This window comes from Coregonus lavaretus (assembly GCF_964263955.1).
Source record: "Coregonus lavaretus genome assembly, chromosome: 13".
In the NCBI taxonomy this organism is placed as follows: domain Eukaryota; kingdom Metazoa; phylum Chordata; class Actinopteri; order Salmoniformes; family Salmonidae; genus Coregonus; species Coregonus lavaretus.
Window position 1 is genome coordinate 43667495 of NC_140000.1, and position 223959 is coordinate 43891453.

Here is a 223959-nt window from a genome sequence, read left to right on the forward strand (position 1 = left end):
GCTGTTATGGGTGGGAGGGGATGTGGTGGTTGACACAACCCTGTCATGTAAATGTACAAGTCTGTTCTCTAAATGTAGTCATGAGGTGCCTCAAGGTTTAGAGTGCATCTTTGAACCAGTTTGGGATACTTTATTTTTAATGCTATTCAGACCAGATAGTTTGTTTTTGTACATTAATTGTTTTATGCAGGTTTGGGAGGGGAATTGTTTTTTTTTGCTCACTCTTTTTTTTTTTTTACCTTGAGTAGAGGTGCCCTTAATGTCAGCTCTTTTCTAATTGGACAAACTAGTACCATGTGCTTTAATGTGACGTAAATCCTTTGAATAAAAATCCAAGTGACCCAATACCTTCTGGTTGTCGTCGACATCTTTACACACATCTGAATAATTACACCAATTTTTTCATAGCTACTGTAATAACCAGTGGTGAAAGTAGATTTAATTTCTTCCTGGTATGGACTCAATGAATACTGTTTTAATCAATGACAATAAAACATAAGTTCCAAATTTCAGCCATGTAAAGGGTTAACTGTTCCAGGAAGAGAACCACACAGCAGTATCGGGTGGGGAGGAGCATTATTAACGTCACTTTGCTGAACTGAAACTAAAGTAGAGAGACGTACAGTATATTGTGTACAGGACCAAACTCTCCAGCACTTCAAAAATCCCTTAAACAGCTACACGTTCAGACTATATGCAGAGTCTCCAACCCTTTGACACCAAGGACAGTGTTATCCACGAACATACTGTACAGGTGAGTAGAGATTAAGAAATATTAAATTGAAGATAAGCTTTACATTATTTACCGTTCACATTCCTTTTATTTACACTGAACAAAAATATAAATGCAACATGTAAAGTGTTAGTCCCATGTTTCATGTGCTGAAATAAAAGATACCAGACATTTTCCATACGCACAAAAAGCTTATTTCTCTCAAATTCGGTGCACAAATTTGTTAACATCCATGATTGTGAGCATTTCTCCTTTGCCAAGATAATCCATCCACATGACAGGTGTAGCATATCAAGAAGCTGATTAAACAGCATGATCATTACACAGGTGCACCTTGTGCTGGGGACAATAAAAAGCCACTCTAAAATGTGCAGTTTTGTCACAACACAATGCCACAGATGTCTCAAGTTTTGAGGGAGCATGCAATTGGCATGCTGACTGCAGGAATGTCCACCAGAGCTGTTGCCAGATAATTTAACGTTCATTTCTCTACCATAAGCCACCTCCGTCATTTTAAAGAATTTGGCAGTATGTCCAACCAGCCTCACAATCGCAGACCACGTGTATGGCGTCGTGTAGGCGAGTGGTTTGCTGATGTCAACATTGTGAACAGAATGCCCTATGGTGGAGGTGGGGTTATGGTATGGGCAGGCATAAGCTACGGACAACTAACACAATGGCATTTTATCGATGGCAATTTGAATGCACAGAGATACCTTGACGAGATTCTGAGGCCCATTGTTGTGCCATTCATCCGCCGCCTTCACCTCATGTTTCAGCATGATAATACACGGCCCCATGTCATAAGGATCTGTACACAATTCCTGGAAGCTGAAAATGTCCCAGTTCTTCCATGGCCTGCATACTCAACAGACATCCATTGAGCATGTTTGGGATGCTCTGGATCAACGTATACGACAGCGTGTTCCAGTTCCTGCCAATATCCAGCAACTTCGCACTGCCATTGAAGAGTGGCACAACATTCCACAGACCACAATCAACAGCCTGATTAACTATATGCGAAGGAGATGTGTTGCGCTGCATGAGGCAAATGGTGGTCACACCAGATACTGACTGGTTTTCTGATCCTCACCCCTACCTTCATTTAAGGTATCTGTGACCAACAGATGCAGATCTGTATTCCCAGTCATGTGAAATCCATAGATTAGGGCCTAATGAATTTATTTCAATTGACTGGTTTCCTTATATGAACTAACTGAAAATGTTGCATGTTGCATTTATATTTTTGTTCAATGTATATGTTAAACATTTTATACTTTGGTTATAGGACTTTTATATATGTTTTAACATCATGTATCAATATCAGTTACTATGATCCCATAAGGCAATGTTGACAACTCTAAAGCTGACTGATTCCAATAAATTGTTTATGGTTTCACCTTTGGTCTCTGTCTAGATATGGCCACCTCCAGCAGTCTCCTGTCTAAAGAGCAGTTCCTGTGCTCCATCTGTCTGGATGTGTTCACTGAGCCGGTCACCATTCCATGTGGACACAACTTCTGCAAGGCCTGTATCACAAAGTACTGGGATAGCATCGACCTGTTCCAGTGTCCAATGTGTAAAAAAACATTTGATAAGAGACCAGATCTGTTTGTCAATACTTTCATTTCTGAGATAGCTGCTCAGTTCAGGAAGTCTTTTCAGGAGAAAGCTACCAGCAGCCCAGAACAATGTCCTGCTCAACCCCTAGATATTCCCTGTGACTTCTGCACTGGGACGAAGCTCAAGGCCCTGAAGTCCTGTCTGGTGTGTCAGACCTCTTACTGTGAGACTCACCTGGAGCCTCATCAGAGAGTCGCAGCCTTAAAGAGACACAAGCTGATCAATCCTGTGGAGAACCTGGAAGACAGGATGTGTAAGAAGCACGACAGACCTCTAGAGCTGTTCTGTAGGAGGGACCAGACATGTCTTTGTGTCTTGTGCTTGAAAACAGACCACATGACTCATGACACTGTCCCTCTAGAGGAAGAGTATGGAGAGAAGATGGCTAAACTGGGGAAGACTGAGGCAGAAGTTCAGCAGATGATCCAGGAGAGACTGCAGAAGGTGAAGGAGATCAACGACTCAGTAGATCTCAGCAAGAGAGCGGCAGAGAAAGAGATATCAGACAGTATACAGGTCTTCACTGATCTGGTGCGCTCCATTGAGAGAAGCCAGGCTGAGCTCATTGAGGTGATTGAGGAGAAGCAGAAAGCAGCAGAGAGGGAGGCTGAAGGGCTCATTAAAGAGCTGGAGCAGGAAATCACTGAGCTAAAAAGGAGAAGCACTGAGCTGGAGCAGCTCTCACACACTGAGGACCACCTCCACCTCCTCCAGAGCATTCCATCCCTCTGCACCCCTCCACCCACCAAGGACTGGTCTAGGATCAGTGTTCACAGTGATCTGTGTATGGGGACTGTGAGGAGAGCTGTGTCTCAGCTGGAGAATACACTGAATAAAGAGATGGAGAAGCTGCCTGAAGTCAAACTGAAGAGGATTCAGCAGTATGCAGTGGATGTGACTCTGGACCCTGATACAGCACATCACAATCTCATCCTTTCTGAAGATGGGAAACAAGTGAGACACGGAGGCACACAGCGTAATCTTCCATATAATCCAAAAAGGTTTGATAGAGCTTTAAATGTCCTAGGAAATGAGGGCTTCTCCTCAGGGAGATTTTACTATGAGGTGAATGTTCAGGTGAAAACTATGTGGACTTTAGGAGTGGCCAGAGAGTCCATCAACAGGAAGGGGAACATCACAAAGACCCCATTAAATGGATGCTGGGCTGTGGTCCTGAGGGATGGGAGTAAGTACTCAGCCTGTACCTACTCCCGTGTCTGCTTATACCTCAGAGAGAAGCCCCAGAAGGTGGGGGTGTTTGTGGATTATGAGGAGGGTCAGGTCTCCTTTTATGATGTGGAGGCCAGGTCTCATATCTACTCTTTCACTGGTTGCACCTTCACAGAGAAACTATATCCATTCCTTGGCCCTGGCAATGATAAAGGTGAAAACTCTGCCCCTCTGATAATCTCTCCTTTCAATCACACAGACTGAGTTCTAAACTGAACTAAATGACCAGTACATTTAGTAAATGTAGAATAATCATAATCTGTTGTCATACACCAGGGAGAATATTTAACTGTAATGTTATTACTGGTGGTGGTTGTTTGTGTCCACCAGCATTGTAAGATATAAGAACATCTCTCCAGGCTCATAATAAGGTAGGATTCATATCTGGGAGTTACATTTCGTAGGAATTTTTGATCATGAAATAATATAAGCAATATTTTTGTTTTTTAAGCTCATTTATTGTTTGCACTGTATATCTCTAATAACTTTTAATAAACTTGAATCCTGCATTTGGAATCATACAGTAGAAGCAAGAAATACTTGAGTCATTTTGATACAAATATCCTAGTCATCCAGTGGGAGTGGTTTCAGTCCGAGCCTGTCTCGGTATTGGTCCATGTATGGTCGAGCCGCCTCCCACACCTAGAGAAAGCCACGGGTGAGAAACATAAACAGAGAAGTTAATTTTTATCTGCTTCGTTATCAATTAGCTGGAACAATAAATATAATACTGAGATGGAGTAAGTATCTTGCCTTTTCCGCCCTGAGGAGTGTGTGAACAGCCTCAATGTCAGGACTCATTTGACGGTCACGATCCCAAGGTCTGATGGGAAATAAGAATAAACTGATGTGCTGTAGAACCCTCCACACACCTTTTCAGAACAACAACATTGGGCAGTACTCGAATCAGAGCTCCACATTCTCATGGTTCTTACCTGACAACAGAACGCACTAGCTCATGGACCTTCTCCAGAGGGGTAGTAGACTTGAGGGGGCGGAGAAACTCCAGGGCTTGACAGGCAGCGAGCAGCTCTATGGCCAGAACTGAAAAGCAGAGGCAGCGATGCCTTTTTATTCTCAGGGTTAACTCTGTAGGCATGCTGTTTGATGGGATGAGCATTTCACACATTAGTGCCATGTGACTGTATGGTAGGAGTTACCTTGCTCTACGTGTTCCACCACCCTCAGGGCCTTCCTAGCGGCCCAGCCCCCCATGGAGACGTGGTCCTCAGTGGCTGCGCTGGTGGACAGGGAGTCCACGGAGGATGGGTGGCACAACACCTTATTCTCAGATACTGTACGGGAGCAGACACAGACACACGCTAACGTTTTCGATATGCACAAACACACACTAAAACACGCACACAAAAGCACAGAGACCTACCAAGGGCGGCAGCAGTGCAGTGTGCAATCATGAAGCCAGAGTTGAGGCCTCCGTCTTGGACCAGGAAGGCAGGCAGCTCACTGAGGGAGGGGTTGACCAGCCTCTCTGTCCTCCTCTCGCTCATACTGGCCAGCTCATGGACCCCGATGGCCAGGTAGTCTAGAGCCTGGGGGAAAGAGAGGGTTAGCCTGGTCCCAGATCAGTTTGTATTGCCTTTCCAACTCCTATGATCATTGGTAAGGCAGTACGAACATATCTAGGACCAGGCTAGGAAAGAGGGGGAACAGAGTTGTTTATTGAATGGAGTGAATCTGTTTGTCTGTGACTCTACCTTGGCTGGGTATTCTCCATGGAAATTACCCCCAGAGATGGTCTCACCTCGCTCTGCAAAAACCAGCTGGAGGAGAGTTAAGGTTTTATATCTGGGACAACATTATGAGTCTCTAATAAAAGCTGTAGACGGGAAACCAAAACCCATGTGGGCTAGTCCAAGGGCTCCTCCTTGTGGTGAACTTATATAATCACTGGGGGACTAAAAGGAGATCAAAGAAAGAGATGATGTCTTCAAGTAAATATAACAATGTAACTCAGTGGGAGGATACAGGGTTGTCAGTGGCACTGTTGAGCTCAGTGGAGAGGATGTTCTTCACGAAGGCTATGGTGTCGTTAGCCACCCCATGAACCTAAAAGAGAGGAGAGAGAGTCAAAAATAAACACCGGTCCTAGGGTTAGTTCACTCCAGCCCCTCACTGCAGGGGTACAAAGATTTGCAACACACCCACACACACTCTACCTGTGGGATACAGCGGAGGGTGTATGCATCCTGGACACGGTCACATGTCCTATGACTCTCTACAGGAAAACACAACAAAGGAAGTCAGAGACAGGAAATGACCAAACAGCACTGTTAAGGTTTCCACCAAATGACTAAACGTCTTTATTTGGACACAAAATGATAACAAGGACAATAATTGAGTGTGTGTTTCTGTGTGTGTGTGTTTCGCCAGCCTGACTTTACCAGAGATCTGGGAGGGGAAGACTTCAGAGTGGAGTAGAGAGCGGAGTCTCAGAGCCACCTCTATCTGACCAGGGTGTGGCCTCACTGCATGGATGTCTGGAAGGGCAGAACAGACCAGTACACAATGGAATGGAACGGTTCACTTCTTATTGCATCAAAGCTCCAACAGCGAATTCACTATATGTGTGTGTGTGTGTGTCTGACCGCTGTGGAAGGCCTTGGTGGTGCCCCTCAGGGCCTCCAGGCTGAGGGCAGCGATGATGTCAGCCTGCCTGGCCACGCCCACAGCTCTCTCCACTGCCTCCGCCGCCAGAGATGACATCATCTGAGTCCCGTTGATCAGACCGATGCCCTGCACGATAAAACACTTATCATCACTTGATCTTCAATGACACCACTATCTACTGCTATTATATCCCAGATATGATATCGTCTAACCCCAGTTATCAATAATCAGTATACAAGACTACTTAATCAATGCCTGATAGAAAAACCAACAAATAGTCAAACCAAGAGAGTTCCTATTACCACAGCTCTAGAACTGTACCTCTTTAGGCTTCAGTACCAAAGGTGTGAGTCCATGACACTCCAGTACCTGGAAAAGGAGGAAAGAAAGAATAAAGGAGAGGTGAAAGAAAGAAAGACAGACAGACAGGAAACGAGTTAGGGGCCGTCATTTATACATTTTATCTAACAAAAACACCTTGGTTCTCTGAGGTGTGTCTTTGGGTTGAGAGAGAGAGGCATTGTGGGTAGCCCAACTGTTTTGGCGTGGTCCCAGCCGCATTGAGGCGACCACATCCTGCCCTCTCCCATAAGACCCAGGGTGAGGTGGGCCAGGAGGGCCAGGTCTCCACTAGCCCCCACCGTCCCCTTCTCTGGCACCAACGACAGGCAGGAGGCTGGGAGAGTAGAGCGAGATATCCGTCACACGCACACACAAACAAATGCATGCATGAACGAACTAATTAATAGATTAATTAATGACATTTTATTTTCGTGTTAAATCACCAGTTAGGGATGAATTGACACAAACAAACAATGCATGATACAACATTACAATGATTCACAGTGATAATTATTCCGATGTTCTGCGCAGTGTGCACCACATGTGTACTCACTCGCACACACACACGCATGTGCACAGATACACTCACACACACACAGTCACACAGATACACAGATACACACAAGCACAATGTACCTGGACAGGACATGCATACACACACTCACACACGTGCACATGCACAAACACACCCACAGACACAGAGTTCACGCTTAGCTTTAGTAAGTCAAAATGTTGAATCAGAATTTCAATTCATGTTGTTATTGTAGACTGGGTTTACCATTGAAGGCTTTGACCATAGCCTGGACCGTTTCCATGGAGACGCCACTGTACCCTTTGGCCAGAACGTTGATCCTCAGAGCCAGTAGCATACGGGTCCTCTCTATACTCAATGGGGTGCCCACTCCTACACACACACACACACACACACACACACACACACACACACACACACATCGAAAAGTATTTCAATATGAGCACCAGGGGTGCAATTTAGTCAAGGATAGGCCTGATCTGTCCCTTGGAAATAAAGGTATTATAATGACATATAGTCGGTTTCTATAAGCATGGTAACCCACCAGCACTATGAGATCGAATCAGATTCGCCTGTAGTTCCCTAAAGACAAAGAAAACACACACAGTCAATAAATGATTCTGACAGTTAGTGATTGACAAACAGATCTAGCGCACAATGTTTATTCAGATGGGAAAATACTTGTTCTTCCCAGCTAGTTAATAAACAACTTACATGAGTTTATCCTTCGGAATGAGTGTATGGGCAAATTTCCCAAACCCTGTGTTGACGCCATAGACAACTACAGGGGAAAAAACACACATTGATATACATTGACATATAAACACATGTAGAATCACACATTATATTAATCTATAGCTATATATTATATTAATCTATACATGTCTATGATCTCCCATACCTCGGTTTTCTTTTATGATGGTTTCTATCACTTCTCTGGCTTCATTGACTTTCCCTTCAGCCTCGCAGGTCAGCTGGGTGACAAAACAGAGGAGTTCAAATGTTAACCGACAGCAGTCCGCCAGCACAGCTGATAACGTTCTGATTGGACTATGCTGGAGCATGGTCTTCTTTAAATCATACCTTGATGTTGAACAGGCCTTTCCCCAAACGGACCAGATCAGCTGTGGTCAGACTGTTACCATCCAGAGAGAGGTACTGGAACGCAACAAGACACACAGACAGACAACGTCAATGACAGACAGACAGACAGACAGACAGACAGACAGACACACAGCAATGTAGTCAGCAGTTACACAGGGTTACGTTGTGGGAAATGTGTCAAATATGATTTGCTTTTCCATGACCATTGAATTATGTCCCTCCAAGTCTCCCATCCTTTTCTCTCCACCCCTCCATTGTTCAAGCAGAGGATAATAACAAAATGCAGATAGTCACCTTTTTGGGATCTTGACACTGGTGTTTCCCAATGGCAGTTTCTTCCTTACTGACGTTGATAAAGTTGTTGTGCTTCAGAATATTCATTATGAGAGAGAGAACAACAATCAGAGAGAGAGAGAGAGAGAGAGAGAGGGACACAATCAGAGAGCGGTAAAGACAGGTAGCTACTGTGTGACAATGACAGAGACAATTCTTTATAAAGCCAGGGGAAAGGATCAATTTCATTCATTAACTGGTCTACCCACCACAGAGCTGGTTGCAACAGGTGGGCTTGTGCCTGGTCGTTACTCTACGTCTGATTAAAAATGTAAGACCAACTTTTGTTTAACGTGTAACTGGTGCAACCAGCCCCTGTACATTAACAGTTCTGTCTCACATTAACACCTGTCTTGGTCCCCAGTCAGTGTACACCAATGTTTACTGGAGAAGTGTAACAGTTGTGTGGGATATTCTTGTACATAAGTGTCTACACCTATATATATTTAATTTTAAAAAACCTGCACCCAATATTCAATAAAATTACAATAAAACACAATATCAAATTAAAGTGTCAAGACTTACTCAACTTTTTTTTAACAAGAGTCCTTCACCACTCTGCCTCCTCATTTGATGCTGCAGACGAATCAGCTCCCTCTTTATACTGCATCTTATTGATGAAATGGAATTAATGGAAAAAGGTCAGCTTCACAGTCAAGTTCCATGCAAAGCCTACCCAACCCTCATTCTAGGACTGTGCAATTGTACGTATACTATTCCCAGGCACCAAACAGATTGTGTCCAGTAAAGGGAGGCAATTGTCATTTGGAATGTGTGACCCACCAAGTTAGTCATAACAGTCATGATCCATAACAGTCTGATATGATAAAGATGGAATGGATCCATAATAAATTGGATTATTTCATGCATTGGATAATCATTCATGCAAATACTCTGAATGTAGACCATTCAAAAGTATGCAAAAACACGTAGATCTGTCTGTAAAGATAGACAGGTAGACTTCAGTGTACTTGTTTGTACTGAAACTACAAATGTAGTGGAGTAAGCAGCTGATTTGTCATGTGTGTCCATAGAAATAGGGTGGAGCTGTGTTGAATAATGATAAGCTGTCAGTTAGTGGGGGTCTGACTCTTTCTGTTAAAATCACTTTCTGAGAAAGCAACGAAGGAGAGCAACTTTCGAATAGATTAGAAAAGAAGCGAAAAGCTTCCATTCCAAGATAACTTCTGAGCTGTATTGCATAGCACAGCTTTCATTCAAGATGTTCAAAATGTCAGTGTGTTTAAGGCACTTGAACACTTGCAGCCCACACTTGAGTCAAAGCCCAATTAAAGGAGATGTATGAGAGAAATCTCTCATCTTGGGGTTGACCATAACAGCCATTGATCAGGGTTAGAAGAAAAAGCAGATACGGCTAGCCTGCAGTGTGGGGTAACCGTGACTGCAGACATATCTATGGGATGGTATCTATGGGATGGTATCTATGGGATGGTATCCATGGGATGGTATCTATGGGATGGTATATATGGGATAGTATCTATGGGATAGTATCTATGGCATGGTATCTATGGGATGGTATCTATGGGATGGTATCTATGGGATGGTATCTATGGGATGGTATCTATGGCATGGTATCTATGGGATGGTATCCAGGCAGAGTGGTAGTAGGGTGAAGTGTAGTGGCACTCTGGCCAGATAATAGACTACTGCAGAATTCCAGAGACAACATTCCAGCAGCAGAGAACGGTCAATTAGAGTGAGAACGGGAGCCGGAGCAAGGCACGGAGATACCAGGGACAGGCAGGCAGCGTGCACCTTACGTGATACACACACAAAGAGAAAACCTTCAGGTCATAGGAACATCTTGGGTGGGAGGTCAAAGACTAAGCCTATTATCCCTCTAAGGGTTCGGACACACCAATAGCATTTGCTGGCCCAGAGTACTTAGCACTTCTGAACCTAATTTGAGAACAGAGTGCGCACCAATTTTACATATAGAATCACGTGAAAAATGAGGGTGGTCCCTAAAACACAGCGCGCTGAACGATCGGCAGACGAACGCTAGATCCACGTGTGCGAGCCTTAACATACAATTAAGAGTACATAAACAATCTCCAATCCCACACAGGACAGTTTGTTCACTATCAGCTCAGGGCCATTGCTCTGGGTGTTACTAAACACTGGGACCACCACAGCTCCATCCATAGCAGACCACCCTATCTGAGGTGCTGCCCTACACTAAACATACCTCTGACCTCCCATCCCCCACGGACTCCACTGTCTCTGTCTGAGCTCATACATCATCATGATTTGCAGGCTGATGGGTTAAAACCACAAACAACCGTACAGCCGTCTCTGATAAGGTATGAGGGAGGTGATGGGTGAGGAATGCATGTGGTAGGGCAAGGGGCAGGGGGAGATGGGAGGTTAGGTTAAACCGGAGAAGATCAATGCCAGGGCCAGGGTTATCCTCCATGAGGAATGTCAGGAACAACAGGAGGACGGGGGAACGAGACCGGGAAGGAGAGAGAGGAGAGGGGGAGGAAAAGAGGGAGAGCATGTAAGAGAGAGAGACGGGGGGGGGGAGCGGAGTGAGCAATGGTTGGTGTGTACGCATGAGAGGAAGAGAGTGAAAGAAAGAGAGAAAGTGTGTGAGAAAGTTAAAGGGATTTGAGCTGGTCTGTCCTCATGTTTGGTTGAGTAGTGTACACAGGGCTGAGGGGACAGAGCTGTGCACCTGTCAGCTGGAGAGGAGAGGAGAGGAGAGGAGAGGAGAGGAGAGGAGAGGAGAGGAGAGGAGAGGAGAGGAGAGGAGAGGAGAGGAGAGGAGAGGAGAGGAGAGGAGAGGAGAGGAGATGACAGACATTCCTTCACCACCGCTGCCATTCCTTAGCCATGTACCCAGCCCTGAGGCACTAACACACAGATAGCCAACCTTAGCAAGCGCCATAGCTACTAGAGATGGCTATAGCTGAAACAGTCTGGTGATATGACATCATGACTATAAGTATGACTATAGTCTTCTATAGTGACCATGACTTCCTATGAATGACGCTAACATGACAGTGTTCCAAATCTTTCTGCGGTCATCTCCCCCCAGGGCTGCAGTGGCTCAGCCAGTCTTACCTTGGGTCCCAGATTGGAAGTGGTCTCTGTCAAGCACACTCCCCATTTCCTTCTATAGAAACGTGGGATCGCCCCTCGCTTTTCCTCGGGAAGCTCCCGTTGGCCACTTCCTGTGCCGCTCCCAGTCTGTGAATAAACAGAACATTTCTGTGTCTGCGTGTCTCACAACACTGCTTATACACACACACACACATACACACCCTGACCCCTTTGCCATGTCTCCTCTCTGTGTCTGAGGAATTCTATTCTGCATATCCACCTTTCAAACACACACATGCACCAACCTCCACCCTTTCCCTTTCCCCCTTTTCTCCAGCTTCTCCCCTCTTTACAAAACTACATCCATCCCATCCATCACACAGCAGGAAGACTAGTCCAGGCCTCTCCCCAAGACACATCCAGAGACTGCTCCCGAGTAGCCTCTCCTCCACAATCTCAACCCAGAAAGGGAGCTTCATTGACAGGTTGAGTCAAATGGAGGCCTGGTGTAAATCTGGCTGTCCTGTTCACTATCTGTAGTGTCAGTGGTGATGTTCGCATACAGTAGCACCTCCAGATAAGCCCTGGGGCTGTAGGGGTCATCTATCAGTTTGACCCCTGGTGTCACTGATACTTCCTCAGCTTTGATACAGTGCCTTGCAAAAGTATTCATCCCCCTTGGCGTTTTTCCTATGTTGTTGCATTACAACCTGTAATTTAAATTGATTTTTATTTGGATTTCTTGTAATGGACATACACAAAATGAAAAAAATTATTTGTTTCAAAGAATTCTAAAGAATAAATAACGGAAAAGTGGTGCGTGCATATCTATTCACCCCCTTTGCTATGAAGCCCCTAAATAAGATCTGGTGCAACCAATTACCTTCAGAAGTCACATAATTCATTAAATAAAGTCCACCTGTGTGCAATCTAAGTGTCACATGATCTGTCACATGATCTCAGTATATATACACCTGTTCTGAAAGGCCCCAGAGTCTGCAACACCACTAAGCAAGGAGCGCCACCAAGCAAGTGGCACCATTAATACCAAGGAGCTCTCCAAACAGGTCAGGGACAAAGTTGTGGAGAAGTACAGATGAAGTACAGGTTTGAGAAGTACAGGTTTGGGTTATAAACTTTGAACATCCCACGGAGCACCATTAAATCCATTATTAAAAAATTGAAAGAATATGGCACCACAACAAACCTGCCAAGAGAGGGCTGCCCACCAAAACTCACGGACCAGGCAAGGAGGGCATTAATCAGAGAGGCAACAAAGAGACCAAAGATAACCCTGAAGGAGCTGAAAAGCTCCACAGTGGAGATTAGAGTATCTGTCCATAGGCCCACTTTAAGCCGTACACTCCACAGAGCTGGGCTTTATGGAAGAGTGGCCATAAAAAAGCCATTGCTTAAAGGAAAAATTTGCAAACACGTTTGGTGTTTGCCAAAAGGCATGTGGGAGACTCCCCAAACATATGGAAGAAGGTACTCTGGTCAGATGAGACTAAAATTGAACTTTTTGGCCATCAAGGAAAGCGCTATGTCTGGCGCAAACCCAACACCTCTCATCACCCCGAGAACACCATCCCCACAGTGAAGCATGGTAGTGGCAGCATCATGCTGTGGGGATGTATTTCATCGGCAGGGACTGGGAAACTGGTCAGAATTGAAGGAATGATGGATGGCGCTAAATATAGGGAAATTGTTGAGGGAAACCTGTTTCAGTCTTCCAGAGATTTGAGACTGGGACGGAGGTTCACCTTCTAGCCGGACAATGACCCTAAGCATTCTGCTAAAACAACACGAGTGGTTTAAGGGGAAACATTTAAATGTCTTGGAATGGCCTAGTCAAAGGCCAGATCTCAATCCAATTGAGAATCTGTAGAATGACTTAAAGATTGCTGTACACCAGCGGAACCCATCCAACTTGAAGGAGCTGGAACAGTTTTGCCTTGAAGAATGGGCAAAAATCCCAGTGGCTAGATGTGCCAAGCTTATAGAGACATACCCCAAGAGACTTGCAGCTGTAATTGCTGCAAAAGGTGGTTCTACAAAGTATTGACTTTGGGGGGGGGTGAATAGTTATGCACGCTCAAGTTCTGTTTCTTTGTCTTATTTCTTGTTTGTTTCACAATAAAAAATATTTTGCATCTTCAAAGTGGTAGGCATGTTGTGTAAATCAAATGATACAAACCCCCCCAAAATCAATTTAATTCCAGGTTGTAAGGCAACAAAATAGGAAAAATGCGAAGGGGGGTGAATAGTTTCGCAAGCCACTGTAGCTTCCTCTCAGACCCCAGGTCTGGGGACTGTTCCATGGGGCCCACAAAGACATCAACCACCACCAAACATCTAACCCACCTCCTCATCCCCAGATACCAACCCTTCACCCCTCCTCTCGTCACCTGGGTCATATCCTTCCCTCCATCCCCCCGCCTGATAGAGGTGAGGAGAAGGAGAGGAGGGTGAGCTACATAACGTTCAATAGTTAGAAATCAGCTAAAAGTATTTGCTGAAAAAACTCTCTCTCTCTCTCTCTCACACACACACGTACGGTACATGAGCATGTACACACACACACACAGAGAGAGAGAGATCAGGAGCGGCTCCGGTTGGTACCAGGCTTCTGATAAGGAGGTGTGGAGTGTTCTGTGTCCTGTCACTGAGCCTACAGTGTACATCCTCCACACAACTACACTACGAGCTCAAACACACACACATACACTTTAACTGAAACTATCGCCGACAGACACGGCTGCCCTGTTTCTATTTCATGATTTGAAATTGATTGGAGAATACAGTGTGTAAGTAAAGAAGGTGACTCCTTTAGTAAAGAAAGTTGGAAACTTCTCTTTTTTCATTTACATACTTTATATTGCTTGCAATCCTTCAGCTATATGTAAACTAAATATGTAACCTCCTGGATGAAGCACCAGCAGCTTTTTGTACTTAGAAAGGCAGATACACACAGAAGAGTTACACAATGGAGCACAAATGCCAAGCCAAAAAGGACATGTTTTGTGGTTCAAAGAGAAGGGTGTGTGTTGCATAAAAGGTTGTGTTTGATGTGTTGCGGATATTTTCACAAATCGTTACATTCGTGTGTCAGGGTATCTCCCCCTCCATACCAGCCCAGCTCTCCCCCTGACCTGCTCAGGGTGCAGTGGAGGTGGAATACTTTTCGGAGTACGTAGGCCTCAGATGTTGTCTCCCCACAGGGCTCTGGCATTCATCTACCCATGGAAGGGGGGGGGGGAAACCCTATTTACCCCTGGAGAGAAAAATGAAAAACCAACAGTGAATGATGTACTAAAGCTAAACTTCTTCCTACACATACCTCAATCTCCCTGATGTTACCGCAGCAGAGGACACAGTGCCCAATTACAGACTGAAATTCCTGTACTTGAAGCCTTCATCAAGTCTGATTGTTTGAGCACCTTCTTTGTTTTCTTAAAGTAAATTAGGGGGGAGTTCCATCACTTTAGGATTGGAGACATCCTAATGGAAATTGAATAGTGAAACATGTTGATGGAGAAGCAACCAAATGAACCCATTGTTGTTATGCACCTAATCTCTGTCAGTGTTTTAAAATGATCTCAGTGTATGGGCTGATTTATTTCATTTCTATCACCAGTGGATACGCTGTGGTAGTCAGTAACTGAATCAATGTTTTGTTTACTTAGTAAACCTGGGCAACAGTGACCACCACAACAGCCCATATTCACATGGTTCTACCAGGATCATTGACCTTCAATAAACTCAGATGTAACTAATACCTGCCATAAATGTCCTGATAAACGACTCTGTGGTTCCATACATGGAATTCATCATATAAAGGAGGACATGTCCTTCAACTTTCTGTGTTTAGCACCATGTGAGTCCAATGAGGGGACTCACATGGTAGGGGTGTATGAGGGGAGCACTGTGGTTAAGTGGGGGGGTTGTGACGTGGGAGATATTAATGTAGGTGAGGTAAGTGAGAGAGAGACCTAGAGGCACCTCCCACGGTGTCTCCTTGAAGAGACCGAGGTCTAGGAAGATGAAGGGATGTGTAGGGGATGAGGAGGAACGTATGGGGGATGTAGGTGTAGGGGGATGTAGGTGTAAGTCAGACTTAGGGAGTTGTTGGGGCGTGGGCAATGGGGTGTGAGGAGAGAACGCGTGCACACATTCCAGGCATGCCCGCTCCATTGTAGGAGGCTAATGAGGCGGGTGAGCGAGCGAGCACTGCTCCGGGGCGAGAGAGACAAAACCCTCGGAACGCCGCCCTGCACGGAGTCACTGAGCTAACAGGAGAGGAATTCCAAACGCTGGACATGAGAAAGCATGGCACAGAGCCAGCAGATCGCTCTCTCTCACACACACACTCATACAACTCATTGTGGTTAAGTAATCATGTCTTTAGAACGTGTATGAGTTCACAGCAACTGGGTGGACACTATCCCAGGGTCGACCTCCCCTTTGTGACATAGAGATAGATGGTGGTAAACAACAATCACACACATCACCTGGGACAGACACACAGTCACATGGCTAATCTGCCAAACTGACACTGATCTCTGAGAAGTTTTACAGCACAGATTTTTTTTCACTTTATTCTAGTTTTAGAATAAGTTATACATTTTAGTAGGTTTTGTATGACATCTGAAATACTATTTCTATAATGCACCATCAATAGGAGTGGCCAAATAAAACATAAATAGATCATGACAGCTTTAATAAACAAAGCCGAAATCAATGTATAAAACTGTCCATCGGTGCTCACAGTCCTGGGCAACTTGGCACTGAAGGGAGCTGAGATACAAAAATGACAGTTCATGGTTACATGACAGCTCAGTCAGCAGCCCCACCCTGATACCCCTCCCAGCCCTGTGTCTGGCCAGCCTGGTGAGGTGAGGTGCAGCATCAGCCCTCAGTCAGATGAGGGTAATGGAGGGTGTAATGTTTGAGGAGTGTAGAGAATCCCTAACACCAACACAGCATTCCTCTGACCAGATGCTGGTATTAAGGAAGATTGGTGGCCGTCACACACCACCTCGCTGGCTCCCTCACACATACACAAGCGCTCATAGATTCGTACACATGTAAAAACACTTGTCGACTCTCTCTGCCACACGCACACACAGTCAATCACAAACGAACAAGGGCACACACAGCGTGCATGTACACCACTCCACACTCATAAACTACACTAAACTCTTAACTGTTCTTTCAATCAAATAAGTTGTATATTGAAGGTAAATTAATAACCCACGCTGACATGAACCATGGGAGGGTGTACCATTAACATAGCTTTGAAAGCTCCACATCTAAACAGCTTTATTAATGAACGCCCAGGAAATCCTCCACACCCCTGATCTTATCTCCACTATTTTCCCCCTAATTTCCTATCACCAGACCAGCCACTGGATCTTACATCTTTCAAAGATACATGCATTACAAATAGGGATTGATGTAGAAGTTATTCAAGATATTCATTCAATATTGTCTAACACAAGAAGCTGCCAGTTGAGGCAAATCAAGTGTTTTTGCAACAAACAAAAAACATTCACTTTTGGATCCAAATGTCTTTGACTGACTGATCTTTGAAGAGGGCGTAACAAAAGTGCTTTCAAAGCTATTCCAGGAAAGCCTGTGAATTCCCGTTGCCATGGCTCTGAGTGGAATTAACTCAGCTCTCTCCTTAGCGTCAAACAGCCTGGCTTGGACCCCCAAATCCAAACATCACACCTGCTGGTTATATGCCACTTTCCCAAGCAAATTAATCTATTATTGTTGGCTAATATGGTGAATGAATGGAGGTCTATAGATCTGAATGATTTAGGAAACATGTATTACCATGTGGTGTGTCTGAATGAAGCAGCATGCTAAGAGTCGCTCATGGTATTTTAATGAACTGAATTGGATGACTTAATGCAAAAAACTCAAGCAAGTGTCCTTGTAATTTCCCCTCAAACCGACGTCAGTTATTTATTTTATCATTGACCATTTTTGGAATAAGGCAAACTGAAGGAACATAGTCTTCGGGAGTCGTTTCCCTTGTTATTCAAAGTGTTGGTCAGTTTGAGAGTCCACCCAAAAACGCATTCTATTGGATCTTCCCTGGCCTCGCATGACAAGCTGGAATGGGCAGTGCCATGGGCCTGTGAGTAACAGCTGAACACTTGTAAAGAAGACTGGGATCTGGACTGGCCACGGGGCTTGCGCTTTGAGAGCACAATACGTCTTCAAGCCACTCCGGGAGAGGGAGCCTGCAACAACGCTACACAATCAGCGCAGCCAAGGAGACTGGAGAAAAACTTTCCCCCAAATTCCCGACTCAGAGAGGGGAAGAAGCGCCAAACAAAAGCATTCTTAGCTTTCAGCAAAACAATAACTTTGGGAAAATCATTTACTTCAAATACAAATTCAAGGAGATAGGCGTAACGGAACGGCGTCTCCAGCAAGAATCCGCTACTTTTATTCAACATTCTGATTCTGAATACCTAAAACCACGGATTGAGTGCTGCAGCAACACTGAATGAAACAAAGCTGCTTCAAAAACAGAATGGAAACGAAAATGCGAATCACGTGGGCACTTCTTCCACTTGGTAAGTGTCCATTCTTTGTATTTTATTTATTTTATTTCACTTGATCAAAGTTGGTTTTATTTTTGGGGACCCACAAGACCCCATCACCATCTTTCCTTTATTTGAGCAATTTTTTTGAGGATATTCGATGAGAGAATTTATAGGAGTATATCACATTTGGTATCATAATTTCTCAATTCATAATAAAAGACAAATAACTAAATAAAACAATGATTATGAGAGGTGTCTGTATTTCTCCTCAGCAGCAGGTGCGCACATCAATAGCCTACAGTTGATGGTGCACTGAAGTTTGTAGCCTAATCTGTAAATCTGTAAAACAAAATGGAATGGAATTCTCATGTAAAATTAAATAGTTTTCGTTACATTCCGTCTAGCTGATTGACATATTGTCATTTTTTTCAGTCATCAGTGCTAAAAGAACATGTTGCTGGACAGTAATCCAAAGATACAAAAATATAATTCCTATTAAACCGTTATCTTATTAGCCTTCTATCCCACTAATAACAGTGAGAATCTATACCAGCTGCGCTTTCACAACATGCTGCTCTAATTTCGGTATCGAGGAGGGAGTGAGTGAGTGGGAGTTGCACTGTAAGTGCGAGGCAGAGACTGGCACCTGAGGGAGTGGCACCGGGGAGTCAGGGTCAGGGCTGGGGAGCTGAAACATCTGCCCCCTCTTCAAGCCCGGCGCGACCGGGTCCTCAGCCACCCCCTTTCCTCTCACACTGTGCTCAAGAGCCGGGAGGGAGACAACGTGAACTCATAATTAAGTGCCCCCGTGACCCGCTCGAGACGACCCTCATGCCTAATGGGGAGGCGGAGTGTTATTCTTTAATTACGCGCAGGTCGCACGTCTTGCCACTGTAAATTCATGAAAAGTAGAGGAGGCTTTTGTTTTTTTTGTCGCCGAGCAAAAACAGACTGGATGTTCACGGTCAGCCCTTTTTCCAAAACGTTATTAGACCACATAATGATTTAGGCCTAAAACTAATTTGACAAGCATTATTGCCAAGCATTTAGCCACTCATAAAAAGAATGTCCTCCTTGGATACAAATCAACCTCCATTACCATTTGATAGAACACAAACCATTAATTTATTATGTATAATAAAACATTTTCAATCTGCAAAATACCCATAATGCTATTAAACGAGAAGGTCAAATATCCCCGACCATATCCTTCCAGAGCCTACCCCACACACACCACTTCCCTTTCATCTTCTATTTGGCATCATGGAGGTCATGTCATGTGTTTTCCTAACAGGTAAACCCAGCCAGGATCTCTGTTATGGTCGGGATGCGGCTTGGCACCCACGGTTTTCCTATGGGAGAGCGCTAGCGGAGAACAATAGATTGGAAAACCCTTTAACAACATCCCTGTTCCCAAGGAAGGTGTGGCCCCAGATTTCCTGAGAGGAGACGGCCATGAGCTCCCTCCTTCTCCCCACGCACCACACACACACAACCGGGTTCACTCAAATGCAAGGACAGTGAGATGGAGTCCTCACTCCTTCACTCCCCTGGAAATGTAGCTAATAAAACAGTGGGGAAACAGGACATTAAACAGGGCTGTGTGTATGAAATGACACCCTATTACCTCTACAGGGCACTACCTTTTGACCAGAGCCCTATGGGCCTACAAAAGTAGTGCATTGTAATGTGGCCGTGGCCCATTACAGCGCTGGTCAAAAGTAGTGCACTATAAAGGGAATAGGGTGCCATTTCAGAGGCAGCCAGGGGATTTACATCCACTACCGACATTCAGGGGATTGGAGTTTTAACAGCAGTGTTGGGGAACAGTACAGGAGAGGGAGGCTTCCAGTTCCTCTAGGGAGTGAGTGCAGTAAAGCCTTGTGTTTCATCACTATCTGATAAAGCACCACCATACCCTCCACCTCTATAGCCTATACTCCTACATGTCCAGGCCAGGTGGACATTAAACAGGCCAGTGGCTGGCACCATCACAGACCTTCACTCAGCTCCCCTCTACCGCCTCTCTCTATCTATACAGTGAGGGTAAAAAGTATTTGATCCCCTGCTGATTTTGTACGTTTGCCCACTGACAAAGAAATGATCAGTCTATATTTTTAATGGTAGGTTTATTTGAACAGTGAGAGACAGAATAACAACAGAAAAATCCAGAAAAACGCATGTCAAAAATGTTATAAATTGATTTGCATTTTAATGAGGGAAATAAGTATTTGACCCCCTCTCAAACAGAAAGATTTCTGGCTCCCAGGTGTCTTTTATACAGGTAACGAGCTGAGATTAGGAGCACGCTCTTAAAGGGAGTGCTCCTAATCTCAGCTTGTTACCTGTATAAAAGACATCTGTCCACAGAAGCAATCAATCAATCAGATTCCAAACTCTCCACCATGGCCAAGACCAAAGAGCTCTCCAAGGATGTCAGGGACAAGATTGTAGACCTACACAAGGCTGGAATGGGCTACAAGACCATCGCCAAGCAGTTTGGTGAGAAGGTGACAACAGTTGGTACGATTATTCGCAAATGGAAGAAACACAAAATAACTGTCAAATCTCCCTCGGCCTGGGGCTCCATGCAAGATCTCACCTCGTGGAGTTGCAATGATCATGTGAACGGTGAGGAATCAGCCCAGAACTACACGGGAGGATCTTGTCAATGATCTCAAGGCAGCTGGGACCATAGTCACCAAGAAAACAATTGGTAACACACTACGCCGTGAAGGACTGAAATCCTGCAGCGCCCGCAAGGTCCCCCTGCTCAAGAAAGCACATATACAGGCCCGTCTGAAGTTTGCCAATGAACATCTGAATGATTCAGAGGAGAACTGGGTGAAAGTGTTGTGGTCAGATGAGACCAAAATCGAGCTTTTTGGCATCAACTCAACTCGCCGTGTTTGGAGGAGGAGGAATGCTGCTTATGACCCCAAGAACACCATCCCCACCGTCAAACATGGAGGTGGAAACATTATGCTTTGGGGGTGTTTTTCTGCTAAGGGGACAGGACAACTTCACCGCATCAAAGGGACGATGGACGGGGCCATGTACCGTCAAATCTTGGGTGAGAACCTCCTTCCCTCAGCCAGGGCATTGAAAATGGGTCGTGGATGGTTATTCCAGCTTGACAATGACCCAAAACACACGGCCAAGGCAACAAAGGAGTGCCTCAAGAAGAAGCACATTAAGATCCTGGAGTGGCCTAGCCAGTCTCCAGACCTTAATCCCATAGAAAATCTGTGGAGGGAGCTGAAGGTTCGAGTTACCAAACGTCAGGCTCGAAACCTTAATGACTTGGAGAAGATCTGCAAAGAGGAGTGGGACAAAATCCCTCCTGAGATGTGTGCAAACCTGGTGGCCAACTACAAGAAACGTCTGACCTCTGTGATTGCCAACAAGGGTTTTGCCACCAAGTACTAAGTCATGTTTTGCAGAGGGGTCAAATACTTATTTCCCTCATTAAAATGCAAATCAATTTATAACATTTTTGACATGCGTTTTTCTGGATTTTTTTGTTGTTATTCTGTCTCTCACTGTTCAAATAAACCTACCATTACAATTATACACTGATCATGTCTTTGTCAGTGGGCAAACGTACAAAATCAGCAGGGGATCAAATACTTTTTTCCCTCGCTGTATATATATACAGGAACTCTCCTCACACTCCTTTCTCTCTGCCATGGCTGGGAACTCCCTTCTATTTCACCTCTAAGAAAACAGAGCACAAATGTTTCTTAATAAGAGTCAGTCAAACAAAAACGTGTGTGTGTGTGCGTGTGTGTGTGTGTGTGTGTGTCAAAGAAGTGGTCTTAAGTGAAGTGCTGGAGACGACTATATCACTCCAAACTCCTCCATGATGTCAACTGCTCCACACTGTTGTCTACCAACATTCCTTGCCTAATGTATTCACTGGCAATAGATTAATAGCATACTGCATTACTTACTGCACTGCTTAGGTTAGCTTAAAGCCAGCCAACACACAGGACTAAAGACAATAGACGGGTTGTTCCACGAAATGAGTTCCTTTGATATTTTAATTAGAAATGTGTTATATTAAAAAGAGAACTTCCGGAAGATTTGCATACTTTTTACCCAGTAGTTCTGAAAGTAGCGCTCAAGAGCCAAAACGGGTCCCTGAAAATTGAGTACTACATCACATATGTGCAGTACGTCAACCCTGTTACTTTATTAGGCACTTAGTAGGCACTTCCTATAGATTATTTTTTATTTAACCTGTTGAGATGGGAAAACATGTTTTTTAATTAAGTTACTGTTCATGACAGAATGTTAGATTAGGTGAAATGAAACTTTTTTTCATTCACCAAGTTACACTACCCAAAAGGGACTAATTTCGTGGAACGACCCAGACCTCTATACACTAAAGTGCTGTAGAAGTGCTGGACTCTACCATAAGTGTAAGCCACAGCTCAACATAGACATAAACACACCAATCACCCTGGCATCACAGCAATAGGAATGTGGTTGTGTTGGTGTGTGGACCTGCTCCGTGTGGCAGTTAGATATACACCATCAGACAGAGACCAACGCCCTTTTTCCACCCTCACTCTGCTCTACCCAACTCCCCCATTCCCACTTTCTCCCATCCCTTTCTCTGCTCTCCCTTTTATTCATACAGTGTTTTTACATTCACAGCCCCTCTCCTCAATGGAGGAGCCTATTGGATAAGTACTGTGTAAAGACGGCCTCCCTCCTCCTCCTCCTCTCTTCCCCTCTTCCCTCCCCTTGTTCCAATTCTGAATTACCCCTCTCAATGGGACAACACCCCGGGAAGGCGGGGGACTACTGGGCTCCTAAAAAGCCTGGGCCGCAGCAGGGGGCCGGGGGTGAGGGAGTAACCCCCTCCTGGCAGAGCCACACGCGGTGCAAGCCGGGCTTTTGTGTGGGCCGTCACCCACCTAACAGGGTGGCTTTGTGTGTCCGGAGCTGGGGATGGATAGCTACATTTATTTATTTACTCTCCTCCCTCTGGCAGCGCATGGTGGATGTTCACGCTCAGACGCACATCAATCTGGCCTTATTATGGGATGGCCTGGCTGGCACACACACACAGGGACAGAGATGAACACACACAGCTAGACAGGATCACATACCAATGCCAGTACACATGTGGACCGGCAGACACACACCCTTAGGACTCAGCATAAAGAAAGGCTATTTTTCTTTTTAAGATGTCCACTGCTGGTGCCCAGCCTGGTCGCCATAAGCCTGGTCTCCCCTCCCTCTTTCAGTAGTCTGTGTGGGGCCTAGGGCCCGGAGGTTATTTTTACAATATGGCTGGCAGGAAGGCAGGACAATTCAACAAGTCTCCACCCTCCAGGCCGATTGTCATTCTGCTTTAACTGTGTACGGATGGAGGCTCTCACGTTAAACAGGGTTTGACGCCCGCCGGGACCCAACAACAGGACCCCCTGTGGGGAGGGCAGGGGCGAGGGAGACACCCCTCTGACCCCATTACTGACTCGTTAGTCACAGTGGGACAGGCCAAGCCGTAACACTGTCACAGGCATGAGTTAGGAACACAAACACTGGTGAAGTTGGAGAACTCAGCCCTATGGTAAATGGCACTTATCATGATCTTGTTGCATCTTCAATATCGAAGTAATTGACCGTATTTTACTGGGTTTCTCTCTGTGTCTCAGTCAGTTAGTCTTGAGTCAGAGCAGGGTGTGTGTTTTATGCTTTCTGTGTTTAAGTCACGCACGCACATGTAAAGGACGTCACGCTGCTTGCTTAGTGAGTACCACTTCTTCCTGATTCAGCTCACACTTTGGCTCGAACCCACGACCTCTGCCTTGCTAGCACACGTGACCACCCTCCTGAAGCGTCTTACCAGTCGGCGCCATGCGAACATTTAGCTATTCAGTGGCGCAAGTGGGGAAACTTCAGACTGAGGAGGGAGTTTCACACATTTACATTTTTGTCATTTAGCAGATGCTCTTAACCAGAGCGAGTGCATAAATGTTTTCGTACTGGTACCCCGTGGGAATCGAACCCACAACCCTGGCGTTGCAAGCGCCATGCTCTACCAACAGAGCCACACGGGACACATCCCCATGTGCTACACACACACAGCGAGAGAGCAAAGAAGCCCGTATCTTATTGCATAACAGAGTCAACAGGAAGGACCCTGGGGTCAGTTCTCACACCCTCTGACTACCGTCTGGTCCTGAGAGGATCCGGGGCAATGGGTCGCACCCCGTGGGAGAGAGACAGGCCACTGTAGGAGCATACCCAACCGGACATAACCAGACCCAATGACCTAGCGATCCATCTTAATAATATACTGGTGGAGGAAGAGGCTAATAAGACCTTGCTGCAGGTCTCTCTGTGTTGGCTCAGTTATGCTGTGTAGTCACAGACAGACATCCAGTACTCATGGGGATAGTCATGTAATCCTATTGTGGTATACAGGAACCTGCTCTGGTGTGCTCTATGAATTCCCTATTCACTACAAAGCATCATGGCTACTAACTAGGGAGCCTATTGCAGAGGAAAGAGAAGCTATGGAGATGGAACCCTCTGTCCCAATCTCTATATCTCCTGTCTCCCCCCCCCCCTCCTTTCTCTGGGAGGGGGATGGGGAGCATCTTCAGGAATGAGTGTTTTTGAGAGACTACAGGTGCCATCCTGGTGTGTGTCTGTCTGTGTCTGTGTCTGTGTCTGTGTGTGTGTGTGTGTGTGTGTGTGTGTGGGTGGGTGGGGGTGGGGGTGGGGGGGGGGGGGTTGGAGGGGGGTAGGAATGTCTCTGAGATAAAAACAGACCCAGCTAATAGTGGCAGGATCAGGGTGTGCTGCTGTCACCCGTTAAGAAACAGACACCCGGGTGACAGGCGGGGTCAAAGAGGGTCACCCCAAAATATGACACCGCACCTAGAGGAAGTAGAGGAGGGGAGATAGTGGAGCAGACAGATAGAGACACGTCTCACAACAACACGGATTCTCAGACGCAGAACACGCGTGCCAAAACTGTGTGGAAATCACAGGAGCAGTTCACCAGTCCCAGGTCAAATACATACTGTACACCAAATATCTGCATCAGATACAGATGCTTAGGACAGTCCACTCCCAATACATTGCATAGTGTATGTCAGAAATGAACTGTATCACTCCTGACTTACACATTTTCAAAAGCTGTCTAAAAATGTACAGTGAGGGAAAAAAGTATTTGATCCCCTGCTGATTTTGTAGGTTTGTCCACTGACAAAGACATGATCAGTCTATAATTTTAATGGTAGGTTTATTTGAACAGTAAGAGACAGAATAACAACAACAAAATCCAGAAAAACACATGTCAAAAATGTTATTAATTGATTTACATTTTAATGAGGGAAATAAGTATTTGACCCCTCTGCAAAACATGACTTAGTGCTTGGTGGCAAAACCCTTGTTGGCAATCAGAGGTCAGACGTTTCTTGTAGTTGGCCACCAGGTTTGCACACATCTCAGGAGGGATTTTGTCCCACTCCTCTTTGCAGATCTTCTCCAAGTCATTAAGGTTTCGAGCCTGATGTTTGGCAACTCAAACCTTCAGCTCCCTCCACAGATTTTCTATGGGAATAAGGTCTGGAGACTGGCTAGGCCATTCCAGGACCTTAATGTGCTTCTTCTTGAGCCACTCCTTTGTTGCCTTGGCCGTGTGTTTTGGGTCATTGTCATGCTGGAATACCCATCCATGACCCATTTTCAATGCCCTGGCTGAGGGAAGGAGGTTATCATCCAAGATTTGATGGTACATGGCCCTGTCCATCGTCCCTTTGATGCGGTGAAGTTGTCCTGTCCCCTTAGCAGAAAAACACCCCCAAAGCATAATGTTTCCACCTCCATGTTCGACGGTGGGGATGGTGTTCTTGGGGTCATAGGCAGCATTCCTCCTCCTCCAAACACGGCAAGTTGAGTTGATGCCAACGAGCTACATTTTGGTCTCATCTGACCACAACACTTTCACCCAGTTCTCCTCTGAATCATTCAGATGTTCATTGGCAAACTTCAGACGGGCCTGTGTATGTGCTTTCTTGAGCAGGGGGACCTTGCGGGCGCTGCAGGATTTCAGTCCTTCACGGCGTAGTGTGCTACCAATTGTTTTCTTGGTGACTATGGTCCCAGCTGCCTTGAGATCATTGACAAGATCCTCCCGTGTAGTTCTGGGCTGATTCCTCACCGTTCTCATGATCATTGCAACTCCACGAGGTGAGATCTTGCATGGAGCCCCAGGCCGAGGGAGATTGACAGTTCTTTTGTGTTTCTTCCATTTGCGAATAATCACACCAACTGTTGTCACCTTCTCACCAAGTTGCTTGGCGATGGTCTTGTAGCCCATTCCAGCCTTGTAGGTCTACAATCTTGTCCCTGATATCCTTGGAGTGCTCTTTGGTCTTGGTCATGGTGGAGAGTTTGGAATCGGATTGATTGATTGCTTCTGTGGACAGGTGTCTTTTATACAGGTAACAAGCTGAGATTAGGAGCACTCCCTTTAAGAGTGTGCTCCTAATCTCAGCTCGTTACCTGTATAAAAGACACCTGGGAGCCAGAAATCTTTCTGATTGAAAGGGGGTCAAATACTTATTTCCCTCATTAAAATGCTAATCAATTTATAACATTTTTGACATGCGTTTTTCTGGATTTTATTGCTGTTATTCTGTCTCTCACTGTTCAAATAAACCTACCATTAAAATTATAGACTGATTATTTCTTTGTCAGTGGGCAAACGTACAAAATAAGCAGGGGATCAAATACTTTTTTCCCTCACTGTAGCAGAGAAATACTGTCTGTAAAACAAATGTTTTCATTGTCATTCAGTCCTGCTGGGATACTTCCACCTGTTAGACTACAATGCTGAAGCAGGCTCCTTTCTCGAGCTACCCAGCCTAGACGTAACATAGTAAATATAAATCCGGGACACTGAAATTAGTCTGATATGTTACGTTTGGTATGGTTACATAAGAGAGAAGGTTACTTAAGGCAAAAACGAGCGGAGGGTGGTTGTTCATTTTAGCATTTTAGCTAATTAGCAAATGTTCAACTACTTACTACTTTTTAGCTACTTTGCAACTAATTTACTTAGCATGTTAGATAACCCTGCCCCTAACCCTTTTAGCTAACTTTTCCCCTAACCCTAACCTTAACCCTTAGCCTAGCTAACATTAGCCATCTAGGTAACATTAGTGTTAGCCACTTAGTCACCTAGCTAACATTGCCACAACAAATTAGAATTCATAGCATCTGATACATTTTTATAAATTCGTAACATATTGTACATTTAGCCAATTTGTACATATTGTACATTTTGCAAATTCGTAACATATACGAATCGTAATTCGTAACATATCATAATAAATGGATGTCTTGGATTTACGTAAAGAATAATATGAAATGCTCTGAGACCAGGTTGAGCCACCAGGGGCAATACCAATGCAGAAGCAGCCCCCTTTCACTAGCTACTAGGGGACATGACCAATGCTGAAGCAGCCCCCTTTCACTAGCTACTAGGGGGCATTACCAATGCTGAAGCAGCCCCCTTTCACTAGCTACTAGGGGACATTACCAATGCTGAAGCAGCCCCGTTTCACTAGCTACCAGGGGACATTACCAATGCTGAAGCAGCCCCCTTTCACTAGCTACTAGGGGACATTACCATTGCTGAAGCAACCTCCTTTCACTAGCTACCAGGGGACATTACCAATGCTGAAACAGCATCCTTTCACTAGCTACTAGGGGACATTACCATTGCTGAAGCAACCTCCTTTCACTAGCTGCCAGGGGACATTAACAGGAGTGTAAAAAAACAGGCTGGGCCCCGGGGGGAGGGTTCAGGGTTTCGCCCTCCTATAGAGCTGTCTGTGTCTCTGGGTTCCCTCCTCATAGTGACTACTAAGCTGCTTAATGGGGCCTGATATAAAGTGGTGTGTCTGCAGTTTGGGATGACAGCCACAGTTTAGGCTGCCTGTCAAAGAGAAGAGATGGAGACAACAAGGTTTTACCTCTCCCCATCCTCCACAACCTCTCTAAAACAACCTCTTATCAGACACTCCTGACATGGTCTGACAATGTCCTCGTTGCCCCCGACAACCCCTATTAATCACATGACAACCCACATGTCTGGAGATACATCTTTACATCCTGGGTGAGCATCTTTTTAACAGGCTGGCCAATCAGAAGGGGGCTCTACTCAATAACACACATATAATACAATGATTATTAGTGTGAAAAGATGTATTGATATGGAGATTGACAATCCAGTTGGAATGTTGTAAGGGTGATTCAAGCAGTATAGAAACCTTGTTATGAGGTTTGATTGAATAGATTTGAATAGAGCCCCCACATCTCATTCTACAGTGCACATGTGGAGTGGGAGGTGAGAGTTTGTGTATGGTCTATGTGTGGGTGTGCACGTATAGTATGTCCACTACATGTACTGTAGGCTTGTGTTTGTGCATGTAACTTTGGGAGGAGTATCCTATTATTGAGCACTGTTTAAAAAACAATGTCTTCCTGTGTATATGAATTTAGAGCTGCACGATATCGGCCCAAAAATCGAATAGTCATTTTATAAAACCAAATATTGCGGTTTGACTTGCAATATACAGGTAACTGCCAAAATAAAGGAAACACAAAAATAAAGTGTCTTAATAAGGTGTTGGGCCACCACGAGTCAGAACAGCTTCAATGCGCCTTGGTATATATTCTACAAGTGTCTGGAACTCTATTGGAGGGATGCAACACCATTCTTCCACAAGAAATGTCATAATTTGGTGTTTTGTTGATGGTGGTGGAACACACTCTCAGGCGCCGCTCCAGAATCTCCCATAAGTGTTTAATTGGGTTGAGATCTGGTGATTGAGAGACACACACATCCTTTAAACCCCCTATGCTCCTTTGAGACCCCTCTTTCAAAGTCACAGATCTCTTCTTCTAACCATGGTAGCCAAAATAATGGGCAACTGGGCATTTTTATACATTCCCCCAAAAACTGTATTATATTGACAAGATATTCGAGTGACCGCTCTAACAATGGAAATACATGTTCCCAAAGATAAAAGGCAGGCAGGAGGAGGTGAGATCAGGTGGGACCATTCTAGCCAATGAGAGGGCAGATACGCATGTGAAAAACAGGCCATAGAGATAGATAGAGGACTAATCTTTGTATCTGTGACAGCATGGGCAGCGCCATTGAGGCTATCTCCATTTTAAAGTAGTCAACTCCTTCATTGGCTGATTGCTCCCAACTCATAGGAATCCCCATCCAGTTGACTACTTTAAAATGGTGGAAGCCCTCAATGGCAATGTCCATGCTAATACAGGTTATATCCATGAGGAGTCCTCCATCTACAGAGCATTTGGAAAGTGTTCAGACCCCTTTCCACATTTTGTTACATTACAGCCTTAATCTAAAATGGATTACATTGTTTTGTTCCCCCATCAATCTACACACAATACCCCATAATGACAAAGCAAAGACAGGTTTTTAGAAATTTTTAGAAATGTATATTTAAAAAAAACCCTGGATATATCACATTTACATAAGTATTCAGACCCTTTACTCAGTACTTTGTTGAAGCACCTTTGGCAGCAATTACAGCCTTGAGTCTTCTTGGGTATGACGCTACAAGCTTGGCACACCTGTATTTGGGGAGTTTCTCCCATTCTTCTCTGCAGATCCTCTCAAGCTCTGTCAGGTTGGATGGGGAGCGTCGCTGCACAGCTATTTTCAGGTCTCTCCAGAGATGTTCGATCGGGTTCAAGTCCAGGCTTTGGCTGGACCACTCAAGGACATTTAGAGACTTGTCCCGAAGCCAATCCTGCGTTGTCTTGGCTATGTGCTTAGGGTCGTTGTCCTGTTGGAAGGTGAACCATCGCCCCAGTCTGAGGTCCTGAGGGCTCTGGAGCAGATTTTCATCAAAGATCTCTCTGTACTTTGGTCCGTTCATCTTTCCCTCAACCCTGACTAGTCTCCAAGTCCCTGCCGCTGAAAAACATCCCCACAGCATGCAGCTGCCACCACGCTTCACTGTAGGGATGGTGCCAGGTTTCCTCCAGAAGTGACACTTGGCATTCAGGCCAAAGAGTTCAATCATGGTTTCATCAGACCAGCAAATTGTGTTTCTCATGGTCTGAGAGTCCTTTAGGGGGCTGCCATGTGCCATTTAATGAGGAGTGGCTTCCGTCTGGCCTGATTGGTGGAGTGCTGCAGAGATGGTTGTCCTTCTGGAAGGTTCTCCCATCTCCACAGAGGAACTCTGGAGCTCTTTCAGTGAACATCAGGTGCTTGGTCACCTCCCTTACCAAGGCCCTTCTCCCCCGATTGCTCAGTTTGGCCGGGCGTCCAGCTCTAGGAAGAGTCTTGATGGTTCCAAACTTCTTCCATTTAAGAATGATGGAGGCCACTGTGTGCTTGGGGACCTTCAATGCTGCAGACATTTTTTGGTACCCTTCCCCAGATCTGTGCCTCGACACAATCCTGTCTCGGAGCTCTACGGACAATTCCTTCGACCTCATGGCTTGGTTTTTGTTCTGACATGCACTGTCAACTGTGGGACCTTATATAGACAGGTGTGTGCCTTTCCAAATCATGTTCAATCAATTGAATTTACCACAGGTGGACTCTAATCAAGTTGTAGAAACATCTCAAGGATGATCAATGGAAACAGGACGCACCTGAGCTCAATTTAGATTCTTATAGCAAAGGGTCTGAATTCTTATGTAAATGTTTTTTATTTGTAATACATTTGCAAAAATGTCTAAAAACCTGTTTTCGGTTTGTCATTATGGGGTATTGTGTGTAGATTGATGAGGGGAAAAAAAGAATTTAATCAATTTTAGAATAATGCTGTAACGTAACAAAATGTGGAAAAGGGGAAGGGTCTGAATACTTTCCAAATGCACTTTCTCTATGACAACAGGCACAACTCCGATATAGCCGTTTTTGGGTCAGTTGCCGAAATGCCACGTGTCCACTTATATCAGTGCATTCATAACAACCTAACCATTACAAAACTTCTCTTCGATCAAATAAGCCTCAGGTAGCACATTAGCAATTCCATTTCTTGTTGACCAAATTCGACACGCTCTCATTGACCTCCATACAAAAATTACTCACTTCGTGGGCTTATTTTCATGGACAGATTTTGGGTGTAGTAAAACCTCTCACTTCATCTCTTATGATGGGATGTTAATTGCTTAATTAACTCAGGAACCACACCTGTGTAGAAGCACCTGCTTTAAATATACTTTGTATCTGTCATTTACTCAAGTGTTTACTTTATTTAGTCAGTTACCTGTAGATCAAAACGCTTGGGTGAACTGTTGGAATCCTAGAAATATAATGATTTATATTAAAAAGCAAAGTGGCATCGTTCTTGTTTGGAACAATCTGTTGACTGCATTTGGCCTAACAGAACAGCATGCAAACTTATAGTGAATCTAAAGAGGAGGAGGAACTGCGATGCTTGATTGGGCGGGGCTTGTCTGTGTGGGAAGCAGCCACAAATAAACTATAAAAACGGATGTTATACACGGCTGAACGGTGTTTCAAAATATTGCAAGTGATATGAATCTCAGCAACATGGATATTGCACGACAATATTGGGATTTCGATGTGAATTCGATTAATTATGCAGCCCTATATGAATTGACAGCATATGTAGCCTTTGAAATGTATGCTATTTACAGTACAGTGTGTTGGTAATGTAGGTACACATCCTTATATATGAACATGTGAGATAAGAGAGGTATGAGTGTGTTTACTGTGTGACTGTGCACCCACGTATGTGCGTGACTGAGCATGAGTAAGCAAGTAGTAGTCCTAATGCTATGGCGGTACGTGTGTGTGGTTCGAGGGAGGGGGATCCTATAGAAGCCATTGTTCTAAATCCCTAGGGTCCCAGCCTTAGAACGTGGTCCAGGATTGTTCATGGTGCGCTGGGGCAAGCCCATAGGTTGGGTGTGGTACTTCCTAGGTTATTGTGTGGAGCATCCTGTCCTGTTCACTATAAATAGAGAAACATAGCGAGATCAAACCACTACTACTCTAAAGCTGTCTGGAGAGAAGGAAATAAAACACAGCAGGTTTACACAGAGTTCACCACAGAGGCTCCTCAATATCTCATCGCTGATATTCTCTTGGAAATACAAGCTATTTATAAAACTGAGTGCAACCCACAGGGATGATGGACCAAGTTCTAGAGACTGCATTATTTCCATTTAAGTTGAGCCAAGTAGATTTTATTTAGTTAGGCCTATGTAATATTTGTTTTAGATTAAACAGTTAATGCTGTTTTGTGTTTGTTCACTCCAGGTCTTCTACTTCACTGTACTCATGCTGATCCAGCCTCTTCATTAACTGTGACGAACACCTCCCCAAACACCCCTGTAGCCTCTAACACCACCACAATCATGACAGCCGGCGCCCCAGCCACCATCCCACCAGCCCTAAATGTCCCCATAACAGACCCTAATGACCCCACAGCCATGAAAGCCGGCACCACAGCCACCACCCCACAAACCCCCATTGTCCCCATAACAGACCCTAATGACCCCACAATCACGATAGCCAGCGCCCCAGCCTCCACCCCCAATGTCCCCATAACAGACCCTAATAACCCCACAACCGCGATAGCCAGCGCCCCAGCCACCACCCCACCAGCCCCCATAACAGACCCTAAAGACCCCACAACCGCGATAGCCGGCGCCACAGCCACCACCCCACCAGCCCCCATAACAGACCCTAAAGACCCCACAACCGCGATAGCCGGCGCCACAGCCACCACCCCACCTATTGACCCCACAATCACGATAGCCAGCGCCCCAGCCTCCACCCCCAATGTCCCCATAACAGACCCTAATAACCCCACAACCACGACTGCCAGGGGGAGCACCCCTATGGCTGCTGCTGGAACGGGGGCCTCCGGCTCCTCAGGAACCCCCACTCAGACCCCCCCGGACTCCACTGCAGGTGAGTGTCTCTACCTCCACCACCATTTCACCTCAAAACACATATCACTCACCCAGCATAGAGTTTGGCTGTAGTCTCAAAGAAATTAGACTCAAAACCCTAAAAGCTGGACAGTTATTATCACATGCAACTCATACATGTTCATATGTGGTCATGTGTGATTACATGATGAAATTGAGAGAAAATTCAACTGACAAAATTTCTCTCATTTATGCTTCTTGAACCCCATGGTCAGGGTCCTCTCCCTCCCATCCCCCCAACATGTCCAGCCCTGAGGGTTCAGGAAGCAGTTTTGCTACCGCCACGACCAGCACACAGGGAGGGATGGTGTCTACAACCACGGCTGAGACTACAACAACAACAACAACGACGACCACAACTCCTCCCGGGAGCTTTACTGTATGACAGAAAGAGTATTCCTTAAAAAGACTTGTCAGCCTGATTCAAAACAATCTTCTGAATCATAACGCACACAAATATGACCTTAACTTTGTGTTTGTTTCTGCTTTTTACAGTTTAGCATGTCCAAAAGAAATGTAGAGGTAAGGGTTTCTACTTTCTACTGTCCTCCTAGATTTGATTACAAGTTTAGGTCTGCTTTTACATTCGGTGTCAAATGACAAATGTAATGACAAATCCTCAGCTGCAGTTAGATCCATCTTACAGAGCGGGTCACAAAGACCAGGACGGTGAAAGACTGCTCAGACCTCTACCCTTCCCCTGGTCCTATAGACGGGTTAGCTGACAACGTCGCGAAAACAATGTGCACGCTTCAATGGGGCAGAAATCTGTGTGTTGTTGTGATTCTGGATGGCCAGATGACTAGTAACAATGACAAGAAGCTGCCATGTGGGGAATCGTAGGTGGCTCATTTGAGCTCGTATCTTGTTATTGATACCATGTCTCTGTCTTTGTCTCTGTTTTGAGGTGTTTTGACTGATATAATTTCTACACTAATATGGCAAAAATTCACTAGCTAGCTAACCAACAACATATTTGAGAGACAACAAGTGCTCATTGGGCAAATATATTTATGTTTTCAATAAACATTGGAGACGAAATATAGTTGACACGTTGTCAACAATCTAAGATAACCCCGTCTGTTTTGCCACATAGTTGCGAACGCGTCGGTTTTGTTGCTAAACAACCAACCGGTCTATTCTCAACACAGAGCGACACTCTTCTCTGTTTCCAAAGCCAGGACAGGAAGTAGTGGAAGTAGTGCATCATGGTATAAAAAAGGATTCTGCAAGCATTGGGTAGAAAAAGTGTCTTAGTGGGAAACCTGCTTTCCCACACCTCTCTCGCGTTCTCCCTCACTCTCATTCTCCCTCGCTTTGTGACTATGAACAGCTGCTCTGCTTCAGAAAGGCCAAGAATAACTGACACCTCACTGCACCGGAAACGCTGACGTCCCTCCTTTGACCTTTCCCTCAACTCACCACAACCAGCATTGTAGTGATTGCTGTAATGATGTCATGGCGAAATGACATCAGTTCAGCAATTGCCACTCTCGTTAGATAGAGATTCACTAAACAAGGCATGTTGATTGTTTTTTGTCCTGTTCATAAACTATGGAAACATTTGTTGCAACCGACTAGAAAAAGTTGAAAACTAATGAAAGGCTTGATGGAGTCTTAAAAACGTGTTTGTTTTCTCTGATCAGAATCATGAGAGGAAGGACCTGGAGGCGCTATGTCGACAGCTGATGTCTCAGATGCACGATGCTAACTGTACTCTGAATGTGAGGGTGAACAACGGACACACTACCGTTGACAGCGTAGTAATGACCGGCAAAGGTATGTACACTACCCAGTACCCACCATTCAGACGCTTCCAAGGTAATTCAATCGATCACACCTAACGCACCCAATTTCCTAATGCTAGTCTTGGATGTAAGAGTTGTGTTTTTAAAGACAGACTATTTGAGAGGGTTTGAGCCAATTGCTGTCAAGGTCAAGTACCAGAAGTGAACTGTTGTAAATGAAAGTTTACTTACATTTTTTTCAGTGGACAACTCTGTCGTCCAGCAATACTACGAGGAAATCACCAGGGTAAGTCTAATTAACATTGTGAACTACATATCTCCCTGAATGTCACCCTAAGCTGGTTAATGGAGAAAATGTAAAAGGTTGTATTTGGAGGGAGGCGTGTCAACAGAGTGGATCTTTATTTACCTCTTCCTCTGTTCTGTCAGAAACCAAGTGACAACATGACCCTGATTGCCATCTTGGCGTCCTGCGGAGCTCTGCTGGCCATGATTGTAGGCTTCGCCATCTACGCCTCATACCACCGCAAGTCCTATCGGAAGAACCACCAAGTAAACAGTTAGAAAATCAAACCCGAAAATCAAACTACTCTACAATCAATAATGTCTGTCTGTGCCATGTCCACATTCTTCCTAATGTACTTACTAAACATAGTTGAACTATTCTTTCGGAGGGTCCTCAACGAAATCTCCCCTTACAGTGCATTCGGAAAGTATTCAGACCCCTCGACTTTTCCTACATTTTGTTACATTACATCCTTATTCTAAAATGGATTAAATTGTTTTTTTTACAAACATTTTTTTTTTTAAATATCACATTTACATAAGTATTCAGACCCTTTACTCAGTACTTTGTTGGAGCACCTTTGGCAGCGATTACAGCCTTGAGTCTTCTTAGGTATGACGCTACAAGCTTGGCACACCTGTATTTGGGGAGTGTCTCCCATTCTTCTCTGCATATCCTCTCAAGCTCTGTCAGGTTGGATGGGGAGTGTTGCTGCACAGCTATTTTCAGGTCTCTCCAGAGATGTTTGATTGGGTTCAAGTCCGGGCTCTGGCTGGGCCACTCAAGGACATTCAGAGACTTGTCCCGAAGCCACTCCTGGCTGTTTGCTTAGGGTCGTTGTCCTGTTGGAAGGTGAACCTTCGCCCCAGTCTGAGATCCTGAGCGCTCTGGAGCAGGTTTTCATCAAGGACCTCTCTGTACTTTGCTCCGTTCAGCTTTCCCTCGATCCTGACTAGTCTCCCTGCCGGTGAAAAACATACCCACAGCATGATGCTGTCTCCACCATGCTTCACCGTAGGGATAGTGCCAGGTTTCCTCCAGACATGACGCTTGGCATTGACGCTTGGTTTCATCAGACCAGAGAATATTGTTTTTCATGGTCTGAGTCCTTTATGTGCCCTTTGGCAAATCCAAGCGGGCTGTCATGAGCCTTTTTCTGAGGAGTGGCTTCCGTCTGGCCACTCTACCATAAAGGCCTGATTGGTGGAGTGCTGCAGAGATGGTTGTCCTTCTGGAAGGTTCTCCCATCTCCACAGAGGAACTCTGTAGCTCTAAGTGTGACCATCGGGTTCTTGGTCACCTCCCTGACCAAGGCCCTTCTCCCCCGATTACTCAGTTTGGCCGGGCAGCCAGCTCTAGGTAGACTCTTGGTGGTTCCAAACTTCTTCCATTTAAGAATGATGGGGGTCACTGTGTTCTTGGGGACCTTCAATGTTGCAGACATTTTTTGGTACCCTTCCCCAGATCTGTGCCTCAACACAATCCTGTCTCGGAGCTCTACGGACAATTCCTTCGACCTCATGGCTTGGTTTTTGCTCTGACATGCACTGTCAACTGTGGGACCTTATATAGACAGGTGTGTGCCTTTCATGTCCAATGAATTGAATTTACCCCAGGTGGACTCCAATCAAGTTGTAGAAATATCTCAAGGATGATCAATGGAAACAGGATGCACCGGAGCTCAATTTCGAGTCTCATTTCAAAGGGTCTGAATACTTATGTAAATAAGGTATCTTTTTTATTTTTAATACATTTGCAAAAATTTCTAAAATCCTGTTTTCGCTTTGTCATTATGGGGTTTAAAAAATATATATTTTAGAATAAGTCTAACGTCACAAAATGTGGAAAAGGTCAAGGGGTCTGAATACTTTCCGAATGCACTGTATCTTCTCTCAACAGCAACACCTGACAGAGGAGCTGCAGACAGTGGAGACCGGTTACCATGACAACCCCACGTTGGAGGTGATGGAGGTGCCACCGGAGATGCAGGAGAAGAAGGTGGCCCTGAATGGAGAGTTCAACGACAGCTGGATTGTCCCCATCGACAACCTGCTCAAAATGGACATGCCAGACGAGGAGGACACTCACCTGTAGATGGGGCTGGAACAGACAGGGGTGCTACTATATTCCCTCGACCAACTGACTCTCCCTTCCCTGCACCGTTACAAGGGCCCTGTTTAGTAGATAGTTCTAGCTCCAAACTTTGCAGGTAGACATTTATTGTATATAGAATGTATACAACTTTAAATAATGGGATTTGAGAATTGCAGAATTGTGACAGTTCTATGCAATGCATTTCTGCAACACTTTGAATGTTCCCCATTGAACCAGCCCCAAGGCAATGACACACAGACGGCACCTGATAAATCTGGGGAAAAAAACACCCAGAGGATGACAAAACAGGTTATGGAAACCCACCCGGTCTAAACGGGTGTCAGAGTCCCATCGCTGTGGCCATGGAAAAGAAACAGGCCATTTTGTGGATACTGCACCAATCACCATTGTGCCTAGTTTTAGGACATATGAAATATTTCGGAATTGTAACTAACATACACAATCCAATTTTAAGAGCCATTTTTGAGTGTTTTTTTTGTTTGAGATACTTTATGTACTGCTACATAGTTATTGATTTAATTGGGAAAAACAAACACTCAAACCACCAATATTTTAGGGTGGAGTTCATGAAGTGATCTAACTAAAATCTGCATGTTCTTTATGCTGTAATCAATGTAATCATCCAAAAGTGCATTGAATTGTACACTTGAGCACCTGTACATAGTATTTTCTTATATTTTCAGAGAAAATGGAGGAAGCTGAAACTTTATAAACTAACACTACATGCCTTTATGGTTAAATCTCAATAGTATAGATTTAGAGAAAATTACCTCAGGATTAAGTGTAATAATCATCCTGGTGAATGAATTCAACTACTAGTGAATCTCAGCTCTGACGACTGGTTTAACTGAGCAACGTGAACCACACTAATGAAACAATGGTGTCCATGGAGACACTGCTGAGACGAGAGCTTCTACAGATATGAAGGGAAAATCAACACTGTGTAAATAGTCGATTGAAAGTTCTAAAGATTTTCTGGACATACAGTGCATTCGGAAAGTATTCAGACCCCTTGACTTTTTCCACATTTTGTTACATTAAAGCCTTATTCAAAACATTTAAATAAATAATTACATTTACATAAGTATTCAGACCCTTCACTCAGTACTTTGTTGGAGTACCTTTTGCAGCAATTACAGCCTTGAGTCTTCTTGGGTATGACGCTACAAGCTTGGCACACCTGTATTTGGGGAGTTTCCCCATTCTTCTCTGCAGATCCTCTCAAGCTCTGTCAGGTTGAATGGGGAAAGTCACTGCTCAGCTATTTTCAGGTCTCTCCAGAGATCAAATCATGTCTAATCAATTGAATTTACCACAAGTGGACTCCAGTCAAGTTGTAGAAACATCTCAAGGATGATCAATGGAAACAGGATGCACCTGAGCTCAATTTTGAGTCTCATAGCAAAGGGTCTGAATACTTATGTAAATAAGGTATGTTTTTTTATTTTTAATAAATTAGCAAAAATGTCTAAAAACCTGTTTTCGCTTTGTCATTATGGGGAATTGTGTGTAGATTGATGAGGAATTGTTTTTATTTAATCAATTTTAGAATAAGGCTGTAACATAACAAAATGTGGAAAAAGTCAAAGGGTCTGAATACTTTCCGAATGTACTGTAGATTAAGCCTAGCCTTGGACATAAGAACCCTTTCAATTATGCTTTTTAGTCTTGGACTGGGCTTACTCTGTATCAGGGAAGCTGGCCTCTAAAGATAATTATTTTATTGTCTGCTGACGAAGGTTCTGCGGTTATTTTGTAACTAAACACAAGGGATGACTTGTTACATGCCTGCACAGCATAGGCCTCAGCCCATTTTTGTTTTTGTTTGTTACTTTGTTTTGTCAAATCAACTGAATAGAAATGTATTTAAATATCCATGTGATTATCTAGCAAAACGTATTCAAATTCATGGGTAATTCACATGGACACAATAATTCCCAATTATATTTAAGCTGTAAAATCAATCAACACCAAACAATCCACCACTTATTCAACACATTCCTATGTATTGTTTGTCATTAGTTATTGTGTATAGTCGCTCACTCGTATTAGATTTCTTTAACTTTTACACCAAAGTATTTAGCAGTTATTGTATTTATGGTTTGTTTGCTGATGAAGCCAAACAACAGGGGGTCTGACACACTGGAAGCGGCACCTCGTCTATCATGACCAGTGCAGCCATGTTTTCTTATACCAATAAAGATTTGCCAATAAAACACACTTATTTCAAACAGGTGTTGTATTTTTTGTAACTTTGCATCCCAACTGTCAAAACGACCTGTCATGTGTTCTCGGTCGCAAACAAATCAAAGAACAGTCATTTATTTATGAAAACCTGAACAAAATACAATCTTTATTCGTTATGTACATTACATACAACGCAATTCTACAATAGGCTCTCTACACATTCACGTTATCCACAGAGTAGTGCTCATTCACGCACTCAAGAGTACCCCACATACTCCTGAGTTCCAGTTGTGGAGAAGAGGGGCAGAATGGAAAGAGGCAGCAGATGAAGAAAATGACATTCCATTTATCTGAAAATTATGTCAAGATTTCCTTCCCCTCTCAAAAATAAGCAAAAGAAAAAGTATTTGGCATTGTTTTATATATATATATATATATATATATATATATATATATATATATATATATATATATATATATATATATATATATATATATATATTTTTTTTTTTCTTTTGCAAAGGTGCTTTCATTCTTCTTTATTTCATGTTTTCTTAAGCTTATTTTTTGGGGTTGACACAAAATAGAAACTAATGTAATCATTGCAAAAGCCTTCTATTCTGTGATAATGACCATAAATAATGGATTCCATCCTAAATAACAGGTTTTATTGCAAAGCTATGATGGTAAGTATGACAGTCCTCTCTCGCTCTAGATCTCAGTTCATCAGAGAGCTAATATTTACTAAGCTTAATATGATGGCAGAAGAAATACATTAGCAAACAGAAAAACAAGCACACACACACACGTTTCAAGCTCACATACTGTAAGCATACAGGTGTGTGTAGCGTGCACACACTGATTGTGATTCAAATTAAGCTAATACTGATTACTGAGGGCATGAGTGCAAACGAACAGAGAAATCATTGAGTACTTCAAAATAGGATCTAACAAGGCAAAGTATCTCTAAAGTTTGGCTCTACCACCCTTGACAGGATTTAAGCACTAAGTGTTTGCCGCCTTGAATATGAATAGTCCTACCCTCCATCTCTGGTTATCTGATAGTGGAGTTGATTGATCTCAAATCAAAGGGGATGGATATTTCACGGACTCCATAGGCCTTTGCCTAGAGTGTACTCTGCATACTGTACAGCTGTCTCAGAAAAATGTTAAATATATAGACAATACATACAATGCAATGGAAGGCTGCTTCTGTTCTTGAGGAGGGGAAGGAGGATCACTTCAATCATCTCTCCTACTGAGATTAATGGAAGACCACTATGAGGCATATGTTTGTATTATGTTACACAGGTGGACTAGACAAAATACCCTGGCGATCCGAGACAAACACACATATTGACGGACACACACACAAATGTCAGCTATATCGAAGGGCATCCTCAGTTCCAGCATAATGATTATGAAACAATCAAAAACATTTCCTGTACATCAAAACTTTGGCTGGAGCCACAAGACAGATACCATTTGATAACTTGGTGTTAGAGATCACTTGTGAATTCTCCTACTGCCTTATTCTGAGTAAGAATGAAATGTAGTGTTCTGTATTTCTTTAGGTCGGAAATGAAGAATGGCTAGTCATCACTGTTTGCATAAGAAACAGAGAGAACCCAGTAATCAGGTCATAGCTGAATGGGGAGACTGGGCTCTCCCTCAATGAAAGCCATCATTCATTCTTCCTTTACCCATAAAATAACTCCTCACATCGTCAAAGGAAGATACATCCCAGCCAATGAGATCATGTGCGTATAGATGTGTGTTTGTACATAAAAATTAAAAAAACATCCCTGTGATACAGCAGGACCATCATTTTGCAGTTATCTTACAAGACGGGGAGTTTAAGTTTAAAAAAGAACATTCATACTTGGACTACATTTCCCACCATGCCTCAGTCACAGATCCATGGTTACATCATCACACTAAAGCTACAGTAGCCATTACCAGAATCACAGGCTTTTGACAACATGACAATGTTTTCCCTCAACCCATAAAGATTGATTTTTACATTGATAGAGAATTTAATTGATTTAAGTTCATTTGACATACATATATACATATATATATATACATACATATATATACACATACATATATATACACACATATATATATATATATATATATATATATATATATATATATATATATATATATATATATATATATATATATATATATATATATATATATATATACATATATATATACATATATATACATACATACATATATATATACATACATACATACACATACATATATATATATATATATACACATACATATATACATATATATTTTGTCTCTTAGGATCATTATTCTATTGTTTCTATATAACACAATTAACATTTTGACACGTAGTGTGAAACAGCATGGCCGTCATTATTATAAATATGGGGTATTTAATATGGCTGCCAATAGTACGGGCAGAGCAAGCAAACAAAAGCATGAACTTGGTTGAAGGTATATTCAGCGTACATAGCGCTGACAGGGTGTCATTAAGTAACACAACTACATTTTGCAAGCAGGTTTGTGTGTGTTTGCATGTGTGTGACAGAGAGAGAGAGAGAAATGCAAGACAGAGTGGGAAAAAAGAGCAATATAGACTCCTCTTTGATCTAACAGGCTACTAATGCCAAGCAAACTCAAACGCAGCATGTAAAAGTCTCATGTAAACCTCACAAATCAAATGAATTAACACAGAATATATGTTTGGCAGTTCTGAGTTATTTTTGTCCTGTTAAATCAGTTTATTCAACAAAGACTATCAGGCTTAGGAAACACTTGGGGGGGGGTGAGGGGATTTGTATTTTTTTTTTAAAAAAATTTGACACAGTGATATTTAGTATCAACCCCTTTAATCGCAAGTGGTCTGACCCTCATTTGCCCTTTTAGTTCAGTTCAGTACCACTGTTGAAGAACCAACGTCCTAAAGAGGGGGTCAACAAGTGCAGTCCGCGAGCAGAGCACCCCTGAACTTGGAAGGGTCAAGTGTAGAAAAATATTACGTTTGGCTTTGGGCCAGCCAATCAGTGAGTCTTATTGGCGTATGGTGGTGGTGGTTGTGGGGCGGGGCTAGAGTGTGATGAGGTCAACGAGGTTACCCTTGGGCGGGGTCATGCTGTCCGGGAAGAAGTTGACGAGCGTGTCGAAGAGCTGCGTGCGCTGGGCATACGTCTGGTCCACGTCCGAGAAACCTGAGAGAAGGAGGGAGAGGGGGAGAGATGAGCGAGGGAGGAAGAGAGTGAAAGCCAGGTAAGGGAAGAAAGAAGAGGAACAGGGGAAGAGAGATGGAAAGGGGGAGAGAGGAAAGCAATAAAGAGAGAGGGAAAGAGGAGGGACAAGAGAGAGAACGTGAAGGGAGAAAATACTTCAATTGCTCAATCTCCACAGGAAGTCATATGAGCTCATAAAGGTCACATCCGTGCTCAAAAGGCCATGTGGGAGGATCACAATTTAAGTACGTCAGAAAGAATGGCTGGAGGGCGAAAAAGCGGGCAAGAATAAATCATTCCGACTGCGTGTCCAGTGAAGTATGGGGACAACGCAGCAGGCTCTTACCCAGAGGGATGAAGTCAGAGCTGGACTTGAAGAGAGCCGAGGGCAGGAGCTGGAACTGAACAGTCACATCGCAACATCTGTCACTGAACACTAACGCAACACTGCCAACAAATACACTGCCATTTCACCCCTGAGTTACTATGGTAATAATATCAAAACATGAACATCAAAACACAGGCTTTGACTGTTACATTACCAAACCATTTCATACGTTTATTTGATCTAAAAGCACAGTTTAATAAATAACACTGCACAATGTGCAAGTACCCCTCTCCCTCGTCTCTCCCTCCCACCCCTCACCTCTTTGGTCTCGTCAGGGTTGGTGTGGTCCACGGTCAGAGAGAGGTCGTTCTGCAAGTACTTCAGAGCATTCAGAGGCTCTGACTGGGCCTTCTCCTCAAACCTAAACACACACACCATCAGAAACACAACACACGAAGCTACACGCCAGATCTTCAGGAATACCTATAGAGAGCTTGAGGAAATCGTTTAGTCTAACCTACAGAAACTCTGTCCCACACAAGGTGAAAAGATCCCTGCAAAGACTGCAAAATGAACAAGGACAAAACCCTTCCCGACAATGGCAAGACATGGCCACTAGGTGGCATCAGTGTCAAAGCAGAACCCGAAACTCGAATTGTGAAGTCATATCTCCTATACATTTGCTATGTATGGTACAGAGAGGTTACGGTTAATTTACAGGTGTATAGTCCATTCTCTGGTTGTGTACCTGTACTTCCTGATTAGGTATCTGCAGTGTCGGAGCAGGTACTCCTTAGAGGGGCGACACAGCTTGAGGGACCAGAAGTCATCCAGACGCATCTTAGGAGAGCACGACTTCCCTGGGTTACCTCCAAACAGGTAGTGCACCTGCACACCGAGGGGCAAAATGACAATGGATATATTAGCACATCCATCCATACCCTCAAAACTGTAACTGGTGCCTATGAAGATCTCAGATCATAATGATATCCTGAAACAGTATTTAATAGACCTTTGTGCCCTTATGCTTATAGCCTTTTGTAGAAGTGTGTGTGTGTGTATCCATGTTCTTCACTGTCATGCTGCTTGTTATATTGATGTATCTTAGTCTGGTTGATGTCATGTGTCTGTCTGAAACTGATGTGTTGATGCTGCGGTCTTGGTTCAGGTCTCTCTTGAAAAATAGATGTTATTAAAAAAATTAAAGTGTGTCTCTGTGACCTTGTGCATTTCGTCATAGACCAGCTGGTGGGCGAAGCGTGGACAGGGCTCCTCCTCCTGCAGAGCCTTACTGGGGTTCTCCTTCACCGCCTGGTCATTCTTATATACACACGACCTGCAGCGCGCACACACACACACACACAGTACAACAGTTAGTACGCACATAGCCTTAACCCTGAAGAGGAACAACACCCGTTGTGTTTCTATACCTTAAAAGGGAAACATGCCCACACACCCTGAAGCAAATATTGGAACACACTTGTTGACAGCCTCCTACGCACGAACACACACACATTGACTTAATTTACTGGACACTCAGTCAAAAGAACAGCTAGAGAAAGCAGTGTACCGGAACCAGCGGCAGGCAGCACTGACAGCTTGTTCTCTCACAAGCACTGTTTCAACTGACCAAATGAGCTAGTCCAGAACAAAGACTTTCTCTATGAAGATGCAGAGGTACAACACACACACGGACAGACACACACACGCTCTGAAAGAACATTTAGTTCTCTTTTGAAGGGCAGAGATTATGAAACTCACTTTCAGGAGGTCAGGAAAGACTTTGAAATATGATGCTACTGGTTGATGATTGTATCAGTGTCTTACGGTGTGTGGGTGTGTTCAACTATATTTGTGGGGACCAGAAGTCTCCACAAGAATAGTAAACCATTATTTATTTTACCAACTGGGGACATTTTGTCCCCACAAGGTCAAATGCTATTTCTAGGGGGTTTAGGGTTAAGGTTAGAATTAGGGTTAGGAGCTAGGGTTAGTTTTAGGGCTAGGGAAAATATTTTGAATGGGACTGAATTGTGTGTCCCCACAAGGTTAGTTATACAAGACGTGTGTGTTTCGTACCAGTTGTTGCGTGCGATATCGTAGATCCAAAAGGAGTTACGGACGTTCTCCTCTCGTTTGTCCTTGTCCTTGCTGAGGCCAGACAGGACGTGGATCTCATTCAGCTCTGGGTCTATGGTGGCCCTCTGGGTGAAGCCCGTCATCGGCACTGAGGGACAAACACACATCAGAGAGAGGTTTAAAACAGAGACGGGTGCTACTGAGAGAACTGAGAGAGAATAGCATGCTACATTGAGATAACAGAGAGAATAGCAGGCTACATTGAGATAACAGAGAGAATAGCAGGCTACATTGAGATAACAGAGAGAATAGCAGGCTACATTGAGATAACAGAGAGAATAGCAGGCTATATTGAAATAACAGAGAGAATAGCAGGCTACATTGAGATAACGGGGAGAATAGCAGGGATTCAGCATTTCTCCTGATCACAGAATTCTGGCCTCTAGGGTTATTTAACGCTACCGTAATTTTTTTCCATCAGAGGCAAAGATTAAAAGACTTGAGAGAAATGGGATAGACTACGAATGCAAAAGGCTGCTCACATAGCAACGTACATAGCAACGAGACTCGCTGGAGACAAACAGAACAATGCAAATGTATGGTTGTTTTTCTACGGATTTGCATTTGTGATATCAAAAGCTGACAGAACAGGATGTGTTTGCAGTCACAGTGTAAACAGTCTGCAACTATCCATATGCATGTTGTTTTACCCGGATTTGCGTACATTGCTTGTCTAAAGTAATCCCCTGATTGCACATGACATGTTTGTGGTCATGACACGTCACAGTGTATAGAGTATGCTACTATTCATACGCATAGAGGAATATGGAACACATATAGGCCAAGTAGTTCCGCTTTGTGGTCATCGGCTGCTTATTAGTCACAACATGTGCTTCAGTAGTTGCATGTAAGAAGCAAGTATAAGCCCTCGCAATGACTTCATAGTGTATCAAATCTATGTGGGTTGTTACCATGGCTATGATGGTAAGTTGAGGAACAGCGACAAAACAAAGATGCTGTGTTGTGCTTAATCACTTAGTACTACCAACTTGAACTAATACATTTGTATGGAACCCACCATATGCTTTCAAGGAAAATTAGGGCCATTTCTCAAACAAGCTCCATAGACAGTTTGCCAAACAATACACAACATGAATTATGCGTCGGTGTCCTGTTCCAAGACATGAACTTCTGGATAAACAAAACAATAACGATAGGCCCCTAGGTCAACCAGCCTGTGTAACTTGAGTAGAGAGTACAGATTGTTTTAGAGAATTAACAAAACAAAGACGTTTATTTGAAGAACAAGAAAACGGCAGGACAGAGCCACTAGAGACTGTGCTCTGCCCTTCAGACATAGCCTACGTCCCAAATGGCAACCTATTCCCTATATAGTGCACTATATTTGACCACGGCCCATATATGTGCATCCCAAATGGCACACTATTACATTCCTAGTGCACTACTTTTGACCAGACCCTATGGGCCCAGGTCAAAAGTAGTACACAATATAGGGAATAGGGTGTCATTAGGGACATAGATATAGAGCAGCGTTATGAAATGGAAATGAACAGGGAGATGTTTCTGTGGTACCGGAGCAGAGCACAGAGCTGCTGTGTCGGCGATAAACAGAGAATGATTACAATGTTTGGGCTTGCTGCTTCCTTCCTGCCAAAATACATTCTGTTCTTTCTCTCTCGTTCTTTCGCTCTCCACCTCTCTGTTCTTTCTCTCTTAATCGCTCTTGTTCTTTCGCTCTCGCTTGCTCATTCTGCATCTTTCGGTTTCCCCCTCGTCTCGGCCTTACTCGCTCTCCCTTTCGGCTTCTTCACTCCCTCGCTCTCTCTCCATCTCCCTACTTCTGCCTCCCTTCCATTCCCATCTCTCGTTCTTTCAGGATTACACAGATGCGAGAGGCACACAGACAGAGGTCTATTAATACTCTGCCATCATCACGCCAGTCCAGCTCTGCTCTGTCCATCCAGCGATCTCAGTCAGACAATCTGTTTATCAGGACAAGAAGCATCTCTTTCTCTCTCTCTGCTGCCCTGTGCCTTTTAATGATCTGCACTGAAAAGTCTGTCACATGTCACTTTAATAGAGGAGACATGAGAAGGTATCTCCTCCTACAGCTATCTATGGCATCTGAAAGCACAGATTCTATTAGAGTCTTTAGTGCAAGGGTAGATTAAGATATATGTGATGATGGGGAGAGTTCTGTAAATGTAGTATCACTGAGCCACAAGCTTGATGGGAGAAGGCACAGATTAGGCTACACACACACACACGCACACACACTGCTGCTGACCAAAAGCATCAGCTGATCGTGACTATTATATATATATATATATATATATATATATATATATATATATATATATATATATATATATATATATATATATATATATATATATATATAGGCACATTTCATGGTGTAACCCTCAAAATAAACACCAATGGTATTCACTAAGTTGATGGTTTATATTTAGGATAATGTTTTACAGCTTTGTCATTCAATTGTTTTTGTTTAAATAATCGTATTCAGTTATTTCATATATTTTACGTATATATATATATATATATATATATATATATATATATATATATATATATATATAAACTCAGCAAAAAAAGAAACGTCCCTTTTTCAGGACCCTGTCTTTCAAAGATAATTAGTAAAAATCCAAATAACTTCACAGATCTTCATTGTAAAGGGTTTAAACACTGTTTCCCATGCTTGTTCAATGAACCATAAACAATTAATGAACATGCACCTGTGGAACGGTCATTAAGACACTAACAGCTTACAGACGGTAGGCAATTAAGGTCACAGTTCTGAAAACTTAGGACACTAAAGAGGCCTTTCTACTGACTCTGAAAAACACCAAAAGAAAGATGCCCAGGGTCACTGCTCATCTGCGTGAACGTGCCTTAGGCATGCTGCAAGGAGGCATGAGGACTGCAGATGTGGCCAGGGCAATAAATTGCAATGTCCGTACTGTGAGACGCCTAAGACAGCGCTACAGGGAGACAGGACGGACAGCTGATCGTCCTCGCAGTGGCAGACCATGTGTAACAACACCTGCACAGAATCGGTACATCCGAACATCACACCTGCGGGACAGGTACAGGATGGCAACAACAACTGCCCGAGTTACACCAGGAACGCACAATCCCTCCATCAGTGCTCAGACTGTCCACAATAGGCTGAGAGAGGCTGGACTGAGGGCTTGTAGGCCTGTTGTAAGGCAGGTCCTCACCATACATCACCGGCAACAACGTCGCCTATGGGCACAAACCCACCGTTGCTGGACCAGACAGGACTGGCAAAAAGTGCTCTTCTCTGACGAGTCGCAGCTTCGTCTCACCAGGGGTGATGGTTGGATTCGCGTTTATCGTCGAAGGAATGAGTGTTATACTGAGGCCTGTACTCTGGAGCGGGATCGATTTGGAGGTGGAGGGTCCGTCATGGTCTGGGGCGGTGTGTCACAGCATCATCGGACTGAGCTTGTTGTCATTGCAGGCAATCTCAACACTGTGCGTTACAGGGAAGACTTCCTCCTCCCTCATGTGATAACCTTCCTGCAGGCTCATCCTGATATGACCCTCCAGCATGACAATGCCACCAGCCATACTGCTCGTTCTGTGTGTGATTTCCTGCAAGACAGGAATGTTAGTGTTCTGCCATGACCAGCGAAGAGCCCGGATCTCAATCCCACTGAGCACGTCTGGGACCTGTTGGATCGGAGGGTGAGGGCTAGGGCCATTCCTCCCCATGAAATGTCCGGGAACTTGCAGGTGCCTTGGTGGAAGAGTGGGGTAACATCTCACAGCAAGAACTGGCAAATCTGGTGCAGTCCATGAGGAGGAGATGCACTGCAGTACTTAATGCAGCTGGTGGCCACACCAGATACTGACTGTTACTTTTGATTTTGACCCCCCCTTTGTTCAGGGACACATTATTCAATTTCTGTTAGTCACATGTCTGTGGAACTTGTTCAGTTTATGTCTCAGTTGTTGAATCTTGTTATGTTCATACAAATATTTACACATGTTAAGTTTGCTGAAAATAAACGTAGTTCACAGTGAGAGGACGTTACTTTTTTTGCTGAGTTATATATAACATTTTGTTTATAGCTGCTTTATTTTACTATTTCAACATGTGTTTGTTGTCAATGTTTAGGTGTCAAAGTGGTGGCAGTTGTGAATAAAGCCAACAGTTGGAAGAGTTGCAGAGTTAATTGAAAATAATGCCATTGTTAATTAGATGCTTTTTTCATTAATTAGGCTATTTTCTCTTGAACCATATGGTCTATCCACTAGAAAGTCATGAACAATATGGACACATACACTGCTCAAAAAAATTAAGGGAACACTTAAACAACACATCCTAGATCTGAATGAATGAAATAATCTTATTAAATACTTTTTTCTTTACATAGTTGAATGTGCTGACAAGAAAATCACACAAAAATTATCAATGGAAATCAAATTTATCAACCTATGGATGTCTGGATTTGGAGTCACCCTCAAAATTAAAGTGGAAAACCACACTACAGGCTGATCCAACTTTGATGTAATGTCCTTAAAAAACAAGTCAAAATGAGGCTCAGTAGTGTGTGTGGCCTCCACGTGCCTGTATGACCTCCCTACAACGCCTGGGCATGCTCCTGATGCGCCAACTACTGGACAGTCTGTGGTGCAACGTGGCGTTGGTGGATGGAGCGAGACATGATGTCCCAGATGTGCTCAATTGGATTCAGGTCTGGGGAACGGGCGGGCCAGTCCATAGCATCAATGCCTTCCTCTTGCAGGAACTGCTGACACACTCCAGCCACATGAGGTCTAGCATTGTCTTGCATTAGGAGGAACCCAGGGCCAACCGCACCAGCATATGGTCTCACAAGGGGTCTGAGGATCTCATCTCGGTACCTAATGGCAGTCAGGCTACCTCTGGCGAGCACATGGAGGGCTGTGCGGCCCCCCAAAGAAATGCCACCCCACACCATGACTGACCCACCGCCAAACCGGTCATGCTGGAGGATGTTGCAGGCAGCAGAACGTTCTCCACGGCGTCTCCAGACTCTGTCACGTCTGTTACATGTGCTCAGTGTGAACCTGCTTTCATCTGTGAAGAGCACAGGGCGCCAGTGGCGAATTTGCCAATCTTGGTGTTCTCTGGCAAATGCCAAACGTCCTGCACGGTGTTGGGCTGTAAGCACAACCCCCACCTGTGGACGTCGGGCCCTCATACCACCCTCATGGAGTCTGTTTCTGACCGTTTGAGCAGACACATGCACATTTGTGGCCTGCTGGAGGTCATTTTGCAGGGCTCTGGCAGTGCTCCTCCTTGCACAAAGGCGGAGGTAGCGGTCCTGCTGCTGGGTTGTTGCCCTCCTACGGCCTCCTCCACGTCTCCTGATGTACTGGCCTGTCTCCTGGTAGCGCCTCCATGCTCTGGACACTACGCTGACAGACACAGCAAACCTTCTTGCCACAGCTCGCATTGATGTGCCATCCTGGATGAGCTGCACTACCTGAGCCACTTGTGTGGGTTGTAGACTCCGTCTCATGCTACCACTAGAGTGAAAGCACCGCCAGCATTCAAAAGTGACCAAAACATCAGCCAGGAAGCATAGGAACTGAGAAGTGGTCTGTGGTCACCACCTGCAGAACCACTTCTTTATTGGGGGTGTCTTGCTAATTGCCTATAATTTCCACCTGTTGTCTATTCCATTTGCACAACAGCATGTGAAATGTATTGTCAATCAGTGTTGCTTCCTAAGTGGACAGTTTGATTTCACAGAAGTGTGATTGACTTGGAGTTACATTGTGTTGTTTAAGTGTTCCCTTTATTTTTTTGAGCAGCGTATAATACGGTAATTGAATAGTTACCATATATGTTTTCTGTTAATTACCAAAATGACTGAAGATTACAGTAACTTTGGTAAATTACCAGTAGCTTTGCAACCCTGTGTGCGTGTGTGTGTTAGAAAAAGTAGAGGATGAAAGAGTGTGGTTCTGTGAGAGATTGAGAACAAAAAGTAAAGAGAAAGTGTATTGTGAGAGATTGAGACAGTGTGTGTGTGTGTGGTGAGAGAGCAATCTAATTAACGTTCCTGTGATGTTTTACTAAATACCACAATAATACGGGGGTGGGATTTTCTAAGAATTCAATTTGCACATGACAAAAATGCTATTCTCAGAAGCTGATGAAATCAACTGCTCACTTTCTAACTACAGCAAGCAATTATGAATTCCAATTTTGTAAAGAAACGCACTGCGGCCACGATTCTCTGTTGCCCTGCAGAATGGGTGGAACCCAGGGTGCAACATGCTGAAGGCGGTGAGGGGACTTTGACATGAAAACCTAGATGAGTTTAGCCTTGTAATACCCTTGGCATAAGACCTGCCAATATGAGACCTGAGCAGATCCGTTTGGAACAAAATGTTGGCACTAAACAATGAAGGTGTGTCGGCTGTACTATCCTCCACCCTTGGCATTACCAGTTACTGTCCCTGGTGGCTTAAGTGACTAAGTAGACATTCTTACCCATGCCGGAGTCCTTCTTGGTTCCGTCTGAGATGATCTCCACATGGTCCCCGTCCACGTCGTAGCTGAAGAAGTCATTCAGGTACGTCTTTGACCTCTGACCTCCAAACACATACAGACAACGATTCCTCTAGAGAAAGGGTGGGGTGGGGTGTGAGAGAGAGAGAGAGAGAGAGAGAGAGAGAGAGAGAGAGAGAGAGAGAGAGAGAGAGAGAGAGAGAGAGAGAGAGAGAGAGAGAGAGAGAGAGAGAGAGAGAGAGAGAGAGAGAGAGAGAGAGAGAGAGAGAGAGAGAGAGAGAGAGAGAGAGAGAGAGAGAGAGAGAGAGAGAGAGAGAGAGAGAGAGAGAGAGAGAGAGAGAGAGAGAGCAAAATCTAATTCATGCCAACGCTCTGAATGGTTTACATTCTTCTGTGAAACAAGATAGTCAGAACTATCAGTTCAATTATCCTTGGCTTCTTAAAAGTCCTGAGAGTAAAATCGGTGCATATTTGTTCTGTTATGTCATTGGCTTTCTCTAAAAACACAAAGCAGAAAGCCATTTTGGCTCTTCTGAATGCTTCAGTCATGATTGTGTGGGTATTGATTTGTTTCTGTAAATAACTCATTCTGGTGTTTGTGCTGAATTCTATAAAGAATGTCACCGCAAAGTTGCCACATTGTGTGTTGATATGTGTGAGTATCCATGTATGAGCACAGTTCAGTATCATCCACGCAACATTACCCTACCATCAACACCAGTCATGGTACTACTCCCATAACTCACAGTGTGGAAGAGCATGCAGTGTCCGATGCGTGACTGGACGTCCTCAGGCCCAGCGTTGCAGGAGTCTTCTCTGAGCAGGCTCCAGGTTCCGGCCTGGCAGTGGAAGGCATACAGCCCACTGAACTGGGGCTCGGACGTCCTGCTGTCCTCCACACTGCCGTTACACATCAGGATCCGACCGCCAAACGTATAGATCATGTGCTTCTCCGAGTCCATACACATCTATAGGGAGAGGGAGGAAAGAGGGCGTAAGGATGAGAGAAAGGGAGAGAGGAGGAGAGAAAGGTTGGGTAGGAAGAGAGAGTCATGAGATTCAACATTTGGATTTCAGTGTTGGGCTTAGAGCAGTGGAAAAATGATGCAGAAATCCTTGGCATTTACAGATCCATTTTTAGCTTAAAAAGTGGGACACGAGGAAAATATGTCAAGACTGTAGCTGGCTAAGCCTTCATCATCAGTGCTCTGGTCTCACCTCCAGATGGCTGAGTGCACCAATTATTTAATCCACAGAAACTCTGTAACCTATTTGGAATTAGGCCCAAAGTGTTTCAATTCACTCCTAGCCAGTTTGGTCCAGTTTGGACGTGTGTGATACAGCTGTGTGAAGGGCGTGATAATGGGGTTACCTGGTGGTCAAAGACGAGCTTGGGCCCGCCGTCGGCTGACGTGTCCTCGCTGAGCAGTGTCCAGGTGTTGGCGTCGACGTCGTAACGGTAGAAGTCACTCTTCAGAGACTTGCTGTTCCTGACGCTGGAGTCTAGGTAGCGGCCGAGCGTGTAGATCTGCCGCCGCTGGCTGTCGATGCACATCTTGTGACAGGACCGCGCACTGGGACCACTCTGGGAGAGGACAGGGGGGACATAGTAAGCCATCGCACAACCTATCAAGAAATTGTAAAACGAGACAACTCGGCCCCCTGCAGTCTATGTGCGTTTCTGCCATTTACTGAACTTTGTTGATATCCAGTACCTGCTCAAAAACATTGTGCCTTTGTAATATTTTCCTATAGTGAAGCAATAAACTATTATCTTCATTATTATCATCCGTTAGATCAGGGGTGTCAAACGTCCGGCCCGCGGGCCGGATCAGGCCTGCAAACGGGTTTAATCCGGCCCGCGAGATGATTAAATTTTTTTTTTTTTATAATAATAATAATAATTTAATAATTTGGTAAAGTATAAAAATGCGCTGCAATTTTTCAATAAAATAAACTGCTGTTCCAATTGCGTCCACTGGATGGCGCAATAGCAATTGTGTTAAGCAAGCAAACTGTTTATACCGGGGCAGAGCAAGTAGGTCAAGCACGTGCAGCCAATGAGCTACTTTGTTTTTGCCCGCGATATTTATTACGGCTTCTACTTTTAACATTATGTGCTTTGGCACCCTCATTGCCCCAATATGTCTCTGTCAAAAAAGAGAAAAGTGGACGCAGAGTGCAGAGTGTTCCAAGAAAAATGGTCATCCTATTTATTCACGGAATTGAATGGGAAAGCTGTATGTTTGGTGTGTTCAGAGCATGTTGCAGTGCTGAAAGAATATAACCTTCATCGCCACTATGTGAGTCTTCATGCCGACAAATATGACAACTTTCAAGGACAGCGGAGATGAGAGAAGGTGAATGAACTGTTGGCGGGTCTGAAGAAACAGCAGTCTGTGTTTACTCACAGCCGAGACATCAGTGACGCTGCAGTGAAAGCTAGCTACCTCATTGCTAATGAAATCGCAGTGGCTTCAAAACCATTTAGTGAGGGTGAATTTGTAAAAACATGCATGATGAAGGCAGCGGAGATTGTGTTCCCTGAAAAGCGGCAGGCTTTTGCAAATATCAGCCTGACAAGAAACACAGTTGCAGACAGGATTTCCGATCTTTCAGTGGATTTGGACAGCCAGTTGAAGCAAAAAGTAAAGTCATTTATTGCGTTTTTGGTTGCAATTGATGAAAGCACGGACATTACAGATGTTGCACAACTGGCCATTTTCATCCGCGGAGTTGATGACACATTGACCGTCACCGAGGAGTTCGTGGAGTTCGTGCCGATGACATACAACGACAGCAGCTGATATTTTTACCGCACTCGTCGGCGCGCTGGACAGGGTCGGAGTGGACTGGTCCCGCGCTGTCAGCCTGGCTACAGATGGTGCGCCCTCAATGATCGGGAAAAAAGCAGGCGTTGTGACAATGTTCAGAGAGAAAGTGCAATCTGCAAATGGAGGACGTGATTTTTTGACTTTTCACTGTATTTTGCACCAGGAGGCTTTGTGTTGCAAGTCATTAAAGATGGATAACGTCATGAAGGTGGTCATCCAAACTGTTAATTTCATCCGACCCAGAAGCCTGAATCACCGTCAGTTTGACAGCCTTCTCAGAGAGAAAGACCACATCTATGGCCTGCCATACCACACTGAGGTAAGATGGTTAAGCCGAGGTGCTGTGCTGAGGCGTTTCTTTGATTTACGAGAAGAAATTGAACAGTTCATGGAAGAAAAGGGCAAACCAGTGTTAGAATTTCATTCCGCAGAATGGATGCAGGACCTTGCATTTATTGTGGATGTTACAGAGCACCTGAATAACTTGAACAAACAGCTGCAAGGGCGCAACAAAGTTGTCACGCAGTATTATGACAGCATACGTTCTTTCAAGTTGAAGCTGTCATTGTGGGAGACGCAACTTGCCGGTGGTGATGCAGCTCACTTCCCCTGTCTGAAAAATGTGTGCGCGACCCAACATGTGGCAGACATGAAGCGGTTCAAAGATAAAATAACGGGACTGTTACGGGAGTTTGAGCAACGCTTTCAGATTTATGTTTATATGTTTTTATGTTGATGTGCTATTGTTTTTAATTGATTTTATTTTATTTGTATATTTAACCTATTCTTGACTCTGTGGATCTTGCACTTGTTTGGGGAACAGGATTTCATTATTTTTTATCTACATTTCTGCCTGAGAAATGACACCCTTATATAGTTCTGTGATCTGTGATATACTTCTGTGAATCACTGCGGCATTGTGTGTTTGTGTGTTCTTTGTCCTCAGAACTTTCAAATAACTTGAGGTGTTTTATGATTAATAGTGATGTTGTGCTTTTGGACACTGTCCTCAGGCTCCAGCTTTATGTTTATATGTTTTTATGTTGATGTGCTATTGTTTTTAATTGTTTTTATTTTATTTGTATATTTAACCTATTCTTGACTCTGTGGTTCTTGCACTTGTTTGGGGAACAGGATTTCATTATTTTTATCTACATTTCTGCCTGAGAAATGACACCCTGATATAGTTATGTGATCTGTGAAACAGTTCTGTTAATCACTGAGGCATTGTGTGTTTGTGTGTTCTTTTTCTTTAGAATTTTCAAATAAACTTGACGTGTTTTATGATTAATAGTGATGTTGTGCTTGTACTATTTTGGACACACTGTCCTCAGGCTCCAGCTTTATGTTGTATGTTGATCGTATTAAAACAAAGAAAACAATCGGAAGTTGTTGTTTTTAAGTTATATATACCATGATTTTTCCGGTCCGGCCCACTTGGGAATAGATTTTCCTCCATGTGGCCCCTGAGCTAAAATGAGTTTGACACCCCTGCGTTAGATAGACATTACCTTCACCTTGACCAAAGAAAACTGCCGTCATTATCATGATCATCATTTATATCATTTATACAGTTTAAACACTTGGTCGATGTAAATATCATAGAAGAGTGTAATTGTCTTTAGGACAGCTGTTTTTTTAGTTATGACATTTGTGTTTCTTTACGTAATATGTAATTGTTGTACTGCATGCGTGTCTATAGTTTTGTTCAATGTTGTGTTAGTGTATGTAAGTGGTTTTGTCTGAAACTTTGTTCCCCCTGCTGCTGTTGGACCAGGTCTCTCTTGAAAAATAGATTTTATCTCAATGAGAAAAACCTGTATGAATAAAGGTTAAATAAAATAAAAAGTAAATACATAAATAATCTAGTGTTCTGCTCATTAAGCAGCTGTAACAATCAGTATGGACCATTTAACAGTTGATGTCTTGTTCTAATAATAATAATAATAATAATAATAATAATAATAATAATAATAATAATAATAATAATAAGCCATTTAGTAGACGCTTTTATCCAAAGCGACTTACAGTCATGTGTGCATACATTTTTACGTTCCGTGTCACAATAACTCCTCTTTTCCACTTTCCCTCCATCCTTCTCTCTTTCATACATCTTGCGCCCTCACCTCCTTCTCTGTGTCTCTGGAGATGCAGACCCACTGGTTCTCCTGAACACTGTAGGCCCAGAAGTCAGCCAGGTCCTGTGTGCCGTCCCAGCCCCCAAAAAGATACACCGTCTCTGTAGGAAACAAGAAGCCAATGCTGGTCAACACCTGGGATGCATTCAACATCACTGAACTACTCCGGTGCCTATACTGAAACACCAACAAGTCTAAAGTCAAGAAAAATGGTCCTTAAACTATCGCTTTACACACAACTTGTATACTGGTTGAAAATGGCAGATTTGGTCACTGATAAGCGCCATTGGAATGCAGTGGCTATACAGTTACATGCTATACAAGACGTCAGAACTCAGGGTGTCCACTTTACAGTGCTGTATGGGATTCAACTGACAGGCGTTCTAAACAGCAGCACTAAGCACAACAAGAAGATATAATAATAATAATAATAATATATAATATGCCATTTAGCAGACGCTTTTATCCAAAGTGACTTACAGTCATGCGGGCATACATTTTTTTTTGTGTGTGTATGGGTGGTCCCGGGGATCGAACCCACTACCTTGGCGTTACAAGCGCCGTGCTCTACCAGCTGAGCTACAGAGGACCACAAAGATGCCCCCATCCCTCCCGCTAATTGGGCTACTTTTGTACGTTTTGTCGTCTGAGAGAGAGGAATACTGGATCAAGAGGACTCGATTTGTTTTGAAAGATGAGACGTTGATTATAATAAATACTGCTTTGATGTCATACAAGCAAACCACACACCCACAAGTCCAAATGTGTGCTTCGCTTTTCCATATGATGAAATTCATGTCCTTTACAGTATCAACGTTTATGATCCCTATATTTGATGTACAGTGACAAGGATGACATGGCGTCATACCCTGTTGTTTTTTTTAACAGAAGGAACCTGTTTGTCGCATTGTGAAGAAAATTTGCAGCAGAACACGCACCTGAATGCACTCATTAATCCATTCTATGCACACCAAAATGACTATCAGTTTGAGCCTTCTGAAAGCCTAACACTAAGATGGTATTTTATAACTTAGCTAGTCATGTTGGCAATAGAATAAGCTTTCGAATTATGCCCACCTGACCCAGAATGCAATTTATAATGGACCAATTTTGGATTGCGTAAACAATAATTGTGTGATGGTGGGGATGCAGACCTGCGTTCCAAATAAAAGTGTGCTTGCTTCAATTCTTCAACGGTACAGCTAGGTGAGCTAAAAAAGCACCTAATAGTTGAAGGCTCTTTCCTTGACTCATAAAAGTGAATTGAAATGATTTAGTAACTGTGCACACTTTGGAGAGGTGTGTGACCACTTTGAGACACCAGTTAGACCTCTTCATCTAACACTTGACTGTTGTGTCCTCACCTTTGGTCCGATTTTTCCCCATAATGTCAAAAGTGTTCCCTTTCAATGGCTACCATGGTTATGCATTTGTTTCTCATATTTCTTCTGTTAGAAACATTTCAATGCAGCCCTATCCATAGAGGCCAACTCCCACGAGTGTAAAGGGTGAAGGGGTAGAAAAAGGCTATTCAAGATAAACACTTAGGCTACATGTTGCCATCCTGAGTGCAATCATGAGAATTTTGGGGGAAATCATGACTTCTAGAGTCCTGAAGAACCCCTGAACTGAGTAGCATGAGTGCATAATTAACACAGCGGTGCACAGGTTCAATGGGCCGTAACCATGGCAAATCAGCAGAGCGGCACACAGGGGTAATGTCTGCATGACGTGCAGACCGTGTGGAGGTTTTTAGAGGTTGTGGGGTTACTCTAGGTCATCTGGATTGACCGAAAACAGAGTACTCAGTGTCTGGGGGCCTGAGAGACAGACCAGCGAGATGCGAGGCTTCTCACAGCCTGTATACACACGCACACAATACAAGCCTTTGTCTTTACAAACGCCTGCAGGCGAGTAAGCCACCAAAACATTACCGAGCACTGAAATAACAACACTGTCTTCTGCAAAACAGCTTTAAAAGGCTATAACATATGTCTTAAACGCCCACAGAAGTAGAAATCCACTTTTGAGTTGAAAGACGATGGCCAGAGCTTACCCACGATGTTGCACAACGATTTAAGTCAATAAGTAATTGTTTTAGTCAAAGTAGGATATATTTTGGCTTGAAGTGACAACCCTGAACTGCCCACTTCGTGTCAATGCCGTGTCTTTTCCTATGAAACGACATGCTAATAATTTTTAGCCTACGTTTCGTTTCAGGGCTGAGCTTTACTTGAAATGGTACCACCCACCCGCATGGCATTGTTTACTAATAAGAAACACCTGCAAAGTTTGAGAATCGTGACTAAGCTGAGCAATTTACTAGAGAATATTTGGATACAGCAAAGATGGTGGATAAATACAGCGAGTGAGGTGTCTCTCTTCCTCTTCTGTCTCTGGCTAAATTGTTCCGCCACAGCCTACACTTGGCTGCCTGAGCCATGGCGCAAATTAAAATAGGGGGTGCAAATTTATGTTACTGCACCTCCACTTTTTCACCAGCAAATTATCATAATCCATTGGATAATTTGTCAAGTTGCACTTATTTGTTTATGTATTTATTTATAGGGGCTGTTGACTAGGTGTGGTGTTAGCCAGCATGCCTCACCTGTCTGAACGTCGATGACCATCTGATGACCTCCCCTCATCCCTGGTCTGTTGTCATCCTCATTACCTGGAGAGAGAGATGGAGCAGGAGAGCGAGAGAAAGGGGTTGAGGGAGAAAAAAATGTAGGAGAGGGTTGGAATGTTGAGGGGAAGTGGAGAAGGAGCAGAAGAGAAAGGGGGACGGGGGAAAACGAGAATGAATCGCTATAGAGCGGTAGTGTACAGCGTACCATAGCCTTTTGTTAATGAGAAAACATTTCCTACTTGAGTAGTTTGTCTCACTGTTCATGTCGTCTGGGCTTGGCTCTTGGGCGGTTGTACCTTTGTTACTCTTGGGGATGATCTGACTCCATCTTGGCTTGTACTCTTGCTGGCTGATGTACTGGTTAAATAAACCGTCTACAGAGGAGATGGTCAAACACAGGAAGATTGTCCAGATTATTTTAGCCAGGAGCTAGAAGTGAATAATTTTGTTACCTTTTCAATCTCAAAAGAAAGCGTGCTGTCAGGATGACATTGCCACGCCCTGAGGTTTCAAATCAATCTGATCAAATGAAAAGGTAATGTACAGATAGATGGGTCTATAGTGTAAATAATTAATCATGTCTATGGTATCCACTAAATCTATGAGCTAAATATAAGCTGAGCTAAGTCCTCAGTGATGGGACGGTAGACATCTGTAGTTAGTATGATGATTGAGGTCATGTAGTTGTATTGCAGTTGATGTGTACAGGGCAGTAGGTCCAGCCCCCATCGGTCTGTGTCTGAGGAGGTGTGGGTGTCACGACCTTTGACGGCTTTGTCGATGAGCTCCTCACAGGCGTCAAAGTCTCCCCGGAGCACCAGGCGGTCGTGAAGGTGTGTCAGCATTTGGTGTTCCAACGCGATGCGCGTCTTCTTCTGCAGCGACTCAAAGGCCTCTGTGTAGTTATGCTGCCGAAAGTGCTTCAGGCACAGGCGGATCGCTTCCTGTTCCCGGTACTAGAGGAGCACAGGGGGAGGGGCAAGAGGATGGGAGGGGACACGCTCACTGTAATATCGCCTCCATCTTTGTTCAATGTTTTTCATCACAAATGTTATACTTCATATTATAAACTGGGTGGTTCGAGCCCTGCATGCTGATTGGCTGACAGCCGTGGTATATCAGACCGTATACCATAGGTATGACAAAATATTATTGTTACTGCTCTAATTACATTGGTAACCAGTTTATAATATCAATAAGGCACCTCTGGAGTTTGCAGTTTATGGCCAATATACCATGGCTAAGGGCTGTATCCAGGCACTCCGCAAATACCACACCCTTGCGGGCCTTATTGCTTAAGTAACCCACTCAGACTGATTCTCTCCCTTAACCCCAACTGTGTATGTGAGTGTGTGCGAGTGTGTCTCAGAGGCAGGCTCACCTTGCTGTACCAGTTAAGACAGGGCTGCACTACATCAGGTTCCTCAATGCCATGCAGCTCAATGTACCAGATACTGAAGTTAAAACTGGGCCCCCAAGACATCAGAGGCACTGAGAGAGAGACAGAGAGAATGGTCTATAAATTTAAGTCATCAACTATTTTGCCATTTTGACTTATTTCCATCTCTAGCCCTGTAGCATCCCCTCACTCCAATCATTTTCAAGCTGGACAGAGTCTGTACAACACGTAGGCCCAAGCCATTTCCAAACTCACCTATTTTAACAAATCTGCAGGGAAACATCTGTTCGTCAATCTTGTGCTTCAAGGTGAAGGTCTCCTTGTTGTAGTCATTCTTCAGGCCACTGCAGAGGAATAGAAGAGAAAAATAAAAGAAATAAGGTACAGATAGAGTAAGGTAGGTTATTTCTACAGTAAATGATTATACTTCACTGTCCCTCTGCCCATCACCTGGACAGGAGTTCTGTCATGTTCTCTTCACTCATCCCACCAAACACTTTGAACTTCTTCAGGTTGCACACGTGAGTCTTCTCATACTTCCCAAAGGTGATGCTCTGAACGATCGCAGGCCTTTCCATTTTCAACAATAAGTACTGGAGGGAAAACAGAGTGCAAAATAGAGGGGAGAATTTGATCAGCAGTCTCTCACAATAATTAATAATGCAGTACCCGATCTATATAAGCAACACATGACACAGCAGTTTTCATTCTACTGCTCTTCTAACATGTTACACAACACTGCAGATGGCACAGACAGCAGAGGAGAAATACTGTGTATAGAAGCTGCAGCACCATCAAACTATGGGACATGTTCACAGGTCACTGGAGTGGTAACTAGCCTGGGCATATATGCTGCCGACAGGACAGGGCACTGGGATAAGCCCTCTGGGAGAGACTGAGGGGATAGAGCAGCACAGATGGAACATCGATTAAATCTGCTTTCCGGAAACCAGGCAACGCACAATCCCTGGGAGACCCATGTTTCTACATGTCCTGTAGGTTTAAATGGTTGTGTAGGTGAACAATAGACATCCACTACCAGAGTGCATCTGCTAGGCTTACTAATGGGTCCCCTGATACAGTTTCATCTTCAACAGTTTTCATCAATAATATGGCAGACATTTTGCGTCTCATTAGGTTTTAGCTAGGGTAGATTTAACACAGAGGGATTATTCCTAGGCTTGGGTATATCGATCTTGCTTTTTCAAAACAGTCCTGACTCCTGTCCTGTCACCTAAAAACATGGCACACTTGATAATGAACGACCCGTATTGCAATGCTTTGTTGATTCTCGTTGCCACGGAAACCGTTATAAAACATTTATATGTGGGCGGCAGGTAGCTTAGTGGGTAAGAGCGTTGTGCCAGTAACCGAAAGGTCGCTGGTTCTAATCCCCGAGCCGACTAGGTGAAAAATCTGTCGATGTGCCCTTAAGCAAGGCACTTAACCCTAATTGCTCCTGTAAGTCGCTCTGGATAAGAGCGTCTGCTAAATGATTAAAATGTAAATGTATATGAAAAGGGCTGTCTTCATGTATTGAATAAAGAAAAGAAGCTTTGCGATGGAGTGATTTATGGGATAAGGCTGTATTATTTATTCAGTATAATTATTTTCAAAGTTACACCTTTCCACAACCTCACTCTCTTTGAAAAGATAAAAGGGGTTGATGAGAGTTCAACATTTTTATAGAGTGAAAAGTATTTGACGTAAACAGATGCTGTGTAGTTTTGCCTCTGCCACACTTAAATGTCTAGCTTGGGTGGTTAAGACTGACATGCTTAGTTTCCTCTTCCTGCAAAAACAAACTTTCAATTTCCTCTGGCTGTAACCACAAGACAGTCAAACACGCTGCGCTGGGCCACTTTCTATTCATAAAAGTGCAAATACAAGTCATTGGGTCTAGACGTGCATACTGTAGATGGGTTAGCTGACAATGCAAGCTTCAATGGTGCAGAGGTCAGTGAGTTATGATTCTGGATGGCCAGATAGCTACCAACAATGACAAGAAACTGCCATGTGGGGAATCGTAAGTGACTTGTTTCAGCTAGTTTCATCTTGTTCTTGGTACCATGTCTTGTTTTGAGGTGTTTTGACTGATTTCATGTCAATGCTAAAATGGATCAAATTCGCTAGCTAGCTAACCAACAACTGTAACTATGTACTTGAGAGACAACAAGTGCTCATTGTGCAAATGTATTTATGTTTTCAATAAACATGGAGACTAAATATAGTTTACATGTTGTCAACAATCTAAGCCAACTCAGTCTGTTTTGCCCCATAGTTGAACACACGTCAGTTTTGTTGCTAAAGAACCAGGTAGGCGCTACTATTTTGCAGCCACCAGTGAATTGAGAACACGGATGTTGTATGCAACTGGGCACAGACCCTCTACTGAAGAGCCCCATCCCAAGACAGGTAAGGCGCAAGGCATGGAAGGTGTGTGAGTGACAGGTAGGCCTAAGTATGAGACAGGTATCTATGTGGGCGGGACACAGCAGACGTTACCTGTGGAGGGTAATTGCTCTCAGACGACCACCTGGAGGACTGGTCATTGGGTTTGTCCACCAAGATGTTTCTACACACAGAAAGGGAAAGATGGGAGAAAGGACATTTTTCAGCCAACATCCAACCATCATTTGTTGTGAGCAAAGGGATAGGGTAATTTCCATGTAAAAGGACCCATGAGCACCACATGTGAAGGAAATTCATAGCAGCATATCAAATTGGGTGTCAAATAAGATATATTTTGGGGAAATGAAGGCATAGATACATTTTTCAACCATTTCCCATCTTAAAAATTAGCATAAATACTGGCTTTGATTTCTTGTCAAACAGAAGGAAAAGGGGTCTTAGAAAACATCTACCAGAAAAAGTCTTAAAGGGATTCTCCGGTACTTTTGTATACTTTTTAGCCAGTAGCTCTGAAAATAGCACTCAAGAGCCAAAAGTGGTCCCCGGAAATCACATACTACGTCACATATGTGATGATACGGTACATGCAACACGTCACTGCGCTCTCTCGCTCTGCTGTGGGTGCATCATGTGTATCTTGCTAGCTGTCACTCACATGGCGAGGGGCTGAAGCTCATTTGTTGAACTCGAATTGCTAGGGGGCTGGCCCACTTGGAGGAAAATTTAGGAAAAATAGCGCAGCACAGCTTCCAGAAAAACAGTTGCTTTCGAACTAGGGATTTCGTGGCTAATTGAAGTAAGAGAGTAATTCTGCTCATAGATTATGCATGTATGAACTACACATTGACACATCCAGCCCCAAGCAGGAGGTTTAAGTAGTTGCCAAAGTACCGGAGCATGTCTTTAAAAGGTATTAGAAATACAGTTGAAGTCGGAAGTTTACATACACTTAGGTTGGAGTCATTAAAACTTGTTTTTCAACCACTCCACAAATGTATTGTTAACAAGCTATAGTTTTGGCAAGTCGGTTAGGACATCTACTTTGTGCATGACAAGTCATTTTTCCAACAATTGTTTACAGACAGATTATTTCACTTATAATTCAATGTATCACAATTCCAGTGGGTCAGAAGTTTACATAAACTAAGTTGACTGTGCCTTTAAACAGCTTGGAAAATTCCAGAAAATTATGTAATGGCTTTAGAAGCTTCTGATAGGCTAAATGACATCATTTGAGTCAATTGGAGGTGTACCTGTGGATGTATTTCAAGGCCTACCTTCAAACTCAGTGCCTCTTTGCTTGATATCATGGGAAAATAAAAAGAAATCAGCCAAGACCTCAGAAAATAAATTGTGAAGATGCTGGAGGAAACAGGTACAAAAGTATCTATATCCACAGTAAAAACAAGTCCTATATCGACATAACCTGAAAGGCCGCTCAGCAAGGAAGAAGCCACTGCTCCAAAACCGCCATAAAAATGCCAGACTATGGTTTGCAACTGCACATGGGGACAAAGATAGTACTTTTTGGAGAAATGTTCTCTGGTCTGATGAAACAAAAATATAACTGTTTGGCCGTAATGTCCATCGTTACATTTGAAGGAAAAAGGGGGTAGCTTGCAAGCCGAAGAACACCATCCCAACCGTGAAGCACGGGGGTGGCATCATCATGCTGTGGGGGTGATTTGCTGCAGGAGGGACTTGTGCACTTCACAAAATAGATGGCATCATGAGGAAGGAAAATTATGTGAATATATTGAAGCAACATCTCAAGACATCAGTCAGGAAGTTAAAGCTTGGTCGCAAATTGGTCTTCCAAATGGACAATGACCCCAAGCATACTTCCAAAGTTGTGGCAAAATGGCTTAAGGACAACAAAGTCAAGGTATTGAAGTGGCCATCACAAAGCCCTGACCTCAATCCTATAGAACATTTGTGGGCAGAACTGAAAAGGCATGTGCGAGCAAGGAGGCCTACAAACCTGACTCAGTTACACCAGCTCTGTCAGGAGGAATGGGCCAAAATTCAACCAACTTATTGTAGGAAAATTGTGGAAGGCTACCCAAAACGTTTGACCCAAGTTAAACAATTTAAAGGCAATGCTACCAAATTCTAATTGAGTGTATGTAAACTTCTGACCCACTGGGAATGTGATGAAAGAAATAAAAGCTGAAATAAATCACTCTCTACTATTATTCTGACATTTCACATTCTTAAAATAAAAGTGGTGATCCTAGCTGACCTAAGACAGGGAATTTTTACTAGGATTAAATGTCAGGAGTTGTGAAAAACTGAGTTTAAATGTATTTGGCTAAGGTTTATGTAAACTTCAACTGTACATCAAAACACAATGTTGAAGTTAAGACCCCTGTCAACTTATATCAACACATATTTCGTTTTGGAGAAGTTTAAGAAACATTGCCTTGTGCCTTGTAATTACATTACCAAAAACCCACATATCTTTAAGATTTTTTATAATTTCTCTCCTGGGCTTGAAATTAACATTTTTAGACAGATTTTTTTGACTTGTCCGAAAGCTTAAGTCACTTGTCCCCCCGCCCAGAAAATTGTTGTATGATGGAAGGAAACACTTCGCAAAATAACATTCATTATTATCACTGGTATTGACAATGGAAGGCTGCTGGTCTCTGATACCTTGTATTATACAATATCTCCTGCCGTTGTGGCCTTAAGCAAGGCACTTGATCTGGCCTTAATGGCCATGTACTCTTATAATCTCCACCCGGCACAGCCAGAAGAGAACTGGCCACCCCTCAGAGCCTGGTTCCTCTCTAGGTTTCTTACTAGGCTCCTGCCTTTCTAGGGAGTTTTTCATTTTACATTTACATTTTAGTCATTTAGCAGACACTCTTATCCAGAGCAACTTACAGATAATGAATATATCTTTTTTTATACTGGCCCCCCGTGGGAATCGAACCCACAACCCTGGCGTTTTCCTAGCCACTGTGCTTCTACATCTGCATTGCCTATGTTTGGGGTTTTAGGCTGGGTTTCTGTATAAGCACTTTGTGACATCTGCTGATGTAAAATTAGCTTTAAATACATTTGATTGACTTAAACCCCCCCCCCCAACGTAAAATACTGCACTGATAGGCTACTGTATAAAACACGTGGTCCTTCAACCCTCCATCTGGAGAGCTACTGGGTGTGCAGGCTTTTGATCCAACCCTGCTCAAACACACCAGAGTCAGCATATCAAGGTCCTGTTGAGCAGCTGATATTTTACAATGTGGTGTGTTCGAGCAGGGCTGGAGCAAAAGCCTGCAAACCCAGTGGCTCTCCTGGACTCCAGGAGGAGTGTTGGCCACCCTGCAACATTACAATTACAACCAAATACTTGTGTTTTTATAAAATAATTCCCACATTCAACGAACCAGGGATTAAATGGCTAAGGCAGGCAAGGTAGGGAACTAATATGTTTTTCTATTTGTAAGGTTAAAATATTCAGTGTTCAGGGGAGATCTTGACAGCATAGGAGTTACTTGTCAATTAGGATATTCTTAGAATATATATTTTAAACTTTGTCAGAATTACATGGCCAGTATTGAATACAGGAGAATCCTAACCAATTTTGAGCGCTTGAGAGAAATACGGTTTTACAACCGGAGTATGCAGTATTGGTTTCATCAACTGTGCACCTGTATCAACTGCGTGACGGCCATTTGCGGTTATACACGAGTGCCGGTGGAAAGTTATTTTAGGACATCGGACAAGACAATGACATTAATACATGCTAATAGCTAAATCGTGTATATATATATATATATATATATATATATATATATATATATATATATATACACACACACACACACACACACACACACACACACACAGTGGGGAGAACAAGTATTTGATACACTACCGATTTTGCAGGTTTTCCTACTTACAAAGCATGTAGAGGTCTGTAATTTTTTATCATAGGGACACTTCAACTGTGAGAGATGGAATCTAAAACAAAAATCCAGAAAATCACATTGTATGATTTTTAAGTAATTAATTTGCATTTTATTGCATGACATAAGTATTTGATACATCAGAAAAGCAGAACTTAATATTTGGTACAGAAACCATTGTTTGCAATTACAGAGATCATACGTTTCCTGTAAGTCTTGACCAGGTTTGCACACACTGCTGCAGGGATTTTGGCCCACTCCTCCATACAGACCTTCTCCAGATCCTTCAGGTTTCGGGGCTGTCGCTGGGCAATACGGACTTTCAGCTCCCTCCAAAGATTTTCTATTGGGTTCAGGTCTGGAGACTGGCTAGGCCACCCAGGACCTTGAGATGCTTCTTATGGAGCCACTCCTTAGTTGCCCTGGCTGTGTGTTTCGTGTCATTGTCATGCTGGAAGACCCAACCATGACCCATCTTCAATGCTCTTACTGAGGGAAGGAGGTTGTTGGCCAAGATCTCGCGATACATGGCCCCATCCATCCTCCCCTCAATACGGTGCAGTCGTCCTGTCCCCTTTGCAGAAAAGCATCCCCAAAGAATGATGTTTCCACCTCCATGCTTCACAGTTGGGATGGTGTTCTTGGGGTTGTACTCATCCTTCTTCTTCCTCCAAACACGGCGAGTGGAGTTTAGACCAAAAAGCTCTATTTTTGTCTCATCAGACCACATGACCTTCTCCCATTCCTCCTCTGGATCATCCAGATGGTCATTGGCAAACTTCAGACGGGCCTGGACATGCGCTGGCTTGAGCAGGGGGACCTTTCGTGCGCTGCAGGATTTTAATCCATGACGGCGTAGTGTGTTACTAATGGTTTTCTTTGAGACTGTGGTCCCAGCTCTCTTCAGGTCATTTACCAGGTCCTGCCGTGTAGTTCTGGGCTGATCCCTCACCTTCCTCATGATCATTGATGCCCCACGAGGTGAGATCTTGCATGGAGCCCCAGACCGAGGGTGATTGACCGTCATCTTGAACTTCTTCCATTTTCTAATAATTGCGCCAACAGTTGTTGCCTTCTCACCAAGCTGCTTGCCTATTGTCCTGTAGCCCATCCCAGCCTTGTGCAGGTCTACAATTTTATCCCTGATGTCCTTACACAGCTCTCTGGTCTTGGCCATTGTGGAGAGGTTAGAGTCTGTTTGATTGAGTGTGTGGACAGGTGTCTTTTATACAGGTAACGAGTTCAAACAGGTGCAGTTAATACAGGTAATGAGTGGAGAACAGGAGGGCTTCTTAAAGAAAAACTAACAGGTCTGTGAGAGCCGGAATTCTTACTGGTTGGTAGGTGATCAAATACTTATGTCATGCAATAAAATGCAAATTAATTACTTAAAAATCATACAATGTGATTTTCTGGATTTTTGTTTTAGATTCCATCTCTCACAGTTGAAGTGTACCTATGATAAAAATTACAGACCTCTACATGCTTTGTAAGTAGGAAAACCTGCAAAGTCGGCAGTGTATCAAATACTTGTTCTCCCCACTGTATATATATATATATATATATATATATATATTTGTTTTTTCCCCCCCTTTTTCTACCCAATTTCGTTAACTAGTGAGATAACCAGCCAAACTACACAATATGTTTTGAATTGGCCATCTTTATTTTACCTGCTGCGCAAATATATCACTCTCCCTCCGCTGGCAACGGCCCACTGGCACAGGCAGGTGATGCACACATCATGACTTTTCCAGGATTTTCATTGCTGACCAAAAATGAGCTATAACTGGGCAAATGACTCACTAACTAGCACTGAATATCAACAAATGTGCACATGTGGCTAGGGTCGCTTTGATCTCAAAAACGCATCTTGTGACTAGGGCTGTGGTGGTCACGAAATTTCATCAGCCGGTGATTGTCAAGCAAATAACTGTCGATCTCATGGTAATTGACGTTAATTAACATAAAGACATTTAGCATCCACACATAGCCTACAAGCCATTTTAAAAAGTCTAATAAATCCCATTTTAAAAAGTCTAATAAATCCATGTAATATAGCCTACACCTTCACAATAAATCCATTATTTATTTTAGACCGGTCTAAAGAAGCATGATATTAGTATATTTCAGAATAAAATAATAGCATACTCTGAGCTGTCCTTATGTTAGGTCCTGATGTGGCTATGCCAAATGGCTGTGGGCTATACTAGTTCATTTAGCAGACAAGATTTGCTTATAATTCCTTGGCATTATTTTATAGTATGAAGAATACAATTGAACAAAGCTGAATAAAATACACATATTTTCTCCAAATGATTTGAGGGAGTGCGTGGCTATTCTGTGTTGAGTGGTTAACAAAGAAATAGGTACTCCTATATGCTTAATTTAGAGTTATTAATGTAACTTTAGTTGTTCTACAAACGTTGGGCTATATGTTTAGATTTGTTATAGATTGTAAGGCTGCATGCTGAGATTCTAATGATGATTTGAAAAAAGTCGCTTGAAAAGGCATGAGCTCGGCTTTGTTTTTTGCGCAGGCTGTACACACTCCAATAGTCTCTCATTCACAATTTGACAAGCACTTGATAATGCCTCGAATTTCGCAGCGGCATCCCCTTTGTGGCCGTAATGCACCCTAAAGAAAATCAATGCCTTTTGCGGCCGGGAGTGCTGCGTTGTTCCCTTCTCTCTGAGCGTGCTGCGCAATTGGAAGCCGTCTCACTCTCATGGCTCTCCGTCACGTGATCGGGTCGTTCTAAGACACATCAGAGACGCAACTGCGCGCGTCCTTATCCAATTCCGAGATGCATATTGAAGATATTGGAAGAACTTGTCCACATTTTCTTTTCGTCAGCCAACAAGATGAGTAGGCCTAACGAACAGCAAAAGAACTAGCCTATGTCAATCTACTATCCCCCATAGTACAAAAGTCAACCTATTCTATTCTGTGCGAGAAATAAATATTCCAAACATAGTCTGGGACAGTTGTGGGATGCAATAGATCCCAAATTAATACAACCGCTAGCATCAAAAAAACGTATTTATGCAATGTGGCTGACGCAACAGATCAGAACGTTTAGCTTAAAATGTTGATAAACTATTAGGCTATTTCTTCAAATTATACGCGCAGCAATGCGCACATTGTATTAGGCTATAAACGCGAATGTTCCATTCGCGGAAAACATCATTATCAAAAGTGACCGCAAATGTAATTATGCATGTATGCTTTTATTATAAAAGGTCACTTTTTATGGTGAAAATTATCTTCCCCAAACTTGAAACTCACGCGCTGCTTATTTATGCCAGTTAGGCTCTGCACCCCTTGTAAAGCCGATTAATGTTCTTAATTTTAAGAAGTTATTTGGCCACTTTAGTTGTGATACAAACCTTATTAAAACATATAGGCCTATGTGCTAGGCTACATGAGGTATGCGACTGTGATTCGAAAAAGTCGCAAAAAAAAGGCATTGTTTCTTATGCTGGGCATCATTCACAAATGATAATATATATTTCACAAGTGATAGGCTAATATTGTCACCCATCAGACTTTTCTTGATTTAATGGTGTCTTTACATATACTAAATATATGTGTGACATTTGTTTTGATTTAGAATGGACCATTATCATGCACCTGTATCGAAACACGGGCAGCGGGAAAAAATACATGTCATCTATGCACTTAAATAGCGAATGGAGGACGCTTTCCCCCGTGGTTTATTTTCATGCCAGCCAGCTAGGCTATACTCCTGTTGTAAATATAAGCAATGTGCTTAATATTAGGAAAGTTGAGAAATAAATATAGTAGGCCTCTCCTATAGAAAGCTGATGGGATCCTCCTCTTTTTATTAGCGGCCATCACTCTGTTTTGTCCGGCAATTGCATAGCCTATAGAAATGTTGCGCAACATGAGCTCATGGGCTCTCATGAAGTTTGATTAGATTTTCGAAAACATTTGCATTGATGTCAGAGTGATTAGAGGGACAATAGAGTGCTGAGTACCAGGCAGTTAGCAATTTTTGTAGGCTACTAATGACCATCAGCAGCATCAGAGCTTGGAGAAGCCTAATTACTGTGACTAAACGGTCATGTGGAATTTGACTGCCTTCATGACTCGTAACCGCCCGTGTGGCAGTAATATGGTCACCTCAACAGCCCTACTTGTGACTGCATGATTGAAAGACCGCTTGTGCCTGTCAATGCAGGCCTACTATAATTATACTCCGATGCGTTCTGCAGAGATTTGGAGGACAGTGTGCAACACATTGCATCCGGAGGACACTGATCCAATTCTGATCGGAGTAGCCTAATTGTTTGATATTGTGATTTTGGCAAGATTTTTTAAACCTTTCCATTCGGGCAACTTAAATCTATATTCTTCTTGTCCGATTATTTTTTTTACTTGCCCAGGGCAAGTGGACAAGAGTTAATGTCGAGCCTTGCCCTCCCTCATGAGGGAGGATAATGAAAGTTCACAGAAGTAACAAGTAAAGGTAGACCTACCAATTAGGCTAGTTGGTGTTTTTACTGATATAAATGTCTGTTTATTAATTATTAAGTGATTAAAGCTCGTAATACTGTTACTAAATCATAGTAGTCACAAACCACAGTTGGGTCACCTACTGTCCTCCCTTATGTTCAGCTCATTTCGGTTTTATTTTTCTGTCATCTGGTTGTCAAAGCAAGAGCGTGAAAACAGTCTGGACAACAAAAAGTTGAGTATAGTTCAGTAGAGTTCAGTATAGTAGAGCACACTAGAGTAGAGTACAGTATAATGTACTGTACTATATGACACTACTGTACTGTTTTGAACTCTACTGTACTCTACTGTGCTGTAGTGTGATGTCTAAACTTGTGAAACATAGAAGTCTATGATTGGATCAGATTTGGTCCAGTCCTGACAAACCAAATTTGGTCTTGTTTGGGAGTGGAGCTCTTTTGAATAATAGCCAGTGTAAAGGATATATATATGTAAAGGATGATCCTGCATATTTCTACCTTTGTGTAGAATTATATAATATAATAATATAATATGCCATTTAGCAGACGCTTTTATCCAAAGCAACTTACAGTCATGCGTGCATACATTTTTGTGTGGTCCCGGGGATCGAACCCACTACCTTGGCGTTACAAGCGCCGTGCTCTACCAGCTGAGCTACAGAGGACCACAATTATGCATTTCTGTGTAGTACAGATCAGAGACCAATGATTAGGGATGGGCGGTATCCAGAGTTCCATACCGTGCCTGTGCCATCCTGGGATATACAGTATTACTGGTAGTGCACACAAGGGATGCAATTATTTTAAAAAAAATGTAAAATATAAACGCAACATGTAAAGAGTTGGTCCCATGTGCCATGAGCAGAAATAAAAGATCCCAGAATTTTGACATACGCACAAAAAGCGTATTTCTCTCAAAATGTGTGCATAAATTTGTTTACATCCCTGTTAGTGAACATTTCTCATTTACCAAGATAATCAATCCGCCTGACAGGTGTGGCATATGAAGAAGCTGATTAAACAGCATGAGCAATACACAGGTGCACCTTGTGTCAGGGACAAAAGGTCACTCTAAAATGTGCACAATGCCACAGATGTCTCAAGTTTTGAGTGGCCGTGCAATTGGCATGCTGACTGCAGGAATGTCCACCAGAGCTGTTGCCAGAGAATTTAATGTTCATTTCTATACCATAAGCTGCCTCCAACGTCATTTCAGAGAATTTGGCCGTACGTCCAACCGGCCTCACAACCGCAGACTACGTTTAACCATGCCAGCCCAGGACCTCCACATCCGGCTTCTTCACCTGTGGGATCGTCTGAGACCAGCCACCCGGACAGCTGATGAAACTGAGGACTATTTGTGTCTGTAATAAAGCCCTTTTGTGGGGAAAAACAAATTCAGATTGGCTGAGACTGGCTCCCCAGTGGGTGCCCAGTCATGTGAAATCCATAGATTAGGGCCTAATGATTTCATTTCAATTGACTGATTTCCTTATATTAACTATAACTCAGTAAAATCGTTGAAATTGTTGCGTTCATATTTTTGTTCAGTATAGTATTAGTTCTCTGTGTCTGATTAACATGTTTCATTGGTAGCACTGGTGCGCCCAACTTAAAAAAGTTAGTAGCACCACATAAAATATAGGAGCACCAGAAAATACGATTATTTAAATTGAGAAACAGACCTATATTGGGCCTATATGAATTATATTTACTTTTGAAGCACATGTTGTGCCCTAGGAACACTGTAAAGACATTAGTTTATTATAAAAGCTAAAATGTTGATACAAATACCTGTCATTGAAATTAAAGACATTTGTGGAATATTAGGTTTCTACATTGTGCAAAAGCAAAATGGTTCTATCGAGATGCATTACATTGAACATTTTACACTGTCTTTAAAAAGGTCAGGTTTGTGATGACGACATGCAAGAGATCAGTCATTCATTCATTGCTATGATCATTGATCTCCTGGAGAAGCTTCCCTTTTCCTTTCTTTCTTTCTGTGCTACCAAATGTTTGGATATATTGGTAAAGTGCGCTAGCTAGTCAACGAGGACACATGACTGAACAAAGTGTAAACAAACGGTTATAGCCGCACTAGTAGTTTTAGAACGGCCCATGGTTTTTGAATGTAAAATGCGGTCCCGGCAATCTACAATAGGAAGATAAAACTGTTGCGCCAGTAACATTGGTCATATCTTTTGACCTGGTTGTGCTAGAAGCAAGCCGTATTCGCTGGAGTATTGGTACAACCATCGAATCTGCACTCACTTTTTTCCCCTAGGGCACTCGGAAACAACGGTACAGCGAAGCCTTATCGTTACAACAATTATTATCTGGGAGACTTTGTTTGTAAAATAAAACTCCTGGTCCCACAGCAAAATATTTTGTAGCATATGCAACCAAATTGGTCGCACTTTAGAGCCCTGGTGTCTGACAAGTAATATGGAGCTGCAGCTCTGAGTATTGTTTCTTCATCCTATGTAATGTATTCCCAGCCAATTTGGTGATGCAACCATCCCAGAGGCAGGGGAGAAAGGATGGTGGTCTTGCTGCTGCTGCTGCCAGCCAGCCACAGCCCAAGCAGTTGCACCCGAATCAGGTATTGGTATTTAACTAGCACCAATGCAACCAGCCTGAAAACAATGACCAGAAACTGCAGTCATTCTCAATCATATGAAAGGCTGGTCATGGCTCACATCAACACCATCATCAGCTGTAAGGCACCCGACCGCAAGGCGCTACAGAGGGTGGTGAGTATGGCCCAATACATCACTGGAGCCGAGCTCCCTGCCATTCAGGAGGAAGGCCCAAAAAAGTATCAAAATACTCCAGCCACCAAGACAGATTGTTCTCTCTGCTACCGCACAGCAAGCGGTGCCAGTGCACAAAGTCTGAAACCAACAGGACCCTGAACAGAGTCTACCCCCAAGCCATAAGACTGCTAAACAAGACTGCTAAATAGCTCATCACATGGCTCCCTGCTGCTGCTCTATTATCTATCCTGTTACCTTGTCACTTTAACCCTACCTATATGTACATAGCTACCTCAATTACCTCGTACCCCTGTACATCAACTCGGTACTGGTACTTCCTGTATACAGCCATGTTATTTTTGCTCGTTATTGCTAATCGTTATTCACTGTGTGTTTATTCCTTGTGTCACATTACATTTTTATCCAACTCTGCATTGTTGAAAAAGGACCCGTAAGTAAGCATTTCTCTGTTAATCTACACGTTGTTTACGACGCATGTGACAAATAACATTTTATTTGATATTATTAGCAATGATTTAGGAATCCATGTGACTATTAAGCAGCCACTTGTTCTCCTATTGAAATTGAACTTCAGTTCATGAAAATAACTAGCTAGCTATACATTTGGGGTATTCAGATGATGACACCTACAGTGGCAAGAAAAAGTATGTGAACCCTTTGGATTTACCTGGTTTTCTGCATAAATTGGTCATAAAATTGGATCTGATCTCCATCTAAGTCACAACAATAGACAAACACAGTGTGCTTATGTTGAATACATCATTTAAACATTCACAGTGTAGGTTGGAAAAGGTATGTGAACCCCTAGGCTAATGACTTCTCCAAAAGCTAATTGGAGTCGGGAGTCAGCTAACCTGGAGTCCAATCAATGAGACGAGATTGGAGATGTTGGTTAGAGCTGCCCTGCCCCATAAAAAACACTCACAAAATTTTAGTTTGCTATTCACAAGAAGCATTGCCTGATGTGGACCATGCCTCGAACAAAAGAGATCTCAGAAGACCTAAGATTAAGAATTGTTGACTTGCATAAATCTGGAAAGGGTTACAAAAGTATCTCTAAAAGCCTTGATGTCCATCAGTCCACAATAAGACAAATTGTCTATAAATGGAGAAAGTTCAGCACTGTTGCTACTCTCCCTAGGAGTGGCCATCCTGCAAAGATGACTGCAAGAGCACAGCTCAGAATGCTCAATGAGGTTAAGAAGTGTCAGCTAAATACTTACAGAAATCTCTTGTACATGCTAACATCTCTGTTGACGAGTCTACGATACATAAAAAAACTAAACAAGAATGGTGTTCATGGGAGGACACCACGGAAGAAGCCACTGCTGTCCAAAAAAACCATTGCTGCACGTCTGAAGTTCGCAAAAGAGCACCTGGATGTTCCACAGTGCTACTGGCAAAATATTTTGTGGACAGATGAAACTAAAGTTGAGTTGTTTGGAAGGAACACACAACACTGTGTGGAGAAAAAAAGGCACAGCACACCAACATCAAAACCTCATCCCAACTGTGAAGTATGGTGGAGGGAGAATCATGGTTTGGGGCTGCTCTGCTGCCTCAGGGCCTGGACAGCTTGCTATCAGACAGAAAAATGAATTCCCAAGTTTATCAAGACATTTTGCAGGAGAATGTAAGGCCATCTGTCCGCCAATTGAAGCTCAACAGAAGTTGGGCGATGCAACAAGACAACGACCCAAAACACAGAAGTAAATCAACAACAGAATGGCTTCAACAGAAGAAAATACGCCTTCTGGAGTGGCCCAGTCAGAGTCCTGACCTCAACCCGATTGAGATGCTGTGGCATGACCTCAAGAGAGCGGTTCACACCAGACATCCTAAGAATATTGCTGAACTGAAACAGTTTTGTAAAGAGGAATGGTCCAAAATTCCTCCTGACCATTGTGCAGGTCTGATCCGCAACTACAGAAAACACTTGGTTGAGGTTATTGCTGCCAAAGCAGGGTCAACCAGTTAGTAAATCCAAGGGTTCACATACTTTTCCCACCCTGCACTGTGAATGTTTACGCGGTGTGTTCAATAAAGACATGAAAACATATAATTGTTTGTGTTATTAGTTTAAGCAGACTGTGTTTGTCTATTGTTGTGACTTAGATGGAGATCAGATCAAATTATATGACCAATTTATGCAGAAATCCAGGTAATTCCAAATGGTTCACATACTTTTTCTTGCCACTGTATACAGTTAACTAGCTAGAAAGCCACTGAAACAGATTGTCGTTTTGCTATGTTTTTGGGGGAGGACATTGTTTGCATTCATCAGCTAGCTAGCTTGTTTGTTTTCTGACCAGCGGTCCCAGAGCTTGGGGAAGTGTGTGTCTGCCTCGTGTTGCAGTGGCTGGTGCGCGAGACAATAATTTAACAGCATCATAGCATACGTACCAGTGAATCACTGTGACATATGAAATACGAGTGATAGTGTAATCACTACGTATAAAATGTACATGTTAAATTAATAAGTGACGTGAATGGTCTGGCTTTGACCAGAGCAAATTAGGGCTACTGATGATGACATATATGATGACTGATCTCATCATCATTCATGGGATGGTATTGTGACAGAGGCAGTGATACTACTGTCTTCAAGGCTGCAATTACAAAGGCAGACCAATTCTGATCTTTTTTTCACTAACTGCTCTTTTGACCAATCAGATCAGCTCTGAAGAAGATCTGATGTGTAAGAACAAAAGACCCATTAGTGGAAAAAAAGATCAGAATTGGGATGCCTGTGTAAACGCAGCACAATAAAAATATTTTCAGCCAGTACCAAGCTAATTAGTGTTGAAAATAGCAATTCCACCCGTTTTTAAAAGCGCGGGATAATAGGCTCCATAAATAGCTAGCTGACTTTACAGGCATTTCCTATGGTGTCAAGTTACCCAAGCAATGCCATAGAGACATACTAGCTAGCTAGCTAACATTAGTTAGTTATCCTTTTGGCTTTGCACGAACGGGAACGGAACAGTCAGACTAAACATGCCTACAAAAAGTGTAGGAGAAAAAACTAGCTATCTAGTATGATTAGTTAACTAGCTAATATAAAAAGTAATGACTGGTTTTGGCTACCAACCAGTGGTGGTGGTGACATGCTCGTCTAGTTTGCGAGCTCGCTAACTGTTAACTAACTAGCTTTTTTTTAGCCAACTCGTTAGTACAGCTGTTAGATAGTTACCAGTATCGCATTTACAGTGCATGGCAAGGCAGTACAAAAAAGTAATCAATTTAGCTAGCTAGCTATGCGTGCATTTTGTTTACACGAGTAAATCTAACTAGCTAACGTTACCCCCGTTGCCTAACGTTAACGTTAGGTGTAGTTAGCTCGCTGTCAAGCTAGGCCGTGGAGAGACGATTTCGATGCACTGTGGCAGTTAATGACACCTGCAGCCAAGAAAACAAATACATAAATGTGGTCAACGTATGTGTGCATTACTCACTCTGGTAAATATGTGGAGGAATAAGAGCTCCATTTAAAAACACTGAAGGAGAGGACTCTGTTCTCTGGAACGACCGCCATCTTGTTGCAGAAAATGACTCGAGTGACAGCTCTTAAAGAGACAGTACACTTTAATTCCATTAATGCGTTGGGTTACATCGGTCAAGTTCAATAATAGAGAAAACCGTGGAGAAGATGGACACTGTTCCAAATATTTATGAGGACATGATATTGATGAGTGACCCTGAAAATGTGTATGGAACACTTGCCCCAAGTTATTTCAACCAGACTGCTGCCATTAGTTATGCATTTGGCTTAGTGTGAGTGTGTGTGCGTATGTTGGTGCGTGCGTGTGTTATCATCGCAATAGGTTTCTCCTGACACCTATTTTACCTGCAGAAATAATATTGTTTATAAACTTTTAGAAGCTATTCAGTATTGGCTTGAATATAGGCTTGTCTCATATTTGTTGCACATTGAGACACTGAACAGCATCACTAAGCTAAGGACCCTGGGACTAAACACCTCCCTCTGCAACTGGATCCTGGACTTCCTGACGGGCCGCTCCCAGGTGGTAAGGGTAGGTAACAACACATCCGCCATGCTGATCCTCAACACGGGGGCCCCTCAGGGGTGTGTGCTCAGTCCCCTCCTGTACTCCATGTTCACTCATGACTGCATGGCCAGGTACGACTGCAACACCATCATTAAGTTTGCCGATGGTAGGCCTGATGGTAGGCTTGATCACCGACAATGATGAGACAGCCTATAGGGAGGAGGTCAGAGACCTGGCCGTGTGGTGCCAGGACATCAACCTCTCCCTCAACGTGATCAAGACAAAGGAGATGATTGTGGGCTATGGGAAAAAGAAGAGGACCGAGCACACCCCCATTCTGTAGTGGAGCAGGTTGAGAGCTTCAAGTTCCTTGGTGTCCACATCATCAACAAACTAACATGGTCCAAGCACACCAAGACAGTCGTGAAGAGGGCACAACAAAACCTATTCCCCCTAAGGAGACTGAAAAGATTTGGCATGGGTCCTCGGATCCTCAAAAGGTTCTACAGCTGCACCATCGAGGGCATCCTGACTGGTTGCATCACTGCCTGGTATGGCAACTGCTCTGCCTCCGACGCAAGGCACTACAGAGGGTAGTGCGTATGGCCCAGTACAACTGGGGCCAAGCTTCCTGCCATCCAGGACCTCTATACCAGGCGGTGTCAGAGGAAGGCCCTAAAAATTGTCAAAGACTCCAGCCACCCTAGTCATAGACTGTTCTCTCTGCTACCGCACGGCAAGCGGTACCGGAGCGCCAAGTCTAGGTCCAAGAGGCTTCTAAACAGCTTCTACCCCCAAGCCATAAGACTCCTGAAGATCTAATCAAATGGTTACCCAGACTTGCATTGCCCCCCCCCCCCCCCCTTTACGCTGCTGCTACTCTCTGTTTATTATCTATGCATAGTCACTTTAATAACTCTACCTACATGTACATATTACCTCATTTACCTCAACTAACCGGTGCCCCTGCACATTGACTCAGTACCGGTACCCCCTGTATATAGGCTCTCTATTGTTATTTTTACTGCTGTTCTTTAATTATTTGTTACTTTTATTTCGTAATATTTTATATTGTATTTTTTTGTGTGATATTTTTGTGGTATTCTTTCTTAAAACGGCATTGTTGGTTAAGGGCTTGTAAGTAAGCATTTCACTGTAAGGTCTACACCTGTTGTATTCGGCGCATGTGACAAATACAATTTGATTTGATTTAATGTAGAATATGTTTGAATATATACTGAGATATACTGTATCTCTCAAAGATATGCAACCGGTATTACCTCACACAAGCAGGACTGATGTTTCATCCTGTGTTTGGTTTTCCATATTCATTTTTAACATAGGCCCATATCTTTTAGCTCCCAATGTGTTTCCTACCAAACTCCCGATGATGAGGATATCACAGGATAACAGAGTCACTGCTTCATTCTTAGGTCATCTTCCCTGATGATCTCAGTCCCCAGCCTGTATGTCACAGGGCGCATGAATCCTCATCACTCTTTCCAGTCAATATGAGACAATAACTGTGCCCCCCCCCCCCCCCCCCCTCTCTCTCTCTCTCGCTCTCTTTCTCTCTCTCTCTCAATTCAATTCAATGTTCAATTTAAGGGCTTTATTAGCATGGGAAACATATGTTAACATTGCCAAAGCAAGTGAAATAGATAGTAAACAAAAGTGAAATAAACAATACAAATTAACAGTAAACATTACACTCAGAAGTTCCAAAAGAATAAAGACATTTCAAATGTCTCTCTCTCTCTCTCGCTCTCTCTCTCTCTCTCTGTGACTGTCCAACCTATGGGGCAATGACTGTACTGATTCGATCTTGGTTTCTTGTTTCTAGTTTTTGATTATTAGTGTAGTTGTTTGGCATTTTGCTGCACCTGCTATAACATCTGCATAACTGTGCATGCGACCAATAAACGTTTATTTGATTTTTATTTGGTTTACTATTAGGCTATTATATTATTGCAATAACAATAATCTTATTATAAATAAAGCCTGATATAATTGTATATAAAATAATTATAACAATAATAGCCCAGACTTTCTGAGCGTCAACCAGGCTTTGATCATCCCATTTTTCGAAAGGACCATCTCCGTGTCAAATGCAATTTGCCACCGGTGAATCATCTCCAAGTGGACTGCCAGGAAGCTTCTTGATGTAAGAAATGCACAACAATTGTCATTTCTTATAAGTGCATGAGCAGCACTTGGCACAGGAACCTCTTAATTTAGCATAATGGAGTGGAGAGGCACTTTTTATTGGTGACTTTTTTGTCCAAAGCACAGCGGACAAGGGATTATTGAGGGACGTTGAGAAGTAGGCTATATGAAATGATGACTCCTTTTGTAAACTATTGTATTTCATTTTTCACTTACTCAGTTAAGTATTCGAATTTTGGTAAAATTATAGTCTACATTTACCCTAGGCTTCATGTTTATCATGATAAAACATAAATTAACCTATAGGCCTATGGACCACGAGGTCACTAGACACTGAACGGGTCCTATAATGGCAATAAATGCACCTGCTCTTCTCATTCCTGAGTCATGGTAATGTTGATATTAAAGCCTACACATGAGCTCATATATGCGGGAAATAACTCACTATGTGTATCTTTTGGAGACTTATAAAATGATGTAGGCTAGTTGATATTATATGGGCCAGAACTTGGACGCTGTAGTCTTTATTATTTGATTGCTGTTTACGGAGCACAGTGGACTTCCCCTGCCCACGGTGACTGCGCATGGACTGGATCACGTGGGAGGTCCCTTTAAGTTTCCAATGAAAGGCTTGGCCATGTCACATGATGGACATGATATAATGAAATAGCAGGAAAACAGAGACGGAGTGTACCCTGAGCTGATAAAAAAAAAAAAGAATCTACGCACTCATCAGTAAACACCCTACCCGCGCAATAGCCTCGGAGCAACTGGGGACCAAGTCCGGGACGGCCCAGAAAACGTCCCCATCGGTCGTTTCGCGATTGCACATGCAGCTATTAAGCACTTTTTGAAGGGGAAGATCCCTTGAAAGTGCGTGTTTATTCCATCCATCTACCTGGGAGTGGAATCGGTGCGCATCTCACGTGAGTGAACTTATTTATATAACGTCCCAAAATGTTGATACGCAACTGGGAAGAGGCATTGTTTCTCTATGCTCTGCTCAGCTGTCATTTCTGCTTGTTTCCGCAGGTGCTTTCCGCGCTTTATTTAGGCTTTCTTGTGTTGATACAGCGGAGGAATCGCATTGTGTTCTGTGTTTTCTGTAAGTGCGTGATAAGAAAATTCGCCCCTGTGGCTGAGCAGATTTTTAATTTTCTGCCAGATGGCTTTTGCTCTCTATAGCTTTGCCAATGTCCGCATTCCAGTTTGTGTTGCGCAGATTGAAGTTGAAGTAAGCTCAACAACTGGGTCTTTGCTTTCCACACATATTTGATAGCCTATTGAATGTATGTGGTTTTAAAATAATGCGTATAGTCGCCCACCTCACCCATATCTTGAAGGATGGCACCGCAACACACATACTGCTGTCTGATCCAAGGCTAGAAAATAAGAGCAAGAAAAGGTTTTGTTTAAACTAAAATTGAAGTTGCCACTATAGTCTGATATTGCGTTGTTGAGACAGGTTATTTGGAGCTTGCACTAAGACTCGAGAGGACAGCATTTTTATGAGGACGCACTTTCATAACATGCGATGTTCAGATCTCTCCAATCGTCATCATTACGCAACATAAACAGAACATAAGTACTTTCTATCCTCATCTTTATAGATTATAGCCTATTGTGATGTAAAATATTGGGTAGCAAAATCATTCATAACCTGGTAAAAGTTTATTTCTTTAAAATAATTGTAAAGCTATAGAATTAACCAAATACAAGGCTATAGCATTGTGCTTGGTTGTAGCCTTTATATGTCCGATGCATGGAGAACTTTCTACTGTCAAATCGGAAACTGCGTAGCTGTAGGACAAGCCTTTAAGACCGCCGCCTTTGATACATCCTATACCCCCTGTAGGACTACAGGTGGGGCCAAATCCTGTATCAACATCTTCTACATTCCCTCTGTCGGACGGGGACGGGATGTTAGGGAAATGTGGGAATAACATGCGACGTCACTGCCATGTACAGTATGTCGGAGTAGTGTCAGGGACAAATGCGCGTTCAAAACAGGTGGGAACTCGGAATTCTCTGACTTCAGTGCGTTCATGATAACTGGGAACTCGAAAAAAAACGCGCTCTGACCGTGAAAAATCGTTTTGAACATTCATCCAACTCGGAATTCCAAGTCGGAAACTCTTGCATCTTTCTAGACCTCCGACTTTCAGACCGGAATATCACTGATGCCATGATTTGACATTGTTGTTTTCCGAGTTCCCCGCTCTCTTGAATGCACAAAAAAAAACACTTGCAACTGACTGCCTTTGGAACGAGCACAGCGCGCAGGAACGCGCATCTTCATCCACTTTGCACATATGGGACAATACCTAGACAGACCGACTGCCAATTGATAGATTGTAACATTGCCTAAGCCTACTACATCTTAATTAGTGTTTTTGAGTGTGTATAAGAAAAGAGCACATCAGTCCAGTCAAACTCTATCCATCTCATCCCTTTAAATCTGACAAGGTAACCAACAACCAGGTGTTTATCTCTGCATTGCATTCCATTTATGCACAAAAACTAGCCTAAGAGCCAAAACACAGGTGGCATGAACTCTCCTCCTGTCACAGCAGAGCAGGCTGATATCCCTCTGTACAGTATAAGCAAATATGCCTTCTAGAGAAGGGCCCCTCCAACCCAGCACTCTCAGTAAACACAGCCATAGCCGCAGGAAGTAGGGGTGCTGAGGGTGCTGCAGCACCCCCCTGAAAAATCGGAATTTAAAAAAACTAGCACAGCACCCCCAACCTCAAACTACTTCCCACGGCTATGAACACAGCTATAAAAATGCTCTCATGTCCTGTCCTGTCAGCAAAACTAGTAAGATAGTAATGTACACATAGCTACACTATAGGTTACCTTTTTTTGCTCACAACTCTATGCAGGCTTAAGGCTGTACCTACTGCGGTCCATTGTCCATTTATGACTTTATTTGTTGATTGAGTCACTGCCAGCCTGAAGCACTTTACATAAAAAGAAGAAGCAATGAAGGACGTGGTAAATTTCACAGGAATCGAGTCCTGTTGCATGTAAAACCTTGGTGTGTGTGTGTCCCTGTGTGCCTGTGTGCGTGTGTGTCTCTTTGTGTGTGTGTGTGTGTGTTGGTGTAAGTTTCCATTTCTGTGGTCTTACAGGTTTGTGTTCCTAGAGAAATGTCAAGTATTTCCCATTTTAATATGATTCCTTTAATCTTGTGTTGGCCCTGCATTTAATTAATTCTGAAGGATTTTGTTTTTGTTCTTCATATCCTTGTCAACAAAGTGCTAAATAGTCCTAAATTCTAGACCTCAGCTCAATCTGATAATGAATAATGTAGCTATTGAGCAAGTAGAAGAGACTAAATTAGTTGGTGTCACCTTGGATTGTAAACTGTCATGGTCAAAACATTTTGATTCAATAGTTGTGAAGATGGGGAGAGGTCTGTAATTGATAAAGAGATGCTCTGCTTTTTTGACACCACACTCCACAAAGCAAGGCCTGCAGGCTCTAGTTTGATCTTATCTTGATTATTGTACAGTCATATGGTCAGGTGCAGCAAAGAAGATATTTTATGTGTCTGTACTGTACTGTACTGTACCTTTCCAGCCATTATTATGAGCCGTCCTCCCCTCAGCAGCCTCCACTGATGTACTGATATGTAGGCTATGTGTGATGTTTAAATGTATGTAGTTCTGTCCTTGAGCTGTTGTTGTCTATTAATGTTCTGCATTATGTCAGGTTTCATAAGACCCCAGGAAGAGTATTTGCTGCTATCGCAACAGCCAATGGGGATCCTAATAAAATACCCCAAATAAACAGTGGTCAACAACAAGCAGAAGAAATGTGAATGAAGCATGTTTGAGTTTGAGTAGGATTGACATTCCAAAGCGTTGAGTGAGATTGAGAGTGTGTCAACATAACTCAAGTTACTATAGTTCTTATTAGTGGGGATATTCTAACACCCTTTTCAAAGGAGAGGTTCAGGGATATAAGCAGTTGTTTCCTCTGGAGGGTGCATGACTTAGCAAAGCTATGCGCTGCACATCACTACAGAGGAAACAACGAGATTAGTGACATGTTTAAAATGGCTAGAGTGTCACTCAAGTACTGGGTGTGTGTTTGTGTGTGAGTGTGTGTTTTGGGGTGTTCGTGTGTGTGTGAGTGTGTGTGTGTGTGTCTGGTGTACGTCCATGCTGAAACAGACATCACAGTCTACATCACAGGCCATGTATGAAGTCCAGTGTTGACGGTCTCCCTGTTACAGACCAAATGGGTATGTTCTTGTCTATTACAACAAACAGACCATTTAATCTAATTATATGTTGTGTTTTTCTTTCAAAACCACCGCTGTATATAAAGTTGAAGCATGCAGACAGCTACTGTGTCTGTGTAATTTGCAGCAGACTGGAATTGTATTCCTGTCCTCTTTACCCTCCCTCCCTTTCTCCATCCCTCTCTTCCTCCCGCTCTCCATAAGCCATCACTACTGGTGAGTCAACAGTAGCTCAGAAAATGTAAATGTTACTTGCAAAACAATTGGATTGCAGACTGATTTGAGTACAGAGATCACTGAGGTTGGTGGTTTCACTGTGTGTGGGATGTGTTGAATTATTACATTTCCTCAAGCAGGTGTGTTGTACTCGGAGTGTTGGTGTGTGTTTCTAGTTATACATTTGTCTCTGTATGTGTCTGTGTGCCTGTGAGTGGGAGACAGCTGGTTTTTAACCCAGCTGTTCAAGTTTTATTTCCGCTTGATGCTTGTGGTTGTGATTAACAACTCCCTTGTGATGTATGTGTCGACTATGTGTATGTGTGTGTGTGCTCATGCAAACGAGCATGGGTGCACTTGTGCTTACATCTCATAGTGGACTAGGAGGGGAAGTGACGCAGGAAGCAGCAGAAGAACAAGAGTTGCAGACATTAGGCTACACTGCTGCAGAGAAACGGAGGGAGACAGATGGAGAGAGAGAGGAGAAAGAAACTGGCTGTACGCGCAGCGGTCCTGAAATGCTCCATCATTTGCCTCTGCTCACAAGAAACAGACGTAGACAAGTTTAGTGTGTGTCTGTTTGAGTGTGTGTCTGTGCAAGTGTGTGTCTGTTTGAGTGTGTGTCTGTGCAAGTGTGTATGCGTTTGATAACAAGATGTTAACCCTAACGTGGCATGGCATTTGTTTATCCAGAGCCCTCCCTGTTCCTGCTCTCAGCAAATATCTACTGTTGCCAGAGCTACAACAGCTCAAACACAGTTCTAAGTCAGCCGCTCTAGAACACTTCTAATCTAGACTGTTCTAGAATGGAAGGGTTTTAGCCCAGAGGTGATCTGCTGGCTCTAGTCTAGAGCAGGTTGATTCCAGAACAGAGGAGTCTGGTGGATGGGTATGCCGTGTCAGTGTGTCTGGGCTGGCGGAGTTGGCACAGGGCTGGCCTGGGGAGGGTGTGAAATGAAGCCTCAGTAGGGTACTGGCAAACGAGGAGAACTCCTGCCCACACCTTTATTTAATGAAAAATAAGATGTCTACAAATTGCCTGTATAGATCTCCCTTACGTAACAAAGGTTTTCAACCTTTTTTAATTTCCATATCAGTTATTTATCATTCTGACAATAACTGCGGTTGAATTAGGGTCTTTGTCAGCGGGTAAATGTTATGTGAAAATTATAAAACAACTCTGGCAAGGCTGTCTAAATGTGTGGGCCTACCAATTGAGCATACTGGAATCTGGATGAGAGACTGAGGGGAGAGAGAGAATGTGAGAGAGGGAGAAAGAGACCGAGAGATAGAGACTGAGAGATGAATAAAGAGAGGCGAAAGAAAGAGCGAGCGAATGAGTGAGAGGGTTGGTTGTCAAGCTGACCGGCAGAGGGGTGGGTTGGGTGGGGAGCGGGATGCATTTTCACACAGCAGTTATATGAGCTGTACTTGGCAGCTGCCATTTGCTTTGATTCCGTCCAGCCAGGGAGAACAAGACATTCTCATTCCGGAACCTATCCCGGACCCTGGCCAGCCATGAGGAAGTGGGCAAGCCGTCAAAAGAGAGAGCGAGAAAGCATGGAGCCTCAGCCAACCCAGAGTGAGAGTTAGAGGGGAAGTGCAGAATGCTACGGCTAGCTAAGTAGGCCACAGGCACAGCGACTGTCACATGAACGATGCTGCAGCGTTAGCCATTCTCTAGTGTATGTGTTACCACAGAGTGGAAGAGAGAGTTCATCACTTACTGTACATTAGAGCTAATGGGGTTGGCTATCTATGGAGAAGCAGTGCAGTGACTAGCTACGTCAGAGCTTCCTATATCCTGTGAAAGACAAATATCGACAGTCAAACTTTGTTTACTTTTTTTGTAATGGAAATTCAGATGTCTTCTTGATGACCCCCCCATGATCACATGACCCTTGGATCTCAAGAACCACTACACAGAAGTGGAAGTAATATTAAAGATGGAATCCGCAGTAGGGGAAACGGTGCCACTGTCCGCCCCGCGACCGTTGTTATTGTTTTTGTTTTGTTAACAAAGCAGAGCTGTGAAGCGTTGTGCATCATGGTAAAAAAAAAGTTGCATTACAAATGCTGCTGTTCTATCACGCGTGCAATGATGTCAGAGGGAAAAAACAGTGTTTGCAGTAACTTCTTTGTTGTAATATCGCAAATGGACGTGGCAGTTTCACATGAAGGATTCCAGCTTTAAACACAAGTTGATGATCTCTCTAACTCACCTAGTTAAAATACAGAAAAAACCCTGAGAAGAAATCAAATGTTAAGGGATTGTGTCCAGTCAGAGAGGAAGAGGCGAAGCGAGAGGCTCCATTCCCATCAAAATCTGTCTACGCGAGAATACAGCGATAAGCAGACCACGTGGGGATTTGTTGTATGGAGGTCTATGAGAGGGTATTGGATTTGGTCAATAAAATGTTGTTGTATGGAGGTCTATGAGAGAATGTTGGACTTGGTCAATAAAATGTTGTTGTATGGAGGTCTATGAGAGAGTGTTGGACTTGGTCAATAAAATGTTGTTGTATGGAGGTCTATGAGAGAGTGTTGGATTTGGTCAATAAAATGTTGTTGTATGGAGGTCTATGAGAGAGTGTTAGATTTGGTCGATAAAATGTTGTATTGCTAATTTGCTAAGTGAGGCTTATTTAATCGAATAGAAATGTTGTAATGTTAAGGTTATTCCAAATGTATTGATATACACTGAGTGTACAAAACACTAATATTGAATTGCACCCCCTTCTAGTGCTAGAATGTTCCCATCTGATCTCGCCTCCTCCCACCTGCCTTTCTGCCTTTACGACAACGACTACCATTGTTAAGGCAGAAACAAGACCATTTCATTATTATATACATTATCTCTGGTCCAGTTCTTTTCTGAAGTCACAGGAAATGGGTCATCCCTTCACACTTACAGTAGTGGTGTGACTTGGAGAGTGTCAGGGTGGTGAAACAGCGTCTGCTGCTCCCTGAGTCCCTGCTCTAATTCTCAGCTATCTCTCACCACCCTGACACTCTCTCACCCATCACCAAGTCACACCACTACTGTAAGGAAGATAGCACTATCCCTCTCTTGTGTGAGGATCTAACATCCAGAGAGAGAGAGAGAGAGAGAGAGAGAGAGAGAGAGAGAGAGAGAGAGAGAGAGAGAGAGAGAGAGAGAGAGAGAGAGAGAGAGAGAGAGAGAGAGAGAGAGAGAGAGAGAGAGAGAGAGAGAGAGAGAGAGAGAGAGAGAGAGAGAGAGAGAGAGAGAGAGAGAGAGAGAGAGAGAGAGAGAGAGAGAGAGAGAGAGAGAGAGCCCACACACATGCACAGAGTGAGAGAAAGGTAACAGGAAAGAGACAGAGCGCAAACAAATAAAGCAACAGATCGATGGAAGCCCATTTTGGGGCCCTAGCTGTCAACAGACAGGGCTTGTATTTGCATTTGGATTTATTCGCTGTTCTGTCTCTGTGAACACCCGTCGCTGAGTGCCACTGCTGCTGCTGCTGGGAGATTTACCCCTAGCCTGTCATCTGTCTTTGTCCGACTGGAAGAGGCCTCTCTCTCTATCTCTCTCTCTCTGTGTCTTTCTCTCTGCTTCTCTCTCTCTTGCATGCTCTCACTCTCACTCTCTCTGTTTCTCTCTCCACGAAGCTGTGTCGTCTCCCAGTGACTACATGAAATGTGATGACTGGGGAGGACTTTGGTTCCCAGAACGAGATGGAAACAGGGTTATATGGGAATAGAAATTTGTACACTGAGGATTAGGATTCCCAGGAAGATGTTAAACTCTTGTTCTGTGCTAAATGATGGTGACAGTGGGTCTCACACACAAGCACACACACACACACACAGGTCCTCAGATCCAGGATCATTACGTTTGTCCCACCCATTTCCAGGCCGACGAGCATTACTTGAGCTCCTCTCTTCCACACTTCCCCTGCGTCGGAGTGACTGGCCTAGATTGATGAAAATGAACCTGGAACACTTGCCGTTTTAAGACTTTCCTCTGCTTCTACCCAAGCAAAAGTCCCTCTGAGTCTGACCCTTTTGTAGTGCATCGAGTCTATGAAATAGTATTTGGCTTAGCTTTACAAAGTTGTTTGATGTTTTATGCCAAATATATAATGTGGGATAAAGAATAACTTTTGTGTATATACATTTTCTATAGGTTTTATGTGGAATGAAGAGCTGATTATATTCTATAGGTTGTATCTCTATGGCGCTGACTGTGCTGTTTCCAGACCTTTCTTTAGCTCAAGGCACAGAAGCCTTTGCTTTCATGCCACGGCAACCAGCGCCAGACACGTAGGCAGCTGGCTGGAACACACACAGAGTCAGAGCAGCTCAATGTCAAACACACCCACACACACGTACATACACAAGTGTATATGCAACAAACATTATATTACCAATGTATAACAGTATGTGTGGACAAAAACATGTCACATGTCATGTCACGCGCAATGTCATGTCACACGCTATGTTTACACTGTCTGTATCTGTGTGGGTGGAGGAGGAAGTTATTTGTGACTTTGTTCCAGGTGTTGTCATGCCCCACTGGCCTCCACAAAGCTGGAGCAGGATAGAGCTGGGGGCAGGGAGGGACTCTGTGTTCCAGACTTATCAGTCTCATCACTTAACAATGTCATCCATCTACCCACGTGTGTGTGTGTGTGTGTGTGTGTGTGTGTGTGTGTGTGTGTGTGTGTGTGTGTGTGTGTGTGTGTGTGTGTGTGTGTGTGTGTGTGTGTGTGTGTGTGTGTGTGTGTGTGTGTGTGTGTGTGTGTGTGTGTGTGTGTGTGTGTGTGTGTGTGTGTGTGTGTGTGTGTGTGCGCGCGCGCATGCCATCCAATAGATGTGAGTATTACACATGCATAAACACAAACTGACACACTCTGTCCCTCTCTATCTCTCTCACTCTCACACTTTCCCCTCTTCTCTTTCCCACTTTCCCAAAGGGATGTCTGGTTGTTGAATGTATACAGTTATGTAATAAAAATGCATCACGCTTGACACTGGCAGTAATAGTGGTGTCATGGTTACCATTGAGCGGAAGAATAAAACACGACACACATTGTTGCACTGATCACACTTAAGAGCCACGGCTATTATTCACCAGTAATGTGGACTCGTTTTTCCTCAAGTGTGTATGTGTTACTGCATCATGCATGGTGTTTACTAAATGTGTTCATGCGTACTGTAAAATGAATCAGTCCATTTGGCAGCTGCACACTTTATCTCCACTAGATGTCCTTACCACCTCAGCACTGATGCACTTTCTGTTCATCTAGTTTGCTCCGAAATACCGGCTCTGTTGTTCATAAGAAAACATGGTTTTAAATAGTGAGTTAAAGAGGTCAGTGCTACTGATGCAATATCACACTGTCTCACTTTCTTCAGGTTTCCTACTGCCCTGTGTGCATTCAAAGGATCACTACACAGACACTCAGCATAGAGCCCCACAGTGGAGGTGTCATAATACCGAAAAGACCTAGTGGTCAAACAGGGTCACCTTGTCCTAGGGAGATTTACATGGTTATCAAAACGTCAAAACAGAGTAAGCCTACACGAAACAGCGTTTCTAAGTGTTTCTAAAATTACCTATGGGAAAAATGAATGGTGGAAAAACTATTGGAACCATTTCCCTGTTATACCGCTAGGTTTTATGGGTATTATGACTCATACTGTGGTACTCTATACACATTCAGAGTTACCTGGAACTCTACTGTTTTGTGTTGTGTGTGTGTGTGTGTGTGTGTGTGTGTGCGCGTGTGTCCCCACTGTCTTGCTGTGATGATAAATGGGGATGAGTGTTTTTCCTTGCCCCCCGTGTGGGGTCCTGTATTGAAATCAGTGCAAAGTGCGTCCGTGGGAGTCATACATTGCATCCTCTCTCTTACACACACACACACACACACACACACAAAACACACACACACACACACACATGTTTGTTTTACTATCCTTGTGGGGACCAAACAGTTGATTCCCATTCAAAATCATATTTTCCTTAACTCCTACACCTAACCTTAACCCCTAATCCTAACCCTAACTCCTATGCCTAACCCGAATTGTAACCCTAACCCTAAACCTAAAATTTCCTTTTTCCTTGTGGGGACTGGCGAAATGTCCTCACTTGTCTGAATTGTCCTTGTTTTACTATCCTGGTGAGGACTTCTGGTCCCCACAATGATAGTAAAACTAAAAACACACACACGTGGAGAGTGCTGTCCTCAGATCCCCTCTAATGGCATTAGTCAGGCCTCACCAAAGGGGCACGGCTGCTGTTCATTTAAATGAATGTCAAGACCAAGTCCCACACAGCGCTGGAGTGAGCTCTGCCTAATTGAGCTAATTTCTTATTTATGAGAGAGAAATGCAAGTAATGCATAAACACTCTGCGCTCTCTCTCTCTCTCTCTCTGGATATTAGATCCTCACACGAGAGGGATAGTGCTATCTTCCTTACAGTAGTGGTGTGACTTGGTGATGGGTGAGAGAGTGTCAGGATGGTGAGAGATAGCTGAGAATTAGAGCAGGGACTCTTCACCACCAGACTAGTGTGAAGTGATGACCTCATTTCCTGTGACTTCAGAAAAGAACTGGACCAGAGATAATCAATATAATAATGAAATGGTCTTGTTTCTGCCTTAACAATGGGAGTCGTTGTCGTAAAGGCGGAAAGGCAGGTGGGAGGAGGCGAGATCAGATGGGAACATTCTAGCACTAGACTAGCACATTGTTAGGGCAGATAGGCATGTGAACAACAGACACAAATCCGATTTAAAATATTTTTTCTCAAAGTTGCTAAAATGCAACATGCGTCAATTTACATGTGTACAAAACATCAGGAACACCTGCTCTTTCCATGACATGACATCCTTTACTGATGTCACTTGTTAAATACACTTCAAATCAGTGTAGATAAAGGGGAGGAGACAGGTTAAAGAAGAATTTTTAAGCCTTGAGACAATTGAGACATGGATTGTGAATGTGTGCCATTCAGAGGGTGAATGGGCAAGACAAAAGATTGAAGTGCCTTTGAACGGGGTATGGTAGTAGGTGCCAGGTGCACCGGTTTGAGTGTGTCAAGAACTGCAACGCTGCTGGGTTGTTCATGCTCAACAGTTTCCCGTGTGTATCAAGAATGGTCCACCACCCAAAGGACATCCAGCCAACTTGACACAACTGTGGGAAGCATTAGAGTCAACATGGGCCAGAATCCCTGTAGAATGCTTTCGACACCTTGTAGAGTCCATGCCCCGACGAATTGAGACTGTTCTGATGGCAAAAAGGGGTGCAACTCAATATTAGGAAGGTGTTCCTAATGTTTTGTACACTCAGTGTATATCAATACATTCAGAACAACCTTAACATTACGAAACTTCTATTCGATTAAATAAGCCTCACTTAGCAAATTAGCAATACAACATTTTATTGACCAAATCCAATACTCTCTCATAGACCTCCATACAAGAAATCCCCACTTGGTCTGCTTATCATTGTATTCTCGCTTAGACATATTGATGGGAATGGAGCCTCTCGCTTCGCCTCTTCCTCTCTGACTGGACACAATCCCGTAACATTTGAGTTGGAGAGCTCATCAAAATAGTGTTTAAAGCTGGAATCCTTAATGGTGAAACTGCCATGTCCATTTGCAATATTACAACAACAAAGAAATGACTGCAAACATTCAACCCTGTTTGTTTCCCTCTGACATCATTGCACACGCGATAGAACAGCAGCATATGTAATGCAACAATGAGAAAATGTACTGTAATAAAGCTTCTAGCGCTCTTATCTTTACGACCGGTGCTGTGCTGTGCTCTGCTGCTGCTCCCACTGTGACTAGGCCTGTTGCTATAGTACACCACCAACCCCTGCTCTATAAATACAGTACACCACCAACCCCTGCTCTATAAATACAGTACACCACCAACCCCTGCTATATAAATACAGCCCAGACCCAACACTGGGGAGGCATTGCGGTGGATAATATGTAAATATGGAGTTGCTTTTTCCCTACCCACTCTGTTACCTGGTGTTGGGTTTCATAACTGATCCAGGGACAGTGTTGTTGTTTTCTGCTCATAGTGCTGTATATTAGGATGGGGATGGAGTTGAGGGAAAGTTGCCATATTTTTAACCTTCCTGGTGTGACACAGTTACAGTAGGTTCAAAATGCAATCACTTCCTCATACAATCAGAGTAGAGGAGTAACTTATTAGCTGACGAGCCACGCTGTCAGGAGGTATAAACCTTAGTCATTATGACACTGCATCTGTGTGTGGGTGCTTATATTTGTCCTAATACACAAGTGTGTATTAATACACAAGTGTGTATTAATGTAGTGTGTGTGGAGGGGGGTTACAGACTCCCGCAGACTCCCGTTTCTGTGGAACATTATAGATTTGAAAGCCATGTATTTTCCTGTCATACTTGATACGTGTATGATTTACTGAGGAACACATATTTGTGTTGGGTATCACGTGCGTCATTGGCTGATTGCTTCAGGTCTCACTCTCTGATTGGTTCTAAGACTCTGTCTTCAGCTGCATCAACGCCGATGCTCTTCTGATGGATGCCTGTGATTGGCTGAGAGCCACAGGTCAACCATTCTAACAGGGAGGGACTGAACGTTGCACAATGTGTTTCCATAGCAACCACATGGAGGTCAGTTGCTGGTAAAACATGCATGACTCCTCTTGTAACAAACTCTCTTTATTTCGTTTTTTTCTATCTCTCTTCTCACTCACTATTTCTTTCCCTCTCCCTCTCGGTCCTCAGAGCAACGGCAAACATGCCTAAACTAATACAGTCAAACAAGAGGAAGAGGAAGAAAGAGAAAGACTGAGGGAGATTCTCATTTGGGCAAAAGACCGTCCTCTCCTTGACTCCTCCGTCCTCTCACCTCTGTGACCCGGAAACTGATAAGTGGTTGAGTGGTCGAGGAGAGTGTCAATTCATTAGTAGGCGAACAAAGGAGGCTGCTTCCCTCCCTGATTACCTACTTCGACAGAGGATGCACAAGATTATCCTCGTGGCAGGTAGTGTGGGAGTGTTTTATAATTCGTCACACCCCCTTTGAATCAGCTGTTGTTTTCTAGAAGGAGAAAAGCATGCACACATTTAACAACGATATGCTACTTATCCTTTTATCTATTAAATGTCTTGCACAACTAGCAAACATTTTGTTTTATCACTTTACACATTTATTTTGGAATTCCACCCCTGTAAATGTAATTTGCCTGATGACGCGCGAGTGGAGGAGTGTCTCATTTCATGCAAGCACATTTGTTTCCACATTTCCTCTCCTCCCCTCCCATCTTCTCCTCGATTACCTTTGAACTTTTTCAAAAAGAGGCGAGGAGAGAACGGAGGACGGGGGAGTTAACTAAACCAGTTGAGAATCTCCCTGAGAGGGAGACTGAGAGAGTGACTGAGTGAAAAGGAGAGTGGGAGAACTGAAAAGAGGGCGGGAAAGAGAGATGCACAGAAAAAGAGAGAAAAAGAGCAAGGAGCCAGGGTTGGCAAACAGAGTGAAGAGGAGAGGCTTTAAAAGAGGGATTCCAAAATGATGGCCTTCTCCATTTTACTAGCTTGATCCCTGCTTTGTGTACCTTGACCTGGTCTTTATGGCCTATTATTGTGTCCTTGACCCATTGTACAGTGGGAATATTTAAGCACTGGAAGTGAAACCAGGTCACAAAATAGTAGCAGTGCAGTGGGCTGACACTTTGGACTGCACTGTGACCTCTTTCTAAGCCAGAAGAACCATTCATACCTGTTTGTTATTGTAGACCATTTTCTGGAACTTACTATGGCAAAACAAAGCATTTGTTTCCACTGTGTTCACAATGTGTTCACAGTTTAGTCCCTGGCTATGATAAAGTAATGGAACGTTTTCAAACAGGGAAACTCTGGAGAGAGAGATAGGGAGATAAGGAGAGAGGGAATGGAAAAAGTGGTAGGTTGGTATTTCCATCTATTTGCGCCTTGTGTTAATTTTAAACCTTTAAATGATTAATTGTCGTCGGTGTTTGATGTGGTCGCTTGAAATAAACACTCAAATGGGTGGGGATGATACTGCATCTCAGGGGAGTAAGCAGTAGAGCAGACGTAGTCTCCTGAGTGGCGCAGTGGTCTAAGGCACTGCATCGCAGTGCTAACTGTGCCACTAGAGATCCTGGTTCGAATCCAGGCTCTGTCGCAGCCGGCCGCGACCGGGAGACTCATGGGCGGCGCACAATTGGCCCAGCGTCGTCCAGGGTAGGGGAGGGAATGGCCGGCAGGGATGTAGCTCAGTTGATAGAGCATGGCGTTTGCAACGCCAGGGTTGTGGGTTCGATTCCCACGGGGGCCAGTATAAAAATATATATATATGTATTCACTAACTGTAAGTTGCTCTGGATAAGAGCGTCTGCTAAATGACTAAAATGTAAATGTCCTAACAAAGGCTCCCGAGTGGCGCAGTGGTCTAAGGCACTGCATCGCAGTGTTAACTGTGCCACCAGAGATCCTGGTTCGAATCCAGGCTCTGTCGCAGCCGGCCGCGACCGGGAGACCCATGGGGCGGCGCACAATTGGCCCAGCGTCGTCCAGGGTAGGGGAGGGAATGGCCGGCAGGGATGTAGCTCAGTTGATAGAGCATGGCGTTTGCAACGCCAGGGTTGTGGGTTTGATTCTCACGGGGGGCCAGTATAAAAAAAAAAGGATCTATTCACTAACTGTAAGTCGCTCTGGATAAGAGCGTCTGCTAAATGACTAAAATGTAAATGTAAATGTAAAGGTGATTACTGAAAGGAGATGTGTGCCGCCTGCCTGAGGAAGACCTGCGTGGGTCGGAACACACCGCGCTACTCTATGCGGTTGTGGCGGGTGATTTGGACGTAGTCAGGCGCAGGAGGGTAAATCACAGAATAAATGGTTTATTTGGTAAGACAGCGGTACGCAGCAATGCGTAAAACACTCCAGTGTGGTATTACGGCGCACAGGAGACAACAAGGCACACGGGTGAATATCCTGGCGATACACAATACAGTATAGCTCCACCGACCTATAGTAACCTCCACAAGAAACAATCACACACAAAGACATGAGGGGCAGAGGGAATACTTATACAGGTACTGATGAGGGGATATGAGCCAGGTGTGTGTAATAAGACAAATAGAATGATGAGATGAGGAGCGGCAGTGGCTAGTAAGCCGGTGACGATGAACGCCGAAGCCTGCCGGAACAAGGAGGAGAGGCAGCTTCGGAGGAAGTCGTGACAGCTGTGTTCGATGTAACCATTAGTGATCGTTCTTCCTAAACACTATGCTTTTACATAGTCTTACACCACAACCGATTTCTTCTACTTTTCAAAGACCAGGTGGGGATGTTTTCAATGACTACATGCAAGTTATGTCTAGAAAAGAACCAGTGTGACAGACACACAGATGCTGACATGTTGACTATTTCGATAGCCGTGTTTCCTGTCTAGTGTTCGGTGGGTAGTGTGTAGAAGGTCTTTAGACGTGTTCTGTTATTGTCAAAGGGAGCAAATGTAACCTCATCTTATTCACCAATATACCCCCCCTGCCTCCTCCGCCCCCACTCACCACTATGCGAGATCATTGCTCAAGCTTGTTATTGTACTGCTTGTGTCATCAATAGACCTTTATTTTGCTCTATCCCTCCTCTCTCTCCCCCCTTTCACTCTGCCTCTTAAAGAGACGTTCCTCCTCTCTCTGCCTATCTCCTTTCTCTGCCTCTCTCTCTCTTTCTCTCGCTCTCTGTGGTCAGTTTCTTGTTTGTCTGTTTGTCAGTTAGTCTCTGTTTCAGAATGACCAATTGCGCTGAGAGCCAGTCGTCCATTCTATTTCCTGGAAGAGAGGCTTATGTCTCATAGGAAAGGGGGGATTTTCTCCACACAACAAGCCGCCGTCGCATAATCCAATTCTAATTATTAATAGAGACACTGTGACATAGTGAATCATAACTGGAGTACTGTAATGACTGGTATGAATGGACAGAGGTGACTGTTCACTATGGTAATACAAGTCCTTTTGGATGATTGTGTGCACGTGCGGTGCTCCTCTTTACCATGTGTTGGTTTGTGCCATAAACCATATATACACTATATATACAAAAGTACACTACCAGTCAAAAGTTTGGACACACCTACTCATTCAAGGGTTTTTATTTATTTTTACTATTTTTACATTGTAGAATAATAGTGACGACATCAAAACTATGAAATAGCACATATGGAATCATGTAGTAACCAAAAAGGTGTTAAACAAATCAAAATATATTTTATATTTGAGATTCTTCAAATAGCCACCCTTTGCTGTTCTGCCCTTGAGCAAGGCAGTTAACCCCCAACAACAACTGCTCTCCGGGTGCCGTGGACGTCGATTAAGGCAGCGCCCCGCACCTCTCTGATTCAGAGGGGTTGGGTTAAATGCGGAAGAGACATTTCGGTTGAATGCATTCAGTTGTGCAACTGACTAGGTATCCTCCTCTGTCCCTCCTCCTCAAATCCTGATCAGATAAAAAACTAATTAGGCTACTTTAGAGGCAAGGGCCCTGTATTACCAGAATCGCCAGAAGTCAGGTCATTTATAATGCACACACACACACACACACAGTTACGCACATTTTGCAGTTAATCACAAGATATCGGATCACTAAGCCTTCTCAGGCTGTTTGTGGCCTAGTCTCAGTGTGTCTCTTATGGGGCCACTCAATCTGAAACCAAACATTTCTCATACGATACACTCATCTCACAGTTGGTAATTAACCATCAAACCACACCAGCACAGTTAATGACAGTTTATTCATTCAATAGGAAAAGTACCTGCTGTCTTTGACAGGGCGAAATTAGTGTGCCAACCAAAAGCACTCAATGGAATGGAACTGAGACAGCCTTATTTGGCTGTTCTTTCAGATCAAATCACGTCATCAACTGTTGAGATTTGAATCATAGATCAGCACCATTCGTTTCAAACAAACCTCCCTCATTGGTCATTGGTGATGTCTTAGTATGTTGTGTTATAAAACATTTCTGCCATTTTATACATCATTTCTGTTTGTTATTAGATGAAGGCATTTCTCAGGAAATACTTGGAATACAAACCATTTATTATCAGTATGATCTCCTGATGATGTCATACTGTTTCCTGTTGCCTCCCCTTTAAGTGAACGTTTCATTTCCTCCGAAATGAAACTCACCAAACCCTCTGACGGTTGTGCGACCCCACCCTGGCAGGGTCAGTTCAACAATGAGGTTTTGCACTTTGAGGAGGTCATAAGTGTGGGTCAGTGCTGGTGTTGAATCTTAGGCTTACTGTATGGTTACCGTCTGCAATATAGCAACTATTACCATTTCACATACTAATAAGGCTATAGGATAGACTACTACTGTACACTGTAGTATAGAAAGCCCTTCATTAAGGTCTTGCTATAGCATGAAGCATGTCTGTAGGGATGATAAAGTGCTTTATGTTGTATCTTCATACTTTGTATGTATGGCGTGCTGTAGGGGTCGGTAGCATAGCATGGTCTGCATGTTGTGCCTGTGGAGAGCTAGATGTGGATCAATTCATCATGGCAGAGCACAGATGGAGAGATCAAGAAAGGGAAGGAGAAATTAGTAAGGAAAGGAGAAGGAGGAGAGGAGAGAAAAGGAGACGAGACGATGCCAGCAGGGCAGATTAAGTACAGTATGTGTTGAAAAAACGATGATTAATGTACAGCCGTGATGACTCTGCAGTTGTGATGTGTGTGTGTGTGTGTGGGGGGCAGGGGGAATGGGTGGTTGTTAACCCTCAGCATTGAGAGGTTTATTGCATGGCAGGCACACTCAGCCACGCACATACACTACCAGTCAAAAGTTTGGACACATCTACTCATTCAAGGGTTTTTCTTTATTTTGACTATTTTCTACTATGAAATAACACACATGGAATCATGAAGTAACCAAAAGTGTTAAACAAATCAAAATATATTTTATATTTGAGATTCTTCAAATAGCCACCCTTTGCCTTGATGACAGCTTTGCACACTCTTGGCATTCTCTCAACCAGCTTCATGAGGTAGTCACCTGGAATGCATTTCAATTAACAGGTGTGCCTTCTTAAAAGTTAATTTGTGGAATTTATTTCCGTCTTAATGCGTTTGAACCAATCAGTTGTGTTGTGACAAGGAAGGCGTGGTATACAGAAGATGGCCCTATTTGGTAAAAGAACAAGTCCATATTATGGCAAGAACAGCTCAAATAAGCAAAGAGAAACGACAGTCCATCATTACTTTAAGACATGAAGGTCAGTCAATCCGGAAAATGTCAAGAACTTTTAAAGTTTCTTCAAGTGCAGTCGCAAAAACCATTGAGCGCTATGATGAAACTGACTCTCATGAGGACCACCACAGGAATGGAAGACCCAGAGTTACCTCTGCTGCAGAGGATAAGTTCATTAGAGTTACCATCCTCAGAAAATGCTGCCCAAATAAATGCTTCACAGAGTTAAAGTAACAGACACATCTCAACATCAACTGTTCAGAATAGACTGTGTGAATCAGGCCTTCATGGTCAAATTGCTGCAAAGAAACCACTACTAAAGGACACCAATAAGAAGAAGAGACCTGCCTGCACCAAGAAACACAAGCAATGGACATTAGACCGGTGGAAATTTGTCCTATGGTCTGGAGTCCAAATTGGAGATTTTTGGTTCAAACCGCTGTGTCTTTGTGAGACGCAGTGTGGGTGAACGGATGATCTCCGCATGTGTATTTCCCACCGTAACGCATGGAGGAGGTGTTATGGTGTGGGGGTGCTTTGCTGGTGACACTGTCAGGGATTTATTTAGAATTCAAGGCACACTTAACCAGCATGGCTACCACAGCATTCTGCAGCGATACGCCATCCCATCTGGTTTGGGCTTAGTGGGACTATCATTTGTTTTTCAACAGGACAATTACCCAACACACCTCCAGGCTGTGTAAGGGCTATTTTACCAAGAAGGAGAGTGATGGAGTGCTGCATCAGTTGACCTGGCCTCCACAATCCCCCGACCTCAACCCAATTGAGATGGTTTGGGATGAGTTGGACGGCAGAGTGCAGGAAAAGCAGCCAACAAGTGCTCAGCATATGTGGGAACTCCTTCAAGACTGTTGGAAAAGCATTCCAGGTGAAGCTGGTTGAGAGAATGCCAAGAGTGTGCAAAGCTGTCATCAAGGCAAAGGGTGTCTATTTGAAGAATCTCAAATATAAAATATAATTTGATTTGTTTAACACTTTTTTGGTTACTACATGATTCCATATGTGTTATTTCATAGTTTTTATGTCTTCACTATTATTCTACAATGTAGAAAATAGTCAAAATAAAGAAAAATCCTTGAATGAGTAGGTGTGTCCAAACTTTTGACTGGTACTGTACATACTGTCACACTATTACACTTACAGGGGACTGCACTGTTTCCCAACCCGTGCTCCAGCCCCCAACCCATGTTCTTATCAAATGAATTTGATTCGGCCATGTATCCCCATGAGCTTCAGGTCTGTCTCACACTCCCCTTAGAGAATGAACATAGGACTGGTCAGTGATCCGATGGTGTGAAGGAGACCGAGGAGTTCTAGAAGGTTCTAAAATTAGTTTCTGATTTCACACACTCATGGCTTGACCTCTATCACTCACTCGTTTCCCTGCTTTGTTGTTGTTGTTGTTGTTCGGCTATGATGTTAGATTGCATCATCCTCGATCCCTCTACGAAGCACAACATGTTGGGTAACATGATTGACAGGTCACAGAGACACTGCCCTGTGTCCCCATTGGTTGTGTAGTTGTTGTTAGTCATCAAACATGAGCACATTTAAGATTACTAACATGACTTGCAATTTAGTTTATATTCATAGGAATCTTACTGCTTATGAGTCTGTTGACATAGATGGTTTCTTACTCTCTGGATGGACTTAGATATCAAGACAGAATGAACAGGTAATTGAGACATTGCATTATTCGTATCTCTCTCTTCCTCCTTCCTCCCCTTTGTCTGTGTGGGAGTGAGCAGAGGAGTGTCTTTGTCCTGCTGTCCGTGTGTGTGTGTGTGTGCGCACATGCAGGTGCGTGTGCCTGCCCTGAGCCGTGAACGCTGCCTTGGGTGTGTTGTGTTAGATGAGTCATGCATTCACTAGGTCATAAAATGCTGCAGTTCAAAGGACCATTACAGAGACACTACAGATATACTCACCACACTGTTTGCCTGCTTGCATTGAGAGAGAGAGAGAGAGAAGAGAGGAGAGAGAGAGAGAGAGAAGAGAGAGAGAGAGAGAGAGAGAGAGAGAGAGAGAGAGAGAGAGAGAGAGAGAGAGAGAGAGAGAGAGAGAGGAGAGAGAGAGAGAGAGAGAGAGAGAGAGAGAGAGAGAGAGAGAGAGAGAGAGAGAGAGAGAGAGAGAGAGAGAGAGAGAGAGAGAGAGAGAGAGAGAGAGAGAGAGAGAGAGAGAGAGAGAGAGAGAGAGAGATCCTTTCTCTCTCCTCTATCAGTCTCTACAGCATGCTCAAGAGACATACAGAGGGGTGAGTACACACTGAGCTTGTGAATGCTATTATCTTATGTTTTCAGACTGTTTCAGTTGTTTTGACAGGCTTTTCAGAGGATTATTCAGGCTGTTCTTTCAGGCTGTTTTTCATTCCATGATCCTTGCCTGAGCTTACAACACTTTCATGGTTGAACTGATTTCAGTCACCTCAAGGTATTATGATGGGATGGACTATAGTGGAATGGAAGTGTGGATACAGACGTATTTTTTACACTGTGTTATGGTTATTTGTCAACATAAGGAGTTGTCAAACTGTCAGAATGACCACTTCACGATCAGGGTTATTGTAACTCAAGGTACATCCATGCTTCAGTACAGGACAGCCATGCTGTGTACTGAGATCTAGCAGCCAGATTCACTTCGAAATTGGACATCCATCCATGTCCCGAGGATGTCGGGAGATGCCTTCAAAACCCTGCTAGGGCATTGTGGATGGAGATGTTGGATGGGTATAAGCCACAAGCCCCGGCCTCTGCTCGTGTGTTGAATTCCAGTGCTAGACAGTCGTTTTACATTTATTTGTTTTAACCCTATCCCAAACCTTAACCCTTAACTTAACCAATCGGAATGAATGCCTAAATTTAAAGCTGCAATATGTCACTTTTTGGGTGACTCAACCAAATTCACATAAAAATGTTAATTCTAGATCTGTCATTCTCATTGAAAGCAAGTCAAAGAAGTAGTAGATCTGTTCTATGTGCACTATTTCTATGCTTCCCCTTCTTAAGTTTCGTTTTTGTTTCTTTTACTTTTGGTTTTGTACACCAACTTCAACAGATGAAAATACAATATTTTTGGTTATTGAAATGATATTTCACAGCGGTTTAGATGGTACAATGATTCTCTACAGTATACGGTGAAAGGTGCAATATGTAGAAATCGCGCCACCATTTCCTGGTTGCTAATTTCAGTTTATGCTAAATTGCTTGTTTTGTCACATAAACTGAAATTAGGCGATCTATTAGAATTTGAACCTTTAACCGTTGTTTTAACCCTATCCCAACCATTAACTCTTAATTTAATCATTCAGAATGAGAGACGGCAGCGGTGCAACCCGAGATGCAGCTGCAGCAGGAGGAGCAACCCAGGGTGTCCAAAACGTAGACATTTTATGTTTGGAGAAACATGGCAAAACGTCCGAACCTGAAGTCAAATTAGTCAAACCGTGAGATCTTGTTGGATCTTTCATCAAGGTGTGTAGTTTCTCTATATTATAGACCTCACAGTCACTACGGGACAGCAAGGTACGCTAATCTGTGGTGAAGAAGGAACTACCCAGATTACTCTACTACGATAGGGCAGTTGTGAAATGACTCAGTCGCGAATGGCTGGTTTCTGAAATGACTTGCCACCGATTAGTTGGATGATGTCCCGTGTAGCTCAGTTGGTAGAGCATGGCGCTTGCAACGCCAGGATTGTGGGTTCGATTCCCACGGGGGGCCAGTATGAAAATGTATGCACTCACTAACTGTAAATCGCTCTGGATAAGAGCGTCTGCTAAATAACTAAAATGTAAAAAAAAATGATGTGTCAGTCAGAGAAAGGGGTAGGGCTGCCTGGCTTTATTCCAACCAGTGATTCAAACCACCTGTGGGGACTTCACCTGAAAGTAGCGATGTGCTTTTTTAAGGCTATAGGCCAGTGCTCTTTTCTCAAGCACACACACACACATACATATGCAGACACACACACACACCAAAGAGCTATGGAGTCTGTTTGAATAATATGTGTGTTCTCTCACTCTCTCTCTTTGTGAGAATCACACTGACATTGTCACTGTAACCGGGCCTTTCAGAGCTGTGGGCAGGAATGACTGTAACATCTCATTTTCACAGAGCAAAAAGTGACATGGTTGTCAAACAGACATTTTCACCATTTACACTTCACTCACTTGAAAAACCCTCTTTAAAACCCTGTAAGGACTATATTTCCCCCCAGGAGAGGACAATGACATTTAACTTGAGTATGAGTAGGAATATAAAAGATAATTAAGTGGGAAATGAAATACGCTGTGGGACATGATTAGAATTCTATATGTATGCAGGTTGGGAGTACTTCAGTCTTCGATTGAGATGCTTTCACCCTCTCAAGGAAGGTCAGAGAAAATAAAAATCTAATTTGTGAAATGCTTACTTACGGGTCCTTTTCCAACAGTGCAGAGTTAAAGATACAGATCAAATAAAAATAGAAATAGTGACACGAGGAATAAATATACATTGAATAACGAATAACAATAACATGCCTATATACAGGAAGTACCAGTAGCTATGTACATATAGGTAGGGGTAAAGTGACTAGGGGGTCTGTGCATTTTTATTTATTTAACTAGGCAAGTCAGTTAAGAACAAATTCTTATTTACAATGACGGCCTACACTGGCGAAACCGGGACGACGCTGGGCCAATTGTGCGCCGCCCTATGGGACTCCCAATCACGGCCGGTTGTGATACAGCCTGGAATCGAACCAGGGGGTCTGTAGTGACGCCTCAAGCACTGAGATGCAGTGCCTTAGACCACTGCGCCACTCGGGAGCTGGTATATGTGTGTTGGGGTGTCAGTGTAAGTATATATGAGTGAATGGGTAGAGACCAGTGTGTGTGCATAGAGTCAGTGCAAGAGAGTTTGTTTGAAAATGTGTCAATGCAGGTAGTCCAGGTTGCCATTTGATTAGCTATTTAACGGCCTTGTTTAGCAATCTTATGGCTTGGGGGATAGAAGCTGTTCAGGGTCCTGTTGGTACCAGAGTTGGTGCACTGGTACTGCTTGCCGTACGGTAGCAGAGAGAACAGTCTATGGCTTGGGTGGCTGGAGTCTTTGACAGTTATTTAGGCCTTCCTCTGACACCGCCTGGTATAGAGGTCCTGGATGGCAGGGAGCTCGGCCTCACTGATGTACTGGGCCGTACTCACCATCTGTAGCACCTTGCGGTTGCTGTACCAAGTGGTGATGCAGCCAGTCAAGATGCGCAGTGGTGCAGCTGTATAACATTTTGAGGATCTGAGGGCCCATGCCAAATCTTTTCAGCCTCCTGAGGGGGAAGAGGCGCTGTCGTGCCCTCTTCACAACTGTGTGGGTGTGTGTGGACCTTAATTGCTTAGTGATGTGGATACCTAGGAACTTGAAGCTCTCGACCCGCTCCACTACAGCCCCATCGTTGTGGATGGGGGCGTGCTCGTCCTCCCCGTTTCCTGTTGTCCACGATCAGCTCTTTTGTCTTGCTGGCATTGAGGGAGAGGTTGTTGTCCTGGCACCACACAGCCAGGTCTCTGACCTCCACCCTATAAGCTGTCTCATCGTCGTCGGTGATCAATCCTACCTCCGTCGTGTCGTTAGCTTGATGATGGTGTTGTGCGCAGCCACGCAGTCGTGGGTGAACAGGGAGTACAGGAGGGGACTAAGCACACAATCCTGAGGGGTCCCTGTGTTGATGGTCAGCGTGGCAGATGTGTTGTTGCCTACCCTCACCGCCTGGGGGGCGGCCCGTTAGGAATTCCAGGATACAGTTGCAGAGGGAGGTGTTCAGTCCTATGGTCCTGAGCTTGGAGGGAACTATGGTGTTAAATGCTGGGCTGTAGTCAATGAACAGCATTCTTACATAGGTATTCCTGTGTCCAGGTGGGTGAGGGCAGTATGTAGTGCAATAGAGATTGCATCATCTGTGAACCTGTTGGGGCGTTATGCGAATTGGAGTGGGTCCAGGGTGTCTAGGATGATGGTGTTGATGTGAGCCATGACCAGCCTTTCAAAACATTTCATGGCTATAGATGTGTGCGTTCTTGAAAACGGGGACTATGGTGGGCTGCTTGAAACAATTTGGTATTACAGAGGTGGAAAATGTCAGTGAAGACACTTGCCAACTGGTCAGCGCATGCTCTGAGTACCCATCCTGGTATTCCATCTGGCCCCGCAGCCTTGTGATGTTAACCTGTTTAAAGGTCTTACTCACATCGGCTACGGAGAGTGAGATCCCACAGTCGTCCGGAACAGCTGTTGCTCTCATGCATGGTTGCCTTGCAGTGTTGCTTGCCTTGAAGCAGGCATAGAAGGCATTTAGCTTGTCTGGTAGGCTTGCGTCGCTGGGTAGCTTGTGGCTGGGTTTCCCTTTGTAATCCGGGATAGTTTGCAAGCCCTGCCACATCCATCGATTATCAGAGCCGGCATAGTAGGATTTAATTTTAGTCCTGTATTGACGCTTTGCCTGTTTGATGACTCGGTGGAGGTCGTAGCGGGATTTCTTATAAGCGTCCGGATTAGTGTCCCGCTCCTTGAAAGTGACAGCTCTAGCCTTCAACGAGTCGGCAGCTCTGGACGTTCTGTTTACTCCAACATGCCTGTAATCCATGGCTTCTGGTTGGGGTATGTACGGTCACTGTGGGGACGTTGTCGTCGATGCACTTATTAATGAAGCCGGTGGCTGATGTGGTAAACTCCTTAATGTTATTGGATAAATCGCGGAACATATTCCAATCTGCGGTAGCGAAAAAGTCCTGTAGTTTAGCATCCGCTTCATTGGACCACTTACGTATTTAGCGCGTCACTGGTACTTCCTGTTTGAGTTTTGCTTGTAAGCAGGAAGCAGGTGGATATAGTAATGGTCTGATTTGCCAAAGGGAGGGTGAGGGAGGGCCTTGTATGCGTTTCTGTGTGTAGAATAAAGGTGAATTAGAGTTATGTCACCTCTAGTTGCACAGGTGACATGCTGGTGAAAATGTGGCAAAAAAGATTTCAGTTTAAAATCGCCTCTGAATGTGCATTTTCTTGTTTGCTTATGGCCCTATACAGCTCGTTGAGTGTGGTCTTAGTGCCAGCATCGGTTTGTGGTGGTAAATAGACAGCTATGAAAAATATAGATTAAAACTCTCTTGGTAAATAGTATGGTCTGCAGCTTATAATTAGGTATTCTAAAAACTTGAGACTTCCTTAACATTAGAGATTACGCACCAGCTGTTGTTAACAAAGAGACACACGCCTCCTCCCTTTGTCTTAACCGAGTCTGCCGTCCGGTCTAGACGATGCATAGAAAAACCTGCGAGATGGATATCCATGTCCTCGTTCAGCCACGACTCTGAGAAACATAGGATATTACAGTTTTCAGGTCCCGTTGATAAGATAGTTCTCGAATGGACCTCATCCAGTTTGTTCTCCAGTGATTGCACGTTCGCCAATAGAACAGAGGGCAATGGGGTCTGTTTGCTCGCCGACATAATCTTGTCAGGGTAACGGCTCGCTTGCCTCTTCTTCGCTGCCGCTTCCTCTTTCTAGTCCCGGGGATTAGGACCTGGTCCGGAGTAAACAGAACGTCCAGAGCTGCCGACTCGTTGAAGTAGACATTTTTGTCCGAATCGAGGTTAGTGTTCGCTGTTCTGATGTCCAGAAATTGTTTTCAGTCGTAGGAGAATTGGTCAGGAGCCCGTAAGACGGCTGCTATCCACTGCAGAGCCATCCCCCATGAAGGAAAGAGTGCCTGAGAGGGGGGCAGAGAGACCCTGAAGAATAGGGAAGAAGGGGGAGAAGGGGAGGGAGAGGAAGAGGGAGGGAGAGAGAGAGGGAGGGAAAGGTGGATGGAGAGAGGGAGGGAAAGGGGGATGGAGAGAGGGAGAGGGAGAGAGATGGGGAGAGGAAGAGAGGTGGAGGGACCTGGATCTGTGTATAGGGCCGGCAGTGTCTCCGGCTGGTGCCAAAAATCACATTCTTTGGCAGGGCGCAGGGCTGCTGTAAAGCACTACTCAGGAACACAATGTTCGGGACGCAGCAAAGAGGCAACCTTAGTTTTAACAAGACCAATGCGATAACTTCTGAGCTCTAATGGAAAACAACACAGTCTAAGCATTACTACAACACTGATGAAACATTACCGTAACATTACAGGAACAGTCACTTGCTGATGCTCGACTTGTTGTCCTCTTTTTTTGGTTCACTTTGCAGAGTGATTGATTGACACTTCCTCCAGCCAATAGGCCGCTCAATCTCCTGGCTGTGGTCCTGGCCCAATTGAGGGGAGATAAGAGTTATTCTGCCTGCAATGCCAAGGGCAACGAGAACAATGCCACCACTGTATCTGGCTTCCAGGGTCTGTGCCAGTCTAGGGGCCTCTCTCGCCATCCATGGCAGAGCTCCCCTCACCCTCAGTCAGCCACAGATGGGTGATGTGCCCTCTGGGTGTGGTAGTGGAGAACCAAGAGGCTGAGATATCCAGCCAGCTCCTCTGATGTGCTGTGCTGTCAGATAATTATGTAAAATGGCCATCATTATAGCATCTGAGCATCCATATGTCTTATTAAATGGACATTTGACAGACTTCCAATAGCCTTCCATTAGTTTATTCAGATGTCTTGTGAAGAGGCAGGTAGAACTGTATTTGCCTGCAGGTGTATTGTTTGTCCACTCGAGAGCAGTGTGTGCTGGACTGTATTGTATTTTTTGCCAGCTCAGACTTTATTTGTTTACTTCCTGTAAGTTTGTTATGACTGGTGGATCATCAGGGGAATGTGGCAGGCATTGACTGGTGACACTGTCTATCGCTCATACTAATATAACACTCCCTTTCTTTCTTTCTGTCCGTCTCACGTACACGCACACACAGCAACAGCATTAAATCCATGGCGCCGACAGAGAGGGAGAGGGCTGCCTCGCTTCTAGTCCTTAGGAAACCTATTTGGTTTTTTATGTATTATTTCTTACATTGTTAGCTCAGAAAATCTTGAAAAAAGTGTTACACAAGCATTTCGCTACACTCGCAATAACATCTGCTAACCATGTGTATGTGACCAATACATTTGATTTGAACATTGTCATTAAGTGGAGTATAATGACCATTAATAAGAGTTTTAATGAGTCCATCAGTACATCAGGCTAGATGATTATTGCACAGCAGTTATATTCTTCCCAGGGAGGAGGTGATGGTGATGGTGACTGCCAGGATGGAACGGCACTGCTGTTACAGTGTCTTCATGTAGGGAAGGGATGTTTTGGTCTGGGCATTAGGCATTTGCTTGGAGATGGTAGTATGACTGTGTGTGGTAGGGCTGGGTTAGAAGATAGAGATGGTAGTATAGCTGTGTGTGGTAGTGGTGGGTTAGAGGGTGGAGATGGTAGTATGGCTGTGTGTGGTAGGGGTGGGTTAGAGGGTGGAGATGGTAGTATGGCTGTGTGTGGTAGGGGTGGGTTAGAGGGTGGAGATGGTAGTATGGCTGTGTGTGGTAGGGCTGGGTTAGAGGGTGGAGATGGTAGTATGGCTGTGTGTGGTAGGGGTGGGTTAGAGGATAGAGATGGTAGTATAGCTGTGTGTGGTAGGGCTGGGTTAGAGGGTGGAGATGGTAGTATGGCTGTGTGTGGTAGGGGTGGGTTAGAGGATGGTTGTATATAAGGTTGGGTCAACATATAGACATACTGTATACTTAACGTTGTCATGTTACTGTATATCTCTAAGAGCCCATCTATATTGTCTCCCGAGTGGCGCAGTGGTCTAAGGCACTGCATCGCAGTGCTAGCTGTGCCACTAGAGATCCTGGTTCGAATCCAGGCTCTGTCGTAGCCGGCCGCGACCGGGAGACCCATGGGGTGGCGCGCACAATTGGCCCAGCGTCGTCCAGGGTAGGGGAGGGATTTGGCCGGCAGGGGATGTAGCTCAGTTGGTAGAGCAGGGTTGTGGGTTCGATAAAATAATGTATGCACTAACTGTAAGTCACTCTGGATAAGAGCGTCTGCTAAATGACTAAAATGTATGTAAATGTATACTCTGGGAAGTTACAGTAATTGAGCCATCTGTTTCCAGTAATTGACCCCCCCCCCCCCCCCCCCCAATTTATACAAGATCAATTCCTGTCCTCTGCTTGGTTATTGATCCAGGATCTCCTGGTAGTGATATACCCCGGGATGCGGCTCTGTGTGTGTATTTCTGTGGTACTTCCACATGAGTGTGGAAGCTATCCATAGGGGGTCATTTCCGCCACATGAGAGGGGGAAGTGGAGGGAAGTGGCGGGACTGGGCATTGAAAGGTACTCATTGGACTGTTGGACCCAGCAGCTATAACAAGGCTGTATGTGACTCATCAGTATGTGTGTGCTGCTAACAATGTGTGAGACGTGCTCTGGCTGGCATTACGAAACCAAGAGTGTTTAGCCCCTCTCACCCAGTCCAGACTCCGAGAGAGAGAGGGAAAGAGTGTGTGTGTGTGGTGTGTGTCGGTCTGTCATTGTGTGTGTTCACTGTGATGTTTATGTAAGATCTCTCCCCGGCTCTTCACTGGGAGTGAGAGGCTTGATGACGATTTATCACCAAGGACATGCAGGCAATAAAGAGACGATGTCCTTATAACAGGGACCTTATATAAGGAGCTCTCTTTCTATCTGTCTTTCTCTCTCGGTTTGTCTCTACCTATCTCTCCCTCTCCCTCTATGGCCTTCAGTAGAATATATAGACAGAGATCAGATAACGTCCATGCAGTCAAAGGTTATATTGGAGATGTACTGTATATCATATATATATTGGAGGTGTACTGTATATCATATATATTGGAGATGTACTGTATATCATATATATTGGAGATGTACTGTATATCATATATATTGGAGGTGTACTGTATATCATATATATTGGAGATGTACTGTATATCATATATATTGGAGATGTACTGTATATCATATATATTGGAGATGTACTGTATATCATAAAGGCAGTAGTTTTCCTCTTGATCCTGTCTACAGTGTTGTATGGTGATACATGTTGAAAAGATCAAAGTTGAAGGTTTTATGTTTGTGGGGTGGGTGTTGACGGAGGGTACTTTTGGTCACTGGTGATGTGGCGTGTGTGTATACTGTGTGTATTTGTGTGTGTGTGTGTGCAATAAGATCTCATGGTTTTACCGATTGGACTTCAGATTCTGAGGTTTATATACATTTCTCCATACGTCAAATTTCGAAGTTGCTCCAAATGTCAAATTTCAAAGCGTTTTTGACACCCTGGGTTCCTCCCTCTGCTCAGTATCGTTCCGTTTCTCCAAATGTCACATTTCTAAGTTGCTTCAAACCTCACATTTTAAAGTTAAGGGTTAAGGTTTGGAATAGGGTCGGATCTGGAGTCATGGAATTACGCCCATTCACCACCCCCGTCCGCAACTCCCTAGCAAAACCCAAGCCTACTCAGTGGCATGTATGGGTGTCAAGGGAAGCCAGGCTTCCCCAAAAAATGTACAACAAATCTTTTTTGAAAATAAAATATTTAGTCTCTCTGTGTTTCATCATTTTCCTTCAATTCGGAGGAAGCTGAATGTATCTCACCGGTGAAAGCATCTGAGGGAAACAGCGCCCCTCTGCCTCTGTATGTGTAGCCCATCTATCTGAAGCTGTCTGGTCAAAAAGAGTATGACATTGTTGCCGCCCGTAGCATTGAATGCAAAGGAAGCCAGCGAGCATTTGGCCTCCCTGAATAAAAAAAAAAAGTATTCAATGATAGCCAATCAGCATTGAGCTAAACTGAGCGAGCTCAACTGTGAATGGTCCTGGCGCACCAAAAGAAAGTGTAAAGGGAAGCCAGTTTGGATTTGGCATCACATCACATCAAAAGCCAAACGTCATTGACAGAAAAACCTTGAATTGTTGCATCTCGTTGTGTTGTTGTCTTCTGGTGGCTAAAATTGGCCCTTTCCTAAATTATCCATGGATGGAGATAGGGATTTGGAATTCATTCTCCGTACTGGCCAATGATTATAACAGCGATTCTAATCCAACCATAAATTCATACATTGTGCCCCTTGCCTGAGAGGATGGAAGTTCAATATGTAGTTAGATATAGTAGGCTAATGTTACCTAGCTAACGTTGCCCATGAAAGGAAGTTAGGTTAGCGAGCAAGCATTTTAGGTAGCTTAGGACAACAAAAACTAAAAGTGTGGATTGTCTGACAGAGTCATAGACTGTTTTGGCAACGTGAAAGAGAGGAGGATGGTGTTGGCGTTTCTCTACAAGTAGGGTGAGTCAAAAAAAAATCTACTTTTAAACACACACACAAATCAGTACCATGGACAGCCACATCATATTTAGCTTATGTTGATTGGATTGAATTGTTTTTGATATCTTTTAGTTGTCACTGTATTAGACTAAGCATAGGTGATTTGATGGTGTTGAAATGTTAAAGTTTAAATGGTGCTGGAATAGTGGAGGCAGTTCCTGTTTCCTTTGCGACTTGCAGTAACTCTTTGTGGTTCTAAATCAATAGTTATTTAGTAGTCCAAAAATGTCCGAAACATTAACTTGCTTGACCATGCTGTAGGTCATGTAGCTGTTTGCTACATGCAATATGCTTTGAAGACTTCACCGGACAGATGTTGCTCTCCAGTTTTGTGAGGAAACAAAGGTGTGGTTGAATTTATTCTGCCACTGTGTCTTCTTACTGTCTCAGCCTTAGGCCTATATATCGCGGTGTCAAGGCATATGAACTAACAGGTTATAGAGCAAACAACAAAATTATCACAACACGGGTTGTAATATGGCTTTTTTTTTGTTGCTTGGCTTCCCCAGTGATTTTACCCACTCACCGCTACTGAGCCTAATTGACCCCGATTTCCAGAGTCATGGGATTACACTCATTCACCACCGCCATCCGCAACGCCCTAGCAAAACCCAAGCCTACTTGATGTTAATAGCACTCACTGTTTCCCCTAGCGGCTGGTTTTGAAGGCATTTCCCAACGTTGTCAGGAGATGGACAGACGTCCACTTTCTAAGTCAATCTTGGGCGATCTGGCTTGTGTGTGTGTGTGTGTGTGTGTGTGTGTGTGTGTGTGTGTGTGTGTGTGTGTGTGCTTGCGTGCATGTGTAAACTGTGTGTTTGTGTTTGCGTGTGTGTGAGCACATTCTAACCCCTCCCTTTTTTACATAATTGTTTACCTGGCAAGGGAACATGTGTGGGCAACTTGCATGGTCATGTTGTGTGTGTGTGTTTTGGACTGGCCATCTACACCACACCACTTCTTTCACTATGAACTCTGCCTCCCATACCAAACTATTAGTTCTAGGATGTACTGTATGATGATAGGATAGATTGAAGACAGGTGGAGGAAGGAGGTGGTATGAGGCAGATAGCTGCTGGGGGTTGTGGGTAGTGAGAGGGACAGGGTCAGAGTATCGGGTGACTTGTGATGGGATGCAGAACTAGGTGAAGGGTTGTGGTCTGGAAGATGGGGGGCTGTAACGGGCTGTGGTGGCACACACACTGAAACACACACACACACAATGAAACACACACACAGACACTGAAACACACACACACACACACTGAAACACACACACAATGAAACACACACACAGACACTGAAACACAAACACTGAAACACACACACACACACACACACACACACTGAAACACACACACACACACACACACACACACACACTGAAACACACACACTGAAACACACACACAGACAGTGCTGGCTACTGGCGCCTGAGGATAGACATCAAGGGTGAAAACCTCAGTGACTCAAAGTCCAGTCATAGAACCATAAATGCAGAGCACCGTATATGTTAGTGTGTGTGTGTGTGTGTGTGTGTGTGTGTGTGTGTGTTGAGGGGTACCTCTCTGTTTCCCGCCAAAATAAATTAACCCCCACTGGTGGATTCCTAATTTCTGACTCACTTCCCACTATGCAGGAACACCTGTCTCTCTCTCACACACACACACACACACACACCAACACACACACACACACACAGACAAACACACACTCACAACACACACACCCACACACCGCAGGCCACACACCACACATACTCAGAGAAAGGACCACAGGCAACTTCCTAGCATTCTCCACGTCATTCCACTGGTATGGATGTGTGTGTGTATATGTGTGTGTATGCGTGTTTGTGTATATATTTGCATGTAGAGGTAGTGCCTCCATGTGTTCCATTCCAGTGAAATGGTGGTGTTTATCTAACATCTAGTTTGGGCAGATGTCTCTCTCTCGCTATCGCCCTCTCTCACCATGATTACAATCTTTGAGGGCCTACAAAAAACATCTGTTTCATATTTTCAACAAGTTTTTTTGATTGTAGTCTGAGGATTCCATTGCCCCCTTCTAACGTCACAGCTTTCCAAGACAATGGCAGCCCATCATAACCACAAGCACAATAACACAATCCCAACACAACAATCACACTAACCATTACAAATGTGAATCATGGCAGTCAGAGGATGTTTTCACTCGGAAACAGTACCGACTGCTGTGCGTTAGAAGAACTGCAACTGAGGAAGACAACCAATCTATATACAGAGAGGAGTTGAGGGGGAATCTTAGAAAGTGTTTTGGAGAGTGGTAGAGAAAGACGGAAAGGGAGAAGAAATAGGATAAGTGGAAGAGGGGGAGAGGAAGAGAGAGAAAGAGAGGCTCACTGCCTGTTTACTCACTGAGCAGGAATGACTTGACTGGTCGTGCTCTGTATGACTGAGCAGCGCGCACGCTTTCTCTTTCACATACGCTCTCTCTCTCTCTCTCTCTCTCTCTCTCTCTCTCTCTCTCTCTCTCTCTCTCTCTCCTCTCTCTCTCTCTCTCTCTCTCTCTCTCACCACAGACACACTCACCCGCTGAGTGGAGAGCTCCAGGACAGGCTGCTCTCGCAGCACAGCCTCAGGGACTTAGAGGCACTCTACCGGTGAAGAGAGACAGGCAGAGACCCCCCCTCTGGAGCTCACTGGAACTTAATCTGTTTTTCTCTCCCTCTCTCTCCCTCTCTTTTTGTCGGTTCCCTCTCACTCAGTCTCTATCTACCATTTATCTCCCATTATCTCTCTATTTCTACTCTCTCCTTCTGTCTCTTTCCCTCTCTTTCCCTCTCTTTCCCTCTCTTTCCCTCTCCTTCTCTCTCTCTCTCTCTCTCCCTCTTTCTCAGGATGGACACAGGATGTGAAGAGATCAGGTGGCTGACAGAGTCTCACAGCAACAGTAGGTTACTTTTTCTATTTTCATTTTTCTGTGTTTATAGTATATATCAGGGAGTTTGTTAGTGTGTTTTTGTTTCAAGGACATGGAGTCATATTGGAACGGATTACTGCAAGTCAGGACAGATTCAGAGGAGATTAAATGATCTTAATATGTTGATTGTGTGATTATTCAATTGTGTGATTATTCAATTGCTGCCACTTATTCTCAGAACTCATTGTTCATATACTGCCAGAGCTTGGCTTTAGGCTACCCTTTGGCTACGTTAGTGATGATATGGTACAGCTCTGTGCTTAGTCCTTAGTAGGGAACTATGATGTAGTCTGTATATTCACTGATAATGACTGAGGTATTATATCTCCATTATATCTCTTCCAACTCTGATTGTGCTGGTTGATTGCTGTGAAATAGGAGAGAGGCTAGAGAGGGAGTTAGCCTACCTACTGTATGGTTGTGAATGGGTCAACTCAAATAGGAGCCAATATCAATTAGAAATGGACTCCAAGGGACATTGGAATGGACCAGACATTCTAGGGCGTGTTTGAATCAGATTTATTGTGCAACATTCCGGTTTCTGAGACCAATCTCACAGAGACACACACACACACACCTACACCTGAGGTAACTATAGCTGTTGACTCAGCGTGTTTTTGTGAGGCTCCTCCCCACGCCTCCATATGTTCTTGGAATCAGCGTGTGAATGGCTGGGAGGGGTGGGTGTGGCACGCACCACTGTACCTTGACCTAAAACCCATAACGCCCACACACTCGTAAACCTTTATCTACACAAGCACACTCTTAAATACAAGGTAAGGGCATGGTAAAGTTTGTGATTTATATTGGACTAATTCAGGTAGGGGTTACTTCCTTCTCCCTATCCTTTGGATGATAGAGGAACACACCTGGATTGTTCTACTGTGTGTGTGTCTGCTGTAATACAGAGGCCTCATTCTGTCAGTATGGCTGATTCACTGTAGGGGCCGGGGGAGCTTAAAGCCTTCTCATCTCTCAGGTGACACACACACACACACTTATCTCTGCTGGTCAGACTTAGCATTGTGTTTGTGGGGCATAATCATGGCCATAGATCATGTCTCTCTAATTGAAAATGCAGCTCCTGTTCTCATGGCTCTGGCTCTGGATGTATGGGGGCTGAGGGGGCTGGGGTTGTCTTTGTGCCCCACTAGAGTGGCCCAGATTCAGTCAGGTCAGCTTGGGTCTCCACTTCAGGGTTGGTAGACAGGTCAGGGTCAATGGCATGGTTGTTTACGTATGTGTAATGTGTTAATATAAGAAATCTTTGTGAGTGTGAAATGTGTGAGAGAGTGTGTGTGTGTTTTGTGTTTGCATTGGTGTTTGTGTGTGATGAGTGTGTGTATGAGAGAGAGAAAGAAAGAGAGAGAAAGTGGAGTACCACAGAGAACTGGGTCTGGTTTCCCACAATGCCAAGTGTGTACAGAGATATGAGACGTGGTCTCTCAGGTGGAACCCTCCTCTGTTCCTACATCACCACGGAAACAGGGCTCTCATTTTGTTATCATAGACAGACTCAATTGGGGCTACATTGGAATTGCCTCACTTGACCAACAATTTCCCACCCTACTATGAGGGATTATGTTCTTTAAGGAAAAGCTAACACTTGGGAACTGAAAGGTGGGATTGAGAATAATCTGTGGATAATATGTGGATGTTTAAACTTCCTCTCACTGTTTGGTTGGTGTCTCTATTGTTTGCTTGTCAACAGCCCTGAGGCGTGCCCAAGCCTGTGGCTATTCCCATTTCTCCTGGTATTCCCAGTCCTCCTCCTGGCTTGGCTGGGCTCCTCTCCAGCTTCCTGTAGTGGAGTGGTTGGCATCATGCCGTGCCCAGGAACACACACTGCAGCCATGCCTGTGGGCATGGAGTATGCGTGTGGGAGAGAGAGAGGGAGAGGGAGGGAGTGCCAGAGGGGTGGGGTAAAGGTACTGTCTCTCTCTCTCACACACACACACACACACACACACACACACACACACACACACACACACACACACACTACTTAGCAGTGCCATACTAGGTGTGGGCTTCCTTTTCTCTACTAGTTTTTGTTGGCCACTGAGAAAGACACACCCTCTGTGTTTGGTAGAGCAGAATTCAGAGGAGCGAGAAGAGAGGACAGGGGAGGGGCCAGACTCACCCACGTGGACACAGGTAGGAGTGGACGGAGGGGGACACCCATGGAGGAAGGTCACTCTGATATTCCCCACTACTGACCCCCTTGTCTTGCATTCGCAAAAATCGAAGCTACTGACACTTTGATGACTTGGCTGGTATCCTTGTGCTTTCCTGGGAAATGGGAGGCTGTGGTTGGATGTCACGAGGAGGATATGACAAACAGCTCTCATTCAGTCAGCAGACTGGACAGCTCTAGAGTACGCCACAGGGGACAGTGAGTAAACCTATTTATTTACTAAGGACAAGCCGTGAGCTGTTTGTCATGGTCCTGTAAATGACTGATTAGTGGGTGTGTGTATTTCCATTCTGAATGTTATTTTTTTTGTGTGTGTCTGTCAGTGCCTGCGTTTCTTCATTGTATGTTAGTATTGTTTAGAATATGTATGTTTGCGTTTTTGTGGGTGTGTGTATTTCTTTACATCTTTGTGTGTTCCTGTGTAAATGTGCGTCAGTGGATGGTAACCGAATCTGGCCTGCTCTGACCCATCCCTCTGGTGATGCACACACACACTCTGCCACGTCTCACAGCTTTGTTGTAGTGGAATGAATACCTGTTACATCTCGGAGGGAGGGAGGGAGGGAGGGAGGGAGAATGAAAGAAAAAGAGAATGAATGAGATGGAGAGCAGTGGGAGTGGGTGTTAAAGAGAATGAGGGGTGATTGTTTAGTTGTGCTGGATGGATGTGGGTCTAGCACTGTGGTTAGGGTAAAGGGTAGGTAAATAGAATAGTAAATATGAGTTATGTGTCCCTCCCCTCATCTCCTATACTGGTGTCTGGAACTCTGTATAACACAGGGAATTCCCGTTTCTGCTACCTGTTAATCCCCTCTGACAAATACACCTCCTGGGGAGGATTTCTGAAAACTTGTTTTTTGTGGGCCTTACACAGAGACACAGAGCATCAATGGGCGTCAATTGAGTGTTCTCAGACTAGCACAGGAAGTGACTTGATTTGACTATGACATCACTTCTGTGTTGGGTTGTCCAGAATAGTTTGTTTCACAGTTGGAACAAAAGTTTTGCCGATGTCATCGGGTGTGTTTCTGTGTGGTAGTCCATGTTTACGTGTCAAATTCACCTGTGACGACTTTCTCAGTTCTGAATCGTTGAAGCTCGCGCCAACACATGCTGGAGCACAGTCACTGTTTGGCTGGCCCCAAGGGGGTCTAATAATAATAATAATAATAAATAATATGCCATTTAGCAGACGCTTTTATCCAAAGAGACTTACAGTCATGCGTGCATACATTTATTTATTTTTTTGTGTATGGGTGGTCGCGGGGATCGAACCCACTACCTTGGCGTTACAAGCACCGTGCTCTACCAGCTGAGCTACAGAGGAGCTGGTCTACACACCAGGGCCTGAGTGATGCGAGAAACCAGGCCACCCGACCCACATGCACGCACGCATAAACAAACACACGCTCACACATACGCTCACACACACACACACACACACACACACACACACACACACACACACACACCCCTCCGTAGCTATCACTCTGTCAGAGCTCCCATTACCATCATTGTTCCCTTGGCGACAACGGGGTCAGGGGTCACTTAGCAACGGCAGAATGTTGAGGACAATTCCTGTGAGGGAGACTGGAGCTCAGTGCTTCTGGCCTTTTGTTCCAGAACATAGCCTCAAGTCTAGAAATAGATATGGGCTTTTATATTTCCACACTGTTTTCCTCCTCAAAGTGATAACACATCCTTCTATGGTAGTCGGATGACGTCATCACAGCTGATGACATACGTTAATGTATACTTAGAGAATCTACAGTATGTCCTTCTATGATATGAGGAAGCAGATGTGATGTTCTACATGACACTGAGCATGATGGAGTGTCTCAGTCTCCCATCCTGCTGACTCGCTGCCAAGAAGGGGTTTACATGTTTTACAGTAGGCTTCCTCTTTCCTTAATCCCTCTCTGATCAGACAGCACACTGTAAACACGAGGTGGTGATCGATACAAGCAGTGTGATTAGTTATTCACAGTAACAAATGTTTTTGACAAGGTAAATAGCAGTGATCGTAAATAAGAATTTGTTCTTAACTGACTTGCCTAGTTAAATAGAGGTTAAATAAATACAATTAAATAAATTACTATAGTATTTTAAAAGTATGAGTGTACATTTATGACACCACCAGGTTGTGCTGCCGTGTACTTGTGCTTCATGTACTACCTCCGTCACACTACCTGTGTACTCAAACGACCGGTAGAGGTGTGGCCCTAGATAGATAATCAGATAAAGATTATATTATGATAAAGCTTATCATATACTGGGAACCACATACATATATATACATACATACATACATACATACATACGCTGGGAAAACAACATTATGTGGATATGCTTGCGCCTATGGCTAGTACTCTCTCTCTCTTTCTCTCTCTGGAGTGGCACTGCGACACAGAGTGATTGAAACTTGAGATATTGAGGCAGGCGGAGATCAAAAACTATTGATTTGTAGGGAAGGAGAGTTGCATGAGGAATGATTTGTAGGGAAGGAGAGGTGCCTGAGGAATGATTTGTAGGGAATGAGAGGTGCCTTAGGAATGATTTGTAGGGATGAGAGATGCCTGAGGAATGATTTGTAGGGAAGGAGAGGTGCCTGAGGAATGATTTGTAGGGAAGGAGAGATGCCTGAAAATGATTTGTAGGGAAGGAGAGGTGCCTGAGGATTTGATTTGTAAGGAAGGAGCGATGCCTGAGGAATGATTTGTAGGGAAGGAGAGGTGCCTTAGGAAGGATTTGTATGGAAGGAGAGGTGCCTGAGGAATGATTTGTATGGAAGGAGAGGTGCCTGAGGAATGATTTGTATGGAAGGAGAGGTGCCTGAGGAATGATTTGTATGGAAGGAGAGGTGCCTGAGAAATGATTTGTATGGAAGGAGAGGTGCCTTAGGAATGATTTGTATGATAGGAGAGGTGCCTGAGGAATGATTTGTATGGAAGGAGAGGTGCCTGAGGAATGCTCTACAGATGTACAGTCGTTGATTCTAGAGGTGGAAGAGAGAAGTGCTCAGACTGCGAGGGCTTTGGACTGGCCGTGAGCCAACAAGCAAACACTGGGTGCCTTTGAGGAGAACTGCTATGGTGCTGGCATTCACCTGAGAGAGAGGAGGTGGGGGTGAGAAAGAGGTCAGAAATAGTTGGCTCAGTTTTCCATCTGCATATCCAACGATAGAGAAATTATATATTATTCTCTGGAGACATGACATGAAGTTGTAGCCGAATCATTATTTTAGAAAATTCCCCACTCACTCAAACATACGCCTACACAGTACTATCAAATGTCTGAACTTGAAGGTTTCTCTCTTGATAAACAATGCTGTACAGTCATAGCTTGGCTGCTGTTGAAGCCGGCTGTGGTTTCCTGGAAAATGAGTTTACGGTAAAAAAGAGCTCTCTTTTTGGGAAGTTGCCTTGACGAAGGGCCAACAGGGAGTCCGCCTGCGGTCATTTTTTTTGGCTGTGTGTGTCTGAGTGTGTGTGTGTGTGTGTGTGTGTGTGTGTGTGTGTGTGTGTGTGTGTGTGTGTGTGTGTGTGTGTGTGTGTGTGTGTGTGTGTGTGTGTGTGTGTGTGTGTGTGTGTGTGGTGTGTGTGTGGTGTGTGTGTGTGTGTGTGTGTGTGTGTGTGTGTGTGTGTGTGTGTGTGTTTGTGGAATTGTAATTATTTTAAATAAAATAAAATGTTATTGGTCACATACATTGACATCGACTAAAATACAGTAGAATAGAATACAGTATATACATATGAGATGAGTAAAGCAGTATGTAAACATTATTAAAGTGACTAGTGTTCCATTATTAAAGTGACCAGTGATTCCATGTCTATGTATATAGGGCAGCAGCCTCTAAGGTGCAGGGTTGATTAACCGGGTGGTAGCCGGCTAGTGATGGCTATTTAACAGTCTGATGGCCTTGAGATAGACGCTGTTTTTCAGTCTCTCGGTCCCAGCTTTGATGCACCTTTACTGACCTCGCCTTCTGGATGATAGCGGGGTGAACAGGCCGTGGCTCGGGTGGTTGATGTATTTGCCACCATGTTGACAGACATTCTGCTTCCTAACATGTGAGTGTTGTTGTGACTCAGTGTTTGTGGGCTGCAGAGAAATGTGTCAAAATTAAAAGCAAATGTGTCCCATCTCAAATGGGTTTTAGGCCTTTAGTATGAAACAGTCCTCAGTTTGCTGCGGTAGATGTTTGTCAGACTAAGAATGTACTGTACAGATACTATCTTCATTTGACCAGTTTCGCACAGCAGGAAAATAATCCTGCAGCAACAGGACATGTGAACTATTATGTGGATTGTAATTAATGGACATTTTTGTAGGGGTTGATTCATTTAAAAAAAATAAAGTCTGACATTTTAAAGTAGAAATTACAAACTTAAGAAGCCTTTTTAAACCTTGAATACACTACAATTTGCATTTCCTGTTGCACAGCAAAATTCTCTGGGACAACACAGTGATCAAATTAAGATAGCACATCGGTATATAATTGGTTTACTGTAAATGATGAACCACTTTGTCAAGATGTGTGAGTTTTGTCTCAGCTTAATTCCAAGGAGGGGGATGGCTCCCCCTTTTCCTCTCTTGCAATACACACACACACACACACACACACACACACACACACACACACACACACACACACACACACACACACACACACACACACACACACACACACACACACACACACACATTCTGTCAGTTGGGAGGTGTGGAGATAGGAGGCTGATCACAGCAGTGACTAACCCTGCCGTCATCCAGCCCTTCCGGGGGTCACACACGTCACCCAGAGCCCCACAACACACCCCCTCTGCCTGGCTTCCTGGCAGCCTACTCCTGAGCCGGAGGTGAATTGAGTCCAGAGCCTTTCAGTCTCATACACAGCAAAACAAGGGCTATTTTTGAACGCTCCTCCAATTAGGCTGTTAAGATTGTTTATCTGTTTTCGCGAAATACGTGTCCTCCCGGCTTGCAGTGGCACAGAAAGTGGACCAAAGTTCGTCCCGTTCCCGGAACTGGATCCAAACAAAGCCAGATGTTTAACATTCTCTAGAAAGCGAGGAGAGGTACTTGTTATTGTCCTCTTTTTCTCTGACAGTGGAAAAATACTTTGGAGGGTTATGGAGAAACGTCAGCCTACCTTGTGTGTGTTCTGAAAAGCCAGGAACTCTTAAATCTTATCTTATGACGTCGGCTTATTTTCCTGTGTGTGTGTGTGTGTGTGTGTGTGTGTGTGTGTGTGTGTGTGTGTGTGTGTGTGTGTGTGTGTGTGTGTGTGTGTGTGTGTGTGCACGCGCGCGCGCGTGCGCGCGTGCGTGCGCGTGTGGATGTGTTTATCTATACTTGTGGGGACCAGAAGTCCCCACAAGAATAGTAAACAAACAAACATTTGACCAACTGGGGACATTTTGTTGGTCCCCACAAGATCAAATGCTATTTCAAGGGGGTTTAGGGTTAAGGTTAGAATTAATGTTAGGGTTAGAATTAGGTTTAGGGTTAGGGTTTGGAGCTAGGGTTAGTTTTAGCGTTAGGGTTAGGAGCTAGGGTTAGGTTTAAGGTTAAAAAAGGTTAGGTTTTTGGGTTACAGTTAGGGTTAGGGTACGGGTTAGGGTTAGGGGTTAAGGAAAATAGGATTTTGAATGGGACTGAATTGTATGTCCCCACAAGGTTAGCTGCGCAAGACTGTGTGTGTGTGTGTGTGTGTGTGTGTGTGTGTGTGTGTGTGTGTGTGTGTGTGTGTCTGTGTGTGGCATTCAAGTGCTGTGGCACTGTACTGTATTCCTAGCTTACTGCACAGATGCTTGTTAGATAGTATTTGATTAAAAGCCCCCACTTACTCCACAACCATGATGGATGTTCTGTTCTCCCTCCATCAGACTGATCCACCATTAGCATAGCTCCACACACAGGGGGCTAATACCTGCCATCAGTACAGCCTATTACTCTGCATGGCCCATGCATGAACCCATAGCGCAGCTAGCGCTCGTGCGCTAATGCACATTAACACACACATGAACCCAGCGATACACGCTAGGCTTAACCGCATTATATGAACAGAGACACTTATCCAGTAATGGAGTGTCTTTATTGGTTAACTCCTGGAATGGCCCTCCGAGAATGGCCCCATCATCCAGTTTAATGCCTTATCGCCACATAGGAGCTGGTTCTTCTGTACTGAACATGTGGAGTCATCTGTCACGGTTCACATACTGTACAGCACAGGGGCTTTGATGGGCCGGCAGTCTCCTTCATTATCATTACTCAGTTGGCACTCTTGCTTTGTAACATCCTACACACATTAACACGTACACACACACACACACGCATACACACAAACACGCACACACACACACACACACAATACATTCACATCATGGACCTCTGTGCATGTTGGCTGTGAACCCTATCATGAAAGATCTGCTTTAATGTGCAACCTCCTCCAAAAGCTTCTTCCATTGACTTTCCATTGACTTGCCATTTACTTTCTTGATCAGGAATCCAATAAAGGGACTTAAGCCAGAGTTTCCAGGGGGTCTGAAAAGACTAGGAGGGAAGGTATTAATCAGCAGTATGTCAACACTGATGAAATGCTAGTCACTCCTTTGAGCCTCTTCAGCACTGCATTCCGCTACACAGTTCCTGGAACAGTTATGATGGCAATATAATGGCTCAGATGCAATCTTTACGGGAATGAAGGATACGCTCAGGTCAGTGATGATGTAGTCCCAGGGGGATAGAGAGGTTTGATGTGCTGCCTGTTGAAGACAGCCCAATAGGGAGAGCTTAGAGGAGTCATCAGGACTCATAAAGCTCTGGATGATTCACTGTTTTAACACCTCAGCAGTGTGTCCTCTCTATTCCGCTATAGTGAGTCCCATCAGAACAGTATTTCTCACATTATCAAATTACTGATTTGTATTATATTAGATGTGTTATCATGAAGGTGGGAAAGATGCTCTGACTGACGACTCATAATCCCTTTACCCTCCCACACGTATCCACACACACACACACTCTCGCACACTCATACACACACACTCTCCCACTCACACACACACACAAACCGTAGGTAAGTAATGCAATATCCAGCAGGAGGGGTAACCTTGTCGTCTGATTATCATACTGGCAGTGAGTAATTCTTCCTGCGTAATGATGAGAACATCCTGTCCATCAGAGTCGACCCTCTCATCCCCCATCCATCATCCCCCATCTCCTTTCATAATTCACCCTCCTCTTATGTGACCACAATCTACCCTCTCTTAGTCACCCCACATCCACAGAGCTCCTCTGTCTATCTCCTCCTCTTGTGTGAGGCCTTTATGTGTGTTTGAAACTCAGAGTGGACGACATGCAGCACACACCGTTTCCACTCTTTCCTGAAACTAACAAATGAATAACCTTCTGTCACTTTTTTGGATGGGTATAAGATTAAGTCTAATCTCCCTAAATAGGTGCGCCGCAAGGCAGATGTGCCCATACAAGTTTGGACTAAAGAAAGATGCTACTCTACCCAGCATAGGAGTAGGCCGGCCTCTCCCTGAAGAAAGGAATCTCATCGAATTTTCAGGAAATCCAAGCATGAGAGGAAGTGTTAAAAGAGCTCAGCTGGCACTGTGGATTTCATCTCACTATGACTCTGCACTATGACCCCCCCCCCACCACCATCCAGGCTCTTATATAAACACACCACCGTCACTCTCTCTCTTTCTTGCGCTCTCTCTTGATCTTTTTGAAACGCCGGGAGAAGGAATGGAGGAGCAGCAGCAGGAAGGGTGACATCACCGTCACCCGCGGCAGCTAGGGCCTGCCGGGCCGGTGTGTGGGAGTCTCTGTCTCTGCATGTCACTTCCTGGGAAAGAATAGAACAGAAAGCGTAACGGCCAACACTGTTGCACCTTCACAAGTCTCCTCTCACATGGGGGAGGGGGAGGAGAGAGAGAAAGAGAGCGGTAGAGATGAAATGTGTCTCTTACTTATTCATTCGTCCCACAGAGTGTTGTTGTGGTTAGGTTTGAGGTTGGCTTCTCTCTTTCCTCTCCCCTACCATGCCACGGGCTGGTGCTGGTGGGTGACTACTTGTGGTGTGATTTTTGAGATGTTATGCTGCCCCCTGGTGTCCAAAGGCAGGATTGTAGAAAAGTGTCACGTGATGATACTGTTCCATCCAACTGCGTCTCCGCTCTTTACACAATGTACTGACATACACTATGCTATATGGCCATTATAGGTCATCCAACACCCAGCCTTCAGACACCTGTGATTGACTGTGAGAACCTCTGGGACCAACTGCTATTAAGCTGTGTTGTCATGGCGACACCATGGTTACGTAAGTGTTTTTTGGCCCGGTTCTCATAATCACGCAGCACAGAGCTCTATGTGTCCCGGTCGTTTTTTCCAACACTGGACACCCCAGCTGCGATCTGTTCATCACTGTACATTCCTCCACCTGAATGTGATATGATGAAGATCAGGTGGGATACACAGGTGTGTGTGCTGCCTGCCACGCCCTAAGTGAAACACGTGTGTGTGTGTGTGGTGGGTGGTCATGATGTCATCGTCAACACTAGCCCCATTGTAAATAGAAGTAGGGTTTGGGGAGGTGCAGCATGTGCCCTACCATGTCCATAGATACCTGCAGGACAGTACAGTGAGCAGGACACAATAAGGAAGCTATTGTAAGGCTATGAGTCAACCACTGTAAAACAGGTAAGATAACATGTCTATTGTTTAGTGGCTCTGAGCGTAGTTGTTTTCGTCACTCATGGATGTGGAGTGTTTGCCCACACACACACTTACACACACACTTACACACACACACTCTGTGGTCATGTGGTGTTTCTATGTGGTTTTCCCAGGACCTTTGGCAGGCAGAGAGATTGCTGAGCTCTGAGAACAACAGTTAGGTGGGTGGGTGAGTAACATTGTGTTCGTGTTTGTTGGATGAGTGCTCGAATAGAAGACTAGTAGACTGGTTAGATGATGTCACAACCAAATAGTTGTTATGTATTTCTTACAGCAATTTATTGTTGATAGATAATGATTGCTGTAATGAATTGTGCATACAACATTTTAATATTGTCCTATACTGTCTAATATTGTAATGTGTTATGTTTTCTTTATGTTGACGTGAAGAGATGAGTATCTAAAGATATTATTTGTATAACGTTACTGTAGTTATTCTTCACAGCTCTACTGTTAAGAGTGGTAGTGTCTGAAGTGTGGAGGATGATGTCACACATCAGCTGTCCTCATAGCTGGGCTACCATGGCAATGACATTCATCAGAATGACTTCCTCCAAAAGCAAAGCACTGTCACGATCACTTTCTGTACTGACAGATGACTTTATACTGATACTTACTGTGTTTGTGTGTTGGTAAGGTTAATCATAGAAATGCTAAGCCAAATGAGTGCACTGTCTTTGTAAATCTACTTGTCATCCACGTCACAACTGCTGCACAGAGTTTCTACTTGACATTACTGCCAGAGAGAAATAAGGAAAGTATACTCCAAAATCTTTGCTACTGCTGCTCATCCACTGCATTGTCCGGCAGGGAAAGTCTTCCCCCAGAGGCTGGTTTCACATGGTGGTTTAGATGAATGTTCCCAGTGTCTAGCACCATTTGAAATCAGTGTTCTTGGGGACAGGAGAACAGCTCTAGGCCTCTGGGAGTGTCAGTGAGTCTATTGGAACCATCCTCTCTCTCTCTCTCCCCTTTAAAGGATGACTGATTTCCTCTGGTGTTTAGAGCCCCTTACAGCCTTCTAGCACCATTTGAAATCGGTTATAATGACTGGGGATCAATGCCTCAATGTCTTCACGATGTCTACATGTCAATTCTACAGTCAAGCAGAGAGGAAATGAATGGGATGAATGTTCATATTGAACGTGTCACAGGGTCTGCTCTACAGATCCTGGAATCGAAATGAGTTGGACGGGAGCTAATTTCCAGTGGGACAGTTTTTAAAGTTTCTTATTGAATAAATGTTCAATAAAACTGAATTGATATTGCATACTTATCTTACTTTTTCCTGTGTGTACGTTATTATATTTGTGTCCGTGGTTATAAACATGTGTGTGAACTATAAAACCCTGCTCTGCTATGCATAAAACTCACTCAATTCAAGTAACTTATCAGAGCTCAAGAGATCATAACACATTACCCTCACTGTTATATCTAGAAGCACTCAACACAATCCAACACTTACTTTATAACCTGATAATAGAAACAGGAAAGGCCTTTTATTGCAGGACTTGTACCAGACACTGCACAGAACCACAGAAGATAGCATCTAGTATGTACAGAATTCAGGAAAGTTCCTGTTCTATAATGTGGATGAATGAGTTCCAAGGAAGCCTGATGTTCTCAATAAGATTTTAAAGTTGTGGCAGTTTATCTTATCTCTGCTCAGTGTCCCTGTCGCCTGTGTTACCATGTCACTCTCCGGGTCTGACAAAACATGCAGTGCACAACTGGTATCTATTCATATAGTGTGTTAGGTGTATATAAATGTGTTGTGGATAGGGGGTTGTGTTGATGGGGGTTAGCATGGTAGTATGAACATGATCATGGAGTTGAACTTGGAGACCATCCCAAAGAATGAAGTTGAACTGGGAGAGGAAGAGGAGGAGGCGGAGGAAGAAAAATAAGTGCCTCTCCACATTCAAGCGCTACAGAGGTACAACTTTGACCAGAGGTCATTCTGTGTACATGATTATTAGCTGAGATACTAGGTAATTTAGATCCTTCAACTCATATCATTATTTTAGAACCTGCCATTATTCCACTTTAGCGTAATGAGCTATTTCCCTCAAATCAATGGGGTTTTAATGGAGCCTAGTTGTCCTAGCATCTCTCCCATTGCCCTAGGCCTAGGGCACTGTAGTAGTTATATTTTCCTTTCACCTTGATGGCCTTGTATGACTCAAATGTAAACAGACATCAATGCTCTCAGTGTGTTACCTATCTCCTGACTGTATGGGTGTTTCAACCCCCATATGTGAGCTTTTCACAGGTGGCTGGTGGTACAGGGAGGACAGGCTCATTGTAATTGCTGGAATGTAAGAATGGTATGAAACACATCAAACGTGGTATTATGAGCCGTCCTCCCCTCACCAGCCTCCTGTGGAGCCTGTATTGGCTAGGTTGAAGACAAAAGAGGTAAGGACAAGTTGTATTCATGTGCGCAAGCTTTCGAAATTAAACAGATTCATGTTTATTCTAGTTGATAACTAACATCGCTGGTCTGTTTGTTTAGAATTATTCTGCATTTATGCAAAGAGTTATGGGATATTAGAAATCCTCCTATCCTGGGTATCTTCTACCTAGCATGTTATTGGTTCGATGTCACAACATACAACTTTGGGGGTGTTTCAGCAACAGTGCAAAGTTCTACATTGCAGTCTACAGTACACTATGACATCACCCAAAGAACTGTAGAATGCACTGTTGCACTCTAAATATGATGGAACTGTGCCTTCACTTTAGCCTCTGAATCACAATGTCAGTATTCTCATTGTAGCAACTTGTTTTTGAAGCCTCCATGCAGGCTAAAAAGTATGGTTTGATTTGATAAATTATTAGATGTTGTTATTATAATGCTTATTGACTGCAATATAAATTGGCTGTAGTGAGATTATCCATGCATTGACTTACAGGGCTTTAGGGAATAAAGCTTTCCTCCAGCCAGTGAGCAAGGATGAGATTATTGCTCCAAAGGCCCGTGAGATCTATCAGAAAGCAAAAGGTGAGAGAGTCATTTTGATAATGCAAATATATGACCGGGTTCATGCACTGAAACACAATACAAACAACACTTTTTTTAAAATGTGTATCTGGGTTTGGCTACATTGCTGCTATCCTCAAAAAGTGTGCTTGATACAGTAGGCAGACTACAGTACTAATTAGCAGTATTGTGTTTTGAAGTGGATGACATTTGACATATTTTCAATATGTCTGTAACAGTCCTGGATTCCAAAGAGATCTGGAACATTCTTAGGGAGGAGTCTGAGTCCAAACTGGCTCAGATGGAGACGGCCATTGACGGGCCCTCAGTGATCAAGGTTTCCCTGATACTACACAGAGAACACATCCTGTCACAATGTCACACACCGTTACCAACCATGACCTGTGTCATCTTTATAAGACATTCAACCAATGCAAACTCTGTTGTCTAGAAAAACCAACAAGTAGATTTCTAGATACTTGCTTAGATTCGATTTGCACTCTCTTTCTTTCTCTCTCTCTCTCTCTCCCTTTCTCCCCCTCTCAGGCGTTTGATTACAGGATGGAGTGTCAGAAGCTGCTGGAGGTTCAGGGGCAAGGGAAGTCTAGCCGCCATAAGAATCGAGTGGCGCTCATGTTCAAGGCCTCGGAGGCCAACCTGGACAGGAGAACCCTGCTCATAGCCAACAACCCCCTGCCCGACCTCCATAACCTGAAGGAGGGTGACAGCCCCACCAAATACCTGGCAGGCAACCCCCTCGCACCCGCCCCCGCCCTCACCAAGGTAAGAGGTCTTTTCAAAAATCATGTGATGTTGAGAAAAATCCCAAAGCCTAACTGCGCAAAAAGCAAGAGTCATGTGGATAGCTTGAATATTGAATGCTCTTAAATTGGTAAATTCGCTGTTCCCTCAGAGGCTTGAAGCCATTCGGGGTCGTCAGAGTGGTTTGCTTCCTCTGAAACATCCTCTTAAATTGCCATCTGGGACGAGAAGAGAGGGCAGCAAGCGGAGTAGCGGTGGGTGTGCTGGGAAAGAGTTGAGTGGTTGAGTGGTCTTGAGTTGTCACAAATAATTTGAAACATCATATTTCTCTCCATTACCATGTACAGTTAGGGATATTAATGAATGGCAATACTTTGTGGTCCCACAGAGCTCAATCATGGGTGCGAACACGTCTCTGTGTGCAGTTCTCTGAGGATAGGTCAACGGATTCAGACAGGGACAACGGACAAGAAGGTATTTCATCACACGCGACGGAACATTATTTTTGGTGATGCTGATGATTACGATGATATTAATATTTGTGTGTGTGTGTGTGTGTCTGTATCTAGGTGTTGCCCTAGATCTGACCCAGAGCACTGAGGTCAAAGATCAGTGCACTGAACTGTGTGAGCCCCTCACTCTCTCGGCCCTGCTGGAGACTGCAGTCACAGTAACAGCACCAGGACAGGGGGCGTTCCGCTATGGACAGATCACCTACTGGAACGGGACCAGCAGCTGTGAACTGCCGCCATGACTTCTGAAGCCTGGACCTTTCAATGCATGCATGCAATAGCTGTTTGACCTCTATATTTGGAGCTGTTTGCCAACTATGTGTTGAAATGTACCAATAAATCCTTTATGGTTGAAATTATTTTTGGGATGTGTATTCTTACATATTAAGCCACTGTGTGTGTGTGTGTGTGTGTGTGTGATTCTATCCAGAATAGTTAATCTTACACCAGATGGTCCCAACTGCCTTTTGCAGTTGCATAACAATAATGTAATATTTTAAATCCTTGTAGAACACAACTGTTTGTTTTACTGAAATATCAAAGAGGGGAGAAATGTACAACATTTGTCTATTGCAATACAAAAACCCTGTAGAGTGCATTGACATTTAATTGTGTTAAAGGGATATTATTTTGTGCAGACAACAGAAGCAAGTTCATTGTACTACAGCATTACCAATTGTTATTAGAGGTGCTGGCCCCGCCCAGAGTCGTCTGCTTATGGTATGACCCCGCCTATTTAACCATATATACTAGCATCTAGAACCTCAGGTCTTTCCTTATTGGTCATTGTTCGGATTTCCGCCATATTCAAAGAATTTCAAACATCCGTCTACTGTTATCATTTTCCAGAAATAGTTAGCTATTGTTTTCACCTTTAACATTGATTTTTGGTTCTCCATTTCAAATGGAGGAAACCGGTGAAGCACAGGTCCAAAGTTCGATACCAGAGACGCAGAATGACAGACCGAAGAGAAAGGCAAACAAGAAGAGGAAGTTCAACATCGATGATGAGACGTCCCCCGAGAGCAATAACAATACCAACTCAAGGTGAGACAAACGCTGCCTGAACTATTGAGTGTACGCGATTAAACGAAAATAAATTTGTGAACTATTTATATGGTGCTAACATTATTTAGCTAGCTAATGTTACATTCTGTAACGTCAGTTGAATGTTTGTTTTGATGGCTAGCTACCTAGCATGTGGCTGGCTGACGTTACAGTTCGAGCACGTTGTCATTGTTACACATCCTCCCAGCTAACAAATCTAGGGAGAGGGGACGTTATGTTACCTGTAATGTTCCCCTGATGTTTAAGTGTTTAGTTTCCGTTAGTTACAGGAACATTCTACGTATGTTTGCAAAAACCTCCTTAGAACCTATTTAGCATGTTTTGGTGTTCGAGTTAGTAGAACATTCCCATATTGAAACGTGTCTAGAACATTAATATATTATATTCTGAGAACATGGCAACCATGTTCTGTGTATGTTTGGTGTGACGATGGAATAATCAGCTAACACTTAGAACACTAGACACATGAATGTTCTTGCAACGTCCAATGAAACGTATCTACAACAAAAAAACGACTGGCTGGCTCTATGGCTGGTTCTGTTGGATTTGTCACAAGTATTAATTAATGGAAAACTTCGCCACAGATGGAAACCACTGGCCTATCTTTGACTTTGCCATCTAGTGTTAACTCCAATATTTTGTCATCTTTCATAAATTGTGGCCGTGAATCCGCCATAGAAATTGTTCGAAAGAATAAGATGAAGCTCCGGTAATATGGATAACTATTGAAAGATAGCTAATATACACTAGTCATTAGTCTATTCTTCTTCTTTTTTTTTTTTAGCAGTCAAAGGTTTGGACACACCTACTCATTCAAGGGTTTTTCTTTATTTTTACATTGTAGAATAATAGTGAAGACATCAAAACTATAAAATAACACATATGGAATCATGTAGTAACCAAAAAAGTGTTAAACAAATATATTTTATATTTGAGATTCTTCAAATAGCCACCCTTTGCCTTGATGACCGCTTTGCACACACTTGGCATTCTCTCAACCAGCTTCACCTGGAATGCTTTTCCAACAGTCTTGAAGGAGTTCCCGCATATGCTGAGCGCTTGTAGGCTGCTTTTCCTTCACTCTGCCATCCGACTCATCCCAAACTCATCTCAATTGGGTTGGGGGATTGTGGAGGCCAGGTCATCTGATGCAGTACTCCATCACTCTCCTTCTTGGTAAAATAGCCCTTACACAGCCTGGAGGTGTTGGGTCATTGTCCTGTTGAAAAACAACAAGTCCCACTAAGCCCAAACCAGATGGGATGGCGTATTGCTGCAGAATGCTGTGGTAGCCATGCTGGTTAAGTGTGCCTTGAATTCTAGATAACAGTGTCACCAGCAAAGCACCCCCACAACCATAACACCTCCTCCTCCATGCTTTATGGTGGGAACCACAAATGCGGAGATCATCCGTTCACCCACACCGCATCTCACAAAGACAGGGTGGTTGGAACCAAAAATCTCAAATTTGGACTCCAGACCAAAATTCCACCGGTCTAATGTCCATTGCTTGTGTTTCTTAGCCCAAGCAGGTCTCTTCTTCTTATTGGAGTTCTTTAGTAATGATTGCTTTGCAGCAATTTGACCATGAAGGCCTGATTCACAGACTCTGAACAGTTGTTGTTGAGATGTGTCTGTGACTTGAACTCTGTGAATCATTTATTTGTGCTGCAATTTCTGAGGCTGGTATTTCTAATGAACTTATCCTCTGCAGCAGAGGTAACTCTGGGTCTTCCATTCCTGTGGCGGTCCTCATGACAGCCAGTTTCATCATAGCGCTTGATGGTTTTTGCGACTGCACTTGAAGAAACGTTCAAAGTTCTTGACATTTTCCGTATTGACTAACTTTCATGTCTTAAAGTAATGATGGTGTTACGAACCCCGTGGCTTTAAAAGTCTAGAGTGGATGGAACAGAGACCCGTAACATAATTCATGAAAATTAGAATCATGACATGGAAAGAGTGAGAACAAAAAATACACCGACAACCATAAACTACCGTCAAACACAATATGTTTATTTTGAACACACGGAAAAGGTTTGGGGAAAAGGGCTGAGCAGGACCCAAGAAATGAAACAATAATGTAAAAAAAAACTAAACTGATCTTGCCATACAAAAATTAGTGGGTGGTCCGCTCAGGTCTAACTAGTGTTTTTAGACAATTTTCTTCCTACGGGTAATGTATGCCCAAGGGCAACTTGCTTAAATCCCCCTTTTCACAGAAACACATAAAGTTACCAAACAGAGTAACCAGCAAATGAGTGAGTACACAAAACAAAGGACACCACAGTATCCATACTCACATACGAAAATACTCTCCCAACAACCACAACTGACTGGCTTTTAAAACAATGGGAGGTGTAAGTGAAAAACCAGAAACAGGTGGTGCAATACAGAGGAACTGATTGGTCCACCTCAGCAATCAGCAGCCAAACGGATGTCGGACAGGTGGGACACCCCAACGACCACCAATCAGGAACATAAAGGACACCTGTGATTAGGGCAGAAGGAGAGGAAAAACACAAAAACACACACAGGATACCTGTATCCGTAACACTCCCACCCTTAAAAGAGCAAACCACAAGGGTTTGCGACACACGTACCATCACAACACACAAAATTCAAAGATCAACCGCATCCTGACGGGATAACAAAAAAAACTAGTTCTTTAAACACGAGACAAAGCATCTGCCAACACATTATCCGACCCCTTTTTGTGGCGGATCTCCAAATTATAATTTTGCACTACAAGTGCCCAACGCATAAGGCGTTGGTTCTGGTTGTACATCCGGTGGAGAAAAACTAAGGGGTTATGGTCAGTATACACTATCACTGGTAATGCACTGGAACCAACATATACTTCAAAGTACTGCAGAGCTAACAACAAAGCTAGAGCTTCTTGTTCAATGGTGGAATAGTTTGTCTGACATTTTGTTACATTTCCGCGAAAAATAACAGACAGGATGGTCCACTCCACTCTGGTCCGGCTGCAGTAGAACAGCACCTCTGGCACTTGCATCTACCTCCAGTTTAAACGGTCGTTCAAAATCTGGCGCAGCAAGAACAGGAGTACTACATAAGAGTGCTTTAGCAGTGTTGAAAGTAGTACGACAATCTTCAGACCATACATATTTTCTCGCCGGACTGAGCAAATCCATTAATGGAGCAACTACTGCAGATACATTTTTACAGAAACTACGGTAGTAGCCAACCATCCCTAAAAAGCGGCGTAGCTCTCTTCTGGGGGTAGGTGCGGGAAATGAATTTATAGCTGAGACCTTGGCATCTACAGGGCGCACCTGACCATGGCCGACCTGTTTAACGAGATAAGTAACAGTGGCCTTCCCAAACTCGCACTTTGCTTAGTTCAAGGTTAGAGAAGCGGCTGCTAGACGTTCACACACTACCCTTAGTGTTAACATGATCAGACCACTCAGTTGAATAAATTACCAGATCATCAAGGTTAGCTCTACAATTAGGATCTCCAGCCAATACTGTGTTAACCAGGCGTTGGAAAGTGGCTGGTGCGTTCCGCATCCCAAATGCCATGACAGCATATTGTAGGAAGTGGTCTGGGGTCACAAAGGCAGAGATGTCGGAGGCACGTGAGGTTAACGGCACCTGCCAGTAACCTTTTAGAAGATCTAGTTTGGTTACATAAGTAGCAGCACCAACAGTGTCAATACAGTCATCCAGTATGGGTAACGGGAACGAGTCGGGCACTGTGACAGCATTGACCTTCCGATAGTCCGTACATAACCTGGATGTCCCATCAGGTTTAGGAACCAGAATGCACGGAGAACTCCAAGGACTTGAACTTGGCATAGCCAGGTTATTCTCCAGCAAATAACCAACCTCATCCCTCATTATCTTTCTTTTAGAGACGTTGACACGATAAGCATGTTGCTTGATAGGTGCAGCGTTTCCAACATTAATGTCATGTTCTAACACATTTGTGCATGTAGGAACATCATTAAAAGGACATGGAAAGCTGTGTAATAGCCTCACAATATCATCTGACTCCGTTCGTTAAATTAATCAGGCTTGACGGGAGAGACAGCAGCATCTCTGAATTGGGCAATCTAGCACACTGCTGCTGAGTATTGCGCAATTCCAAACCATCTCCGTCCACATCATTAACATGACCTCCCACTACAGCCGTAGCAGCAATAGAGACAGCCGACTCGGCCAGTTTCTCTGGACTGTTTATCTGAGTGACGGGTCTGGTGTGGTATGTCTTCAACATGTTAACGTGGCACACACGAGATTGGCGTTTTCTATCAGGAGTCTATCACGTAGTCAGTTTCACTTAGTTTCTTTTCAATTACATAAGGACCAGAGAAACGTGCTGACAATGACGCTCCTGGCACAGGCAACAATACAAGAACTTGGTCACCTGGCTGTAGTGAACGAGAAACAGCCTGGTTGTCATAGTGCCGTTTCATCCGTCTCTGTGAGGAAGACAGCGCTTCCTTTGCTAGAGCACATGCACCATGTTGGCGCTCACGAAAGCGACTAACGTAGTCCAACACATTTTCTTTCACACACAACTCTTGTGTTAAAAACTGATCCTTAAGGACTTTCATAGGTCCTCTCATGGTGTGTCCAAACACCAGTTCAGCTGGGCTAAACCCTAGGGATTCCTGTACTGTCTCACGGACAGCAAACAAAACTAGAGGAACTCCCTTTGGCGCTCACGAAAGCGACTAACGTAGTCCAACACATTTTCTTTCACACACAACTCTTGTGTTAAAAACTGATCCTTAAGGACTTTCATAGGTCCTCTCATGGTGTGTCCAAACACCAGTTCAGCTGGGCTAAACCCTAGGGATTCCTGTACTGTCTCACGGACAGCAAACAAAACTAGAGGAACTCCCTCATCCCAATCCTTCTCAGATTCCAAGCAATATTTACGGAGCATAGACTTCAGTGTCTGATGCCAACGTTCAAGAGCACCCTGAGACTCTGGGTGATATGCGCTTGACACACGGTGTGTAACTGACAAGGATTTTAACACTTGTTGAAAAGCTTAGAAAGGAAATTCGTACCCTGATCAGTTTGTACCACCTTAGGTAACCCAAAAGTTGAGAAGAATTTGATCAACGCTTTACTCACCACCGGAGCAGTAATCCTTCGCAGAGGAATGGCCTCTGGTGGCCACACACATAATCGTCAACAGAAACTGGTTACCAGATTTTGTCTTTGGTAATGGTCCAACTCAATCAACCATCACATGTTCGAATGGTTCACCTATGGCCGGTATGGGACAAAGAGGCGCAGGGGAATAACCTGGTTCGGTTTCCCAGTTACTTGACAGGTGTGGCAAGTCCGACAGATCTGAGCCACATCTTGTTTTAAACCAGGCCAAAAGAAATGTCGCAAAACCCAATCATAGGTCTTGGTGACTCCCAGATGTCCGGACCACTGGTGATCATGAGCGAGGGATAAAACATTTTGTCGAAAGGCTGTAGGAATCACTATCTGGTAAACACCATTCCAATCTCCGCCAGCGTCAACATGGGATGTCCATTTACGCATGAGGAGATTACCATCAATTAAGTATGCCATGTTTTACTTCTTTAGCTCCTCCTCTGAGACAACACTAGAAAAACATTTAGCCAGGCTAATGTCAACCTTATGGTTAGCGATCAGCTGCTCACGAGTGACTGGTAACTGTATTGCCTCAGCAACAAGTTCCACATACTTCTTCCTTTCCCTGGGCTGTTGGTCAGACTGCACCAGCTTACCAGAGGTAGCACCCGAGCTATCCTCTGGGTCACACTCTCCGAATAGAATCGTGTTCGACAAATCTATCACGTCACCCACTTGTCGTGCTTGAGCACGTGTGACAGCACAAGCGGGGAACACATCTGGATAACCCTGTGCCAGCTCCTCGGAGAGAGACTGGTCACTTTTATCCATTACCTCCAATACGGGTATCACCTTTCCTCCAGCAATACCGGCAACATAGGACGTACTCCAACTCTGAACAATCCACTGACTAACTCAGAGTGTACGTTCACAAAGTGCAATGGCACTGGGACGAATCCCATTTCAATTCCTTGTACTAACATACTGGAACCACAAAATGTATTATTGAACAAGGGCAACACATCAGATAGTATGAACGACTGCGCCGCACCAGTATCTCTAAGGATTCTAACCGGACGCTGAGACGCTTCGTCATCTGATATGGAAACAAACCCCTCAAAAATGAACGGTTCATAACTGTGATCTGGGACTTTCAAACCACATTCACTATGAGGCATCTGTTTTGATTCCGGCCTTACAACCGTACGAATCAGCCCAACACCCGTTGGCGGCCTGACGTGCTGAGGCATCCCCTGTTTGCGTTTTAGCAGAAAGCAATCATTAACCATATGTCCCACCTTATGACAATAGAAACAGTGACTCACATCTTTTGGGCGTGCTGGATATACTGCTGGTCGACTAGGACTAAAAGTTAGCAACTCTGCGGCCCTGCTCTCCGTACGAGCTGAAAACACGCTCTTATGCGTCAACACAAACTCGTCTGCCAATACAGACGCTTCCGACAGTGAGGATACTTTCTGTTCGTTCAGATAAACTACAATGCGTTCGGGTAAGCAATTTTTTAACTCTTCTAACAAGATTAACTCCCGTAGAGAGTTAAAATCAGTTACCTTACTAGCAGTGTGCCATTTGTCAAACAGATTTCCTTTGTCTCTAGCAAACTCCACATAAGTCTGAGTAGAATACTTTTTATGAGACTTAAATCTCTGTCGATATGCCTCAGGAACCAGCTCATAGGCACGAAGAACAGTAGCTTTGACCACGTCATAATTCAAACTGTCTTCAAGAGGTAGCGCTGACAGAACCTCTTGGGCTTTACCTGTTAATTTACACTGAAGTAATAGGCACCATACCTCTTCGGGCCATTTCAATGCTACCGCTATACGCTCAAAAACACTGAAATAGGAATCAACCTCTGACTCCCTAAACACAGGTACCAAGGTGATCTGTCTACTAATATCAAAAGTAGCAGATGACACAGCTGGTGAGGACGGCTCACTAGCAGGCATAGTATGAGCAGAGACTAACCTCGCTGTTTCTCCCTCCAGTTCCATTTTACGCATCTCCAGTTCCATCTTACGCGTCTCCAGTTCCTGATCAACTCTACGTGTCTCCTGTTCTGCCTCTAGCTTACGCGTCTCCTGTTCTGCCTCTAGCTTACGCGTCTCCTGTTCTGCCTCTAGCTTACGCATCTCCTGTTCTGCCTCTAGCTTACGCGTCTCCTGTTCTGCCTCTAGCTTACGCGTCTCCTGTTCTGCCTCTAGCTTACGCGTCTCCTGTTCTGCCTCTAGCTTACGCGTCTCCTGTTCTGCCTCTAGCTTACGCGTCTCCTGTTCTGCCTCTAGCTTACGAGTCTCCTGTTCTGCCTCTAGCTTACGCGTCTCCTGTTCTGCCTCTAGCTTACGCGTCTCCTGTTCTGCCTCTAGCTTACGCGTCTCCTGTTCTGCCTCTAGCTTACGCGTCTCCTGTTCTGCCTCTAGCTTACGCGTCTCCTGTTCTGCCTCTAGCTTACGCGTCTCCTGTTCTGCCTCTAGCTTACGTGTTTCCAGCTTGTCTTGCCTGATTTGTGCCCGCTCTTCCGCCTCCATTTGGAGCCGTGTCGAGCGGACATCCATCCTGGCATCACAGTCGGACTGTGGGGAGAGTGGGTCAAAACGGAGCAATGTGGCTGGAGCCTTAGCCTCGTCCTCAGACACCGACGGGCTTACAGGAGCAGCAGCCACATCCCCTACAGGAGCAGCAGGCTCAGGCGGCGGTAACTCAAGCACTCGCTCGATAATCTCTAACACTGCTTTCCTAACTTCTGCTTTCACTAAAACCCTTTATGGGTACAGAAAAGTGGTCAGCCAAAGCCTGTAGATCCACTCTACGGCAATTCTCAAAAACCTCCCACGTAGGGTTTTCCAAAAAGGCACCCAACTCAAAAGTAGCCATCTTAAACTAGCAACACGAGCCGACGAATACTGAACACAAAACCAGTTAGTTACAGCTGCCAAGCTCAACACTGAACCAGACACTAAACTAATTTGCATGGGTATCAATGAGAATGATCCCGGACAAACCCCCATGTTATGTTACGAACCCCGTGGCTTTAAAAGTCTAGGGTGGATGGAACAGAGACCCGTAACATAATTCATGCAAATTAGAATCATGACATGGAACAGTGAGAACAAAAAATACACGACAAACAAAGGTTTGGGAAAAAGGGCTGAGAAGGACCCAAGAAATGAAACAATAATGTAAAAAAAAAACTAAACTGATCTTGCCTGCCTCAAGAACCGTTAAGCTACTGCTAATCATACAAAAATTACAGTGGGTGGTCCGCTCAGGTCTAACTAGTGTTTTTAGACAATTTTCTTCCTACGGGTAATGTATGCCCAAGGGCAACTTGCTTAAATCCCCCTTTTCACAGAAACACATAACAAAGTTACCAAACAGAGTAACCAGCAAATGAGTGAGTACACAAAACACAGGACACCACAGTATCGATACTCACATACGAAAATACTCTCCCAACAACCACAACTGACTGGCTTTTAAACAATGGGATGTGTAAGTGAAAAACCAGAAACAGGTGGTGCAATACAGAGGAATGTCCACTGATTGGTCCACCTCAGCAATCAGCAGCCAAACGGATGTCGGACAGGTGGGACACCCCAACGACCACCAATCAGGAACATAAAGGACACCTGTGATTAGGGCAGAAGGAGAGGAAAAACACAAAAACACACACAGGATACCTGTATCCGTAACAGATGGACTGTCGTTTCTCTTTGCATATTTGAGCTGTTCTTGCCATCATATGGACTTGGTCTTTCACCAAATAGGGTTATATTCTGTATACCACACCTACCTTAACACAACTGATTGGCTCAAACTCATTAAGAAGGAAATAAATTCCACAAATTAACTTTTAAGAAGGCACACCTGTTAATTGAAATGCATTCCAAGTGACTACCTGGTGAAGCTGGTTGAGAGAATGCCAAGAATGTGCAAAGCTGTCATCAAGGCAAAGGGTGGCCACTTTGAAGAATCTCAAATATAAAATATATTTTGATTTGTTTAACACTTTTTTGGTGATTACATGATTCCATATGTTTTATTTCATAGTTTTGATGTCTTCACTATTATTCTGCAATGTAAAAAATAAAGAAAAACCCTTGAATGAGTAGGTGTGTCCAAACTTTTGACTGGTAGTGGTAGTGACGGGTCGCCACAGGTGGTAACATTCATATAAAACCCAGCCCTGAAACGAAAGTAGGCTGAAAATAATTTGTATGTTGTATCATAGGAAAAGACGACTCATTCACATGGATTTGCACGAAGTGTGCAGTTTGGATTTCAAGCACAAATGTATCAAACCATGACTCACTGACTTAAAGCTGCAATATGTAACTTTTATTGGGGACCCGACCAAATTCACATAGAAATGTGAGTTATAGATCTGTCATTCTCATTTGAAAGCAAGTTTTAAAAGCTGTAGATATGTTTTATGTGTTATTTCTATGCTTCCTGTTCTTAAGTTTCAATTTTGCATCTTTTACTTTCGGTTTTGTACACCAGCTTCAAACAGCTGAAAATACAATATTTTTGGTTATTGAAAATATACTGTATTTCAGGATATATTGCTTGTTTTGTCACACAAACTGAAATTAGGCAAACTGTTAGAATTTTAGCAACCACGAAATGGCGGAGCGGTTTCTGCATATTGCACCTTCTTAAATCGTTGTGCATCAACATCTGTAAGCTCTAGCCAGTCTTTCAGCTCGAAAAAGCACATTTCTACTGGGGTGGGCGTTTTATCTTATATTTATCTTATATTCTGGCAACCATTTTCTTTGTATGTTTGGTTGATGTAATATTCTCCTAACCCTCAGAAAACTGGACACTGGAATATTTTTGCAATGTTCCAATGAAACGTGTCAAGAAAATCAATATTGAACATTCTGAGAACATGGTAACCACGTTCTGGGTAAGTTCTGTTTGACATTAAGGGAATAGTCTCTTGGAAACAGTCCTTGCACATCACGACTTAATGAGACACTTAAGTGAAAGTTCTCAAACGTTTGTTGTTAGCTGGGTAGCTATGTCATAGTTAGCTAGATAATTTCTAAGAATATATTATTAGGTAAATGGCTACCTTGCTAGTTATTTTGGCTATACTTATTATAGCCTGTTAAACAAGCAACAAAACATATATTGCAACTAGAATGGAGTGCTGGTTGCATATTCCAAGTCCTTGGAAAACTGTTTTAGCTGGTTACCTTTGCATGTTCACGTCAGGACCTAATGATCATTTTGTGTCAGCACATGCCATGATTGTAAACTTTTACACCGACACAGTCGGCTACAGATAGCTAGTACTGTACTGCAAATCATTGTGTACTACTGGACAGTTTGCTGTAATACTGTAATACACACTAGTTGACCACAAGGTGGCAGTAAATACCAACATACGAATCATGAACCATGAATAACAGTTGGTGTGGGTGTTTGATGGATGATAGGTAGATGCAGTGCTATGAAAAAGTTTTTGCCCCCTTTCAAATTTTCTCTACTTTTGCATATTTGTGATTCTGAATGTTATCAGATCTTCAACCAAAACCTAATATTAGATAAAGGGAACATAAGTGAACAAATAACACAACAATTACATATTTATTTCATTTATTTCATAAACAAAGTTATGCAACACCCAATTCCCCTGTGTGAAAAAGTAATTGCCCCCTTACACTCAATAGCTGGTTGTGCCAGCTTTAGCTGCAATGACTCCAACTAAATGCTTCCTGTAGTTGTTGATCAGTCTCATGTCGCTGTGGAGGAATTTTGGCCCACTCTTCCATGCAGAACTGCTTTCAAGTCCTGCCACAACATCTCAATTGGGATTAGGTCTGGACTTTGACTAGGCCATTCCAAAACTTCCAATTTGTTGCTTTTTAGCAATTTTCATGTAGACTTGATTGTGTGTTTTGGATAATTGTCTTGCTGCTTTACATTTTAGTCATTTAGCAGACGCTCTTATCCAGAGCAATTTACAGGAGCTATTATGGTTAAGTGCCTTGCTTAAGGGCACATCGACAGATTTTTCATCTAGGCGGCTCGGGGATTAGAACCAGCGACCTTTCGGTTACTGGCACAACGCTCTTACCCACTACGCTACCTGTCGCCTTGCATGACCCAGCTGCGCTTCAGCTTCAGCTCACAGACGGATGGTCTGACATTCTCCTGTAGAATTCTCTGATACAAAGCAGAATTCATGGTTCCTTCTATTAAGGCAAGTCGTCCAGGTCCTGAGGCAGCAAAGCATCCCCAAACCATCACACCACCACCACCATGCTTGACCTTTGGTATGATGTTCTTACTGTGGAATGCAGCAAGACAATGATCCAAAACACACAATCAAGTCTACATGAAAATTGCTAAAAAGCAACAAATTGGAAGTTTTGGAATGGCCTAGTCAAAGTCCAGACCTATGTAATTGTTGTGTTATTTGTTCACTTATGTTCCCTTTATCTAATATTAGGTTTTGGTTGAAGATCTGATAACATTCAGTATCACAAATATGCAAAAGTAGAGAGAATTACAAAGGGGGCAAAAACGTTTTCATAGCACTGTAAATTGATTTTATTAGTCACATGTACAGGGATGCAGATGTAATTGCAGGGTACAGTGAAAATCATATGCGCCGTGCTTCAACAGTGCAGGTCAAATGAAAAATAAATCAAAAGAAGTGAGTGAGACAAACGTAAGATGTTGATGATAATACATACCCTGCCCCCGCAGTTGTAAATGTGTAATAAATAAATAAAATAATACTATATACTGTACATATTTACACAGTAACAATGCTAAATGTCCATTGGTGGTGGGGGAGGTTAAATGTTTGTGGGGGGGGTAGAATATCCATAAGGGGGAAGGAAGTCCGGGGGACAGGAGGGGGACAGGGGTAGCAGGTAGCTGCCTAGTGGCTGTTCAGCAGCCTGATGGTCTGGGGGTACAAGCTATTGACCAGTCTGACAGTTTTTGTCAGAGTTGGGACGTCCCAAGGAACTGTTTTAGACCTTCCCTATCTCAATTCAAAGGGCTTTATTGGCAAGGGAAACATATGTTTACATTGCCAAAGCAAGTGAAATAGATAATAAACAAAAGTGAAATAAACAAAAATATTAACCGTAAACATTACACTCACAAAAGTTCCAAAGGAATAGAGACATTTCAGATGCCATATTATGGCTATATACAGTGTTGTAATGATGTGCAAATAGTTAAAGTACAAAAGGGAAAATAAATATGGGTTGTATTTACAATGTGGTTTGTTCTACACTGGTTGCCGTTTTCTTGTGGCAACAGGTCACAAATATTGCTGCTGTGATGGCACACTGTGGTATTTAACCCAGTAGATAAGGGAGTTTATCAAAATTGGATTTGTTTCCATATTTTCTGTGGGTCTGTGTAATCTGAAGGAAATATGTCTCTAAAATGGTCATATATTTGGCAGGAGGTTAGGAAGTGCAGCTCAGTTTCCACCTAATTTTGTGGGCAGTGTTCACATAGTCTTCTCTTGAGAGCCAGGTCTGCCTACGGCGGCCTTTCTCAATAGCAAGGCTATGCTCACTGAGTCTGTTCATAGTCAAAGCTTTCCTTCATTTTGGGTCAGTCACAGTGGTCAGGTATTCTGCCACTGTGTACTCTCTGTTTAGGGCCAAATAGCATCAAGTTTGCTCTGTTAATTTGTTAGTGCTTTCCAATGTGTCAAGTAGGCTAATTATCGTTTTGTGTTCTCGTGATTTGGTTGGGTCTAATTGTGTTGCTCCGTGGGCTCTGTTTGTGCTTGTGAACAGAGCCCCAGGACCAGCTTGCTTAGGGGACTCTTCTCCGGGTTCAGTTCTCTGTAGGTGATGGCTTTGTTATGGAAGGTTTGGGAATTGATTTCCATTTAGGTGGTTGTCGAATTTAACGGCTCTTTTCTGGATTTTGATAATTAACGTGTATCTGCCTAATTCTGCTCTGCATGCATTAATATTGTGTTTTACGTTGTACACAGAGGATATTTTTGCAGAATTCTGCATATCTCTACAGAACAGCATGTGATGTCTCCTGAAGGGACTTTGCACTTCTTCTTCAAAGTCTCAAAGACTCATAAATACTTTTTAAAATACTTTTTTAACCTTTCCTGTTTGAGTATACACTTTATGACACAAATAGTCTATGAATTTCCCGAGGCTTTTAATCAAACATTTATAATTTCAGTTTTAGTCAGACAGCTGGCTGATAGAGCCAAAAGTCAATTCTTATTTTGGGGTAATCAGTACTGAGAAAGTTTCTGTTGGCACGTAGCACACTGGTAGGCTTTCCATGCTTTGTGCCAAAAGGCCCCTGCCCACTGTTGGGGAAAACATGGAAAACTGTGACCATAAATATGATCCTAATAGCCAACCCCGCAGGAAAACAAGGAGAGTGTTGCTCAGTGGACTTTGGACTACTAGGTGATCGGTGTGTGATTGAATGTTCCCTTTGTAGATTGGGATTATTGAGCTGCATCTCTATCGTTATTCACTGTCTTTCAGCCTCAATTATGTCAACATTTTCTGACTGTTACTTGCGCTTGCTTCCAGCCTATTCAGGTGTTATTCACCCACAGAAGTGTGTAACATACAGTGGGGGAAAAAAGTATTTAGTCAGCCACCAATTGTGCAAGTTCTCCCACTTAAAAAGATGAGAGAGGCCTGTAATTTTCATCATAGGTACACGTCAACTATGACAGACAAATTGAGAAAAAAAATCACATTTGTAGGATTTTTAATGAATTTATTTGCAAATTATTGTGGAAAATAAGTATTTGGTCACCTACAAACAAGCAAGATTTATGGCTCTCAGACCTGTAACTTCTTCTTTAAGAGGCTCCTCTGTCCTCCACTCGTTACCTGTATTAATGGCACCTGTTTGAACTTGTTATCAGTATAAAATACACCTGTCCACAACCTCAAACAGTCACACTCCAAACTCCACTATGGCCAAGACCAAAGAGCTGTCAAAGGACACCAGTTTTTTTTCTCATTTTGTCTGTCATAGTTGACGTGTACATATGATGAAAATTACAGGCCTCTCTCATCTTTTTAAGTGGAAGAACTTGCACAATTGGTGGCTGACTAAAGACTTTTTTTCCCCCACTGTATAGGCCTACCTCTGAGTAAGAGCCTGCCTGTGACGTCCAATCACAAGCCCCAGGGCCTGACCTTTGTCCCTTTTTTCAATGCACGGGTGTCATGGGAGCAGAATTGTCAGTAATGTTCTAGAAAAATAAACAACTAACTCTATAGTGTCATACAAACCTAGATTGTAAAATATCTATCGTTTTTAGACCCTTAACAATAGCATTCAGGTGTGCACCGGATGAGTAATGAATCCAATGTCAAATTTCCCGTACGATGAGCTGTTTTGAAAGCTAATATCAGCCATTGTGCTGGTGTGTGGGGCCTTTTTTATGCATAAATGATTGATTGTCACGTCGTATTCACTTGGTCATAGCAGTCAACCCGGGGACGAAGGCTGTTTTTACTGTGCGTGTGTGTGAGCTGTATGTGCTATGAGTCAGTGGAAAGGCATCATTCTAGGCCCTGCCTTTGTTTGTCAGGCTAGGTAATGTGAAACTGATGCTAACTAAACCACCCCACCTCCCGCTCCCCCGGCCTCCACTCTACCTGTATTTCTCATGAGCTTACCTCACCTGGAAGCACTGTCTCTTGCCTCAGGGAAAGATTTCAGAGTAAACTACCTTCAGGCATGCACAGTCAGACACTGAGGGGATTTTATGATAGCGAAGTCTGTCAGGGGCACCACGTTGCTAGGCTATCTCTGTTTTTAAGCAGGTCAGCATCTGTAAACATCCGGTCCACACAGGTACGGTCAGATAAAAGTCTAAAATAATCATTCGTTTTGTCATTGGGATGTTTTGTCAGTTGAATGACCCATAACCCTCTACACAACGTTACGTCCCATCAACATTACAGCATCTGAAATAATCGATTTAGGCAATGATCAGGTGTGACTGTTATCTGGTGTGTGGGTCAGAAATGTGAGTGAAAGCAACACTGGCCTAATCACTCTAGGATGATATCACTTTGATATAATTTACTGTACATTTACATTTACATTTTAGTCATTTAGCAGACGCTCTTATCCAGAGCGACTTACAGGAGCAATTAGGGTTAAGTGCCTTGCTCAAGGGCACATTTACGTCATTTAGCAGACGCTCTTATCCAGAGCGACTCACCAATTGGTGCGTTCACCCTATAGCCAGTGGGATAACCACTTTACAATGTTTGGGGGGGGGGGGGGGGGGTAGAAGGATTACTTTATCCTATCCCAGGTATTCCTTAAAGAGGTGGGGTTTCAAATGTCTCCGGAAGGTGGTAAGTGACTCCGCTGTCCTGGCGTCGTGAGGGAGCTTGTTCCACCATTGGGGTGCCAGAGCAGCGAACAGTTTTGACTGGGCTGAGCGGGAACTATGCTTCCGCAGAGGAAGGGGAGCCAGCAGGCCAGAGGTGGATGAACGCAATGCCCTCGTTTGGGTGTAGGGACTGATCAGAGCCCGAAGGTACAGAGGTGCCGTTCCCCTCACTGCTCCATAGGCAAGCACCATGGTCTTGTAGCGGATGCGAGCTTCAACTGGAAGCCAGTGGAGGAGGGGGGTGACGTGAGAGAACTTGGGAAGGTTGAACACCAGACGGGCTGCGGCATTCTGGATGAGTTGTAGGGGTTTAATGGCACAGGCAGGGAGGCCAGCCAACAGCGAGTTGCAGTAGTCCAGACGGGAGATGACAAGTGCCTGGATTAGGACCTGTGCCGCTTCCTGTGTAAGGCAGGGTCGTACTCTCCGAATGTTGTAGAGCATGAACCTGCAGGAGCGGGTCACCGCCTTGATGTTGGCGGAGAACGACAGGGTGTTGTCCAGGGTCACGCCTAGGCTCTTCGCACTCTGGGAGGAGGACACAGCGGAGTTGTCAACCGTGATGGCCAGATCATGGAACGGGCAGTCCTTCCCCGGGAGGAAGAGCAGCTCCGTCTTGCCAGGGTTCAGCTTGAGGTGGTGATCCGTCATCCATACTGATATGTCTGCCAGACATGCAGAGATGCGATTCGCCACCTGGTTATCAGAAGGGGGAAAGGAGAAGATTAGTTGTGTATCGTCAGCGTAGCAATGATAGGAGAGGCCATGTGAGGATATGACAGAGCCAAGTGACTTGGTGTATAGGGAGAAAAGGAGAGGGCCTAGAACTGAGCCCTGGGGGACACCAGTGGTGAGAGCACGTGGTGCGGAGACAGCTTCTCGCCACGCCACTTGGTAGGAGCGACCGGTCAGGTAGGACGCAATCCAGGAGTGAGCCGCGCCGGAGATGCCCAGCTCGGAGAGGGTGGAGAGGAGGATCTGATGGTTCACAGTATCAAAGGCAGCAGACAGGTCTAGAAGGACAAGAGCAGAGGAGAGAGAGTTAGCTTTAGCAGTGCGGAGAGCCTCCGTGACACAGAGAAGAGCAGTCTCAGTTGAATGACCAGTCCTGAAACCTGACTGGTTAGGATCAAGAAGGTCATTCTGAGAGAGATAGCAAGAGAGTTGGCTAAAGACGGCACGCTCAATAGTTTTGGAAAGAAAAGAAAGAAGGGATACTGGTCTGTAGTTGTTGACATCAGTGGGATCGAGTGTTGGTTTCTTGAGAAGGGGAGCAACTCTCGCTCTCTTGAAGACGGAAGGGACATGGCCAGCGGTCAAGGATGAGTTGATCAGCGAGGTGAGGTAGGGGAGAAGGTCACCGGAGATGGTCTGGAGAAGAGAGGAGGGGATGGGGTCAAGCGGGCAGGTTGTTGGGCGGCCTGCAGTCACAAGTCGCAGGATTTTATCTGGAGAGAGAGGGGAGAAAGAAGTCAAAGTATAGGGTAGGGCAGTGTGAGTAGGACCAGCAGTGTCATTAGACTTAACAAACGAGGATCGAATGTCGTCAACCTTCTTTTCAAAGTGGTTGACGAAGTCATCCACAGAGAGAGAGGAGGGGGGGGCGGGGGGGGGGGAGGATTCAGGAGGGAGGAAAATGTGGCAAAGAGCTTCCTAGGGTTAGAGGCAGATGCTTGGAATTTAGAGTGGTAGAAAGTGGCCTTAGCAGCAGAAACAGATGAAGAAAATGTAGAGAGGAGGGAGTGAAAAGATACCAGGTCGGCAGGGAGTTTAGTTTTCTTCCATTTCCGCTCCGCTGCCCGGAGCTCTGTTCTGTGAGCTCGCAATGAGTCATCAAGCCACGGAGCTGGAGGGGAGGACCGAGCCGGCCGGGAGGATACAAAGTGTGCATCAGAGGAAGAACCTTCAAAAACATCACATGATTAGGCCTAAATCCTTTTAGGAAACGCCTTTCCCAGTCTGGGTGGAATTATTTTCTGCTTTAAAGGAGCTCTACAGGCATTCTTTTCTGCATTATTACATCCTGTACCCTTTACTGTGTTTGTTTAGAATGATGAGACAGAGGGGGAGAAGGAGAGACAGGAGTGGTGGTAATATGTGCGTTCATGTTTTGACCACTGTCTTAGAAATAGCCCTGCCCTGGCCGTCCCTTGGCTTCTTCTGATGGAACTATTGTCATATACTGCTAGTTTCGCATAGTTCCTAGGGCCCACGCCTGTCATTGTTTAGTGACAGTAGTCAGCCCTGCCCCAGTGTGATTGGTGTTCCTGTGAAGCCCCATTGCATTCCTCAGAGTGAACTTGAAGTCGCACCACCAGCAGGCAGACACCAGTGAACCACCCAGGTTGTCACAGCGTAGCAGCATAGCTTCATACATCACCTCACATACCTCTGTGTTCCTGGAGTCTAAAGAACACACCGGTTCCCCTAACATAGATAGATAGAATGTATGTTATCCTATCTATCTTATCTATCTTATCTATCTTATCTATCTTATCTATCTTATCATGTTTACATTGCCAAAGCAAGTCAAATAAATAATGAACAGTACACAAGTTCCAAAGGAATAGAGACATTTCAAATATAATATGGCTATATACAGTGTTCTAACGATGTGCAAATGGGAAAATAAATAAATATAAATATGGGTTGAATTTACAATGGTGTTTGTTCTTCACTGGTTGCCCTTTTCTTGTGGCAACAGGTCACAAATCTTGCTGCTGTGATGGCACACTGTGGTATTTCACCCAATCGATATGGGAGTTTATCAAAATTGGATTTGTTTTCAAATTCTTTGTGGGTCTGTGTAATCTGAGGGAAATGTGGGTTTTCTAATATGGTCATACATTTGGCAGGCGGTATGGAAGTGCAGCTCAGTTTCCACCTCATTTTGTGGCCAGTGTGCACATAGCATGTCTTCTCTTGAGAGCCAGGTCTGCCTACGGCGGCCTTTCTCAATAGCAAGGCTATGCTCACTGAGTCTGTACATAGTCAAAGCTTTCCTTCATTTCTCTCTCCTTCTTTAGAATCGATTTTATTCTTGTTGACTTTGCTCTCCCATCCATCTCCCCTCTCTTTATCTGTGCCCTTATTCCTTGTAATCTAGTCTTATTTTTCTTCCTGTTTGTCTTGTCTGAACGCCTGATGTTTTTGGCTCTCACACTCATTCTTTCTCTTTCTCTCGCTCTCTCTCTCCGTCACACACTCATCAGTCTCCTTCTCTCTGCTCCCCCACTTAGGGAATTCCTCCACTGTCCTCTAGGCCTCCACTACTAGTCATTCAGTACCGATTCTGAGTGCAGACCACATAGGAAGCGGTAGAGTGGAGGTCGGCGCCCTACACTATAGATAAGTGCTGTGTCACTGTGGACAATGCCACCTGTAGCAACCACAATAAGGGGCAGGCAGGCCAACAGAATGACTGGAATGACTTGGCCCAGTAACAGCAGTACCACAGGAACACATGCTAGAGACAAGTGTTCAGAGGAATCATGGAAAGAATGTCAGGATTGTAGAGGTTGATTTTCCTTTGAGGTCTCTCGATATAGTAAGACCATTATCGCCACTCTGTTTTCAGATATGATCTTGTTTATATTGGAAAATATTGTTTACGGTTTCAGAAGATATGAGTGGTCATCTAAGTTACACTTTGACTTTAACTCACTCTGGTCTTTTGAAAGCCATCCAATTGGCTTCATCATCACTAATGTGGGTTGTTCTCAGCGTGTAACAGGGCCATAATAGAAATCCAATACTTTTTAGGTGTGCTGACAGGGCGCCTGTCTGAAGGGTAATCATCTAGTCAGACAGAGGGACAAGCTTGTGCTTTGTCTAAGAGCCCTCAATTTGTCCTGATCTGGCCTAATCTAGCCCACTCTAATGGCCAGACTGATGTAACCCCTCAAAAATACCTAAAATACAGTTCTCGCCCTCATCAGGTTATCGTCAATGATTAAAGATTGAGGGGTTACATGAGGTTTGGGGTGACCGAAATAGAGCAGTAGGCCTGCTTCATCTGTGTATTTCATAAAAAGCACTCCCTGCTTAGGCCCTCAACAAACAAACTTCTGACAGGAGGTAGAACAGTTGCTTTCTTTCCCCATTTTAGGAAAGGCGTAGGTAGGGGGCTCCTCCTACACGTGTTTTGAGGGGTAGACGGTCTGTCCTATAGATAGAAAGAGCGAGAAAATAGTAATGCGATGACATCTTGGAGACCTGGTAACCCTGTGGGTGCTGCACAGCAAGTGAGGGGTGAAAGACAGCTCTCTGACTGGGTCTACTCTCCTGGGTGTCTATCCTAGCTGGCTGTCTGAGGATGCAGCGAAGGGGACATCGCTATGGCTACAACAGGCTGTGGTATGTACCAGAGCCAATACTCCCATACACCGTGTGCCACAGACTTATACGGTGGCACCTGAGCATGGCTCTCTGTCTGAATGGGTCTTCGGGGAAGGCACTGAATGACTGGAGTAATTTATGTTTCTGAGGCTCTTCCTGCACTACCATGATTGAATGTTCGCAAGGCAGGGGTGAGCTTGCATTCTTGCATGCGGCATTGGACATTGTGGGATTGTGTGGTTGTTACCTGGTGGAGTTGTGGCGTGTGATGTCACCTCGTACCCTGAGATGTAAAGCTATATTAGTAGTGTCACCTTTTGAATTATGGTGTATGGTGTTATTAATGTTGTACTAGTTAAACATGCAATCATTTCCATCTTCATCTTGTAGGCCTGGACTGAGAAGAGGGAGTTCCTTCACCTTCCTCACCCCTGGACCTCAGTGGGACTTCAGTCTGGTGAGTACAGCCTCCATCCAGCTGCACTTGTTTTTGTGTCTCCCTGTTCCCTCACAGGACCGGTACCTCGGGTCATTCCTTTATCATCCATATTTTGTCCTGGCATTGTTTGGGATGATTATGGCTTTCTGGCCTGTTTGTGCGGACGGAGAGTGCCTGTCCCTGTCATAACTGTCTGTTTTGGCTTCAAATCTGGCCTTGGTGTTTTTAAACAGGCACGGAAGCAAGTGGACCTGTTCATTCTCATAGGACATTCAAAGCTGTAAAGTCCCTCTGACTTGGACCACAGATACTGACTCTGTGTATTAGGTTTAGGTAAATGATAAAGACAAATGACTGATCCACTTTGGTCTTAAGGTTTTGAGGGGAGGTTTGGACTGCATCTTGGATGCATCCGGCATCACCTGTGTATCAGTATTCAGAACATAGTTCATTGTAACCCAGTCTTCACCCATTACTCCATAGTGGATGATGGTGTCACTTACACATGTATTACTCATCTGGAATCAGTATAGTTCATGATAGCCTTGATCCCCAAAATAAAGGCATTCAAAATAAACCTTGAATCGCTCATGCAGCATCAGAAACCATGTGAACTGATGCTAAGTATGTATACATGCCAGTGCAGTTTCTTTTGGCAACTCGCAATCACCTCTGAGTGAGAGGTGATGTAAGCACTCTGCAGGTCCATCTAATCCTCCATTCAGGAACTTTTTAATTGCATGGCTCCCTCACAGCTGATGCCAGGCACAGGACAGACCCAACAGTAAACAAACCAGGAAATCTTACTGTTCCTATTTCCCCTTCAACATAATGGAATCAACATAGCTCTCGTTCCTCTCAGATTGGCCGGCCTGCTGTTTACAGTAAAACCTAGACCTAAATTGGTGATTGGAAACAGAGTTGAGAGATTAGAGAAAGGAACGGAACGACAAGGCCTGGAGCATTCCAGGGTTTATGAGTGAACCTCAGCTGAAACCCTATCCATCGCTCATCTGAGCCGAGTAGAGGAGGAGGAGGAGGAGGAGGAGGAGGAGGAAAGAGGGAGGGATAGAGGAGAGGAGGCCAGAGACTCTTCATCTCGTGCCAAACGTTGCCTTTGATTCCCCTAATTTTCTTTAACTGGCACGCTTAGTTCAACCTCTAAAAGCATACGGCCCTTGTTACCTAGGATACCCCCCTCCCTCACACGACTCCCCTATTATCTCACCTTTATAACTCAACCCAAAGAGAGAGAAATATAGAAAAGAAACGGTGGGCTCCTTTCTTCTCCTTTTGTCTCTCATCCTCTCTTATCGCCACCTTGAAACCTGAATAAGATCAGGAGGATCCTGTGCTTTGATGTGGGTAGGTACGGGACTTTCTGGAGGCTGGGGCTGGTATAGTACAGTACAGGTAGGAGTGTTTAGGCAGGGCTGGCCTTGGGGATGAAGGAGACTGCAGTGTTTATCATAGTGTCTCAGACTACATTAGCAAGGCCTCAGGGCAGTTCTTTAATGTTGAGAATGTGATTTAGGTTTCCAGCTCTGTGCAAGAAAAGCAACAGATCAAACCCAACTGCTGTTGTATGAATGTAGGCGGGTAATTAATAGGAGAGGGTCTCTCCCAGCGACGTGTTCAGACGGCCAGAATGTCAGTCAGCGTCGCTTTCCATGCAAACGTTCCCACTTCAAACAGGCATGTGTATGTGTGTCAAAGTGTGTGCCTAGGAATTGAGATTGTATTTTGATGTGCCTATGTGCGTGTCCCTGTGTTTAAGTGCAAGCGCCCTAATTAAATGATGTCACCATTAACCAACCCAGCACATACCAAAAGACTGAGGTGGGATACTAAGTATGACCACTGATTATCATAGTCTCTGTTCTAGAATCTCTTGAGTCAATGGCATTCCTTGACACAGTGTCGACTGTGACGGCCCCACTGCCCCCACCTTTTTCTAGGCCTACCTACCTCCTAGCTTTGCTTTGTGCTGGTAATTACATAGAGCCAGACAGGTTGTGTATTCTGGCAGCTGACCAAGTCATGGTTTTATTGAGCCATTTCCATGTGACACACACAAACAGGCCACCACAATAATAGGCCAGGGTTACTGTTGTGCCCTAGAGGGAGAGAGAAAGGGAGAAAAGAAGGAACTCCACTGTTGCCGCAGTCCCAACCCCCACTCGACCCTTTCTACACCTCTCCCCTTCCATTTTTTTACATTTTAGTCATTTAGCAGACGCTCTTATCCAGAGCGACTTACATGAGCAATTAGGGTTAAGTGCCTTGCTCAAGGGCACATCGACAGATTTTTCACCTAGTTGGCTCAGAACCAGCAACCTTTCGGTTACTGGCACAACGCTCTTAACCACTAAGCTACCTGCCGCCCCGGCTACCACTCTCTCCTTCTCTCACTGTTTCCCCCTCTCTGTGTAATCAATGTGTATCTCCTCTACCTTTCTATCAAGCAGAACATGCTTAACAAATATCACCTAGTTCTTTATATCGAATTCCACATCCACATGACATGAATGCCCTTTTATCTCAGGCCTAAGCTGGGTTTGTTTAAAAGGTCAGTCTAGCCCATGATGTCATGGTAATGTGAAACTGTATCATTTGCATGGGCAGCAGCAGTCAAAAGAGACTCAGCAAACTGCCCTCAAACAAGCCTTGTTGTCTGGGGGAGGCTCTGAAGAGAGGACCCCTCTAGCCCAGACTTGCATTGCATAGCCACTAGGTTGTTAGGTTCATGAGCCGAGGTGCTGCTACATTGTCTCTAGGCCAGTGTAAACTTTCCCTCTAACCTGGCCCACCCTTTTGATGATTGAATCACAAACGGACCCAAAACCAATCGTTATTTTAAAAGCTAACCTAGCACAATTACATTTTAAGGCTCTCAAACAGTTAAGCCCTCTGATGATAATAACAAGGCATTAATGGGGGTTTCTCTGGTCACTTTGATTCCTTTTTGAATGGGGATCAGCTTAATGATTAGTCGTTCACAGTCACTAGCTGATTAAAGAGCCTTTTATAGCTAGTTGATGATTACTGGCTGCACTGTAGCCTTTTGATCAGATTGCCAGGTACAGATTCTCCTTTTACCATCAGCTCTACTATAAACAAGAGTTTAATTGATTGATCCATGATCCCACTTCCCTCATTAGCTTCAGCAAAGGATCTAACTGCCTCAATTAGCCTACCTTTTAAAAAACTGACTGAGCGTGAAACTACTGTATTCAACCGCTGTAGCACTAAATGAGAATCTCTTGATTAGGAGCTGTACTGTAGTATTGTGCAACTCTCTGTTAGCCAAAGCACTGTTCACTCCCCTCAGTAGGTTAGCTTATCATCTAGCTTTGTTCTCTTATCTGGGGCATTGCATATGTAGGCCCCTTGTGTCCCCTTGAAATGTATGAACCATGCAAATTGACAATTTTCTCACCTCGTGTGATCAGATATTGCACAAGGAGTTCTTTTTACTGTGGGAAAGCTAGTAGGTTTGAGGAAGAAATGCCCATTTACCCCCTTCAAAACAAATTATTCAAAACAAACAACTACCTCAACAAACTGTCCTACCCTGTCCAGTCTCTCTCTGCACACCGGTGGTCACTTCTCGGCTTCCTGAATGCCCTGTGATGGCCTCTACTCACTCCATCGTTAATGTGCCATAATGACAGAACCCTAAGAGCCCCGGCGGTCAGGCAAGCCCAGCGCTCCTTCAGCCTTTACAGCCCTAGTCACATACACACAAACTCAGGGCCAGAACTCATCTCACCTGCCAGCTGGTCTTCTCCCCAGGTGTTAAAGTGCGCTTGTGCTTCATTAAAACCCTTTCCTGTTCCCAATGGAACCTCCAGGGGTGAACATTGTCCCTGGGGCAATAAGGCTTAGCAATAGGGCAGTTCTTCACTTCACTGGGGCTATTCTCAAACCAATGAGACCAGGATGGGACAGGGTAATGGGGCAGAGTGATGGTGGTTGTCTGTTCTTATCTAAGTCCAGACTATGTGTAGTTGTTTTGTGTGAAGCTATTTGGGTATCTGCCTAAGAGTATCTGTGGGAGTATTGGTGTGTCTACCTGTGTATATAATAGATATGGGTAAGTTTTTATCTGTCTAAATTTGAATAATAACAATCTCATTTCTATCTGTCCCCAGAAGCGGAAGCGCAGAGAGAAGGATGTCTCTGATGCAGTCAGCCTGTGCAGCTTTGACTTGAAGGTAAAACACAATGAACCGGCCCATATCACTGATCTGAGTTCACAATATAGATACCCTGAACCAGCATTACTGGTCCTAGATCCGTTTGTCAAAGTGATGCACACAGCTCTGTAAACTGTTGTTGTCCCCAAGAGTTGTTGACATTCATGAATGTACGGGAAATTGCATTCTAGATTTAGAATGTTAATGCATTGGATTGTTTGGTGCCAACATGGAGGACGGTTTCCTGACCTCAGTATATCTTTGGCTGAGGTCTGAAGAAGCTAGGCCTATAGCCGATCCAAAGTCTAGCCCCGTCCTGTTTGTTTGTGATACTTGAGCATATCACTGAAAACCATCCAGATAAGGACCATGTTTGTTTACAGCAACCATCACAACACTCATCAACTCATGTTTGGGGAATTTTCCCACCAAATCTACTGTAGTTAACTATGATTCTTGTTTTTTGTAAGTTGACGATCAGGACTCGATGGTTGGTCAACGTCCTTAGAATGTGGGTCTGTTGTTGTCTGGGTGTTTGACTCACACACCCTAGGCCTGTCACCATTATTCCAACGTAAAAGGATATTCTTGATAATCACCCATAGCAATGCTCTCTGTTTTCACCGATTGTTTCATTATCACACTCCAATCTGGAGGCGAAAGAAAGGCACACCTGTTTTAGCGAGGTGCTGGCTAGCGGAGTAGAACACTTGAAAAGAAAAGGAGAGCCGCTCACTCTAGGAGCTCAGATACAAGAATTGAATAACCAACGTTTGGACAGACAAGCTGTCTTCATCAAATCAAATCTTATTTGTCACATACGCCGAATACAACCGGCGTAGACTTTTCTGTGAAATGCTTACTTACAAGCCCTTAACTAACAATGCAGTTCAAGAAATAGTTAAGAAAATATTTACTAAATAAAAAATCAAAGTAACACAATAAAATAACAATAACAAGGTTATATTCAGGGTATAATTATCACACTCAAAACATAACAAGCACTCTTCTTTCTTTTCTGTCTAATCAGATTCAATTACTCAAAAACCACTATGACAGGCCACATTTCTAGGAAAAACTTATACTTTTGATGCCAGAGGAGAGGGCTAGTGAATCATCCCTCTCTCCATTGTTGCCCAACTATGACTTCTAGTGAAATATCGCTTGGCAAGTTTATTGGAATTAGTCCGTTGCTCCCCAGCGGAGCCTAATTTTGCTTTTTGGATCACTTCATATTTCTTCAGTGAAATGTTTGGGTCTGAAAATACTCGAAAGTTGAGGGTGACCTGATGAGACTTACATTTACATTTACATTTTAGTCATTTAGCAGACGCTCTTATCCAGAGCGACTTACAGGAGCAATTAGGGTTAAGTGCCTTGCTCAAGGGCACATTTACGACATTTAGCAGACGCTCTTATCCAGAGCGACTCACCAATTGGTGCGTTCACCCTATAGCCAGTGGGATAACCACTTTACAATTTTTGGATTGTAGACTTGATAGTAGTGCATTAAAAAGATATGCCCATCACAGTTTATAAACAACCCTACATCATTACGCTTAATCAGATTTGAGCCATTTCCACTGGTAGTCACCTCATGTTTCAGCCTGATAATGCACAGCCCCATGTCGCAAGGATCTGTACACAATTCCTGGAAGCTGAAAATTTCCCACTTCTTCCATGGCCTGCATAGTCACCAGACATGTCACCGATTGAGCATAAAAAGCGTACGTGTTTACTAAGAATTTGGCCTGTCCATAGAGGTTGGTGTGAAATTGAACTGGGTACAATTATTCATCTGATTAGAAAAATCTGTTGTGCCCTTGAGCAAGGCTCTTAACCCTAATTGCTGCTGTAAGTCGCTCTGGATAAGAGCATCTGTTAAATGACTAAAATGTCAAATGGACTCATTCGGCTGCTAGGAGAATGGTCTACTCTGGCGAATGGTGCTTGTTTTAATAAAGTTAGATCAAAGCTGAATCAATGTCTGCATACAAGATCACATAATGATGGTATTCTACATAACATAACTGAATATAATAGCATATTATAGTTTTAATGTAAGACAAAAAACACCACCTAATTTCTTATTAGAATTTAGGATGATTGTGCGATTGGTTGCATTTTTCCCCTCATGTGGCCAGCCCTTAACAGCGTGCTCCAACAGGCAAAATATGTGCTTTGGTTTAAACTAAACACAGGCAAACTACAGTTTGTTAACCCATCTGCTCTAAAATTTGCCCACTGTACATAATTCAAAACCACATTGTATGTAGGCTACTTCAGAACAACGCTGTATAACTCAAGAAGATCTAAATGCATCTCGGCCTATTCGCAAACCTGTTGCACCAGACCAGATCCACTCCCCTCCCCCACACACCTCCCCAAATACATCTTCAACCACCCCCTGCTGTCTGGCTCTTTGGCCCAAGTGGAGGGGGTTGAGACAGGTAAACAACCTAGAAACAATAGGCTACTTCTATTGTTATATAGTTCTCTGCCCCCCTCCTCCTCACCCCTCCAGGTTTGACCTGCCACCTGCACGCTCGCCCAGAGAGCCAAAATGTTGCCACAATAAATACAGGGTAGGAGGGTTGAGTAGCTGACTAGAAGGTGTTTGCTGTAAATGCTGCACACTTGTATTGAGTATCGCTAGTCCTGGCTGGAATCCGGGTTCCTTGAAAAACCAGAAGCCACAAGTTGTGACTTTCCCAGCTCCTTTGACCATACCTCTTTTTCTCTTCTGCATGTTTGCTTGGTGGGTTAGCTAGACGTGTGTGTGTGTGTGTGTGTGTGTGTGTGTGTGTGTGTGTGTGTGTGTGTGTGTGTGTGTGTGTGTGTGTGTGTGTGTGTGTGTGTGTGTGTGTGTGTGTGTGTGTGTGTGTGTGTGTGTGTGTGTGTGTGTGTGTGTGTGTGTGTGTGTGTGTGTGTGTGTGTGTGTGTGTGTGTGTGTGTGTGTGTGCACTCTATGAATGTGGCATTGATCCGTGTCATGACAAACCTGTGGTTCTTGGTTACCGCCACACTGTTTGGTAGCAACCAGAGAAGCCCTGGGTGTGTGCACTGAGTAAAACACACTTAAGTAAACTATTGAGTAAACGGGGGACGTTTGTCTGGTGTGAAAGCTATCTCTGGTATTGTTTTTAATGGCTACTCTGTGATGGGTTTTAGTGGGGCACTGCTGGATAAGAAGCCCTGTCCTCATCTCCCCTCCAATAGCTGCTGAAGAGACAGACTACTTTAGTTTTTCTAGGTTGATTGGCAGTAAGGCAGAGGGATGAGGGACAGAGGGAGGAATGAGACCACAGGAAGTTGGGAAACAGGTAGAGGTGGAAGGTGGGGAAGAATGGAAAGAGATCAAATGAGGCAAATTCCAAATAGTGAGAAATGGGGCAATACAGGAGTTGGTGTATCAGAAACGAAACGATCTTTCTTTCTCTTGGCCCACTCAATCTTGGAGTGCCTGGGCTTGTTTGAGACGATCACACTAAAGCCGTGGTTCATCATAGTATATAAACACCCGTAGGCCTATTCTCTTCCTGCCTGCCCAAATAAGGACTCACAGACCAAATGTATACAGGGAGAAATAATCCAATAATATTAGATTCATACTAGATCACATCTGCCATCTGTTGTACCTGAATTCTTGCACCAAACTCACACCACCAGGGGGCAATGGTTCCACCACTTGTTGAGTGAACGCGTCCCTTTAGACAGTGTTGGCTGTTATGCCTTCTCCAGAGCTCTAATGAAACACTAGCCTTTTCCTGTACTGCTGATGTGGAGGGGATGTAAGCCCCAGAGCTCTGTTTGTTCCTGTCAGGGAGGTACTGCAGTAGACTGGAGGGTAATGCTATGGCTACTTTTCCTTTTGTAGTCCGTGATTGTCTGTAGACCCTGCCACATATGTCTCGTGTCTGAGCCGTTGAATTGAGACTCCACTTTGTCTCTATACTGATGTTTTACCTGTTTTAATTGCCCTGCGAAGTGAGTAGTTACACTGTTTGTATTCTGCCATATTCCCAGTCCCCTTGCCATGGTTAAATGCGGTGGTTCGCTCACGGGTAATGGCCCAGACAGAGGGGTGGCTGAGCCTCAGGTATCCCCACACGGAGTGACTAACACGGGGATGCACCGCGTTGTCTTCCCTGTGCCTGGATGATTGCACAAAACAGCCTCTTTTCCTGTATACACAGACATTCGCATACAATCAATCATGACCTTCTGCACTGGAAATGTACGCTGGGGCAGTGGTGTAGTTATAGTCTATCTCCTCCGGACTGTTCGTATCCTGATTCATATTCCAGCAAACAGACATTTTGTAAATATTATTATTCAGTCTCACCTGAATAATCATTCACACCATCCTTCCTTCTGGCCAACTGCGGTCCCCTTTTCACAAGGAATCCAATCATCACCCAAATCAACATGTAGTGAGACTTTGCCCCCTGGGCTATTATTTACCATTTGACACCTTGCCCTGAGGTGTGAATCCTGACTAGCCACTAGTTGGGCCAGTTTGTGGAGTGGACACTGCTTGTGGAGTGATGTAGGCCAGACTTCCAGAGCCCCGTTGGTCTATATAACATGATCAGTTTTACCTCAGAGTAAACAGACAGTCCTAATGAACACATTCCCAACCATGGTGCCAATCCTCATGTAGTTTAGCAACAATAACCCATCTGGGGTTTCTCTCACTTCTGTCACCACACACACACACACAAACACACTTTCTCACTCTCACACATGCTTAGTTGCATATGTCCTGTTTCACACCTCAGTATTTACACAGGAGGGTGAATTTTAGCCTTCACATTGGTCTAATTAATTTGCTCAAAACAGACACACACACACACACACAGACTGTGGCTAAATGAATAGCAAGGTTTTACAGCCCTTCCACCACATAGCACCTCAGCACATTATCCAGTCCATCACACAATCAACACCTTGCATTCTGCAGTCCATTTGCGCAGCAGTTATATGGGTATGTAGCAACATGTGCAAGGTTTAGTGGCTAGCTTCAGGTGTTTTCACTTCTTAAATCACAGTTTCAGTTCACTTTCATTCAAATGGAGCATGATTGTGTCTGGCTGTGAAATGAGAGTTGGTGTGCAGGAAAAGGGAAGCAAGCTTGTGTTTTACTTAAACTCTGTTTCAGAATGAACTTAGTTTAGTTTCTCACTTCCTCTTTACTGTTAAACTGGATGCAGTTACACCCCCCCCCCCCACACACACCTTTTAAAGGGATACGTCAGGATTTTGGCAATGAAGCCCTTTATCTACTACCCCAGAGTCTGGTGAACTCGTGGATACCATTTTTATGTCTCTGTGTGCAGTTTGAAGGAAGTTGCTAACTAGCGTTAGCACAATGACTGGAAGTCTATAGTATCTACTAGCATTCTGGGTAATAACGAACTAAACTCCCTTAATTTAAACCCACCCCACACCCTACACTTCTGCCCTCAATAAACAGGGTCCAGTGCAGACCGTGTGTGTGAGTCCCACTGGCTATAAGGTGAATGCACCTATTTGTAAGTCGCTCTGGATAAGAGCGTCTGCTAAATGACGTAAATGTATGTGAGGAGTGTGATATAATAAGGAGGTGAGTGAGTGGGCCCCCCTTATTGATATTCTAATTGATCGCCCCCATCCCCTGCTGATCAGAGCCTGGTAACAGCTGTCTGTCGTTAGCTAAAGCAGACAACAAACAGTGGTGCACTTTACACCCTTCACACCAGAAAGCCAGGGGACAAAGAAGTGTTCCATATTTACTCCCTCAATAATGAGCGGTGATATTTATTACATGATGGTTCACTCTACTTATAGGTTGTGTTTGAACTAGATTCTATAGGTGGATATTTACAACTGCTGTTTTCAAGGAATTGACTTGATTAATTATCTGAAGTAGAATTCCTCTAGGCCTACTTTTTCACATGATGCATCAGTATCTGAGCTCAGAAGGTGTTTCTCTATTTAGTTTAGTTTTAAAACACATTTAAAAACATTAAGCAAGTTTCTCTTATCTGAGTTAGGGCTGCTCAATTAATCTCATTTTAATCTAAATTGCAATATTGACATCCATATTTTTTAATGCTATGTATGTAACATTCAAATGTAATAAGGGTCTCCTGGGAAACTCTGACTAACACTGGTTCCTACCCTGTCACAACAATGTCTACTGTACCTTGCTTTTTCATTAGTTGTCATGCCAAACAACACCAACCATAGACTCGGAATTGTTCACCGATGTGTTTTGATCTAACTTCGCAAGTAAAATCGCAATCATAATATTGGGTAAAAAAAAATTCCTTAGCAGGGGGTGTGTGTTAGTCTCTAGCAGGTTACTACCTTGTTCAAGCCAAACTTTTAGAGATCATTGTTCTGTAATACTGTCTGCACATGGTGCATAACTTTTCCATTCACTTTAACAACAGAAGCCTCACTTCATGGAATTTTCCCAGTACTACAGGTGTCTTGCATGGTTTGTGATCACACTATCCTCTCTTTGTGAGGAGCCATGCTCGTTTTCTGTAAATTCTTTAAAAATATATTTAGTGTGTGTGTGAATCGCCAACAAAAAGCAAACAGGGTTCTTCGCCTGTATAGCTCTTCACACGTCCAAGAAGAGGCCCTGTGTAGCTCAGTTGGTAGAGCATGGCGCTTGTAACGCCAGGGTTGTGGGTTCGTTTCCCACGGGGGCCAGTATGAAAATGTATGCACTCACTAACTGTAAATCGCTCTGGATAAGAGCGTCTGCAAAAAAAAAAAAAAAAAAGTCTGATTCCTCCAATGGTAACCCACCTTAACGGTGGGAGGGGTTTGGAGAGCTTGCTCCTCCCTTTACCAGCCCTGAGTATTTAAACCCTCCCTCCCTAACTCCACCTCAGACCAAAGTCTAGAATGAGAGAGCAGTAGTGTGTGGAGTTTTCTGAAGTCCCATAGCGGAGCAAGAAGAAGAGGAATAGAGGGGGACATCATTTGAAGACTAACTGGATATAGCAGAAACCTTGTTGGATTTTTTAACTCAAAGCTATGGTGGCTTACGATGAACTGGGTAGCTTGGTGACTATCAAACGGACTCTACAAGCTATAGACGGTCAGAACCAAGCCAACAAAGAGTCCGAGGTGAGATACTGGGAGAAGAAGTGATTGATCTAATATGTTCTTTCTGCTGGCTCTGTCATTTGGTATCAGTTGGACAGGAACTTGTTCTCTGCTGCGATAGCCACTAATCTCTCTTATCAGATCTGTGAGTGAATCAGCTGTTATCTCTGCTATCAAATCCAATTTTATTTGTCACATGCCTTGTAAACAACAGCTTCATATCTTACCTGAACTCTGCACCTTAGTAAGGTGTGTGTTTAGTCTCTGGCAGAACCTTGTTCAATTCAAACTTTTAGAGATTTCTGTTCTATGATACTGTCGGACTGAAGATAACTTCAACCTGTTGAGCAGGGGTCATAAAACGATCCATCCCTTTAGCTTTGCTGGTTTTTGTGTGAATCTATCTGCCCAGACAGGTAATGCAGCCTAGCCCTGGGGGATGACTAGTACCACACCAGTAGTGTAGCAGCAGGGGACAAATAGCCATACTGAAATTAGCACCATGTTTGCGACTTCTCACCTAATCTTAATATGCCATTTAGCAGACGCTTTTATCCAAAGACTTAGTCATGCGTGCATACATTTTTGTGTATGGGTGGTCCCGGGGATCGAACCCACTACCTTGGCGTTACAAGCGCCGTGCTCTACCAGCTGAGCTACAGAGGACCACTGTATTCTTTCATTGCAAAACATTCTAACTTGGAATTTATGGGGTTTGAAGTTGGAACTTTTAATGGCAACATTATTGCACATTTTAGTTTGCCAGTTGGGATTCCCCCAACCCCCCCGGGCTTTTCTCAGAGCCCTGGCAGTGAGTGCAGTGAAGCGTCTCTCAGGTGTGAGTGCTCACACAGCAGGCTGAGAGCATTCCTCACACACAATTAAAGGGACAGGGGGTAGAAACCCAGGTGTGCCTCTTCTCTGATTCACACAGAGCCACTGGTCAGCAGAATCCTTTTTTGACTCACTTCTCTAGTCTCCTTCCTTCCCCCATTCAAGGTCTTTGTGGTTAGATTTCAGGAAGGGGGTTCAGGGGGAAGCCAGCGGCTACATTGTTGGTAAATCAGAAAGGAGAAGTTGAGTTCTTCAATGAAGTGAGTAGTCGCGTTTCTCAACAGATGTTCATGATTGTGACACCCGTTTTTAGTTACTCTGTGATGAGCTCTTTCGTTGGAGTCCAGGGTAAACATTAGTGCTGTTCCACTCCCTCAGAGCCCAGCCCTGCTATCAGCTATGCTGTAATCAGTGGGAGAGAGAGAGCTGCTGCAGCAGGGAGGGACAGCCAAGCAAGCAGGGATTAACACGTGGGGTTACATCAAAGGGAGGCCAGGGGCACAGGAAGGGGCTTTTGGGGGGGCTGGCTGAAAAAGTGGATAAAGTTAGTTGATGAGCCTTTGGCTCTCTGGTTGGAGATAACGAGGTAGAAGAGAATTGTGGGTAAGAGAGGAGGAAGGGGGGTTGTTATTAAAATACCACCGGAGGCCAATTTAGGACATTAGGGAAGATTTGAGTGAGTACCCATGGTCCCTCAATCTGCGTTGTATTAGGGGGTGGGGGGTCGGTTGTTGGTTGTTCCAAAGACCGTACAGAACGAAACAGTCCAGCAGCACAAATCCCGGATATGTCTGGCTTCCTGAAGGGAGTGAGACTGGACAGTGTTCCAGGGAGTTCCCTGTAGTCCAACTGCCTGGAATAGAAACTACCCCTAGTCCTATCAGTCTGCATGTTGCTCTCTCCAGCTGATAGTAACACTGGGTGGGCGTACAAAGAACAGCACCAATGGCCTTTTGTTATTCCAGGGCCGGTCTCCAAATGACAGGAAAGGCACAATGGGCAACACGTTTCCAAAGTTTACATTGGAAGACCCCTTGATTTCCAAAGCAAATTTACCCTCTAAGTTTCCATTGTCCAATGGGGTTTACAGCACACTAGTTGGACACAGTGTGCCTGTTATGGTCCTCTCTCCACTCAGTAATGAGGCCCATTTTAAAATAAAGTCTAAAGCGGTTTAAACCGGTCCTGTGTTTAGGATTGGGATTCCTTTCTGACCATACCATTTCTCGACCACCGTCAGAGTGGTTCGGATGTGGTCAGTGCTAGTCCTCTCGGTTTATTGGCTCTGGGATAGAGTGGTTTAGATAAGTTCCTGGACTGTCTGGCGGTCCTGGTCAAAGACCCGACCACATTTGGATCATGACCCTAGCTGGCTGCAGTCACGGTGGCTTTTACGCCAGACTCTGTGGTAGATCTGTTCTGCAGCTGTGGTCTGCTTCTGGGGCCAGGAGGAGCCTGAATGGCTCTCTGTTCCCCCAGTTTCGCTGAGCCAAGGCAAAACCCCATTCATCCTGAGTCAGGAGAAGGCTCAGAGAGTTTAAGAGCTTGGGGGTTCAAATAGAGCATGCAGCATAGATTTCATAAGACAGATTTTTTTCTTCCCAAATCATGTCTAAGAGCATGATGATTCTGGTTTTGGCTGTTTTTGAAGAGGTCTCTCTCACAGTCTATGAATTCATTACCTCAGATCTGCAGTGCTTTGATATCTGATGTTTGTTGCTGTTGGCAGGGGGCCAGTGCATTGGCAGGGGAGTGTTGCGGTCTCCCTCTCCCTGCCTCAGGGCTCAGTACAGGGGGGTGAAGCGGGATTACCTGGCACAGGTGTGGTGCTTCTCTCACGCGACGAGGGCTCCAGGTCCTGTTCCAACTCGCGCCCACAAACCCCCCACGCCACCCCCTGTGACTCCTAAAAAAAAAAGACTGAGAATTCCAGTATTCTAGTGCCTGTTTAGGACGAGGCCTGTTAGTTCCTCTCTGTCTCTCACTGGTGGTCTTCCGTCCAGAGTCACACCAGTTTTACTGTAGCTGTCCAAACACAGCACCGTCCTGTCCCGTACCTCACTGAACTCTGGGAGACGGGAGTTAAACGATGAGGCCTTTTGTCTTCCCATGTTTGAGTGACTGAACAGCCCCTGTCTCACGGCCCGTTTACTTTAGTCAGGCCATAATGCTGAGTAGTTGTGTGTGTGTGTGTGTGTGTGTATTGTGAGTGTGTTAGACAGCTGAAAGCAGGGGTCCCGTGCATTCCTGGCATGCCTCCAGGCCCCTTCTCTGGTCGGCGCCTCTGGGCTGCAGTCAGAAAGGGAGTCTTTGTGCTCCCCCAGCCTGCCCTGGGCTCCTCAGTCCTCACATGATGGAGGCAACAGCTGCTGGGGCTGCTGCATCCTCCTGCCCACTGTCTCTATGGCCTGACCTCGGCTCTAACCCCCTCCTCCCTAGTAACAGTCTCATGACAAAGTCCCTTGTGGAGGTAGTGTCACCGATAGGGATTCATGGCTTACATCATGAGGGCCAAGTGATATCAGTCATAGCGACGCTTCTAGCTGTTTCCTGGTGAGGCTTCTGCTAAAAGTGTTTATGGGTTTATGGTAAATGAGAAAGGAAGTTGAGAATCCGAGGCCTTATCTGTGTTTCCCCCCTCTCTCTCTCTCTTCTCTCCAGGAACCCAGCAACAAGCGTGTCCGTCCTCTCGGCAGGGTGACCTCGCTGGCTAACCTCATCTCCCCCGTGAAGAATGGGGCCGTCCGGCGCTTCGGCCAGACCATCCAGTCCATGTCCTTCCGGGGCGATGGCAATGGTGGCAAGACGCCGGGCGTGCCCCAGAAGCCATGCAGCAAGGCGGCGGCGCCCACGCCGCCCAAGAGACGCAACAGCACGCTGTGGTCGGAGACATTAGACGTCCACCAGAAGGGCACCTTCTCCACCAAGGAGATCAAGAGACAGGAGGTGAGAATCGGCACCGTCACCATAGATTCTCACATCTCTTTTCACACAAATCGCAATAGAGAAAGAATGGGAACTCGGCTGCAACAATAGATGTTGTGATGAGCTTAGAACAGAGTGAGGTAAGAGACTGAACCACATACCTGATGTCTAGTTCGGCTGGCCCTGCTAAAGCGCTCCAGATGACTGAGTGCGCTCCAGGTCACAAAGCCAGCCGCCACGGTATTCAACCTAGCCTGGGACAGAGTTATTAAAGCCAGAGGGCTGGGGCGGTTTTCCTGCCCCCCCCCCCCCCCCCCCTCTCTGTTTTTCTCCTTTGATAATCAGACAAGAGTTCAGACTTTTGTTTGTTTGGAAGGTCCCCTCGGTATTTGTGCTGAGTGAGCTAAGTGGGTTTAGAAAGCGGTCAGGGACCAGTTTGTCACCAGTCTGTTCCAGAGCTGGTGTCTGACGTCACTAATGTACCCCTGGCCTGGCAGACCTCTCAACCAACAGTCAGAATACTCAGAAACCATAAACAACGCTCAGTACAGAGAGAGACAGAGAACTAGAGGGTAATGGAGAGAGAAGGGACCCAAGAATTTGGCAACTCATTGACCTCAGTAATTTGGCGTTGATTTGTCCTCTTACTTTAATGTGTACTCAGTAATTTGGTGTCCTCTTTAGTTTGATGCGGTTTAATATGTACTCAGTGTTTTTTAATTTAGCATGACATCCTGTTCCATTTTGTTTTTAAATATAAATCTCCTTCCTCCTCAGGCCATATTTGAGTTGACTCGCGGAGAACAGGACCTGATTGAGGACCTCCAACTTGCACGCAAGGTTCGTACTTTATTTAAAACTCTCAGAAAGTACATATTAAGTAAACAGATAAAATCAGAGACTAGTTGGAAGCTCTCCTCTAAACATGACCGACCATTACCCATTTAGCTATAAAAAGAAAGGAATGATTCCATTCCATTTCTCTCTAACTAAAACCTTTCCTCCAGTGCTAAACTTAGCCTCCCTATCTCTTTTTAAATAAGCTGTTGAATGACTGCTTGGCTCTATTTTCTCTCTCCTCCAGGCGTACCACGACCCCATGCTGAAGCTGAGTATCATGTCGGAGGAGGAGCTGACCCATATCTTCGGGGACCTGGATGCCTACATCCCCCTCCACGAGGACCTGCTGGCCCAGCTGGCCAGAGCCACCGGCCCCGACGGCACCGTGGGACAGATAGGACAGATCGTCGTCAGCTGGGTACGTACCAGAGCCTGTGCCCACTCAACTTTGACCTCTCTATCTCTCTACCTGTATAAGTGTTTATCTAGCAGGGACCAAAGTGTTGAAGATGTCATAAAGATGCCCCTTTATGACATATCTGTATGTTTTATCTTGCAGTGAATGGCCAAAGTGCTAACGGTACGGTACATCTCTCTCCCCTCCAGTTGCCAGGGCTGAATGCATACCGAGATTACTGCAGTAACCAGGTGGCGGCCAAGGCCCTGTTGGACCAGAAGAAACAGGACCGGAGGGTGCAGGACTTCCTGCAGCGCTGCCTGGAGTCTCCCTTCAGCAGGAAGCTGGACCTGTGGAGCTTCCTGGACATCCCCCGCTCCCGTCTGTTCAAATACCCCCTCCTGCTCAGAGAGATCCTCAAACACACAGCGCCCGAGCACCCCGACACGCCCCGCCTGGAGCAAGCAGTGAGTGGAGCGAAGGACACACACAAAGATTTATGAATACAGCATTCTGAAACCATCAAATATATAATTGTATCCTATCAGTTTGTGACTATAACAGTGTGTATATGTGTGTGTCTCCAGATCACCATCATCCAGGGTGTGTTGTCTGACATCAACATGAAGAAGGGGGAGTCAGAGAGCCAGTACTACATAGACAAACTGGAGTATCTGGACGACAGGCAAAGAGACCCGCGCATCGACCAGTGCAAGAGTCTGTTGTGTCACGGCGAGCTACGCAACAAGAGCGGAACAGTGAGTTTAGAACACACGCATACACACACACATTATAATGTTAAAAGGCACACACTCGCACCCCAATCCACCTAAAGCAATGATTCTTCCCTGGCTCCTCCTAACCCTCACGTGCACCAACATGAGCTCTGCACCCCCAAATAAGGCAGTTGGGGCCAAAACGTGGACCCTTTTCATTTCAAACGAACCGCATAACACATGAATTACATAACCACATGAGAATCTCTACCAATGATAACAAGTCCTCAGGAAAAAAAAACTGTTGGCAGATGAGAATGTGAGAAACTATGCCTGAAATTAAACAAAACGTTGGCAATGATCTGATTTTAATAATGATTTTTAAATCGTCTCCTTCCTTTTGTCCCCCCTCCCTCCAGAAGCTGCACGTGTTCCTGTTCACAGAGCTGCTGGTGATGACCCGGTCTGTGACGAGGAACGAGCACCACTGTTTCCAGGTGTACCGGCAGCCGATCCCGGTGCAGGACTTGGTGCTGGAGGACCTACAGGATGGAGACGTCAAGATGGGTGGCTCCTTCAGAGGAGCATTCAGTAACTCCGACAAAGGTGAGCCCCTGACCCCTCACCTATGACCTTCCATGTCTAGCTGGAGGTTAAAGCCTGTAACTGAAACTGATGGTTCATCTAACCTCTCGTTCTCTGTTCATCTCTTCAGCCAAGAACATCTTCCGTGTGCGTTTCCATGACCCGTCTCAGGGCCAGTCCCACACGCTGCAGGTCAATGACGTCTTCCACAAGCAGCAGTGGCTCAACTGCCTGCGCAGCGCCATCTCCGTCCACCACCCCGCGGACGCCGCTGTCACCACACCCGCCTCCTCCCCGGCAGCCGACGCCCACTCCAAGCGGCGCTCCTCCAAAATCTCCGCCATCATCCACATAGAGGAGGCCGATGAGAACTGCCCTCTGATGCAAGCAGGTGCAACGTCCGCCCCCAGTTCGCCATGCGGGGACGAGACCCCCAGCCCCACCTCAACGTCTCCCTCCTCCCGCTCCTCATCCTCCTCTTCATCACCACTATCCTCCCCGTCGCCCAAACACAAAACCAAAAAGGACAAGCGCTCCCTCTGTGCCTTAGGGAAGAGGAAGGAGACCATGGTGTAATTAGAGGAGGGGAGAAAATGGACTCCTGGGCGATCGGACAATATGTTTGTACATAAGGAGAGGGAAGCGGGGGGGGGGGGGGGGGGGGCTGGGTGTCCCCTCCCCGTGGGACTTTTATTTATGTGTCTGTTTATTATTACAACAGTGTTTTGTGTTACTGTCCCCATTGGCAGCTATTTACTTTACCCTTCCATCCCTCCACTGTTTGGTTCTGTCCACAAAGGGGCTAAGTGCATACCATTCAGTATTCTGGAGAGGCCTGCTTGGCTTTCACTAATTCTATAAGGGAAGCATAACAAGAAGCAAACACACTCGTGTTGGAGAGAAGTCGTGCATCTAGTCCTGTTTACTGTTTGATTTGTATTAAAACATTATTTTAGAATCATTTTTAAAAATTAAACTAACTCCTTTTATTTTATTTTATCAATCTGAATCTTACTGTAGCTCTATGTTTTAAAACAGCACTGTTTCTAGCTTTTAGCTGAAGTTATTTAAATGTTTTTGGGGATGTGGAGGTGGATAGAAGGGTAGAGTTCCCACAAAAGATGAGATGCATACGAAACATTAATTTGTTTCTTCCAGTTATTAGAACTGTTAAGGTCCCCTGGATTGATGAGGAATTGAAAAACTGTGTAGTTGAGAGAAATAAAGCAAAGGGAGTGGCAAATATGTCTGGCTTCACATCTGATTGGCAGACATATTGTAAATTGAGAAATTATGTGACTAAACTGGGGCCCCATGTAGCTCAGTTGGTAGAGCATGGCGCTTGCAACGCCAGGGTTGTGGGTTCGTTTCCCACGGGGGGCCAGTATGAAAAATGTATGCACTCACTAACTGTAAGTCGCTCAGGATAAGAGCGTCTGCTAAATGACTAAAATGTAAAATGTAAATGAAACTGAAAACTATAATTGTCTCTGTAAGTCCGATTCATAGCTGTACTGGAGGACAGGTCTTATTTTTGTACATTCCTAATAACAGATTTTTTTGATCCGCCCATCTTTTTGTATCTACTGCAGTTAAAGGCCTTCATTTTAATCAAATCGCATTCAATTGTATCTATTTTTTTAATTGAACAAAACATACATTGCTACAGAATGTAGTAATGCCATGTAATTTGATGTCAACGCATATCAAATGAGGTATTTTGTTTTACTACAATGTAAAAACAATTTAAACTGAGCCATGTTGGTTTAAAAAGCTGACTCTTCGGAATAAATAAAATTGATCACTTTTCAATGTAGCAATCTTGCACGGAGCTTTAGTTGTTGACACTGCCACTGCCAAGCCACAGTAGTGGCAGCAGCATATACATGCTTATCTGATGGGTTGGGATCTACTGAGGAGATGACCTATAGCTGAAAGAAACCACAAAGATGGGTTGAGAAAAGCAAGAGTATGTTAGCAGAAGGCTTGAGAGATGTGGAAAAAAAGAGGGAAATGTTGAATGTGTTGGAACTGAGAAGTTGGGGTTTTTGTTTCAAGGTGTGTGTAGCCACTAGCCACGCAATGATATAGTTCTGAGTGAGCTGTGATGTGGTGCCTTGTCAAAAATGGAGGTTTGAGGCACTGGTCAAAAGCCAGTGAGAGAAATTTAAAAGAAAGACTATGTATGTTGGAGGGAGAAAACAGATGAAGGTGTTGTGAAAGTGTTGAAGAAGGAAAATATGAGTGTAGATGTTTGACTGTACTGAAAAGTAAACGTCTATGTGATATGACTGCCATGGCCTGTATGTATGTGGTGTAAAAACGACACAAAAATCTATAATAAAGATCTGTGTAAGATTTGCATCTGACCTCTTGAGTTACTATCTTTCTTTCTATTTTCTTCCACTAAGTGGACTGAATGATCTGACCCGAATAACTGGGCGGCAGGTGGCTTAGTGGGTAAGAGCGTTGTGCCAGTAACCGAAAGGTCGCTGGTTCTAATCCCCAAGCCGACTAGGTGAAAAATCTGTCGATGTGCCCTTGAGCAAGGCACTTAACCCTAATTGCTCCTGTAAGTCGCTCTGGATAAGAGCGTCTGCTAAATGACTAAAATGTAAAAAAAATAAACACACAATCATCATCATTGGCTGTTGATTGCTGTCTTGGTAACTGGTTTAGAGTTCTCTGAATTGTTTATAGATCGTTGATGGTGTGACGACAATGATTACACCATTATGTCATCTCTTAGTCTTGGTTATAACAGGCAAATTACTCAACTTTCCATGGCATTGTGATGACCCCATTAAACAAAGCAGAGCTCATAATTTGGAAATCTAATCTTTTCTAAACATTCGCCGACAGTTCCTCACGTGGGCAACTACAAGCAAAACATGTTTCCACTTTCAGAGTTACGATGAAATACAGTGCATTCAGACCGCTTGACTCTTTCCACATTTTGTTACGTTACAGCCTTATTCTAAAATGGATTAAATTGTTTTTTCCCTCATCAATCTACACACAATACCCCATAATGACAAAGCAAAAACAGGTTTTTAGAAATGTTAGCAAATGTATAAAATAAAATAAACATCATTATTACATTTGCATAAGTATTCAGAACCTTTACTCAGTACTTTGTTGAAGCACCTTTGGCAGCGATTATAGCCTCGAGTCTTCTTGCGTATGACTACAAGCTTGGCACACCTGTATTTGGGGAGTTTCTCCCATTCTTCTCTGCAGATCCTCTCAAGCTCTGTCAGGTTGGATGGGGAGCGTTGCTGCACAGCTATTTTCAGGTCTCTCCAGAGATGTTCGTTCGGGTTCAAGTCCGGGCTCTGGCTGGGCAACTCAAGGACATTCAGAGACTTGTTCCTGTCACGGTTTCGGCCGAGGCTGCTCCTCCTCCTGGTTCGGGCAGGCTTCGGCGTTCGCCGTCCCCGGAATACTAGCTGCCACCGTTGTATGTTTCGTGTGTTGATTGCTTTGGTCTGTCTGGTACACCTGTGTCTGTTTGTGTCCTAATTACGTGTCCTATAAGTTCCCTGTTTTGTGTTAGTTATATTGTGTGTTGTTGTCCGCATGTCGTTTGAGCTGCGTGTTTTGCGCTCTACATGTTTTGTTTTACGCATGTTGCGTACTGTTCTCGCCTCTGTATTTCGAGGTCGTGTAGTGATTATTGTTCACTTTACTATAGTAAAGTTTGTTGGACTAAACCTCTGTGTCCTGCGCCTGACTCCTCATCACATCCACATCGGTGCCAAACTGACAGAACAACACACCATCTATGGAGTCAGCAGGATCAGCGACGACAACCTGGTCGCTAGAAGAACGGCTCAGTCAGCAGGACTCCATGATCCGGCAACTGGAGGCCGTTCTGGGCGAGGTGTCCAACACTCTGCACCGGTTGGCTAATGGAGAGGTGCCCACGTCCTCATACACCATCCCATCACCACCGGTCAGTCCTCCTCTCTCAGCGCCGGAACCCAGTGGTATTCGGCTCTCGCTCCCGAGGGCATATGACGGTTCTGCAGCCGGGTGTCAGGGGTTCCTCCTGCAGGTAGAACTATACCTGGCTACTATACACCCAGCGCCCTCGGGATACGAGAGCGTCTCCGCCCTCATCTCCTGTCTATCCGGAAAGGCGTTGGAGTGGGCCAACGCCGAATGGAGGAGAATAGACGCAGCTACCATCACCTACGCTGAGTTCTCCCGCCGCTTCCGGGCAGTCTTCGATCACCCACCTGAAGGGAAGGCGGCGGGGGAGCGTCTGTTCTACCTCCGACAGGAGAAGAGGAGCGCACAGGAGTTCGCACTGGAGTTCCGGACGTTAGCTGCGGATGCAGGATGGAATGAGAGGGCCCTCATCGACCAGTACCGGTGTAGCCTGCGAGAGGACGTTCGTCGTGAGCTGGCCTGCAGGGACACCAACCTATGCTTCGACCAGCTGGTGGACATCTCCATCCGGCTTGACACCCTGCTGGCCACCCGCGGACGTCCCGAGTGGGGGTCGTCCATTCCATCCTCCAGCACCTCCGAGCCAATTCCTATGGAGCTCGGGGGTGCTGGCGCTAGAGAGAGGAGGAGGGAGAACCCGAGGGGGGCCACCCCCTGCACCAACTGTGGCCGTGGAGGACACACCGCGGCCAGGTGCTGGGGAGGGTCTTCTGAGAGAGGGGACAACAGGTCACGCACTGGGGAGTCATTTCAGGTGAGTAGGCGCCCCACTTACCCAGAGCTCTCTGTTGGTCACATGAGTATTCCTGTGCGTTTTCCACAGGTGGCACCTCATTCCCAGCATAAGGCGCTAGTAGATTCAGGCGCAGCTGGGAACTTTATTGATCGGGCATTTTGTGCTAGGTTAGGAATTCCCCTTCGGCCGGTAGAAGTTCCATTCCCTGTCCACGCATTAGACAGCCGGCCGTTAGGGTCGGGTCTGATCAGGGATGTCACAGCACCGCTGACGATGACGACGCAGGGGGGTCATGAGGAAATCATTCAGTTCTATCTGATTGACTCTCCTGCGTACCCAGTGGTGTTGGGGCTTCCCTGGTTAAGCACCCACGATCCTACCATAGCGTGGCAACAGAGGGCTCTTATGGAGTGGTCTGCCCAGTGTGTAGGGAGATGTCTAGGTGCTTCCATAGGGGCGACCTCGGTAGAGAGTCCGAACCAAGTGCCCGCACTGCGCATTCCCCCCGAGTATGAGGATTTAGCACTAGCGTTTAGCAAATCGAGGGCAGCACGGCTACCTCCTCATAGACAGGGGGACTGTGCGATAAATCTCCAGACCGGAGCAGCTCTTCCCAGGAGTCATGTGTATCCCCTGTCTCAAGAGGAAACTGCGGCTATGGAGACTTACATAGCCGAGTCCTTGGCACAGGGATACATACGGTCCTCTACTTCTCCGGTCTCCTCGAGTTTCTTCTTTGTGAAGAAGAAGGACGGGGGATTGCGCCCGTGTATTGATTACCGTAGTCTCAATCAGATCACAGTAAAATACAGTTACCCACTTCCACTGATTGCGACGATGACGGAGTCATTACGCGGAGCGCGGTTCTTCACAAAGTTGGATCTCAGGAGCGCGTACAATTTGGTGCGCATTAGGGAGGGGGATAAATGGAAAACAGCATTTAGCACCACCTCGGGTCATTACGAGTATCTCGTCATGCCATACGGGTTAATGAATGCTCCTTCAGTCTTCCAATCCTTTGTTGACGAGATTTTCCGGGACATGCATGGGCAGGGTGTAGTGGTGTACATTGACGACATTCTAGTGTATTCTTCTACACGAGCCGAGCATGTAGCCCAGGTGCGCCGAGTATTGAGACGACTGTTGGAGCATGACTTGTATGTCAAGGCAGAGAAATGCCTGTTCTTCCAGGAGTCCGTCTCCTTTTTGGGTTATCGGTTGTCCGCGTCTGGCGTGGAGATAGAGGTAGATCGGGTAGCGGCTGTGCGTAATTGGCAAACTCCAACCACCGTAAAAGAGGTGCAGCGGTTCTTGGGTTTTGCTAATTACTACCGGAGGTTTATCCGGGGCTTTGGACAGGTTGCAGCTCCCATTACGTCCCTGCTAAAGGGGGGTCCGGTGCGCTTGCGGTGGTCAGCTGAGGCGGACAGGGCATTTGTCAAGCTGAAGAACCTGTTCGTCTCGGCCCCGGTGCTGGCGCATCCGGATCCCTCTTTGCCTTTCCAAGTAGAGGTGGACGCGTCCGAGACCGGTATTGGGGCAGTCCTGTCACAACGGTCCGGCACGCCACCTAAGCTCCGCCCCTGTGCGTTCTACTCTAAGAAGCTCAGCTCGGCGGAGCGCAATTATGACGTTGGGGACAGGGAGCTGTTAGCTGTAGTCCAGGCCCTAAAGGTATGGAGGCATTGGCTTGAGGGGGCTCAACACCCTTTCCTCATTCTGACTGATCACCGTAACCTGGAGTACATCCGGGCAGCTAGGAGATTGAACCCTCGTCAGGCTAGGTGGAACATGTTCCTGACCCGGTTTGTTTTTAAGATCACATACATCCCTGGGTCCCAGAACGGTAAGGCAGACGCCCTGTCCCGGCAGTATGACACAGAGGAGAGGTCCATTGAGCCTACTTCCATACTGCCGGAGTCTTGTCTGGTGGCTCCGGTAGTATGGGAGGTCGATACGGAAATCGAGCGGGCGCTGCGTACCGACCCTACTCCCCCCGAGTGTCCTGTGGGGCGGACGTACGTTCCGCTCGAGGTTCGTGATCGGCTTATTTCTTGGGCTCATACATCACCCTCCTCTGGACATCCTGGTATTGGTCGGACGGAGCACTGCCTTAGCGTGAAATACTGGTGGCCAACGTTAGCCAGGGATGTGAGGGTTTATGTCTCCTCCTGCTCGGTGTGTGCCCAGTGTAAGGCACCTAGACATTTGCCCAGGGGTAAGTTACATCCTCTGCCCGTTCCACAACGACCATGGTCCCACCTCTCGGTGGATTTTGTGACCGATCTACCCCCTTCCCAGGGTAATACCACCATTTTGGTCGTTGTGGATCGGTTTTCTAAGGCCTGTCGTCTCCTCCCACTGCCGGGTCTCCCTACTGCCCTACAGACCGCCGAGGCCCTCTTTACCCACGTGTTCCGGCACTATGGGGTCCCCGAGGATATTGTGTCCGACCGAGGTCCCCAGTTCACCTCCAGAGTCTGGGGGGCGTTCATGGAACGCCTGGGGGTCTCGGTTAGCCTTACCTCGGGGTACCACCCAGAGAGCAATGGGCAGGTTGAACGTGTGAACCAGGATGTGGGTAGGTTTTTGAGGTCCTATTGCCGGGACCGGCCGGAGGAGTGGTCGAGGTATATCCCCTGGGCAGAGATGGCCCAGAACTCTCTCCGCCACTCCTCCACCGGATTAACACCTTTCCAGTGTATTTTAGGGTATCAGCCGGTCCTGGCACCGTGGCACGAGAGCCAGACCGAGGCCCCTGCGGTGGACGAGTGGATTCGGCGCTCGGAGGAGACGTGGGACGCTGCCCATGTCCATCTGCAGCGTGCCATCCGTCAACACAAGGCGAGCGCCGATCGCCACCGCAGTGAGGGGCCGGTGTACGCACCGGGAGATCGAGTCTGGCTCTCGACTCGAAACCTGCCCCTCCGCCTGCCCTGCCGGAAGCTGGGTCGGCGGTTTGTGGGGCCCTTCAAAGTCCTGAGAAGATTGAACGAGGTGTGTTACAGATTACAACTGCCTATTGAGTACAAAAATATTAACCCCTCGTTCCATGTGTCTCTTCTCAGGCCGGTGGTAGCTGGTCCACTCCAAGAGGAGGAGATAGGAGAGACCCCTCCACCCCCTTTGGACATCGAGGGGGCACCGGCGTACAGGGTCCGGACTATATTGGACTCGAGGCGCCGGAGGAGTGGTCTCCAGTATCTCGTGGAGTGGGAGGGGTACGGTCCGGAGGAACGGTGCTGGGTGCCTAGGAGGGACATCCTCGACCCATCCCTCCTGACAGAGTTCCACCGTGGGCATCCCACGCGCCCGGGTCCGCGTCCTCCTGGCCGTCCCCGAGACCGGGGTCGGCGCACGGCTGGAGCCGCGCGTCAAGGGGGGGGTACTGTCACGGTTTCGGCCGAGGCTGCTCCTCCTCCTGGTTCGGGCAGGCTTCGGCGTTCGCCGTCCCCGGAATACTAGCTGCCACCGTTGTATGTTTCGTGTGTTGATTGCTTTGGTCTGTCTGGTACACCTGTGTCTGTTTGTGTCCTAATTACGTGTCCTATAAGTTCCCTGTTTTGTGTTAGTTATATTGTGTGTTGTTGTCCGCGTGTCGTTTGAGCTGCGTGTTTTGCGCTCTACATGTTTTGTTTTACGCATGTTGCGTACTGTTCTCGCCTCTGTATTTCGAGGTCGTGTAGTGATTGTTGTTCACTTTACTATAGTAAAGTTTGTTGGACTAAACCTCTGTGTCCTGCGCCTGACTCCTCATCACATCCACATCGGTGCCAAACTGACAGTTCCGAAGCCACTCCTGCATTGTCTTGGCTGTGTGCTTAGGGTAGTTGTCTTGTTGGAAGGTGAACCTTCGCCCCAGTCTGAGGTCTGGAGCAGGTTTTCATCAAGGATCTCTCTGTACTTTGCTCTGTTAATCTCCCAGTCCCTGCTGCTGAAAAACATCCCCACAGCATGATGCTGCCATCACCATGCTTCACCGTAGGGATGGTGCCAGGTTTCCTCCAGACGTGATGCTTGGCATTCAGGCCAAAGAGTTCAATCTTGGTTTCATCAGACCAGATAATCTTGTTTCTCATGATCTGAGAGTCTTTTAATGCCTTTTGGCAATTCCAAGTGGGCTATCATGTGCATTTTACTGAGGAGTGGCTTCCGTCTGGCCACCCTACCATAAAGGCCTGATTGGTGGAGTGTTGCAGAGATTGTTGTCCTTCTAGAAGGTTCTCCCATCTCCACAGAGGAACTCTGGAGCTCTGTCAGAGTGACCATTGGGTTCTTGGTCACCTCCCTGACCAAGGCCCTTCTCCCCCAATTGCTCAGTTTGGGCGGGCGGCCAGCTCTAGGAAGAGTCTGGGTGGTTCCAAACTTCTTCCATTTAAGAATGATGGAGGCCACTGTGTTCTTGGGGACCTTCAAAGCTGCAGACATTTTTTGGACCCTTCCCCAGATCTGTGCCTCGACACAATCCAGGTGAAAGCTATGATCCCTTATTGATGTCACTTGTTAAATCCACTTCAATCAGTGTAGATGAAGGGGAGGAGACTGGTTAAAAAATGATTTTTAAGCCTTGAGACAATGTGTCAAGAACTGCAAAGCTGCTGGGTTTTTCACGCTCAACAGTTTCCGTGTGTATCAAGAATGGTCCACCACCCAAAGGACATCCAGCCAATTTGACACAACAGTGGGAAACATTGGAGTCAACATGGGCCAGCAACACTCTGTGGAACGCTTTCGACACCTTGTAGAGTCCATGACCCAACGAATTGAGGCTGTTCTGAGGGCAAAAGGGGGTGGTACAACTCAATATTAGGAAGGTGTTCCTAATGTTTGGTAAACTCAGTGTATAATGTGTGTGTCCAAAAATGTGATTGGTAATATAGTGGCAACATAAGTATGGGGTTAAGTTATGGGCTATGGGCGAGAGAGAGAGAGTTAGGGAGTCCATTGCAGACATCACTGTAAACACATTCATGTCCAGCAGCATAAAGTCATTTGTTAGACTGGTTTAATTTCCAGCCATTTTAATTGGTCTCTGTGCAGCCAGTGCCGCTTGGCAGGGCCCGGCTGGGGTTCAGTTTTAATGGCAAAATGGCCTCATGTCTGCTTTTCAGTAATAGGAAAATTCTCAGAGCATTCGCTCACTCTCCACAAAGCAAACCTGCTTTTGCATATTTACTTTAACCCAGGCCTGATATACACAAGTACGTAAGTGTCACAAATGAACACTTAACTTTATTGGCCAGTGAGGTAATTTAAGAAGGGTCTTATCAAGGGTCTGCAGTCAGTAGAAACTAAAACATTTACGTACATTGTTTTTATCTGCTTGAGGAAAGGGATATTTTGTGCTTTTTGGTTGGATTCATACAAAGAAAGTCAAAATGAGAAATGATTGTCATTTAACAACCTTGACTGAGACTAAACATTAACTAGTGTCAGGTCACTGCTTGAGGGGTTGTTAGGCTCCAAGACCTATGAAAGTATTACAACACCCTCATCACTGTGTTAAACTCATGTATTGTTTTCTTGTGTTTTCCTTTGACCCCCAATAAGGAGAACTGGTAACATCCATCGTTGCGCTACACTATTATACACAATCTTACTTCCTCTTTGGAGCGGAAAGGAGGAGGGGAGTCACTCGGGAGAAAACCCCCAGGCGTTCGCTGTTGTCTTTTGTGCCTAAAGTGTTTCTAAACAAACAAGGGAACGTTTGGCTGAAAGTGGTCGATAAAACTGCCAAGCACGCCATTAATACTAACAACTGCGGTTGCGTAACAGGTCTGTGTCTCAATTATGTACTTTTGACGTGTGGATGTATGTAATTCAATACATGGTCTTTCAAACAGACATTCACACCATAGTATTGTTTATGAGGCTACAGGGTCAAAGCACTGCTCTGGATATTGTTATACCTGTAGATATTGATATGGAGCGATATGCAGAGAGCATATCAGAAAGTCATTGGGTCGGGGAGCATTCAACGAAGCTGGCTTGTATCCAGCATGGCAGGAAGCTGTCTCTTTAGGCTATGTGGTTGAAGCTACCCAGTGCCCTAACAATCTATAAAAGTACCCCTCCGCAAACCATGGCCAAAATCCCGTATTGCATGATACCATGTAATCGTTACTAAATGTTGATATGTGAACCCTGAAAAATGCACAAACACATATCAAAACTCTTGTCCACCCTAAAAAATATTCCTCTCAGCAGCTCATGTAGTTGAAAGAGCTTGGAGGAGCTGATTGAGATAGACAGCTGTGGCTCGTTGCAGTAACTCATCACCCCTCCATCCGGTGACACTCATCCTAAACCCCCCACCATCCTAACTCCTCTGGATAGACTACTTCTCTATTACCCCTGAGGTGACAAAGAGACACAGGGATATGATTCAGACCAAGTAGGGAAGCAGCAACTTTTCTAGTAAGTGACTCAGTTACATACACACACAGTAACAGTGACATGGAAGTGACACTGTTACTCAATTCTGGAATCAAACCAACTTGACAATGACTAAAATGGGGAAAGACGATAACACTCTCTCCTCTACACACACTTCCACTCCCTTATCAGTGCACTACCCCCCGGGCTAGCTCAATGACCCAACTGTTTTGTATGTCCCTAATAGTGCAACCAGACACTCCAATGCTTTGGACAAGCTCCTCAAGTCAATTCTCACCACCCCCAGTGAAAATGTAAAACATATGCACGCACTATCAAAGAGTCTTTTGAAATCAAATTGGTTCTGAATCGTAATGAGTGAGGCCCATGAATAGCCAAAAGGTCAGCCTCCCCTACACACAAGTACATACATATTACAGAACAAGTATTATCATGTGATAGATGTTATGTAGTGACAGACATGTTTTGATGAAAAGCCCTCAACAGCGTTGCCTCCCTTATAGTGCCTGCGAGTCTGAACAGAGTGAACCTGCTAAACTCTTTGTTATGTCCGTGGGTCAGACTCTCAAGGTAGAAATTACCCACCTTGCACAGACCTAGGATCAGTTTTCCCAAATTACATCTCAAACTGAACTAATGTGGAGCTAAATATAACATATGACTTCAGACCAGTGCTTAAGGCAACTTCTATGGACTCCAGGTGACATGGGTACACAGACGCCCCATTTGAAAGCCAGCCTTCATGTTTCTGTCACAGAGACAGTCCTCCGTCCTCACCCTGACACACCAGGGCACCAGAGTGTGGAATTAAAAGGCATGTTCAGTCACCACTAACACCGTGTCAAAAGGACCTGTCAGCTAAATGCATTTTCCTCTAAGACAAACAGTCTCAGCAATTTCCGCCATAGACAGTCGCCTCAGGTGAGTGAATTCACCCTGGAAGACAGCTCAAAATGGACCCAAAATAAGATTAACATGTTTCAGTCTGAGATTTTGCTTCAACTTTGTCTTGCTCTAACGGCAGTTATCAATCCTTCATTTCTTAAGCTCCAAAAGATACAGTGCAGAATACCACCAAATACAATTCAACGCCACTGACATTTAGAAGTCCTTAATCATGCCTTTAAGTGCAGAAGGTCACTAGTTTAGTAGAATGGGTGGATACATCTCTATTGACAATGGGATAAACTTAATTGTGACTGGGTCATGTGTGGTATTCTACTAACTTAATATGTAACCAATTGTCATCTTGACAGATATAAAAATGTCTGGTTCATATCAATCTGATGTTCACCATTATCTTTCCAACTTAGTTTTTGAAACATGATACTTCTGTGTAATCACTCACACCCACTTCTCAAATATTTAAATCTAAAATGTTTAAATAGAAGATGTATAGAAGGGTATAAACATGCAGGTGTGGGTTTAGGCGAGTAACCCAGATACTCCACACCTTGGTTAACTCACAAAACCAAAGGGATTAGTTTGCCTTCATCACAAGTGCCTAATGGGCGGTGCATGGCAGGATCATGACCCTTGTTGTCTCTTCCTGGTTGCCTTTGTGTCAATGCCATTTTACATACCAGTCACAACACGCCTATCCTGGTTCATGTCTGGCCTATTTACACACATGGAATTGTACTAATGCTGTGTTATACAAGTGTATTGAGCATACATCTATGGTGTTATGCAGGGGTTGAGTTGTTTTCCCCCCACAGTTAGGCCATTTCTAATGATTTTCAATATGTCTGGAATATGTTTGTGGAATATGGGGAACGGAAAGGGGGATACCTAGTCAGTTGCACAACTGAATGCATTCAACTGAAATGTGTCTTCTGCATTTAAAGAAACGTTCCGTTAGGCTATTTTGGCGACTACAGTAAGTATTTTTAAACCTCTCTCTTTAGGTTGGATGTGTCAATGTGTAGTTCATACATGCAAAATCTATGAGCAGAATTACTGTTTTACCTCAATGCAAAAATATGTAGAATTCAGACTGTCATTGTTTTACCACTATTCACAAAGTTTGTAAAAACGTTTTTTTAACGGTGAGCGACATGGTTCAATGTGCCAATAAATCAGCACAATATACTTTTTAGTTTTTTCATATTGCCGGCGTACACTGCGCTAATGACAACACAAAAAAATAGTAGGTCTAAAGGAGAGAAATGTACAATACAGCGAACTTAGCAAACCAGGCATTTGTGGTGAGTGCATGGGGGCCGCCATCTTTATGCAGCTCCGCTATTTGCCACAAAATCCCTAGTTTGAAAGCGACTGTTTAAGCTGTGTGGCGCCATTTTGAGTACTGCAAGCTTGGCCCACGTGGGCCAGCCCCCTAGCAATTCAATGAGCTTCAGCCCCAACGAGCTTCAGCCCCTCGCCATTTGAGTGACAGCTAGCAAGATGCACATTGACTAGTTGCACAGTGAAAAAAGAATGCTGGCCCAGACCTGCCCAGTATTATACTCTGAGTATACCAAACATTAGGTACACCCCCCCGCCCCGCCATTTGCCCTCAGAACAGCCTCAATTCGTCGGGGCATGGACTCTACAATGTGTCGAAAGCAATGCTTCCAACAGTTGTGACAAGTTGGCTGGATGTCCTTTGGGTGCTGGACCATTCTTGATACACATGGAAAACTGTTGAGCGCTGCAGTTCTTGACACAAACCATACCCCCTTCAAAGGCACTTAAATATTTTATCTTGCTCATTCACCCTCTGAATGGCACACATACACAATCCATGTCTCAATTGTCTCAAGGCTTTAAAATCCTTCTTTAACCTGTCTCCTCCCCTTCATCTACACTGATTGAAGTGGATTTAACAAGTGACATGAATAATGGATCATACTGTAGCTTTCACCTGGATTCACCTGGTCAGTCTATGTCATGGAAAGAATGTTCTTACAGTTTTTCTCAATTGCTAAAACACTAAAACCCATTGGCTGAACAAAGTTCTCAGTTGCCTGGACTCATGTAGCTAATTATGCAGTCTGTTGTAAAAACCTTAAACCATTTCACATGGTAAAACACAATTTGCAGATCTCACTCAGACTTTTCAGCAAAACTCTAAACACATTCTCATTCTCAAAACACATTCTGCACTCTAATGCACATGTCATCCATACTGGTAAACACAAGTGGCAACAATCAAATACAAATAGAGAACAAATGTCATTGATTGAACACAACCACTCAAAATTGATTTAACCTGTTTCAAATGATGCGACACAACCAATATAAGCCAGTTCAGAGAGCAAACAGGTTGTTGAAGGTGGGAAGGAGAAAGTCTGAGAATGGATAGAATAAACAATGTGAGAGGACGAGGACGAGTGCGTATGCGAGGTGGGCGACGAGGAGGAAGAGGAGGAGGAGGGCAAGAAAGACGAAGAGGAGGACGAAGAGGAAGAGGAAGACAAAGAGTGGAAATATCTGATGAAATTTGAGCAACAGTCATAGACCATGTTCTTGTCCATGGACTGACAATGAGGGAAGCAGGACTTAGAGTGCAACCCAATTTGAGCCGATTTTCTGTGTCCACCATAGTAAGGACATTCAGAGAAGAGAACAGGTACAGTATACTACTGTATTTTTGTAATTGCAAATTTACTGTACAACACTATATGCAGCTGTTTCAATAGACATGTGTAAAGTTAATCACTGTATGTATTGTACTGCATAAATATGTTTTGTAACTGCACAACTACCTTTTGTAGAATTGCAAGGCCGCCACATGCAGGTGGAAGGACAGCTATGTTCACTCGGGAGCAAGAGGCCGTTATAGTTGGCATGGTCCTTCAAGATAATGCAATACGACTCAGAGAAATCCAGGAACGAGTGATACAAGATACATCCACATTTACATTTTAGTCATTTAGCAGACGCTCTTATGCAGAGCGACTTACAGTTAGTGAGTGCATACATTTTTCATACTGGCCCCCCGCGGGAATCAAACCCACAACCCTGGCGTTGCAAGCGCCATGCTCTACCAACTGAGCTACAAGAGGCTTCTTCCCCCGTTGCCTCTGGAGGGACAATATTGCTTGTGATGTCGACAAAGTGCTCTGGCCTGACCCAGCCCAAAGACAAGAAGAAGCACATTGATCACATGTTTACTCCTTAGATTTTTGTCCCTTTTAGTATTGTATACTGTAGTACAGTGCATTGTAGGCTGTATACTGTACAATGGACAAATTGTATGGCCCTGAACATTGTGCTTTCCATTTGTTAACAGTACTGACTGCTCAATAGATTTTGACTGGTTGCAGGTTCATATCAACAAAGAACAAGAATTACAGTATCACAGAGACAAAGGACAAGTTTGTGAGATGCAGGGTACAGTACTGTAAAAATAGGGGTACAAGGAGGAGGAAGAACAAAAAACGAAATTGCAAAGAGCAAAGCAGAGTAGTAATTTCTGATCAATTTTGAGCTACTATGATAGAACATGTTTTCGTTCATCAAAAGACAATGACGGAAAAATATGAAATTTGTTTTGAGATTAAAAAATGTACTTCTCCCTGAGAACTGTTTGTTTTGAACAATGTGTTTTCTATTTTTCTGTGTATTGTTTACTGACTGCTTGAGAGTGTATATCATTTTGATCACTTTGTTTATGATTTGAGAGCAGTGTTTGATTTTGAACACAGGTAAAACTGTTTTGAGGCGAATGTTTCATTTTGCGAAAGGAGTCAGAGGTTTTGTAAATAGTGCTTGAAGATGAGGTTTTGTGTTTAATGTTTTCAGGAAATGGAGCAAGGTTTCAGAAATTGTGTTTTAGCAATTGAGAAAAACTGTAATGTTTTTTATACTCAGTGTAAAATTAGGTTGCAGGGTGAGCCCAATGGCTCAGTGACACAGCGTGAGCGAGAGAGAGAGCGAGAGAGAGAGCGAGAGAGAGAGAGAGAGAGAGAGAGAGCGAGAGAAAGAGAGAGAAGAGAGAGAGAGAGAGAGAGAGAGAGAGAGAGAGAGAGAGAGAGAGAGAGAGAGAGAGAGAGAGAAATGATGTACTGCACATTATCTGCACATATGACGTAGTGTGAATTATTATGTGTATTATATTTCATGGACATTTCTGTTGCGGTTGATACATTTTTCTTAAGGGAAAATCTAATCTGAAATTTCAAAGTGGAAATTACGAGCTTCAGAATACTTTTTAAACCTCAAGTTTAAAATGTCCTGCATGGCAGGAAAGTTATACTGCAACAGGGTGATCCAATTAAGATCCTACTTCTGTATGTAGACCATTTGATTTTTGAGGTGGGATACAGTTTGGTACAGTATTGCCGGCCTACTACATGTTGAGAATGTACTAATAAGTGCAGCCAATTAGTACAGTGCCTTGCAAAAGTATTCATCCCCCTTGGTGTTTTTTCCTATTTTTTGCATTACAACCTGTAATTAAATAGATTTTTATTTGGATTTCATGTAATGGACATACACAAAATAGTCCAAATTGGTGAAGTGAAATTATTTCTTTTTTTTTTTACAAAAAAAAGGAAAAGTGGGGCGTGCATATGTATTCACCCCCTTTGCTATGAAGCCCCTAAATAAGATCTGGTGCAACCAATTACCTTCAGAAGTCACATAATTAGTTAAATAACGTCCAACTGTGTGCAATCTAAGTGTCACATGATCTGTCACATGATCTCAGTATATATACACCTGTTCTGAAAGGCCTCAGAGTCTGCAACACCACTAAGCAAGGGGCACCACCAAGCAAGCGGCACCATGAAGACCAAGGAGCTCTCCAAACAGGTCAGGGACAAAGTTGTGGAGAAGTACAGATCAGGGTTGGGTTATAAAAAGATATCCGAAACTTTGAACATCCCATGGAGCACCATTAAATCCATTATTAAAAAATTGAAAGAATATGGCACCACAACAAACCTGCCAAGAGAGGGCCGCCCACCAAAACTCACGGACCAGGCAAGGAGGGCATTAATCAGAGAGGCAACAAAGAGACCAAAGATAACCCTGAAGAAGCTGCAAAGCTCTACAGCGGAGATTGGAGTATCTGTCCATAGGACCACTTTAAGCCGTACACTCCACAGAGCTGGGCTTTACGGAAGAGTGGCCAGAAAAAAAACATTGCTTAAAGAAAAAAATAAGCAAACACGTTTGGTGTTCGCCAAAAGCCATGTGGGAGACTCCCCAAACCAATGGAAGAAGGTACTCTGGTCAGATGAGACTACATTTGAGCTTTTTGGCCATCAAGGAAAATGCTATGTCTGGCGCAAACCAACACCTCTCATCACCCCGAGAACACCATTCCCACAGTGAAGCATGGTGGTGGCAGCATCATGCTGTGGGGATGTTTTTCATCGGCAGGGACTGGGAAACTGGTCAGAATTGAAGGAATGATGGATGGCACTAAATACAGGGAAATTCTTGAGGGAAACCTGTTTCAGTCTTCCAGAGATTTGAGACTGGGACGGAGGTTCACCTTCCAGCAGGACAATGTCCCTAAGCAAACTGCTAAAGCAACACTCAAGTGGTTTAAGGGGAAACATTTAAATGTCTTGGAATGGCCTAGTCAAAGCCCAGATCTCAATCCAATTGAGAATCTGTGGTATGACTTAAAGATTGCTGTACACCAGCGGAACCCATCCAACTTGAAGGAGCTGGAGCAGTTTTGCCTTGAAGAATGGGCAAAAATCTCAGTGGCTAGATGTGCCAAGCTTATAGAGACATACCCCAAGAGACTTGCAGCTGTAATTGCTGCAAAACCTGGCTCTACAAAGTATTGACTTTGGGGGGGTGAATAGTTATGCACGCTCAAGTTTTCTGTTTTTTTGTCTTATTTCTTGTTTGTTTCACACAAAAAAATATTTTGCATCTTCAACGTGGTAGGCATGTTGTGTAAATCAAATGATACAACCCCCCAAAAAATATATTTTAATTCCAGGTTGTAAGGCAACAAAATAGGAAAAATGCCAAGTGGGGTGAATACTTTCGCAAGCCACTGTACATACAGTACATACATTTTGAGGCAGAACTTTATTAGATGCATTACAGTTCAAATCTGTATTTATTCCCCCAGTATTCTGCCCATTTCTAGTGTGACAACCAGGTAGGCTACATATTGCTCTTGAAGCAGTCCTTTCATTTCCTCTGTGAAAGCCTGTGGCTTTAGGGGTCTAAACCACTCACTCAGCTCAGGCTGAAGTGGAGTTTTTCTTGGATGCCTGCACAGCTATGCCAAGCATTCTCCTTTCCCAGTCATTTGTAACGCTGTCGCTGTGGTAGTGAGTGAGTAATCGACCGGCCCTTATATGCCGAGATATTGAGGCCAGCAAGGAGAGGAGCTATGAGTTCATAAATGCACACAAACAACTTCATAGATGGTTATCACACACACACACACACACACACACACGCACACACACACACACACATATATACATACATCAATCTAGATTCACATCATACTATTTAGAGCACGCACACTACAGATAAGTTATTTTTATGATCTGTGCGAAGTGATACAAAAAATTCCACCCTTTCATTTAACTGGCCCCGAAAAGGAATCTACATTTCCTTCAATATGTATAGGCTCAGATTGGGCTTGACTAATGGTGTCTTGGCTTTGCCTTGGCCCTCTCAGTGGGTTCTTATATGAGTGTTTAGTGAACATGTTTTCTTCTGTCTGTCGTTGGCATGTTTACTGTTCCCTTAACCCGTCTAATCCTCCGCCTGTCTAAAGAAACAGACACCAGCTGAAAAACACATTCACACCACACACAAAAAACACAATTTGAAGCCGTTCTGTGACTGCTGAACGGGATGAGCATGTGTTCAGTGACTAAACAAGAACAAAACGTTTTGTCAAACTCTGGAGAATTAATGTACCATGGATATATGCTAATGTAATACACACGTTAAGATTTCATCCAGGAGTATTTTTAAAACATAACAGAGCCGTTTGAAACCGGTAACCTACCTACTATTGGAGGTTAACTCAAATCTGTGGCAGTGTGGTCGTAGGCCAGTAGTATGCTACATCCTACTATATCACTGGCCTGCATTGCTAATGGAGGGGCCTGTTCAGTGTATACACCACTGGACACCTCGTAGGCCCAGTTGGCTGGTATTATAGCAGGCTGGCGTGCGAGAATGAGACAGGTAAGGGAAGGATGTGTGTGTGTACACTGTGTGTGGTGCCTGGTGTCTGTCAGTTGGCACCGGGAGCTGCTGCTGTCAGTTTTGTAACATGGCATTAGGGTGTTTTGTGTAGAAGGTGGTGCATGTCTAAGCAGCATACAGCATTTTAATGACCAAACCTTATGAAAAGTGTGGAAAGATCACTGATTCATGACAGATTTCTGTTGACAGGTTTGATGTTGGACCAGAGAGACTACGCCAGAGCTGTGGCCCAGTGTTAGTGTGTCTCTGTCAAGGTAAATCCTACTTCATTACTGTATCATGTAAGGTTGGTTCTCCATATCTCATGCTCTGCTACTGTCGCCAGATAAGGAGAAGGGAGGAGGGAGTCGTGTATGTGTGTGTGTGTGTGTGTGTGTGTGTGTGTGTGTGTGTGTGTGTGTGCGTTTGTGTGTCTGTGTGTGTGTGCGTCTCTGTGTGTGTATGTGTGTGTGTGTGTGTGTGTGTGTGCGTTTGTGTGTGTGTGTGTGTGTGTGCGTCTGTGTGTGTGTGTGTGTGCGTCTCTGTGTGTGTGTGCGTCTCTGTGTGTGTGTGTGTGTGCGTCTCTGTGTGTGTGTGCGTCTCTGTGTGTGTGTGTGTGTGTGTGTGTGTGTGTGTGTGTGTGTGTGTGTGTGTGTGTGTGTGTGTGTGTGTGTGTGTTTGTATTTTACTCATTGTGTATTTATTCCTTGTGTTATTATCTTTCTATTATTTTTCTATTTCTCTCTCTGCATTGTTGCATTGTTGGGAAGGGCCTGTAAGTAAGCATTTCACTGTTAGTCTACACCTGTTGTTTACGAAGCATGTGTTTACTTTTTATTTTTATTGATTGATTGTATGTGTGTGTGTGTGCCTGTATACAGTGTATACTAGCTTTTATTGCTTGTTTGCATACTGTACAAATTTGTATGTCTGTTCTGTTTCATTTTTGCTCACCTGCGTGTATTCCATTGTGAGTAAGTGTGTATTGCCAATATCTGTGTGTATGTCAGGAGGCTCTGTATGTACAACAGATCAGGGCTAGAGAATACTGCCTCATAAACAGAGGAATGGGATAGTGATTTATAGGTGTCCTGAGTTACACAGTTCTCTTTCTGTACACAAGACAGACCTTTAAATGAAGACTTGGCACAACCAACCTCCTGACGTAATGCCTTAAGGCTTTAGTCTCTGCATTCCTCTCTGGAATTCTACTTAAAAAACTCAACTGAGTTTGAATTACCAGTCTTTTGTGACAGATGTAGGAACTTAATTTGATCACCCTGTCGCAGGAGAACTTCCCTGCAATGCAGGAAATCTAAAACTTGTAGTATATTTGAGGTCTACGGCAAGGGGTTTTTAGTTGGCGCCGAAGTTGGTAGCCAAAGTCTACGCCCCCTCGTCAGTGATTGGTCACAGTTTGTTGTCATTCAGCGAGAGACAAATCGTTTTCTTGCACATTTTGTTCACTTGAGAAATACTGCAATAACATCTTAGTTAGATTGCGCAACTAAGATATCCTCAGCAAAAAACGTCAAAATGAATGACCGATTTCTTGAGTTATCTTAGATTAATTCTGACTATTTTGAGGAAGTATACTGGCTACGGCCTCAAGGGGTCTTTTAACGCTCGCTCGCTTCGCCTAGCCGACTTTGGCTAGGCACCAGCTGAATCGAAGCACACAGAAGGCTTTAGGCAACTCTACCCCTCCTCCATACATACACCAGGCCACCCGTTCCCCAGTATCCAACCTTCAGTCCCCTGTTCTCTGTTTTCAGGATAATGTAATGGTTCTTTTGAAAAACATTTACTCTTCTAAAACTGATATATTGACTTTGGAATAGCATCTGTATCAGAAAGTATGGTATATAGGAGTACTCCACTCAGGTGTTTTGGAGGTCTTGAGTCTCTCAATCAGGAGGACCACACAGTCCCATTTCTGAATGGTTGACCTGCTAGGAAATCTGTAGGAGTGTATCCCTGAGGCCTTTCCTCCTAGCTGTGTGGTCTAGGACGAAATATCTCTTACAAAAATAGGGATATTTATGAGCTAAGTTCAGGATCATAGAGACTGATCCCCTTCTGAATTGTCAGTCTTCCAAACCGGCGTCAGAGATAAAAATAAATAAAAATCAAGCTGGGGAATAGGTGGGTTGTGGGTTATGTGGATGGTAGGGTGTAAACTCAAATCCTTCCCTGAGGATATGGGGTTAGCTTGAGTTATTTAGCCTTGTTGAAAAATCCCCCATCTCCCCTCTGTGTTCCTGGTAAACCAGATTTAGAAGCTTTAGCAAGCTGCAGAGTAGGCAGCATTGAACTACTGGTCCATTGTTCTTCAGTGAACCTGTGTGGCCCCTGTCTCCGCCCGGTGGGTTTCTAACAGGTTAACTCCAATTTGTCATGTCTTCACACTGGGCTTAGCATGGTGGATGAGGAGCAGTCACAGAGATGTGTTTCCTCTAGGATTTTTTAAAGCAGCGGTGGGAAAGTTAGCAGCGGTGTAGTGGGCGAGGTAGAGGGCGTGGCCAATGGCAGCAGAGACAATTTTCCTGCAATTCTACAAATGTTACCATGGCTTATGCTGTGTTCTTATGCTATCTGCGACTCAAAACATATAACAAAATCAATGGGGGTCACATGCCATGACTGTCACTCCTACTCCTGCTCCCTCCCTCCGTCGCCGGTCTACTAACCACCGGTCCTGGCAACCCTCATTGTGCACACCTGGCAACCATCATTGCGCACACCTGCTTCCCATCGTTAAGCACACCTGGACTTCATCACTACCCTGATTACTCTCCCTTCATATAGCCCTCAGTAGCCTCAGTCATCAGGCAGTGTTGGTTTTGGTTACGTTCAGTACGCGTCTCCTGTATTTTCTTCATGATTATTATTATTAAACTCACCTTCTGCTTCCTGACTCCCTGTGTATATGTTACAATGACATTTTGGACATTTTAGATTCTCCCTGACTGTATGGTTTTTATTCTGGTGGTTGTTAGTTCTCAAAGATGATCTTATTTAAAAAGATATAGCTCCATTATCTTTTCTACATACTTTATGTCTGGTTTTAGTCATTTAAGTTTACACTGAAAACATTTTACCATCCCAAAAATGAGTGGAGGCCACGGCCCGCCGCTGCTACATGAATGTAGGGGAAACATTGGACAACCATTGCTTTTGTACAGGAACACTATAATCTAGTTTGGTTCAATTTGAATAATATTCCATAATAAATAAAAAAATCCTTTCAATTAAGTAATTCTGAATGGCCGTTTTATGTAGGTTTTACCATCTGATTTCTGAGAATCAATGTCTCCCGTCATGAAAACTATTCTGATAGCGTTCTGAACAACATCCAACTCTGTATCGTCAAACAACTAGAATATACAAACACCAACCCACAGCCCATCATTGTACAAACATCTCCGCCATCCTCGCCCGCCCAACCGCCCTCCTCCCGATCTTTTCCTCTGCCTGTTAAACGAAGTGAGCGAGTTATGTAAAGTCAAGACGTTGATTTACTTCCAGACCATCGCTCCACTCCACACTCCAACAACAAAGCGAGAAGACAGTGTCCTCACGCTTGAATGATGTGTTCCCTTTTCTGACTGTTGGGAAACTTAATGTCTTTGATTCCAACACAGCAGGTTGTTTTTTAATCCCCGCTATGTCTCTCTTTCCCGCTCATGTCTTTCTTCTAGTCTGTTTTTTTCCCACCTCTGTCTGTTTCTCATGACTTTCTTGTCTCAAAAGGGTCATCCGGACAGGGAACATCTCTTTAAAGTCAACGCTCAGTTTACCCCACCTTTGATGCCAGAAAGGATTTACTAGCATCAACGTCATCCTCCTAAACTTTCATCCATATTGCTTAGAAATGACATTCACATACAATGTAAAAATAATGGAGTGTGCTCTTATGAAATGCTAATTTGACTGTAATTATATTTCATAATCAATATTTACACAAGGGCAAATTACTAATGATCATGTCAGTCTGCAGGTAATAACCCATGTTCTTTACTTTGTGTCCCTGAAACGGTAGCATGGAGAACATAACTACTTAGATCTGTACCTATCAAATTAGACAGCAGGTCGATTGTACCGATAAGGCAGAGAGAGACTTCGACTTGCACCTGTAGCCTAAAAGAACATACTGATACACATACATGCTCTCTACATGCGAGGTGCTTCATAAGAGTTTCACAAAACCAAGCCAGAAGCCATGAATGTCCTATAGTATTACTGCAATGCAGCAGCACAGGCACTGTAAGCTGAGAGGTTGAAAGGTGAGAGTGAGTGTGTTCGTAAGAATAAGTGTGTGTTTCTTTTTTACACAATATGTGGTAGAAGACTGTTTTTGTGTGTCAATAAGAAAGAGATTGAGTAACAATGTGTTTCTAAGTGAGTGATTAACAATGAGTGTTTGTGTGTGTGTCTGTTTGTGGGTGCGTGCGTGTGAGTGCACGTTTGGGTGGAGTGCTGGATTTCTTAACCACCGATTACAGACGCAATGTTGTCAGTCAGCCGTCTGGGCATTGAGGGGTGTCCAGTATGTGAACTCTCTGCTCTGAAAGTTTCTGCACACGATTCCCAAACACACTCCCTTTCCTTCTCTACATTCTCTGGAGCTGGGAAACCCCTTCCAGATTGTCACTGGGCCTGGTCTGGTGGTCTGTCCTTACCTGGGTCAGGTCAACCCGTTCCCTGCAGCCAATCGCGTGTGAGAGGCCCAGCCATCTGGATCTCATCCATGTCCTCAGGAAACACGCTGTGTTGTTCAAGGTGTTATTCACTGTGTTACTCATTCACTCACTCAGTTTACCTTGGCCTATAGTACACTCTCCAGTTCACACTTTGGCGCGGCACCTTTCTGTGGGCGGGCCTTCCTTTGCCAACACTGGTGGAGTCACCCCTTGCCAACAGTCAACTTGGCTACGGAGACAAACAGAGAGCAAGTACAGAGCTGTGCCATCCATTAGGCTACAGGCGACACGTCAGACAGCACGCCTTAACAGAGCACTTAAAGTTCAATTTCAACAACACAGGTTACATAACGCCTTCAATAACAAAACTCTTCACCCCAAATATAATCATGGCCGACAAGCTGAAACATCAAACAGCTGCAACGCAGTACAGGAGCACATCCCTCAGCAGGCTAAGAAGCTCAAACATGACAATATTGTCTTTCTCCACAGGAGTATTCCTATGAAAACACTGGCCCTCGTCTCTTGTACTCTCTTCAGCCCCCCCAGCAACAATAGCAACCGTCTGGGTTTAGTCCTGGTGGTCAAAACATTTGAGCATGCCGGAGGGCCCACTGTACTGTCTGTGCATACCAGTCCTTGTCTGGCCCTCTTGCAGACTGACTTGGTTGACAGAGCCTCATCACTGCGGAGGATAGGGCAATGTCCCCTTTTCAACTTCCCTGGAGGGAAGGAGGTTTTTAGGATATCCATCCCTGTGTATTATAGGCCTAACTGCTGCGGGTTTTATCTAGGTGTAATATTGACTTTGGTATGCTCTTCAAAGTTGTTGTAATACTTACCTTTATTTGACCAGGTAAGTTGTTTGGGAACACTCAATTATTTACAATGAAGGCCCTAGGAACAGAGAAGGTAAACCAGAACACCTGGCAGAACCATGCACTCTCCAACCTGTTCCAAGGTGTCGAATGTCTCGACTCCAAAGCCATCAGGTTTACACCTGGATCACACTGTTAAGGTTTGGCTTACTAGGATTTGGGGCCCAAAAGCCTCTTGTTCAGAAGCTTACTGAGGTGTTTCTAGGACAGATTTAGACAATGTCTCCTTTGTCTTTGCATGCCTTCTCCAGACTCTGCCTGCTACCTCTTGTAAGTATGGGACAGAGGACGTAAACAGGTGAGTACGAAAAAAGACCCAGTGTAGGAACAATAGGACACTCTTAGAAAAAAGGGTTCCAAAATGGTTCTTCGGCTGTCCCCATAGGATAAACCTTTTTGGTTCCAGGTAGAACCCTTTTGGGTTCTATGTAGAACCATGCGTGAAAATGGTTCTTCCTGGAACCAAAAGGGGTTTTCCAATGGGGACAGCCAAATAATTATTTTAGGTTCTAGAAAGCACCTATTTTTCTAAGAGTGTAGATGAGAGATCACATAGCTTCAAAATAAATTAAAATAAATAAACTCTCAATATAAATTACATAATTTTTCATCTATCCAAAGTTCCTATATAAATAAAGCAATAATCCCTGTGAGTTCAAAATGTCAGAGGCAGGCAGTCAACCATAACAGTGAAATCAAGCTGTTTGTGAGAAGAGTCAATTTAACTGAGCCATAGGGCAAAATGAAATGGAAACATTCCACTGCAATAAGCATGAAACCCTCATCAGTCTAGTAACAATGACCACTCACACATTAATAGTAATACATTATCCAGTGGGGGTAAAGTGGGGGGTATTTTTCAGAGGGCCCTAAAGTACTACCATAAAAACACAGGAGTGGATGTGGAGGATTTACATTTATCTGCTAACATAACGCTTCGTAAGCTATTATTTTTCATTAAAGGGTCATTACATGAAGTCATGGTTGTTAGGTTTTATTATCTTTCATTTTAAAGAGGGAGTTGTTTCCTCTCCGTTTTCCACTAACTGAAAAAAAAAAAGGGCTTTCCAAAGTGGAGCCTTGGCAACAGTTTCCTGATCTGTTTACATTTTGTTTTAATCAATCAAAAAAAAAACATTTGCAATGACCAACCCCTAGTAAGACCTGTCAGCTACCTAAAGCTAAACAGAAGGCTCTCGGAACAGCAGTTATTGTATTCCAATAAGTAATCTATATCTAGCCTTTGGTTTACTGCATGTTGTAACCCATACCTATGGGCGAACACCCCTTTACATTGTTCTACATCTGTAAAACACAACTGCACTCATTTGAGGGATGATAGGCTGGTTTACAGTTCAGTGGTGAGCTGATCCGCTGGGCTTTGGATACATACAGTATGACCGTCGTGAGAAAGGCAAAGGGAAAACTCCCCTTCTCACCCTGGTTTATCAGACACAATATTACAGCATGAGAACTTGAGAGCAGGTTGGTTCACCCCTCAAGCAGTGACAGAACACTTGGGAAAAACCTCAAGCTTATGTTGAATTGATTAGAGATTGATTGCTTGTGTGTCGGTGGCAAGGTGGGGTGAGGTAGGGTTATACTCCCAAAGCAGGTCAGAACATGCTTCAGACGTGGCAGGTAGGGGCAAAACTGGACCGGTAGAGATACCGTGTCAAATGTGTGATAATCTTCTAATTGCAGTCAACTTGTCACTTATGATAATACATTTGTTTTTGATCCTCTGTGGTCTTTTTAAAGAATGATTTGAGACAAGATGACCCCATTTCTCAGTGCTGATGGCAGGGGTTTGTTTATCTGGTCTGTGCTGTGTCGTTGAATGACGGGTCAGACCAAGGCGCAGCGTGATATGCGTACATGTTTATTGAACTATAAACACACGACAAAACAACAAAGGAAACGAAATGTGAAGTCCTAAGGTAGACACACAACTAACCTTACCAGGAACAAGATCCCACAACTACACAGTGCCAATAGGCTGCCTAAGTTTGATCCCCAATCAGAGACAACGAGCGACAGCTGCCTCTGATTGGGAACCACACCGGCCAACATAGAACTATACATACTAGATCCCACACATAGAAAAAGCACAACAAGGAATATACACACCCTGACAACATATAAGCGTCCCCTGAGTCAGGGCGTGACAGCGAGCCAGCAGCAATGCCTGCATGGCATGTTGTCTGTCAACAGCGAGACATGGCACTCTGTTTTTCCTGCTGTGAATTCGGAGAAAATTCAAGCACCAGGTAGGTGATTTTCGGAGAAAACCAAATGCCCCTGCTTGACTATAAACAACTAAGTAAGAATGTCTAAGTGAAAGAAATAAATAATATTATTTAACTCTTTAATGTCGCAATGGGGTGTTAGGAAAATCCCCACAGAGAAAAGAGTTGATGTGCAAGATTAATCTTCCTTGTTCATGTGCTTGTACTTGTACTCATGTATTGCAGTGTATGTGATTTCAGATACACAGGCATTCGCTGTTCTTTGTTGACAATACTCCACAATTGGGTACACACAGTCAACCACATTTTTCCAATGCAGCAGCACAAATGTGTGGGACAACCTTCACATTATCGACTGTGACTCAGGATGCAGAGAAAAGGAGAGAGATTGAGTGAGAGAGAGCGAGAGAACGAGACATGACAAGGACATGGCCACCTCATCAGATGATAAGATAAAGACACCTAAAGACACGAGGTTTGGTATCAGTACACAGAGAGAGAACAAACCGTGGCCTTCCTGTGGTGTATTCATACCCTGTCTGAGTATTACATTTACGTCATTTAGCAGACGCTCTTATCCAGAGCGACTTACAGTTATTGAGTGCCTACATGTTTTTGTTTTTTTCATACTGGCCCACTGTGGGAATCGAACCCACAACCCTGGCGTTGCAAACGCCATGCTCTACCAACTGAGCTACATCCCTGCCGGCCATTCCCTCCCCTACCCTGGATGACACTGTGCCAATTGTGCGCCGCCCCATGGGTCTCCCGGTCGCGGCCGGCTACGACAGAGCCTGGATCACTTAGTTCACGCTGAAACAACGCTGAAACAACGCTGAAACAACGCTGAACTGTCTAATCTGTCCTTTCGGCTGTCCTTAAACAGTTTGTGTTGTGCTACCGAACAAACAACTCCTGACGGTTGCTATCCATATCCATGCCTGGTTGACATTGAAGACAAGGTGACGCATCACATTCCAAAATGGTTCCTTTAATGTTCCAGGGACATTGACAGAACTGTCTGTGCCTGAAAACCAGTTTGTAGACATAGATGTGACTGTTAGTGAGCTCATGTTTCGTCCACAATGAATCTTTTGTCCAGCTGGGTATGCCTTGGAACTCATACGTGACTTGCTTATTATGCTGTTGTTTTTGTTGTTGTTGTTTTTGTTGTTGTTGTTGTTGTTGTTGTGTGGGTGTTAAGGGTTGCAGTATGGCCAACCAACACACTGAATGAGGCTACAGAAAGAGGATGTGAGAATCTAAATGAGGCCCCATTCAAACATAACAAACTGTGTAGTGTCAACCCTTGTCAACATAATGTTTAAAAATTGACTAGGCCCACTACTTGGAAGTGATAAATGACGGGATTTGGGCTAACAAAAAGTAATATATCGCTTCTGATACTCCCCTTATTCGCCAGTGCTGAACTTCTCTCTCAGTCTTTGTCCCCGGTCCTAAGCCCTAAGCCTCCAGCTGCAGCCATGGAACCTAACAACAGCTGGTGGATGCTTTACTCTCCCTTTCTCAGACAAAACAAGGCCCTCTCGCAGCGAGCTGCACAGGAAGCCCTGATTAAAGCACTTCCTGTCTGACTGCCTGCCAGGAGCGAGGTGGCGGTCACTGTATTATTTTACTCCCTGCCGCACCGAGCGAGGTCGCCTGATTACCCCTTGATGAAGTTTATTACAGAAATATAAGAAGCCGCTGTCGACCGCAGAGCTCAGTTAATCAAGGGGGGGGGGGGGGGCGAGGGGAGGAGTGCAGGGAAAGGTGTGGGAGGTGAAATTGGTTCTCTATGGTGCTTAACTCCCTACAGCTGAGGGTTTTTGGGTGTACATTGAGATAAACTGGACCCATATAGGAAAATCTGACTTTTACTTGACTTGGGTATCACACTTTAGTCATCTCTTGTTAAACAGTCCTTTTTTAAACTTGATATGAGTGTGAGGTCTTTGTATGTTAGTTAGCGAATGCACTTTATCATTTGAATACAGTTACCTAATGTTTGTCCCCTTCTCTTTTCCACGTTGGTCACAATTAGGTTTTAATGGGACGGTCATGTCTCCACTCGGCTCATTACTTATAGCAGCTTATGTAACAGTTGTGTAACAGCTGTGTCAATCTTTATTGAACTGCTGTTTTCATTCAAGTATGCGGAGGAGTGGTAGGATGATGCTGAGACTGTTTGTCGCTGTCTGGGTGAGTGGCGGGGATGAGACTGCAAAAGTCTGGATTTGTATTCCTCTGGCTCTCACTCTAAACACTGTGATTCATCAGAGGGGGACATCAGTATACTCCCTCTGAGAGTCTACTAAACAGGAAGCTGTGTCTATATCTGTGTCTATCAGCAGCCTGTCTGCTTAAGTCACGTGTGCTGCGTATCAGTTTCTGTGTGATCCTATCATCCTATATAATAATAGGTATCATGAGGTAATTATTACTCCCCAGATGTGATACTCCATGCATACATCATACACATTGTGGATTTGGTTGTGAAAAATAATGATGTGGCCAGTGTCTTTATACAGTAACAAACATATTGCTGTAATGCATTAGTTAGATTCTAATTTTTTGGGGAAATTGTACTTTGTCATTGGGTTATCACATGCTATATTCATTCAGCCAGTTTATTTTCTTGAGTATTTGACTTATTTCCATCGTTGCCTTTTAATCTATGTGGAGGAGGGTCACTGTGAGGGATTAGTATGTGTAGAAGTTAGTCTGGGTAGTAGTTAGTATGGGTAGTAGTTAGTATGGGTAGTAGTTAGTATGTGTAGTAGTTAGTATGTGTAGTAGTTAGTATGGGTAGTAGTTAGTATGTGTAGTAGTTAGTATGTGTAGTAGTTAGTATGTGAAGTAGTTAGTATGTGTAGTAGTTACTACAGCGCATTTGGAAAGTATTCAGACCAGTTCCATTTTCCCCCATTTTGTTACATTACAGCCTTATTCTAAAATTGATTAAATTAATTGTTTTCCTCATTAATCTACACATAATACCCCATAATGACAAAGCGAAAACAGGTTTTTATAATTTATTACAAATGTATAAATTGTTTTAAACAGAAATACCTTTACATAAGTATTCAGACCCTTTGCTATGAGACTCGAAATTGAGCTCAGGTGCATCCTGTTTCCATTGATCATCCTTGAATGTTTCTACAACTTGATTGGAGTCCACCCTGTGGTAAATTCAAATGATTGGACATGATTTAGAAAGGCACACACCTGTCTATATAAGGTCCCACAGTTGACAGTGCATGTCAGAACAAAAACCAAGCAATGAGGTCGAAGGAATTGTCCGTAGAGCTCCGAGACAGGATTGTGTCGAGGCACAGATCTGGGGAAGGGTACCAAAAAATGTATGCAGCATTGAAGGTCCCCAAGAACACAGTGGCCTCCATCATTCTTAAATGGAAGAAGTTTGGAACCATCAAGACTCTTCCTAGAGCTGGCCGCCCGGCCAAACTGAGCAATCGGGGTAGAAGGGCCTTGGTCAGGGAGGTGACCAAGAACCCGATGGTCACTCTGACAGAGCTCCAGAGTTCCTCTGTGGAGATGGGAGAACCTTCCAGAAGGACAACCATCTCTGCAGCACTCCACCAATCAGGTCTTTATAGTAGAGTGGCCAGACAGAAGCCACTCCTCAGTAAAAGGCACATGACAGCCTGCTTGGAGTTTTCCAAAAGACACCTAAAGGACTCTCAGACCATGAGAAACAAGATTCTCTGGTCTGATGAAACCAAGATTGAACTCTTTGGCCTGAATGCCAAGTGTCACGTCTGGAGGAAACCAGGCACCACTCATCACATGGCCAATACCATCCCTACGGTGAAGCATGCTGTGGGGGTGTTTTTCAGCGGCAGGGACTGAAAGACTAGTCAGGGTTGAGGGAAAGCGGAACTGAGCAAAGTAGATCCTTGTTGAAAACCTGCTCCAGAGCGCTCAGGACCTCAGACTGGGGCGAAGGTTCACCTTCCAACAAGACAACGACCCTAAGCACACAGCCAAGACAACGCAGAAGTGGCTTTGGGACAAGTCTCTGAATGTCCTTGAGTGGCCCAGCCTGAGCCCGGACTTGAACCCGATCGAACATCTCTGGAGAGACCTGAAAATAGCTGTGCAGCGACGCTCCCCATCCAACCTGACAGAGCTTGAGAGGATCTGCAGAGAAGAATGGGAGAAACTCCCCAAATACAGGTGTGCCAAGCTTGTAGCGTCATACCCAAGAAGACTCAAGGCTGTAATTGCTGCCAAAGGTACTCCAACAAAGTACTGAGTAAAGGGTCTGAATACTTATGTCAATGTGATATTTCCGTTTTTTATTGTTAATACATTTGCAAAAAGTTTTAAAAACCTGTTTTTGCTTTGTCATTATGGGGTATTGTGTGTAGATTGATGAGGGAAAAAATAATGATTTAATCCATTTTAGAATAAGGCTGAAATGTTACAAAATGTGGAAAAAGTCAAGGGGTCTGAATACTTTCCAAATGCACTGTATGTGTAGTAGTTAGTATGTGTAGTAGTTAATATTGGTAGTAGTTAGTATGGGTAGTAGTTAGTCTGGGTAGTAGTTAGTCTGGGTAGTAGTTACTATATGTAGTAGTTAGTCTGGGTTGTAGTTACTATGTGTAGTAGTTAGTCTGGGTAGAAATGTACTTTCACTCATTATAAGTTTGAGTCATTTGAGAGGGTCACCAGTACTCCCTTTACTCACCAGTACTCCCTTTACTCACCAGTACTCCCTTTACTCACCAGTACTCCCTTTACTCACCAGTACTCCCTTTACTGAGGAGATCCGCTGTCTACAGACCAGGAAGCTCTGTTTGTGTCTCTGTGCCCACCAACCTCTGTCACTCTTGCTCATGGGAGTTGTGTGTGTGTGTACGAGCCATGGCATCACGAGAGAAAGTATTGCTCTCCTGGAGTGATGCGCTGTACTCTACACCACTAAATCTCACTCTCTCCCTCTGACTTATTCCATAATTAGCCTCTATAGCAGCAGGGAGGAATGGTGAGGCGGGTGACTGCGAGAGAACACGGCCAACCTAAATATTGACTTTACTTTAGGTTGTGTCTGTTCCCTCAGAAAGAACACCACCGCCTGTGTGTCCAAGAGCCCAATCTTTCATACATCATCGTTATTAATTAGTGTAATTTACTGATCGTATTACTCCATCTGTGGTGCGGTTAGATAATGGATTCTATCCCGGAGGACTGCTGCATACTGTTTTAAACCCACAGTCACATTGGCTCAGCGAGTCGCCGGATTTGCCTTCTGTTTAGCAGGTTGACGTTTATTGTCCTCGAGGCAGAACTGAGCGATTTCCGCTAGATGGGCCAGCAGCAAAGTTAAAATTTGCTATCTCGTAAAAATTCATGAAAACCAAAAATGTGCTTTTTGGTCTTAATTTAAGGTTAGGGTTAGGCATTATCGGTAGCAGTGTGGTTTAAAATCCAATTTTATGACTTTGTGGCTGTGCCAGCTAGTGACCACTGCAGATCTGCCTCAGGAAAAGTATCATGACAATAAATGCCAACCTGCGTCTGTTTAGTGATGTATTGAGCACTGCTGGAGCAGATATTAAAGCATATATTGTTATTTTTATGCCTCTGTTACGGGATGAAGCTTTTGCTACTGCACCTTGTGTGACTATTTGTAGTCGAGCCCAGCAGCTCTTTTCAGTTTTTATATTACGGGTGCCCTGAAACAAAAGTTACAGCATTATTCTGGAATCATTCCCTCAGCTCAACGTGACACAGGGGATAAATCCAAAATGTGTCTCTTCAAAATAGAGCATATGCCTCATAAACCTGTTTTAGCGATGTCAGCAAGGGGCACCTTGACAAAAGTAGATACATCACAATGAAAAATACTTCCATTCTTTCTTTAGAACCCCTCCAATTCTATTAGAATTGTGTTTAGAACAATGGAGTCCCAAAGGAGAGTATGCTTTCTTTAAATCTTTGACACAGGATGAGTCCGAAATGGCACTCTAGTGCACTACTTTTGACCAGAGCCCTATGGCACCCAATTCTATGTATAGTGCAATACTTTTCACAAGAGCCTTATGGGCCCTGGTCAAAAGTAGTGTACTTTATGGACTAGAATAGGATGCCATTTCAGACACAGCCACAAACAGCCCTAACATGACATCAGTGTTAATAAATGCAACCAAGATGTCCTCTGACACTCCTCGGTCACCAGGCAGGATGTGTAGTTGGAGTTTCCCCTTGTTGACTCTGTCTGTCGACTCTTATCCTTTCCTCTCATCTCTCTGCTGTCTGGCAGACTACAATTAACCCGCTTCTGTTTGTGTACTTCTAAACCTACCGTACCGCCATGGTTGAAACTGCCACTGCCTTCCATCCCTCATAGCTTTGACCTTCAGCCTCTAGGCAGGTAGATTATGAACAATAGACCCAGTCTGAGAGGACATAATGAATGAAGAAATGCCGTTTGTCACCTGCGATAATCTCGATCTCAGACCCACAGAGAAAGGCTCCTTTGATGAAGCACTGTTCAGGTGACACTAATCTGATTCCTGCTGCATGCTTGGACCGTATTGGCTTTATGCCTATAGTAGTTCAAGTACAATCTCGGCTGGTGGCATCACCCTTACAAAAAAACAACATGAAACACATTTTTACATGTTGAGCTAAAATGTCACATGTGAAACCATATTTTCACATGTATTAGAATTAGAGTTCACATGTTAACACCACCTTTTCTCATGTGAGGAGAAAACCATGAAAAATAATCACATGTGAAAATCACATTAAATTAATGTCCCAGTGTCTGGTGGAAAGCAGACTGAGCCAGGTTTTCCTCCATTATTTCGCCTGTGCTTAGCTCCATTCCGTTTCTTTTTTATCCTGAAAAACTATGCTTGAAAATATGGAGAGTGGTACTCAGTAATGTGTTGTATTGGATTTACCCCAAATATAATACTTTGTATTCAGGACAAAAAGTTAATTGCTTTACCAAGGTTTTTGTAGTATTAGTTTAATGCCTTGTTGCAAATGCAGATTTTTACTCCTGAACTTATTTAGGCTTGCCCTAACAAAGGAGTTGAATAGTTAACTCAAGACATTTCAGCTTTTCATTTTTAATTAAGAGCCAACTGCCTATCGTTCTGTGAATTAAACAATTCATTGGCTAATTATTTGATTAGAACATCTGATGCTGAGAGAGACACTGACAACCAATGCATTTACATTATTCAAATCTTTGTCATGCAAAGTCATTCTGCTTCCTCTTCTAAAATTACTTTTGTGAGAAAGAGCACTCTGTCCCTCAATGTGTGTGTGTGCGTGTGTGTGTGTATGAACGATATACACGTGTCTCTGTGTCACATGTATTGAAGAGAAAAGGGACACAAAGGGACACAAAGACACTGGCTTCTGTTGGCGGGGTAACCCTATATACCTCCACCGCTGCAAACGGCCTCTCTCACACTCGTCTGTCAGTCTGTGTGTGTCGCTAACATGTTAACTTAACCCCAGTGCTTCTGTGTAGTGTGATTATCATGTGTGTAGCTTGTGTGTTAAACAGTCCTGGTGACATTGTGAGAACGGTCTATGGTTGCAGTGTGTAACCCAACCTCATGGTCGTAGCTGCTTGCCTGTGTGCATGATGTCATGAATGTATGTGGTATGTTCATGTCTCCTCGTCTCCATTAAAGGTCTGTGTCTGTGTTTTAACATCAACTGTCCTGTTTTAGCTCTAGGTAAAATATTTGAACGTAGCTGGGGCAATGGCTAGGGTAGGGTGTCAGTATCTACCTGGTTCTGTGTGGGTTTTCACAGTTTCTCTCTCATGGGAAAACACACACACACACCCACACACACACACAGAGATGTGGCTTCAATCACCAAGGTCACACACACACAAACACAGAGTCACACATACCGGACCGCTTAATTCCAATTTGCCGCAGTCACAGAGAGGGGGGATGATGTCATTCACCTGTGGTTGCTAGGGTGACAACAAAGAACCCTTTGTGCTTCTGAAAACACACACTTTTCCCCCCTCCCTTTCTCTGGCTGAAGTGAGGGACTCAGATCAGGCCAGAGAGAGAGCACATGTGGTTTCCCTTAGCAGAGCGAACCGGGACATTTATCATTCATTATCTGTCCCATTCGTCATCAACCATTGATCCCATGTGAACCAGTGTGAATCGCTGAAGAATGAAGAACAGTGTTGTACGTCAAGAAGTCACCTCTCACTTAGTACGGGTAGCTAACTGTAAGAATAATGTGAGGCCGTTGGAATGCTATTTTCTGACTTAATTTTTTGATAGCGTGTTTCTTTGCCATATTGAATATTGGACTAGTCACCAGTGCCTTGAACCTGCAATGAACTCATGGACCAAAGACAGTTCTATTAAGTTATTTTTTACAGTGTTATTGAATGATATCTTTATAACTACAACACAATGAAGTTAACACTAAAAAACATAATATGCCACCAATAAATAAAAAACCTGAGCATCCAAAGTAACATATTAAATTCCCATAATGTGTAAGTGGTCATTAACTTTAATCTGGAGGGTTGACGTCAGGCCTGCCACATTACACATGGTGGGGGAGACAGGAGAGGCGGAGTAATGGGCTAGTGGACTAATGCAAACAATGAAAAGCTCATCTGACCTTTTTTAGAGAGATATCATCTGTGTGAAGTGAAGCCTTCCTATGAAGGAGAAGGCTAGGGTTTATAGTTGGACAGTAGTGTTTTGACCAAAGTATGGTCTGACTGTCACAGAAAGTATTGGCCCTTTTTTAGACCTTAATGATACTCTGCTGATGTCACTACACTATCCTTGGATATGAGCTCATTCATTGGTTGTTGTTTCTTTTTTGTTGGACTGTGCACAACTCTTCACAGTTCCCTTTTTAAACTCTTCTCAATGCCCTCATTAAAACACACTTTGACAGTTATTGGCTACCCAATCTAGTTTCTAGACTTTTCAAGGTGGCTAATTTTTAGAGGTTAAGATTCCAGAGATGAGGTCTTTATGTTTTAGATATCTTTCTTCCTCTTGTTTAAAACCCCCCTAAGGTCGATGTCCGCGCCCCCGTGGAAATTGAATTAGCATAATAAAACAATCTGTCAGTTTAAGCTAGAGATATCTGTTTTTTTTGCATTGGATGCTTCTCAATCCACCGCATCCGCCTATGACCACTCTATGGAAAGATGACAATCTCACAAACACGATGGTGTTCTCCGATTTGCTCTACGACCCCACAAGTGTCTTGGGACGCTTGTGGGGTCGGTACAGCCGATCTGCCAACTTCTGTCTGTAGCGTCCGAACAGTTTGTGCTACACACTAATATGACTCTCACGAACATGTCGGTTGTTTTGCTCTAGGACACCCACAGGTCTCACAAGACTCGTCTGAAGATCCCCCGGTACCAGTTGAACAAATTAATGGAAGTACAGTATATATGGAGACTGTTTAGTGACAAAAACAAGGGGTTAAATACATACAATTTTTAAATTTATTTTTAATAAGAATGTTTCCTCATCTTTCAGATATCTCTCAGATATAGGAGAGACACTTCAGAACAAACTTCCTTTTGATATTTTGTTGGGACTATTTGTTGTTCCATGTAGTGAATCTGTTATTCAATGCATTTGTATGGGCTAATAGCACTAAGGCCAAATTCAATTTTTCATCAAATATACTATACCGTTGAAGTCGGAAGTTTACATACACTTAGGTCGGAGTCATTAAAACTGTTTTTCAACCACTCCACAAATGTCTTGTTAACAAACTATAGTTTTGGCAAGTCGGTTAGGACATCTACTTTGTGCATGACACAAGTCATTTTTCCAACAATTGTTTACAGACAGATTATTTCACTTATAATTCACTGTATCACAATTCCAGTGGGTCAGAAGTTTACATACATTAAGTTGACTGTGCCTTTAAACAGCTTGGAAAATTCCAGAAAATGATGTCATGGCTTTAGAAGCTTCTGACATGCTAATTGACATCATTTGAGTCAATTGGAGGTGTACCTGTGGATGCATTACAAGGCATACCTTCAAACTCAGTGCCTCTTTGCTTGACATCATGGGAAAATCAAAAGAAATCAGCCAAGACCTCAGAAAGAAAATGTACTCTTTGAAACATGAAGTTGCCCTGGTGCAAAATGAGGAAATGGATCATTCTATTAGGTAAACTGACTGTGTCCTTGAGAAACTCAGTTCTAGTCTTATCTCATTGGGTTAAAGGGTAATTGGTCTCACAGAGCAGGAGAGTCAACAGAGAGAGGCGATTCTCATTCTCCCTGAGGAAGAGAACAGACAGGCTGCCACTGGAGGTTGGATGGATGTGTGCTTCAGCACAACACCTTGGCCCTCTGATGTAGTGATGTAACATGGTGGTTTCGACCCTCATGGGCGATAACCAACTCTCTAGCAGACAGCTAAAGATTACAGCTGAGATTTACGGAATTTATTGGCTAATGAAGGGCGTCCTACTGCTGTGAAGTGAGATGAAGAGTGGAATGATAAAATGTTTGAGTGACGACGATTGATAGAAGAACAACCTTTTCTTACTTCACTTACTCATAGCTCAACCCATAGTTTCAACCCCATTGTATGTCAGTGTAGTGCTGCACTGTGGCCTTAGGCTTCACAATACTTTAAATAAGTAGAGCTGCACCGCTTAGTTTGGGAATCTGGATTCAAAAGGAGGTCAAATTAGGTCATAACTGCATTAGCCATGTGATACGTGTGATAAATAGGGTGATAGATCGTATTCTAAGTCTGGCACTACAGAAATATCTGTCTTTGTGGTTCTGTGTGTATATGTACGTGTGGACTTTTTTAGCCAACTGTGTTGTAGGGGAGGTTTTCTAAATACAGTAGCCAGCCACTGCAGTGATAAGCCTAGACTAAGTCAGCCTGTTTGTTTTCAGGCATGGGGTCCGTCGCAGTCAGCTATTGATAGAAGTGGAGCCGCTTTAGAAAAGAAAAGTCCAGTTGAAGCCTCAATGTGAAGCTGCATTCCTGCCTAATCCAGAGGAGATGGACACAGTTAGGCCCCCTATCACCCCAGTGTGAAGAGGAGAAAGGAGATATATATATATATATATGAGAGAGAGAGAGAGAGAGAGAGAGAGAGAGAGAGAGAGAGAGAGAGAGAGAGAGGGATGACTGGGAGAGAGAGAAAGCGACAGAGAGTGGGATAGAGAGAGGGAGAGAAAGAGAGAGAAAGTGAGGGAGAGTGGGAGGTAGAGAAGGGCAGTATGAAAGGCAGGAGTCAAAGATGTTTTCCTGTATAGTATAGTAGCATAAATGTATACATTTTTCCAACATTATTATTCTGTACAACACATGACAGTACAGCAATTTGAGGTGCAGTCAGTGTATAGAATATCATACAATGCATGCATTGTATTTTGAGAGTTGGCCAAAAGCATTAAAGCATAGTCAAGTGCTCGCATGCAAACACCTTTAAAATCAAGGGTCAACTACTTTGCCAGTTCTCTATATGATGAGCCCGAGCAGTTAGTTATGTGAACCGTTACTAACACATAATCGCTTGTATGCAAATCCATTTAAATCAAGATTCAAGAATCAACTCCTTTGCCAATTCTCTGTGATGAGCCGTAAGTCAGGCTTTGTGAATCAACTCCTGGCCATAAGTTTTCTATGATGATGAGCACCAGTAAGGTCTGTGATCCGTGATGCACGCACTAATCACCAGACTGACTGTCTTTCTCTTTAAACTGATGGCCGTGATACAGGATCCCTTCTTTAATAGCACTCACTCATTCTTTCCATGTCCACTCTCTGCTTAAATGATAATTCAGCCTCCCTGCTTCTGTTGTTTACCCAGCAAAGCCTGCCTTTGATTCCCCAGTCAAAATGGGTCAAAAGGCAAGATGAAGGGAGGGAGGGTTAGGAGGGGTTGCACAGTTTTGGTAGAAAAGAAACTGGGGGGAATACTGAGTACACTTTTTGGTTCCAAGTAGAACCCTTTTTGGTTCCATCTAGAACTCTTTTGGGTTTCATGTAGAACACTCTGTGGAAAGGGATCTACCTGAAGAAGGGTTCTTCAAAGGGGTTTCCTATGGGGACAGCCGAAGAACCCTTTTAGGTTCTAGATAGCACCTTTTTTTTTTATAAGAGTGTAACGTAGGGTAAGGAAGGCGGGGGTGATGGAGAGAAGGGAAGAGAGGAGGAGTAACTAGCTAAAAGCTAAAAGAGTTTGATGCTGAAATCTAATCTTCACCAAACAACAGACCTGCTTGCCACAGTGCTTTTAACCCGGGCCAGGAGTTCTCTTCTGAAACTCATCAAACCTGGGTTGTTGTCAAGGCCGTTCAAACACCCGTGTGAGCCAGTCAAACATAGATAGAGCCACCCAGGCAGGCAGCAGTCAGATCTGTGAGCCCTGCTTTTAGACCTGCTCCAAGGGTCATTCTTTACCCGCCTGCAAACACACATCCGAGAGTTATAAACAGAGTGGAGAAGAGAGATGGGCTCTTTAAAGCTTTTAATACGGTGTCTTCTAAAGGCCCACGGCAAACACGGCTGATTTTAAACACACACTGTCAGGTTAACAAATGTCCTCAATTAGTCGGAATGGGAAATACAAGGGGTTATATTTTTCAGTTGTATACCTCTGGTAGACCTCTGTTTGCAGAGGAAAAGAGAGCTGCACATGCTACACATTTGAAATTACCAGCACGATGATGTGGGGCGGTAGCTTTTTCCAATAGAAAGGGCTATGAATTGATTTTACAGATGCTGTCATGAAAGAATTGCTGCTGTATCGTTCACTAAAATAACACTAACTTAAGAGAACTTTGTGTTGATTTTGCAGTCTATTGCAACATTATAAAAATGTTGCAGTATATCGTTAAAACTCAATGGCTTGTCTTGTACCTCACCTTATCCTTATGCAGTAATTCTAGACCTCGGATATTGCCGGCCCGGTGGTAAAACGGCTTACACAAGTGAAATAAATAATTATCTTGCTGAATTTGGAACAAGTTCAACCCAGGGCTTTAGGAAAAGCTCTCCCTCAGCATTTTTCCAGCGCTTAGACCTTGCAAAACCTCCCTGGCTCCGTCCCCATCCCGAACCTCGAAAGCTGGTGTACAACCTTTCAACTCAGTATCACCGGCCGCTGCTTCGACAACATGCACGCTCTGCTGAAACCTGGGACCAGGAAGCCTTTGAAGAGACGCTTTGAAACAAAAGCGAGGGACTTGTACTTTTGAAACTCATCTACCATGAACTCAATTAGCATCTAATCTTGGCTGGTTGACCAGGTCCCAGTTCACTTCCCCTCCCCTCTGATGTTTCCTGAGGAGATGCTGAAGTGAGAAGCGTGTGCAGATCAGTGGTTTGGGTCTTCTCTCCCCTTTCCTCTCTGGCACACTGTAGACCCAGATCTGGCCAGCAGAGCTTGAGAGGACCTTCTCAGGTTCCCCAGCTCCAGACAGGGGCTACTGCTACTGGCCAAACAGCTGTACTCCTCCACTTTTTTTCTCTCCCCCTCACTCCCTCGTTCCCTCCCTCCCATTCTCCCTCTCTCTCGCTCTATCTGTCTCTCTCTCTCTTTCTTCTGTTTTATTTTGCTCTCATTTCCTCTAATTGCTCTGGCTCTCCTCTTCTCCTAAGACTGTATTTGGCCTTTGTCTCTCCCTGCAGCCAAATAGCTCCTGTGTTTATCTGCCGCTGCTGCTGAGTCTAAGGCGACAGACTGTACAGCGGCAGAAATGACCCCACGACCCACATCTTTCTCCCCCTCTCTCTAACTTCCCTTCTCTATCTCTCTTCCTCTCTGTATCCGCCTCTCTCCTCCATCTATATATCTCTCTGTGTGGTTATTGCTTTTGTTCAAAGGTGCTGCTCTGTTTCTCCACCATCTGATGTTTCTCCAGGCGCCGGAACGTCTAACTTTAACACAAATGATTGTAGGAACAAGTCGCTGACACACACACTCAACACAGACACACTGCAGACATATTTACACACCCTCACAGCGCTCCTGGGTTATTTTGGCAGTGCTCTGTAGTGCTCACTGAGCTGGACCCTGTCTACTACACTGATGTTGTCCAGATCCTCTCTCACTCTTCCTCTCTCTCTCTTCTCCTCTCCCACTTTGATCTCTCTCATCGTAAGAGTTGGCTTTTTGTTTTATTCATCTCAGGCTCATATATCATCACTTTGTTTTGATCTCGCGATCTGCCTCGCTCTATATTTTATGTGTGTGTTCTAACCTGGACACTAAAAAGTAGGGGTTCAACAAGGGTTCTTCTAAGATCCTCAAAGTTCTTCGAAGAACCTTAGGGTTCTTGGCACTGAGGTGGGGTTCATCTAGGAACCTCATTAGTTGGTGGGGGTTCTTGTAGGAACCTAACTGCCCAACTGAAACATTTGGATTTGAATTTGAAAGGACAGCAGGGGCAGGCACTTAACTGAAAAATGTTAAGATCTCCACAATTTAAGGTAAGGTTTGTCCCTTGTATGATCGAAATTTATATTGTTTTATGATGATACCATCTATCTTTTCATATGAAAATCTTTCTAAAACAGAAAATGTATACAATTCAATGGATATCAATCAACAAAGAGGTAAGAATATTTTTTTTTTTCAAAAGGTTCTTTGAGGATCCATTGAAAGGGGTTCTTTGAAGAACCCCTTTAAAGAGTTCTTCAAAGAACATAGGGGTTCCCCCACAGTTTCAATTTGAAGAACCCCTAGGATGTGCTTCAACTTAGAGAGAGAGACAGAGAGAGAGAGAGAGAGAGAGAGAGAGAGAGAGAGAGAGAGAGAGAGAGAGAGAGAGAGAGAGAGAGAGAGAGATTGATTCACATTCAAATATGTTTGCATCCTCTCTCCATCACTACAGCAGCCTAACAGGCCTGTGCTACTGCAACGTGCCACAGTGTTCTCTCAACTTCTCTGACCTGACCTGGTCACACAAACCCCCATGCATGTTTGTTTTTTAACTCTACCCAACAGGGTCACAACATCTCATGTGTGTCCTTTGTTTCCTCATCAGGGGTCATGACCTCTCATGTGTGTCCTTTGTTCCCTCATCAGGGGTCATGACCTCTCGTTGTGTGTATTTCAGGCTCCCGTGTCATCCAATGAGCTTCCGGGGGTGTATGAGTGACAGGTCGTTGGCCCAGATTCCGGCATCCTGGCACCCTGATTCACCCTCGGTGACTGGGTGATGAAGTGGGATATAGCCTAATGACGGGCAATTAGGTTAGATTTACCCCTGGCACGCAACCCTGCTGCTGAGCTGTGCCTTCACCATGCCTTAATCATACCTGCTAAACAGGACTGCAGAGCAGGCAATAGCTGGGTAGAGTTGAGGAAGAAGTACTGTAGAACCCTGTCTGGGCTTCTCTGTGTTGAGTAATAGCGTAATTATTATCTGTCATGTGATGCCGGGGGATCTCTCTGTCTCCTCTGGTGGATTAGAGTTAGTAAACAAGGTGTGTCTGAGGTGAAAAAGTCACACCCTAGCAAGAATCTTGACCTCATAGAACTATAATTAGTAATTCAATTTCTATGGCCGACCTTTAGTTGACATAGGGCATTTTGAATGTTCAAACATAGCTATGCCTCTAAGAACTACAGATATGTTCTCTCGTCTGTTCTCACAGAAAGGCTGCAAACGTTCTGTAAGACATGAGTGCCTGCAGGCGTGTGTGTCTGCCTGTTGTATAATGGCTTGGCAAGCTTAAGGTGTAGGCTAGATGGCCTGACCAGATAAGATAGAGCTTCATTTCACCATAGTCTTCTCCTATTCCCTCTCTCTCTCCTTCTCATCGTGGCCAGTACACCGAGCAATCAACTGAACTTTAAATCCTCTCTTTGTGAGTATATGAACCAGGGCAGCCAAAGGCAGTGGTGTAAAGTACTTGAGTAACAATACTTTAAAGTACTACTTAAGTCGTTTTTTGGGGTATCTGTACTTTACTTTACTATTTATATTTTGACAACTTTTACTTTTACTTCACTACATTCCTGAACAAAATGATGTACTTTTTACTCCATACATTTTCCCTGACACCCAAAAGTACTTGTTACATTTTGAATGCTTAGCAGGACAGGAAAATTGTCTAATTCACACACTTACCAAGAGAACATCCCTGGTCATCCCTACTGCCTCTGATCTGGAGGACTCACTAAACACATGCTTTGTTTGTAAATGATGTCTGAGTGTTGGAGTGTGCCCCTGGCTATCTGTAAATAAATAAAAAACTAGAAAATGTAGTCGTCTGCTTTGCTTAATATAAGGAATTTAAAATTATTTATACTTGTACTTTTTGATACTTAAGTATATTTAAAACCAAATACTTTTAGACTTTTACTCAAGTAGTATTTTACTGGGTGACTTTCACTTTTACTTGAGTCATTTTCTATGAAGGTATCTTTACTTTTACTCAAGTATGACAATTGGGTACTTTTTCCACCACTGGCCAAAGGTACAATTTGTCTGTCCTCCGTTGGAGAGATAGGAACCTGCCAAAAATACCTCTGTGCCTCTCTGCAACAATGGCCTCCTTCAGACTGGGACTGATCTTGGGGAAAAAGTCTAGATAAAACATGGTGGCTCAGTTACAGGGGTATGTACTGTATGAGAGGTTACAGGGGTATGTACTGTATGAGAGGTTACAGGGGTATGTACTGTATGAGAGGTTACAAGGGTATGTACTGTATGAGAGGTTACAGGGGTATGTACTGTATGTACTGTATGAGAGGTTACAGGGGTATGTACTGTATGAGAGGTTACAAGGGTATGTACTGTATGAGAGGTTACAGGGGTATGTACTGTATGAGAGGTTACAGGGGTATGTACTGTATGAGAGGTTACAAGGGTATGTACTGTATGAGAGGTTACAGGGGTATGTACTGTATGTACTGTATGAGAGGTTACAGGGGTATGTACTGTATGAGAGGTTACAGGGGTATGTACTGTATGAGAGGTTACAGGGGTATGTACTGTATGAGAGGTTACAGGGGTATGTACTGTATGAGAGGTTACAGGGGTATGTACTGTATGAGAGGTGCAGGCCAGGTGGATTGGAGAAAGAAACCCCATGTACCTGCTCTATAGTGCCCCAGAGTTCCTAGTTCCTACTGCAGGGGGGGTTACACAAATCCTATACCTCATTTCCAACTCCCCTCCTTCCTCCTGTTTCATTCCAAACCCACTCATCCCCTCCAGCCCACCCAAGGGGTGTAGGTAGAGGTACCCTCTAAATCCCTCTTCTTGGCCATGTGTCCCACCCGAACCCCTCATCTCACCCTGTCCCACTTCTTTTCCATCCAACTTAATGCAGGTAGTCCACTCCAACCTCCCTTATCCATTACAAACCCCTTAGTAGTCCTGCACTCCTGGCCATGCTACACCGTGCTGAGCTGGTAGTGAGGCCTGGCACTCAGACAGACAGACAGACAGACCTTAATGGAAGAAAGAACAATGGCTGGCGTCCGTCCGCCCCTCCCTGGCTGCTGCCTCACGTTGATCAGTCATAATCACAGGATGAAGTGATCCCCAGAGAGGGTTACACAGAGTGTGTGTGTTTGTGTGTGTGTGGACTCACTATACACGTGTGTATGCATGTGTATGGTTGTGTGCTAGCATACTCGTATGTGTGTGTTGGCTTGTTAACATGCGTGGGTGTTTGAGAGCATTACTGTATCCCCTCTGTTGCATTTGACTGCTGCTGCTCTGGTTGCTTGAGGTCAACGTGTCTCGTGAATGCGAACAACCGCACAAATGAGTGCGCTGGCCTGGAATTTATGGTCTCCCCTGTCCATGGGCTTGTCTAACAGTAGTCGTTAATAACAGCAGAGGAGATTGGAGTCTGGGTGTTTGTTTGTGCACTCTAGTGTGTTGGAGTGGAAGCAGACAACCCAGGGTTTGGATATTATACGAGTGGAGGCGGAGCGTGCTGAACATGCCATTCAAACAAGAAGACGCCAAGCTTCATTACATTAATACTTTGTACCTGTTGGATAGCCAATTTGTATTTATCCGTCTTTTCTTTCGGCGTAACCCTCTCTCTCATTACTTACCTTCATATTTTTCTGCCTTTCTTTCTCCCTTACACACTCATACACACACACACACACAAACACACACTCACAAAAACATCCCACACACATTTTCACACCTTTTCCATCATTTTTCCTGTTTATCAGCTCCTCTTGTTAAACCCTGCCCTTACAGATGAAGGATTTTATATTGAACACTCTTTTGCTGCTGAGACATTTCCTGCAGATGAGCTTCGTGATGTACATAAATCCACTGAAAACAAGGTTTTATTAAAGGGATACTTCAGGATTTTGGCAATGAAGCCCTTTATCTACTTCCCCAGTCAGATGAACTCATGGATACCATTTTTATCTCTCTGCGTGCAGTTTGAAGGAAGTTGCTAGCTGGGTCATTCCTACGGTCCGGTGCCTTCTGGACCTCATAACATAAAAAAACAATGTATTCTATCAGGAAGTCCATGGTAATTGCTAGCATTCCAGTAGATACCATAGACTTCCAGTCATTGCGCTAATGTTAGCTAGCATTGGCCCACGAAACTACCTCTTGCTTCCTTCACACTGGATGCAGAGACATAAAAATGGTATCCGTGAGTTCATCTAACTCTGGGGAAGTAGATAAAGGACTTCAAAATCCCGAAGTATCCCTTCAACAGTATTGCACTTTTCATGTAGCCTACTTTTGGCCAGCTCATAGCCTAACCACCGATCAAGTAACATTATGGACTAAACATTAAAATTCTGTTGCTGCAGGGTTATTTTTCTGTGACAATATAGGTCAAATTAAGATCCTATATCTGTAGGTGTGGGAGGCTGGGAGTTTCCCTGAATGATTGACTCTGTCTTGTCTTTGTGTGTGTGGGTGTGCGTATGTTTGTGTCCATGCTGCTGATCAGTGCTTTTTTTACCGACCTGGCTGTTATTCTTTCTCTCCAGTGCTCCCTGTACAAACACAGTTTTTCTAATAAGGCAGACACTGCCCAGTTTAATTGGGCCTCATTTCCTAAAGCGCGCTCACATGCATGTACACATACACACACACACACACACACACACACACACACACACACACACACACACACACACACACACACACACACACACACACACACACACACACACACACACACACACACACACACACACACACACACACACACACACACACACACACACACACACACACACACACACACACACACACACACACACACACACACACACACACACTCCCTCTAATAGCAGGTCTAGTAGGAGAGGGGAGGGGTGGGGTGGCGGAGGGGTTATCTGGCCCAGTTTCAAATGCATACAGCAGACATGTTAAAAAGGCTCTGGTGGTTCCACATGGTAAAGGAGTTATGGCAGACATTAAAAGGTTTTCTGGGGGCTCGGTTTCCCTCCCTCCAAACGCTGCATTAGTACAGCTAATGGGCCCAGGGCTCTGGCAGTTCAAACACACTGGCCAGCTCACTCCCTGCCGTCCTGGTTGGTGATGACTTTCCTTTCCCTTTCTTCCTCCCCCTGTTCTTTATGCCCTCTTTCTCTCCCCTCCTCCCTTTCTTTATCTTCCATCCTTTTCTCTCACCCTCTATTCCATTTCTCTCCCTTTGGTTTGGTTGTACACTCTTAGAATAAAAGATGTAATCTAGAACCTTAAAGGGTTCTTTGGCTGTCCGCATAGGATAAACCTTTGAAGAACCCTTTTAGTTCCAGGTATTGAGTTCTACCTGGAACCAAAAAAGTTTTTCCTATAGGGACAGCCGAAGAACCATTTTGGAACCCTTCTTTCTAAGAGTGTACTTACTGTATCTTCTCCCTCCATCTCTTCTCTTGCCCTCCCCTTAACCGCTTTGCCCTCCCCTTTCCCAGAAGCGTTTAGCCCAGGCCGTTCTGACCCCAGCCTGTCTGTCCCTTTGAGCCCCACAGATGTTCTGGCCCCCTGGGTCTCACGTCCCCCCTGCAACAAGGTGTATCCACTCCATGAAATCAGTTAAACAGTGCAGGGCGTTTTCCTCACGCGATGCCAACCTGTAATGAAAATGTGTTTTACTCAAGTGGAACGCTCATTTTGCACTTGATTTGTTTGACGTTGTCCTTACCCAATCTATTTCTCATAAGAATATCTAATAAGAGAAGTCATTGTTTTGGATCCAAAAGTCCTTATGAAAGTGAATGTTTGTCTTTATGGCCATTGTAGAAGTATAACATAATAGTAGCAGTCAGTGCTTGTGTTCAGCACAGATGGAGACAGTCACACAACTCTTATCATTGGTGAGTCATGGATGGTCCCAACTTCTCCAGAACCACTCCTTCAGCAGCAACCTGAACCAGCAGGAACTAAGGAAGGGCTCTCAGGTCTCTCATTAGTTCCTCTGAGAGGGTTTACTGTCATCCTGCTCTGGTGTTCACTTACAGGTGTCAGGTCCCCTTTCAAAGCCACTGTAGTCTGAAGTAGGTGACTCACCTCTTAGAGGGCAGCAACAGTACAGCTGTTTGAGTGAATGAGGACTAGTCCCAATATAATAAGAAATGTCTCATGTAAAAAAAAAAAGAAGACATTTTGATAATGGATAATGTGTTTCATCTTTTGTCCAGATCTTGTGCTTCAATTGTATGTGTGCATTTTCCCCTGTTTTCAATAGTCTCCCCATATACCATACACGTTAACAAGCAATAAAGTAGAGATGACCTTGCCGGTATTGGAAAGGACTGGAGAGGCTGACGTTTTATATGAAAAGGCTCTTTGTCTGCTAGTGCAGTTCTACAGTTCTAACAGCTTTGTCTGTATGTGTGTCTGGAGTGCCTGAGTGTAAGAGCATGACGTAACAGGTGAAATGACATGTCTAGCCAGCAAAGCAGATGTGAGACAGAGGTTGGAGGGGGCAGGGAGAGGGTGGTTGGGTGGAGGTGGACTGCTGTCTGAAAGTAGTAAACGAGTTGACAACCTTGACTGGGAAAGTACAATGTCAATGTATGGGTGTTGGGAGGCCTGGGAAAGAGTTGGTCCAAGCGTCAGATCAAAGGCTCCAGGAGAACAGTAGTGGGTATGTGTGTGTTGGTGTCACTGTTTCCATCAAGACGGTAAGGTCCATAAACTAGCAGCAGGTGTAGCCACAGACAAAGGAGTCTTCCAAAGGAGGCCTGGATTGGAAAGACCCATGAGTTGGCCAGATGTTTTCCATTTAAATCCTAAGGATAGGGTGATGGAAAGAGAGAGAGAGAGAGAGAGAGAGAGAGAGAGAGAGAGAGAGAGAGAGAGAGAGAGAGAGAGAGAGAGAGAGAGAGAGAGAGAGAGAGAGAGAGAGAGAGAGAGAGAGAGAGAGAGAGAGAGAGAGAGAGAGAGAGAGAGAGAGAGAGAGACATAGGGGTAGACTAATCCCCTACAACATCTCTTTTGTATAACCCTTTTCCAGACACTCAGACAAAGCAATCAGCAAGAAAAGATCTTGGAGATTGTGTGTGTCAGAGGAGGCTGGTGGGAGGAGCTATAGGAGGACTGGCTCATTGTAATGGCTGGAATGGAATAATTTGAACGGAGTCAAACATGTGGTTTCCATATGTTTGATACTGTTCCATTTATTCTATTCCACCCATTACAATGAGCCCATCCTCCTATAGCTCCTCCCATCACACGTTCTCTCCAAGGTCTTCTCTTACTGAAACCATTGGAGAGTTGCTTCATCTGAGTGTCTGGAAAAGGGTTATATGACCCCAATAACAAAAGTGATGTTGGAGGGAAAAAGCAACGTGTGTCATTCCAAGATCTGGCATAATCTGATATCAGCACTTTTAAAAAAACATTATGGACTAACTACAGAGAAAGGGACCTCTTACTGTGCATCTTATCTGTGGTCGTTTCATTATGTAAGAAAGGTCATATGTAAAACAGTCCAATAACAATCATAAGAGAGGTTATTCCATCGTTTATCTCAAATTCATAGAGTCATAAAGTGATATGTTACATGAAGATAGTTGGAAAACTCAATAAATATTGTTGAGAACCAAAAAGCACTTTCAATCAGCACTATATTTTCAGACATATTACCTTCTGAGGGAGTTTTAAGCAGGAAGTGTTGAAAAATCCATGTTATTGATACTCATGTTTGCAGCTCTTGGACAAGCTGTTGAAACTAACTGCCACTGACCTCCTTTTTAAGAATTTAACCTTTGATCTTTCGTTCATTGGGTTCAAAGCCTGAAGACCCACACCTGCCCTTCTGACTAAGAGCCCTGGCCCCTACACCTCATCATGGCACACATATACACACTCCAGAATATGTCTCTCAACAGTTTGTGTGTGAGTGTTTGTGTGTGTGTCTGTGTGAATTGGTGAATGTGTGCGTGGCCGTGTGTGTGTGTGCATGTGTCCGGCATCAAACTCACGCTGCTACCATTGTGATCTGTCTGAAGTATTTTAACTGTCTTGTAAAATATTCATAGTGGGTTTTCCTCCCGAAAACTGAGACTGAGCAATAAAATCACAATAACATTTAGGACCACCAGCTGGCCGTGCTGAAACTTTAAAATGATCACACAAACACACACACACGCACACACACATTTATAGCTGAGTCTCTTATTTCACTTGCCCGGTGTTGGAGCTTTCAGACACCCGCAGTAGACATTAGGCAAGTTGCCTTTAACGGAAAACTGTGGACGGTTAAGTTATTATTATTTAATGTTTTTGGTGGCTGGGATTCCAATATCTCTCATTGCCAAGACTATTGCCTTACCAGACTGAGACAACCTATACTGCATGGTTGCAATTTTTCGAGTCAACCACCATGTAAGGAATCCAGACATTACCCAATATCCTGTATGGTTCCTGGGGACTACATGTTGAAGATTAATAGACATGCCGATACTCTGTTTGAGTCCAACAGGTCTACACTCTTAGACAAAAGGTTTCCAAAAGGGTTGTTTGGCTGTTGGCTGTCTCCATAGGTTCTAGATAGCACAATTTTTTTGAGTGTAGGTCGTAGGGGGTTTAAAACCACCAGGGGGAGGTGTGGAGGATTTCATATCGATCCTACACGTGTGATGTAGCGGACAGACTTTTGTCAATATTTGTGCGAGGAAGGTATAGTTTCGCTCTGATACGTGTGTGGGGGGGGCTGTGGTATGAATGTGATGTCGGCTTCCCAAGGTCCAAAGTTGCCTGTAGTGTGTAGGAATGAAGAAGCACAATAGACTAGGGCTTGGAATTGCCAGAGACCTCACGATACGATATTATCCCAATACTTAGGTGCTGATATGATATTTATTGAGATTCTCACAATGTATTGCAATTCGGATACTGCGATTTTATTGCGATTTGATGTTCCAAACATATTGCTCACTATATGTCTTCTGCAGAGAGACAACAGAGAGCCATGAGAAATCAAGTTTTGATCAGTCATGGAAATTAAAGTGCTAAAAACATGTTGGCTCACTATTTAAAAAGAAGATGGAGAACAAGTTATAGGATGAAAAATACCAGAGTTTTGGCGCAGGTACAGCTGACTAGTCGATACTTGGAGTCAAGGTATTAATATAATATCGTAAAGGACTTGTATAATAGGATGTATGATTACATTTTAAGCATGTAAAACGTCACTGTTTATCAATACAGGATATGGGTGTGTCTTAAAGGCAACAGGTAGTATGATTTCACTATTACCTTCCTGTCCTTCCTGTGTGTGTGTGTGTCGATAGTGTGCGTGTGTATCGGAATGTGAGGCATGCGGCAGATGTCCCATAGGGCCATCCTGTGCCCAACTGATGACTAGAGCAGCTGGGTGACCCTCTCACTCAGTCCGCCCTCACTCAGTCCGCCTCACACGGCAGGCACCCCCTACTGACCCCTCACCCCTGGCTCCTAGGACACAGCTCTTCTGGGGGTCATGAGGGGGGTCACTGTGGCAGAAATGGGGTTAGGGTCTGGGGGAGCTAGTCAGTTCCAGGAATCAGCCCCACCTATTCTCACCAGCACCACTTTTCCAGTTGTAAAAGGGGCAATAGGTTATGAGGTAGACTTTCCAAATGGAAAATCGTAAAATGGGGCATCTTCAACCGAGTTGTTCAACTGTCTCTAGTATGGGTAACAAGTGTGAGTCAGAGAGAAAGAGAGGGGGTGGGGGGACACACAGATGGAGTAGAGATGAGGTAAAGGTTGTCCTGTCTTGGGGGTCATGGTTGAGCAGTGCCAGGGTAGAGGATCTGAGCTGGTCTCTGTGGTCTCCAGGTCAAAGGTCAGGGCTCTGAGGACACAACACATGACCCACGCCATAAAACTCATAGTTAGGAGGATGTATGGGGCAGTTAGCCCGTGGGAGACATCGTGTTAAATCAGACAGACACACGTTAACAAGGACACACACGCACGCAAACACACGCACACACACACACAAAGCCATTTTCTATCACAACCAGCTAGGGAAGGTGAGCTGAGAGGAGAGATATGTGCCTGAAGAACGTCAGGAATTCCAATCCCTGAATATCTGAGCACTAACCAATACAATCAACTCAAAATAAACAGGCCCTGAATGAAGTGGCGGCAGCACCAGTCACGGCACTAAGCCCAAAATAGAAGAACTATGTGATACAACTAAACTGAGACAGAAACTCAGTCACAGGTGTAAATATTTCCCCTCAGCACCTTTCAGGCGCCACACTGATACTTAGTGGCTAATCTTATCTCCATATAAACAAGCCTTAAAAAGCAACAGCCATGAATTAACGCCACTGAAAAATGCTATGTTGAATCAAACCTTGAATCTTTCTTTACTGCCGTCGGCATGCAATGGACCAAACCACTCACACACTCGCATGAAAACAAACCAGACGCATAATCACTTACTCAACTCTTTCTTATGTTTTTCCTGTCAAACACCCACACACTCAATAAAGCACTAAGGGATGATTGTTCTGTGTTCTAATCCACCTATTTGCCCGAAATAACAAACTCGTTGTAAATCAGAGTGGGAAAGTTCAGATTCAAACTTGGTTATTACCCTCCTACCTCTGTCGCTATGCACTAGCTTGGCTCACTGATACATACTGCTGTGGAAATTATAGGACCGTTTAATTGTATTGTCATTGATCATTAAGGTCTTTAGTTAGGTCAGTGAAGAAGGACAGGGTTATATAGTACCTGTCCTGATGCACAGATATTGAGCGAGAGATTTTCCCCGAAAACTATTTTGATCATCTGCATTTATCAACAGGTAAACAAGACCATACAAGAACATAAGGGTCTACACGATGTCTGACTGTGCAGTGTCTTCTATAGCCAAAAAGACACATCTCCCTCCTTCTCCTCCTCCCGTTCCCCACTAACATAGTTATTTCACCTGTACAGAGAACAACCAGTCTAGTTGGCAACGCTTACCTAGTCTAAATAAGTTCAAACATGCATTAAAAGTGTTTAATTAAGTAAAAAGCAAAGTAGTAAATCTAGGTTTGGCTGGCGGCCTGTCACACCTTGTCATTATTGTGGGCAATAACATTTCTAATTGATGGTTGTGAGACAGAGAACAAACCTATTAGCAACAGGGAAACAACCTGGAGTACATTCTGTTCTGGATCACATTGTTTTTCTGGCCACCTCCACTAACCATCACAGGAGACGGTAGCTTCAGGACATTATTCTATAACCATACAACCAGCCCCATTGTTTCCCTTCTAAATGCTACAGGGATATTTGGGTTACATGAAACAATGTGAGCTATCATTTGTATCCTTCACCCAAATATTTGTTCGACTGCTCACGAAGAACATTGCGCACCACATGAAAAGGAACAAAGGAAATCAGACCAGTTTAAATACTTGACTTCTGATGTACATTGCATTCGGAAAGTATTCAGACCCCTTTCACTTTTTCCACATTTTGTTACGCTACAGCCTTATTCTAAAATTGATTAAAAAAAAAAAAAATACTCATCAATCTACACACAATACCCCACAATGACAAAGCGAAAACTAGGTTTTTAGAAATTGGGAAAATTTATTACAAATAAAAAACAGAAAACCTTTACATAAGTGTTCAGACCCTTTGCTATGAGACTCGAAATTGAGCTCAGGTGCATCCTGTTTCCATTGATCATCCTTGAATGTTTCTACAACTTGATTGGAGTCCACCTGTGGTAAATTCAATTGATTGGACATGATATAGAAAGGCACACACCTGTCTATATAAGGTCCCACAGTTGACAGTGCATGTCAGAACAAAAACCAAGCCATGAGGTCGAAGGAATTGTCCATAGAGCTCCGAGACAGGTTTGTGTCGAGGCAAAGATCTGGGGAATGGTACCAAAAAATTTATGCGGCATTGAAGGTCCCCAAGAACACAGTGGCCTCCATCATTCTTAAATGGAAGAAGTTTGTTACCACCAAGACTCTTCCTAGAGCTGGCCGCCCTACCAAACTGAGCAATCAAGGTAGAAGGGCCTTGGTCAGGGAGGTGACCAAGAACCCGATGGTCACTCTGACAGAGCTCCAGAGTTCCTCTGTGGAGATGGGAGAACCCTCCAGAAGGACAACCACCTCTGCAGCACTCTACCAATCAGGCCTTTATGGTAGAGTGGCCAGACGGAAGCCACTCCTCAGTAAAAGGCACATGACAGCCCGCTTGGGGTTTGCCAAAAGGCACCTAAAGGACTCTCAGACATGAGAAACAAGACTCTCTGGTCTGATGAAACTAAGATTGAACTCTTTGGCCTGAATGCCAAGCGTCACATCTGGAGGAAACCTGGCACCATCCCTACTGTGAAGCATGGTGGTGGCAGCATCATGCTGTGGGGATGTTTTTCAGCGGCAGGGACTGGGAGACTAGTCAGGATCGAGGGAAAGATGAATGGAGCAAAGTACAGAGAGATCCTTGATGAAAACCTGCTCCAGGGCGCTCAGGACGACTGGGGAGAAGGTTCACCTTCCAACAGGACAATTACCCTAAGCACACAGCCAAGACAACGCAGGAGTGGCTTCGGGACAAGTCTCTGAATGTCCTTAAGTGGCCCTGCCAGAGTCCAAACTTGAACCCGATCGAACATCTGTGGAGAGACCTGAAAATAGCTGTGCAGCGACGCTCCCCATCCAACCTTACAGAGCTTGAGAGGATCTGCAGAGAAGAATGGGAGAAACTCCCCAAATACAGGTGTGCCAAGCTTGTAGCGTCATACCCAAGAAGACTCAAGGCTGTAATCGCTGACAAAGATGCTTCAACAAAGTACTGAGTAAAGGGTCTGAATACTGTAAATGTGATATTTCAGTTTTTTATTTTTAGTACATTTGCAAAAATTTCTAAAAACCTGTTTTTGCTTTGTCATTATGGGGTATTGTGTGTAGATTCATGAGGGAAAAAAAACGATTTAATCAATTTTAGAGTAAGGATATAACGTAACAAAATGTGGAAAAAGTCAAGGGGTCTGAATACTTTCCGAATGCACTGTATGTGTGGAAATTGTGCTTTTGTGAGAAGGGCGTAGTTGTGTGTGTCTGTGTCTATGTATGTGTGTTTGCGTATATGTCGGGTGTGCACGTGAATTTTGCCCCTAAGATGTCAAATACCCATAGCCAATAGTTTTGACAAAAGGCACCATGTGACCGCACATGCAGATGAAGCTGAATGCCTCTGAGAAGGGAAATAACCGGTTCCACATTTGCTGCTTTGTCTTCTTAAAAAGCCCACAGCTTTTTCTTAAATGTCTGTTGTACTATAGTTGCCAAAGGCCCCGAGCTCACAAACCAATCCAATCAACATTTAGCTTTTCTTCTTTATCTTTCAATAGAGTGCAGGCTTGAAGCACGAGACACTGAGACTTGTTTACAAAGGAAAATGGGATATTGGAGAGACGGGGAGAGAGTGTGTGTGTGTAAGAATATGGGAAGAGTGACTGTTCAAACACTGACTGTGTATGAGTGTTTGTGAGAAAAAGAAAGTGTGTGTATGCGTGTGTGCTTTTTGGCCTGCATTTCTAGCCGTAGTGCCAGTCTGGGTCATCCTGTGCTCCCTGGGCTAGCCCAGGGCAGTCTGTCTGGGTCATCCTGTGCTGCCTGGGCTAGCCCAAGACAGTCTGTCTGTCTGGGCCCTCCTGTGCTGCCTGGGCTAGCCCAGGACAGTCTGTCTGTCTGGGGTCTGGGCCAGGTGACTACTGCTGACCAGGCGTATGTGTCATTGGAGAGAGAAAGAGAAACAGAGTTAGAAAAAGAAAGAGAGAGACTTTGTCTGGGGAGAAGAAACTGTTGACTTCACC

General features: G+C 44.2%; 7 protein-coding genes across 16 annotated transcripts in view; 5 read left to right on the forward strand and 2 right to left on the reverse strand.

Annotated features, from left to right (window-relative positions):
* LOC311140448 (nuclear transcription factor Y subunit beta-like) overlaps nt 1-347 on the forward strand; it is a 2676-nt gene extending 2329 nt beyond the window's left edge. For both annotated transcript variants that reach the window (XM_084175510.1, XM_084175511.1), the window contains exon 7: nt 1-347. This exon is cut by the window's left edge and continues 181 nt beyond it. The gene's annotated coding sequence lies outside the window, so the exon portion shown is untranslated.
* A 174-nt stretch (nt 348-521) lies between these two features.
* Nucleotides 522-3868, forward strand: LOC311140443 (E3 ubiquitin-protein ligase TRIM39-like). The gene is made up of 2 exons (XM_084175503.1): nt 522-754; nt 2151-3868. Exon 2 carries the CDS (start codon nt 2153-2155, stop codon nt 3788-3790), a length of 1638 nt encoding a protein of 545 aa, XP_084031629.1. The 5' UTR covers nt 522-754; nt 2151-2152; the 3' UTR covers nt 3791-3868.
* A 151-nt stretch (nt 3869-4019) lies between these two features.
* LOC311140445 (histidine ammonia-lyase-like) lies at nt 4020-8005 on the reverse strand. Its single transcript, XM_084175505.1, has 16 exons — nt 7990-8005; nt 7803-7869; nt 7633-7670; nt 7335-7460; nt 6751-6890; nt 6536-6583; nt 6193-6340; nt 5989-6084; nt 5764-5822; nt 5573-5653; nt 5302-5367; nt 4971-5136; nt 4747-4881; nt 4522-4630; nt 4340-4409; nt 4020-4228 (listed from the first exon to the last, which is right to left on the reverse strand). Coding segments are annotated over exons 2-16 (1362 nt in total). The 5' UTR covers nt 7805-7869; nt 7990-8005; the 3' UTR covers nt 4020-4150.
* Nucleotides 8006-32572: 24567 nt separating this feature from the next.
* Nucleotides 32573-37279, forward strand: LOC311140045 (uncharacterized protein; the record flags this gene model as incomplete). The annotated part of the gene is made up of 6 exons (XM_084175013.1): nt 32573-33131; nt 33367-33530; nt 33647-33673; nt 34798-34930; nt 35142-35185; nt 37085-37279. 6 exons carry the CDS (start codon nt 32573-32575, stop codon nt 37277-37279), a joined length of 1122 nt encoding a protein of 373 aa, XP_084031139.1.
* Nucleotides 37280-42219: 4940 nt separating this feature from the next.
* On the reverse strand, nt 42220-77852 carry LOC311140393 (muskelin). Of its 2 annotated transcripts, none has more exons than XM_084175428.1 (18): nt 77769-77852; nt 63210-63279; nt 61155-61297; nt 60960-61048; nt 60687-60796; nt 60069-60261; nt 59545-59679; nt 59282-59347; nt 56662-56774; nt 53074-53286; nt 52448-52669; nt 51684-51813; nt 45128-45275; nt 44270-44384; nt 43797-43936; nt 43367-43469; nt 43067-43121; nt 42220-42702 (listed from the first exon to the last, which is right to left on the reverse strand). In XM_084175428.1, the coding sequence occupies exons 1-18, from the start codon at nt 77846-77848 to the stop codon at nt 42581-42583; spliced, it is 2247 nt and encodes a 748-aa protein (XP_084031554.1). In that variant the 5' UTR covers nt 77849-77852; the 3' UTR covers nt 42220-42580. The 2 variants fall into 2 exon arrangements, with proteins under 2 accessions (XP_084031554.1, XP_084031553.1); XM_084175427.1 differs by having other exon boundaries at nt 42350-42702; nt 59563-59679.
* Nucleotides 77853-81131: 3279 nt separating this feature from the next.
* LOC311139824 (uncharacterized protein) lies at nt 81132-130048 on the forward strand. 7 transcript variants are annotated; one of them, XM_084174798.1, is made up of 8 exons: nt 81185-81415; nt 114267-114451; nt 125546-128436; nt 128655-128752; nt 128962-129198; nt 129329-129450; nt 129566-129651; nt 129747-130048. In XM_084174798.1, the coding sequence occupies exons 4-8, from the start codon at nt 128717-128719 to the stop codon at nt 129929-129931; spliced, it is 666 nt and encodes a 221-aa protein (XP_084030924.1). In that variant the 5' UTR covers nt 81185-81415; nt 114267-114451; nt 125546-128436; nt 128655-128716; the 3' UTR covers nt 129932-130048. The 7 variants fall into 7 exon arrangements, with proteins under 7 accessions (XP_084030925.1, XP_084030921.1, XP_084030923.1 ...); XM_084174795.1 differs by having other exon boundaries at nt 81184-81415; nt 125546-128752; XM_084174797.1 differs by lacking the exon at nt 128655-128752 and having other exon boundaries at nt 81184-81415.
* Nucleotides 130049-130328: 280 nt separating this feature from the next.
* Nucleotides 130329-171008, forward strand: LOC311140438 (neuroepithelial cell-transforming gene 1 protein-like). Of its 2 annotated transcripts, XM_084175496.1 has the most exons (10): nt 130329-130736; nt 150988-151054; nt 155191-155253; nt 165838-166122; nt 166879-166941; nt 167186-167359; nt 167548-167805; nt 167926-168096; nt 168474-168660; nt 168770-171008. In XM_084175496.1, exons 1-10 carry the CDS (start codon nt 130594-130596, stop codon nt 169213-169215), a joined length of 1857 nt encoding a protein of 618 aa, XP_084031622.1. In that variant the 5' UTR covers nt 130329-130593; the 3' UTR covers nt 169216-171008. The 2 variants fall into 2 exon arrangements, with proteins under 2 accessions (XP_084031622.1, XP_084031623.1); XM_084175497.1 differs by lacking the exons at nt 130329-130736; nt 150988-151054; nt 155191-155253 and adding an exon at nt 162075-162363.
* The last annotated feature ends 52951 nt before the right edge of the window (nt 171009-223959 follow it).

Excerpts from the sequence above, each read along its gene's own strand:
- LOC311139824 (XM_084174794.1), top strand. The coding sequence starts at position 128,791 with ATGTCACACACCGTTACCAACCATGACCTGTGTCATCTTTATAAGACA. Across the intron at positions 129,199-129,328 it reads CCGCCCCCGCCCTCACCAAG|AGGCTTGAAGCCATTCGGGG; the intron begins GTAAGAGGTCTT and ends CTGTTCCCTCAG. Across the intron at positions 129,451-129,565 it reads GGTGGGTGTGCTGGGAAAGA|AGCTCAATCATGGGTGCGAA; the intron begins GTTGAGTGGTTG and ends GTGGTCCCACAG.
- LOC311140438 (XM_084175496.1), top strand. The coding sequence starts at position 130,594 with ATGGAGGAAACCGGTGAAGCACAGGTCCAAAGTTCGATACCAGAGACG. Across the intron at positions 167,806-167,925 it reads CGCCCCGCCTGGAGCAAGCA|ATCACCATCATCCAGGGTGT; the intron begins GTGAGTGGAGCG and ends GTGTGTCTCCAG. Across the intron at positions 168,097-168,473 it reads TACGCAACAAGAGCGGAACA|AAGCTGCACGTGTTCCTGTT; the intron begins GTGAGTTTAGAA and ends CCCTCCCTCCAG.
- LOC311140445 (XM_084175505.1), bottom strand. Across the intron at positions 5,654-5,763 it reads CCCTCCGCTGTATCCCACAG|GTTCATGGGGTGGCTAACGA; the intron begins GTAGAGTGTGTG and ends CCTCTCTTTTAG. Across the intron at positions 4,882-4,970 it reads CTGCACTGCTGCCGCCCTTG|TATCTGAGAATAAGGTGTTG; the intron begins GTAGGTCTCTGT and ends GCTCCCGTACAG.
- LOC311140393 (XM_084175428.1), bottom strand. The coding sequence starts at position 77,848 with ATGGCGGTCGTTCCAGAGAACAGAGTCCTCTCCTTCAGTGTTTTTAAA. Across the intron at positions 45,276-51,683 it reads CAAGAAGGACTCCGGCATGG|TGCCGATGACGGGCTTCACC; the intron begins GTAAGAATGTCT and ends TTTGTCCCTCAG. Across the intron at positions 44,385-45,127 it reads GATATCGCACGCAACAACTG|GTCGTGTGTATATAAGAATG; the intron begins GTACGAAACACA and ends TGCGCGCTGCAG.
- LOC311140443 (XM_084175503.1), top strand. The coding sequence starts at position 2,153 with ATGGCCACCTCCAGCAGTCTCCTGTCTAAAGAGCAGTTCCTGTGCTCC.